The sequence below is a fragment of the Tamandua tetradactyla genome, chromosome 8 (assembly GCF_023851605.1).
Source record: "Tamandua tetradactyla isolate mTamTet1 chromosome 8, mTamTet1.pri, whole genome shotgun sequence".
Taxonomy (NCBI): domain Eukaryota; kingdom Metazoa; phylum Chordata; class Mammalia; order Pilosa; family Myrmecophagidae; genus Tamandua; species Tamandua tetradactyla.
In genome coordinates, this window is record NC_135334.1 from 5,425,202 (window position 1) to 5,669,913 (window position 244,712).

The 244,712-nt window shown below is 40.6% G+C and overlaps 1 long non-coding RNA gene and 1 pseudogene across 1 annotated transcript; one reads left to right on the top strand and one right to left on the bottom strand.

The window, feature by feature from the left end:
* Positions 1 to 5,350: 5,350 nt before the first annotated feature.
* Positions 5,351 to 226,586, bottom strand: LOC143643152 (uncharacterized). The gene is made up of 5 exons (XR_013156158.1): positions 226,409 to 226,586; positions 189,453 to 189,593; positions 26,204 to 26,285; positions 5,626 to 5,717; positions 5,351 to 5,515 (listed from the first exon to the last, which is right to left on the bottom strand). It is a non-coding gene; the product is annotated as an uncharacterized LOC143643152 (long non-coding RNA).
* Positions 189,838 to 191,440, top strand: LOC143643820 (protein MCM10 homolog pseudogene; annotated as a pseudogene).
* Positions 226,587 to 244,712: the final 18,126 nt, after the last annotated feature.

Here is a 244,712-nt window from a genome sequence, read left to right on the forward strand (position 1 = left end):
ACTCCCGGCTCCCCGTCTCTGCCGGAAGAGAATGTGATTCCAGCACCTTCCAAACCATGCTCTTCCTTCACCCTGGCCAGTACTCTGCCAGAGACCCCTTTTCCAGTGATCTGCTACTTTCACAGACGCTGCTTTTCTATGCCATTTTATAAGGCAATTATATAGCTGCCTGCTGCCCAAGGCCAGTAAACTGCTAGTGTAGAATTCTATCCCTGCTACTTGCCTGACAAGCCTCAGAGTTTTATTGCTTCACCTTAACCTGGCTGTCCCCTCAGACCTTTTCACACCCCAGGAGTGTCAGGATTTAAGGTCAGCTCCTGGGGCTTCAAGAGCCACCTTTGTTTTCCTTCTACCCCACCTGGCAACTTTGCAAGGCTTGAATGGGTCAGGTTTCAGGAAACCCCCAAGGAGAGAAACTCCAGGTTGAAATCAATGCATTCAAAGGGGGTAAGAGAAAGTGCCAAGTTGATTGGGTCATTGCAGCCCAGTCCTGGCTGGAAAGGAGCTGGGGTTTACTGCATGAGTGTTTCCATTCAGAATGAGTCACTGGCTTATAATTTGGCAACCCTGGACCATGGAACAATTTGGCAAATGGAAAACTAAAGGAATTGTTCATGATGTTATGTTCGTACCCCTGCTGCCATGTTTTAAATGCCACCTCTCTGGACACAGCCCTTTCATGATAGAGGGCAGCAGATATGCACACTGAGCTGAACCCACCAGCTTGCCCCAGGAATCTGACCACTGAGCGGCACGTAGGAGGTGTTCCGCTACTGAGTTGGGTCAAACCGACTGGAGCTCCAGCACCAGACCTCTGAATTACCCTGGGTAACAAGGAAGGAGATCAGGTACTGGGCGAGAGTGGGAAATTATACAGTGTCAGAGGAAGAGGGGATACATAGAAAGGTCATTTTTCACAAGGGTGAAATCATGACTTTCATGCAAATATAAAATGGGCATGTCAGATTTTATTCAATTCATTCACTACTGGCAGAACAATAGGCTGTTAAAACTGGTTCGAATGAAAATTTGATTTTGTAGGCAATTCAATAAAGAAAAGTCAGGGTTAAGATCACTAGGTTAAAGTCTAAACTGGTTAATGTCTTACTGGGTGGATGATAAACCATAACTTCGGTGGTTATTCTTTTCCACAGGAGAGAAATCATTTGCATGTCTTCCAAAGAGAAATCTCAAAGAACTGACAGAGTTGCAAAATGACCAGGTCAATAGAAAGTGCCTTGCCCTGCAAGAATGCCCACCATCTCTTTTACCCATTGCCAAGTTCTGAATATTTTTTCTTCCAGCTTGCTCTAACGTACTGTGGTTAAGTCCTCTTTTGTTTCTTGCCCAGCCCAGATCTCTGCTGTATCAAGATCTTTGTGTTCCTCTTTAGTCCTTTTTTCCTTCCAGAAATCTTCAATCCAAACTGGACTGCTAGCTAGTTCAGCAACTCCTATGACTTCATCTCTCTCATTCCATGGGATGCCCAAGTGGCAGGAACATGGAGATCCTGCAACATCAGCTTTGGATTGAGATGCTCTGTGAACTTGAAGTGGCAGGAGAGTTCCAATATCTCCACTTCATGAGCTGTTCCACATATTTGAATTGAGTTTAAGTCCCATCCCAATGCTTGAGGCTGTCATATTTTAACCTTGACCACAAGCAAAGAGGAGAAACAACTTGAAATGTAAAGCCAGAGCTAGGTGGAGCTGATGGTAGAAAACCACAGTGAAACTCACCGAATTGAATACCTGTGCCTTTTATGCTAATTACTGTTTGTTCATTTAATCTCAATTTTAAAAAATTAAATTTTAAAAAAGAAAAGAATCACATAGATCAGTGATCACATAGATCATCATTTCTTTCTTTCACTCATTCTGCAAGGGTTTACTGTTTATCCTCTGTGCATCTATTATGAGCTACTGTATACCTGCCCTTCTGAAACTTGTGGTGAAGGGTCTCTATGACATATTAAGCTACCTTTGCATGTTTCATGCTTTACAAAGGGTTTTCATGAATAAAGATTCTATCTTTAAAACCTTCCATCTACTTCTCCAAAATATATCCTGTACTAACCAGGATTCTTCAGCTCTACTCCCCCTGCCTAGGCTCAGCCTTCATCTTCCCTTGCCCAGGCTGCTGCTGGAGTCTCTTTAAAAGTGTTCCTGTAACCCTGCAAAGGATAGGCTAAACCTACTTAAAATTAGGCTTAAGAGTCACCCCCAAGAGAACCTCTTTTTTTGCTCAGATGTGGCCTCTCTTTCTCAGCCAACACGACAAGCAAATCACCGCCCTCCCCCCTCCACATGGGGTATAACTCCCAGGGGTGTGGACCTTCCTGGCAATGTGGGACAGAAATCCTAGAATGAGCCAGGACTCAGCATCAAGGGATTGAGAAAACCTTCTTGACTGAAAGGCGGAAGAGTGAAATGAGACAAAGTGTCAATGGCTAAGAGATTCCAAGCAGAGTTGGGAAGTTATCCTGGAGGTTATTCTTATGCATTAAATAGATATCACCTTTGTAGTTAAGGTGTAACAGAGAGGCTGAAGGGAACTGCCTGAAAATGTAGAGCTGTGTTCCAGTAGCCATGTTTCTTGAAGATGATTGCATAATGATATAGCTTTCACAATGTGACTGTGTGATTGTGAAAACCTTTTGTCTGATGCTCCTTTTAGACAAGTAGAACATATGGAATAAAAATAAATAATAGGGGGGACAAATGTTATAATAAATTTAGTAGACTGAAATGCCAGTGATCAATGAAAGGGAGGGGTAAGGGGTATGGTATGTATGAATTTTTTTTCTGTTTTCTTTTTATTTCTTTTTTTGAATTGATGTAAATGTTCTAAGAAATGATCATGATGATGAATATACAACTATGTGATGAAAAAAAGAATGTTCATATTCTATGTTGATTGGTTTTATTAATAAAAATTTTAAAAATTAAAAATTAAAAAAAAAGCCTTTGCTTTCATTCTTGCTGGGCCACAACTATTCTCTTCCTAACTCACCTTCTCTCTGTTCCTGGTGGACTATAAATTCACTTCTCCCTCCTGGTCTTTGCACTTGCTATTTCTGCTCTAGTTTTTGTCTTGACTGATTCTTTTGCCATTTAAATATTAGTTCAAATGTCATCCTTCAGAGGTTTCTTTCATACCCCAGGTACTCTATCATTCACCATCATTCTCATCATGGTAATTACGTTGTCCCTTCACCTATTTATTCCCTGACTTCCCATCCTTTAGAGAAGGGACCATTTCTGCCTTGTTCACTCTTGGACATCCACAACTGAAAATGCTTCTTGACAAACAGTAGGCACTCAATGCTTGTTATATTGGAGGTTTCTTGTGACTGTTTGTTGAGTGAGAAGAAAAGGAGTGGGTGAATTATTCTTTATCAAAAATCTAAAAATTTCACCCAAGGCAGACACCGGAAAGCTAGAAGCATAGAAATAGAATTTAGCAAGTTTATAATTAGATGGTAAACTCTGGGAGAGCAGTGCCCTTTTCCCCTGTTAATGATATAACCCCAGGATCTGGAGCAGGGGTTGACACGTAACTGGTATGCAATCTGTATTTATGAAAGGAATGTAAGCCATGGGCACACTGGGGGGTTGGTGCATTTCCTGGTGGAAGAGAACCCAATTTTTCTGCTCAGGCTGTGTGGGATCTGGGCAAGAAGTCTTCTCTAATGAGGCAGGGTGACCCCAGGAGGGGGTTTTTCACAGTCCCTCCCTGGTGTGCACCCCTGCTTGAAGGGGATTTTAGGAAATTAGAAGTCACTTATTTCCAGTTAAAGGCTGAATTGGGAAGGAATGATTTTGCTCCCAGGAGATAGCTTTCCTCCCAAGCCCCTCTCTCTATGAAGCTCCTCGAAAGTAGGTTCAGGAATTTATCATCATTGCATTTTTGTCTGATCCTAACCTGGAATTCCTCATTTATGAAAATGAAGCTCTGGAATAGATTTCTAAATTCCCGTCAGAGCCAGAATTCAATGGTTTTAAGAGAAAATGGTTTCCACCTGGAACTAAGGAGCGTTCAGGTCAATCCTTTAGAAACGGCAAGCCTCATCTGGAATGACGTCTAGAGGAGGTAATAGTGGCTGGGTCCCAGCAGCTGTCCCAGTAACAAGGCCCTCACTCACCTGAGTCAAATAAAACAGCTCAAGATGATTATGAAGGCCATATCCTGTCCCCTCCAGGGCTTGGCACTAAAAGTTCCTGTGGCTTATTTTTATCTTCCTGGACTTTCCCCAGTCCAGGCAGATATGCTATTAAAGAGTGTTTTAAATTGAGGAATGAGAGACACTCTTTGCACAAGGTTTAAAGACCATGTACAAGACTGGTAGTTCTCAACCTCAGAGCCACCTGGGGTGCTTGTTAAGAGTGCATTCTGTGGGCTCCCTTCCAGCATTCCCAGTCAGCGGACTTGGGAGGCATCTAGGACTCTATAGTTCTGTAGAGCTCCCAGGTGAACCCGGTGCTGATTTTGTAAAGGAAAATACTCACTCTGGGTGCTGTCTTGTGTGAGGGACCCTCAGTCTGCAGGGACATGGTCTGGAGACAAGCACAGGACCCTCCTACCTTCATAGCTTCATAGCTTCACGGGGGCTATGGGAGATATGGAAGTATCTGAGCCTGTTGTGCACACATCCAACTCAGGCTGCAAAAAGAGGCCATGAAGAGCCAACAATCCAGTCATCCAGAGAGCCAATCTACACAATGGGTGTTTATAAAGGATAAGACCATTCGTATGCACATATAGAATGCAAAAACCCATCTTTGGTAAAGAGCAAATTCTTTGGTTTTAGATCAATGAGCATACCAGGGGACTGTGTTAGGGCTATCAAAATCCAGAAATAAAACGTGAGTTCTCTGCTGTCACTTGCTCTCCTGTTGAGTCAGTGGAAGGAGCATGCAAGGGCATCTCCTCAGGTCTTCTGGGAATTCTGTTTCACTCTTCCTGGTTTCCAGACATGATGGTTGGGATTTGAAAATTCCTTTGCCAAATCCGTTGCCCATAAATACACACAAACATACAAAGTCAGAATTCAGTATGCCTTTGTCCACAAAGGTTGAGAATTTGACATGCTTGTAGAGAGTCATTAGAGTCACACTTTCCAATAGCAATCACCCCACTCTTTCTTATTGCCCAGGTTGCCAGCAACCCCACAGTAATACTGAAAACTTTCACCACGAGAGTGGGAAACATGGCAGCAACTGTTCATTACAAATCAGAGAAATGGGGAGCCCAGTTCCCTCAGGCACTACCTGAAGCAATAGCCACGGGGTCAGACTTGAGTCTCTGAGACAATCCCCACCCCCAGGCCCAGCCCCTCTCAGGGGTCACCTGCCTTATGCAATCTTTCTTGTGAGGAAGGGAGAAGTCATCTCTCTTGGTACTTCCCAGGAGTTGTGGGTCTGCAGAACAGCCTTTGAAGGAGAGAATCAAAAGCTTGGGGACTTTAACTTCATGCTGTGTCCATATTTGCTTTCTCCTCTCTGCTGTTGTGCTTCTATATCCAGCCCATTAAAAAAATAAAAAGTTGGGACAGAGGGAGGGGGAGGAAGAGAGAAACAAGCCACCTTCCCATCATGGCCCTCCCCACACAGGTTCCAGGAATACCTCTGGGCAATAGCCAGTAGTAAATGTCCAAGGTTTCCATTAACTCAAGGAGAAAAGTTCTTGGGTGCTAGGCCCAGCCAGCTCTGGAGTCCCTGAAAAGCAAAAGCCCATCAAAAGAGTAAGGGCAACAGAAGTACTTACCCAAATAGCAAGGACTCTAACATGCTCATGGCCCAGGAAGGCATGCTACTGAGATGACAGTGGTCAGTGGCAACTGGAGAGACTTCTTAGATCCAACAGGCATTGGGCCCAAGAGGTGTTGCTGAGAACAGTAAAGGGAATTGCTTGGCTGGTTCTCAAAGAGGCTAACAGACTTCTTTCACTTAGGCAGTTGAAGCATCGTTGATGAGATAATCCTCAAATCTACTGGCAGAGTTCCCAAAGCCCTTCCCACATGTCATTGATCCAAAGTAACCAGAATTCTAGGGTCAAAAGGAGCCATCTGTGAGTGGGAAACCAAGGTATGTACCCACAGGGAAGAGGTAACTCTCCACAGAGAGGAAGGGATCTGATGGTGAATTGGAGAGTGTTATCCCCATGGAAGCTGGCAGCCTGGCTCAACCCCATTGCCAACCAACAGACACTATATGGGGAATCAGTCCTGGGTTTGTCAGAGCTATTTTTCCAACATAAACCCAAAACACAGATTTTTATGTCACATTTCCCACTGTTAAGATGTTGACAAGTCAGTCAATGTTATTTGAACCACCACACAGGCCAAACAAAATCCACCCAGGAGGAGGAAAGATTTAACATGTGGGCTAGCAGTTCATGATTTCTGATGTGTATATATAATTTCATAACTGATCATGATAACAGCTAATATTAATTGAATGCTTCACAACACATTTTATAGTTAGTCCTCCCAGTTGAAGAAACGAAGTGCATAGAAAGCAGGTAACTTCTCCAAAGTTGCATAATGATATGAGTGGGGTGGGAGGCAGGTTTCAAATCCAGGTCTGTCTCATCAAGTCCTAAATGCTGAACCATCAAGTGATATTGCAATTCCAGAAACTCAGCTATAATTGCCCTTACATTCATTCATCCCAGGAGATGATACACTGTAATTGGCAACAGGTGTTTGATTTACCTAGTATTTGTGGGAGGACCAGGCCAGAAAAATAAAATTTCCTAAGAGAAGCTTAGCCTTTCCTGAGTGAGGACAATGGCAGGAAAACTGTATTCTTCCATTCTCTTTCCAGGCCCATGGGATGAGGGCCCTAGCTCATTGCTACTCAAAGGGTGACCAGCAGATCAACAGCGTCTCATCACCTGGGAGCTTGTTGGAAATACATACCCTCAGCCACACCTGCATTTGCTGGATGGGCAGCTTAACAAGACAGTCAGCTGACTCTCATGTACCTAGAGGCTGGAGAAGCTGTGACTCAGCACCTCCAGCATTTGTTCTCCAGCTAGCTGTCAGCCCCCAGGTCCTACCTTCTCCTTCTTTAGGAAGACTTCATTTTCCATTTCTTTTTTGCCTCTTCGTGGGTGCCTTATTCTAAACTGCACACAATATACGGTCAATTGGTCCCCATCAGCCAAGCTGCAGATAAGAAATAAGGGGGGGTCTCCAAGCATACAACAGAAGAGGGGACACTCTCTCCAAACCACAGCCATGCCAATTAGCTCAGGCGACTAGACTAGTGGCAGACCCTGGAAAGCATGAGAATATGTTCAGTGCAACATGGAAGTCCCCCAGTTCTCTTTCTTGTGCTGTTTGGATAAAGGAGAACCTGAACCTAGAAGTGTATTTATTCCATAGAGAGAAAGACTGTTGCAGGCGAAGTGATTGTAAACTCATTTCCAGTCTACAAGAGGACACCAGGATTCCTGGAGGTAGGGGACCTGGAGGCTCCTGTGCCTGATGTTTTTTGCAGAAACCCTCCCAAAATGCTGAGGGCATCCTTGTGAACGCAAAACCGTGGCATTGGCGTTCATTGCCCTGCTCGACTGCAGCAGGAGCACCACACGGCAGGATGCCTGGACTCCACCCTCTTTTGCTTAGAGCTGACTGCAGGCCTATTTTGCTCCACATCAAATGTGTTCTTTCTGGATAATGGGACAGACTCCTATTCTGTTTTTTTTCCCTCTTTATTAGAGAACTTGTGGGTTTACAGAACACTCATGCATATAATACAGGATTCTCATCTACTTCTTACGATATATATGTTAATAATACACCTACTATTAATATACCTATTATTAACACCTTGCACTGGTATGGTACATTTGTTACAATTGATGAAAGTAAATATTTATAATTATACTATTAACTACAGTCCACGGTTTAACTTAGAGTTCACTGTTTGTATAGTACAATTCCATGGATTTTTTTATTCCGTTACCATATATACAACCTAACACTTCCCACTTTAGCCACATTCAGATATGTATTTCAGAACAGTTCATTGCATTGACAATGTTGTGCTACCATCACAACTGTCCATTACCAAAATGTTTCCAAGAACCCAATTAAGAACCCTTACATTGTAAGCTTTAACTTCCCATTACTTCTTCCCACCACATCTCCTATAACCCACAGACCCCTGTTCTTGATTCTTCTGCCATCACTGCTAAGTTTTTTCCATCCTGAGTGCACTGGACTATGCCGATAGGGGAACATGATGAGAGCATGTTGGACAGATGGGCCAGCCGCTGGCAGGGGATTTGCCCTGTGCACTCGAGACAGTACGGCTCCTTGGTGGCCATGCTTTGCAGGAAGCTCCCCATGTTCCCCAGAGCAACCCAAATTCTTTAAGCACATAAGTCACCTCCAGCTCCACCCCCATCTCTCACCTGCCTCGTGAATATGGAGACCATATTCACGCAAGGAAAAATAAAGTAAAAGTTCCCAACTCACTGCCCCTCCCCATGGGCCTGCTTGGTTCGCACACACGTGCAGCTGGAAAGCTGCTCCTGGCTCCGAACCACCGTGGCTTTCCATTTGAGTTAAACTGTGATGTTACCGTGGAAACAGCCTGGTGAGGTGTTTGTCTGGCCGAGGCCCAGGCTAAGGACCCACGGGGCTCACTGCAGACCCCTCACTTGGGGCCTGATGGGGTTGCTCATGTCTGTGGGGGGGTGGGGGGTGGGGAGGAGTGCACCCACCAGCCCACCCATTTGTTTTCTTTTCTTTTTTGGCCAGTCCCTCCCAGCACACAAAAGACACATTCTTGGGGAAAGAAAAAAAAAGATAGAGAGAGAAAGAGAAAAAAATATATATTTTTTTCTGCATTCCAGCTGCCTGAGCTAAGCGGAGGAATGAATGGTTTGGGAAAAATCTCACACAGGAATAAATTTACAAGGGACAGCTGAGCGGATAAATTCAATCCCCAAAGAGGGGCATTACGAGGCCTTTTGGCAGGAGCCTTGCCCCTGGTGCAAAGCTGTCTAAAAAGAAAAACAGAGCAAAAAAGGGGGAACTTTCAAAACTACCCCCAAATAAACCTTTAAACTCCCCTTAGTGGCTGGCATTTAAAGGCAGGAGAAGGCCTTTGAACAAAAGCAGAAAAATCCTTTCTAGGTGAATAGCAGGCTTCTTTGGGTTTTCCTGAATTGCTAAACCTGAATGGTTCAGGCTTGCCCAGATTTTCAGAGTTGACCTGTTATCTGTACACTCAATGACAAAAATGGAGTTTGACCTAGTGAGAATTTGGCAAACAGCTAGTGAGGTCTCATTAGGACTCGCTTCAGTTAGAAAGTGGATCAAGCAGACTAGGGCAGACTGGTTGGGTCTGGAAACTGGGGTCAGGGAAGCACTGCGGAGAAGGGGCGATTAAAACTGAAAGGAAGACCATCCCCAGTGCAAGACAACACTGGGCCCAAACATGGCAGCTATGCTCCTTTGACCCCCACAGTTGTTTTCTACAAAGATTGAGGCTAAAGTTAAACAAAATACTTTTTGGACCTCCATTCCAACTCCCAGAGGGGATGTTGAAGACATGCATTTCCCCTTCTTTGCTGCTTCCTTAAAGAGCTGGCTGTTGGAATTAGGAAAATCCCTTTGGTTACTTTGAAGTCAGAAAGGTCAGTTGACCCTTATCCTCTCTTTTTTTCTTGGGAAACCAAGTCCCCAAACTTTTACAGCTGGGAATGACCTTCTCGTTCCTCATGGAACCTTTCTCAGGCCCTTTCACCCCACAGGAGGGCCTGAGATGCTAAGCCTGGCCAGCCGGGCTCCTTGGGGAATGCCAAGCTATAGATCGTCACCAAACATGTTGAAATTATACGTCTTGAGTTAGCACGAAGTTCCAGTTACATCGTTCTTTCTCCAAGGGCATTCTTACTTCTGAAGCCACAATCCATCAAGAGTGTCAAGTATTTGCTGTCACATCGTGCATGATGCAGTAGGAGACTTAAAGATATATATGACCATGATCAACTCCCATCACCAGTGAGCTCAAATTCTATCGATTAGACGATAATTTTAAGTGATGACAATTAAGAATTGTGCATGACTGTTTGTTATATGCTAAGGTTTTCACTACGTAGCCTATTATGATGAGTACTTTGTGTGCATGTAGATGTTAAAGGTACTGATGGAATATCCTTGGTTTACTCCTTATAAGCTGGGTGTCCTTTAGCATTAACTTCTCAGAACCTCAATTTCCTCATTTTCAAAACAGAAATGATAATTTGTACTTTGCAAAGATGTTGTGAGAACTGAAAGAATCAGTCTTTGTAAAGGTTGTGCCTCAGTGACGAGTAATTAAAATGGTGCTGTTGTTATTAACAATAATCAAGGTTCTCCCTACAACCCCCTTGATGTGACAGCCACTGTCTGTCAATTGTGCTGAGCAATCTGAAGGCAGCACCACTCTCTTCCAGCCCCTCCTGGCCAGTAACCCTCAGAAATAGCTGCCAACTCACCCCAGCTCAGAAAGCAGCCTGGGAGAAGGCAAGGGAATATGTGGCTCCTGGTCTGCTTAGAACCTGTAGAAACTGCCAGCTTTCTGCATGGACAATTCAGTTCTTAGTCTGAAGTATTTCCTTCTGGGAAGCATTTTCATAGCTCACATTTGTCCTCTTCCTCTTTCTCTTCTTCTTAGCTCCCAGAAGAGGTACAAAATTATAATAGAACCAGGAAAATGAATTTCAGTCTCAAGTTTGCTTCTTTTAATAGTTGCTTCTTTGGACCTTGTGTCCTTGGATAAGTCTTCTCAACTCCTAAACCCTCAATTTAACAATCTATAAGATGGGTAAATAATATGCATGGTAAATGATAAAAATTAGAGGTAATGTATACAAAATACTTAGCATAAATGCTCAATAAATGGTGGTGTCATCCTTGTTATTTCTATTGACATATGAAAATGCTTCATGAACTGCAAAACTCCGCACAAATGGAAAGGATCATTATTTCTCCTTCAGTGTCATCCAAAATCATATAAAACTGTTGATACCGTGAAAAGGAAAGAGAGAGAGAGTTAGACCCTGACTCAATCCAGCACCACAGACAACCCATGGAAAGATGCACTGCCTACACAATAAAGCCATCCCAAAGGCATGTGAGTTGACCACAGGTCTTGGATTTTAGGAGCACAGAGAAGAGATGTGCCCTTCATTGGGATGGAGATGGAAGGAGTAGCCTTGGGCATGTTCCTTTCCTGAAATGAATAGCTGTTAATAAAATGCCTTTTGGAAAAACATAAACACTGGCTTTTGGGTGGATGTGGAGGAAGAGATGGAAGTGGAGGCTGGAACTGTTGGTCATAGTGATCTGTAACGGTGCCACAGGCCACAAACATGTTTTTAATAAGTGGAAAATAACTGCTTTCTTAAACCAAATTGAATGCATGCTTGAGAGTGATAAGCAATGCTGGAGAGGGGGCCCTGCCACCTTTTTCTTATTGTAACTGATTTCTTTAGACTTATCAGTGCTCCATTCTGGCTGTGAAGTCTTTATTTTCAGAGGAACTCAAAACCCAAGCCAGATATTGACTCTCGACTCCATGCAAGAGATTACTCTATCTAAGAAGGAGAAAATAATGGCCTTCCTGAAGGGTGTGGGTAATGGCTGCAATGATGACAGCCCAGAAATCTCATGTCCAGTTGGACCACAGGAAAGGGCAATGCCAGTACATCCTCAGGGAGGATCTGTATCCAAAACAAACACAGCAACTGCTAACATTTATTGGGCTCTCACAGTTTACTGTGTGCCAGGAAGAGAGTCAAGCACTTTATACCCATCACCTCATTTAATCCTGCTGATGATTCTCTGAAGTAGGTATTATTATTACTGTTATTATTATTATTACTGTTATTATTATTATTACTTACAGATGAAAAAGCTGAGGCTCTGAAAGCAATTTGCCCAACACTGCACTGCTACCATATGGTAGAATTAAGATTCTAATCAGCCAGGGTCTGCACTTATGGTTGGCTATACTATTGTTATGACGTCACTCTGGACTGTCCATTCTTGTCTGCCATGAGGGTGTGGCAGAAACTTATAATTGTCTTCCATACCTGTTCTCACCTTTTTCCTCAGTAATAGAATCCTATAAAAGTTAGCTCAACACAGGTCACGCGGAATGAAGACGTATTTCCCAATCTCCTTTTCACATAGACATGGTCATGTGACTGAATATTGGCCAGTGGGATAAAAGGTAAAAGTTATGTGTTCAGTTTCTGGGAGGAGTCCTGAAAGAGCAGGACTGTGCCCTTACCCTCCCCTCTTTCTTTTTCCAAATGGAGAGAAAGCAGATGTGGTCACTAAAGTTAGAGTGGCCATCTCGGACCACAAGATGGAAACCATATATTGAAGATGGCAGAGGAATGAGATAGAAGGATTCTGGGATCAGTGATAATTGTAGAGCCATCAAAACAATGTGTTTTACTCCAAACATTTAATGTGAGAGACAAATAAACCTTAATCTTGCTTAAACCACCATTATTTGAGGTTTTCTATTACTCAGTTGGATATAATCCTATCTAATGCACAGGGACAACTCCATTTTTTAACCTTATCTCTCCTTTCTTAAAGTCGTTTTATTCTTCTACATTCTCTTCTTTTGCTCCCATAAAATTTCACCCTAATGGGTTCAAATTATATATGTGTCAGATGAATGACAGAGCACCAACGAGGCAGAAGGACAGGCTGGGACCTCTGGAAAAGGCAAGGGTGGGCTGGGATCAACCCGGGACCATGCTCTTAGAGCATTCCTGGTCCTGGCCAGCAAAGAGGGAGTGGATCAAACCCAGTTCTTCCTGATCAATTAGCCTCCCTGCCGACTTATGAGGCAAAGCACAACCCTTGCCAAAGACTCTTCTTTCCAAGAAAATAAATTCAAGTCATCCTACTTCTCTGATTCCTCTCCTGCCCTCATTCCCAGAAAGCCCATGGTGTGGCTGTCATGGAACATCAGTCTGCAGTCCCACCCAAATGTCCTTCGTTCCAGACTTTCTTCTCCTGTGTGTGCCATTCTTCCTCATCTTCCAATACAATTGAGCACGGCTGCAAAGTTCAGAGAGATGATTCTTACCCTTCCCAAAGATTTACTTCAAAGCATTCCAGAGTGGGCATGACCTAAAAGCTCCCTGAATCACAGAATCCTTCAGTTTGAGAGACCACGGAGGGCATTTTGTCCCGGAGAATATGGTGACCTTACAGCTGATGGAAGCCACCCGCTGAGGCCAAGCAGTTCATTTTTAGAGAATTAGGGGTATTAACAATGACAATGACAATGACGACAAAAACAACCACAACACTTAGGCGGTTCTTTCCATGTGTCATGCACTGAGTTGGGCACTCAACATGGATTGTATCTTTTAATCCCTACAACAACCCTATGAGACAAACATTGAATCCTGAGGCTCAGAAAGAGAAAATAATTTGCCTGATTTGACACAGTAAGTGGTTGAGTCAGTAGTCAAACCCGAGTTTATTTCTTGCTTGAGCCTTTCTTTTTACAGCATCATGCTAACAATTCATTCCTTGGCATGAATTGTCACAGATCCCCCTCCTTACAACTGAGCAAATCTGAGCAACCTGGAAGCTCACAGAGTTGTTATTCACACAGGTACTGTTTTAGGAACCCATCTAAAGATTTTTACACAGGCAATACTGCCTCTCTGAAGTTCTAAAATCCACATCTAGAGGACAGCTGGGCATCACTTCGATCCAGAGCTATCAATCTGAGCAACTGCTTTCAAAAATTAGGAAAAAGCCTGATGTTAGAATCTTTTTAACCCTTTACCCATCTCTCTAACTATTCAGTCATTCAGGTATTTATTGAGGCAAATAAAACTGTGCTCAGGATTAGGGAACAAAATATAACTGGTGCCTGACTTTAAGAAGCGTTCCATTGGTAGAGATAGAATAAAAAAAAAAACCACCATTGCGCACATAATTACTTACTAGCAATTGTGGAAGTACCACAAAGAAGCAGTTCAGGTAACCACTGGAGCATATAAAAGGGCCACATACATGCTGAGGGAATGCAATATGAAAAGTTCCTGTGACAGATGGAAACTTATGGAATTCAAGAAGCTGAAAAACAGCAAAAATGGGCTAGAGCATGCTGAAGAAATGCCTACAGGTGTGACACTCAGGATAAGATGAAAAATGAATGGTGTCCATTAGATAAAGCCACATAATACCAACTTTGGCAAAAGCCATTTCAATCGAATGTTGAGAACAGAAGTCAAACTGGAGTGAAATATGGAGTGAATTGCATGTGAGGATGTGGAGATGACCATTTCTGCAGCCCCTATTCAATTTCAGACTTACTCTGGCTTAGCTCTGGCTCACTATCCATACAGTGTTGTCCCAAATTTCATATGGAAAATATGTTAGAAGACGGGAACCCAAAAAAGACTCTGACTCGAATCTAGTTCCAAGACTGAGATAATGATTGAAGAAGTAAGAGCACTAGGTCTAAGCTTGTATGAAATTAGGTCAATATTTTTTAATATCTTATGATAGTAAGTAACCTTATAAATGTTATATGCAACTGTGGGGAATGACAACAAGTCAGGATTTCAACACAAGGTGAGAACAAGACATTATTTGATGTTGAAATACAGGGGCATGGTGGTAGGAAGAAAGCCAAGCTGTGAACAGTGAGAGCAAGGATTGTGAATTAAAGAACCTACTAAGAAACAGAAAGTGCTCAGGGAGGGTTTTATCAGTCAAGGCTAGAGGCAGAGGGACAGGATAGCTGATGATGTGATCTAAGACCCAATTGGAGCACCTACAGAAAAAGGCATTCAAGAGGAGCTGGGTGTAGATTCCAGGGGTGTAAGAAACTAGCACAAGTGTTAGATGCTCAGAGAGAGAGAAGTTACTGCTGCTCCAGTGTCTGGGCTTTTAACCATATACCTATAACCTCAAATTTCATACTCACACCCATGCTATGAAGTATCAGTAGTAAGTGGTTGGGCCAGAATTCAATCCCAGGCAACCTGACTCCAGGGCCCACTACACTATTCTCAATATATGAGCCTACCTCATTCTCTCCCTGGTCTGAAGAACTGTCACTTGGAGGTGGAGACTACATTTCTTCTGGCCTTGAAGTCACTCAGTCTTCCACCTGCTTGACCATACCACCTTCCATGGTCAGTTACTGGGAGGACAAAACAATTTCATGGGATCACTGAATCACTCCCTCTGTCCTACTCCTTGCTTTACTTCCTGAAATGGTCCCAGATGAAATGAAAATTTCTGTAGCATAGCTACCCTACTGAAAAATCTCTTTTCATTATCTTAAAATCTACCTTTTCCATGAATGGAGTACCTAAAACACCTCAAGAAAGCCAACCAGGACCACCATTCCTACATGTGATGGTTAATCTCATGTGTCTTGGCTAGGTTATGTTGTCCAATTGTTTGCTCAAGCACTGCTCTGCCTGTTACTGTGAGGACATTTCATAATGGGATTTTGCATCTATAATTAGCTGATTGCATGTATAAACAGTTGATTGCATCTACAATCAAAAAGGAGATTGGCCTAAACAATGTGGGTAGTTTCTTCATCCAACCAGTTGGAGATCTTAAAAATCAGAACTAAGGGTCAGAAGAAGAATTTCTGCCTCAACTTTAGCATTGGCTTTTGCCAGAATTTCCAGTCAGCCACCTTCCTCTGGGGAATTCAGGCTAAGGACTTCAACATCACCTTTGTCACAGTTCCCACATTGTGATATGCCCTATAGAGTTTGGACTTGCCACCTCCCATAGTTGCATGAGCCAATTCCTCATATGCAAAAAAATCTCCTAATATATATTATACATACATATATTTATACATATATGTATGTATATGCATATACACAGGTACATATATAGTCTTTTGGTTTTGTCTCTCTGGAAGACCCTAATATACTGTAGATATAAATTAGTCCCTTAATTCCACCCATACCTTCCCCCTTTGTGTGGTCCATAGCAGCATCAGGTCCTTCTGGGTGCTAACCTTCCCCACTTATTACTAAATTTGTGCAATGGAGGAAGACCAGGAGTGTGAGTGGACAACCAGCACATACGGTTGTATAACATCTCTGACCTGAGCAACATTTTTCTTCATTTACTGATCCAAGCCAAAAATGTTGATGACCTCTGACACATAAACAGTTCCTCTGACTCAGTGCGGGCTGATGGAACAGGAAGTTAACCCAACTTGTGTATGCGTATGCATCTGAATTTGTAAATCGCTGTGCATGTGAACATTTGCGTGCATCCTCTAAGGGAGAGCTTATAGATTTTCCAGCCCTGGTTGCTTGTTCCTCCTTATAATGACCCTTTGCGGTATATGTCTGTGCTTGAGAGACGGTTAAACAGGATACAAATATGATAATCCCTCTGAGTGTCACGCAGCATGGAGAGTGACGTTCAGGGACCAATTCTGTTTGTTTGTATCTTCATTTCAACTGAAGCCCTTCCATTCCCACATGCCCCAGGTATGAGGTTCCTTAGCCCCTGTGGGGCCTGCTAGAGCTATTTTCATGGTTGCTAAGCAATGACAATCCTGCTTCCCACTGGGTGAGCTCATGGCTGTGCTATGGCAGAGGCTGTGGGTGATCTGGGATTAGCTCTGTAACAACCAGAAAGAGAAAAAAAGGTGTGTGTGAAAATAGCACATGTGAGAAATGACAACATGATGAAGGGTGACTGTGATGAGGCCATAGAGTTGTGAGAAGGAGTGAAAAACATGCCTGCCCTTTTCAGCAGCTGAGCTGTGCCAGGTATTGGACCAGTACTTAGGCACACCTTTGTTTGCTTAAATAGGGATGAGACACTGAGAAGAGGTGGCCATGGGAGAGCACGTGCCTGTTTCTTGTATTCTCACTATTGTATTCTCATCATATAGTGCCCAACACATGGGTAGGACTGAGAGATTATTTCAAATACATGGGCCACCGTGTTTAAGAGCAGGAAAGAGCTGCAGTGATCATGTAATCCAATGCCCTCATTTACTATACCAGAGAACTATTTGGAGGCATTCCCCCAGATAAACACCTTCAGTCTAGGACTCACACATGTCTAATTCACATTTTAAAAGGAACCACAGAAAAGTTGCAACGAGAATTCAAGCTGACACTGCTGGTAAAGAGCTGAATCTGGCAACCTTGTCTGACAGCACAGATTTGCCAGCGCCTCAGGCCTGGGTCACTTTGGCAGCCTCCTAGCCATTCTCCCTTCCTCCTCCTTCCTCCTGCTATTTCTCTCCCAGAATTTCTGATTGTATTCCCTCTTCCTGGCCTGCAACTTCTTTTCAAGAGCCTGCCCTGGCTCTCTCCCAGCCTCTACCAGGCCTCCTCCTCCTGCCCCAGCCCTGCTCCTGCAAGCAGGCCTCCTTCCACCCCCATACACATTTTCACCAGAACCAGCTTGGCGTGGCTGACATTGCCCTCCCATCTCCTCTCTGCCGATCCAGTCACCCCTTCTACACAGACTCTGCTCTTCCAAGAAGCCTTCCATGTTCTTCCTCTTTCTAGCCAATCATTTTTGTTATCTGGATTCCCCAGGAAGTTTTGAGAATCTGTTTCCTGAGGCTGTTCACGCATAGGTTTCATGTATGTATGTCTTCTTTAGTCAACTAAGTGATAAGCTCCCAATCATGGGAGGTAGAGCATTGGTCCCATACAATACTGAAGGTATGAAGCCATAGACAAAAAGATGGAACAATCAACTACTACCCCCAAAATTCTTCTATTGAGTGATTTAGAGCTATAAAAGCAAACAAGAGTGCCCACAAATCCCTGTCATATCTGGAAAGCACAGACTCCCTTCCTGGAGTGCCACGTAAAGCTGATACCATGTTTGCTGGCCACACCAAAGAAGTCAACACCCCTTCCTCCCCTGATAACTCTGGTCAGTGCTACGATTTGGATATGGCCATGCAAAAGAAACTCAAACAGAAGGCAATGTCTACATGGGGGAGCCTATCCTGATGTGACCCCTATCCTGTGGGGAGTAATTATGATTGTTAGTGTTTTATCCATCATTTATTCAGAGTTTGCTACATGGCAGGGCCCAAGCAACAAGTGTGCTTTAACTGCCTGATCTCAATGAGGGAGAGCATTTCAGCCAAAGGTCACTGAGAAAGGAAACAGGTTTGGTATCCAACTCTCAAGTGAGTGGGGAACCTTGGGAAAAGAAGCCCCATTGGGGAGGACCCAGTGTATTTAAATATCAGATAAATAACTTGCTAGGTAACAGACAAAATCAATGTGCTTATACATTAGAAGGGTGTGGTCAGCTTGCATTTGCTTTGAGTTCCACTTCTCTCTGTAATGAGATTCAGTATTGGCCTCTAATAACCAACAATGGAGTCCTTTTAAACAAAACTCCCTGGGGTTGAAAACACAAAGACAAGCAGAAGGCAAAGCCTTGGTCCCAACAGGGTCACTTACTTTGAATTCCATGACTCAAAGCATCTCGAGAAGTATCAGGTTTAGCTCTGTAAGTCATGATAAGAAACCCTTCCTGCACTGTGGCTCACACCCTTAGCTAGGCCCTCCAGGACCAGTGGAAATTTTTGGTCAGTGGTGGGGAGTGTTGACAAGTTAATGACCAACTCTACATATTCTGCGGTGAATGTGGGGTTTCCTGCAAGTGTTCCCACGATGCCGGATGCTGCTGTTGCATTGAGTAACATGTCAGAGATGTCAAACACAAAAACTGTGTCAACTTGCCGCCCTGACAACTGAGCTATTGATATGCAACAATAGTTTTTTTTAGAAATTGATTGGCCTCACATAGACCAAACAATTGATGGGTTGGATGAATTTTTATTTTTGCATGACCTGCATGATGAGATCCTAAAGGAGTAAGATCAACATTTTGGACAGTAAGTGGTTGCAACCTATGAAACTTGAGTTTCTTGAGACACAATTTGTTTTCTATCACATCTCAGTTCACCGATCACCTGTTTTCCTCTTAGAACACCCCATTGCTGGCCAGCACTTCCTTATAAACACAATCTGTCAGATCTCCCTTCATTCCTGAGAACACTATGCATTCTAGTAATTTGCTCTGATACCCATATAAATCAGGGCATTTGGCCCACAGACAAGCTCTCCATGGTCAGAGGCAGCATTCCTAAGGCCAATCAGCAAAGGGTCAAAGAGCACCAGAGTGGAGAGAGGACAAGTCTGCTCAGTCCCGTTTCACTACTGGGAAAGTAACTCACAGTGAATGTGTGAGTTATTATAAGTCTTTGGTGTCATTTTCAATAGCTGGAGAGCAAATATTTACATACTTCAGGTCATATTTGAACAGCTTATTTGTCTCTGGTATGTGTCATAATCCTTCAATGGCTTCTGACTGCCAAGAGCATAAAGTGCAAACTCCATACTTTAGCAGTCAAGGGCCTCCAAGGTACAGCCTGTATATTCCTTGGCTCAATGGTACATACTCTCCAGGCCAGCCTGGCTGATTTCCTCACTGTCCTTATTGCATTCTCTTCCATTGTAATGGCCTCCTTGTGTGATCCTGCCAACTGCTGAGTCCTGGGATAAGTCCCATGTCATCCAAGAGGGTCTCACCAATCCGCCTGCCTACTAGTGATATACCTCTATCTTCTCTACCTTCTCTGGAATTCTTTTTTTTCTCTTTTACCACTTATTAGTTATTATATTCAAACTCAACAACCATTAAGGTCTTAAGACTGAGCAAGGTGATTTACATGTTTTTTTTTCTCATTAACACTCCACAAAACTATTAGGTAAGTGGTAGTACTCTGATTTTGAAGATAAGAAAATGTGGCTCAGATAGGTTAGGTATGATCACATGACTAGTAAAAGATGGGGAAGCAATCATGTCTAGGTGCTAATGCCTCCATTGGGCTGCCTTTCCCATATGCTGTCCCACATATTTAGACTTTGATATGCATATCTTCTTTCTCCAGTTACGCTCAAGTTTCTCAGAGCCAGAAATATTTCACCCTTCTTTGGGCCTTCAAATCTGCTAGAATTATGCCTGTCCTATGCTAAGTACTTGATAAATATTTCTGTGACTTCTTTACTCATTGTAAGCTTCTATCTTACAATGGCTTAGCTCCACATTGAAGTAGGTGATCAGATAGCTGAGCCAATTCTTTGCAGCTCTGTCTCCACCCTAATGGCTCCTGTGTTCCCTCAGCTCAACGCCCTGAGGCACATACTGCCTTTATATTCATGGCTTTTCTAGTTTTTATTCCCAGATATATAAAGAGTTCATAAATCCAAGGACACTGCCAACCAAAGGTCATTCAGACCCAGAGACTCATGGACTCTAGGCCAAAAACTCTTGGAGATATGCTAAAGTCACCTGTGTCCACGGGAATATTCCTGCTACTTCCTCAGCTGCTTCTTTCCTAGCCACATCTGCTTTCTAAAAAGCACCATATTGCAGCACATTTGCTCCTTTCAGTCTCTAAGAGTTGGCCAACATTGCTGGAGCTACACCACTGTGTCACTGTGTCCTTCCTTGGATAAGGGGTTGCTAAAATCGGAGGGACTTTCTGTCAGCTGTGCTCTCGTTGCTCCAGTCCTGAGGCAAAGGGAATAGCTAGGAGCAGATTATTGTTCTGGAAAAAGATTCCTGTAATGTAAGGCTCTGAATAAAACAAGATTCCCATGCCATTAACCACTAGTCTAATATGGTAGAAAATACTTGGCACTTAGAATTAGCACGCTCTCATTTTTCGCCACTATATAACAGTTCTGAGTGATTTTAGATAAGCACTACAAACTAGTGATTAAAAGCAGAGGCAAAAAAAAAAAAAGCGTAGGTCAGATTGCCTGAATTTGGACTTTACCACTACTTACCAGCTATATGACCTGTATGTTACTTGGCCTGCCTGTGCCTGCTTCTTTTCTCTAATTTAGGGATAATAATAGTACTCACCCCACCGATTGCTTTAAGAATTAGATGAATTTACATATGTAGAATCACATTTAAAGGAAGGCCTGGCACATAGTAAGTGATCAAAAGTCCGAATATAATTATTCAATCCTCTATAAAATGAAGATTATAAGATAAACTTATTAAGTTTTTATGTAGATCACGTCTATTTGAATTAATCGAAGTTTCTGTCTCTGTGTCCACATAACTGCCTGTTAATGCACGGCACAGAACTGACAATTGTCACCAAATGTAGACAGTATGTTTGGCTTTCTGATGTTCAAGAAATTAACTTAGAGAGAGGAAAAAAGGCCTTTGAGGGCACTTCAAAGGAATAGGCAGTCATTCAACCAGTGTGGTTGAAACAGAAGTCCAATGGAGTCCTATATGATGTGTCATGCATTTTAAGATACTACCAACAGAGAAAACAGCAGATTAAAATTTGAGCCCTAAATTGAAAGTCCTAAGGACAGACGCTCCGAATGTAGGTGATGATTTGCAATTGAGCTGCTTCTTACAAGGGCAGCTCTATGTTGTGCACTCCAGGGGAGCCACAGCAGACATCTGTCTATTTAAATAGTTCATGATTGCCCAAGCAACACAAAGAAAGGAAGCAAATAAGAATACATGTGAAAGTACTTTGTAAGCTAAAAACGCAATACAAATGTAAGATATTGTAGTAGCTAAACATGGAAGGAGAGTGACTTCTTGAGAAACTAAGAGGAGAGTGTTTGATGGCAAACGGAGCTGCCCTCGGATCTTACCCAGAGTCATAATTAAGAGTAATTGCCTTGGGGGTTCAACTTCCACTTAGGATATAGAAAACCACAATTTAATTCCCATGCTAACAAAAAAAAAGGTGGATACTTTACAAAATAATAACTCTTCTTGAGCCCCCTAGAGAGCTGAAATAACTAGGCAAGCAGGTAAACTGAATTCTAAAGGGCCCGTGAGAATAGAGAGCATACATGAACTGTTATACTATTCACAGAACACAGTAGGAAGAGGTAGTAAACCATAAAAGCAGTTAAGAAGCGAAGAGCTAAAATCTTAATGAATTCCTAAGGGCTGAGTCTAGGCTGGTGTAATAATTTAGAAACCTGAGAGTCGTAGTCACAAGAGGATCATACAAGCTCTTAGCCACAGGCTTTCACCAGGTGTTTACATGATAGAGTGGGAGCAGGGCAGAAGATGTAAAATAGTACCCCCTTGGTGCCCCCCAGGCATGAAACTATAGGACATTCTGTCATGTTAAGTAGAAAACTTTCTGCCACTGGGAAAGAACTGGGGAACTCTCAGGATCTTAGCAAAGATGAACTGCTGCTGAGGAAAGGATAGAAGAAAAAGTCATTTGTCAATGAGGAGAGATAGGAAACATTAAATGCCTTGCATCAAGTAACAAACAACAGCTGTCTCCCACAGAGGAAAGGGCAGGAATTTCTTCATCCTGTCACAGATAAAGGTATCCTACACTGAGGGAGTGGAAGAAGCAACTGCTGTTTCTGGAAGATCCTGAATTGATAACAAAGCAGAGGCCTGCTACCACTGAAAAGGGATGGGAAACTCATATATTCCATTACTCTCAAGATACAGGGTAGAGTATGCTGTCAGAAAGGAAAGGGCAAAATTGCTGAGAAAAACCCACACCCAAAGCTCAGATGTATCAGTCTCCCTAGGCCTGAGGCTGAATCAGGAAAACTGAGAATCTCTATTTCAACACCATGAACTGCACACCCAATAACAAGCTAACAGTGGTTTGCTGCTGGATGAGGGGCAAATGCATAGAGGCCTCCAGTGGTGCAGGTGTGCAGTGCTAGCTGAAGGAATAAAGTGGAACTGTAAGAAAAGCCCTCTGTCACCCCAGACATCATATTCATTCTAAGGTAGCAGCAGCCTACTTACTGTTAGAAGAATTTGAAGTCTGTGGTGTACTGAAGTTAAACACAACAACAACAAAACATAAAATACAAATTCAGCTCAACTACTAACTAGACTGGCACTTCTCTGCAACACTGGTAACCTGACAGAAGAAGAGGTATGACCATTTTCAGTCATTAAACCTGCATACCTCAGTATATACTGTTCTTCTCATATGATATCTAGCATTCAATTAAAAAATTACAAGGCACCAAATAAAGTAAGAAAAGACAATCCATAGTCACAAGATAAAGTAGTCACTAGATTCAACTTCAGAAAGGACCCAGATTCTAGACAGGGACTTTTAAAAAACTAGAGTTAATATGTTAAAGGCTCAATAAGAAAGATGGATATTATGTGTGAACAGATGGAGAATTTCAGCAAAGAAATGAAAACTGTGTAGAAAAAAAGGTAACTAGAATGTCAGAAATGAAAATTTCTTTTGACAGGATTATCAACAGATAAAACAAAGCTGAAGAAAAACTTGGTAAACTTGAAAATAGGCCAATGGAAATTATCCAAACTGAAGTACAAAGATTATAGAGAGGAAAACAACAGATCAGAAAATCCAAGAGTAGCGAAACAATAGCAAATGATTTAACATATGTGTAATTGGAGTCCAAGAAGGAAAAGAGAGACAACAAGGGAAAATAAATTTTTGAAGAACCAATGGCTAAGAATTTTCCAAAATTAATAAAGACAAAAACCACAGATCTAAAAAATTCAGAAAATCACAGGCAGGATTAAAACACACACACACACACACACACACACACACACACACACACATACACACAGATTTATCACAGTTAAACTACTGAGGTCCAGAGATAAAGTAAACTTTGAAGGCATCCAAAGAAAAAAGGAAATTATATGCAATTTCTTATTACATATAATTACATATTATTACTAAACATAGTAATCCGAAACTATGCAAGCTAAATAACAATTAAGCAACATCTTTAACATGCTAAAAGAAAAATTGTCAATCCATAATTCTATACCTAGTGAAAACAACCTTTCAGAAAAGAACTTGAAAAAATTTCAGACAGATGTAAGGTGATAGAATGCATTGTCAGCAGTCCTACACTAAAAGAAATGTGTTAGGAAGTTCTTCAGACAGAAGGATAATGTAACTAAATGAATATTTGGATCTATACTAAATAATGAACAGTGTGTAGGAAATATTTTAAAAGAGGTAAATATTAAAGAATTTTTTCTTGTTTTTAATCTTTTAAAGAGTAATTGCTAATGAGTTAGCCTCCCTAAGTTTGAAACTAAGCTTTTAAAATTGCTAGTTGTATATTTGGAGCAATTTACATAACCCTTCTGGGCTTCAGTTTTCTTATCTGTCAAGTCGGTATAATAATTTCTAAATTACTCGGTTGTTGGGAGAATAAACTAAAAACAGTACATAATATCGCTAGAACCTAGTAAAAAACTATTGTTTTTTATTCCCCTCCCAAATCCCTAAGTATGCATGGGTTAGATTCTAGGCTGTATTGGTTTCCTAAGACTGCCATAACAAATTATGACAAACTTGGTGACTTAAAACAAAAAAAAAACTTATTCCCTCACAATTCTGGAAGCTAGAAGTCCAAAATCAAGGTTCCAGCAGGTCCATGGTCTCTCTGATGACTCAAGGGAAGAATCCTTCCTTGCCTCTTGCTAGTTTCTGTGATGCTCAGCAATCCTTGTTATTCCATGGCTTGTGGCAACATATCTGCAGTCTCTGGACCATCTTCACATGGCCTTCTCCCCTCTGGGTCTCTGTCTCTGTATCTCTTCTCTTCTTCGTGTAAGGACACCTGTCATATTTGGCCCACCCCAACTCCAACAGGACCTATCCAATACCAGTATGACCTCAGCTTAACTCATTACATCTGCAGCTACTTTATTTCCAAATAAGGTCATGTTCTGAGGTATTGGAGGTTGGGACTTCAGCATATCCTTCTGGGGGGACCTGATTCAGCCCATAACATGAGCCAAGAACAAACAGAACGAATCAGCCTAACACCGTTCATACATTTCCAGGCCATTCCTCTTTTTCATCCAGTCAAAAGTTGCTCTTCCACACTCTCCCCCATTTCAAAATGAGAATTGCATTAAATCTCCTGCCACATCAAGAGTTCCTTTCTCTGAAGAATGTGTAATTTTAGAATCTCTGAATTGCTATTATCCAATTCAGTCACTAAATCACCTACTGTGTGTCACATAAGCCCTGCACTAGGAGCAAGAAATGCAGTGGCCAGTTGAAATCACTAAATATTCGATAAAAGCCTCTCACACGAAGACTGGGGCTAAAATGAGCATAAAATAGAACACAGTAGAAAAAAGAAAAATGTAAGGAGGAGATGAAATTCTTAAAAAAAAAAAAAACCATAAAACTCATCAATATGCTCAGACAGATGAGAAAGTATCATATCCAAGAACAGCATTCTGTTAAAATAGAGGAAAGAGCTCTTGGGGGTTAAAAGTGTTAGGAAAAATTAAAAATACAAAAAAAAAAAATGTTAGAAGGATTAGAAGTTAAAGTTTAGAAATATTTCCAGAAGTCAAAGTTAAAAGAATAGAAAATAGGAAGGGGAAACTGAGAAATTAGAGCACCAATAATTTACTTGATGCTTCTGATGCAATCAGGAGGAGTTTTGCAGTTTGTTAAGAACTTGTGTTAGAGCTATTGAAAATCTAATGAAGAAAAATAACTCCAGAAAAAGCTTCATAAAACAACTGAATGTAATGAAAACACATTTTGTAGCTCAGCTATGAATACTACATATAGAACTTTACTACTGGTTTAAACATAATTGTTATATAAGTATATGCTGGGTGGAAAGAAGGGAGGAGATGTGTGTATGTGTTGCAGGGAAAGGGTACAAGAAAACTAAATGCTCATCTTCCATAGTAGAAAGTCACTAAATGATGTCTTAAATGAAAACAACAACAATAAATAATATGCAAGTGATTTGGAAACATGGTGGTAAAGACCCAAAGCAAAAGCTACCTTTCAGGGATAGGATTTCTGGATGAGGATGGAAACAGCTATGGGCTATAAGAGCTTTTGGTTATAAGCTTTCTAATGCTAGTTGACTCTTAATTATCTTCATGCATTTCTTTGCTTTACGTGTTTAAAGTAGGGAAAGAGAAGAGGAAAAACAAATGGCATAACAAAAGAAGGTCTTTATAGGATGAAACCTTGGGAATAACTTAACAGTGGGTGGACATTAGGGGTGAGAACAGGTAAGAAGGTGTGCTTTGGCATCAAGTGAAAAATGAGCAGAGCAGAGACTATAAAGTCCTGAACATTGGGGACTTTATAGCTTAAGAAATACTCACCCAGAAAGAACGTGCTGCTTCATACAGGTGACCCAAAGCTTTTTCCCTCTGAAGCATCCAAGTCTCCTGGCATCATAGGGACCTGGTGAGGGAGAAGCCTGCATCATAAAATCAGAAAGACATTGGACGTCAGGATGAAGAACGTTCTAGTTTGCTAGCTGCCGGAATGCAATATACCAGAAACGGAATGGCTTTTAACAAGGGGAATTTTTTTAATATTATTAATTTAAAAAATTAACTAACACAACGCTTAGAAATCATTCCATTCTACATATACAATCAGTAATTCTTAATATCATCACATAGATGCATATTCATCATTTCTTAGTACATTTGCATCGATTCAAAAAAAGAAATAGAAAGACAACAGAAAAAGAAATAAAATGATAATAGAGAGAAAAAAATAAAAATAAAAAAAATAAAAAATAAAAAAATTAAATTAAATTAAATTTTAAAAAACTATACCTCATTCAGTGTTTTAACATAATTACATTACAATTAGGTAGTATTGTGCTGTCCATTTCTGAGTTTTTGTATCCAGTCCTGTTGCACAGTCTGTATCCCTTCAGCTCCAATTATCCATTATCTTACCCTATTTCTATCTCCTGATGGTCTCTGTTACCAATGACATATTCCAAGATTATTCTCTAATGTCAGTTCACATCAGTGGGATCATACAGTATTTGTCCTTTAGTTTTTGGTTAGTCTCACTCAGCATAATGTTCTCTAGGTCCATCCATGTTATTACATGCTTCATAAGTTTATTCTGTCTTAAAGCTGCATAATATTCCATTGTATGCATATACCACAGTTTGTTTAGCCACTCGTCTGTTGATGGACATTTTGGCTGTTTCCATCTCTTTGCAATTGTAAATAATGCTGCTATAAACATTGGTGTGCAAATGTCCATTTGTGTCTTTGCCCTTAAGTCCTCTGAGTAGATACCTAGCAATGGTATTGCTGGGTCATATGGCAATTCTATATTCAGCTTTTTGAGGAACCGCCAAACTGCCTTCCACAGCGGTTGCACCATTTGACATTCCCACCAACAGTGGATAAGTGTGCCTCTTTCTCCACATCCTCTCCAGCACTTGTCATTTTCTTTTATGTTGATAATGGCCATTCTGGTGGGTGTGAGATGATATCTCATTGTGGTTTTGATTTGCACTTCTCTAATGGCCAGGGACATTGAGCATCTCTTCATGTGCCTTTTGGCCATTTGTTATTTCCTCTTCTGAGAGGTGTCTGTTCAAGTCTTTTTCCCATTTTGTAATTGGATTGGCTGCCTTTTTGTTGTTGAGTTGAACAATCTCTTTATAAATTCTGGATACTAGACCTTTATCTGATATGTTGTTTCCAAATATTGTCTCCCATTGTGTAGGCTGTCTTTCTACTTTCTTGATGAAGTTCTTTGATGCACAAAAGTGTTTGATTTTGAGTAGCTCCCATTTATTTATTTCTTCCTTCAGTGCTCTTGCTTTAGGTTTAAGGTCCATAAAACTGCCTCCAATTGTAAGATTCATAAGATATCTCCCTACATTTTCCTCTAACTGTTTTATGGTCTTAGACCTAATGTTTAGATCTTTGATCCATTTTGAGTTAACTTTTGTATAGGGTGTGAGATATGGGTCCTCTTTCATTCTTTTGCATATGGATATCCAGTTCTCTAGGCACCATTTATTGAAGAGACTGTTCTGTCCCAGGTGAGTTGGCTTGACTGCCTTATCAAAGATCAAATGTCCATAGATGAGAGGGTCTATATCTGAGCACTCTATTCAATTCCATTGGTTGATATATCTATCTTTATGGCAGTACCATGCTGTTTTGACCACTGTGGCTTCATAATATGCCTTAAAGTCAGGCAGAGTGAGACCTCCAGCTTCATTTTTTTACCTCAAGATACTTTTAGCAATTCAGGGCACGCTGCCCTTCCAGGTAAATTGCTTTTTCAATTGCTGAAAAATAAGTTGTTGGGATTCTGATTGGTATTGCATTGAATCTGTAAATCAATTTAGGTAGAATTGACATCTTAACTATATTTAGTCTTCCAGTCCATGAACACAGTATGCCCTTCCATCTATTTAGGTCTTCTGTGATTTCTTTTAACATATTTTTGTAGTTTTCTTTGTATAGGTCTTTTGTCTCTTTAGTTAAATTTATTCCTAAGTATTTTATTCTTTTAGTTGCAATTGTAAATGGAATTCGTTTCTTGATTTCCCCCTCAGCATGTTCATTGCTAGTGTATAGAAACACTACAGATTTTTGAATGTTGATCTTGTAACCTGCTACTTTGCTGCACTCATTTATTAGCTCTAGTAGTTTTGTTGTGGATTTTTCAGGGTTTTCGACATATAGTATCATATCATCTGCAAACAGTGATAGTTTTACTTCTTCCTTTCCAATTTTGATGCCTTGTATTCCTTTTTCTTGTCTAATTGCTCTGGCTAGAACCTCCAACACGATGTTGAATAACAGCGTTGATAATGGACATCCTTGTCTTGTTCCTGATCTTAGGGGGAAAGTTTTCAATTTTTCCCCATTGAGGATGATATTAGCTGTGGGTTTTTCATATATTCCCTCTATCATTTTAAGGAGGTTCCCTTGTATTCCTATCCTTTGAAGTGTTTTCAACAGGAAAGGATGTTGAATCTTGTCAAATGCCTTCTCTGCATCAATTGAGATGATCGTGTGATTTTTCTGCTTTGATTTGTTGATATGGTGTATTACATTAATTGATTTTCTTATGTTGAACCATCCTTGCATACCTGGGATGAATCCTACTTGGTCATGATGTATAATTCTTTTAATGTGTTGCTGGATTTGATTTGCTAAAATTTTGTTGAGGATTTTGCATCCATATTCATTAGAGAGCTTGGTCTGTAGTTTTCTTTTTTTGTAATATCTTTGCCTGGTTTTGGTATGAGGGTGGTGTTGGCTTCATAGAATGAATTAGGTAGCTTTCCCTCCACTTCAATTTTTTTGAAGAGTTTGAGCAGGGTTGGTACTAATTCTTTCTGGAATGTTTGGTAGAATTCACATGTGAAGCCATCTGGTCCTGGACTTTTCTTTTTGGGAAGCTTTTGAATGACTGATTCAATTTCTTTACTTGTGATTGGTTTGTTGAGGTCGTCTATTTCTTCTTGAGTCAAAGTTGGTTGTTCATGCCTTTCTAGGAACTTGTCCATTTCATCTACATTGTTGTATTTATTAGCATAAAGTTGTTCATAGTATCCTGTTATTACCTCCTTTATTTCTGTGAGGTCAGTGGTTATGTCTCCTCTTCCATTTCTGATCTTATTTATTTGCATCCTCTCTCTTCTTCTCTTTGTCAATCTTGCTAAGGACCCATCAATCTTGTTGATTTTCTCATAGAACCAACTTCTGGTCTTACTGATTTTCTCTATTGTTTTCATGTTCTCAATTTCATTTATTTATGCTCTAATCTTTGTTATTTCTTTCCTTTTGCTTGCTTTGGGATTAGTTTGCTGTTCTTTCTCCAGTTCTTCCAAGTGGACAGTTAATTCCTGAGTTTTTGCCCTTTCTTCTTTTTTGATATAGGCATTTAGGGCAATAAATTTTCCTCTTAGCACTGCGTTTGCTGTGTCCCATAGGTTTTGATATGTTTTGTTTTAATTTTCATTCGCCTCAAGATATTTACTAATTTCTCTTGTAATTTCTTCCTTGACACACTGGTTGTTTAAGAGTGTGTTGTTGAGCCTCCATGTACTTGTGAATTTTCTGGCACTCTGCCTATTATTGATTTCCAACTTCATTCCTTTATGATCCGAGAAAGTGTTGTGCATGATTTCAATCTTTTTAAATTTGTTGAGACTTGCTTTGTGACCCAGCATATGGTCTATCTTTGAGAATGATGCATGAGCACTTGAGAAAAAGGTGTATCCTGCTGTTGTGGGGTGTAATATCCTATAAATGTTTGTTAAGTCTAGCTCATTTATTGTAATATTCAAATTCTCTGTTTCTTTATTGATCCTCTGTCTAGATGTTCTGTCCATTGATGAGAGTGGTGAATTGAAGTCTCCAACTATTATGGTGGATGTGTCTATTTCCTTTTTCAGTGATTGCAGTGTATTCCTCATGTATTTTGGGGCATTCTGATTCGATGTGTAAATGTTTATGATTGTTATGTCTTCTTGTTTAATTGTTCTTTTTTTAGTAGATAGTATCCTTCTTTGTCTCTTTTAACTGTTTTACATTTGAAGTCTAATTTGTTGGATATTAGTATAGCTACTCCTGCTCTTTTCTGGTTGTTATTTGCATGAAATATCTTTTCCCAACCTTTCACTTTCAACCTATGTTTATCTTTAGGTCTAAGATGTGTTTCCTGTAGACAGCATATAGAAGGATCCTGTTTTTTAATCCATTCTGCCAGTCTATGTCTTTTGATTGGGGAATTCAGTCCATTAACATTTAGTGTTATTACTGTTTGGGTAATACTTTCCTCTACCATTTTGCCTTTTGTATTATATATATCATATCTAATTTTCCTTCCTTCTACACTCTTCTCCACACCTCTCTCTTCTGTCTTTTCGTATCTGACTCTAGTGCTCCCTTTAGTATTTCTTGCAGAGCTGGTCTCTTGGTCACAAATTCTCTCAGTGACTTTTTGTCTGAAAATGTTTTCATTTCTCCCTCATTTTTGAAGGACAATTTTGCTGGATATAGAAGTCTTGGTTGGCAGTTTTTCTATTTTAGTAATTTAAATATATCATCCCACTGTCTTCTTGCCTCCATGGTTTCTGCTGAGAAATCTACACATAGTCTTATTGGGTTTCCCTTGTATGTGATGGATTGTTTTTCTCTTGCTGCTTTCAAGATCCTCTCTTTCTCTTTGACCTCTGACATTCTAACTAGTAAGTGTCTTGGAGAACGCCTATTTGAATCTATTCTCTTTGGGGTGCGCTGCACTTCTTGGACCTGTAATTTTAGGTCTTTTATAAGAGTTGGGAAATTTTCAGTGATAATTTCTTCCATTAGTTTTTCTCCTCCTTTTCCCTTCTCTTCTCCTTCTGGGACACCCACAACACGCATATTTGTGCGCTTCATATTATCATTCAATCCCTGAGCCCCTGCTCAAATTTTTCCATTCTCTACCCTATAATTTCTATTTCTTTTTGGATTTCAGATGTTCCATCCTCCAGTTCACTAATTCTAACCTCTGTCTCTTGAAATCTACCATTGTAGGTTTCCATTGTTTTTTTTCATCTCTTCTACTGTATCTTTCATTCCCATAAGTTCTGTGATTTGTTTTTTCAGTTTTTCTATTTCTTCTTTTTGTTCAGCCCATGTCTTCTTCATGTCCTCCCTCAATTTATTGATTTGGTTTTTGAAGAGGTTTTCCATTTCTGTTCGTATATTCAGAATTAGTTGTCTCAGCTCCTGTATCTCATTTGAACTATTGGTTTGTTCCTTTGACTGGGCCATATCTTCAATTTTCTGTTGTGATTTGTTATTTTTTGCTGGCATCTGAACATTTAATCAGATTTGCCTGAGTGTGGGACCCAGCAGGTTGAAAGACTTTCCTGTGAAGTCTCTGGGCTCTGTTTTTCTTATCCTGCCCAGTATGTGGTGCTTGTCTGTCTGCAGGTCCCACCAGCAAAAGATGTTGTGGCTCCTTTAACTTTGGAAGGCTCTCCCTGTTGTGTGCGTGGTGGAGACAGAGGAAAGGTTGTAGGCTGGTTTTAATGGCTTCAAATTGTGAAGTCCTGGGATCTGAATTACTTGAGAGAGGGATTCCACCTGAGATGCGTTTCACCCCTCCCGTGGGGAAGGTTCAGGTGGTAGAGAGCCCTGAAAGCAGACTGTTTCTGCGTTTGGGGCAGTTGCAACCTGTGTAATCCCAGCGCTGAGCCCAGAGGCACCAAGCCTCTGTAGAAACAGCCGCAGAAGGCTCTGTTTCACTCCCTTTCCTCTTTTTCAGTTAGCCCAAAAGGCGACTTCCACCTTGATCAGTTTTGCCTGAGCTGGGGGCCTATTTTTAGTAGTCAGAATTTGTTTATTAATGCCACTATTGGTGTTTGGTTGGACTCAGTCACTGCTACTGTTGGAGACTCTTTCCTTTCCCTCCGGGTAGCCGCCTGTGGGGGAGGGGCACTGGCCACCGGCCGCTGTCGCTTGGGGATCTTGCTGATCCGAGACTTGTAGCTGGTCCGGGAAGCCGCCCGCGAGGGAGGGGTGCCGGCCGCCGCGGCTTGGGGAACTTGCCTCTCCGAGACTATCAGCCAGCCTGGGAAGGAGGGAGGGAGGTGCGCCGGCCGCCAGCCGCCGCGGCCCGGGGAAGCGCGCGCCGCTCAGGGATCTCACCGCAGCGGAGTCTCGCAGTCGGTCCAGCTAGTCAAGACTGGGGTATTCTGTGTGTCTAGTCTCTGTCGTGGCTCCGGGAGCTGTTCTGTACTGTTTCTGGTTATTTAGTAGTTGTTCTGGAGGAGGAACTAAGACACACACACCTTACTAAGCCACCATCTTGGCCCCCTCCACCTAACAAGGGGAATTTAATAAGTTGCTAGTTTACAGTTCTAAGCCCAAGAAAATGTCCCAATTAGAACAAGTCTATAGAAATGTCCAATTTAAGGCTTCTGGGGAAAGATACCTTGGTTCAAGGAGGCCAACAACGTTCAACGTTTCTCTCTCAGCTAGAAGGGCACATGGCGAACATGGCAGTGGTGTCTGCAGACTTTCTCGTGGCTCTACCAAAAGGGGACTCTCTCAAAAATGGTTCCTCTTTTAAAGGTCCAGTAAGCAACTCCACCTTCAATTGGTAGAGACACACATCCATAGAAATCATCTAATCAAAAGTTACCACCCACAATTGGGCAGGTCACATCTTCATGGAAACTATCAAAATGCTCCCACCCAGCAATATTAAATGAGGATTAACGGACCTTTCTGGGATCCACCACAGATTCAGACCAGCACAGAGAACAAGCACAAAGATCCCTGGATGTGTATATCATCTTCCACATGGTAAAATGAATTCTCAACAACCCATCCAAGGGAGGGAGGACATCACGTTTCACAGCATGGTGGCAGCTCTTAGTAATTTAAGTTCTATGTCATTGCCTTTCACTTGGTTGTCTTTATCTTTGTGAATGGGAAAAAGAATTTTTTTGCCTTAAAGGTTTACTCTGACCTGCACCTCCAATACATTTTTCCCTTAAGGTTGAAATTTCTTTAACCACAAATTCACTTGCAATAGTTTCTCAGAACTGGGCCTATGCTATTTCATACCTTTTGTGCTTTGCTCCTTTCCCCTGCCTAGAATACCTTCTCCCCCACCCCCAGCTCCAACTTCATCTAACTGAGCTCTGTCTGCTCAGGTAGCATTTCCTCCAGCAGCCTTTCTAGACCTCCCTGCAGCTCCCTCCTCACCTTCCAAGGTATGGTTTCCCTCTGTGTTCGCAGGGTACAGTGCGCATAGCACTATCTTACATTTAACCTATGGAAACGGATTGATCCCCATTGGATTTATCTGTCTCCCCTACAGATTGTAACTTTATGGGTTTAGGAGCCAGGAGCCATATCGATTGTTTCTGGATCCCTAGCACCTCACTCCAGCAATAATAAATGGACTAGCTCACAAAGCAGCAATCACAGGTGTGGGTATGTGAAAACCAGGCAAATTAGCATTGCTCCTCAAATCTGGATCAAATAGAAAAATGGGTCTCTCCTGGAGGCAGAGGCCTGGCTGATTTGAGGCCTCACCTGCCCCTCTGCTGAGCCCTCTCATGCAGGTTATATACTGCACAACATCAAACTACCTCTCTGCTTTCTAGCTGTGTCACCTTGACCAGATTAGTTAAACACTCTCAATCTCAGTGTTCTCCTTGGTAAAGTTGGGGAGGGGTGTGGAATCTAAACAACCTCACTCCTTGAGGTTGTTTGGAAGATTATCTGAAGTACTGCGTGGAAAGCACTTTGCTGAGTACCTGGTAAGAGCCCCTTTACTGATAGAAATTATCATGATTGTTGTTTATAACAAGATATCAGAGAGCCAGTGAAAGCTTTTAAACAAGGTTATGACCGTTTTGTGTCTGATAAAGGTTGCTCTGGCAGCAGTGTGGAGAATGAATTGAATGGAGCAAAGTAGAGACAGAGACAGGAGCTGGGAGGTAATAACCAAAGTCCAGGTGAGAGGTAAGAGAGAAGGCCCCAGTCAAAACAGGGGGGAAGCTAGGAGAGAAGAAATGGACTTGAGCATCAGAAATGTGTTGCTCCACATCCTTTGGCATCCAATCCTCTGCTTCTGCAAACCTGAAACCTGCCTCCCCCAGGGACAACCCCTAGAAATCCCCAGGAACCTGTGCAGAGATTGCTGCTCGGAGAACTCGTGCCAAAATAATTAAGCATGTAACAATGCATTAAAATAGCAAAGCTGGTTGTAGGAGAGGAAAAGCACTGTAACTTTCCCGCGGGGATCCAGAAGGCTCTGCCATGCCTCCACAATCCCCAGGACTCTTCTGCCATCTAAATGTCCAAATGAGAACGTTTAAATGATAATGAAATTCCATACAGTGTACACGTGCACACAGCCGCACATGCCTGTATGTTCGAAAAGGGTGCCAGAATAAGAGAGACCAGGCCAGCTGAGGAATGTTTTCCAGACCCACAGTCATTGAGCTCTCATCTGTGGAGTTCAGGCAAGGAGTAGGAGGGACAAAGATGGGGAGGGGTTTCAGTATCTAGGCGTCTCTCTAGATGCTGAACGCACATGTTCACTCCAGATTGGAAACACATGCACTATCAAGCAAGGCAGGAACCAGAAATTGATGTATTTCCTTCTACAGACACTTTTCCCTCTATGAGTCTGCCCCGCCTCCCCCACCTCCCTTCATTGTTTTATTGGAAGTAGATGTTGCTGGGGGAGGCCAGACTCTTGTGCCCCATAAATAATAATATGAATGGAGGCCTCATACATGGGTTGTGTCTTATTTCTGAGTCATTCTCAATGCACCTGAAATTGCAATGGCCAAGGGAGAGCTTTCCAATGGCCAGCTTTGAGAAATGTGTCAGGAGGGTTCTCTTTCTTCTGGGAGGGGAGAAACATCTCAATGTGTTTGTTTCATTTTTCTCTATGAATGCCATATGATGGTGGGACCTTATCAACACCTGTAGACAGACACAGAGGGAATTGATCTCCAAAAACACATACCTGAACATAGACTCAGAGCAAAGGGCTCTTAGCCCAGGAGTGGGTGCTGGGCAAAGGGGTGTGGTCGTGGGCATCTTTGTCCCCCAGATTTTGCATTGTGATCATTGCATATGTGTGTGCATGTATATTTTTCTGGAGAGAAAGCCCATAGATTAATGTCAAATTCTCAACACGAACCATTAACAAAAATGTTCAGAATTAATGATTCAACTGTTAAGCAGCCCAGGGACTCTCATTCTCATCTGAAATTTGAATTTTCTGTATTGTTACACTCATGCAATAGTCCAATTTATGCTTGAACACCTCCAGTGATGAAAATCTCACAGGATAGCATAATAATGGAGAAAAAGAGACTTTGCAGGAGGTGGCCCCATGTCAGAACCCTAGTTCGGCCTCTTTCTAGCTATATGACTATGGGCCAATAATTTAGCCTAGCTCATACTCAGTTCATCATCTATATATATGGATTGTAATATCTCAGGTAGTTTTGAGAGGACAAAATGAAATAGTGTATGGAAAAATTTTAACACCACACATGGGACATAGTAAGGGTACCGGTCATTGCTATTGCATTGCATCATCATCATCACCACCATCATCATCATCATCACCAACATCATGTTAGTAGAGAGAAAATGCATTTCCACTCTGAAAAAATCTCCCTTCTGTTTTTCCTTTTTGCAAAAGTCTTGCTCCTTATGTTGAACCTGCAGCATCCCGTCGTTGATCTTCACTGGACACTTGATCCTATAAAACCAGGATTAGAGCTCAAATGCAGTTGCTCCCATCATGCCTTGATAGTATTCAAGGAAAATTTGCATTAGAATAACAACCATTTAGGAGGAAAGGAAAATTTAAGGGCTAGAGAGTTTTTAACTCAAGATAAACTGTTTTCTGGTTTCATGAAGAAATTTGGACTATGAAGGTGTTCTGGGAGCTTAAAGTGGATAGTTAAAAACATCATTGAATAAATCTAGTGTTTGGTTACAACTAGCTTTTACCCAAAAGATTGTTCACTGTTCCTATCACTACCAACACTGTCATTATCACAATGTTTCCTACAAATTATTTAAATACCTTGTCTCCCACTATCAGCATAAACTAAGTCACTCAAACAAAGTCAACATGTAACATGCAACAGCTATGACCTTGCAGAGCAGAGCTAATTCTTGATATAATGCCATGGACTGTGTTCTCCACAAAGACAGAGGTAATGGCTGTTATCCTTTGAGTACCCTGTACCTATCATGGCGTCTTGTTCATGTTAGGAACTTAACAGATATTTGTTAGGTGGATGAATAACTAATTAATTAATTAATTAGTGACAGCTGTGTGCAAAGGAAATTATGTTCCTTTATTAATCCATACCTATCCTCAATTTGAAATATAAAAATGTTTATTTTTATAACCTTTAGAGGTAAAGTGCATTTGAGGGCAGGTTTCATATTTTCCCACTTCTGAAATCATTTCTTTTGTTAGACGATCTTCCTTCTATTATATACTTTTGTATCCTGTTAGCCATTGATTCTTTTTATGAACATTCAAGGCTGGTGTACCAGTTTGAAATGATATATGTATCCTAGAAAAGCCATGTTTTAATACTAATCCCATTTTGTAAGGCAGCCGTTTCTTCTAATCCCTATTCAGTATTGTATGCTTGAAACTGTAATTAGATCATCTTCCTGGAGATGTGATTTGATCAAGAGTGGTTGTTAAACTGGATTAGGTAGAGGCGTGTCTCCACCCATTTGAGTGGGCCTTGATTAGTTTCTGAAGTCCTATAAAAGAGGAAATATTTTGAAGAATGAGAGAGTCAGAGAGAGCAGAGCAGAATGACATAGCCACGAGAAGCAGAGTCCACCAGTCAGCAACCTTTGGATTTGAAGAAGGCAAATGTCTCCCAGGGAGCTTCATGAAACAGGAAGCCAGGAGAAGACACTAGCAGATGACAGCATGTTTTTCATGTGCCCTTCCAGATAGATAGGAACCCTGACCATGTTTACCATGTTCCTTTCCAGATGAGAGAGAAACCCTGACTGTGTTCGCCATGTGCCCTTTCACTTGAAAGAGAAATCCTGAACTTCAGTGGCCTTCTTGAACCAAGGTATCTTTCCCTGGATGTCTCAGATTGGACATTTCTATAGACTTGCTTTAATTGGAACATTATCTCAGTCTTAGAACTGTAAACTAGCAACTTATTAAATTCCCCTTGTTAAAAGCCAATCTGTTTCTGGTATATTGCATTCCAGCAGCTAGCAAACTAAACAGCTGGTTACTCCTAGACCCCAGAGAAGACAGAATTCCAAGCTTGGAAGCTTGGCCAGCTAGCTATCCACTTTTTGCCTGCTGCCCTTCCTTGTCTGGGAAGAGTCTGTGGTTCCCTGAGGAGAAGGCCCCATTACTATCTTTTGGGGGTCAACGGCTTAAAAGGTAATATTGAAGATACACTTGAGGCCACTGAGGTCAGTGCTTCCTTATATTTAAAGGGTCTCTAAGTTTGTATACATGGGGCTGCATCGCAGAAGTGAAGCTTGCACCTGTGACCAAATCATAGGATCCAGAAGGAAGACCTGGATTCCCTAATCATGGTGACCATCTACGAGCATGAGACTGGGGCCATCCTGACTTCTGCCACCCTTGCTCAGAGCAGGTAATTGGTGAAGTTCTAGATACCTGTCAAATTAAAGCTACCCTCTTACTAGTAGCTAACATGCACTAAGTAACACAGTGCACCAAAAGGGCCTCTGACCTCAATGAGCTAATGAGACACAAACACTTAGGCAATTTGAGAACCGTGTGGTGACACCAATAGACAATTGCCTAAAGAAATTTGCACAGTGAAAAACCTACTTACGAAGTTCAACCTTAGTAACAGACAAAAACATTAAAGCTAAAACATCAGCAAGACACCATTCTTCGGATACTTAAAATCTGTAAAGTTCAAAAAGTGAGAAAAGACACCAGGCTGGTGAGCGTGGAGAAGAGCAGGCTCTCCGTACACTGCTGATGGAAGGAAAAGTACATCAGTGGAGACTTTCCAGAAAGCAATTTGGCAGTGCATTGCAAAACTTTAATACGCACACCCTTTGACACAGCACTCCCACTTGCAGAAATATAGCCTTAGGAAATTATCACAGTCATACGCAAAGATATATGTGCAAAAATATTCACTGCAGCATAATTCATAATAAAAGGTAGGAAACTTAAATATCTATTGTTAGGGGATTTATTAAACTGTGGTATATACATATGATTTAATACTATACCTAGAATACTTCTATGTAATAGACAAATTTTTACCAGAAAAATGTTTTCAATTTATTGTTAAGTGCAAAACTAAAAACAAATTTAGAACAATTCAAAGCAGACAACTCAAAAGTACACAACCCTTGTGTGCTAGACAATTTCTGTTTATATTTTAGATCTTAATCCCAATCCTAATCTATTTATTTTATGCCCTTGTAGCTCCATATACCTCTCCTTCTTAGCACTTGTCAACTAAATAAAGTTGGAACATGCATTTATTTGTGTGACTCTTTGATTAATGTCTGACTCTACAACTGGACTGTAAACTCAACAAGGGCAGGGTCTAAGCCTGCCACACATTAAGTGCTCAATATATTTTGAAAGAATGGTGTATGATATCACTATTATATACATGTAGAAAATGGACTGGAGTAATATTTCTACTATCAATATTTTGATAATAAAGTTTTTAGACTAGTTGTCTTGTGAGTGATGTTTTCTTCCTAGTCTTCTGAACTGAGTAAATTATATGGCTTCCACAATATAAAAAATAATAAACATTATGGGAAAAATGAGTTCATAAATCCAATGTGGTGAATAACAAATGTATGCACATGATATTCCTTGAGCACATAAGAATATCTAATTCACTGGACACAGCTGAGTAGGAGTGGGGCCAGAAGGAATTATATCTGGTAGTATCTAAGAGTGAAGAGATTCTGGAGGAGAAACAAGTTTCAGATTGAGAGACACACAGAAGAAGGGGCCAGGAGCATCAGGAAGTGGGGGAGAATGAGTCCATCACTCATGTGGGGAACAGTATACATGCCATTGCTTGTTTTGGAGCAATAGGTATAAGCTATAAGTGGCGCGAGATGGGACTGGAAAGGCAGATAAAGAGTGATGTGTGGGCCAGTTTTGCACCTGTAGTCAGGGTAGAAATACTGAGGTTAGGGTTGTTACATGTTTGGCTTAAGTTTAAAGAGATCACTCTCAAGGCTTGGTTGAAAGTGAATGGAGACAGATAGGGTAGGGAGGAGCAGGGTCAGTTTTGAAGAAAAGATGAGGGTCTGAAATAAATGTATGGGCCTAGGGATGGACAAGAAAAGATTGTTCAAGAGCTGCCTGGAAGAGAAAAATGATAAGACATGATAATAAATCAGGGGAAGAAAGAGTCAAAAGAAGCATTCATCCTTTCTTCTTGGGTGACTATAAGGATGATTGTCCTACCCAATGAGATAGGGAATTCAAGGTATATTTTAGAGGAGGAAAAGGAGTTCCATTTTGTACATATTGAATTTGAACCATAGAAGAGAAGTCTGGGCTAGAAGTGCAGACTTGAGAATCATCCACACACACGAATGTTTAAAACCTTGTCAGTGGATGAAATCACCCAGGAGCAGTGTTGCAATGAGGCCAGTCAAAGTTGGGAAGTACTAAGGTTTAAAGGGTAGGCAGAAGTAAAAGAACTCTGTGAGTGATCTGGAGCAGAAGCCAAGGGAGTAGGAACTGTGAGAAGGAAACAGTGATGAGAATGATCAAATGGAGCAGAGTTTCAGTAAAATCAGGCCTACAAAGAACTGAAAGCTAGAAGGTCAATGGTGCTGAGAGTGAGAGTAATATCAATAAAATGTAGATAGAAAGTAGACTGCAGTGGTTTGGGTAATAAACAGGTTGTATCAAATGAGGATGGGTGAATATAGACTGCTTTTTTTGAAAAGTTATTAAAAAGAGAAGTGAGATTGGAGGTTGGGGCCAGGAGAGGACAGACTATAAAAGGAGGCAAGTCAAAGAGAGAGAGAGAAGGGAAACCTGAAAACAAAGCAGAAAGAAAGAGAAATGGTTGATAACAAACTCCCAAAGGAAGGAATTGGACAAGGGCACAAACCATGATTTAGCCTTCACCAAAAGAGGGAGGATTACCTCATCCCCATGGTTTCAAATGGGTCTGCTGTACAAACTGATGTGCCACTCCATTTTGACCCATATGTAAAATTCATTTTTATTGCAGTTGAATATTGTTAGTAATGCATCAACTAAGCTAGGTGACCAGTTGTTTGGCCAAGCAAGCCTGATTGTTACTGCCGGGGGGTATTTCATGAATTTAAATCATCAGTCAGTTGATTGCATCTATAGCTGATTATATCTACAATCAACAAAAGAGTCTGCCTTCAGCAAAGAGAAAATTTTCATTCAATCAGTTGAATGGAGAGCTGATTTCAGCAGTTATAAATAAGAATTTAAAACTCTACTTTGGCTAGTCAGCTTCTCCTGGGGAATTTATTAAAACCTGCATCAGAATTCCCACTTGCGGACTGGCCTACTGAATTCAGACTTACCAACCCCATGGTCACGTGAGCCAATTCATATATACATATGTATACATATCCTACTGGCTCTGTTTTTTCTGAAGAACTCTACTACAAGTATGCATACATAATTGCTAATATACAGAATGCTGAGTAGAAAAGTTAGGAAGGGTGGGGGTGGTACATCAAGAGCTCTGCATAAAATTTCCTGTAAATAAAGAGTGAGAGACCAAGCATAATGTCAAGCCAGTGCAAAAGAAGTCATGCATTTTCTGGAGCATGCTAGAACTTCGCAAAAGTATGTAAGAGAGTGTGGCCCACGGTGGCTCAGCAGGCAGAGTTCTCACCTGCCATGCCAAGAGACCTGGGTTTGATTCCCAGTACCTGCCCATGCAAAAAGAAAAAAAAAGTATGTAAGAGAGTGCAGTCAGAGCAGTAAATGCACAAGTAATATGTGGTGCTAAAGAAAGGAAATAAATAGTGTGATATTCTTTCATAAACACTAAAGATTTGTTTTCCTGATGTAATAATTTTCTTATAGTTAGCTTCTGTTATTATAGTGTTTTGTTTTCTTTGATTTTTGAGTCTCAATTCAAAGGTATGCCTAGAAATCAAAAAGACTGTAAAACATTGCCTTTTCCTTCAAGACTAGAAGAAAGGAAATGAAGTTAGGCATGGGTGCTGGTAAGGTTATAGGAAGTTGAGAAGTATGTCTAAACTCTGATAGGGAGAGCTGAGTGATTTGGTCCCTTGACTAATCTAATGTAAATCCCCTAAATATAAAGACCTCTTAACAATTCATGCAAAAATCTTCAACATTATGCCTCAACCTGGGAGAGACCTCCCCACTTTAAACCTCATTCTTCATATTCATTTAATTCCTAACTATGTGTATGTGTGTGCATAGTATGTGCATGTGTACCTTCTAAACAAAACAATTCAGTTCTTCAATATATATTGTCTTCAACAAACACTTATCGAATGCTTCTTGTTTTCCAGCATCCAACTTGGATCAGGGGTTAGCATAAGAAATAGAGAAATGAAAGGCATCCCTGTTTTTTAAAATAAAATTTCTATGAAGTTATTGGGTTGATGAAGTCATTTATAGGATTATCCTTGCAACTGATGAATGGGCTCTAGGAAAAGCTTTTCTCTTACTAAATATTTTTTTTCACTCTCTTAAGGATGCTAAGATATGGGCTCAAGTACAACTCTTCTCTATAGTTTAGACTCTGATGTTTCCTAACTCCATTATGCTACTTTCTCCCACCACACGTTAACCTGCCTCCTTTATATTCGAAGAATAATATTTACACCAAGTATTTTTCATTCCCCTTAAAGCAACTTTATTATAGAATCGATGGTTGTCATTTCTTCTGGGGAAAGACAGATAACCTCTAGAACAAAGAAACTGTTAATTCAGCAATAAGTGTCAAAAACGACTTTCTTGTATTCTCAACAGGACAATAGCTTTGTTAAAAGAGAAAAGAGACTCTAAAATCTGACAGTTTGCTTTAAGTAACAAGAGCCAAATACGGTCAGTGCCAACCAGGGGATTATAAAAAGCCTTAGTGTGGGGAGACTGAATCATGATTCCCCAAAAGATATGTTCAGGTACCAACCCCTGTTCCTGGAGATGTGAAACAATTTGTAAATGGAGCTTCTAAAGATGTCATTAGTTGTGGTGCCCAAACTGAATGAGGATGGGCCTTAATCCAACATGGCTGAAGAACTTATACACAAAGGAAATTGGATGCACAGAAAAGCCTCAGGGAACCGCCAAACATGGATGTCAAAGGAACTCTGAAGAGAAAGGAGAACATTCCACTATGTGCATTGCGATGTGACGGGAAAGCCAAGCAACCCCCCAAATTTCTGGCTAGCCAGGCTGTACTGGCCAGGAAACAAGCAAGCCCTCTAGGCTCTGAAAACTGAGTCAATAAATTCCTGTTGTTGAGCTGATCGATTGTATGACATTTGTTTTAGCAGCTGGGAAACTAAAGCACTTCTTTTTAATTAATTAATTAATTAATTATTAACTTTTATTTTTTTTAAATACCAAAAAACACCAAACAAATGCAAACATTCTTAACTTTTGATCATTCCATTCTACATATATAATCAGTAATTCACAATATCATCACATGGTTGCATATTCATCATGATCATTTCTTGAAACATTTGCATCTATTCAGAAAAAGAAATAAAAAGAAAACAGAAAAAAATTCATACATACCATATTCGCCACCCCTCCCCCTCACTGATCACCAGCATTTCAATCTAAATTTATTTCAACATTTGTTCCCGCTATTATTCATCTTTTTTCCGTATGTTTTACTCATCTCTTGATAAGATAGATAAAAGGAGCATCAGACACAAGGTTTTCACAATCACACACTCACATTGTGAAAGCTATATCATTATACAATCATCAAGAAACATGGCTACTAGAATACAGCTCCACATTTTCAGGCAGTTCCCTCCAGCCTCTCCATTACATCTTGACTAACAAGGTGATATCTATTTAATGCATAAGAATAACCTCCAGGATAACCTCTTGACTCTGTTTGGAATCTCTCAGCCATTGACAATTTATTTTGTCTCATTTCACTCTTCTCCCTTTTGGTCAAGAAGGTTTTCTCAATCCCTTGATGCTGAGGCTCAGCTCATTCCAGGATTTCTGTCCCACATTGCCAGTAAGACACACCCCTGGGAGTTACTTCCCACATAAACAGGGGGAGGGTGGTGAGTTTGCTTGTTGTGTTGGCTGGAGAGAGAGGCCACATCTGAGCAGCAAAAGACGTTCTCTTCAGGGTGACTCTTAGGCCTAAATTTAAGTAGGCTTGACCCATCCTTTGGGAGTTAAGTTTCACATGAACAAATCCCAAGATTGGGGGCTCAACCTATAGCTTTGGTTGTCCACACTGCTTGTGAGAATATCAAGAATTCAACTTGGGGAAGTTGAGTTTTCCCCCTTTATCACCATTCCCTGAAGGGAGCTTTGCAAATACTTTTTTATTCACTATTCAAATCACTCTGGGATTTATTGGGGGCATGACTCTGGACAAACCAACAAAATCTTATGTCCTACACAAGGTTCCATGTACTTATGGTGTTCAATTAAGCTGTCTACACAAGTTATCTTAGGAAATGCACTAGTCAAAATATAAATTTTGTACCAAATAAACATTTTTTGTAAAGCACTTCTTTTATCCAAACCCTCTTTACTCCCTCAAGTTTCATGAATTATTTCTTATTTGTCATGGTTTCCTCAGCACTCATCATCCTACTCCCTTTGACTGCAATCCTCTGTTGATGTCCCTCTTTACTTGGAATTGACTATGAGTCTCTAGGTGGGGTATAACTAGTGCCTGTATCATTTCCTCTTCTCTGGACACTGTACTGTTTTTTTTTTTCTTTTTCTTTTTTTTTTTTTCACATGGGCAGGCACCGGGAATCGAACCCGGGTCCTCTGGCATCGCAGGCAAGCATTCTTGCCTGCTGAGCCACCATGGCCCACCCTGGACACTGTACTGTTTTTAATGCAACCTATTTTATTCGTTATTTAACATTTAGGCTTATCTCAAATTTGTAGTCTACTGAATTGCAAGTTTTTTCAAACCAGTTCTTTGTCATCTTATACTCATATAAACGAATTCTTTTATTTATTTGTTTTAATCCCAAGACAGGACCTGACATTTTACCCAGTTGAATTTCATCTTATTGATTTTGGCCCATGATTCCATTCTTTCGAGACTATTTTGAAATGCCGCCCAGTTCTGGCCATCTCTTATTCAACATTTTTATCAGCCAATTATATGAAGACATAAGAGAGATACATGTCAAATTTGTGGGGAACATAGGAAGACTCATAGCCCTAGAGACCTCCCTTTGGAATGACCGTAAGGCATTAATCAGCACATAAAAGAACAAAAGAACACCCCCCTTATTAAAACACAACACAATGCTTACCAAGCTGTTCAGAGACCAGCTCCAGAAATGTGTCTGGCTGAAGGCACAGACTGACCTGAGTCATCAGGTAAGAGCTCAAGAGGGTCAAGCAGACCTGACTTGAGGTCTGAGCTGTGGGAGAGCTGCTTCCTTTTTCTAAGCCTCAGTTTTCCTATTTGAAAATGGAAGTCATAAAAGTAATCATTTAATAATTTACCTATGGCTACCTAATAACCATTGCCTTCAAAAATATTCTCATATCCCCACTCCTGAGACCTGCTGCAGTTCTGGAGTGGTCCCTCCCCACATATGGAGATGTCTTCACCCGTTGGAGGCCTGAAGTACAACAGCACTTCCAGAGAACAGTAATCGTGCCATTCCCATAAGGATTAGCTCTTAAGGATTATTGGTTATGGTTGTTCATTAACTACACTCAATATTTTTTATCTTGTTGCCAAAGACACAGTAAGGCATTCAGACTAACTCCTTGCCAAGAAATATGTATAATAAATCTCTGCCTTTCTCCTCCCCAACTCCCCTAGTCATTTTGTAGGTTGATAATGAACTCCTTGAAGTCCGGTTTTATGTCTTACTTAGATTTGGTCGATGAAGAGATTATGTGTATTGCACATATATCCCAACCATTTGCTGGTAATTTTCAATGTTTAGTAAATAATTATTTCCCAACACATCTTTCCTGGCCTGTTTCTCTTGCTTAAAAGATAAACTTTTTTTCTTTCTTCCTGTCTATGCCCCCACTTTCTATCCAGCCCCAGAAGTTAGTTCCAAGTCCTTCCTCATTTAACTGAAGAAAAAAATTTGGATGATTTCATATGCTCTATTGTTTCTTGGAAGAACACAAATTAAATTATATGTCTATTCATAAAATAACACTATAACTAACTGTTGAGTGGCAGTTGATCTTTTTACCACGGGTGTTGTCTTCTCAATTAAACTGTAAGCTCCTTAAAAATGGTGACCATCCACATTTATTGTTCTTCTGTGTCATTAACATCAAATAACAGAAAGAAGATGTGTCCTGGTGTCAAGAAACCTGAATTCAAATCTTGCCTCCTGTTATGTGATCTTGTGCAGGTCCCTCAACCTCAACTTCTCCACTTCTCAGGTTCCTAAAAGGTTGGCCATGATAATAACTGAGAATGGATGTGAAAGTGCTTGCTACATAATAAGCGCTCTGAAAAGGGTATTTATTTTATGTAATCAGTGGTGGTGAACAAATTCTCTTCTAAAATGGTATACACCTGTTCATCTTTCTAGTTAAACTTTTTCCTGGTTTGGGGTCACTGAGCCCAGGTTAGCCCAACTCCTGTTTGTATTTGGACCCATCAGTGTTGTTTTGGCACCACCAATGCCTTCTTAGACCTGCCCCTGCTCTGTTCTACCTTTGCATTCCAGCCTGGCTCCCAGAGAGGACAGGATTAGGGAGTACCTAACCCCATGTACAATAGATAATTTATTTGGGGACACTACAACTTTCTTCACGTCCTGGATGCCTGTCTCCCAAACACATGGAACAGGGCTTAGGAGAACAATGTAAAACCATCACATGCCTTCCTTGAAATTCTCGTGATTATTTATTGATAGCTCTTTACATATGTGTATTTGTACACACATATATAAGTAATTTTAAACCCTACCTCATTATCAATTTTACCAATTCTAGTGATGGGAAAATAAACTATTAGGAATTGAGGGGGGCAAAAATGGCTCCCCCTTTCCCAGTCTATGTTTCTAACAACAGAGAAGGGAAGATCAAAATGCCATCTTTGTTACTGATACAGCTTCTGGGAATAGAACTTTGATGTGCAGTGATGATGTGCTTCCTAACCTTGAAGGCTGAAATTCAGCAGACTTACTCACCCAACCACAGCCATGTTAGACCCAGTGTGCTTACCTACAGGGGCAGGACCACCCTTTCAGACTTCTGCTGGAGGAGCAAGGTAGGACTTGAGAGCTGCACTGCCAGCAGATGCAAGGAGAATGGGAAGGAACTGAGCCACGCAGGTACCCAGCTTAACCAGAGAAAACACCTCCCATTCAAGCCTCAGTTGACACTACTTCCGGGAATCAAATGCTTTGGCAAGGAGGGGGCCTACTGAGCTGGAAGGACCAAGGCTTCTACTGAGAAGAGACAGGAGGTTGAAACTGGCTTCTTGAAGGAAGGGGGAAGGTGCTCCTTGCCCTGGGGTAATGGGAAGAAAATGCAGCCTGGCACATACTACTGGCCTCCTTTCCATCGCTGCCCCTAGTAACAGTTTCTGACAACAAAGTGTGGGTGGAATGCATAGTCGTGTTAAATCACAAATCACTGCTCTTGCCTGGGACATGATAAAAGGCATTTCTCCTATGTGAGTTATGGAGTGGAAATGGATCATAGGTGGTGGATTCCTAGGGCTGCCGTAACAAATGACCACAGACTGGGTGGTTTGAAATAACAGAAATGTATTTTCTCATAGTTGAGGCCAGAAGTCCAAAATCAAAGTGTCAGCAGGGTTGGTTCCTTCTAGAGGCTCTTGGGGAGAAACCATCCCATGCCTCTCTCCTGACTTCTGCTGGCTGGGGCAATCCTTTACACTTCCTGACTTATGGTGTCATAACTGTAATCTCTGTTCTTTTTCCACATAGCCATCTTCTCCCTGTGTGTCTTTGTATGTCCTTTCCTCCTCTTATAAGGACACCAGTCATTGGATTTGGGAGCCCCCTTAAATCCAGGATGACTTCATCTCAAGATCTTTAACTAATTACATCTGTGAAGACCCTATTTCTAAATAAGGTCACATTCTAAGGTTCTGGGTGGACATGAATTTTGTGGGGACACTATTCAACCTAGAACAGATGGTACCATATGGTGACTCGGGATCCAGAATGTCTGGGGATGGTCCCAGCTGTGTGTCCTGCAACTAATTACTTAACATCTCAGTGCTTCAGTTTCCTCATCTGTTATAAAGCACCTTATAATAAAGCCCACCTCACAAGATTGTTTTGAGTAAGTTAAATAAGTTAGTTTTTATAAACTACTTGAATGGTATCTATGAGTGTTCAATAACTGTTGACTAATATTATTGTCTGATTCTCATTTGTCTTCACCAAAAGGAGACAAGGAGGTATGAGATACTCAGAAACTGGTTGTGTTGTAAAGAAACACACTCATTCAAACTTTTATAGCTCATTTTACAACCTCAAATTTCTCTGGTTTGGAGACCCTGGGAGTTGAACTGAAATATGAGGCTGCAATATATCAGGAAAAAGTCACCAGGAAACAATTGACATTTGGCAGCAGGAGGGAGCTGATGGTTCCAGCAGAGCTCTGCTATGTGTGCATAGGGCACTCTAATTCCCATCTCTTCTCCTTTCTTAAAAGCTGCCTCTATCCCCATCAACCCCAGTGATGGCTCACTGCCCATTTGTAAGGGTGAGATGGATGGAGAAGAGAGTTGACAAGCCTCTGAAGCCAAGGGCTCTACATCCCAAGTTAAGGTCCCATTGCTTCAGAATGGGCTGAGTCTGGGAGATGAATGGGACAGAAGGCAGGAGGTGCACTTCAGGCCCTAAAGGGCTTTTGCTGGGATACTGGCAGGAAGCGTGTCATTGGCATCTTGGGAGAGACCAGAGAGGACATCAGGATGGGACAGAGCAGGACAAGCCAATACTATATGAGGCATCAGGGGACCAGTGGGAAGGTCCAGGCCAGAGTGAGAGCAGGGCCTAACAGAAACTAAGGGAGCCAATGGGTCATCGGAAAAACCCAGCTGCAGGGCATAGTGGTCACCAGCCTCCGCAAGGCCATACTGCAATAGGGAAGGTCCCTGCTGAGAATCCAGGGACAGCACGTATCAGTCCGTGGGTTGCCAGGGAATTCAGAAGCAAGGACCCAACCCAGAAGTCTGAAAGCAAGTCAGGGCATGTCTGTGACCACCAAAAAGATTACCAGGGCTGCCTTAAAGATGCTAGACACTAGAGCACCAAATAAGAAACCAAGACAGGGCCTAGGAACCCTAGGAGTTTAGGGTGACATTTGGGACATATAGCAATAATTATGATTACAAACACTATTAATTGAATGCCTACTTGCTGCCAGGCTAAGAGAGCCACAACACTCCTCTCATTTAATCCTTGCGATAACCTTATCAGATAGGCACAATCATCACCCTCCCCACACATCCAGCTATGAGCTCTGTGACTCAAAGACTTGGCCTGCCTCAGTCCCTACTATCAAAATCAGTGTGTTCCAGGCACCAAAAGAACAAATGTTTGTTGAACACTTATCTCTGTTTTCAAATGACAACACTGAAACCTCAGAAGGTTGAGTAACTTTCCCAAGGTTACATGTGTTGTAAAAGTGAAAAGTCAGGATTCAAACTCAGGTCTGGCCATCTCCTGAGTCTGTGCCTTTTCCATTTCTACTCTGTGTTACTGAAAAGAACACTGGCCTGGGAGCCAGGACAGCCAGCTACTAGCTCCATGTCTAAGTCTAATTGTGTGACCTAAGTAAGGCAAGGGAACTCACTTCTCTGGACTTGGATTTTCTCCTCTGAAAAGTAGAGGCAATCAGAGCAGCCGATCTCCAAGTTTCCTTCCAGGCCTCAGTGTTTGAGCCCCATGGCTCAAAGGTAGCCCTGTGGCTTTGCATAATCACAGTGGATTCTTCTTGGAAACAGAGAGACAGGAAGATCAGCTTGTGGGTGGCCTGACCAGAAACTTGAAAGATGGGGGGGCCAGAAACTGCCCCTTCAAAGGAAAGGCCAATAGGAGTCCATCTGTCTCTCCAGACAGGAAGTTATTAATTAATTAACATAATTATTTAATTTCCTAATCCCCATGGGAAGTGACCACTGCTGCTCAAACCGAGGCCAGTGGATACTTTGCAGCTCTATAAATTCATCGGCTCAGAGCTGTGTGGCTGCTCCAGTGGCACAAGGAGACCAATGTCCTCTGATGATCAAAAGCTGGACAACTTTTGGGGACAAAAAGAATTTGAAATAGAGAATATTAACATCAGCCACATTCACGAAATTCCCTTCATCAAAGTTGCATTTTGAATTTAGGATTTAAACACTCATGCTCAGCAAGTTTCGACTTAAAACATAGTGGCCCAGAAAAAAATGAATTTTTAAAGAACCTTGCTGTTGCTTTGAATTATATGCAATGTTAAAAATCCTTAGTATCATATTTAACAGAGCCTTTAGTGCATTGGTTTTAATGCATTAAGAATAATATGTGTATTTATACATGCTCTCTCCCGAAGGATCACAATGTTTTCTTCCCAAAATCTCCAAAGCAGTTGATCTGCAGACAGAAATATTCCATTCTTCTGTTCTGTAACTGGCTTTGTTTAGTGAGGTGAAGAAGAAGGTAAAATTACATAAAAGAGGTGACTCTTAACCTTTTGGTGTTTCAGAGACACATTCAGAACCTGTGAAAGCTGCAGATCATCTTCAGTTCCACCCTTCAATTCCCAAGATACACGTGTGTCTAAACACAAAGACGTATATAAAATTTTGAGGGATTCTAGAATTCCTGAAGCCCAGCAACAGAGCTCTCTAATACTAGAATAAAACCTGCTATTTCAACAAATAGTGCAGGAATAATTTAACATCTACCTGCAAAAAATGATAAAAAAAAAAAAAGAATCTTCACCCTCACCACTCAACCTATATAAAAATTAACTCAAAATGGATCATAGCCCTAAAAATAAGTTTTAAAGCTATAAAACTTTTAGAAAAAAATACAGGAGAATTTCCTTGAGACCTTGGACTAGGAAAATATTTCTTAGATATGGAACAAAAGTCATGAAAATAAAATTAAAATGTGATTAAATTAGACTTCATCAAAACTAGAAGTGTTTACTCTTTGAGAGGTACTATTTAAAAAATGAAAAGATAAGCCACAGACTAGGAGAAAATATTTCCAAAACACCTCTTTCCCATATTAAGATGTTGGCCCCAAAGTCCTGCCAACATTGGTTGCTTACATTTCTTTGTTCCTCTTCAACTTTACAGAAAATTGAGAAATAACATCTTCTCTCTGGGCATTATACTAACTGTGATAAAACCAGGAAGTAGGACTTCTGGTCTGCATTCATGATGGCATAAGACATACCAGGGAGCAATTTCTCCACAAAATCTTTGAAAATTAGCAAAAACTGGCAAAGCCATCTTCCCCAAAATTTCAGAAAACATTTAAAGGGGTACAGTAACTTGTAACCAGATCAAAAAAAAATGCAGCCTTAAAAAGGTAGAAGAGGCTCATAGCTCCTTTGCTGCCTCCTTTCCCATGCCTTCCCAAGCTCAGTATTGAACCTGTCATGCTCCTATTTTGGGTCCTAGGCTCTGTTCTGGAGGTAGCAAAATAACCGCTATGTGCATATTGAGGTGCTGGCTTGTAAGTGCCAATCTAAAAAGCGGCAGGAAAAAAACAAAGCAGGAAACTTTCTCTGGTTCACCCTCCTAGAACTTGTACTGCAGACAGAAGCAAGCAATTTGCAGACAGTTAAAACAGTGAAAGAAACAATAAAGGCAAATGGCCTGGGACAAAGGATTATCAGCTTTAAAACATACGTGCGTTAGAGCACCCTGGAGGAGAAGGGCATCTATTTCATGAGGAGTAGAGGGGACATTCAGATTCCTGAAAATGTGGGAATTCCTAAGGCCACAATTATGCACAAGATACAAACTCAGGAAAGATGGATTTGACCTGAAACTTCACTTTCACCTCAGGCTTATCTTTTTGCTAGGAGGGCTAAACTCTGAAGGAAAGCAAAAAACTTCTTGAATTTAATGAAAGACATGATTGTATGTATACTCAAGAATACCAACAAAACCCAAACAAGATAAACATGAGAACCACACTAAGACACATAGTAGTCAAAATTTCAAATACCAAGGACAAGGAGAGAGTTCTGAAACCTACAGGAGGAAAGCAATGTTTTATGTAAAAGGAAGCTCCCAAAAGATTAAGCACCAATTTCTCATCAGGTACTGTGGAGGCAAAAAAGTTAGTGGGGAAAAAAAATTCAAGTGATGAGTGAAAACGACTGCCAACAAAGAATGTTGTATCTGGCAAAAGTGCATTTCAAAAATGAAGGAGAGATAAAGACATTCCTAAATGAAATAAACCTGAAGGACTTCATCAACATTAGATAAGCCCTACAAGAAATGCTAAAAGGAGTTCTTTAGATTGAAAGGAAAGAGCACTATACAGTTGACTGAAGCAGCATAGAGAAAAAGATCTTCATTAAATGTAATTATAACGGGTAATTATAAATGCCAACACTGTTGTACGCATTTTTTTAGTATATAAACCTACTTTTTACTTCTTACAGTTCCAAAATGCAAATGCATAAAAAGTAATAATAAATCTATGGTTTAGGACATAAAATGTATAAGATACAATTTGCAACAAGTGCCACAAAAACACTGAGTGACAAAGACATAGGATTTGTGTTTGTGCGTGCTATTGAAGTTAAGTTGGCATCAAATCAAACATGATTGCTATAGATTTAGGATATTAAATTCAATCCTCATAGTAACCACAACGAAAATATCTAAAAAATGTCTACAAAAGGAAATGAGGAGAGACTCAAATGGTACTCTACAAAACACCAAATAAATATGAAAGTAGGCATTACGGGAAGAATTAAGGAACAAAAATAGTATACGGCATAAAAGGCCAAATAGCAAAGAAAGTCCTGTATTATTAATAGCTACTTTAAAATATAAATAGATTAAACTCTCCAATCAATAGGCAGAGGTTGGCAAAATGGTTTTAAAAAGCATGACCCACCATATACTGTTTACGAAAGACTCACCTTAAATTCAAAGACATAGGTAGGTTGACAGTGAAAGGATGGAAAAATATGCCATGCAAATAGTAACCAAAGTAAAGTTGGGGTATCTATTCAAATATCAGTTCAAATAAACTTTGTCAAAAAATATTTATGTAGAATGTTCACTTTCCATGTGGGAGACCTGGGTTTAATTCTCAGATCATGCACCCAAAACAAAACATTCATGATGGACAAAGAAAGTCATTATATGGCTGATAAAGAGGTTAATTCAAAAAGGAGATATGACAATTATAAATATTTATGCATCTAATGGCGAAGTCTCAAAATATATGAAGCAAATATTGACAGATTTGAAGGGAGAAAGAGATAGTTTTACATTAACAGTGGGAGTCTTTAGTACCCACTTTTAATAATGTATAGAACATCTAGACAGAAGATCAATGAGGAAATAGAAAACTTGAATAATATATAAGTCAGCTAAACCTAATAGACATATAGAAAACACTTTACCCAACTGCAGCAGAATACACATTTTTGTCTGGTGCACATGGGCCATTCTCCAAGATAGGTCATATCTTAGGTCACAAAACAAGCCCAAATAAATTCAAAAATACTGAATTATCCACTGTATCTTCTCCAGTCACAAAGGAATTTGAAGCTAGAAATCAAAACAGGAGAATTGGAAAATTCACAAATATGTGGGAATTAAATCACACACCCTAAGAACAACCAATGGGTCAAAGAAGAAATCACAAGGGAAATTAGAAAGTATTGTGAGGCAACTGAAAACAAAAACAAAACACAACAAAACTTATGGGATGCAGCAAAGGCAGTGCTGAGAGGGAAATTTATAACTCTAAATGCTTACATTAAAAAAAAATGAAGAAAAACCTCAAATCAGAGACCTAAAACCTCACAACTTGAGACTGTAGAAAAAGAAGAACTCTAATGCAAAATGAGAAGAAATAAAGAAACAACAAAGATTAGAGTGAAGATGAATGAAATAGAGACCTAACAAAACAATAGAGTATCAATAAAACCAAAATTTGGTTCTTTAAAAAGATCAATAAAATCAACAAATCTGGGGACAGGACTCTGGGAAGTTGGCAGAATAGGAAGCTCCAACAATCAGTCTCTCCACCATGAGAACTATTAAACAGGCAGGAACTTTCTGAATCAACTATGTTGAAACTCTGGAATCCAGTAGAACACTGTACAGTATCCAAGGAAAAGCAGGAGAAAGAGTCTGGTAAATTGCAGTAAATACCAGTAAATTGTGCTTTCTACATGGCAGTTACTGGTATCCAAGCCCCCCTCTTGCTGCAGGCCATAGTGGGGTCTGACCCACGGCAAGTTTGCTGGTGCCAAAGAAGCATAAAAATCCACTCTCCCAAGATCCAGGATTGGCACTGGCCAATCACTGATCACCACTTTTGATTAGCGGCTTCGGATCACTGGAGGCCCAGCTCTGAGGGTAGCCAAGTAGTAACGAAAAGAGAGCTTTGGGGAAGCTATACTAGTGTCAGATAAAATACAATTTAAGTAAAAAAATAGCTATGGGGGACAAAGATGGACATTATGTAGATAAAGAGGTCAATTCAACAAGAACAGATCACAATTATAAATACATATTCATGTAATAGCAGAACTCCAAAATACACTGAGCAAATACTGTCAGGTCTGAAGGAGAAATTGACAGCTCTACATTAATAGTAGGAGACTTTAACACACCGCTTTCAATAATGGATAGAATATGTAGATAGAAAATCAATAAGGAAATGCAAGACTTGAACACTATTTTAAACCAACTAGACCTAACAAACATAAACAGAACACTTCAACAGCAAGAGAATACGCATTCTTCTTGCTTGCACATGGATCATTTTCCAGGATAGTCTACTTAGGTAACAAAACAAGTCTCAATAAACTCAAAAATGTTGAAATCATACAATGTATTTTCTGAAACACAGTGGCATGAAGCTAGAACTCAGTAACAGAGGGAGAAATAGAAATTTGCAAGTTGTGGAAATTAAACAATGTACTCTTAATCAGTGGGTTAAAGAGGAAATCATTAGGAAATATCTTGAGGTGAACGAAAATGAAAATACAACATACTATAATTAATGGAATGCAGCAAAGGCAATGCTGAGAGGAACAAATATTTACATTAAGAAAAAGAAAGAGAAAAGAAAGAGGGTGGGCCACGGTGGCTCAGCAGGTAAGAGTGCTTGCCTGCCATGCCCGAGGACCCGGGTTCAATTCCCGGTAAAAAAAAAAAAGAAAGATTTCAAATTGGAGGCCTAACCTCAAAAACTGGAAGAATTTTAAAGAGAAGAGCAAACTAAACTGAAAGCAAGCAGAAAGAAAGAAAACAACAAAGATTAGAGCAGGGAAAATGAAATAGAGAATGAAAAAACAGTCTAGAGGATCAACAAAACCAATGGTTGGTTCTTTGAAAAGGTAACAAAATTAATAAAACTTTAGCTAGATAAAGAAAGAGAGAGGACAAATGAGTAAAATCATAAATAAAAAGGTGACTTTACTACCGACTCCAAAGAAATAAAAAGGACTAGAAAAGGATACCATGAGCAATTGCACACCAATAAATTAGATAACCTAGACGAAATGGATAAATTCCTAGAAACACACAGTCTACAAACTGATCATAGAGGGAAAACTTTCAGTCTTTTCACCATTAAGTAGGGTGTTAGGATGTTACGTATGCAAACTCAAGAAGAAAAAGATCTTAACAATCCTATAACAAGTAAAGAGGTTGAATAAATAATCAAAAATCTCCCAATAAAGAAAAGCCAGATGGCTTCACAGGATAATTTTACCAAATATTCCAAGAAGCATTGATATCAATCTTGCTCCAACACTTCCAAAAACTTGAAGAGGGAACACAGCCTAATTCATTCTGAGGCCAACAGCACCATCATATCAAAGCCTGATAAAATTACCACAAAAAATAAAAATTACAGACCAACATCTCTTATGAATATGGATGCAAACACCTCCTAACAAAATACTAGCAAACTGAATCCAGAAGCATATTAAAAGAATTACGCACAATGATCATGTGGGATTTATCCCAGGTATGCTTATTTCTTATTTCAACATAAAAAATCAATTAATGTAAATCACCACATTAGCAGTAGGGGGAAAGACACATGATCATCTCAAATGACACACACAAAAAAGACATTTGACAAAATCTAGCACCCCTTCTTGATGAAAACACCGAGAAAAATATGAATAGATGAAAACTTCTTCAACATGAAAAAAAGGTATATATGAAAAGCCCACAGCTAATATCTACTTAATCGTGAAAGACTGAGTTTTTCTTCTAAAATCGAGAACAAAACAAGGATGTCCACTGTCACTGCTGTTATTCAACATTGCACTGAAAGTTCTAGCGAGCGCAATTAGGCAGGAGAAACAAATAAACGATTTCTGAATTGTAAAGGAGGAAGTAAAACGTTCCCTATTTGCAGATGACAAGTTCCCACGTAAGCAAAACAGCATGGTACTGGCACAGGGCAGACATAGAGACCAATGGAATTGAATTCGGTGCTCAGAAATCAATCCTTACGTCTATGGTTAGGTGCCATAGACTTTTGACAAAGGTGTCAAGCCCACTCAATGTGGAAAGAATAGTGTCTTCAACAAATGGTACTGGAAAACTATATCTCCATATGCAAAATAATAAAGGTGGTCTCCTACCTCATACTACTACAAAAAATAACTCAAAATGCATCAAAGACCTAAATATAAGAACCAGAAATATAAAATGGCTAGAAGAAAACACAAGAAAGTATCTTCAGGACCTTGTGTTAGGCAATGATTTCTTAGTCTTCACACCAAAAGCATGAGCCATAAGAGAAAAATTAGATAAAAGGGACTTCATCAAAAGTAAAAGTTCTTTTTCCTCAGAGGACCTCATCATGAAAGTAAAACACAACCTAAAAACTGGGAAAAAAAATATTTGGAAACCCACTATCTGATAAGGAATATATAAATAAATCCTACAACTCAACAAGAAGACTAACAACTAAAATGGGTAAAAGACTTAAACAGGCATTTCTCAGAAGAATATAGACAAATGACAAATAAGCATATAAAGAGATACTCAACAGTACTAGACATTGGGAAAATTAAAACCAAAACCACGAGATACCATTTCCCACCCACTATAACAGCCACTAAAAAATTGAAAATTACAAGTGTTGGAGAGGATGTGGAGAAATAAGAATACTCATTGATTTTTGGTGGGAATGGAAAATCGGTAGCTGCCATGGAAAGCAGTTTGGTGAAAAATCAAACAGATATTTCCATACCAATGTTCCTAGCAGCATTATTCACAGTTACCAAAAGATGGAAAAAATCCAAGTATCCATCCACAAATGACTGGAATAAACAAAATGTGGTATATACGTCCAATAGAATATTATTCAGCCATAAAAAGGAATGAAGTTCTGATACATGCAACAAGGATGAACCTTAAAGACATCATGTTGAGTGAAATAAGTCAGACACGAAAGGACAAATATTATATGATTTCACTTGAATGAAAAACTTGGAAATTGCAAATTCATAGAGGAAGTAGATTACAGGTTACCATGGGCTGGGGAATGGGGAGGAAAGGGTAGTCAGTTACTATTTAATGGTTACAGAGTTTCTGTTCGGGAAAAAATTATTGGTGATGGATGTTGGTGATGGTAGCACAACATTTTGAATGTAATTAACATCACTGAGTTATATATTTGAATGTGGTTAAAAGGGGAAATTTTAGGTTGCCTATATGTTACTCAAGTAACATGTTTTAAAATAATGTTGGGGTGCATGGGTAGTTCAGTGCTTAGAATGCCTGCCTTTCATGCAGGAGACTGAGGTTTGATTCCTGGACCATGCAGCCCCCTTAAAAATAAAAAATAATGTTAGAACTGTAAAGTACAAGCAGTGGACCCTAATGTAAACTATGGAAGCATACATTACTATATATGTATATATAATTAATAGTATAATTATAATATTGTTTCATCAATTGTAACAAAGATCCCATACTAATGCAGAGTGTGAATAATAGGGAAAAATGTGTATATGAGGGGTGTATATGGGAACTCCATATCTTCTGCATGGTTTTTCTTCTAATCTACTTCTTAATAAAAATTTGTTTAAAAAAAAAAAAAGTTAAAATTTATCTTAAAAAACAACAGGCTTGTGGCCAAGGAAGAAGAGAGGAATGCACATGGGGGCAAGCAAGCAAGACTTTTCCACACATACAAGGCAAACTTTTGGAAGATAATAGAATCTGATTTGGCCAGGAGGTAGTTCTCAATAGGTGGTAGCCAAGCATTTCCCAAGTGTGTGGCACTATATTTGGTAATGTCATGAGAACAGAACCTAACTGCCCTTGAGCTCATTCTATGCACAGGAAGGCCTAGCACACAGAAGGCCCTGAGAGAGGAGTCCCATGCCCACCTAGAATGTGCAGGTCTAGGGGGAAAAGGCTATGAGGAGAGAAAGAGGGCAAGTACTACCAGCAATGCTTATGGAAAAGGTGGTCATGAACTTGCCCTCTACAAGTCATTTCAGGAAGCAGAAAGATGTAGAGGAGACCTTAGACTCAAGAAAGAAACAGAGCACCAGGTGCTTCCTTCAAGGACTGAAAAAGTGATAAGCCTAACTGCAGCAGGAGAGTTCCTTGAGAAGTAGGAGGTAAAGATGGATTAAGCCAGATTAGAGTGAATCTTGAAATATAGACAGAAGGGGCTTAATGGCAAAGTGAGCACTTCTAGAATGAGGGGTGACAATGAAATTTTATTTATTTAGATCTGTTGCTCCTCCACCAAACAGGTCATTGACTTTCTACATGTCCACCTTAGGCAAACAGGTCCACATACTTCATGGAAGGGAAATCCCCCCTGTTGCATTAATAATGAACATTAGAAATCAACCACCAGCACATTTTATTATAGAACCAGAAATCAACATGCACGTCCTTCTCAACACAGCATGCAAAAAGCCATTAACACGCTATCAGAGTTGGCATTCAGACACTCTGCCGTCCTCCCTCCTGCTGCCTCCAGAGCCGCCCACCAACCTTCTGCCCCAACCACCACAGTTACCACCACCCTGGCATTTCTGCCATCATTTCTCATCCGCTATGTGCATGCTTCAGGATATGGCTGATTTCTGTCACTGCTTGACATTTACTTAAACCTAAAAAAATATGTATGTATATATATATATCAGAAGCAAACCAGAACCCAATGGGACATGGCTATCTGGACAGATTCCTCAAGAATGCCCTAGTCTATGTAAGTACACAACATGGTGGTTGGGTAAGGGTAATCAGAATCTGGAGGAGCAGTTGGGGTCCTGTGTATGAGAAGATGACAGCTCAAACTAGGGTGAGAATGGAGAGGAAAGAGCCAGCATCAAACCCACAAAGAGAAGGGGAGAGGACTTGGTGAGAGAAAAGTCAGTTTAACAATCTATGTGAGATACTGTGCCAGTTTGAAAGGATGTATGCACCTAGAAAAGCCATGTTTTAATCTTAATCCCATTTTGTAAAAGCTGTCATTTCTTCTAAACCCCGTTCATTATGGTATGTTTGAAATTTTAATTAGATCATTTCCCCGGAGATGTGACTCAGTCAGGAGTGGTTGTTAACCTGGATTAGGTGGAGACGTGTTTCCATCCATTCTAGGTGGGTCTTGATTACTTTACTGGATTCCAATAAAAGAGAGGTTTTCAGAGAGCAGAACAATGTATCATGAGAAACAGAGAGTCCACCAGCCAGCGACCTTTGGAGATGAAGAATGAAAACATCTCCCAGGGAACTTCATGAAACAGGAAGCCAGGAAAGGAAGCTAGCAGATGATGCTATGTTCACCACGTGACTGTCCAGACGAGAGAGAAACCCTGAACTTTATCGGCCTTCTTGAATTAAGGTATCTTTCCCTGGATGCCTTAGATTGGACATTTCTATAGGCTTCCTTTAATTGAGACATTGTCTTGGCCTTAGAATTTTAAACTTGCAACTTATTAAATTCCCCTTTTTAAAATCCTGTCTGTTTCTGATATGTTGCATTCCAGCAGCTAACAAACTAGAACAGAGCCCTAATAGTCTAACTATGGCATTTTCCTATCCAACAGTTAGAAAATCATTTCAAGCGTGGTCTTCAGGGTGCTAGGCTCTGCTCATCCTGGACTGCCTTCTTCAGACCAGGCTGGCTTTAGTTGACCTCAGCAAGCAAAGCAAAAGGAACTAGAAAAGGACACTATATTTATGGCTGAGGTAGACGCTCTCCTGTGAAAATCAGGCAAAAAAAAAACAAGGAGTTCTTGAAAGCTTTTAGAGGTTTCTTTCCCCTCTTAACAAAGCATCAGAGGAAAGATTTTGCCTTGGTTTGTTCACATGCATATATCCGTCTCAGGATCGCTATGGTGACACTGTGTATGTTTGCATGGCTGGAAGGATCTAGAGATGGAAAATGGAGCCAGAGTAGACCAGAGCAAGGAGTCCGGCAGGAATTTCCATGTGATCCTCAGCAGGCAATTAGTTAACAAAAAGCTGATGTGCTTTTCTAAAGCTAGTCATCAAAACTGCTACATCCAACAGCTCAAGGACAAAAACAAAAACAAAAACAAACAAACAAAATAACTTAAACCACAACAATTACTTCTGGGAATGTCCACACTAACCTACTTTCCCCAAGTAGGACATCAAGCAGTGGGGATTTCATCATGAGAATTTTTCTGGCATGGGATCCCAAGGTGCCAGTCACAAAACTGAGAGGCAGGAGATGCTGGTCTCAGGGTGAGTAGGGGGAGTGGGTCACCTATGATGCATGATGACGTGTGAGTCAGGGAGTGCTCCCTGCTGCATCCCTGCACCCCTCATGCCTGACATACTATGCTCTGTGGAACTGGAAACAAAACTCATCCATATCAGTAGAGATCCATTTATCTAGATGGGAGCTGTCTCCTCAGATCTGTTGCTCCCACAGAAGAGTTGTTCTCAAAGTTCTCTGCAATTCCTCAATCAGACAGTTAGCCTTTTACCCATTTCTTTGTCTTCTTTATCACTTCCCAATTCTCATTTAAATTGAGGGAGACATATACTGGATAACCTTAGGGATACTGACCAGCACTTAGCCCAATGCAGGACTAATGTTCCTACAGACTAGACGTATTTAGGCAAGACACACAAACACATGTACAATGGAAGGCATTTAATCTAGAGTCTGGCACATATTAGGTGCTTAAGCATATTTGTTAGGGAAATAAATAAAGATCCCATGGATGTGTGGAAGGATGTGTTGGAAGGTGGTTTCTGCCTAAGAAGGTGAGAGAGGGTAAGAAGGTTCATGGGGTAAAGATAGAATGTTACATGGGATGGAGTGCTAGCTAACGGGACTTCAGACCCATCCTTCCCACTACACAGCTCCTCCCTGACATGTATTTATTCTCACACAAACTTCAGGAGCATGAAGTTCAAATTTTACTTGGACATGTGTTGCTGGATTTCAGTTGACTGGCAGAGTGGATTTTTCCCACTATGAAGGAATAAAATTTTGGCAGATGGCATAATGGAATGAAGGAGAGACAGACTTGTGGCAGGCTAAAGAATAATTTAAAAATATAAAACATCGCTAGCAGTACACCAATGTTCGTAGCAGCATTATTCACAATAGCCAAAAGATGGAAGCAACCCCAATGTCCATTGACAGAGAAATGGATAAACAAAATGTGGTATATACAGGCAATGAAATATTATCCAATCATTAAAAGGAAAGAAGTTTTGATACCTGCTTCCACATGGATGAATCTTGAAGACATCATGTTTAGTGACATAAGTAAGTCACAAAAGGACAAATATTGCATGATTCCATTTATATGAAATACCTGGAATATACATTTACACAGGTTACCAGGGTGGGGAATGAGGAGAAATAGGGAGTTATTGCTTAATGAGTACAGAGTTTCTGTTTGGGGTGCTGAAAAAGTATGATGGTTGTGGTAATACAACTCTGGAGTTAATACCACTGAACTGTACATTTGAAAGTGATTAAAATGGGGAATTTTATGTTGTATGTATGTTACCACAATAAAATGTTTAAACTTTTTTTAACTGTGAAAATAATACATATACAAAAATGCAGTAAATTTCCAAGTACATTTTAACAAGTAGTTATACAACAGATTTTAAAGTTTGGTATGGGTTACAAAAATTCCACAATTTTTCATTTTTTCTTCTGGTTGCTCCAAGACACTGGAGACCAAATGAAATGTCAATATTTTGATTCAGCACTCAAATTCATTTGTTAAATGATGGGTCTGAAGTCCAGTTGCCTAGCACGCCATTCTATTTAATATTCTGTCTTTACCCCATGAATCTTCTTACCCTCTCTCACCTTCTTAAGCAGGAACCACCTTCCTCATATTCTTTGCACTGTTTCACAACTATCCATAGGATCTTTAAGCACTGAATGTGTGCCAAACTCTGGATTAACACATTAAGTGTCTTGCCTAAATATGTCTAGTTTGTAGGAATATTAGTCCTGCATTGGGCTAAGTGCTGGTCTTCTCTTTTTTTTTCTTTTTTTGTGAAAAATAGCATATATACAAAAAAGCAATAAATTTCAAAGTGCGTTGCAACAATTAGTTGTAGAACAGACTTCAGAGTTTGGTATGGGTCACCATTCTACAATTTTAGGTTTTTATTTCTAGCTGCTCTAAGATACTGAAGACTGAAAGAGATATTACTACACTAATTCAGCACTCATACTCATTTGTTAAACCCAACTTTCTCCGTATAACTCCACCATCACCTTTGATTTTTCTCTCACTGTTTAGGGGTATTTGGACTATAACTATTCTAACTTTTTCAGGTTGGATAGGACTGATGGGATGGGGGGTGGAACTAGTTAATGTTTTGAAAAGGCTGGCCCCTCTAGGTTTCAGGACTTATCTGGTACAGGGACCCATCTGGAGGTTGTAGGTTTCTGGAAAGTTACGCTAGTGCATAGAACTTTTGTAGAATCTTATATATTGCTCTAGGTATTCTTTAGGATTGGCAGTAATGGTTTTGGTTAAGGTCTGTCAAGTTATGATAGTAGCAACATCTAACTGAAGCTTACATAAGAGTGACCTCCAGAGTAGCCTCTCGACTCTATTTGAACTCTATCAGCCACTGATACCTTATTTGTTACACTTCTTTTCCCCCTTTTGGTCAGGATGACATTGTTGATCTCACGGTGCCAGGGCCAGACTCATCCCTGAGAGTCATCTCCCAGGCCGCAAGGGAGACTTTCATCCCTGGATGTCATGTCCCAATTAGGGGGTAGGGAAATGGTTTCACTTGCAGAGTTGGGCTTACGAAGAGTGAGACCAAATCTAAGCAACAACAGATGTCCTCTGGAGGTGATTCTTAGGCTTACCTATAGGAAGGCTAAGCATCTCTGCTACATACATAAGCTTTACAAGAGCAAGCCTCAAGATCAAGGGCTTGGCCTATTGATTTGGGTGTCCCTAATGTTTGAAACAGTATCAGGGATTTCCCTGGTGGTAAATTTAACAGTTTCATGTTGTTTCCCCCCTCTCAAGGGACTTTGCCAATACTTTGTTGATCATCTGGAATGATATATATATATATATATTCTGGAATGTATCCAGGCATTACATTAAGCTCTTCAGGAGTAAAGGCTCTCTTTCTTATTTTGGGCTCCCTGTATTGTATTGGTTACATGATCTATCCAGACAGGTTGAGTTAGATAATGTACTATGGAAAATTTAGGTTCTGAACAAAATAACCCTTTCTTCCTTTGGTATCAAAGAGTAGGTGAATCTAAAATATAGATCCATTGTCTTCCTTATCCCTGTATTCTGAATTACCTAATCCTGAGCTGATCAGCCTTGTTCTTTTCCCTAAATACCAGGTTATCCATATATATAACAGCCCCTCAAAATCCAGAAATAACAATTACCACTCCAGATTAAATGTGACTGCCATAAGAGTTTATGATCTAGGCCCCAGTTTTCTTATAAGTATTTTCTAAATGAGATCATACAATATTTTTTCTTTTGTTTCTGGCTTATTTTGCCTCACCAAATGTCCCACATGTGCATGGCTCACAACTTCTTTCCTTTTTGTAGCAGCACAATGTTCGATCATATTTATACACCATCGTTCACCAATCTGCTTCTCAGTCAGTGCATCTTTTAGCCACTTCCATCTGCCAGGCCTCATGTATAATGTCCAAAATCAACAGTCCATCAATTTTAGATAATTTTATTGTCCCCAAGAGGAAATAGCCAATAACACACCCTCACCAAATAGAAAATCCAAATCTCCCCCTAACTTTTGTCCCTCTCCCCATTATGTACCCCTGGTACTGATGTTTTCCTGTCGAACATAGCCCATATTATGGAGTAGCATTTTCCTCCTATACCCTGAAATTATACACTCTTTGCACAAGATTAATACCTTTGCAGTAGTTCGTGCAAAAACTTATTTATATTTGTAGTGTTAATCAGTGGGACATGTGACTCATGCAACCCCTTTCAAGCATATTCATCTTCAGTATGGTAATATTTCTTATAGACCCACTAGTGAACTGCCTTCACTTCTATCCACTTACAATTAAGTTCAGCCTCATTAGCTAAGTATTCACCCATCTCAAGCTTCTGTGTTTCTCTAGGTCCTTTATATTCTGTTTTATAATCCTCTGATTTTACCTTTACCATGGTCATAAAAGTGGAATCATACAGTATCTATCCTTTTGTGTCTGGCTTATTTCACTCAGCATTATGTCCTCAAGGCTCATTCATCTTGTCATGTGCTTCAGGATGTCCTTTTGTCTTAATGCTGCGTAATATTCCATCATATGTATATACTGATTTTGTTGATCCACTCTTCTGTTGATGGGCACTTGGACAGTTTCCATGTTTTGGTTATTGTGAATAGTGCCGCTTTGAACATCAGTGTGCACATGTCTGTTTGTGTCACTGCTTTCAGCTCTTTTCAGGGGTATATACCGAGTAGTGGTATTGCTGGGTCATAGGGAAACCTGATATTTAGTTTTCTGAGGAACCGCCAGACCATCTTCCATAGAGACTGTACCATTGTACATTCCCACCAGCAATGCATAAACGTCTTAATTTCTCCACATCTTCTCCAACATTTATAGTTTCCTGTTTGTTTAACAGCAGCCATTCTTATAAGTGTGAGGTGGTGTATTAGCTAGGGTTCTCTAGAGAAACAGAATCAACAGGAGATATTTGCAGATACACAATTTATAAAAGGTGACTCACATAACTGTGGGAATGTAGAGTACAAAGTCTGTAAGGCAGGCCACAAGCTGGCAACTCCAATGAAGGTGCTCAATGAACTCTCAGGAGGCTGGCTGGCTAAAGCAGGAAGAGTGACTGTCTCTTCCAAATCCTCAAAAGCCTTCCAGTGATTAGACTTAGCATCACTCCTTGCAGAAGACACTCCCCTTAGCTGATTACAAATACAATCAGCTGCGGATGCAGCCAACGTGATCATGGATTTAAGTCCATGAAATGTCCTCACAGAAACAGACAGGCCAGCACTTCCCCAACCAGGCAACTGGGCATCATCACTTGGCCAAGTTGACACATGAACCTTACCATGACAGGTGATATCTCATTGTAGTCTTGATCTCCTTTTCCCTTACAGCTAATGAGAATGAGCATCTTTTCCTGTGCTTCTTAGTCATCTGTATTTGCTCTTCAGAAAAATGTCTATTCATATCTTAGGCCCACATTAAAATTGGGTTGCTTGTTCTCTTATTGTTGAATTGTATTATTTCTTTATGTATACAGGATTTCAAACCTTTATCTGATGAGTGATTTCCAAATATTTTTTCCCATTGGGTTGGCTGCTAAAAATTTTTTGAAAAAAAAAATCACTAGCTTTTTTTTCCTGTAGTTAGTAAAAACAGCTTTCTACACTGAAGACATTGCTCCAGTTGAGCATTGAAGTTTATTGGATAGAGATTGTCTGAAATAGCACCTGAATATTTTCCTGAATTTGCATGTTGCTTTCTTGGTGACCAGTCCTATATCTATACCAGAAATAAGATCATTCAGTTATTCAATGAGCATTTATAATCTACAGCAATAGTTCACAACCAGGGATGATTTTATTCCCCAAGGTACATTTAGCAATGTCTGGAGACATTTTCGGTTGTCATGATGGGGGAGGGTCTCATACTACTGGCGTTCAGGAGAGCCCAGGAGTGCTGTTAAACATCCCACAGTGCACAGGGCAGCCTCCTGCAATAAAGAATCATTCCGCCCAAAATGTCAGAGCACCATCCTTGAGAAACTCTCGAGAGGGAGGCAGAAGCAGATGGCAGCACATAGCAAGGCTCCTGTGTAAGAGTCAGAGAAGGCTTGACACATGACGTGATATGTAAACTGAGTCATAAGGAAAAATTAGAAGTAAATGTAATTAGGAAAGAAAATCTCAGGCAGAAGAAGCTAGTTAGGCAAAAGCCTGGAGATGATATTTCAAAGAACTTCAAATAGAGCAGATGTTCTCTTAACCAACCTTCACTCAAACTCATTTGTAATGTAAGCTGACCGGCGGTACCCATGGCACACTGAGCTGTGTACTTATGCTACCACTGGATGAGTTATATGCTTATCAGAGGTCAGTTGTATTTGTACCCGAACATCTTTATGCCAATTTTTATGATATTCTCATTGTATAATATATTTAGATATTATGTAAACGGATGAAATATAGTTGCAAAAAGAAAGTGTTTTTATTCTAGATAGAATGCTTTGAAAAGTTTCAGTATAGACAAGTCCAAAAAAAAAAGAAGAGGCTATCAAATTAGATATGGACAAAATAGCTTTATTGGTTTGAGGGTGAAAAAGTTCTAAAATGTATAAGAAATGTGCATGTACATTACTTCATAAGTTTTCTTAGATTCTAGCTCCACTTTTTAAGACACTTGAATTGGAAATCATAAATTACCCATTAATAGATAATCTTCAAGGTTCATTTACATATGGGTTCACACCCACAGGAACATGGATTAAAACTTGAACATATCTTTTGTGGGATACATGATTTAGTCCTCAACAGAGTAATAAAGAAAGTTCAGGATAGTGATTCTGGTGGGAAAGATGAGGGAGGGGCACGTAGGTAGAGGGGACTTTTGAGGAATGTCCTCATCCTTTGTTTGAGTTGTTGATTCATGGGTGTTCATTATGCTACAATGTCTTATAACTTACATATGGGTTACAAATAATGTTTTTGTAAGAATAAAATAGCATATTAAAATTAATACAGAAAAATGAAAACATTTCTCTTAGATTTAGTTCTGCATTCATGAATTACATCAATTTATCCTCTTGCTAGAATTGCTTTTAAAAATTGTGTTTTAGAATTTTAAAATTCTAAATTTTAGAATTTAGAATTCTGCATAAGTACACAACTCAGTGTGCCATGGGCACTGCCCGTCAGCTTACATCACAAATGAGTTTGAGTGAAGGTTGGCTTAGAGAACATCTACTCTATTTGAAGTTCTTTGAAATATCATCTCGAGGCTTTTGCCTAACTAGCTTCTTCTGCCTGAGATTTTCTTTCCTAATTACATTTACTTCTAATTCTTCATGACTCAGTTTACATATCACATCATGTGTCAAGCCTTCTCTGACTCCCCAGGACTTACACAGGAGCCTTGCTATGTGCTGCCATCTGCTTCTGCCTCCCTCTCGAGAGTTTCTCAAGGATGGCACTCTGACATTTTGGGCGGAATGATTCTTTATTGCGGGAGGCTGCCCTGTGCACTGTGGGATGTTTAACAGCACTCCTGGGCTCTCCTGAACGCCAGTAGTATGAGACCCTCCCTCATCATGACAACCTTCACTGCAGAGGCAAATTTGCAGTCCACCCCCTAGGAAACATGGGTGTGCATTTTGGGGTGAAAAACTTACCTGTGGCTTCATGTCCTAGCCATGTTTTCCCATCTCTCTGACTCATTCAACTATTCATTTTCATTCCTATTATGCATATTTGTGTAAGCTGTCTCATATTCTTTGTGGAATTAGGCAGGGTGTAAATAATCAAAACTAAAATATCTTATCCCACAGGAGCAGAAAAAAAGTCAGATTCTGTTAGGTTTTGTTCCCATTTATGGCAGGGAATGCACAAAAGTGAGCAATGCCCTTCAGAGGAAGGTGTACTGCTTTAAAAGTCTACCAGACTCCCTGACAGCCAGAGGGGCCAGAAACAGCAATTACCAGCTGTGTCAGAGGAAGAATAGCTTGAGCACTAACTCCTAGAGCTCTAAAATCTCAACCAGGGCCCTAGGTCAAGTAAAATACAGTTCTGAGAAGACTTCCAAGGCTGGTCAAAACTCCTGAACCAAACAGTCCCATCAGCCTTTATCTCACGCTTAGCATGGTCCACCAGCCCTCCAGGCCCTTGAGAAAAGGGGCCCTTACAACTGGCACCCTAACCCACCACAGACAAAAGTGTTTCAGACTGAGTAGTCTAGCCTGTTCCATAGCCACGTGGAACACATTTTCATCCAAAGATGTGTGACTCCACTCATTAAAGGTGGGTCTTGATTAGTTTACCAGAGTCCTTTAAAAGGGGAGGCTATCTTGGAAAAGACATAGTTGTTTCAGAGTCAACAGAGGTGCAGACATTTGGAGATGTTTGGAGGGCTGACAAAAAGCAGATGCCTAGATATGGACATTTGGAGACACAGAGCCCAGCAGACGTCAGCATGTGCCTTCCCATAAGACGCTAAGCAAGCCAGAATCTAGAGTTGAGTCCCAGAGCAGATAAGTGAAGGCCTGCAGATGCTTATGGAGGAAACCACTGGCATCAGAAGCTGTAAACAATGGAACCAGGAACAAGGACCAGCAAACACCAGCCATGTGGCAGACATCAGCCTTTCTTGAGTCAAGTTATCTTTCTCTGGATGCCTTAGTTTGGACATTTTTATGGCCTTAGAACTGTAAACTTGTAGCTCAATAAATTCTCTTTTTAAAAACTACTCCATTTCTGACATATTGCATTCTTGCAGGATTTAGCAAACCAAAACAGCACCAAAAGCCAGATATGCCTTTGCATGTCTATCTGATAGCCTACACTTCAGTAGATGGGTACTGTTCTAGTTTGCTAGCTGCCAGAATACAACACACCAGAGATGGACTGGCTTTCAATAAAAGGGGATTTATTTAGTTAATGTATAGTTCTTCAGAGAAAAGACAGCAAACTTTCATCTGAAGTTCTTTTTTACATGAGAAGGCACAGAGTGATCATCGATCTCTGCTGGCCTTCTCTCCAGGTCTTTGAGTTCCAACAGCTTTCCCCGGGGTGATTCCTTTCTGCATCTCCAAATGCCTGGGCTGAGCTGCAAGTGCTGAGATGAGGTTTGCTGACCTTCTTTGGCTGTGCTATGTTGAGCTCTCTCATTTAAGCACCAGTCAATTAAACATCATTCATTGCAGCAGGCACGCCTCCTAGCAGACTGCAGATATAATCAGCAACAAATGAGGTTCACGTGCCATTGGCACATGTCCACAGCAATATAACTAAACACCTTCACCTAGCCAAGTTGACACCTGAACCTAACTACCACAGGTACTAAAGTCTGTCGTGAAAGAAATGACGGACCCCCAGCAACATCTAAAAAATAGCACTTGATCTATTGAGAGAGTAGAAGCCGAAGAAATGATCATGAGACTGCTTCTCGCCTGAGAAATGCCTCAGGGCAAATCAGAGCCTGTTCTAGGTAAACCTAGAAAATACACAGCCCTTTCTACCCAGAAGGAAAGATTCAAAGTGAACAACAGATGCTCAGACAAGGTCATTTTTGAAGGTTCTTTCCCTGCCTTAAGCCTCTGGCTCTGATTTCCATAAAGAGACCCTTCACTTCTTAGGTGAGGGAGTTCTTCCAGGCTTTTCCTCCCACCTTGCTATGACCTGATGTAGAGCAATTGCAATTTCTAAGTCTAAGAGTAAAAAGATGATAGCATCCATGAAAAAATTTATTGAAAAATGCAGTTCCTTCCTATGGCATATACCTGGTTTCTTGCTCTCTGCATGGGGCCTTCTCATGGGCAGTCTACACTGGCTTTCTGATTTGGTTTCTTCCCAAGACACAATCTCCCAGACAACATGGAGGGGTTACCAGGCCTCACCCTGGCTGCTGGCACACCACAGCCCAGGCCTCTGTTCTTCAAGCTGTTTAATAAAGTTAAGAAATAACATATAAAAGTAAGCATCTTTATCATTATCATCTCTAGTAGAGAACCCAGCTTAACCATTCCCTGACATCTGATTGATTTCTGGCCTCAGTTTTAAATTACATTGGCAGAGCATATATTTTTCTCTAGGTCAGTACCGCCAAAGTGTATTCTATGGAACATTAGTCTCACAAAATGCTCCTAAAAAAGGGAAGGATTCCATGGTATGAATATATATGTATTTTCTTATATAGTAAGTGGCCCTCCAGTGCTTCACGTGATCAGTATTCTAACCTCTCATGAAACCAGTTTTACCATGAACACCTCTGAGAACAAGAGTTTTGAAGAATAAATTTGAACAATGCTCACCTAAGCTGATTTTTTAATTGATAAGGAAAGGTAGGGAAATTTAAGTCTTCATTTACTTTATAAAATGATTATAGTACATAAACATGCTAATTTGCATACATTTTCGTGATCTTTAAAAGCAGGTTTTACTCTTGAAGCTTTCTGCATACATTGCATTGCAGGTGCACTGTTAGAACCCTGCCTGACAGGTAAACATTATTTATGCTCTAACCCATAGAACACCCTTTCAACCTGTCCTTCAAGGACTTTCTGAGGTCCTGCTTCAACTTGGGGGAAACAAGATGGTTAAGAGATTTCTTATTGGTCATTTAGGATTCTTGTGTGTTTTCCTTCTCGTAGTTGAATCTTTTTTTTTTTTTCACAATTACACACCAGTGCAAATTAAAGCCACAATGAGATATCACCACACAACTAACAGAATCTAGAATTCAAAAATAGTGGCAACACCAAATACTGGCAGAGAAATGGAATCACTTACACATTTCTGGTAGGAATTTAAAATGGTACAGTCACTCTGGAACACACTTTTGGCAGTTTCTCACAACACTAAGCATGCAACTACATACAACCTAACAACTGCACTCTTGAACATTTAATATTATGTTCATACAAAAAATGTTGCATATATCCAAATTGGCACATTTATCATTCCCTTTTATTGGGGAACAGTATCTCATGGTATGGATGTGCCCTAGTTTGTTTAACCATTCATCCATTGAAGGACATCTGGGCTGTTTCTAGTTTTTGGCTATAATGAATAAAGCTTCTATGAATATTCTTGTAAAAGTCTTTGTGTGGACATAGTCTTTCATTTCCCCTGAGCAAATGCTAGAAGAGCAGGGCCATATGGTACCTGTATGTTTTAACTTTTTATGGAAATGTTAAATTCTTTCCAAAGTTGTGTATTTTTTATTCCCATCAATAACATATGAAAAATACAGTTCTTCCACATCCTGGCCAACACTTGGTATTGTCATATTTTTTTTTATTTTAGGCATTCTAATAGGGATATAGTAGTAGTTCATTGTGGTTCTAATGTGTATTTGTATTTCCTTAATAAATGATATTGCGCATCTCTTCATATGCTTATTTGCCACCTGTATATTTTCTCTGGTGAAGTGTCTGCTTGAATCTTTTGCCCATTTTTAATTATTTTATTATTATTATTATTATTATAGAGTTTTGAGAGTTTTTATGTATCCTGGATAAAATTCCTTTATCAGCTGTGCAATTTGCAAATATTTTTCCCAGTCCCATAGCTTGTCTTTTCATCCTCTAAGTAGTGTCTTTTGAAGAAGAAATTTCCTAATTTTGATGAACTCCAAATCAACATAATTTTCTTTCATGCATCATGTTTTTGGTTTTGTATCTAAGAAATCTTTGCCTCACCAATTTTTCCTACAAGTTTTAAAATTTTAGATTTTACAATTAGTTCTATGATACATTTTGACTTAAATTTTGTATACGCTGTGAGGTATGGATTAACAGTTTTTTTTAATGTTTTAATATGGATATCCAATTTTTCCAAGAACATTTGTTAAAATATTATCGTGATGGTTAAGTTCTGTTGGCAGCTTGGCCAGGCAATGATGTCCAGTTGTCTGATGAGGCAAGAATTGGTCTAATCATTGCTACAAAGACATTTCATGGCTGGTTGATAAACCAGAAGCTGGTTTATTAAATCACCAGTCAGTTGATTGCAGCTGTGGCTGATTATATCTGTGATTACATCTATGATCAAATAAGGGCGCACCACCTTCAAAGGAGATACTCCAATCAGTTGGATTTGATCCAATCAGTTGAAGACTTTTAAGGAAGAAGATAGAACTTTCGGTGCTTCTTCAGCCAGCGAGTTTCTCCTGTAAAATTTGTCCATACCCTTCAACAAATTGTCAGCTTCATAGCCTGCCCTACAGATTTTGGACTCTAGCATTCCCACAGTTGCATGAGACACCATTATAAATCCCGTATCTACAGATATCTCCCATTGGTTCTGTTTCTCTAGAGAACCCTGACTAATACAACTCTCCTTTCTTCCCTGATTACGTTTGTTCCTCTGTCAAAAATCAATTGCCAGAAATCAATTGGATCAGGTGGGCAGTGGTGGCTCAGTGGCAGAGTTCTCAAATGCCATACCAGAGACCCGGGTTTTATTCCTGTTGCCTGCCCATGTAAAAAAAAAAAAAAACAATTGGCTCTATCTCTGGACTCTACTATATTCCACTTTAGTAGGTTGAAACATGGGCCCAACAAACATGCTGTTAATCTTAATCCATGTTTCTTATGGGTGTGAACACATAGTAAAATGACCTTTTTAGGATGTTATATTTAGTTAAATTATGTCACTGAACTGTGGTGGGTCTTAATCTACCTTGCTGGAGCCTTATGAAGAGAAGGTCACAGGAAGAAGGCAGAAAGCAGCGGAAACGAGAATATTGGATACAAGGAGAGAAAGGTTGTCGCATGACAGGACGCAGAGATTCAAGCCAAGGAGCCCCAAGATTGTGGCAAGCCAGCACCAGAATGCGACAGACTCTCAGGAGAAAGCATGGCCTTGCTGACCCTTTGCCTTCAGACTTCTAGCTTCTGAAACCATTGACTCCCAATGTGTGGGATTTGTCACAGTGTCTTGGAAAACTAGGACAGCTTTTGGTGCCAGAAGTGGGTGCTGCTATTACAGATACCCGTAAAGGCGGGTGTGGATTTGGAATTGGGGTAATGGGTAAGAGGTCGGAAGAATTTTGAGGTTCTTGGTGGGAAAAAGCCTAGTTTACTTTGAAGCGATTGTTGGTAGAGATATGGATTTTAAAGGTGCTTCTGGCAAGGACTCAAAAAATAAGCGAGAGCTGTAGAGAAAGCTTATACCATCATAGAGAGTACATACTTCTTCATTAACAGAATACTGGTACAAATATGGATATAAAGGTACTTAGGCTGAGATCTCAGATGGAAATAATAAATGTGTTTTTGAAAATTTGTAGAAAGGCTAACTAATCTTGTTATAAAGTATCAGAGAATTGGCAAATTTGTGTTCTCATACTAAATGGAACGCAGAATTTATAAGAAAGGAACTTGGAAATTTAGCTCAAGAGATTTTCAAGCTAAGTTTGGAAAGTGCAAGCTGGTTTCTTCTTGCTGCTTATAGTAAAATAAAAGAGGAAAGGGATAAAGTGAGGCCTGGATCTTTAAACACAAAAGAACCAGCAATAGATAATTTGGAAAATTCTCAGCCTATCCAGATAGCTTTTTCTGAGACCAGGGCCAGAAACAGCTCTAATAAGGTCCCTCCCTGAGCTCAGTGGAGAGGAGGCCCCCAGAGAATGGGGCCATGCAAGGGTGTAACTAAGTAACTTTCACTAAGGAAATTAGGCATATATAGAAGTACTGCAAGCCTGCACTGAAAAAGACAGAGAAGGGATGAATAGAAGGAGGAATGTCTTCAAGGGCAGAATCACGGATGCACAGGCCTTGATTGAAGAGATCTCCTTGGGCCAAGATCTCCTTTCCATGCATGTACAAAGGGCAGATCCATCCCTGTGCTTGGGTGTGGCTAGCCTTTAGTGCCTGGAGGGCAATGCTGGAAGGGTGGGGCGTATACCCCAGCTTTCAGGCAGAAGGAGGCTGCCACTCCTGTGCTCAGAGAGAGTGAGGCATAGACCCCAGAATTCAAGGAGATTGTGGTCACATCCCCAGTACTTGGAATCCCCAAGTATCCCCAGTACTACTCCAGCAGGCTCATAGGAGTACTAATTCATAGATGACTCTCAGACCTTGAAATCTAATGGAGTTTTCCCTGCTGAGTTCTGGACTCCGTTAGAACCTCTAACTCCTGTTTTTCTTGCAAATTCTCCTTTCTGTAGTGGGAATGTCTCTCTTATACCTACTCCTCTGCTCTATTTTGGAGGCAAATAACCTATTTTTTAGATTTTATAGGTCCACAGATGGAGAGGAAATTTGCCCCAGGGCAGACCACACACATAACTGATTTCTATGAGACTTTATACTCAGAGCTGTTACTAAAATGGCTTAAGACGTTTGGGATATTAAGATAGGTGAATGCATTTTTTATATGGGAAGAGCATGTCTTTTGGGGCTCCAGAGGGTGGACTGTGCTGGGTTAAATTATTATGCACCCCAACAAACACATGTTCTTAATCTTTGTCTGTGTTCCCATGGGAGTGAACACATTGTAAAGGGGCCTTTTGAATTTGTTATTTTTAGTTAAGTTGTGTCAAATTAAACTGGGGTGGGCCTTTATCTGCCTTACTGGTGGCCTTATAAAGAGAAGGTCACAGGAAGAAGCCAGAAAGCAGTGGAAACTAGAATATCAAAGGAACAAGGAAACAAAGATTGCCACATGACAGGATGCAGAGACAAGATTCAAGACTATGTTTGTGGCAAGCCAGCATCAAACTGTGACAGATTTAGGGGAAAAAGCACAGCCTTGTTGATGCCCTGCTTTTAGACTTCTAACTTCTGAAACTGTGAACCGATAAAGACCTGTTGCATGGTATTTGTCATAGCAGCATGGCATACTAAAACAAACAAAAATGTAATTTTATAATAAGGCTTTGGCTGGTTTGAAGCTATTATGTACCCCAGAAAAATCCATCTTCTTTTAATCCAATCTTGTGGAGGCAAACCTATTTTGGGGAGGGACCCTTTGATCAGGTTGTTTCCATGCAGATGTGATGCACGCAATTGGGGGTGGAAGCTTTTGATTAGGTTGTTTCCATGCAAATGTGACCATGCTCTTTCAAGGTGGATCTTAATCCTTTCCTGGGGCCCTTTTTTGAGAGAGAACAGGGAGATGACAGTGAGTAGAGAGATGAAACCAAGACACAGAAGTTTGGAGATGCTAAATTAAGAGATGAAACCCAGATTCTGCCCCAGAGAAGCTAAGCGAGAACCCACAAATGCTTAAAGGGAAAGCCACTGGAAGCAGAAATTGAAACCAAAAACTGGGAAAGCAGGACAGCAGATGTGGCCATGTGCCTTCTTATGTGACAGAGAAACCCTGAATACCATCGAACTTTCTTCAAAGTCAAGGTATCTGTTCTAGTTTGCTAGCTGCCAGAATGCAATATACCAGAAACAGAATGGCTTTTAAAAAGGGGAATTTAATAAGTTGCTAGTTTAGAGTTCTAAGGAAATGTTCCAATTAAAATGAGTCTATAGAAATGTCCAATCTAAGGCATCCAGGGAAAGATACCTTGGTTCAAGAAGGCCGATGAAGTTCAGGGTCACTCTCTCAAGTGAGAAGGCACATGGTGAACACAGTCAGAGTTTCTCTCTCATCTGGAAGTCACATGGTGAACACTGTCAGGGTTCCTCTCTCATCTAGAAGGGCACATGGCAGACACAGTGTCATCTGCTAGCTTCTTCTCCTGGCTTCCTGTTTCATGAAGCTCCCCAGGAGGTGTTTTGCTTCTTCCTCTCCAAAGCACTGGCTGAGGGACTCTCTGCTTCGTGGTGCTGCAGCATTCTCTGCTCTCTCTGAATCTCCCATTCTCCAAAACGTTTCCTCTTTTATAGGACTCCAATAAACCAATCAAGACTCACCCAAATGGGTGGAGACATGTTGTCACCTAATCCAGTTTAACAACCACTCTTGACTAAATCACATCATCCAGGGAGATGATCTGATTACAGTTTCAAACATACAGTATTGAATAAGGATTATTCTACCTTTATAAAATGATATTTTTATTAAAACATGGATTTTCTAGGGGCCACACTTCCTTTCAAACCAGCACAGTATTTTTATCTGGATGCCTTAATTTGGACATTTTCATGGCCTTAGGATTGTAGAAACCAATCCATTCCTGGTATATTGCATTCAGGCCGCTTTAGCAAAACTTGAAGTTAGATATTGTAAGTCTTTCAACCTTGTTCTTTTTCTTGTTCTTTTCAACGTTGTTTTGACTATTCCATGGCCTTTACATTTACAAAAGAATTGTAAAATCAGCTTGAAAAATTTTATTTAAAAAAGGCTGCTGGGGGCAAGCAATGGTGGCTCAGTGGCAGAGTTCTCGCCTGCCATGCCAGAGACCTGGGTTCGGTTCCCGGAGCCTGCCCGTGTCAAAAAAAAAAAAAAAGAAGGTTGCTGGAATTTAGATCGGAATGGCATTGAAACTATAGGTCAATTTGAGGAGAACTGGCACCTTAACAATACTGAGTCTTCTAGCTCATAAACAACATGTATCTTTCATTTACTTAAGTTTTCTTTAAATTCTCTGGCCCTTATTTTGTAATTTTGGTGTTCAGGTCAAATTGGTTGATATGTTTTTCAAATCTTCTTTATCTTTAGTGATTTTCTGTCTACATGTCCTATCAATTATTGAAAAAAGATCTCGATACAATGTTGGATTGGTGTATTTCTCCTAGCTGTTCTTTCAGCTTTTATTACATATATTTTGAAAGCCTATTATTAAGTACATAAACATTTAGATTTGTGATGTCCTCTTGAATTTGCCCCTTTATTATTATGAAATAACCCTCTTTATCCCTGGTAATATATTTTTCTTTGAAATCTATGTTATCTAACAATAATAGCATTTCAGCTTTCTTTTGATTTGTGTTAGCATGGTACATTCTTTCTCATCCTTTTATTTTTGATCTGTTTGTGTTTTAATATTTAACATGGATTTCTTATAGGAAGCCTAAAGTTGAGTCATATTTTATGCCTTTTAATGAAAGTGTTCAAATCATTTACATTTAATGTGATTATTTACATAGTCAGATTTAAATTTACTGTCTTGCTATTTATTTTCTATTAGTTCAAATTGTCCCTTTTTCTTTTTTCCACTCTTCCATCTATTACTTATTTTTATGATCCTATTTGATCTCTTTTGTTTGCTTTTTAGCTATAATTTATCATATTTAGAATACGCATTTTTATGATATACATTTTTAACAGCCTACCTTCATGTGACATTAGACTACTTCATGTGTACTATAAGAAACTTACAAAAGCATTCTTTTATTTCTCCCTTCCCATCTTTGTGTTATTGTTTTTATACATTTTCTACATATGCCATGAGTTATCTGTGTTCTATATGTTATAAGCCCAACAATGTAGTATTGTTTTATTTAAACAATTTCCTTTAAATGTATTTAAATAAAAAGAAAAAGTCATAATATTTCCACATGTAGTTGCCTATCTGATGTTATTCATTCCTTTGTACAGATTCAGATTTCCATCTAGTAAAATTTTCCTTGTGCTTAAAGATCTTTTCCTTTACATTTCTTGTAGTGCTGGTTTGTTAGTGATTATTTCAGCTTTTTATATTTAAAAATATTTTTGTTTCACCTTAATTTATGAAAGATACTTTTGCTGAGTAAAGAATACCAGACTGACATTTTTTTCTCTCAATACTTTAAAAATGTTTCTCCTCTATCTTCTCACTTTCCTTTACTTCTAGAGAGAAATCTGCTATTTTGCTTAAATTTTTCCTCTATATGCCTATTTACTCTGATTGCTTTTAAGATTTCTCCTCACACATGTTTTAAGCAATTTGACTGTTCATTTTGTGTAGTTTTCTTCATCATCAATCACATTATTGTGATTAGGATTTGTTGAAATTCTTGGATCTGTGATTTTGTAGTTTTTATCGAACTTGAAATTTTTCTGTCATTATTTAGTCATTGTTTTTTTCTGCCTGCTCTCCTTTTTTTGAGGCACTCTATTATGCAAATATTTGTCTATTTGATTTGTCTCAGAGCTCACTAATTGTCCTCTTTTTCAGCATTTTTTTACTCTGTAGCTATGAGTTTCTATTATTACATCTTTAAGTTCACTAATCTTCTCTTCTGCAATATCCAATTTGCCATTAATCCTTCTGGTGTGTACTTCATTTCAGACATTGCAGTTATTAGTTCTAGAAATTTGATTTGAGTCTTTTTATATTTTCCATGTTTCTACTTAACATGTTCAATTGTTCATCTACCTTCTTGAACATTTGTAATACAGTCATAATTACCGTTTTAATGCCTTTTTCCTTTAACTTTACCGTCTATGCTATTTCTATTTCACTGTAAATTGATTTTTTCTTCATTATGTGTTATATTTTCTACATTTTTCCATGTCTAATAATTTTTATTGGATGTCAGACATTGTGAATATTGCCTTATTGTGTGTTGAATATTTTGTATTCCTATAAATATTTTTAAGCTTGTTCTGGGATAAAGCTATGTTACTTGGAAACAGTTTGATCCTTTCAGGGGTGACTTTCAAACTTTGTTAGGTGAGAGACCAGAACTGCATTTGGTCCAGGGTTAATTTTGTCCACTATTGAGGCAAGACCTTTCTTAGAACTCCAACTGATGCCCATTAGGTTATGAGATTTTCCACTGTGGCTTTTGGAAACAGGCAATACTATGACCCTATGTGAAGTCCAGTTATGTTCTTTCTTTCATAGTGATTCTTTTCCCCAGCCCTGAGTAGTTTCCTCACATGCTTGGTCTGATTAGTACATAACTGAATATTTAGGGAAAGCCTCTGCATGTCTCTGGAATTCTGTTTGTGTTGTCTTCTCATCTCTGGTAATCTTCACTGCAAATTCTAGCTGCCTTGGTTCCCCAGAATTCCATCCCCATCTCAAGTCAAGGATACCACTGGGCTTTACTTAAGTTCCTTTTACTAATACTGTGGCCTGAAAAATTTTTCCAGATAGGAATTGTAGGGCTCACCTCATTTGTTTCTTATTTCTCTGTGGCCACTATCTTTCGTTACTTGACGTTCAAAGCCTTAAGTATCATTGATTCAATTTTTTTTTCCAGTGTTCAGCTGTGTCCGGTGGAAAAGTAAATACAGTCCCTGTTACTCCTTTTTGAATGGAAATGGAAGTTAATTAGTTACTCCTATATTTCAGCTCCCCAATGAAATCCTTCCTTCTCTTGCTCGATCAAGTGTTGGGTGCCCAGCTGTGCATGTCATGGAACCTTGTACTTTTCCATTGGGATCTATCTATTTTTCATTTGGGTTCTAACTACCCCAATGGTAATTAAATAACTTGTACATATTAGTTGAGATGGAACAAATGATCAGATTCCACTTCTCCGAGGAGAGATCAGAAAGCAAAATAATTTCATTGGAGTTGTGATCATTCCCTGGATTAACAACCATGAAAGAGAATAATAACCCAGGATAACCATTAGAAACTACAGTCCCTGTACAGTGATGCTTCCAGGCCTGGGGCAGAACACAAAAGATCTTGGAGCTTTTTAGCCTGTTCATGTGGGTCCACTATTCCTAAGGGACTAAGCCAGAAAGCCCTGCCAATATAGAAATATTCTCTTCCCAGCATGGAATTTCACTGTCTGGGTGCTAAGAAAAGCTGATGTTTATCTTAGAGTGATATTTTTAGCTAGCATGCCATTTAGCAAGGGAGCCAGGAGGCCAGCAAATTTCACTGAGAGGACAAGACCCACTTGCACCCATGCTTTCTTGGCTGGAGCCTGAGAAACCTGGAGTTAATGAACACCTGTACCCTTATAATGGATGCTATTTAAGACTGAAGGTTCATGGAAGAACCCAAAGCCTCCATCTGTAGAGGAGAAGAAGTTTTCCAGGGGAAAGATGTAAGAAGGTTGCTAGATTGATACACTTGAAAGAGGAATGCTTGGGAATACAAATGTGAACCTGACATCAGGGCAGCCAGGTCAGAAGAGGACCCATTGTAATATATATACGGCATATACACGGTAGAGGCTGGCAGGACTTCATTCCTCTCTCAGATCCACTGATGCACTGGAGAAGTGAGCACAGATGCTGAGTTGTTTGTGGCTTTCAACTACAATAGAGAATTTCATAACCTTGTAAGCCAGAGCGAGGATATTTCCAAGAGATGCAGGAAGGCCACATCTCTTGATTGCCTTGTAGATTAATAAGGGCTTCCCTTTGAAAAAAGAATGGGATTCAGCAACAGCTGGACTGCTTTGATTAAATATTTTCCCAAAAAACTTGACCATAGGTTCTCATAGGGCAGAGATTGTGTTATTCCCTATAATATCCCCAGAATCAATTTTGGGGTCTGGCGTATTAGAGAAACTGGGTAAATACTAAATGGATGGATGAGTCATTGTCTTTACCAGGAAATTCTCATACCATCTAACAAATTTGGACAATGAGCACAGCAGGACATAACATGAAACCCAGGTCCTGCTTCAAAGTTTTCCTGCATTTACCCACCTTGTTGGCTGGGCTTTAGGAAGCAGAATTGGAGAGTGAAGAGATGACCGTTCGTACCACTTAAGGTCTTCCCCCGCCCCAGCACATCACTGCATTTCTCTGCTAAGGCCTAAAGCCCCAAGGCTCCTCTTAGCTTTGTAGCATGTGTGCATTTCCTTAAATTTGTTTCCAGATTTGATAAAAATAAAAGGAAGAACAAAGCAGAGTTGCTCAAGGAAATGAACATGGGGATAATGGGTCCCTGTGCCCTAGAAATCTGGCACCACTGAACTGTGTTAACTTAGGTGCAAAGAAACATCTGGTCAATTTATTTTTAATCTCATCAAGTATTTTTTTAAAAGCTATTTGCTAGTGCTTTGGGAATGGACGAAGAATGTTAAAATGGTATAATCAGGTGTGATGCCAAAAAGACTTGTCACAAGCCAACCCAACAGCAAGGAAGGAAAAGAAGAAATTGCAAATGCAATTAAATAAATATACCAAAATAAATGATAATGAGCCCAAGCCACCCTTGGCCTCAGCCCCTTGCTTTCTTCTGGGCGGTGCAATGCTCTCTGTGTGCAGGGTTGTTGGCAGACTGAGCTCAGCCGGCCAGGGTTCAGCAGAAGACAGGAATATGAGTGGGAAGAGGCCACTGGGCAATGCTGACCAGTTAGTGTTACAGAGACAGAGAGCTAGGACTGACAGATACCAGCCAACGCCAGATATCTTGCACTCTAAGCACCCTATACTGCACCTTGGATACCTGTTCCTGAGGATGCAAGTACTTACCACTTCCTTCTCCCCAGGCCACAGGAAGCATTTCTAGAACTGCACTTGTCTGCCTGAATTATGCTTCTAATGACCACTTGTCAGCAATCCCTGACAACCTTAGGCAGCTAAAGCATTGATACCAGAGTCTTGCATTTGGTGAGTTAGTATCAGGAAGCACTCAAGATTCTTAACTTCAAGAGCCAGAATCACTTTCAGAACTCATACTAGACAATCCCAGAGTGCCAGGACCTGACCTCCAGAGATGGGACCCAAGAAGACAGGATCACCTCCAGTGCTCATACCTCAATAATACATTCAGGACCACAGTAACCAATAAAATGGGAAGCACAACCTTCTCCCTACTTTACTGGTTCTGCATCTTGCCAGTGTAAGCAGGTAGAGCCTTGTCTGCATAGCCTGTGTCTAGAGGATACTAGTGCTTGATGTAGCTTAAAAAAGCACCAATTTTAGAGTCCAGAGGCATTGGTCTGTGCCTATGTCTATCAATTACATACTCTGTTATCATAGGCAACTCAGCCTATGAGATTCAGTTGGTTCATTTATATAAGAGGATAAATTGATATAAGTATTATGTGCTATTATTGTTTAAGTTTCTTGAAATCTTGTTGGAAGTATTCAAAAAAAAAAGATACCTACCAATTGGTATACCTTTGACAAAGGGTCAGGAGAAGAGGGCTGTGTTTCCTAATTCTGGTTGACTTTGCTTCCTTCTCTAAGCCCCTATTGCTTCACTTGTAATATGAAATGGCAAGACTAGATGCTAGCTAAGGTCTTTTCCAACACCAGCATCGTAGAGCAAATAAGGAAACTCATTTTAGGAAGGTTGATTTATAATCCCAAGTACTGTGGGCCCACAACTCAGACTCTCCAGATTCTAGGTCAGGAGTTGGCAAACTATGATCTGGTGGGTTGATCCAGCCTACCATTTGTTTTTGTAAATAAAGCTTTATTGAAACACAGCTGCACTCAACTTATTTACTGTAGGTGTTTGTGTGCTGTAGCAGCAGAGGTGAGTAGCTACAACAGCAGAGCTGAGTAGCTCCAATAGAAACTGTAAGATCAACAAAGTCTAAAATGTTTACTATCCAGTCCTCCCTTCACTGAGAGTTTGCCATCTCCTATTCTAGATGGATGCTGAATAGTTTCAACAAAAATGTCAAACCGAATCATGCTGACATTCATTTTTTAAAAGACATACTATGAAAAATTGATTGGCAATTCAAACTATGCTTCTGTTCTTATTTTACATTTATCTTACATAATATAATCTTACAAAACATACACTACGCTTTTATCTGCTTGAGTGCCTAAAAATAACATCTTAACATAAAAATAAGCCTACTCAAACTTGGCAGGGAGAGGATATTTATACCTTTGGTGTTGCTTTCACTGGACAAAAAGTTTAAATACTCCCATACCTAGAAAATCATGAGACACTGAACCCCAAGTTCAACAGATAAAAGAAAAGGAGAGAAATAGTGAATTCTAGAAGCATCTCAGGCTCTGGAATTTGTACCAGAGAACTGGTACTTCATTATCCTACAGAAGAGTGACAATCCCTGGGAAGCGCTGTTTTCCCCAGTTCCACTCCAACCCAACATATCATTACCAGACAGAGTCTGAAATAAGAAGATAACAGGAAGAAACCAGAAGAGGGAGAAAGATAGGACATGAAGGCATAGCCGTCCAGGTAGGACACTCTGAGTGGAACACTTCTTCCTTTTGTGCAATGCAAAATAACAAAGGTGCTAGGTCAACACATGGTTATCTATTATGTGTGTGTGCACACATGTGAGGCATCAGAAGGAGGAAACTGGCATTTGGAGTGAGTTTGAAAAACTTGGGATCAAAGCGTAGCTTCTCTGTTCTAACTGTGTGGCACTGCACAGGTCATTTAATCTCTCAGCCTCAGTTTCTTCATCTGTAAAATGAAGACATGTCACCTTTTGGGCAGTGAGAGGGTTTATGAGCAAATATATGTGAAGTGTCCTGCACAGTACCTTTTACATAGGCCACTGAGAAACTGAGCTTCTGCCTGCATATATGTGTGCCTGTGTGAGTGGGTGTTTCTCCTGACCTGTGGCAATAACTGAGTGAGAGTCCATGGCACCTTGGCTTTTCTCACATTTAGTGCCTGGCAAGTCACAACACAATAACCTCTGATAAGGCAGAAAAAGGCTCCAACCCACCACTCCTAACTTTTTCCAATGTCCGGGCTTACAGACTGGGGAAACCATGGAACCAACACAGAAGGAAAGGGGTTTGTTTTTGTAAATAAAGCTTTATTGAAACACAGCTGCACTCAACTTATTTACTGCAGCTGCTCGTGTGCTGTAACAGCAGAGGTGAATAGCTATAACAGCAGAGTTGAGTAGCTCCAATAGAAACTGTAAGATCAACAAAGTCTAAAATGTTTACTATCCAGTCCTCCCTTTACTGAGAGTTTGCCATCTCCTGTTCTGACGAATGCTGAATAGTTTCAACAAAAATGTCAAACCAAAAAAGGCTGACATTCATTAGAGCATCAGAATGAAAGGGCTCTGGTCTTGTCTAGGTTCTATCAAGGGATATGAGCATAGTATCTCAACTTGGGAGCCAATCACAAGAGGGGTCATGACTGGGAGACCCTGAGCCCTGGAAAGACACTATGGCAGGTTCTGGGACACCATGGCACCTCCACCTTGAGAAGATAGGCTCAGACCTCTGTCCTTGCAGATGTGCCACTGCAGACTTCTCATCATACCCACAGGGTCTGCCATGGGGGTGGCAGACAAGGTCGAGATTCTCAAGACCATTCTACAGCCAGGGTGTAAATGTGCTTGCTGGCAGAAAGCTCACTTATAATTACAATGCTTGGTGGTTATTAGGAGAGTGTGTTTGTGCAAGGCTCTGAGCAGTTCTTGGACACAACACCAGTGTCTTAAAACAATGCATCAGATAGCACTTGCATGTTTATTGCATAAATAACTAAGATCAATGGAGATATTGGGCCTGAGAGTTTCTCAATAAGTCCCCCAGAGATGTTCTTTCTAAATGTCAGATATTTTTTAAATATTGGATATTTGAATGAGATTAAAAAAAATATCCAGAGACCAAATAGTTAAAGTTAGTAGGGTGATCAACTCATTGTGAGTTTCCTGATTTTAGCACTGAAATTCCTGCATCCCAAGAAACTCCTTAGTCCCATACAAAGCAGGACAGCTGGTAACTCTAAAGTAGGGATATCTTATAGTAACCCAACCAAGATCAAATTTAATCATTAATCATTGGCACTCATTGAACTGCTGCAAGGACCTTCTTACAGAGATAAATTAACCAATAGATAAGGAATGAGTTCTACTCCCTCCAGATGGGTCTTCACCTGGTCAATCAAGCCAAGAACTATATACTGACCCATACCTGGTAGCAACTTGGATTCTGGTGGAAAGATCCTAGGAAAAGGCCCTTCAAGATCTAAAGGACCTACCTAGAGGAGACTCTGATATCGATGTGTACACACCTACTTGGGCTAAGAAACTGGAGGTTTCACCCGGGTTTTTCAGGACCAAGAGGACATTGAAGCTGGGACCAAAGCTCAGCCAGGGCCATTCTCGGTGTATCTTATGGTGTTTTTAAGGTGCAGCAACATTGGAATGAGAGCACTGATATCTCATCTCCTCCCTAAACTGGGGGAAATTGGAAAGCAGCAATTCTGGCCTCTCTGAAAGTTCTGCGTGTGCTAGCATTCTCTGGCTCTGCTGTGGCAGAGACAAGAGGAAAGAAAAGCAATGCCTGGTCAAATAAAACCACAAAGCTTAGAATATAGCTGATCCTTCTTCCTTCTAGTAAGCTATAAAAATTTGTCACTACTTCACAATTTAAACAGACAAATACAACACCCTTTATTATAGACCGATACATGATTTTAAAACCTTACAGCTGTAATTTGACAATCCATAGAATCTCAAGATTGGGAAGACTCAAAAGTCATCTGGACAATGTATTCAGCTGTAATATTTATTAAAAATGCACTGCAATAAGCCAGAGACAGCAGCATTGCTTAACTGGCTCTGATTCTACCATTGTGAATTAGCAACAGCCTAAGTTTGAGGGATTTGATCACTTCTAAGGAATTGCCATTGTTTTTATCCAGCCCTCTGGGTTGTGGTCTCCTTACCTATTAAAAATCCAGTCCAGGATTTATTTTATCCAGTCCTCTGGGTTGCGATCTCCTATTAAAAATTTGCCTGGGTCCCCACTCAATAGCAAAGATCCAGAGCTTGGGGAAAAGAAGGAAGGGCAGGGAAGATAAGCAGCCAGGACTGAGGAAGGCAGATTTTAAAGATGGTCCAGAAGCATGAAACAAGAGGAAAGATAAGTAGAAAATAAAATAGAATGCAGTTAATTAAGGTAGAGCATACTGAGAGAGTTGAAGATAGCCTGGACCAAAAATAAACAGAGATAAGATTGAAAAGGAGGGGAGAGGGAAGAAGACGCTTAAGAATAAGGATGATGAAGCAAGACAGAGAGGATTGATAAGGCAGGGACCTGATGCGGAATGGAGCTTGGGCTGGAGATGGTTATTCAAAGGATCTGAGTTTTGCTTGGTGATGGCAGCTGACCCCTTAGACAGCTGGGAAAGACAGGAGTTTGGCATTCTGACCGGAGGCAAAAGCAAAGTTAGTTCCATTCTTTCTGTTCATGCCCCAAATGGGCTGCCCCATTTCTGGTTAAACACCACAGCAGTAGAACAAGCTGACTCTTCTCACTTTCAGACAATAAGGTAAAATCTTTCCTGATTTTGATGAGCTTTTTCTATTCTTCTAACAAATCTTCCCTGCTGACATCACCCAGGAGACATAGTGTCTCTCATTCTATCTCTTATACTTAGGATACGCCCTCTGATAAATGAAACCATATACACACATCTTCCCAAAACTTGTTCTGACTTTGTTCATATCATCAAACAAGCTGCAGTAATTCTCCAAAATCTTCTGAAAAACATGCTTACCAGCATTTTCCCCAGCAGACACAAAACCCACACATGCTAAAATAAACAGACTCACACGTTTTCATGAACATTACAAAAACTGAGCAGCTAGTCAACCTACATGGAGACACAATATTTTAGAGATGCTTCTGACAGCCCACAAGGGAGTCAGTGTCATGGCCTGTGACGGTGCTGACCAGGTTGTATATTGAATGTACAGTATGTCAAAAGGAGAGATTGTTTCCAAGAACAATGATGGAAGGAGCCCAAATATGTGCTTGGAGAAAACCAAGTGAATTTGGGTTTTGGTCCAAGTAAAATATCAAAAGGATGAATCAGAAGAATATATATGTGGGGCTTTGAAATGTTATTTTTCCTTTTACAGTTAATGGCAGAGTTTCAATTTGAGTTTCAAGTGTGTGAGAGATGTGTCAAATGATCCAGTTTGTAGCTTGTGACCAGGCTGGAGGGGAAATGATAAAACATTGTTTTGATTATGGACCTAAGATTGTTTCAACAAACACAGCCTGGAGATCACATTAATATCAATTTTTTTAAGTGTCTTTCTCTTTTTACTGAGCTTTTAAAAGGAGCTCTTGTTTTTGGTTTCGATGATGTCTTTGGAGGCTCCTGTCTGCAGCTTTGTAATCTACCCCTTTCTCACTATTTTCTGAAGCTCCTTGGTCCTCCTTTCATGCAACTCCATTGAGATGAGCTGGAGTTTGAAGCCCATAATGCTAGGCAGTAAATCTTATTCTCAGGGTCACTCCAAGGCCATGAGACATTATATGATAGCCTACAAAACTGACTCAATGTGTTTGTGACTTTGGGGGGGGGGCTGTGGGTGAAAGAACATGGGATTAGAAATAAAGAGTCCTGATTTCGAATCCTGGCTTGGTTATTTCTGAGCTTGGCCTCCTCCCATTTTTTCATTTATCAAATGTTATGAGTGCATAATATATGCCACACTCTTTGGTAGTTATTGAATAAAGAAATAGAGGTATAGTAGAGGCTTTTACAGTTGGGGGACAGGATCGACAATGTAAACGAATAAAATAAGTGCAACAGAGAAGTACATATGAAGTACAAAGATTGCACAGAGGAGAAAAAAAATCCTTCTATTTGGTAAGAAGAGGATAGGCTTACTCTAGGAGGTGAAATATGAACTAGGTTTCAAAGGAGGAATAAGAGTCCACCAGATAAACTAGAAATGAATTAAGGGCATTCTTGGTTAAAGGAAGAGTAAGCACAAAAATTCAGAGATGGGAACTGATGAGTGTATTTGGGAAACTATATGCAGTCTACTATAATTGAAGCATAAAGTATATGGGAAGGAATGAGGGGCTGCGATAAGAAATAAGGATTAAGGGTAGGCAAAGGCCTGTGTAATAATCTTAAATTTAATGGTATAATAATACAGCAGCCAAAAGTTGTAGGGGACCTTGTGTCCAGCACTGTGCAAACACTCTAAAATATTATCTCATTTGAATTCTACAACAATCCTAATAAGTCAGTACTATTATTCCTCTCTACTTAAATCACAAGAGGGCAGATACTTATGTAACATGTATAAGCTGGGCTTACACAGGGGAAGCTCAGATCAAACCCTAGTCTGTCTGTCTGCAGAGTCAGCTCTGTTAGGCTGTAACTCTCACAGACATGAGCTTAGTGGATTTAGCAACTGGGGATCATCAATGACCTTTACTGGTTTAATTTTGATAGCATTTAAGAGATCAAAAACTAGGTTTTAGGGTGTTGAGAAGCAGACAATTTCAAGGAAAAAGAGTAAGAAGACTCAAATCCAAGTCTTACGACCTTCATATGTGGTTTTCTCCAACACAGATTAAAGAATGAAGTGGACAGGAAGGTTGAGCCAAAGATTGGAATTCCAGGGAAAAAGGCTTAGGCTCTGGAATGAACCAGCCTTACCCTAGAGGGAAAAATTGGCCCAACTGAAAGAAAGAAGAGAGTGCTGAAGATGGAGTATAAAATGGGAGTGATACAAAATGCTTCAGTTGTTCAGAGATGAGAAAATTACATCCCATGGAGACAATAGGGAGAAGCATGGTAAAAGAGATAGCAATTGAAAGGGATATTGAAGAATGCAGCAGGAGCAAAGGTGTAGGGTAAAATAATTCAAGGAACAGCCAAAGGTTGAGCAAACCACAGAAGTAGGAAAATGCAATATATGTTCAAAGAAAGCAAAGTTAGAACATGCTTTCTAGAGCACAGAGTTTAAGTGTGAAACTCTCCCAAGACAAAACTGGTTGAGACCAGGTTGTGGAGGGCTGGGCTAAGGAATCTGGCCTCTATTCAGGAAGCAGAGAACCACTGAAGATTTCTGAGCTGGGGAGAAATGTGATCAAAGAACTGCTCCAGGGTGATTAATCTGGCTGTCTGCTCCAAGATGGATTAGGGAGTTTGCATCAAGGCAACTATTGCAATAGCCCAGGTGTGCAATGAGAAGGCTGAGCTGGCATGGTGGCAAGCAAGCAGAAAAGGACAGACCCAAGAAATATTGTGAAAGGAGAATCAATATGACTCTGTGATAGATGAGACGAGGCACAAGAGATGGAGGTCAACGATCATTCAAAGGTTTCACCGCAGGGTAATTGCAAGAATGGCTCTACTATGAACAGATGTGCAAGGTAAGGATAAGGACATGAATCTTTCTCTTTTTATAGCTTTATTATTGTATAAATAAAATCTATTTGTTGAAGAAGAATTTGAAAACACAGTTAAAGGAAAAATAGAAAAAGATGCCCACAGTTTATCTCACTATTATTATTCCTGTTTGGTACACCCTGCCAAGTTTTTTTTCCCTATTTTTAAGTATCTTTAAATTTTTAGTTATAAATTGTGATCATTCCATTTTATAGCTTTTTGTCAATTAGCAAGATGAAATGAACATCCTTCCACATCAATCATTGTAATTCAGCATCATTTTGTTCATTACATAGAATTCTACCTTATGGATTTACCACAATTTACTCAACCTGTCCCACAGTGCTAAACATTTTACATGATTTCATTTTAACAGTAAAGAATGTCTTTGAAGCTGAATATCCCTGCTCATATTTAATTATTTCTTTATAATGAATTCTGGACATTGCAATCTGGGGTCAAAGGAACTGTGATTTTTAAGCTTTCTGAAACATATTGCCAAATCATCTTTCAGAAAGGGCAAGTCATTTATACTCCTATATGCAGAAAGGAGAGCAAAGAGAGAAGGGATTTTACTAGACAGGAAATCTGAGTATTTCAGAAGTGTGATTTTAAAGTACTCATAGAATGCATCAATGGCATTCACAAATCAATGGCAAATAGTAGGGAAAGACAAACTAGATTTTGAAAGGAAAATCAGACTCCTTTTCTCCTTTCTCTTCATCACTCTTTCTCTTCTCTCCTTTTCTGTCCTGAACAATTCAATCCCATAGCTATTTGGTGGAGGTGGAGCAGTGGGATGGGAGGCTGGGCCCAAGTGAGGGGAGACAAGTATTGGCATGAGAGTGTGGCATGGTTTGGGATATCAGAGCCTAAAGTGGGGAAAGAAGACATCTACACCGAAAGGCAGCCCAGCATGAAGCAGGGAAAGAAGACATATACACAGGAAGGCAGTCCAGCATGAAGCATCTGTCTTGGTTTGCCAAACTGCTATGATAGATGCCACACAACGAATTGGCTTAAACAATGGGCATATATCGGCTCACAGTCTCAGAAGCTAGAAGACTTGCTTCCTCCTAGGGTCAGTAGCTTTGGCTGGCCAGCAATTCTTATGTTCCTTGGCTTTTTGGTGGCATGGATGTCTACTTCTTTCTCTTCTTGATTCTGTTGACATCCAGCTACTGTCTTTTCACCATGTTCTTCTCTCTCTCTCTATGTCTGAGTTTCTCCTGTTTATAAAGGACTCCAGGAATCTTCCTAAGGCCACCCTCATTCACTGGGGTCACACATTAACTAAGCCAACATCTTCAAGAGATTCCATTTACAATAGGCTCAGCTCAACAGAAATGCTGACCAAGAACATGTGTTTCAGGGGCACATAATTCAACCTGCCACAGTGTCAGGGCATAGGAAAATTTGGGTAGTTGGGGCAAAAAGAAATTGGTAACATATGGGGGATTGATCAAATCATAAATGAGGATAATGGAAGCCAATTTTCTCACTAAATTACCAATATGGAAAGGAAGAAAACTAGAGTGAACCCTGTGGACTGGACTGGAAGTCAGTATATCAATGTGAACTTATAGTCATCAATCTACAAATAAACATAGATATAAATGTGTGTGTGTGTGTTCCTTAGCTTTGCCTTCTGATGGGCATTTATGCTCCAAAAGCAGTAGGCCCATCGAGCACCCAGATTTTCATTTCTAAATGCCATTCTTCATTGAAAGAAGTAAGGGTCTCTTAGAAGAGTGGCTGAATCAAGAGCTGGATAGGGTACGTAAAAAATGAGCCAGAAAGAATTTGTTGTATCAGAAATAAGGTAGTGCTCAAAAAATGATGGGACATGTCAAAAGGACACAGAAGCCAGCTTTCAAAGGGATTCCCACTGGTCAAATCTCAAATAAGTTGAATACCAAAATAAAAATAATAAATAAAAATGTACTCTGATTCATCTAAGAAAGAAGGAGCCATGAGTCTAAATTGACATAAGTAAAGAAATAAATTAAAAGGTTGATGATGAACAGGAAATTATATGGTCTCAAAGTACCCTACTATAAAATACTTGTGAATTGCTGAAGGATAGGGTAAATTTATAGTGGAAAAGCCTGAGAGACACCATCTCAATCAAGCAATCAAACTTATCTCCACTAATGGGACAAACTGGAATCGTATTACTTCTAATAGATGCAGTTTGAAGAATGCGGTATCATTTCTGCGTATTCCCATCTAGATGAATAACTTAAAGCTAATCATGAGGGAACATAAGCAAACTAAACTTGAGAAGCACTTGACAAAATAATTGGATTTGTTGTCTTTGAAACTGTCAAGATTAATGAAGTCTAAGAAAGACTGAAGAACAAAGGATTGAAGGAGACTAAGAGTCAAGAGCAATAAATACAATACCTGATTCTAGACTGGATCTCACTGCTACAGAAGACATTATTGGGACAGTAGGTGAAACTTGAATGGGGTCTGAGAATGAAATGGCAGTGATGTATTATGTCAAGTTCCTGATTTTGATGGTCGCATTTTGGTTATGTATAGGAGTGCCTTTGTTTGTAGAAAAATATACATTAAAGTCTTCAGGATTTATGGTGCATCATGTCACCAACTTACTCTCAAGTGGTCAAAGAAAAATGATTCATTTTTTACTGTTCTTACAACTCTAAATAAAAAGGAGGGAATAAGTAAAGAAAGTGATTTGGAGGCAGAGAAGTGGGGTGGTGACCAAAAGACAAAGTGGAAGATTGGACACTGCATCCCAGCCCACCACAAAGAATTTGGCATCAGGGTTTCATTGGTTTGTCAACATGAAGGTTGCAATTAGTTATTCCACTAACTGGTGAGTGTGACTTGTTTACATTTTGAGCACCAGGGTGTGCTGCTTAAAAGTTTTCAGGTTATTTAAGAAGGAAAATCCTGAAGGTTAGAATATGAGAATGTGGGTAAAGTGACAAAAGTAAATATGGTGACCCAAGAGAAAATTGTGCCCATGTGTCCCAAGAGACATATCCAAGAATATTCATACAGCATTATTCTAATAGCATAATGGGAACAACCCAAAAGCACATTGGCTAGGGAAAGATAAATAAAATGTGATATAGACAGATAATGGACCACTGTACAGCAACAAGTTTAATGAGCTCTGGTTACATGCACCCACTATGATGAATCTCAAAAACATAAGAGACAGAATGGTCCCATTTATATAAAGTTCAAATGCACTTGAAATTCCAAAACATATTTGTTTTATTAAATATGCTTTCAAAAAAATCATGAAAAGCAAAATAACAAAAAACCCACAAAATCCCCTTGGAGGGAAGAAGACAACCAAAAGGTGTATAGGGGGGTGGTACTTCCATTATATGGACACTATTCTAATTCTTAGAATATCTTAGGTGATGGGTCCAGGAGTGTCTATTATCTTTTACACCTTATTTACATTATATTTTCCTTTTGTATGCGTGAAATATTTTGTGTTCATAAAGGGATGTGAGGGGAGTCCTCAAGGGCCATCATCCAAGTCTTTTATAGAAAACCTGCAGGGCTCTGAAGCCCAGGTTATTGTTCATGCACCTCGCTCTCCCAAGGACTTAAAAATTCTGGTATCCAGTTTTCCCAGCACTACAAGTGACCCAACAAAATTTCAAGAAGAATGGAAAGCTGTTTTTCTAATTGGCAGGATTTCAATCAGAATTCAGAGTTCTCCTTGCAGCAAAGAGAAAGGCAAACAAAAAATAAAGTGAACACCATGAACTTTAAAAGAAAGCGCTCCCTTGAGAAAAGAACAGCGGTAAACTCAAAGCGACACTAGGAGGGAAGAAACGCAGCAACCATGCCTCCCTGATAGAAGGCTACAGGGAGACTGCTGAGGAAACCCTTCATCAGAAAAACTCAAGCTTCACTGGGCAAGTCTAGGAAAACAGATTTGTTCGCTCTGCAATCATAGAATGTTTGACCTTGAAGAGTGGGACATCAGCTGATGCCACACTGGTTTTTTAAAGATGTGACATGATTTCAGCTGCAATATGAAGGTTTGCTTAAATCCAGTGTCCCTATTTTTCCAATGGAATTCATATTAAACCAATCTCTCTCTTCTTCTCCCCCATGCCCTCTCCATCTCCAAAGGTGGGGCAATCAACAGAATATGAGCCAGTGAGGGACAAATGAAAGTTCGGGCTCTGGTCTTAGAGGTCATGAGAAAACCGAGCACTGAGAACAAGAATATGTACCAGGCAGGTGGTGGCAGAGCAGGGCCGAAAAACAAGCTGCTGAGAAACCATTCTCCTAAGCTGCCGAGGCAGCAAGGGTCCACACTTTACCTTTGCCTTGACCTCTTCCTTTTATTTCCAAGAACATCCACTCCAGCGGTGAGGAGTGATTTGACAGCATCACACAGCTCGAGGCCCTAGAATGTGACTGAACTTCACTGAAGACACTAGACTATAAATAAATGATAAAACATGAGAGGAAGGTCAGTCTCCAGGAGAACATGCCTCAAAAATCCTCTTGATCCTGACTGTTCCATCTAGAAGAAATTAAGTACTAAATACTGGTTTTGAATGGGGTCCAGCCAAAATTTATACAGCTTGTGGACTTTCAGGTCAGGCTGTGTTTTTTGGAAGGAAAGAAGTGGGTTAGAAAATGCACTGTTGGTGAATAATCCTGAAAGGATGGGAGATGGTCCAATGTCATCAATCAAGTGGGAGATTCCATATTTCTGTGAAAATGGGCCCTCCTGTTACACAGTGGAGACTGTTTCTTATGGGGCAGATGTTTTAGCTATTGTAGGATGTTGTAGGGTATTGTATCATAAAACTGCTGTGATGGGTAGAGTTTCTCCTGTGTCTATTTTGTAAGGGGAGAGGGAGAAAATGTTAGTTTATAAAGTGAAAAGTGGTGTAACTCTGGAGACAGGAAGAACTGTATGTGACTTTGGCATTTCACTGACCCTCTCTTGGTCTTAATTTCTCTCATCTGTGAAATGGGGGTAATTATAGGGTCTGTCAAAAGAATGTAGTAATGGTTAAATGAGACGATATGTGAAGAATTATTCAGTGAGTTCCCTGGAACATATTAATTGCTGCATAAATGTTAGTGATTTCCTCAACCTCATCCTTGTAACCACCATCATATTCACCTGAATGAACAGAACAGTCTGCAGTGTTTTGGAGATAGTTACAGCAGATAAGAACTCTTACAGAAGAACTTGCCCAGTCACCAGAGTTCAATAATTTAGTTGAGGACAAGAAATTAATATAAAGGAGAGCTCTGGGGTCTGAAAAATGAGTTATAAATGAAAGCTGACATCTATCCTTAGATAATAGGAGATGATGGACTGGCATACCAGCTCTTAGGTGGTAGGGAGAATGCAATATTACTAAGAAACACATTCATTCATTTATTCATTCATTTACTCAACAGATATACATGAACACCTACTATGTGCTAAGCACTGTTATTTTTTTCTTGAAACTTTTAATTTTAAAAATTTCAAATTTATAGGATAGTTGCAATAATAGTATAAAATCCATAAAAAGATTTTGCCACAGCAATGGCAGAGCATAGCAAGTCTGCAGCCAGTCAGCCAAGCCTAGAGATGGACAATCAGGACATGTGCAGGATCAATAGGGACAATGAGGAGGAGGCAGAGCACACCAGAGGGGCTTCTGGGAATATGGTGGGATAGGACAGGCTGAGTTCACCTTTGCTCCGTGGAACAACAGAAGAAGGGACAGAGAAAAAAGATCAGGACTGTAGTTTCAGGGTGCAAGTAACCAGAGAAAGTCATCTACGTTATATAGGGAGGTCCTGGATGAAAAAGTAAAGAAATTGAGACCAAGAGAATAAGTGAGTGAGCTCAGGCATAATCCCACCAGGGGCAAATGGCAGCAAGTGGGGAAGTGAGGATCCAAAGGAGTGGATCATCCCTCCACTTCAGCCTACTACCACAACTACCTTGAGAGAGCTTCCCACACAGCTCTGTAGTTGAGAGCTCCCATGGGGAACCCAGAAGTACACCCAACCACCCACCATAACCAGTGTTGCCACTAGGCACTATGACCAACTGCCCTGCCATGTGCCAGAACCTTCCACCTGCCACAGGCCAAGACCAGCTGCCAGGCATTTCCAGGCTTGCTGTAGGTAGAGGCAGCTGAAATACCCAGCCCCACAGCCCAAAGTCATCCTATATGGGAGCTTGAAGGCCACCAGACCCATTGGGCCCATTAGTAGAGTCTTCTCTGAGGTACACAATGCTCAATCCCCAAGCCCAGGGTTGGCAGCACTCAGTGCACACCAAGATAAGTGGCCCTGGCAGGAATCCCATCTGGTCTCCGTCTTGCTCAGATGGCTGCTGTAGTCAGGGAGAGGCAGACCCAGGGGGAAGAGGTGGCTCAAGAGCGCCATCCTTTATGAAGTCTTAAGTAGAATTGCATCCCATCCATGATATCTGGGCCTTGGCTTGTCAGGGAATTACTGACAAACCAAGTGCAAAAAGGGACCTTTAACACAAAACTAAGCAAATGCAAAACCTCCTACCAGTGAAAGAATCCAACTTGCAAAACAATGTTATCAAGATAATCAAATGCCCCAAATGCAACAGAAAATCACAGAGCACATGAAGATTCAGGCAGATATAGTCCAGCCAAATGATCAACTTAAAACACTAGAGGGAACACAGACTTTGTAGCAACTAATCAAGGATGTTCATAAGGACGTAAAGGATAGCAAGAAGACACTGGAAGAGCATAAAGAAGAATTTGAAAGAATAAACAGAAAAATAGATCTTACAAAAATGAAATATACTATAGACCATATTAAAAATGTACTAGAGACACTCAACAGCAGATTAGAAGAGGTAGAAGAAAGAATATGCGATCTAGAAGACAGAGCAATTGGACTCGAGTACACAAAAGAACAAATGGCAAGAAAGATGGAAAAAAATGGGACAGTATTTCAGGGAAATGATTGACAACATGAAGAACATAAATATAAGACTCGCGGGGGGAAACTTCCCAACTATTGTAAAAGACGTAATGCACAAATCAGAGGAGTCCAATGAACCCCAAGTAGAATAAATCCAAATATGCCTATACCAAGATATACACCAATCAGATTGTTAAATGTTGAAGAGAAGCACAAAGTCCTGGAAGCAGCACAAGAAAAACAATTCACTACATATAAGGGAAAGCACATAAGACTGAGTTCAGACTACTCAACAGGCCCCAGAGCAGTGAGAAGGCAATGGTATGATATCAACCAAATTATCCTTCAAAATTGAAGGAAAGATTAATCTTCTCAGACAAACAAAGGCTAAGAGAATTTATCAACAAGAGCCTGAACTCAAGAAATAATAATGGGAATTCTTTTGTCTGAAAAAAAAAGAACCAGGAGAGGGAGGTCTGGAAGAGGGCACAAAATTTAAGAATATCAGTAAGAGTAACATAAAGGATAAAAAGAGAAAGAGAAAAAAAAGAATATATAGAGCTGATCAATAAAAAAAAAAAAGGATAAGATGGTAGACTCAAGAACTGCTCTTACAGTAAAACTTTGAATGTTAATAGATTAAATTCATCAATTAAAAGATACAGATTGACAGATGTATTAAAGACATGATCCATCTACATGTTGCTTGCAAGAGACTCATTTAAGCCCTAGGATGCAAATATATTGAAAGTTAAAGGATGGAGAAAGATCTTCTATGCAAGCTGTAATCAAAAGAAAGCAGGACTAACATCAGATAAAATAGACTTTAAATGTAATGATGTCATAAGAGTCAAGGAAGGACACCACATATTAATAAAAGGGAAAATTCACTAAAATGAAATAACAATCATAAATGTTTATGCTCCCAATCAAGGAGATCCAAAGTACATGAGGCAAACATTGGCAAAACTGAAGGGAGTGATAGATGTTTCAACAATAATAGTGGGAGACTTCAATACACCACTCTCCTCTATAGATAGAACAACCAAACAGAGGATCAAAAAGGAAACAGAGAACTTAAACGACTTTATAAAGGAACTAGACCTAATAGACATATAAATCACTACACCCCCAAAACACTAGGATATACATTCTTCTTTAGTGCTCATGGAATGTTCTTCAGGATGCTGGGACACAAAACAGGTCTTTATAAATTTAATAAGATTTAAATTATTAAAAGAACTTTCTCTGACCACAATGTAATGAAGCTGGAAATTAATAACCCCCAAGAACCAGAACTTTCCCAAATACATGGAGATTAAATAACACACTCTTAAGTAATCAATGGTAAAGAAGAGATTACTAGAGAAATTAGTAAATATCTGGAGACAAATTAAAATGAGAATATAACATGTCATAATTTAAAGGATGTGACAAAGGAAGTGCTGAGAGGGAAATTTATCACCCGAAATGCCTATATTTAAAAATAATGAGGAAAAAAGAATGAGATGACTTCCAGGCCAAGATGGCGGCTTAACAATGTGTGCATTTTAGTTCGTCCTCCAAAACAACTACTAAATAACCAGAAACAGTACAGAACATTTCCTGGGGCCACATCAGTGAGTGAGCACACAGCATACCCCAGTCTGGATCAGCTGGACCAGCTGCAAGCCTCCCTAGAACCATGAGTTCACCAAGCTGTGGCAGCAGGCACCCCTCCCCCACAAGCTGCCTCCCAAAGGAGAAAGGAAAGAGACTTTACCAGCAGCACGGGCTGAACCCAACCAAACACCAATTGTGGAATTAAATAACAAATTCTGACTACTAAAAATAGGCCCCCAGCTCAGGTGAACCTGGTCAAAGCAGAGGTCACTCATTTTTGCCCTGGCGCCAAAGGGGCAGGGCTGATAGAAAAAGGAAAAGAAAAGATGGAAACAGAGGTTTTCATGGCTGTGTTTCTATGAAGACTTGACTGCCTTTAGACACAGCAGCAGGGCTCCTCAGGCTGCAACTGCCCCAGGCATAGGCAGAAACAAGCGAGTTTGAGGGCTTGTCTGGAGCCTGTGCCTTTCCCAGGGGAGGGGTGAAGCCCAGCTCAGATGGAATCCCTCCCTCAAGGAATTCAGACACCAGGGCTTGGTAATTTGAAGCCATTAAAACCAGCCTACAACCTCTCCTCTGTCTCCACCATATCCCCAGCAGGGAGAGTCTGCCGAAGTAAAAGGTTCCACATCATCTTATGCTGGTGGGACCTGCAGGCAGACAAGCACCACATACTAGGCAGGATAAGAAAAACAGAGCCCAGAAGCTTCACAGGAAAGTCTTTCAACCTGCTGGGTCTCATCCTCAGGGAAAACCGACACAGGTGACTCTTTCCCCCTGATAGGAGGTCAGTTTGGTCTGGGAAAATCTGGCTGGGGTCTATAATACCTAATTTTCCCTCCTAACTGTGGGGGTAAAAAGGCACCATACAAACAGGGCAAGAAACAAGAAAACAAGAGCTGAAAAATTCTCCTCTGTTAAACAAAACTTAACCTAGAGGTCCAGATAAAGCTGAACTGAATGTCAAAGAACAGATAGAAAACAAATTCATCCAGCAAGAAAACCCTAGGTAAAAGAAGTGAAAAAAACCTCCAGAATAAACTAATTAAGGTAATTAAATACCTAGACACCAGCAAAACATAACAAATCACACTAGGAAAATTGAAGATATGGCCCAGTCAAAGGATCAAACCAACAATTCAAATGAGATACAGGAGCTGAAACAATTAATTCAGAACATACAAACAGACATGGAAAACCTCATCAAAAACCAAATCAATGAATTGAGGGAGGATATAAAGAAGGCAAGGAATGAACAAAAAGAAGAAATCAAAAGTCTGAAAAAACAAATCACAGAACTTATGGGAATGAAAGGCACAGTAGAGGAGATGAAAAAAAACAATGGAAACCTACAGTGGTAGATTTTGAGAAACAGAACATAGGATTAGTAAACTGCAGGATGAAACATCTGAAACCCGACAAGAAACAGAAACTATTGGGGAAAAAAAGGAAAAATATGAGCAGGGACTCAGGGAATTGAAGGACAGTATGAAGCACACAAATATACATGTTGTGGGTATCCCAGAAGGAGAAAAGAAGGGGAAAGGAGGAGAAAAACTGATGGAGGAAATTATCACTGAAAATTTCCCAACTCTTATGAGAGACTTAAAATTACAAATCCAAGAAGTACAGTGTATCCCAAAGAGAATAGATCCAAATAGAAGTACTCCAAGACATTTAATAATCAATATGTCAGAGGTCAAAGAGAAAGAGAGAATCTTGAAAGCAGCAAGAGAAAAGCAATCCATCACATACAAGGGAAGCCCAATAAGACTATGCATAGATTTCTCAGCAGAAACCATGGAGGTGAGAAGACAGTGGGATGATATATTTAAATTATTAAAAGAGAAAATCTGCCAACCAAGAATTCTATATCCATCAAAATTGTCCTTCAAAAATGAGGGAGAAATTAAAACATTTTCAGACAAAAAAAATCACTGAGAGAATTTGTGACCAAGAGACCAGCTCTGCAACAAACACTAAAGGGAACACTAGAGACAGATACAAAAAGACAGAAGAGAGAGGTGTGGAGAAGAGTGTAGAAAAGAAGACTATGAGTAAAGGTAAAAAGATGGAAAATTAGATATGACATATAAAATCCAGAAGGCAAAATAGTAGAAGAAAGTACTACCCGGGCAGTAATAACACTAAATGTAAATGGATTAAACTCCCCAATCAAAAGACATAGACTGGCAGAATGGATTAAAAATCAGGACCCATCTATATGTCTCTACTCAAAGGACATGACAGCAAGGACACAAATGGACATTTGCACACCAATGTTTATAGCAGCATTATTTATAATTACCAAGATATGGAAACAGACAAAATGTCCATCAACAGATGGGTGGCTAAACGAACTGTGGCATATACATACGATGAAATGTTATGCAGCTGTAAGACAGAATAAAGTTATGAAGTATGTAACAACATGGATGGAACTTAAGGACATTATGCTGAGTGTGACTAGCCAAAAACAAAAGGACAAATACTATATGGTCTCACTGATATGAACTGACATTAGTGAATAAACCTTGGAATATTTCGTTGGTAACAGAGACCATAAGGAGAATAGAAATAGAGTAAGATATTGGGCAACTGGAGCTGAACGGATACAGATTGTGCAAGAGGACTGTATATAAAAACTCAGAAATGGACACCACAATACTAACTAACTGTAATGCAATTATATTAAAACACTGAATGAAGCTGAATGTGAGAATGATTGAGGGAGGAGGGCTGGGGGCATAAATGAAATCACAAAGAAAGATAGACAATAAAGATTGAGGTGGTATAATCTAGGAGTGCCTAGAGTGTATAATGATAGTGACTAAATGTACAAATTTAAAAATGTTTTTGCATGAGGAAGAACAAAGGAATGTCATTATTGCAGGGTGCTGAAAATAGATGGCAATTAATATTTTAAAATTTCAACTTATGTGTGAGACTAAAGCAAAAAATGTTTATTTGGTACAAAATTCATATTTGGACTAGTGCATCTCCTAATATAACTTATGTAGATAGTTAGTTGAACAACATAAGTAAATGGAACCTTGGGTAGGACATGAGATTTTGTTGGTTTGTCCAGAGTGATGCCCTGATGAATCCCAGAGTGATTTGATCAGTGAGTGGAAAAGTATTTGCAAAGTCCCCTTTGGGGAATGGTGAGAATGGGGGAAAATTCAACCTCCCCAAGTTGAATTCTTGATATTCTCACAAGCAGTGTGGACAACCAAAGCTATAGGCTGAGCCCCCAATCTTGGGGTTTGTTCATATGAAACTTAACCCCACAAAGGATAGGTCAAGCCTACTTAAAATTAGGCCTAAGTATCACCCCCAAGAAAACCTCTTTTGTTGCCCAGATGTGGCCTCTCTCTCCAGCCAACTCAACAAGCAAACTCACCACCCTCCCCCTGTCTATGTGGGACATGACTCCCAGGGGTGTGGACCTTCCTGGAAACATGTGACAGAAATCCCAGAATGAGCTGAGACTCAGCAACAAGGGATTGAGAAAACCTCGACCAAAAGGGGGAAGAACGAAATGAGACAAAATAAAGTGTCAACGGCTGAGAGATTCAAAACAGAGTCAAGAGGTTATCCTGGAGGTTATTCTTCTGCATTAAATAGATATCACCTTGTTAGTCAAGATGTAGTGGAGAGGCTGGGCAGAACTGCCTGAAAATGTGGAGCTGTTCCAGTAGTCATGTTTCTTGAAAATGATTGTATAATGATATATCTTCACAATGTGACTGTGTGATTGTGAAAACCTTGTGTCTGATGCTCTTTTTATCTACCTTATCAACAGATAAGTAAAACATATGGAATAAAAATAAAAATAGGGGGAACAAATGTTAAAATAAATTTAGTAGATTGAAATGCTAGTGATCAATGAAAGGGAGGGGTAAGGGTAATGGTATGTATGATTTTTTTTCTGTTGTCTTTTTATTTCTTTTTCTGAATTGATGCAAATGTTCTAAGAAATGATCATCATGATAAATATGCAACTATGTGATGATACTGTGAATTACTGATTATATATGTAGAATGGAATGATCATATGAAAAGAATGTTTGTGTATATTTGTTATTTTTTTAATCAAAAATTAATTTCAAAAAATGTACTTGGAATAAAAAGAAGGCTTGTATGGTTGTATGTTGTTTTATCAATAAAAATAAATTAAAAAAAAAAAAAAAAAGAATGAGGTGGTGCAATGGTAGCTCAGTGGCAGACTTCTCACCTGCCATGCTGGAGACCAGGTTTGATTACCAGAGCCTGCCCATGCCAAAAAAAAAAGAAAGAAAGAAATTAGGACTTAACTGCTCACCTGGAGGAACTACAGGAAGAATAGAAAACTTACCCCAAAGAAAATAAAAGAAGAGAAATAACAAATATTAAAGCAGAAATAAATGAATTAGGGGACAACACCAAAAAAAACAATAGAAAGAATGAACAAAACCAAAAGCTGGCTCTTTGAGAAAATCAAAAAAATCATTGGATCTCTTCCTAGGCTGACAAAGAAAAAAAGAGAGAGAACGCAAAAAAGCAAAATGAGAAATGAGAAGGGGGTCATTATGATGGTGTGTTAGTTAGATTCAGTTGTCAACTTGGCCAGGTGAGCATACCTAGTTCTGTTGCTGCAGTCACAAGCCAATGGTATGTGAACCTCATCTGTTGCTAATTACATCTGCAGTCGGCTAGGAGGCGTGTCTGCTGCAATGAGTGATGTTTGACTTAATTGGTTGGTGCGTAAATGAGAGAACACAAAGTAGCACAGCCTAGCAGCTCAGTATTCCTCATCTCAGCACTAGCAGCTCAGCCCAGGCCTTTGGAAATGCAGAAAGAAGTCACCTCAGGGAAAGTTGTTGGAACCCGGGGGCCTGGAGAGAAGACCAGCAGAGACCATCCTGTGCCTTTCACATAAGAAAGAACCTCAGTGGAAAGTTAGCTGCCTTTCCTCTGAAGAACCAACAAAATAAATCCCCTTTTATTAAAAGCCAATCTGTCTCTGGTGTGTTGCATTCCAGCAGCTAGCAAACTAGAACAGATGGATTCTGAAGAAATTTTTTAAATGATACTATGAACAACTATACACCAATAAATTAGACAACCTAGATGAATGGACAAATTTCTAGAAACTCACAAACAACCTATACCGACTCAGGAAGAAACAGAAGATCTCAACAAACCAATTATAAGTAAAGAAATTCAGTCATCAAAAATCTGGCCCAGTAAAGGATTATATTGTTCATATTTTAAAACTTCAACTTCTGTGTGAGGCCTAAGGGAGGAATGTTTAGTTGGTGCAAAATTTATATTTGGGGTAGTGCATTTCCTAATTTAACTTGTATGGTCAGTTTAGTTGAATACCATAAGTACATGGAACCTTGAATAGGGTGTAAGATCTTGTTGGTTTACTCAAGTTAATGTGAATCCCCAATATATCCCAGAGTGATTTGGGCAGTGAATAAAGAAATATTTGCAAAGTCCCCTTTTGGGACTGAGGAAAAATGAAATATTCAACTTACCCATTTGGAGAATTTCTGATATTCTCACAAGCAGTGGGGACAACCAAATCAATAAGCTGAGCCCACAGTCTTGGGATTTGCCCCTATGAAACTTATTCCTGCAAAGGACAGATTAAGCTGACTTATAATTACGCCTGAGAGTTCCCCCCAGAGAATCTCTTTTGTTGCTCAGATGTGGCCTCTTCTCTCTAAGCCAACTTGTCAAGTGAACTCACTGCCCTCCCTTCCTACATAGGATATGACTCCCAGGGGTGTAAATCTCCCTGGCAATGTGGGACAAAACTCCCGGTAATCCCTGAGACCTGGCATCATGGGATGGAGAAAGCCTTCTTTACTAAAAGGAGGAAGAGAGAAATGAGACAAAATAAAGTTTCAGTGGCTGAGGGATTTCAAACAAAGTAAAGAGGCTAACCTGTAGGTTATTAATATGCATTGCATAGATACCCCTTTTTAGTTTATGGTGTATTGGAGTGGCTTGAGGCAAATACTTGAAACTTGTTGAGCTGTGTTCCAGCAACCTTGCTTCTTGAAGATGATGGTTTAACAATGTAACTTTTACAGAGTGACTGTGTGATTGTGAAAACCTTCTCTCTAATTTTCTTTTTATCCAAGGTATGGACAGATGAGTAAAAAAAATGGATAAAAATTAATAAGTAATAGGGGGGATAAGGGGTAAAATAAATTAGGTAGATTGGAATACTCATGGTCAATGAGAGAGTAGGGTAAGGGAAATGGGATGTATGAGTTTTTTCTTTTTTCATTTTATTTCTTCTTCTGGAGTGATGCAATTATTCTAAAAATGATCATGGTGATGAACACACAGCTCTGTGATGATATTATGAGCCACTGATTGTATACTATGTATGGACTGTACATGTGTGAAGATTTATCAAGAAAAATATTTAACAAAAAACAGATAAATTAAAAAATAAAAGTATTGGCAAAATCCTTTGAGGGACTGACAAAAAAATATGGAGTTATTCATTTTTCCACCTGGGAATCCCCAGATACTCTCTCAAAGATTAGAACTCCCAAATTAATAGGCCAACCTCTTGATAAGTTGCACTTATGAAACTTATTTCTGTAGTAGAGAGGATAAGCCTACCTATAATTATGCCAAAGAATTACTTACAGAGAACCCCTTTTATTGCTCAGATGTGGCCTTCCTCTCTCTCTCTCTCTCTCTTTCTCTCTCACTCTCTCTCTCTCTCTCCTTCCCCCAAACTCTGCAAGTAAAATCATTATCCCCCCACCTACATGGGACAAAATAGCCAGGGGTGTAAGTCTCCCTGACAACATGGGACATAGTTTCCAGTATGAGCCTGGCCCTGGCACGATGGGATTGACAATGATTACCAACCAAAAGTGGGGAAGGAAATATTTAAAAAATAAAGTATTAGTGGCTAAGAGATTTCAAATAGAGTTGAGAAGCTGTTCTGGAGGGAATTCTTATGCAAGGTTCAGTTAGCTATTGCTAATTGCCATAGTATGTCAAACCCCAGCCAACAATATTCCTGTAAACCCTAAAGAATATTCAGGACTCTATCTGAGACTCTCTAGAAGTTTCACTCACTAAGTTTATTTTCCAGAAACCTATAACCTCCAGATGGATTCTTAGGCCAGATAAACCCTGAAATTCAGAGTTACCAGTCTCTCCAAGACCATCAACCAGTTGCATCCCCCCACCCCATAATGTTGACACCCCTTTTCAACATGAAGTTAGATGGTCATTGTCCAAATGTCCATAAAGATTGAGAGAGGGATCAAAGGAGAAGGAGGAATTAGAACAGAGAAAATAGAATTTTAAAAATGACTATGATTACTGAATCATTATATTGAAATTTTTTTTAGTCTTCAGTGTCTTAGACCAGCTAAAACGACATACCTGAAATTGTGGAACTTAACCCATACCATATTTTGAAATTTTTCCTAAAGCTACTTGTTCAAATGTACCTTGAAATTTATTACTTTTTTGTGTATGTATTATATTCTGCAATAAAACGTGTTTTTTTTTAAAAAAAAAATTGGCCCAGGGCCAGACAACTTCACAGGGGAATTTTATTAAATATTTCAAAAAGAACTAGCACCACTCCTGTTCAAACTCTTCCAAAACAACTGAGGAAAAATGAACACTACTTAACACATTTTATGAAATTAACATCACTCTGATACCAAAACCAAGTAAAGATGCTACGAGAAAGGACAGCTATAGACCAATCTCTCTAATGAATATAGATGAAAAAATTCTCAACAAAATATTAGCAAATCAAATCCAACAAAAAAGTAAAAGACTTAGACACCATGACCAAGTGGAGTTTATCCCAGGAATGCAAGGATGGTTCAAAACAAGAAAATCAATCAAAGTAGTACAGCACATTAATAAATCAAAAGAGAAAATCACATGATCATATCAACTGATGCTGAAAAAGCATTCAACTAAATTCAGCATCTTTTTCTGATAAAAAAAAAAACATTTCAAAAGGTTGGAATCAAGGGAAACTCCTTCAATATCCTAAAGGGCATATATGAAAAATCTATAGCAAGCATCATAATTAATGGTGAGTGATTGAAAGATTTCCCTCTAAGATCAGGAACCAGATAAGTATGTCCATTGTCACCACTATTATTCAACATTGTCCTACAAGTTCTAGCTAGAACAATAAGGCAGGAGAAATGAATAAAATGCATTCAAATAGGAAAAGAAGGAGAAAAACTTTCATTATTTGCAGAAGGCATGAGCCTGTATTTGGAAAATACTGAGAAATCTGTGACAAAGCGACTTGAGCTAATAAAAATTTCTGCAAAGTGGTGGGATACAAGATTAATGTAGAAAAACCAGTACTTTTTCTATAAACAAGTAATGACCTAACTGAGAAGATAATTAGGGGAAAAATTCCATTCAAAATAGCAACTAAAGAATCAAGTATCTAGGAATAAACCTAACCAGAGATGTTAAGGACTTGTACACAGAAAACTGCAAAAAATTGCTAAAAGAAATCAAAGAAGATCCAACCAGGTTGAAAGACATTCCTGCTTGTGCATAGGAAAGTTTAATGTAGTTAAGATGTCAATTCTACCCAAATTGATCCACAGGGTCAATGCAATATCAACCAAAATTCCAACAACCTACTTTGATGACTTTGAAAAGCTAGTTATCAAATTTATTTGGAAGGGAAAGAGACTTCAAATAGTTAAAATTTCAATTTAAAAAAAGTGTTAAGTAGGAGGACCAACACTTTCTGACTTTAAAACTCCCTGACTTTAAATCTTATAAAACCACAGTAGTCAAAACAGCATGTTGCTGGCACAAAGACAAAAATATTGACCAATGGTATCTAATCGATAATGAAGAAATGGACCACCAAATCTGTGGTCAGTTGATCTTCAACAAGGTCCCTAACTCCACTAAACTGGGACAGAAGAGATTTTTCAATAAACGGGCATGGGAGAACTGGATATCAATAGCCAAAAGAATGAAGGAGGACCCCCTACCTTACACCCTGTGCCAGTTTAAAAATATTATGCACCCCAGAAAAACCATGTTTTAGTGCTGATTTGATCTTGTGGAGACAGCTGTTTCTTTTAATCCTAATTCAGTACTGTAGGTAGGATTTTTTTTATTAGATTATATCTATGGAGATATGACACAACCAATTGCGGGTGTTAGCTTTTTTAAAAAAAACTTTTTGTTGTATAGTATAACATATATACAAAGCAAAGAAATAAAAAAGCAATTGTTTTCAAAGCACTCTTCAACAAGTAGTTATAGGACAGATCTCAGAATTTGTCATGGGCTACCATATGATCCTCTCATATTTTTCCTTCTAGCTGTTCCAGAATATAGGAGGCTAGAGGACTTAAAAACTTTTTATCATCACAATCAACTTTTTTTCCTTCTTTTTTGTGAATAATAACATATATACCAAAAAAAAGCTATAAATTTCCAATCACAGCATCACAATTAATTGTAGAACATATTTCAGACCTTAACATGGGTTACAACTTCACAATTTTAGGTTTTTACTTCTAGCTGCTCTAAAATACTGGAGACTAAAAGAGATATCAATTTAATGATTCAGTATTCATATTAATTTGTTAAGTCCTATCTTCTATGTATAATTCCACCATCACCTTTGATCTTTCCATACCTCTCATTGGGGTTGTTTGGTCTATGGCAACTTTAAATTTTTCAATTCTAAATTTTTGATATTGAAAGGATCTGTCACTGATATGGAGTAGGGAGATGGAACTATCTGATGTTCTGGAGAGGCTGGGCTAGGCTTCAGGACTTATCTGGACCAGAGACCCATCTGGAGGTTGTAAGTTTCTGGCAAGTTACTCTGGTGCCTGGAACCCTTGTGGAATCTTATAAATTGCCCTAGGTTCTCTTTAGGATTGGTTGAAATGGTCCTGGTTGGGGGTTGGTAGGTTATAGGTTATGATAGGTAACAAGGTCTACCTGAAACTTGCATAAGAGCAACCTCCAGAGTAAGGACTCTATATGAAATCTCTCTGCCACTGATACTTTATTAATTGCACTTCTTTCCCCCGTTTGGTCGATATGTAATTGTTGAACCCACAGTGTCAGGTCTGGGTGTTAATTTTTGATTAGAAGGGGCTGTGACTCCATCCATTCTAGATGGGTCTTGATTTGTTTACTGGAATCCTTTAAAAGAGGAAACATTTTGGAGAAAACTCAGAAATGACAGGAACCCATAGAAATGACAGAAGCCTCAGAGCTAACAGTAGCCTCAGAGTCGACAGAAACTTCATAGATGTGGACACATGGAAAACAGAGACATGGATGTTGGGAGATGCTTGGGACACAGCAGCCACACCATGAGATGTTAACCATGCCAGAACCTGGAGAGAGCCAAAGGAAGCCAAGAGATGAAAGCCAGCCCTAGAGAAGTAAAGTGAGGAGCCCCTGCAGGAACAGAGGCTGAAAGCATCAGAGCCCAGGAGTAAGAGAACAGCCACATGATTACCCAGCTGACAGAAGTGTTCCTGACCCATTGGCCTTTCTTGAATGAAGATTACCTCTTGTTAGTGCCTTAATTTGGACATCTTCACTTCCTTAGAACTGTAAATTTATAACTTAATAAGTTCCTCTTTTGAAAGGCTGTTCCAGTTCTGATATATTGCATTCCAGTAGCTTGAAAACTAACACATACCCTATACAAAAATTAATTCAAAATGGATCAAAGACTTAAATAAAAGAGACAGTACCATAAATCTCCTATAAGAAAATATGAGGAAACCTCTTCAACATTTAATACTAGGAGGTGGCTTCTTAAACTTTACACCTAAAGCACAAACAACAAAATAAAAAAAAAATGGAGACTCCTCAAAATCAAGAACTTCTATGCCTCAGAGGACTTTGTCAAAAAGGTGAAGAGGCAGCCAACTCAATGGGAGAAAATATTTGGAAACCGCATATTGCATAAAGGTTTGATATCTTTTGTACATAAAGAATTATACAACTGAACAAAAAAAACTAACAACCCAATTATTAAATGGGCAAAGTACATGAATAGACATTTTCTGAAATGTCTAAATTGTTTAAATGGCTAAAAAAACACGTGAAGTGATGCTCATCTTCATTAGCCATAAGGGAAACACAAATCAAGACTACAAAGACTATAAGAATTGATGCTATTAAAACTACAAATGTTGGAGAGAATGTGGAGAAATTTGAATACTTATTCAATTCTGGTGGGAATGTATAATGGTACAGCTGCTGTGGAAGACAGTTTGGCAGTTCCTTAGAAAACTAAATATCAAGTTACTCTACAACCCAGCAATATCAGTACTCGGTATATACACAGAAAAGCTGAAAGCACTGCACGAACAGACATTTGTACACAAATATTCATAGTAACACCGTTTTTAATTGTTAAAAAATGGAAACAATCCAATTGTCCATCAGCAAATGAGTGAATAAACAAAATGTGGTATATACATATGATGGAATATTATGCAGCACTAAGATGCAATGAGGTATTGAAGCACATGACAACATTGGTGAACTTTGAGGACATAATGCTGAGTGAAATAAGCCATACACAAAAGGATAGATACTGCATGATTTTGCTATTATGACTCTGATAATGGGAAACTTAGAGGCTTACAAAATAGAGCACAGGGGACTTAGAGATACACAGAAGCTAGAAATGGATGAATGGTTACCCAACAAGGTTGAACTTAAATGTAAGGGAATGGATAAAAGTGAGATTTTTTTAATTTATTAGTGGGGTTATAAGTAGCATTGCCATATTGAAGATGAATAGGATTGAAAAGGATTGCGTAGTCACATATCCCACTGATTTACTCTACAATTATAAATAAGTTTTTGTACAAACTACTCCAAAATTTTAATCTTGTACAAAGAGTCAGCAATAGACTGCAGACGATGGTGGCTCAGTGGCAGAGTTCTCACCTGACATGCTGGAGACCTGGGTTCGATTCCTGGTGCCTGCCATTGCAAAAAAAAAAAGAGTCAATAATAGAGGGATGTGGAGGAAAACAAATATAGCACGCTATGGCCTATAGTTAACAGGAAGACATCAACAACACCACAACCACACCAGGAGTAAATAATTGGGATGGAGGGACAAGAGATAAGGGGAGGTTTAGATTTCATATTTGGTGAGGTTGTTCTTTGTCTCTTTGGATAAATGAAAATTGTCTAAAATTAACAGTACTTAAAAAAAATGCTTAAAGCTTTCAGATAGTTCCTAGACCAGATAAGTCCTGAAACCCAGAGGTGCCAGTCGTTCCAAGGATGTCAACCAGTTCATTCCCACTATCCCATATTCTTCACAATCTTTTCAACATGAAAAAGTTAGAATGGGCATAGCCCAAATATCCCTTAAGGTTGGGAGAAGGATCAAAAGAGAGGAAGGAATTATTACAGTGCAGTTAGTATTTAACAAATGAGTATGACTACAGAAACATTATATTGATATTTCTGTTTAGTTTCCAGTGTTTTGGAGCAGCTAAAAGGAAAAACCTGAAACTGTGAAACTGTAACTCATACAACTTTGAAATATAGTTCTATAACTACTTGTTAAATATACTTTAAAATGTACTGCCTTTATATATATATATTATATTTCACAATAAAAAAATGTTTAAAAAGAAACACAACACTCCCTACCCAGAAACCCATATCCTACTGATAACATTTTACCATTTCACATTTGCTGCATCAGTTCATCTCTCTCTCTCTTCTCTCTCTCTCTCTCTTTCTCCCCTACCTATCTACCCACTTTTCCTTATCTCTACTATTTACCTATTGTCTGAGCATTTACAGTACATTGCTCCTTGAACACATTATACTTCCCTGTACATTTCCTAAAAGTAAGGATATTCATTTAGCAACTGCTTCAGATATGGTTGTCAAGTTCAAGAAATGTAAGATTGACATAAAGTTTATGATCCATATTCCACCTTTTCCTATGTCCCAATGTCTTTTTGGGCCTTTTCTCCTCCATTATTAGATCCCTGCCAGGATCACATATGCATGTAATTATCACTGTCTCTATAGTTGCCCAATCTCTCTCTCTTTTAATTTTGGAAATATATTTACAACATAACCTTGTTTTGACAATAAGGGTGCACTGATGAAGAAAGCAAACAAAGCCAGTGCTCCTGGAGGCACACCAAAAAGAAAGGGGCAGGAGCAAATAGATGCAGAGCCAGGGAAAGAACCTGAAAAACAGAGCAGAGCATAATACCATGGACTCAGTGAAGAGTCATGAAGATTTCTGCTGTTGCTACAAATGTACTTTAGATGAGAAATCCAGAAGAAAAATAGAGGAGAGACTAAATAAGGACTTGGGGACATATAGAGCAGAATTCCAGTCTGAATTAAACCTAGCTGTGTGCCTAAGATCTCCAAGCATCAGTTTCTTTGATTATTAAAAAAAAAATTGCAGTAATAGTTTCCTTCTAGAATGTTGTAAGGATTAAAAATTACATATGGCAAGCACTTCATTTTGTGATGGGCCTATAGTATGTGCGCTCAATAAAGTAGAGCTATGTTACTACTGACACCATTCATATTTTTGGTCACTATTTCCTCACTTATTTCTATGAATTTCCAGTAAAGTTCCTTTGAAAGTATCATGCCGTCCTAACTGTGCCTGGGGAAAGGAAGGCATGAGGTGTTTGTTCAAGCTCTGGGAAGCAGGCAGCTGCCCATGTGAGCATCTGAGAGTTAGCACCCTCCTTAGAGCCCCTGAAGGAAAGCACGATCCTTGGAGGGGGGTGGTGTCTAGGTAAGAAAAAGCGTTCTCTTGCCCTCCTGGGAAACATGCTGCCAAGAAAAGTGATCTGAGGCACAGACGTAGGGCCAAGAAAACGATATGTGAATTTATTCAGCCTGTTTGGAGCTCATAGAGGCTTTCACACACACTTTCCTGCTTGTTCCTCCTTGTTCAAGAGGGAGATGTCATATTTTCTATTGTAAGGCCTGCACTTGAGAACAGGGTGCAGATTATGGTTCCTTTTGAGTCAAAATGACTAGTGGGAGTTGAGCTCGCATGTTGGCATTCTGATGGGTAGTCCAGGTTCCTGCTTTCCCGTGAATCCTGGCCCCAGCCCCTGTGATGCTCTGAGTTCTGTTCTGCAACTTGGTGTGTTTCTCTCTGCATACCAGAGAGTAGGCTCAGGCTCGGAGGGGAACCTCTGGGCTGCTGTACCCCTTGCTTTTCATCCGGGATATAGTTTGTGTGAAATGCAACACCTTTCACCTACTCCTGACATGCATCACCAACATGCAGCTTTACTGGAGCCAAGCCCACGTGGCTGATGTGTGCTGCCACATGTCTGCCTGACTCAGCAGGAAAGTGTGTATCTGACCATGGGAACATAGTCAAATCGCTGATCCTGGCAAGAGAAAATGGGATTTGCTGCCTGACATAGCAAGGTACAAGACAGGGTTCCTGGTGCTTTTCCAACACCCTTATTAATGCTTTGTGGGAGTTTTCAGGAAGTTACTTTGTCCTTGGGTGTCTGTCAGAAACAAGAATCACAAAACCAGTCTCTATCTAGTTCGTCGGTGGTGGTTCATGCAGCTCCAAATACTTTGAGAATGTTTCAGAATAGCTAACATTATTTTAGGAAACTGTCCTGATATTTAATTATAATCAGAGCTCATGTGAATTCCATGCTTGGCTGGGACCAACCACTGTATTAGAAGTGCAGTTCCATATTTGACCTGAGAAGTGCTTCAAGACCCAGGTTTTATCAATAAAAGTGAGAGATGGGAAGATCTCGGAAAATTCTTCCAGGCTTCACCCCTGTCAGGTGATAATTCCTAATGGGTCAATTATTCAGAGAAGCTCCCAGTGCAAGACTTCAGCCTAATGAGCCGAACTAGCCCACAAGCCAAGCTTAAGCCCTTTTCTCACTCTTACTTAAAGCAAACAGCTACAGAAAATTTAGGACAACCTCTTCATTTCCTATTCCCTGTAGTGCCAAGCCCTGGAGAGGGCTCTCCAGCTCATCCTTCCACAGCAGGAGGAGGAAATGAGGAGAGACCAGAATGAAGAGGGAGACACTAAGAAGAGAAGATGTCACCCCTTCACTCCTACCACCAATATTTTTACCCCTAGCTACAGTGGCGGAGTTGAGTGACCCTGGGCTCTATCTCACCTTTTACTCATGTCATAGGACTAGAAGGTGAATTTGTCCCTGTTTTGAGTTTGGGAAGGACAAGACTGCTGAATACCTGGGCCCCAGAGATTTCTATAAAACTTTGGGAAGAAATCAAGGTCTCCCACTTTTGAAGCAATATCAAGAAGAAAACCTTAGGAACAAAGTTTTTGTCTTTCTTTCCTATCTACTTTCTCAGCGGTAAGCTGTATTGAAAGCTAAGAATACTTAAGATGTTTCTTCTGATGGCGAAAGATGATCATTTCAGGGAAGAGAATTTATCAAGTTCTATAAATTATACATTAAATGTTCATAGGGTAAACAACACAAGTTCAGAGAAGAGATTTTGTGTCTACATTTCTTCCCCTCACATCAACAAATAGATTTCACCCCATTCCTGCCTGTGTATATTCTTTCCTAAGCTTCTCTAACAAATTCTACCCTGATTTTCATGCCCAATCCAAGTACCCTAGTTTCATTCTGCCAAATATCTAATGAAGCAGTAGCCTTTTTTTCTGTTACCCCCAGGCCTTGGCCTTGGCCAAGGATCACGTGGATTCCTTCACTAAATTAAGCCAGTCCCATGAAAGCACAGAGCCTCAGGCCTTTACACATCTTACCAGCTATCTGCACAGAAAGCTAGCTGTCACAACGCAGAGATTGCCTCTCACTAGCAAAGAGAACCACAGTGCTCAATCTATAACCTTATTTTTATTGGGTCACAGAGAAAATGTATTTCAATAGCAACACTAGTGAGAAAAACTTAAAAATCTGATTTCCTAAAAGTTAAGAAACAAAAAAACTAACATATTTTTAATCTATGCTAATAGAACAGAGGATCCACATCTGCTGTGCCTATCTCCTCCTCAGTGTCATTGGGTCACACATAGATATTCCAGATATCACTCTTCAAGAGAGGTGTTGATAATCCGTAAACAATCATTGAAAGAACAAAGCATATAGCCTTATTGAAAAATGCTTTGTTTTGGGGTAAGTAATGGGGCAAGAGCCACGAAAGAGACCTTTAAATTCTTAAAGGCTGTTCAGATGAGTGAGGGCAGAAAAAGGACCAATTGGTGAATGTTGCATTCCTTCACTATACAAAAATGCTTCTAACAGAATAGTCTAAAATTTAAGCAGACCAGTCCATGTTACTGCAATGGTTAAAATAACAATTAGATGACCATTTACACAAACTTTGTAAAGACAATCCTTGCATTTGGAGCTAAGTTTGACTCTATTCCAACTTAATGATTTTCCCCCACTTTATGGATAACTGAAAAGGTGCCCAATATTACTCATGAAACAGTTTGTAAAGTAGGAAGGAAAATTTTCAAAATGGTTACTCTAGGTAAAGTTGGGGTTATAAATTGAAGTAAGGTGGATGGAGGAGAAAGACTAGAATATAGATATTGAAAGGAGAGAGAAGAATCCCTTCATGGGGAAGGAAATCACAAGGCTGGCATATAAAGTACAGTTCCCAAATGTTTTAGTTTCCTGGGCTGCTCAAGCAAATACCATGAAATGGATTGAGTTGAACAATGGGAATTTATTTGCTCATGATTTGAGCCTGGGTGATGTTCTTTCCTGATGAACATTTGCTAATGCTGCCAGAAATGCAATATTCTAGAAATGAGTTGGTTTTTATAAAGGAAATTTAAGTAACAATTTTACAGTTCTAAGGCCATAAATATGTCCAAACTAAGGTATCCAGGGAAAGATAACTTAACTCAAGAAAGACTGATCCGGGAAGGCACATGGATGGCACCTGCTAGTCCTTTGGCTTCTGGTCTCAAACAGCTTCCCAGGGGCCATTTTCTTTCTGCATCTCCAAAGGTCTCTGTCTCTGTCAGCATTGAAGCTTTTTCCAAAATGGTCCCATTTTAAAAGACTCCAGTAAGCCGATTAATACCCACCTTGAATAGGTGGAGATACATCTCCATGGAAACAACTTAATCAAAAAGATCCCAACCACTTTTCCTGCAGGACCCATGGAGGAGGCATCCATGACTCTGGTATTGCTCAGCGTGCATCCACGAATGTGGGGCAAGGTGGTGGCATAGTGAGGTGTGGAATTTAGTTCATCCTCCAGAGCAGCTATAAACATCCAGGACTGTATGGAACAACTGTTAGAGAGACATCAATGATCAGACACACATCATACATGAGTTTGGAATAGGTGAAAAAGCTGAGTTCCTACATGGAACTGTAAGTCTCCTAAACCATGGATGCCTGTGCCCCTCCCCCATTGGCACATCAGGCTAGTTCCCCAAGGGGAAAGGAAATGGACTTTACTAGTCATAAGGAATTAGCTCAACCAAGCTTCAATTGTGAAATGAATTAACAAACTCTAACTGCTGAAAACAGGCCACAAGCACAGATAAACCTGGAGTAAGCACTAAAGGAACAAGATTTTTTGACCTGGTAGGGGGTGGGGGGATGATGGGGAAAAAAGAAGAACAGAGGGTTTTTTATTTGGACAGCTCAAAATACTGTAAAGGGGCTGGACCCCAAGAAGAGGGGGCACATAGAGCCAGGACACACATAGAACCATGTATCAACTCCAGCTCTTGTTTGGCAAACCTGGGGAGTGGGGAAATGGCTCAGAAAAGGATTTTTTTTTCTTATTTCTTAACAGCTCATTAGATAGAAATGCCAGCACTCTCAGGCTCCAGCACTGTTCTAGGAAAGGGAGGAATTAAGGCATGCCTGAGAGACAAAGTAACTAGTTAGGTGAATGGGGTTAATTCCCTAAATGGTGTATCTTTCCCAAGAAAAAGGGGGCCAGGGCCCAGCTCAAGTGATAGCCCTCCTCCAGGGAATTCAGGCCACAGGGCCTGAAAATGGAAGCAATATAAGTCTGCCTACTACCTCAGCTTCTGTCTCAACTACACCACTGGCAGGAAGCAGATGCTGAAATTAAAGGGACTTCATCACTTTACAATGGTGGGAAGTTGTGGGTAGACAATTGCTACATGTTGGACAGGATAGGAAAAGCACAGAGTCTAGAAGTTTCATAGGAAAGTCTGGCAACCTGTTGGGTCTTACCCTAAGGAAAACTTGATACTGGCTACTCTCTCTTCCTAAGACACAGGCCTGTCTAGTCTGGAAAAATCTGACTGATGTCGATAGTAACTGAGGAGACCCTCCTCATAAAAAAGGTTCCGTATTGATAGGGCAAGAAACAGAAAAATAATTCTGATCAGTTAAACAGAACTTATGGTAGAGATCTTGAATAAGTTGAACTGAATGTCAAAGAACAGATAAAGAACAAGGCCTCCCAACAAGAAAATCCTAGATATAAGAGAGAAAACAACCTCCAGAATAAACTAAGTAAATAAAATGCCTAAACACCAGCAAAAAGTAACAAGTCATACTGGGAAGCTTGAAGATATGGCCCAGTCAAAGGAACAAACCAACATTAAAAACAAGATACAGGAGCTGAAACAACTATTTCAGGATGTTCAAACAGACATGCAAAATCTCGTCAAAAATTAAATCAATGAATTGAGGGAAGATTTGGCAAAAGAGATGAAGGATATAAAGAAGACATTGGATCAACATAAAAAAGAACTAAAAAATTTGACAAAAATTGCAGAAGTTATGGGAATGAAAGGCACAACTGAAGAGATAAAAATAAATGGAAACCTACAACAATAAATCTGAAGAGGTAAAAGAAAGGATTAATGAACTAGAGGACAGAATACTTGAAATTCTGCACACAAAAGAAAATATAGGGAAAAGAATGGAAAAATATGCACAGGACCTCAGGGAATTGAATGACAACATGAGGTACATGAATATACATGTTATGGAGTCCCATAAGGAGAAGAAGAAGGAAAAGGAGCAGAAAGACTAATGGAAGAAGTAATCACTGAAAATTTCCCATCTCTTATGAAAGACATAAAATTACAGATCCAAAAAGTGCAGCATACCCCAAACAGAATAGATCCAAATAGACCTACTAGAAGACACTTACTAATCATACTCTTAAATATCAAAGACGAAGAGAGAGAGGGTGCAAAGGTAGTTCAGTGGTGAAATTCTCACCTGCCTTGTGGGAGACCTGGGTTCAATTCCTGGTCCATGCACTTCCCCCAAAACAAACAAGCAAACAAAAATTCATTGAATGGCACTACTAATAATAGGGTACTCACATGGAAAAATAATGAGATGTGATTCCACCAGACAGTATGCAAAAAAAAAAAAAGAGAGAGAGAGAGAGAGAATTTTGGAAGCAGCAAGAGAAAAGCAATCCATCATATACAAGGGAAGCCCAATAAGACTATGTGTAGATTTCTCAGCAGAAACCATGGACTCAAGAAGGCAGTGGTATGATATATTTAAGATTCTGAAGGACAAAAACTACCAACCAAGAATTCTATACCCAGAAAAACTATCCCTCAACACTGAGGGGGAGGGCAGTGTGATGGTGGCTCAGCAGCAGATTTTTCACCTGCCATTCTGGAGACCCGGGTTCGATTCCTGGTGCCTGCTCATGCCAAAAAAAATGAGGGGGAGATTAAAATATTTTCAGACAAATAGTCACTGAGAGAATTTGTGACTAAGAGCCAGTTTACTGTCTCTACAAGAAAACTAAAAGTAACACTACAGACAGATAGGAAAAGACAATGGAGAAGAGTATAGAAATGAAGACTATCAGTAAAGGTAAAAAGAGAAAAAAAATTATATGTGACATATAAAATCCAAAACACAAAATGGTAGAAGAAAGTACAACCTTTACAGTAATGACATTAAATATTAATGGACTAAACTCCCCAATCAAAAGACATAGACTGACAGAATGAATTTAAAAACAGGATCCATCTATATGTCTACAAGAGACTCACTTTAGACCCAACAACAAAAATAGCTTGAAAGTAAAAGGATGGAAAAAGATATTTTATACAAACAACACCCAGAAAAGACAGGGTAGTTATACTAATATCTGACAAATTAGACCTCAAATGTAAAATAATCAGAAGATCAAAGACATACACTATATACTAATAAAAGGAATAATTCAACAAGAAGACATAACAATTACAAATATTTATGCACTAAGCCAAAGTGCTCCAAAATACATCAGGCAAACACTGACAACACTGAAAGAAGAAGTAGACACCTCTACAATAATAGTTGGAGAATTCAATTCCCTGCTCACAACAGTGGACAGATCATCTTCAATAAAGAATGGAGCTTTTGAATAATATTACAAATGAACTAGACTTAGCAGACATTTACAAAACATTACACTACACAACAGCAGTATACAAATTTTTCTCAAGTGCTCATGGATCATTCTCAAGGTTAGATCATATGCTGGGTCATAAAGCAAGTCTCAGTAAATTTAAAAATATTGAAATTATACAAAAATTTTCTCAGAACATAATGGAATGAAATTGGATATCAATAACAGGCAGAGGGCTGGAAAATTCACAAACATGTGGAGGCTAAACAATATACTCATAAACAACCAGTGGGCCATGGAAGAAATCACAAGAGAAACCAGTAACTATCTTGGGGCAAATAAAAATGAAAACAAAACATATCAAAATTTATGGGATGTAGCAAATGCAGTGCTGAGAGAGCAATTTATTGCTTTAAGTGCTATTAGTTTGGAAGCTGCCAGAATGTGATAATACCAGAATTGGAACAGCTTTTTAAAAGGGGAATTTAATAAGTTACAAGTTTACAGTTTTAAGGAAGTGAAGGTGTCCAAATTAAGGCACCAACAAGAGGTTATCTTCACTCAAGAAAAGCTGAACGGAACAGCTCTGTCAGCTGGGAAGTCACGTGGCTGATATCTGCTGGTCGCTTGTTCCTGGGCTCCATTGCCTTCAACCTCTGCTCTGTCAATCTTTGCTTCTCCAGTGCTGGCTTTTACCTCTTGGCTTCCTTTGGCTCTCTCCAGGTTCTGGCTTGCTTAACATCTCATGGCAAGGTCTCCTGGGATCCAAGCATCTCCAAACATTTGTGTCTCTGTTCTCCACATGTTGTCTCTGCTCTGAAGGGTCTTTTGGCTCTAAGGCTTCTGTCACTTCTGTTGTTTCTGGCTTCCTTCAAAATGTTTTCCCTTTTAAAATAATCTAATCAAGACCCGTCTGGAATGGATGGAGTCACATCTTCATGTAATCAAAATATTACAGCCACAATTGGACATATCACATCTCCATGGAGATAATATAATCAAAAGTTTCCACGCTGCAATTTTGAATCAGGATTAGAAGAAATGGTTTCCTCTACAAGATTGAATCAGAATTAAAACATGGCTTTTCTGGGGTACATAATACTTTCAAACTGGCACAAATGCCTATATTAAAAAAGAGGAAAGAATAAGAATTGAGGAATTAACAGTTCACCTGGTAGAACTAGAGAAAGAACAGTAAACTAACCCCAAAGTAAACAAAAGGAAAGAAATAACAAAGATTAGAGTAGAAATAAATGAGATTGAGAACATAAAAGCGATAGAGAAAATCAACAAAATCAGAAGTTGGTTCTTTGAGAAAACAAATAAAATCAATGGGCCCTTAGCTAGGCTGACAAAAGAGAGAGAGTGAGAAGATGCAAATAAATAAAATCAGAAATGGAAGAGGTGACATAACCACTGGCCCTGCAGAAATAAAGGAGGTGATGAGAGAATACTATGAGCAATGAATGATAATAAACTAGACAATGCAGATGAAATGGACAATGTCCTAGAAAGGCATGAACAACCAATGTTGACTTGAGAAGAAAATCGTGATGCCAACAAACCAGTCACATATAAAGAAATTAATCAGTCATCAAGATGCTCCCCAAAAAAGAAAAGTACAGGAGTAGATGGCTTCACATGTGAGTTCTGCCAAGTATTCAAGAAAGAATGAGTACCAATTCTGCTCAAACTCTTCAAAAAAACTTAAAGAGGAGGGAAAGCTAACTAATTCATTCTATGAAGCCAACATTACCCTAATATCAAAGCTGGACAAAGATATTCCAAGTAAAGAAAGTTACAGACCAATCTCTTTAAAGAATATAAATGCAAAAATCCTCAACAAAATACTTGCTAATTGAATCCAGAAGCATGTTAAAAGAATTATACACCATGACCAAGTGGGAATTATTCCAGGTATGCCAGGCTGGTTCAAAACAAGAAAATCAGTGTAATACACTATATCAATAAGTCAAAGCAGAAAAACCACATGCTCACCTCAATTAATGCAGAAAAAGCATTTGACAAAATTCAACATCCTTTCTTGATGAAAATACCTCAAAGGATAGGAATAGAAGGGAATTTCCTCAACATAATTAAGGGAATATATGAAAAACCCACAGCTAACATCATCTTCAATGGGGAAAGACTGAAAGCTTTCCTCTAAGATCAGGAACAAGACAAGGATGCCCACTGGCACCATTGTCCTATATTGTGCTGGAAGTTCTAGCCAGAGCAATTAGACAAGAAAAAGAAATAAATGGCATTCAAATTGAAAAAGAAGAAGAAAAACTCTCATTGTTTGCAGATGACATGATACTATATGTCAAAAATCCTGAAAGATCTACAGCAAAGCTACTAGAGCTAATAAATGAGTACAGAAACTTGTCAGGTTACAAGATCAATAGCCAAAAATCAGTAGTGTTTTTGTAATCATTCTGAGGAGGATATCAAGAAAAAATTCCATTTACAATAGCAAACAAAAGAATCAAAACTAAGGACACAAAAGACCTATACACAGAAAACAAGGTATTGCAAAAAAAAAAATCATGGACAATCTAAATAAGTGGAAGGGCATACCATGTTCATGCTGGAAAACTAAATATAGTTAAGATGTCAATTCTTAATCCAAATTGATTTATAAATCCACTGCAATGCCAATTAAAATCCCAACAACTTACTTTGCAGAATTAGAAAAACCAATAACCTAATTTATTTGGAAAGGCATGGTGCCTCTATTAGCTAAAACTTTCTTGAGAAAGAAAAATGAAGTGGGTGGTCTCACACTACCTGACTTTAAAACATATTATGAAGCTACGTGGACAAGACAGTATGGTACTGGCATAAAAATACATATACTGACCAATAAAATAGAATTGGGTGTTCAGAAATAGACCCCCTCATCTATAGATAACTGATCTTTGATAAGGCTGTCAAGTCAACTCACATAGGACAGAGCAGCCTCTTCAATAAATGGTACTTGTAGAACAGTATAGCCATACACAAAAGAATGAAAGAGGATCCATACCACACACTCTATACAAAAATTAACTCAAAATGGGTAAAGACCTAAAAATTAGAGCTAAGACCATAAAATATTTGGAAGAAAATGTAGGGAAATATAAATCTTGTGATAAGAGGTGGTTTCCTAGACCTTACACCCAAAGCACAAGCAATGAAAGAAGAAACAGATCAACGGGATCTCCTCAAAATTAAACACTTTTGTGCATCAAAGAACTTTGTCAGGAACTTTAAAAGGCAGTCTAAGTAATGGGAAACAATATTTGGAAACCACATATAGGGTTTTAATATCCAGAATATACAAAGAGATTCTACAACAAAAAGACAAATGACCCAATTTAAAAATAGGTAAAAGTTATGAATAGGAAATACAAATGACTAAAAGTCATATGAAAAGATGCTCAAATTCACTTGCTAATAGGGAAATGCAAATTAAAACCACAATGAGATATCATCTCACATCTACTAGAATGGCCATTAACAACAAAATAAAAAAAACAACAACTGAAAATGACAAGTGCTAGAGAGGATGTGCAGAAAGAGGCACACGTATCCACAGCTGGTGGGAATGTAAAATGCTGCAATCACCCTGGAAGGCACTTTGGTAGTTCTTCAGGAAGCTAAGTATAAAATTGCCATATGATCCAGCAATCCCATTACTAGGTATCTGTTTAAAAGACATGAAGGCAAGGAAACAAATGGATGTTTGCACACTGATGTTTGTAACAGCATTATTCATTATTGCCAAGAGGTGGAAACAGCACAAATATTCATCGATGGATGAGTGGCTAAACAAACTGTGGTATATACATACAATGGAATATTATGAAGCTGTTAAGAGAGTGTAAAGTCATGAAGCATGTAACAACGTGAATAAACCTTCAAGCATTATGCTGGATGAAATTAGCCAGAAACAAAAGGACAAATATGGTATGATCTCACTAATACGAACTAACATTAATGAGTGAACTTTGAGAGTTAAAGTTAAGAACACAGGTTATCAGGACGTACAAAGAGAGCAGAGATTGGACATTTGGTGCTTAAGGAATGCAGAATGTGCAACAAGTCTGATTGTGAAAATTCAGAAGTGGATAGCATAAGATTATCTGATGGTAGCACAATAATAAAAGAACACTGAATGAAGCTGAATGTGAGTATGGGTTGAGGAAGAAGGGCTGGGGGCACCATGACACCATCAGGAAAGAGAGAAGATAAAGATTGAGATGGTATAATTTTAGGAATGCCTAGAGTGGACAATGATGGTGATTAAATGTACAAATATATTTTTTAAATATTTCTTTGTATATTTTGGATACAAGTCCAATATCAGATATGTATTTTGCAAATGTTTTCTCCCAGTTCATGGCTTGTCATTTCATTCTCTTAACAGCAGATTTAGTAGAGCAAAAGTGTTTAATTTTAATGAAGTCCAATTTAATTTTTTCTTTCATGGATTGTGCTTTTGGTGTTAAATCCAAAGAAGCACCACCAAACCCAAGGTCACCTAGATTTTCTCCTATGTTATCTTCTAGTAGCTGAATAACTTTGTGTTTTACATTTAGATGTATGATTCATTTTAAGTTAATTTTTGTGATTAGTATAAGGTCTGTGTTTAGATTCATTTCCTTTTTCATGAGATTGTCCAGTTAGTCCAGTCCTATTTATTGAAAAAAATATCCTTTCTCCACTGATTGCCTTTGCTTTCTTGTCAAATATCAGTTGACGATATATAGGTGAGTCTATTTCTTAGCTCTCTATTCAGTTCCATTGTTCTGTTCATCTATTCTTTGACCAATGTCACACCATATTGATCACTGTAGCTTTACAGTAAGTTTTCAGATCAGATGGTGTCAGTCCTATGACTTTATTTTCAGTACTATGTTGGGTATTCTGGGTTTTTTCCCTTTCCCCATAAACTTTTGAATCAATCTGGTGATACCCACAAAATAGTTTGATGAGATTTGGGTTGAGATCACATGGAATCTTTAGATTGATTTGGCAAGAATTGACACCTTAATAATATTGAGTCTTCCTATCCATGAACACGGACTATCTCTCCGTTTATTTATATCTTTAATTTCTTGTATCAAAATTTTGTACTTTTCCTCATTTAGATCCTGTACACATTTTGATGATTTATACTTACTTACTTTATTTTTTTGTTAATGTGTGAATTGGTATTTCATTATAGTTTTGATTAGGATTTTCCTAATAGCGAATGATGTTGAGCATCTTTTCATGTGTTTATTGGCCTCTATGCCTTCTTTAGAGAAATGTTAATTCAAATCTTTTGTCCATTTCTTAATTGGGTTACTTTCTTTTTGTGGTTGATTTGTAAGAATTCTTTGTTTATTCTATATTAGAACCTTAACAGATATATGAATTGCAAATATTTCTCCCAATCTGTGGTTTGTCTTTTCCCTTTCTCACGTGTGTCCTTTGCTACACAAAAGTTTTTTGCAAAGTCTAAAGGTTTTTTTTGTTGTTGTTGCTCATGTTTTTGGTGTCTTATCTAAGAAACTACTATTTAATCCAAGGTTGTGAAGATGTACATCTATGTTTTCCCGAAAAGTTTTATAATTTTAACACTTACATTTAGGTCTATGACTCATTTTGAGTTTATTTTTGTACATGGTATGAGGTAAGGGTCCAAATTTTTTATTTTGCACATGAATATACAGTTGACTCAGCATCATTTGTTGAAAAGTCTACTTTCCTCATTGTCTGAGCACATTTGTTGAAAATTATTTGAGCATTAATGGAAATCAGTTGAAAATAAATTGACCATCATTTATTTCTGAACTCTTGGTACTATTCCATTAATATGTATAAATCTTCATGTTAGTACCATACAGTCTTGATTACTGTAACTTTGTAGTAAGTTTTGAAATTGAGAACTGTGAAACCTTCTATTTTGTTCTGCTTTTTCAAGACTGTTTGGGCTATTCTGAATCCCTTGCATTTCAGATGAATTTTAGGAAGGGCCTGTCAAAAAGGAAGAAAAGTCACAGGGATTTTGATAAGGATTGTATTCAATCTGTAGCTCAATTTGGGGTGTATTCCCATATTAACAATACTGAGTCTTCTAATCCATTAATACAAGATTTCTTTCCATTTAGTTAGGTATTTTTAAAATTTCTTTCAACAATGTCTAGTACTTTTAAGTGTACAAGTCTTGTACTTCTTTGAGTAAATATATTCCTAAATATTTATTCTTTTTGATCCTGTTATAAATGGAATGGTTCTCCTAATTTTATTTTTGGATGGTTCTTTGCTAGTATATACAAATAAAATGAACTTTTGTATGTTGATCTTAAAACCTGCAACTCGTTTTAGTGCTAATAGTATTTTTGTGGACTTCTTAGGATTTTCTTTATATAAGATCATGTCATCTGCAAATAAGAATAGTTTATTTTTTTTCCAAGCGGGTTGTCTTTTTAAGGCTTATTTTTAATTGTGGAATAGAAGACTTTATTCCTCGATAAGCAGATTTCAGGCCTCAAGACTGTAAGCTTCATGAGAGCAGAAATATTTTGCTCCTTGCAGGATCCCCAGCACCTAAACTGGATCCCAGAACATAATACATATCTAATTAATATTTGTTGAATAAAAGAGTGAATGAAGCAAGAAGTTGCTGGAAGCAGTTTAGTCTAGAGCTTACTCCACACCCTGAAATTGCACCAGTAGAACGTGGCTTATTCTACCCATCTATAATGCCTGGAATAGTGCCTGGCAATTGGTAAAACACTCTATAAATATTTCTTTAATGGGTAAACAAATAAACAAATAATGTAAGACCTAACATTTAGGAGTATGTAAGTTAAGACCACACACAGTTAAAGCTGGAATGGAAAACACCATCTATTGAGTGGGTTATAGTGCCATTAATTTTATCTCAGCATATGGTAAATAATGTCCTCCTATCATCAGTGTGACCATAGAGCTCTGTCACTAACATGCCAACAATTCTGTAGCGGTCATAAATCTCTTCCCTGCATAACAAGGCCATTAGGCAATTCCTCTTGTTTGTTTCGCTTCAACAGTGAGTTCAAAGAGTTGGCTGGGGCAGGGCAAGGGATGGCAGCCTCCTAGGCTGGGCTGCCCCAGCTGCTCTGCTGGCACCGACCACCTAGCTCCTTCTGACTTGACTCTCACCCAGGAAATACTTTAGGTACATCTGGAAACATGTACCTAAATTCTTGGCACAGACTCCATGTGAGAAATCAAGGGAAAGGTCCAGCAAGTTCCCGCTCATTCTCTCCTCTTTCAGAAAGACTTTCATTGTTCCCTTGGTCCCACTGCCACAACCCTAGCCTCTCTCTGTGAGAGTTACACATTGAAATCCACACTCACCAAATAGTCACTTAACTCTTTTACTCAGGCAATTATTATATAAATAATTGCATTGCTATTGGAAGCATAGTCTAAGGTTTTAATGACCACGAAGGAGATTTATAGCTATTACAGACTCGCTAATCCTCAATAAATATGTTTTTAATCAGGTTAGCATTTTATATACAATAACTGTCCTATTAATTCTGGAATGGATTTCATAGTGTGAACTGAACACACCACAGTTGATTTGTTTTCCCTGGGGTTCTTTAAGTTACACTTCAATATTGGAGATTAGAACAGGGAAATATCCCACTCTTCAATAAACAAGACTTGGGAATAAGATTGAGTGCACCAGCGACAAGAAAGAGCAGACAGTTTAGGATTGCAGGGGGAAAGTCTGGGCCAAGAATCAAGAGATCAAGATCCAGTTCTGCTTTTACTACTAATTGGCTCTGTAACTCTGGCCAAGCTACTTAACCTTTCTTAGCCACAGTTTCCTCATTTGTCAGATGGGGATAATCAGACCTAGCCTGACCACACGTTTTTGTGGCAAGGAATCTGATATGTGCGCGTATGTGAAAATACTGTGGAAACCACTCCATGCTGCTGGGTGGGGTCTAGAGAGCCTGTCTTGGCTCTAGACTTATTAGCTGAACTACCTCAGATACATTATTTAACCTTCTAGCCCTTAGGGTCTTCATCTGTACAGTGGGACCAGAAAGAACAATTAATAATAATTGAGCACAAATTTAAAAAGCAAAATAATACAAATGATAGTGATTCTTTTTTTTTCTTTTTTTTTAGGATTTATCAAGCTAAATAAGCCCTCACACAGGACCTAGTACATAACCAGACATCAAAATATTCTTTCCCCACTTTCAATCCACTAGGAATATGCATCTTTTCCTAAGATCCAATCCAATACATTTGGGAAACTTCAGACCCATGGAGTCACCCCTTGTTTTCTGACAGAAAGAAACAGGACTGCTCTAGCAGGAATCTGATCACCACCACATGTTCCTGATTCCAGAGCCCTCCCCCTGCTTCTTCACCCTTACCACTACTCCTTGATCAGAAGTACTTTTAAGAAGTTTCAATGAAAATTGTTGGCCTGATTGGGTGGTCCAGAGGGACGTCTTTAGACGAAGGGGTCCAGAAGGATGCTGTAGTTGAGATGGTTACAGTTCTCCCAGATCTTCTGGGGATTTAAATCAGCAGAAAAATCTTTAGTAGTCAGAGTCCTTCCAAGGAAGAAAGAGGCAGCCTGGAAATGACTTCTCTTCCTAAGCGTGTAGCTATTGACAGTGTGCTTGCGACAAAACGTGGGCCACGTGGACACAGGGGTTTCCCTGCTGGCCAAACCCTGAAATTTGTCTCTCTACATCCCTCTAGAGTCTTCCAACTTCATAGCAAACTCTGAGATAAACCACCTCCCTGAGCTCCCCAGACTTAGCCAGAAGGCACGGAGACCACATACATAAAGACGCAATGTGAAAGTCAATGTGATAAGAATAAACAGCCAGAGTCAGCTTGCCACTCCAGTTTTCCTCACTGAACAGAGCGCCACACCCTCACCTACCAACACACACATGCACACACGCACATGTGCACACATGCAAACATGCACATACACACACACTTTCCTCTAGAGACAGCAGAATAGAGATTAGCTACATAAACCATGCAGGCTTGTAAAACAGCTGAAGAATTAACTACTCAGGAATGTTCTGGTCAAGCTGCTGACCCATTCCCTGCCCTGCAAAGCCCAGGGAAGGAGAAGGAGGTAGAAAGAAAAATAAAGACCCAGGGGGGAAAAAACCCAAATTATTAAGTTCTTTCTCATTAAATAAATAAACTCCTTCTGGCAGACCCTCCCTTGGAGTCCTGGGGTGCCATCAGTCCTGGGAAATGAGTTTCAAAAAAAAAAAACAAAGACTTCTTGGTCTTGACTGGAGTGAAAGAGGCCATTTCATCAGTTCCTGTCACTGTAGTCAGAATCAAAGAACCTGGGATCCAAAGGAAGAGAAGGGGAGTTGGCAGCAAGCTGGGATGCATTAGAACGTGGAGTGAGGAATCAGCAACTTTAACTTAGGGTGGCAGCCCTGACCCACTAGGTGATGACACACAAATATAAAGATCCAGACCTAAATCCCCAGCTCCTTGCTATCCTCCTCCTGGAAGAAGCATAGCCAACTCAAATGCATCTTTTTGTACTCCTTCATTGAATAACATCCCTTCCAACCAACCTGTAAACTAACAATTTCAGCTATCCTTCTCTTTTCCTTCTTTCTCATCCCCCAAATCCAAATCCTGCCCATTCTGTCTCAGATATACTTCTAAATTGGGTCCCTCTTTAGCAAATCCATTCCTGCCAAATTAATTCAAGTCTTCATTAGGATTAGGTTTAAGCATCAATCCTCTTATCAGTTTCTCCAACACTTGTTCTTACTCCCTTTCATCTGCCCAATGTCATAGATGTTATGGTATTAAAGAAAAAATCCAATCAGTCCACTCCTGATTAAAGACCTCCACACACTCATTGTTGCCACAACAGGACACACCTGTGTCACCAAGGCACATCTGGCCCTTCCACTCTGAGCCCTCCTGCCTCTGGGGCTTTATCTCCATTACTCCTTGCCAATGCCCCATTCCCAGCTGCAATGTGCTCCTAACCATTGCCAGACCTCACTGTGCTGTTTCACCAGTCCCTGGCTGGTTTTGTTCTTGCCCTGCCTGGAATGCCCCTGGTTCACCTCTGCCTGGCTGACCCCTTGCCCATCCTGCAAGTCGCACCTCTACAGACCTTTCCTCTATGAAGTCCTCCCTGGCTCAACAGGACAGTCAGCCCCTTTTTCTCCACTACCTTCGTGTCTCCATTCTAGCACTTAACATGATGGTAATTAACCATTTCTAGTCTGTTCCCCCAGAATGTAAGCTCCTCAAGTCTGTTCTTCATATTTCATCGATATTTGCTTCAGCATGCTGCCTTGAGGGCACTTCTTAAATGGTTTACTAAGTGAAGGAACAAAGTGGTGACTTAATGAATTAACAATTCAGCAATGTGAACTTGAGCAATTTTGCTACACTCTGTGGGTCTCAGCTTCATCATCTGGGCAATGAAGGGTTTAGGGGGGATGAGAGTTTTAAAAAAATCCCTTTTAACTTTGATATTATATGATTTTATGAGCTCTAGCTGAGAGGCAGCCGATAACTGGAGTTTTCCATGTAAGAACTGAAGAAGGCAGAGTAATAAAAATGTAAAGCAGTCAAGAGCCTTCTGTAAACATGGAGAACCAGGGGCACTCAAGAGAAGACAGGTTTATGCAGAGGTAAGCCAGATGTTTTAATTAGGAACATAGGAATGTACAAGACCTACACTTTATATTACGACTTGCAATCTAATATCCCTGCAGAAATCCAGCTCCAGTCCTTAAGGACAGTAAAAATGATGGAAGGAGCCAGGAAGAAATAGAAACTGCTTAAAAGCAGGTGGGAAAGTTGGCAATGGAAGCCAGTGTGGGTGCCTAACTGAGCATTTCCAACAAAAAGACTTGAGAAAGTGGAAAGTCCATTGTACCCTTCCACTGTTCTACCTACCAGGACATGCCAACACAAAGATAAATCTTCCACTCTAGCCAGAGGACATGAAGTACACAATCCACTTTCCAGGCTTTTTCTGTTCATTCTATTTCTCTGATCTGGAAAGCCCCTGGGACCACGCTTCACATGTATAATCATAATACTTTGCATCTTTAGTGTCTGCTGTATCTTCCACCTCTCTAACCACTCGCCCCCTAATGTTCCCTCTTTACTTCCTCTGAAGTCCTGTCTGACTTGATCATTCTACTGAGCTTAACAAAGTGCTTGACCCATAGGAGATACTGGATAAAGGTTTTTCTGAATTAATGAATGAGCGTGTTCGGAGCTAAGTGAAACCGATAGAGCTGAAGTTGCCTGCCATCAAGGAGAACTCAAAGACTAGTAAAGGAATCGGATTAGTGAAGTAACTTCTAAAGAAATGTGCAATCTAAAACATATTGCACTGTAGGGTTGTCAGTTTTCTGTTTTGTTTTGTTTTTTTATTTTGATTTTGCTTGGGTTTTTTCTGGAAGCTTTTTTTTTTTTTCCTGGAGGCCCTCTCCTAAATATCCTGCAAGCTCCTTGTGAAAGGAAGCTAGTGTTCTCCTTCTTTCCTCCAAGACACTCTCACCGGGCCTTGCAAACATAAAGTGCCTATTTAATGACTGAGTTTCTCTATAAAGTCAGGGTTGATTAAAAGAGAAAAACTACAGAAAAAGAGAATTGCGGAAAAATGTGTCTTAGAGGGGGCTTCATCTAAAGCAGGACAAGTTGAGACTTGGTTAAGACTAAACATGTTAGGTTGCAAGGAAAAGAATGGGAGAAAGAAATAGAGAGGCGATTACAAAGTATGCTCCTAAGAGCAACCGGGAAGGGGAGCTGGGGAGGTGAATTATCGTCTCAAATAAACACTGGGGTCTAGTTAAGAATGGAAACAATTAGCGGCTGTGGTGTCAGGTCACAGACTACCAGACACACAGCGTATTTTGTCTCAGACAGGATCTTTTTCCTATGTGTAGAAGACTGTAACGGGAAGCAAAGAAAGTCGTGTCAGAAAATATTAATTTCGTTCCTAGAAGAGGGGGAAGGCTTCAGAGAAACTCAACCTGATTATTTTCCTCTTTTAATGAGGTGAAGGCTGGATTTTTAATACATATACAAGCGCAGAGATGTTTGAGAATGAAATGAGACTAATGGAAACAAAGAACATAGTTCCTATAGCTTGGTACAAAAAGGTAGAGGACAGAAAGAGGGGGAGAGGGAGGGAAGGTGGAAAACCAGGAGAGAGGGAAGGGTATGTCTTCTAGTCCAGCTGTGGGATCCAATAGTCACAACTTCTGTTTGTCTCAACTTCCTCCCCAAAGCTCTGCTCTGAACTGGTATCCAGCAAGAGCCATTCATTCCAGTTGACCGCACTGACATTTAAGAAAAGCAGGATCATGTGGAGTATAACACATGAAGGAAAAATCTCACAGTCATAAGAACCATGGTGCTAATGACCTTCTCCTAATTCTCTTCACAAGATGGAAAACAATGTGCTTTATTTTAATGCGATTACCTTGTCCTTGCTCTTGATGTTCTCTAGTGAAAATAACATCTCCAGAATGGATTAATGCTCCCTTCCTGTGAAATGTGGGAGACGTTTTTCTTTTAAGTGGAAAACAATACTATTCTACCTTCACTGCTTGTCTGTGATGCAAGCAGAAGGGTGCTTACAAAAATGGGAAGGTGAACAAGGTGGGCTGAGAGTTTTAAACCCAGGAAAACAGATTTACATGAACATCAAAGGCAGACTTGAGAAGGGGAAAGAAGTCAGAAAAGCTTCAGACATCCAAAGAAATGGCTGTGGAGGAAGGAAAGGAGTAGGCCTCAGTAAAGCAGATGCTGCCTCAGTGATGGTGGAAGTGCTGAGCTGGACCATGGTGGATGCCTAGTATATGTGTGTTGATGGGTGGATGGATACAAATGAGTGGATATATTGATGGATGGATGGCCTACGGGAATTATATCTCTATGCCATATGTGGGTCATCTTTCTAAATCACTGTCCAAATGCTCATAGGGATAAATGTAAAGGAATCTGTTCGACCCACTACTTTCTCAGGGATACAAGGAGCATTATCTTCAATGATTGCTCTCAATGTTTATTTTTTAAAGACTATGGATATATATCTACGAACATAGATATGTTTATTCCCCTTGACCCAGAAATCCCATTTAATAAGAATTTATCCCACAAAATTTTCTACAAAAGAAGGAAAGAAGGTATTTGCATACAGATCTGAAAGCCTTCCATTTATAAATCTGAAGCATGGTCTATAAAATTTGACAATTGTAGCAACCTACAAAGAGTGAAGGACGTTAAGTTATTTCATAACAAACATTCTAGAACAACACGGAGTTACAGTAAAGGGAAACTCAGCATTATGTGTACATTTTTCCGACAAGGAGCATGTGGTAGATTAAATCACATATCCCAACAAAAGACATGTTCTTAATTTTTATCTGTGTGCCTGTAGGTGTGAACCCATTTGTAAACAGGAGACTTTGAAGATAAGTTATCTGGTAGGGTGTGGACTCAGTGGTGAATAGGACCTTCTAAAATCCTATGTAGGTGTGGCCTAACTGAATGAGGGTGGGCCTTAATCTGTATTCCTTGAGATTTTATAAAGAGAAGGCAGAAGTCAGTAGGAAGGGAAAACAAGGCAGAGGAATAAGAAAAAAACAGAAGTGCAGACACAAGGAGAGAGAGCTTGCCATGTGATAGAGGATTATCAGAACACCGTATAGACTTTGAAGAAAGCAACCCTTGCCAACACCTTGACATTGGACTTCTAGCCTCTAAAACTGTGAGCTAGTAAATTCTTGTTGTTTAAGCCAACCATATTGTGATATTTGTCATAGCAGCCCTGGCAAACTAAGACAGAGCACATATAAATTCTGTAATTACAAAGTGTAAATAGTGATTACCGAATATGGTAGCTGCAATTACAATTATGTAAAGGTATATCTGCATATCAAGAAGCCAGGGAGTATCACAAAATAATGGCAATGGTATGAGCGTAAGGTGGTAGAGATATTTAATTTTCTTTAATTTAAGTATGATAACATTTTGAAATGTTATCATACTTAAAGAAAAGAAATAAAAGTAAGCAAAAACATTTTTAAGTGATTATCAGTGCTGCCCCAAACAGGCCCTAGTTAGCTTAGTATTTATTATGGAGTCATAGAGCTATAGGAAAAGGCCTAAAGGAGAGAAGGGTGGGGAGGGAACTCTCTCAATGGAGGATTATTTGAATAGAAGGGGAATTTGGGGAATGTAAGATAAAACATTTCTGAGAATAAAGGTCTCTTTTCTTCCTCCCCCTGAATTCTCTTCTGGATTATTTCTTGTCCTGCCTTCTCCATGGCCTTGCCCCTTCAATTATCTGGACCTCATGGCTGGCTCCCCTACCCCATATTTTGCTCTCACATATTCCTTCACTCCATCTTCACAGCCTCTAATGCTTTAGCCTAAAACTATACAGAGTGTATTAATTTTCTATGTTGTGTAGTAAATGACCACACCCAGCAGCTTAAAACAACTCATATTTATTATCTCCATGGTTTCAGGCAGGCTTAGCTGGGCACTCTGCACAGGGTCTCCCAAGCTATCAGGTGGACTGTGTTCTCATCTGGAGGCTTGACAGGGGAAGAATCTGTTCCATGCTCATCCAGGTTATCAACAGAGTTCACTTCCTTATGGTCTCTGTTTCTTACTGGCTGCCAGCTGGAAGCTACTACAGGCTCCTGCCCCATAGTCCTGTCCACAGGCAGTTCCCAACCTGGCTCTTTGCCTCTTCAAGACCAGCAGGAGTGCCTGTTTCACTCCAGAGGGCAAAGATGGAGTTTGATAGAATGCATGTAATCATGAGAATGACAGCCCATAGCCCTTGCCAGATTTTATTGGCTAGAAGCATGTTGCAGGTCCGACCCGTATTCAAGGGGAGGGATTTTGCAGGGAATGACACCAAAGAGAGATCACAGCTGCTTTTGAGAGTTCTATCTACCAGAGTTTCCTTTATCACAGCAACTTCACCTAGACCTTTAATGCCTCAAGCCACTCACATCCATTCCTTGGCTTCACTGACACATGTCCAAAGATAGCCACTTTCCCCTCACCCCTTCATGAAGCTCCAGCCACATAAGTGTCCATTGAACTCCTCACTCTTACCATCTCAGGGCTTCTCCTCTGCCCTTCCTTCCCTCACCTCAATTCCTCTTTTGCCCAATTAACTTTGACTTGGTCTGTTTCAAGTCACTTCCACAAAAAAAAAACTTTCAAGATCCCCACACTAAGATATCATAATGTAATTAAATGACTTTTTAGTAATTATGAGCTTACTGCTCACTTGCTCTTTTCAGTTACAAATTCTGTGATAAGAGGAAGTGTCTCCTGCTTGCTCCATGCTGTATCCCTAGTGCTTACTTAGTGCAGTGTCTAGAACACAGCAGGCACTCCATAAATATAACTATATATTATATTAACTAATAAATGAATACAATATGGTTAGCATTTCTCAACCTTCCGTCCATACCTCAATGCTATGAATTCTGAGGCTACCACCCTACTGAACCTCTGTCTCCACGGATGTCATCAATGTCATCCTAATTGAAAAATCAAGTTATCTATCCACATTTCCCACTGTCCTTTGCTGGCCTGTCACTCTTAACACATGGATTTCCCCTTCTTCAATTCTCTTCCCTCTTGGCTTTGTGGGTGTCAACTCTCCTTATTCTCCTCCTCACTCTCTAATCACTCTGTCCCTGTCGCCTTCCGAGGTTCTCTTCCTCTTTGGAATGTCTGCTTCATCTCCATACAGAGGATTCCAAAACCCACACCCCTGGCCTTGGCCTCTCTTTCTAGCTGGCAGCTGAATGTTTTCACCAACACTTTAAACTCAACTTGCCAAAAAGTCTCTTCCCCTTCCCTCCTGGGTTCCTTACCTCTGTTGTTGTGTTAATATTCTCAATGTTACCCAATTGCAAGCCTCAAGAGTCAACTTCAGCACTTCCTGGTCTCTCTCTGAGTTCTCTTTTGCACCCAGTCCCCACTGTCCTCTCCTACTGCACTTACCACTTCTAATTTGCCCTCTCACAATGACCCCGTAAATGAGCTTCCCACCCCCTGACGCCAATGACCACTCACCAGTTGCCTTTCCAAAAACACCATTCTGGTCACATCCCTCAAGCTCATGGTAATCTTTATTGACCATCATTTGCCTAAAAACAATCCAAACTCCATATGTGACCTTCCAAATCCCCACCAAAATCTGGCTCCCAAATGACTTTCTAGACATATCTTTCTCCTCACATTGGGCTCGTCTGGTCCGACCAGAGAAGTTTCCACAAGCTCAGCTCTAGGCCTTGGCTAGCAGGGTTATTTCCTGGTTGAAATGTCTTTCCCTCTGCTTGTAAAATAGCAAAATAAAAATAATGTCACCTGTCTGTCCCTTGAAGGCCAATTCACCTCTACCTTTCTCCACGAAGACTCTGCAGTTCCATAATTAGCTACTTCTTCTATGTTTCGGTCATACCTATACCACTTTTGGAGTTCTTACCACAGTTTGTAAAATAACTCTTTGGGCATTTTTAATCCTCATGATTAGACTGTTGGCTCCTTGGGCAGGGTTCATCTAATTCCTGCCATGTCTCCCACACCCAGCAGAGCCCCTGGCACATAATCAATGTTCTAGAAAACTTCCTATATGAAGGACCAAGGGTGCCCCAGTACATAAGTGCTTGAGAACTCTCCTGTTATGTTGGAATGATTCACTCTTGCATCTACCAAGTCTCTTTACTTCCAAAACTGCAAACAGGAAATCTGTGGGGAGGAAGAGCTGTGGTTAATAAAAAAGCAAACTCTCAGCCCAAACCACCAGCTGCCTTGTTAAAATTAACAAGCAGCAAAGTGAAACATGTGGCTGAGGAGTTGGGTTTCTTATTGTTATTATTCTACACAGAAGGAGGAAAGGGGTGGGGGGAGAGAGAGAAAGAGAGAGAGAGAGAGAGAGAGAGACTGAGACTGTATATCTTTCATGGGAATAAGCTGGCTTTTATGAGTAGCTGGAAGAACAAACGGAAGCTGAAAGACAGGGAGAAGGCTGGGGTCTGGACACCTGAATTACTGAATGTTCTTTAAAATCTGAACAAGCAGGACAGGGTGTTATAGAGTGACCCAACCATGCCAGAGGGTGTCAAAGTCCTCTGAAAGTGATACGATGCCTCACAGCCAAAGCCTCTGGGAGGTGGCATCACATAAGCAAGTCATGGTGGACCTTCCTCTTTTATCATCTTGATATTTGTTAAAATCTCAAAGGCTTAGTTGTTTAGCATAGCACTTAAAAATGAGGGCTTTTATGAAAAAAAGAAGAAATCTAAAATATATATATATATGTATATTGCTAGCGTCGGGCAGAGACACAGCCAAATGAAGCTTGAACTCCAAGGACATTTCTCCTTAGGGATTGTTAACTTACCCATCTCCTGTATAAAATGCTTGGATAAAAATTTTTAAAAATGAAATAAAAAAATAAGAGCTCTGTACTCAGCCCTGCATTTGCATCATGGGTCTGTCACATCCATCTCCTACCTCTCTCTGTCTCTTTTATAAAATGGAGATAAAAGACTAGTACTCAATCCACTGGGCTCATAGACTTAAATGATGTGATATATGTAAAGAATCTGTACAGCAGGTACCTAAGCCCTCAATGAATATCAGGGCTTTTGCCTTTCTTTTTAACATGTCCGCTACATGCCAGACATCATGCTAAGTTGAAATTTGAATTATTATATAGATACCTAGTCGAAATTTTGCTCAGACTGCTTTAGCACCAGGCTGTCTCTCCCTCCACATATGCTGTTTCCTGGAAAGCTTCAGTGGCTTCACCCCACACAACCTTTGTCCATCAAGGTGGCCCCAGAAAGAGCTGTTGCCAAATTCCTATGTTATAGCACTAGACACTGAAAATAGGGCCATTCTCTCCAGCCTGGGACTGGGAACACTTTTCATGCTCCACTCAGCAAGCAGAATTACACTTCCCCAATGGTGTTTGCATGGGTCCCTGAAAACAGTCCCCAGGATTTCTTCTTATCTGCTTCCTGGCCAACCTCTCTCTTGTTTCTTGTAGACTTTTGCCTTTAGCCAAAATTAGTGGTATGCTGGAAATATGAAACAATTAGTTTGAGCTGGGAGAAAGGGGTTGGAAGGGAGCCTGGGTTGGTAGCATTTGCCATTTTCCATGGTGTAAATACCCTCATCTTGAAGTTGGAAAGAGATTTGAGCAATGGGATCTTGCAAGATAGTGTGGGCCCACTCCAGCACCACAGGAACCCTCACAGTCTCCCCACACCCTGTGGTCTGTCTCCAGGGAATGCATTTTAATTGCCCTTATTCTTCCTGCCTTCTTATCTCCATTAGGCCATTTGAAAATGAACCATCCATTGTAAAGTGGATCCTAGTATCAAGGAATCTGGGTCTTCTCAATGACTGCTACCTCTGGCCCTGGAAGCTCCACCATGCACAAAGCCCACAGACCCCACTCACACTGAGTCTCATGAGGATGGTGATCCCTGGCTTCATACAAAATGATGTGCCTAGTACATCTTCATTGGAATGATAAGACCTTCCTGGGCTAATGGCAGGACAGAAAGGTCAAGGGCAGAACAGAAGAGGCAAAGCTTTCCAACACCCCATCCCAGCTGAAGGCTCAGCCTGAGCAGTGTCTCCAGCCACTGAAAACTCCAATGCCTCCACTATCCCTAAGTGAAATTCCTGAGCATGGTGTCCGAAGGCCTGAGAAGGTCATGTCTCTCCTCTCCTCTGAGAAGAACCAGTTAGACATTCACCATATGGGTTGCCTTCTCCCCACCTACTGAATCAATTTTTTGGTTCCTGTATTCCACAAACATTCGGCAAGAATCCCTCAGGTTCCAGACACTGGGCTAGATACTGGAAATTTACAGTGAACAAAACAGGAAATTTACAGTCTAGAAGGTGACAAACAAGCAAGCAGGCAATGACCTGTTCCAGTTATGGGTATGTGCACACCAAGAAAAGAGAATTACAATGGATGCATGTATGTTTGCCGATAGCTACCACAAAGCAAACACTTCTCATGTGCAGACCTTTGCTGTGCATTTCCTCTACATTATTTCAATTACTCAGTCCTGCAAACTTATAAAGCAGATCTTCCTAGCCCTCATTTATCTCCAAGACTTGCAGCGGTTCAAGAACTTGTCTGAGGTCGTGCAGTTGGGAGACATAGAGGTGCGGCTGACTCCAAAGTGCTTAACCTCCAGGCTAGGCAGCATCTGAGGTGGCAAATCTTTCTCTGCACCCTCTGGGCACTGCTCAGCTGGCAGGCCAGCCAGATGGTATCCAGAAGAAAAATCAGCCTAAATACTGAAAGGACATGTGGTCCCACATGTGGGACAGAGCATCCAAACCAGCCACAGCAAGTCACCCCAGCCCCCACAACCCGCCCCAGATGCTTCCTTGGAAATTCTGACTGCCAGGTGCTTGGGCCCTATTACTGGAAGCACACAGGACACCCAGCAGAAGGACTTGTTTTCTTATTCTTAATAGGGTTTTGTTCTTAAAATGGAACACTTGGAGGAGTCAGTGGACCATACCCTGCCATAGGAGCAGGTTTAAGTGCATGGTGAGAAGATGCAGAAAGGAAAGGGAAATTTGACTCCCAGAAAATTGTTCTTTGCTGCCAAGCCAGACCCTCCAGAATGAGGCAAAAGATGGGATCTGGAAATATGGTACTCTCTGGAAATCTTAAGGGATTTCAGCTAGCCTGGTTCAACTACCAGCCCATCACCCCATCCAACTCTGGATCAGAGTGTTTTCTTATACTCAGTTTGGCCTTCTAAAGCCTTACAGAAATCAAAACCTCTGGTTTCTCTTGCTGGATATGCAGAAATCTTGGATAAAAAACTGCCAATTTCATTTCCTTGGTATAACAGAAGAGGATTCAAGAAATGGAAAGGGAATGCTGAGGATCTTTCAACCCCTCTCTGAGGTCAGAGAACACACACCTTTACCCATATCAGGCTTTGGAAAATAATAGCACCAATTTCCCTGTGCCTTGTCTCCAGAGCCAACCTAAAGAATTAATCCAGGCAAAGGATCCAGGGCCTGAAGTAAACACACACTCCCCCACCCCCCAAAAAAATGTATTAGGAAAGAGAGTTTGTGTCATAGCAATTGGAGAAATTAGGATGTAAACAGCTTCTCCAATGTCTGCCTGACTGCTTGGAGGTAACAAGAAATGTAGGCTCTCTTTCTCCATTCCTTCTAATGACCTCTGAATTTCAGCTATCTTTGAAATCCTGTCCCACTTCAAATACCAAGTGGGCCTAAACGAGTTTTTATTTTCTGAGCCCAGAGAGATGGAAAGTTGACAGTAGTGACTGAGAAAATGTGAGCCAAGTCAAGACAAAATTCAAGGTAGACTTTTGCAGCAGAGAACTTTTGAAAAAATTCTGAGGCTGGCGATGCTTCTAGTTAAACAGTGCCCATACTGTTGATATCCCATTCTGTGGTTCTCGGGCTACAGTTCCTTGGATTGAGCCATCAGGGCCCTGATCCAGCCAGAGTGGAAGGAAGTTCTTCCCGGCAATAGCCTTGCAGGCTGCACAGTTCCTGAGTTCTGCAGCCAAAAGCCATGTGGGGACACGGCAAATGCAGCCTCGGCCCCTACCTGGAAGCCACAGCTCACATCTGGGACTCAAGGAAGACTGCCATTTGACCTCTGGCTGTACCCTTTTTGGCCCACTCTGAGCGCTGTTGCTGGGAGATGCAACAGAAAGTCCCTGGTTTGCAGATAAAGACTTTCTTTAGGTCCCAATAGTCTCTTAAAAGAGTATTCTGAGGCGGGCCACGGTGGCTCAGCAGGCAGAGTTCTCGCTTCCATGCCAGAGATTCCTGGTGCCTGCCGATTGTTTAAAAAAAAAAGTACTCTCTCAGACCAACAATATACAACCACCTTTTTTGGAGGGGAAGAAGGAAAGTTGAGCCTGGTGAGCACAAAATAACCCACCACCCCACCCCATTCCTCTTTCTTTCCCTATCACCTTACTGCAGATGTGTGGGAAACCTGGCGAGCACAGGCAGACTTCTACAGAGGGTGCCCTGTGCCTAGGCCCCACTGGAACATTTGCAGCTGAGACACACGCCTGGCTGGGCTGCCCTCCCTCTGACCCCATATGTTTTATTTTCTCCAAAGAGTCCCAGGCAAGGAAGAGATTGTTAGAAATCACTCCTTTTCAGAGTTGGAGAGGCCCATGAGGGTAGGGGAGTAAGGAAGGCAAGCAGGAGACTTGCGTCTCTCCCCTTTACTCCAATTCATTTCTAAATCTCATCATGAAAGCTGTTCTGAGTGGACTTCCAGTTGTTCTGAGACGCCTCGTACACCAGTCCAGAGCTGGAGCTGAGTCTGTCCATCCAACATCTGGAAGGAGCTCAAGTACAGAAACTTCTTAGCAGAGGGAGTCTGGGGACATGGGAGTCTCTGTCACTCCTAGGAGACATATTTGAGGCTCTCAGAGGATTTTCTCACGGGAAGAACATCTTTCTACTTTTAGAACCCAGACCCTAAGTCCAAATCTGCCCCTCCTGGTGCTCCCTCATGCTGTTCTCATTTAATGAGAATTTCTGAGCTGTGTTGCTGGGAGGTGCTCAAAGAAAGTCCCTGGTTTGCAGACAAAGACTTTCTTTGCATCCCAATAGCCTCTTAAAAGAGTATTCTCAGGAGGCAGACCACAGTTTTAATTTCATCTCAATCCTTCTTTTTTTTCTCATGAACAACAACCTGAAATGCATTGTCAGTTAATCTCACTTACCAGAACTGGGAGTCCAGGAGGGCTCATGGAATGGAGTCTGGTGATTTAGGGTCCCATACCCATTGATCCTTTCCTGTTAAGTTGTTTTCCCTCCAAGTTTAACATTTAAGTGCCCAGGTCAGGCTGCCCAGGATTTTCAGACTGGTACGTTATAGGAGAGACTGACAGCAATATTGGGGAATCCATAATACTTACTGAAAAGTGCAGGGACGTTGGTAGAAGGCCTGGCCCAACAACCACAAAGTACCCAGAGGGATTATTAGACAAGAAGGAAGCAGCTCGTACTCTACCACTAACTGCTTGTATGGCCATCAGCAAGCCAACTTGGGGTGCCTTGGTCTCTTCATCTGGAAGAAATGAGACTGGACAAGATTATTTCTAACACTTCTCCCAGTTCTGAAACGTTGTGCCTCTAACCTCAAGCTGGAGACTTGGAGCCTTTTCAATTATTTAGTAGCCTCATCAAAGACTTTTCTTCAAAACTGAGACCTACCAACTCCATCTTTTATTTTATTTGATGATTTTTTATTTACAAACACTCAACACCCATAAAACAAAAATTCCCCTGTGGTAGGTTGAATTACATACCCTAATAAAGACAGATTCTTAATCTTAATGCACATCCCTGTGTGTATGACCCTATTGTAAAAGGAACCTCTGGAACCCATTGTAAAAAGAACCTCTGATTAGTTAAGGTGCGACCCAACTGAAGAAGAGTAGATTTTAATCCAGATTACTGGAGGTCTTACAAAGAGGACGTGGAAGTCACAGAAGTCAAAATGGTGAGGACTTCCCCACATGATGGGAAAGACAAGAAGCCCCAAGGATTAGTTAGCAACCTGCACCAGAAAATACAGACCCTGGGAGAAAGCAAGTCTTACTGATATCTTGATTTTTGACTTCTTCTAGCCTCAAAACTGTGAGCCAATAAACTCCTATTGTTTAAGTGAACCCATTGTGTGATATTTGTGATGGCAACTCAGGCAAACTAACCTCACCCCCTCCCTGTCCCATGGGAACCTCTCATTTACTTTCTGCTCTGCTGATTTGCTATTTCTAGACCCCACATATAACTGACATCATGTAATATTTGTATTTATGTGCCTTGCTTACTTCACTGACCATAATACTTTCAAGGTTTATCCATGCTACAACATGTCTCAGAACTTTGTCCTTATGGCTGAAGAATATGTCACCTGTGTATGTACGACATTTTGTTTATCCATTCATTTGTTGATAGACACTTGGAACTCCATCTTTATGCACTTCACATAAATGTGCCATATGCTGTATGCCAATGGGTGTTGAACATATGCTTTGGGATTCATCCCCATAGGAATTATTTCACACCTAATAACAGGTCTTGTGCAAGGCCATGTGGAGACATGACAGTGAGAGCACAGCAAATCCCCATTTCCATCTAGTGAGAGAAACAGGAACATTCATGAGAAACTAACACACAGTCAATTGTTGACAGTGCTACCACATGGGGATAAGGAAAGAGCAAGGAAACAGGAGAGGTCTGAGAGAGCTAGCAGAAGGAATTAGGAAGGAAATAGGTATTACAAAGGTCTCAATTTACATGCAATTTGGACAGGAGGAAAGGGCAGCTTAAGCAAGGCACCCAAAATACCAGGCACATTCAAGGAAAGATGAATTGATGGATGAGGATGGGGGACAGGCTAAGGAGAATGATGTGATGTCAGGAGGAGGCAAACAGGGCCTCAAAGGCTCACCATTCAAGGAACTTGCCCCCTGACCTTGCCCTCTACCTTCTCCACCTCATAGGACCCCAAGCCATCCTTCCCCAGGGACTAAATGAATCAGCTTTCCAGTCTTGTGCTCAGCATGGGTTCAGACACCAAAGGAGGGACTCATCCAATCAGGGAGGACACATATACAGCTGTTTTTTCTCATGAACTTCCTAGATCTCATGAACTTCCTAGGAAAGTCAAACAAAACAATCCAGGGCTCTCCATCATGAGGCTACTACTCCGAGTCCCATGGTAAAGGCAGTCACTCCGGGAGGAATAGAAAGCTAACAAATCCACCAGGGGTCTGCCCAGGTGAGGCCATGGTACTGCTATCTGGACTTTGGATTTGGACAGTGCCTGGATGCTTTCTCCTGGCCTGTTTGTTCTAGTGCAACATGAAGTCCTGCATGGAGGACCCTCAGTGGCAAATGGGTTTCCTGATTAAAGAACTGACACAGCTCCTGCCCAGATCAGGAGAAAAACAGCAAGAGGGGAAGCTAAGCAGAAACTGCTTCTCCAGAGCCTTCTCCCACGTGCACTGAGGACAGTTATCTCTAAGAGTGATTAGAAAATTAAACCGTTTCTTCTCTATGAGCTGTAAGCTGGGCTATTAGGGCAGTGAGATGCCCCAGATCAAGAAACTCAGAGCTCGGTTGACAGCTCAATTAGAGCAGAGTCTCCCCCACCCAACACCTCCTACTTCTGTCTCTTATTGTTTTTGGCAGCAGAGCAGGAGGGGACTTGAGGTCGAACTTTTTGAAACTGCAAGGAAGAGAAAATTGTTCTCATCTGAATAAATAGTCAGATGTTCCCAGAGGGTGAAATCTACCCATGTGGCTTCCCCTGGACAAGTAAAAGTGGTGTTGGGTGGGAAGGACACTTGAACCCAGGCCAGCACTCTCTGAGCAACTCTGGAGATTGTTGCCAAGTAGAGACTGCATGACCATCCCCAAGGCCAACCTGTAGACCATCTCCATAGATCATGTCGATGGCCCATCCCTGCAGACCATCTCCAGAGGCCGTGCCCACACACCATCTCTATGTCCCCTTCCCAAGATCCATCTCCATGTGGACCATTCCTATTGACCACCTCTGGCCCATCCTCATGGGTTATATTCATGGACCATTCCCGTGACCCATCACCACAGCTTTGGAATGCCCTTGGAGGAAAGTGAGATGGGGTTAGAGGGATCTTGGAGTACTCTGCACATCCAGCACAAACTGGCCTCCTTTCACGTTGACGAGGGTAGGAGAATGCGGAAATGGGCACCTGACACACAGAACTTCAGCCCCCAGGGGGAAGCAACAGAACTTGCGGGTGGAGTCTCTGGCTCACTCACCTCCTGGATCTCTATGAAATGGCAGATGCAGTGAGCTTGAGTCCCAGATGATACTCCATGACCTAACATCCTGAGTTCATGCCACAGCTGCCTGGGTGAGGTCACTGCACCCTGTCCACCAGCCTGCCTGCCCTAGTAACTCAGAGAACTTCTCCATTCTGAGAGTTACACCAAATGGACTTAAGTAGGGGAAGTAAAAGAATAGAGCTAAGGGAGAAATGGAGAGTGAGTAGGAAGAAGATAGAAAAATGATCCAGGTAGCACCTGAGCTAGAGCATCAAAACTGAGTCAGGGGACTGGATTCTAGACCGGCTCCTTCCTATACTGGTTGGAAACCTTCAGCCAAGGCCCTAACTCTCAGGTTCTTCTTCTTTAAATTGAGGGAGGCTGAACTAGATGTTCTCTAGACTCCCTTTGACCTCCCAGCCAATATGCAGTGAACCCAAGCCCAAGAACAACGCCAAGTAGCTCCAGGCCCTGTTCAATGTTCTTGTCCTCTGCACCTCCAAGCTGACCCAGTCATCAGGGGCAACCTCCCACTGATTGCCACTCCCTGCATCTGCCCCCACGCAGCCTCCCTGGGCCTCTCTGCTCCAGGGATTAGAAGAAAAAGCTCCTTATTCTAACACCAGGAGATGCTGCAGTCCATGCTTGGTGGTATATGGCAAACCATTTGGAAAATGCTCTTTCTAGTCTAGTGAAAGCACATCCAAAGAAATGAAGACTCAGACCACTGTGTTTCTGTTTCAAAGGGGCAGGAAAAACCAAACATGGCAGGCTGGGAAAGACAGAAGTGTCTCTTGTATGGAATCTTTAAGAAAGCAAGGGACCCTTCCCCCCACCCCTGCCACCCACCCCCAATAGAGAACTGTTTGCTAATACATTTCCCATCTGGGCCAGCTTTAGGCCCTAATGATGATTCCTTACATTTATGTGCTGTTTGACAGTTTACAAGACAACAACACATTCAGGACCTCACTTAATTCTCCCAGCCTCAAAAATGAGGGAGGTGGCATTAGCCTACCAGCTCAGATGAGAAAACCAAGGCTTGGAAATTAAGGGATGTTCTGTGCCTCAACGAAAGTGAGATGTCATCTCCCAGATGCATTGGAGGCAGGCAACACCAGAGGAGGGCAGAAGGATGTGCAAAGGGCTGGGAAATGGGTCTCTTGCATTCCATCTGTGGATGCATTTTATAGCCCTCTTTCTCAAGATCCCTCCCTTTCCCCCTAACTCCTCAATGTCAACCAAAGATGTCAGTGCTTCCTGGTCAGGATCTGCAGATGTAGGCTAACACAAAAATTCATAAAACAAACAGATAAGAGGGGCCTTCAGGATCATCTAATCTACCTTCTCCTTTACAGATAGGAAATGGACCCAAGGAGGTGAAATAACTTGCCCAAGGTCACACAGCAAGCTGATATCAGAGTCCTAGTAAGAATCCACTGATGCTGACTGCAGACTGTGCTGGGACAAGTAGCATCAAGTCCTAGGAACAGCCAATCACCCTTCATCATTCTCCCCTCCTCTCTGGTGGCCACACCCGCAGGCCCATATGTTCTTCATCAGAGTTGTCAACAGAGCCACTCCTCTCTTATGGAATGGCTCTGATATTCACATTCCAGACACTGATTCCAACTGGAAACCTCCTGCCAATCCAAACAGAACAAGCCAATCAGAAAGCGCTTGTATTTCCTATTTGCAGAGCCACATGCTGGGGCCCCGGGCCCAGCTGATGTAACTACAGGGCTGATGGAGGGTGAGACTCCTCCCCGAGCTATGAGAAGCCTCTCTGAACTCTAAAGGGCCTCTTTCACCACTCCTCACCATCATTCATTCCTTCGTTCATTCAGCAAGCATTTATTGGGTCTGCTATTCTCCAGGCCTTGTGCTAGGAGCAAGACCCTCAAATGTACATGAGACAGAAACCTGTCTTTAAAAAGCTGGGAAGCAGATTATATCTGTACCTTCCAGGCAAACCCCATGAGTCCAAGAGAATTAACTTCATACTTTAAGAAACCAAAGCAATGGAATTTCAGCCTGGCAAGTCAACAAGCCCTAGAGTCTCTAACATGGTGACCCAAGACTATAAATTTATTAGGGACAGAGGATTTGTCTACTCTTCTTTATAATCTTTCTCCACCTCTCAGAGCCTAATACAGTCAGTGTCTTGCATGCAATAATCATGCAAATGTTTGTTGAAAAACAAAATGAATGAATGAATATCCCATATCACCACCACTCCCATTTTCCTCATTTTCCCTCAAACAAACCTCATATTCTTCTCTTTTATAGTCACTTGGAATTGCAATTGATCTTAAGAGCTGAAAGAATAAGAGAGAAAGAAAGAGAGAGAGAGAGAGGAGAAATCCAGCCTTAGAAGAGGCCGGCCCTTTCTTATCAGGCTGTCTTCATCTCTTCCACATTGCTAGACCCTCCTAAAATGGAAATCAATTCAGTTTGCCTGTATGTAATGCACTGGTCTGCCCAGAAGTATGATTTTTATGAGAGATTAAAAGGCATTTAAGATGTAAACCTTGTCCTTAAAAGCTTATCATCTACCTTGGGTGACAGTTTTGGCATGCATTAAATCATCAGAGACTTGCAACATATGACAAAATACCCATGTGGTTTGGAACACAAATTATAGGAGATTTGTAAGGAAAAAAAAGTCAAAGTTGCTGCAAAAGCTTTATGGAGGAGGCAGGCCTCAAACAGATCCTGAAAAATAATTCAAATTTGATGAATGGAGCCTTAGAACTTTATGGGGCAAGGGTTGAGGGAGGGAAACTAAAATCTGGGAGCTTGTTATGTTGGTAGTATATTCAACAAACTTTACAAGTTATCTCCGTTAGTCCACCCACAGACCTATAAAGTAGCTGTTATCATGCTCATCTATAGATGAAGAAACTGAGTCCCAAGGAGATGAAGTGATTTATCCATAAACAAATTCAATTCCGATCCTGTAATGCCCAAACCAATGGTCTTTTCACTGCACAGTATCCAAGAAGACACTCAGAGGAGGCCCTGGTGCTGATTATCCCAAAACTCTGTGAAAAAGCAGAAGATAGCCAAGTTACTAGAATCTGCCAAAAGCTTTGCTGTGTGAAACATTCATATACTTGCAGAGTCTTGTAGTAACGATAAAGCTCTGTTTCTCTTAGGGCTTAGCATTACTCTAATTAACGTCATCAACATTCATCATTTTGATTTGCTTCTACATTACGAGCATTAACATGTGTTAGATCCTGGACTTTGTTTTTGTTCCATCTAATTACCTCAATAATCCAATGAGTTCAAATACGCAGTTACTGTCCCCATACTATCAATCAGGACGTTGAGATACAGAAAAAAATTACCTAAATCACACCTCTATTGTGTGACAGCACTGAGAACAGGCAGTCTGGCCCCTGAGGTTCTACCTGAAGGAAAGAGGGGTTGACCTTGAAGAAGTCACAGAGACAGAACAAAAAGCTAAACATACAGGTAGGAAAACTATTGATTTGATTGGGCCAAGTAAGTTTCCGAAGCCATAGTCATGGAGCAAGAGGGCATTCTAAGCAGTCTGAGGGTTTCAGAAGTTGCTGGATGATGGATAGCTGGGGTTTACTGGGCTATGGGAAGACAGGCTGGGCAGGGGTCTGAGTGGCCAATGGCAAGGACATGCAAACTGAACATCATGGCTCTTGTAGGTTCAGGCCCATCCCATACCTCCTAAGCACCTGAAAGGCAGCTGGAGCACCTCCCCACTACCACCAGAGTTCCTCTGTCCCTATGGTGACGGAAGCCACATACCTCATCCTTCACAGGAGGAAATGTATCTCAGAATCTGATATCTCCTTAGATTCCATGTTGCTGCCTTTATGGGTTGTAAGTGGAGTCCCACAGACTCCTGCCTTCCTTCCCTCCCCCTCTCCTTGCCCATTTCTCAACTCTGTGCTCCTTCATGAATCATCAGAGCATTGGAGCCAAGTCCTGCTTCCCACTTTTTAAGTCTGAGACCATTTATTCCCACTGATAAACTGGATTTAGAAAACTTCGCAAACTCCCGCCTGTGACCAAAATAATGAAGGTGTACTATTCATTGAGCTCTTTGCTGTCAAGAAGAATGTACAGTGGAGGCTCCACCTGGCATGTTTCCCACACATTAGCGTCCAAGGGAAAATTACTTTTGTCAGGGACTGGAGTTGTGTTTGGGGTTTGGCTAGCGATATAAATCAGGATTATTACACTGGTACTTCCCACCAGACTCCCAGAAAGGAAGGATAATGCCTCAGACCTCTATTTCAACCCATAGGTTCCCCAAAACAAATAAGGCCCTTCTACCAGACAGAGTCACCAACCTAGTCTGCACACAATTAGATCACGACTTTAAGCATGTCCTCACTTTTCACATCTTCTGCACAGATTCTGGGGGACCGCTGGCACCCCACAAGCCTTTTTACAGAAGAGAGATGGCTCAGAGTCATGGCCAGAGCCCAGGCCACACTGCAGCATCTGCAGATTTTTTCTCTTTGCAGGATTCTGGCCAAATTGGGCCATGGAGTCACTTTGTTGTATCAGACACCAGGAAATGGCATTCAACAGTGGGAGGTGCGAGGTTGAAAAATAAAACTAGAGTGCATGGGGGGGGGCAGGATAAGGAACCAGGCATTAACCCTTTCCTTCCCTCAGCATTGCCTGCTGTGTACAGACCCTTGGCAGAGCTTGTCCGTGAGCACATAGGTCTGCCTGACCCCGCTCTGAAGACTGCTGGTTGGTGGGATGTAAAGAGAGGCCCAAGCGTCTAATTCCCAAGCCCACTTGCTCAGCTAGCAGCTTTCAGCTTCCAGCTCGGCTGCCTCCACTATGCTGCAGTACCTGCATGAATGGGGAAGCCTTCATGACTGATGGGGGCAGGCAAATGGTGACAGAAAGAGCACATGGGGCCTCCCCAAGGCACAGGTGTTCACCTGGCACCCAATTCGTATACACCTTAGCAGTGTAGCCAACAGCACAAGGGAAACACCATTCCCCAGGTAAGAAGCCAAGAGGTCATCCTGGCAACAGGATAATTGTTTTCTAGGTAAAGGGAGAATAAGGGGGAAGAAGCCCAGAGCTTTGGAAAAGCTCAGGCTTTGTAACCAGGCAGATGGTCAAATCCTACCTCTGCATTTTTCAGCAGTGTGGCCTTGAGCCAGTTACCAAACCTTTCTGAGATTTGTTGCACTCGCCTAGTGATAATACCTGTGTAATATGGTTGTAGGAATGGAAAGAAACAATGCACAAACGGGGTAGTGTAATGCCCAGCACATGCCAGGCAGTCAGTAAGCAGGGATCCAGAGGGGAAAAACAAGCCTCTCTTCACCCCTTTCCTGCCTTTTCTTTTCTTCTTGGCTGGTGGGCTCCAGGACCATTTTGATTTTACTTTCTTTTTGGAAAACTTTGACCACATCATCCCCTAAACAAACATTTAAGGAGTCCTCAAAAGCTAACAAACTGCAGACTCAGCTCAGCAATCTGGAGCTCAGCAGGGTGCCTGGCTTCCCCACCTCCCTGGCTCTTCCTCCTCTTCCTCCTCCTCTCCACTGAGCTGCCCTGAGCCCAGACACAGTCCAGACTCGCCTCTGCTCTCATCTCTCCCGCTTCAGCAATTCTGCTCCTGCAGTTCTCTAGGAGACTGCGTCCTCCCTCCTGCCCTCCCAAGTCCTGCCTATCTCACAGAGACTATTTTAAATAGCAAAACAACACATCAAATACACACGTTTATTTTAAATAGGAAAGGTAACGTGTTACTAATATGCAAACAGTGTAAACTTCAAAGGGTACAGCAATGTATCTAACAATGTACATTTACCTGCCACATTCTTTCTAACCCCTTTTCAGATGAACCCATTTCCTATACTCTTCTAGATAGATTACTCATTTCATAATCATTTTAAATTATTTTCAAGTTAAGTCTACTAACCCAGAACCCCAATCTTCCCCAGAAGCAACCATTATTAACAGTTCTGTAGGTATCCTTCCAGAAAGTTCTTGCTGTTAACACCCAACTGTAACACAAATGAGAGTCTACTATACACAACTTTCTTTGCCTCCTTTTATTTTTTAACATATTTTGGAGATTTCTTTCAATATCAAAACATAGTGAGCCACCTTGTTCTTTTTAACAGCTGCATAGTTTTCCATTGCTTGGAAACAATGGCCCCTACTGATGAACACTTGGTTGTTTTCCATCTTTTATTCCTATTAGCATTGTTTTAATGAGCAGCTTGTTTCTGTACATTTGCCCATATGCGGCAGGATGTTGTTGCATAAATTCCTAGAATTTTGAATTCAGATGGTGAATTCAAATTTGAATTCAGAGGTCAGAAGACCAGGTGAGTTGTCAAATTATTTCCCAAATAAGCTACATCCATTCACTCTCAACTCAAATAGCATGTATGTATCTGACATCATTGTTACTTAATATACAAATAGTGAAGCTCTGCATATATACAAAATGACTTTCTGATTGCCACCTCTTCCATGAAGCTCTTCCTGATTTCTCACTCCCCAGCCCAATGTGGCAACTTCCCCCTCTGATCTCCCACAGCACCTTGTCTATCCGTTTCTTGCCACCTAGTCTGTGCCTGCATTGAACAGGCCACATGCACTTGCCCTATCTATTAAACCATAAATGTCTTGAAACCAGGAACTCATTGCTTGGCTTCCATCTCCTGCAGTAAGTAGCAGCACCCTTGCACAAAGGAGGTGCTTAATAGAGACTTTCCAGATTAAATTTGGTTCCTGCCGACCTATGAGCCCTGAGTTTCTTGGCTTCTTGCTAAGCTTGGACTCTGCTCACTGAAGGGAATCTGAGGGTAAGTTTTTCTCCATAGTGTCCCTGCAGACTTCCATTTTTGCTAAGTTGTTTCTCCCATGACCCTGATGTCTCTCATAAGCAGTATTTCTGATTTCAAAAATGGGCCCTGAATATGCTTGCCTGGGTAGGTGTGCCCAACAAGAGCAGGTTTCTTATCCTGGATTTGTACATTACAACTTCTTGCTTTTCTTTGGATAGAGGAAAGCAAAGAGGGGAAATGCCCTGGCTTCCTTCACTCCCTGTTGCTTCCAAGGTTGTGTGAGCAGACCTTTGAAGAGACTGAAAAGCCACCTCCTGCCCACTCTCCAGATTGCAAAGGCCAGGACTCATCTGCCCAAAACCTTCAAGAGAAGAGCTACTATTCTCTTCTAGTGGGAAGAGCCCTAGCTTTGGAGTGGGACTGCACAGATATTTTAGCCATCCTCCACTCATCTCCTCCACTTTAAAATGGGGACTGTACCACTCAATGGCTAGTGGTGATAATTGGGATAATATATATACATAGCTTTTTGGAGTTTAGAGAAGGTTTTTGCAGGCAAGTTTCCAACTGAAAATTATAAAACAAAATTAAAAACACCACCCACTTCCTGGTGAAGTTGGAGCCTGGTCTGCAACCTACAATGACCCCTTCCCCCATGCTATCTTCTCAAGCCCTTAGGAAAGAGCAGTGAGCCTGGAATTTCTCTCTGCTCTATCATCTAAGTGGATCCAGATGTAGAGAGCTCTGGGGGCTGACTATATATATGTGCACCCTGCACACCCTCCCCTCCCATTCCATCCCACTGGCCAAGCCAGGGATCCAGCTCATTGCTATGCTTCAGAACTGGACAGATGGTGGCTGCCAGCTCCTGCAGGGGAGGCAAGACTCAACCTTTCAACACCCATCAGTCTCCCTTATAGCAAGGTGAGGTCAAGGTGGTTATGGAAGCCCAGGGGTGATAGGACATCCAGGTGGTAATGGAGAACCTAGCTGGAGACAGGGGCTCAAGTGATGATGGGAGCTAAGGTAGAAGTCACCCCCCAGGAAGCTATGGCCACCCAGGTGGTAACAGGCATCCAGGTGGTGTCAGGTGCCCAGGTCCTAACAGGCACCCAGGTGGTGATAGATATTCAGGTGGTGATGGGTGCCGAGGTATTGACTGGCATCCAGGTGGTGAGGGGCATCCAGGTTGACCGGCATCCAGGTGTTGACTGCCATCCGGGTGGTGAGGAGCATTCTGTTTGATGAGCATCCAGGTGGTGACAGGCACTCAGGTGTTGAGGAGCATCCAGGTGGCAAGGAGCACTAATGTGCTAGCAGGTGTCCAGGTGGTGATGAGCATTCAGATGGTGATGGTCACCTGATGGTGAGGGCATCCAGGTGGTGAGGGGCACCCAGGTGACAACAGAACACCCAGGTGATGATGGATGTTCAGGTGGTGAGGACAGCCAGATGGTGACAGGGGCCCAGGCCAGTCAATTCCGAAACAACAATGTCCCAACATGCCCAGTGTCAACAGCACTCAGTTCATGGCCCATTTGGTCTATGCCTCAGGATCATACCAGTCCAGAGGGGAGACTTCCTTGGCTCTCCTAATGTAATACCCAATTCCCTACACCCACCCTGAGTTCCTCAGCTGGGAACCACTTTTCCAGGATGAGTTTGGTTGCCCAGGATAAGAAGCAATGTAGGACTTAGAGCACAGATTTGGGAGCCATGATGTAGGAAGTTACAGATACCTATCTTTTCCTATTTCCTCTACCCAATCTCTTTCTTCACATGTTCTCTCTGTCTGTCCGTACTCTCTGCCCCTATCCATTCTGTGATATGCTCAAGACTTTATATGTTTCTATCAACCTCTTTCTCCCACTCCCCTCCCCTCCCCTTTCCTCTCCTGTCTTCTCCCCTTCTCTCCTCTCCCTTTCTCTCCACTGGCTCTCCTCTTTGATTGACTCCCTTTCATCCATTTTCTGTCTTTCTGAGCATTGGGAATAACTGTGCTTTAGAGGCAAGGCAAGGTCTTGGAAATTCCCATAAGGAGAAGCTCAATCTCTTGCTGGGGGACTGCCATTTATTAAAAGGGTAGTTGGGATGAGTCTCATCCATCAGTTCAGGGAACTCAGAGCACACAGCCAACTGATTGCAGACATCTGAGCATCTCCTCATCAGGTTTCCACCCTCCTCTGCCTTCTCTCCTTCTTCTGCACAGGGAAATGCTATAAATCCTTCCTTCCACATTTCCCAGACACATCACATCCTTCATCTCCCAACCCATTGACATTTCTTTAACTTGTCAATTGTGACGGGATGGTGAGACAGACTCTCTTAGTGGAAGGAGAACATTTTGACAGACCTTTTTATGGGGAGAGAAAGCTCTGTCTCAGAATAAAGTGAGTTCACCATACCTGGATGAGCTCAATCAGAGGTCAGAAGACCAGGTGAGTTGTCAGAGAGAAGCAAGCATCAGACAGATGGAGAAGAATGGACAGGCAAAGGTTGGCCATTAACCTCTAGAATCCCTTCTCTACCTGAGTCTCCATAATTGTAAATTGCAAAGCCCTCAGCTTAGTGTGGCTATCAATTTAGGTATCTTAAATTCAGATTCCCCATTTTCCTTAATTAACACATTCTTAGCAGAAGGGCCATTGCTACATTAGAAGTTTCCTTCCCTGCTCCCCTTTTTCTGTCAAGATAATCTTCAAAGTCATTTAGAAGGGTAGGGACAGGACAGTGCTTTAGCTTTTTCCTCCTCCTTTTCTCTTCCTCTTTTCTTTCAAAACACTTTCACATCTACTATCTCCTTCTTCTGAAGAAAATGACTGTGTAATTTGAAGGTAAGGAGCTTCCAATGCTGAAATGAGGACAAATCTCTTAGAGAAGGCACTAGAAAGTTCACATGCTTCTGGGAGAAAAAGTGTCAACAAGAGATGCTGAACTGGAAGGCAAGGATTACAGAGCAGAAAGGAAAACAATTTAGAACAATTGCTGCAGCAAGGCGGTCAGAGGTTTCTGCTTGAGTTGTTGTGTATAGACGGCCTGAGCCCACTAGTAAAACCTCAGAAAGGGGGTCCCTTACCTTCTGTTAACTGCAAAATAAATAGTTCTCTACCCCGTCCCCTGTCCCCTTGCCCTGCCCTACAATGCAAAGCTACCTCAAGCAGCATTTAAAGAAGAGAGGAAAAGGGTTGCCTCTCTTCATTTCCATTGCCACTGGTACTAGTCACCGATCCTCAGCAAGCCAAATGTCCCTATCCTAACACACAGTTAGGCTGCAGCAAACACACCCAATGCCATTTACCCCCCTGTGGTAGTTCATAGTCAACTTCTTATGAATCAGCAGTTTTCATTGCTTCATTGGGATCCTAAGTGTTTTTGCACAGTAGAGATGTCTCTGTTTTGATGGAAGAGGAGATAGAGACAGGATATTGGGAAAGGCTAAGTGTAAACCTCTGAAATTGTGCCCCAACCCCCCAGCCAAAGTATCCCTGGGAGGATGACAGGATTAGACCCAAAGGATTCATGTTTCGTAGGCCCTAGAATAGTTCCATTTGATTCATTCATCTGACCCCTGTAGAAATTGATACATCCTGGAGATTGGCTGTATCTACAACAGGTCTCAACAAGGAGTCAACTCATTGCAGCAGCTGAATCCTAAGTGATATTGTTGCCAGAGAAAATTAGCAAGGCCTTTTATGATCCATTTTAAAAGGAGAATCAGAAAGAGTTTGCATTCATGTGGGACAGAAAATATTCATTTACAGTTTTGCCTCAGAGATATGTTAACTCTGCCTCCTTTCGTCATAGTATAATTCAAAGAGATCTGGACGTAACGGACATCCAACAGAACACCACGCTGGTCCATTGCATCAACACCCTCATGCTGATAGGGCAGGGCAGATAAGAGGCTTTGGAAAGACATGTGCTCCAGAACTGGGATATAAACCTTGTGAAGATTCAAGGATCAGCCATTTTAGTGAATCTTTTAGGGGTCTGGTTCTAAGTGGCACCCTTTGGAGGATATTACTTCCAAAGCAAAAGATAAATTGCTCCTCTTGCATCCTGTACCACAAAGAAGGAAGCCCAGTACTTGGCAGGCCTCTTTGAGTTCTGGAGGCAGCACATTACACACCTATACAAATCGCTCTAATCCATGTAATATATGACATGGAAGGTTGCCAGCCTTGAGAAGGGTCCAAAGCCGAAAAGTTCTTGGTACTAAGTTCATGATGCAAAAAATCTGACACTCGAGCTTTATTATCAAGCAGACCTTATGATGTTGGTGGTGTGAGTATTGAGGAAAGATGCAGTAGAGAGAATACAGTGAACCCCAGTGGGAGAATCATAATGTAGGCCCCCAGGATTCAGGAGCAAAGCTATACCTTCTGCAGCAGAAATTCATAGATGGAAACAGTTCTTGGCATATTCCTGGGCCTGGGTAGAGACAAAACATGCCCGTGGGACACCCAGTGACCATACATCTAGAGCTGTCAATCATGAGCTGTGCTGTCAGAACTTCCATGCCATAAAACTGGATCTACCTAGCAGCAGTCATAAGAAGACAGGCTTAGCTTGAACAGGATCAGAGGGCATGAGTGAGCTGCCCGAGTACGTAACACAGACCCAACCCATGTTACCCACAACAGTTGCAATAGTACCACCTCTGCATGTACCTATGACTACTTGTGGGTCCCTACAGCCAGCTGAAACAGAAGGAAACAGCCCTTGTCATCAGACCTGTAGTAGACAGAATAATGGTCCCCAAAGATGTCCACATCCTGACCCCCAGAAGCTGGGACTGTTACCTTACATGGCAAAGGGAACTTTGCTGTGGAAATTAAGTTAAGGACCTTGAGATGGGAAGATTTTCCTGGATTGTTCAGGTGGGCTCAATGTAATCATGAGGATTCTTGTAAGAGGGAGACAGGAAGCTCAAAGGGAAATGAATAGGAATCAAAAGCACAGTTTGGGGTGATGGATGCACTTGAAGACGGAGGTAGGGATGGTGTATATGAGATAACAAATACTGGCAGCCTCTAGAAGCTGGAAAAGTCAAGGAAACAAGTTGCTCTCATGGAACTTCTGGAAGGAATGCAGCTCTGCTACACCTTGATTTCAGTCCAACCAACCTCATTTCAGATTTCTTAACCCTAGAATTATGAGAATAAATTTGCATTGCTTTAAGCCTCTATGCTTGTAGTAATTTTTGCAACAGTGATAGGAAACTAATAAGACACGCTTTCTCTTAGACCTTGGAGCCTGTGATGGTTAATTTCATGGGTCTACTTAGCTAGACTGGTGAAGCTAGCACTGGCCTGATTGTTACTGTGAAGGTACTTCATAGATGGATGTAAATCAGTAATCAGTTGATTGCATCTATGACCTTTTATATCTACAATAAATATAAATAAAGGAGATTGCTTCAGCAATAAGAGGAGTCTCCTCACCCCACTGGTTGGAAGTCTTAAATAAAGAACTGAGGATTTCAGCAGTCAGAAAGGAGAGTTTCTACCTTTACTTCAGCCAGCTCACTTCTTCTGGGGAATCCAGCTTCATCTTCACTGAGTTTCCAACTTGTAACCTGCCCTATAGAATTTGGACTTACCAATTCCTACAGTCAGGTGAACCAGTGCCTACAATGAATCGCAATGTGTGTGTGTGTGTGTGTGTGTGTGTGTGTGTGTGTGTGTGTGTAGTAGTAGTAGTAGCAGTAGTAACAGGGTTCTCCAGAGAAACAGAACTGACAGATTATAAATATATGTGTATATATCTGTATACATATACATATACATATACATATACATATACATATATATCCTGTGAATTCTGTAGCTCTGAAGAACCCTGACTAATAAAGAAGTCAACCATCCTGTTGCAAGGCAGCCCAGGCCACATGAAGAGGCATGTATAGGGGTTCCAGCTAACAGCCCCAGCTAAAGGTCCGTTGCCAACATGTGAGCAAATGGGTTTTGGGGTGGTTTTAACCCCGGGCTTCAAATTTTCCAGATGAAGCCCTAGAGATCATGTAATAGAGACAACCCACCCTGCTGTACCCTGAAAAAATTCCTGAGCCACAGAAACCATGAGATACCATGAATATTTACTCTTGTTTTGACATATGAAATATTTAGTTCATCTGGGAATGAGTTGTTACACAGCAATAGCTAACTAATACGTTTTTGTTATTAAAATTTAATTCTAAGGAAATAAACCAAGATCAAACAAAACTTTGGAAGCAATTTAAATGCCTAGCCATTAAATAGTGGAATTCTAATGCTCCTCATTGTGGAATATTATACAATCAAAACATAACATTTTTAATAAATGGTTCACTACGGGTAAATTCCTATATTTAGTACAATCTTGGAGGAAAGAGTAAATACAAATACTGATTTATTAAAAGCCAAAAAAATGGAAGAAAGTACTTATTTCTCTATATTTTCACTAATCCATTCTTTTCTTTTTTCCTACTTAATAGGTAAAATGGCACTTCATTTTTTTTCATTTCATATTTTGGATTACTGTGAAGTTAAAAACTTTTTTAAAGTGATCCGACTTCAACTACAGATTTTAATGAAACTGATCTGGATAGGACTAAGGTAAGCCAGAATACAGAGTAAAGGACAATATGGTCCATATTTTAAAACTTCAACTTCTGTTTGAAACCAAAGGAAAAGATGTTTATTTGTTGCAAAATTTATATTTTGGGCAGTGCATTATCTAATTCAATTTATATGGTCAGTTTATTCAAACACCATATAATTACGTGGAATTTTGAATAGAGTATGAGACCTTATTAGTTTTTGCAGGTTAGTGTGATGCCCTGCTACATCCCCAACTAATTTGGGCAGAGAATAAAAAGAATTTGCAAGGTTCCATTGGGGACTGGGGAGAAATGAGGAAATATTAAACTTCCCCATCTGGGGAATTCCTCATACTCTCCCAAGCATTTGAGAACAACAATTCAATAGGCTGAACCCTCAATCTTGGATTTCACCCTATGAAACTTATTCCTGCAAAGGAGAAGCCAAGCCAACTTACAATTGTGCCTAAGAGTCACCCCCAGAGAACCTCGTTTTTTTACTTACATGTGGCCTCTCTCTCTCTAAGCCAACTTGGCAGGTGAAATCATTGCCCCCACTTGGGAAATGACTCCCAAGGGTGTAAATCTCCCTGGCAATGTGAGACAGGACTCCCAGGATGAGCTGACACCTGGCATCATGGGATTGAGAAAGCTTTCTTGGCCAAAAGGGGGAAGAGAGAAATGAGACAAAATAAAGTTTCAGTGGCTGAGAGATTTAAAACAGAGTTGAAAGGTTATCCTGGAGGTTATTCTCATACATCATATATCTATTCTTTTTTAGTTTATCGTGTATTGGAGTGGCTGAAAGGAAGTATCTGAAACTGTTGAACTGTGTTCCAGTGGCTAGAAGAAAGTATCTGAAACTGTTGAACTGTATTCCAGATTTTTGAAGAAGAATGTTTAACTATATAACTTTTACTGTGTGACCATGTGATTTTGAAAATCTTGTGTCTGATGCTCCTTTTATCCAGGATATGGATAGATGAGTCAAAAAATAAGGACAGACAGCCCTTCCAACATGAGAAAGTTAGAATGGGCATAGCCTAAATGCTCTTAAAGAGTGGGAGAAAGATCAAAGGTGATGGTGGAGTTATTCAGAGAAGGTAGGGCTTAACAAAGGAGTATGATTATATTGTATCATTATATTGATATTCTGTTAGTCTCCAATATCTTAGAGCAGCTAGAAGTAAAAGCTTAAAATTGTGGAATAATAACCCATACCAAACTCTGAAATCTGTTCTATAACTAACTGTTATGGTGTGCTTTGAAATTTATTGCTTTTTTTGTATATATGTTATTTTTCATTAAAAAGTGATGATAAAAAATAGGGACAAAAAATAAATAATAGGGGATAAGAAGTAAATAAAATTGGGTAGATTGAAATGCTAGTGGTCAATGAGAGGGAGGAGTAAGAGGTATAGGATGTGTGAGTTTTTACTTTCTTCTTTTTATTTCTTTTTCTAGAGTGATGTAAATGCTCTAAAAATGATCATGGTGATAAACACACAACTATGTGGTGATACTGTGAGCCATTGCCTATATACTTTGGATAGACTAGATGTACTAGGGTTCTCTAGAGATACAGAATCAACAAGGAACACTCACAAATATAAAATTTATAAAAGTACCTCACATGATCATGGGAACTCAGAGTCCAAAATCTGCAGAGCGGGCTGTGAAGCCAATGATTCCAATGGAGGATCTGTACAAACTCCCCAGGAAAGGCTTGCCAACCAAAGCAGAAAGAGAGACTGTCTCTTCTGAATCCTCCTTAAAAAGCTTACACTGACTAGATTAAGCATCACTCTGCAGAAGACACTCCCCTTTGGCTGATTACAAATGGAATCAGCTGTGGATGCAGCTGACATGGTCATGATTTAACTCTAAGAAATGTCCTCATCACAACAGACAAGCAAGCACTTGACCAACCAGACAAACAGGTACCACCACTTGGCCAAGTTGACACATGAACCTGACCATGACAGTCCACCCCTTGTTAACTTGGCAGCTATACATACCACCTTAAACTGTATCTAATTTCTAAATAAAAAACAATAACACACACATTTTTTCTTTCACCTAACAATACTCAACTGTTCTGTATATAACTGGAAACACATTAAATCTCTCCAGAATAAGGTGTAAATCCTTGGATAAAATTCATTCTTAAACTTGATATCTTACAACTTAAATAGTATAACATGAACAAAACAGCATTATAGTCCTCGTTTCTGTAACTGATCATATTTATCACTACCTTCTTCCACTACCCATTCCATGTTCTCTTTGCCCTCAGCAAGCACTTCAGATGGCCGTGGTTATCTGCCTGGTGGGGTGACCCAAACCTTCATTCCTGAAGTTTCAGAGTCATTGGTAGTCCTGCTGGATTGGGTTGTTGCAGTTTTCTATTGATTTTAATCACAGGGCATGGTAGTACCAAAAGATGCTCTAGGGAATCTCCTATATTTGAAGAAAACTCCTCTTTACCTCCATTATGTAGTTGCAGTTCTACTTCCCCTTGATAGTCAGGGTCAATAACCCCAGACAATAATGTAATCCCCTTCTTGGCTTGTTGATCCAGTGGCATAAGTAACCCAAAGTGACCAGGTGGCAGTCTTAGATTCCAGTTCAATGGAATTATTGCTGTTTCTACTGGTGGAAGCACTCCCAGTTTTGGAACTAACATCTGTAGAACAGCAGAGCTCAGGGTCGCAGGGACAGGAAGTAAAAATTTTTCTGGTGGATCACTAGGGGTAATAGCGAGTGGTACTACTCCCATTTCCACCCCTTGGTTCCTGGACCCATGGATCCTGGCTATGGGAGAAACAGCACCATACAGCGGACACTGATTCAGAGCATACACAGCTTCCTGGAGAACATTACCCCAGGCTTTCAAGGTATTGCCACCTAGTTGGCACCATAATTGAGGTGCCATTCTACCATTCTATCATTCAGCTGCTTCTGGATGATGGGGAACATGGTAAGACCAGAGAATTCCATGAGCATGTGCCCATTCCTGCACTTCATTTGCTGTGAAGTGTGTTCCTTGATCCAAAGCAATGCTATGTGGAATACCATGACGATGGATAAGGCATTCTGTAAGCCCACGGATGGTAGTTTTGGCAGAAGCATTGTGTGCAGGGAAAGCAAACCCATATCCAGAGTATGTGTCTATTCCAGTTAGAACAAATCTCTGCCCCTTCCATGAAGGGAGTGGTCCAATGTAATCAACCTACCACCGTGTAGCTGCTGGTCACCTCAGGGAATGGTGCCATATCGGGGGCAGAGTGTGAGTCTCTGCTGCTGGCAGATTGGGCACTCAGCAGTGGCTGTAGCCAAGTCAGCCTTGGTGAGTGGAAGTCCATTTTGCTGAGTCCATGCATAACCTCCATCCCTACCACCATGACCACTTTGTTCATGAGCCCATTGGGTAATGACAGGAGTGCTGGGGAAAGAGGCTGACTGGTATCCACAGAACAGGTCATCTTATCTACTTGATTATTAAAGCCTTCCTCTGCTGAAGTCACCTTTTGGTGTACATTCACATGGGACACAAATATATTCATGTTTATAGCCCACTCAGAAAGGTCTATCCCCATACTTCTTCCCCAGACCTCTTTGTCACCAATTTTCCAATTATGGTCTTTCCAAGTCCCTGACCATCCAGCCAAACCATTAGCAACAGCCCATGAGTCAGTATACAAATGCACCTCTGGCCAGTTTTCCTTCCAAGCAAAATGAACAACCAGGTGCACTGCTTGAAGTTCTGCCCACTGGGAGGATTTCCCCTCATCACTGTCCTTCAAGGACAACCCAGAAAGGGGTTGTAGTGCTGCAGCTGTCCACTCTCGGGCGGTACCTGCATATCGTGCTGAACCATCTGTAAACCAGGCCTGAGTTTTCTCCTCCTCAGTCAATTCACTGTAAGGAACTCCCCAAGAGGCCATAGCTCTGGTCTGGGAAAGAGAAGGTAATGTGGCAGGAGTGGAGACCATGGGCATTTGGGCCACTTCTTCATGTAACTTACTTGTACCTTCAGGACCTGCTCTGGCTCTATCTCGTATATACCATTTCCATTTTACAATAAAGTGCTGCTGTGCATGCCCAACTTTATGGCTTGGTAGGTCAGACAACACCCAGCTCATGATAGGCAACTCGGGTCTCATGGTAACTTGGTGGCCCATGGTTAAGCATTCAGACTCTACTAAGGCCCAGTAACAGGCCAAAAGCTGTTTCTCAAAAGGAGAGTAGTTATCTGCAGCAGATGGTAAGGCTTTGCTCCAAAATCCTAAGGGTCTGCATTGTGATTCTTCTATAGGGGCCTGCCAAAGGCTCCAGACAGCATCTCTGTGCCAGTGAAAGTGCCACTGACACTTTCAGCACCACTGGATCTGCTGGATCATAAGGCCCAAGTGACAGAGCAGCTTTACAGCAGCCTGGACCTGTAGCAGAGCCTCCTCTTGTTCAAGTCCCCACTCAAAATTAGCAACTTTTCTAGTCACTTGATAAATGGGCCAGAGTAGCACACCCAAATGAGGAATATCTTGTCGCCAAAATCCAAAGAGACCAACTAGGTGTTATGCTTCTGTTTTGGTCATAGGAGGGGCCAAATGCAGCAACTTATCCTTCATCTTAGAAGGGATATCTCGACATGCCCCACACCACTGGACACCTAGAAATTTCACTGAGGTGGAAGGCCCCTGTATTTTTGTTGGATTTATCTCCCATCATTTGACACACAAATGCCTTACCAATAAGTTTAGAGTAGTTGCTACTTTTGCTCACTAGGTCCAATCAACATGATATCATCAACATAATGGACCAGTGTGATGTCTTTTGGGAGGGAGAAACAATCTAGGTCCCTGCAGACAAGATTATGACATAGGGCCAGAGAGTTGATATACCCTTCAGGTAGGACAGTGAAATTATATTGCTGACCTTGCCAGCTGAAAGCAAACTGTTTCTGGTGGTCCTTACTAATAGCTATTGAGAAAAAAGCATTTGCCAGATCAACAGCTGCATACCAGGCACCAGGGGATGTATTGATTTGCTCAAGCAATGATACCACATCCGGAACAGCAGCTACAATTGGAGTTACCACCTGGTTGAGTTTACGATAATCCACTGTCATCCTCCAAGATCCATCTGTTTTCTGCACAAGCCAAATAGGAGAGTTGAATGGGGATGTAGTGGGAATCACCACCCCTGCATCCTTCAAGTCCTTAAGAGTGGCAGTAATCTCTGAAATCCCTCCAGGAATCTGGTATTGCTTCTGATTTACTATTTTGTTAGGTAAGAGCAGTTCTAGTGGCTTCCACTTGGCCTTTCCCACCATAGTAGCCCTCACTGCACAAGTTAGAGAGCCAATGTGGGGATTCTGCCAGTTGCTTAATATGTCTATTCCAATTATACATTCCGGAACTGGGGAAATAACTTCAGAATGGGTCCAGGGGCCCACTGGACCCACTGTGAGACGGACCTGAGCTAAAACTCCATTGATCACCTGGCCTCCATAAGCCCCTACTCTGACTGGTGGACCAGAATGATGTTTTGGGTCCCCTGGAATCAATGTCATTTCTGAACCAGTGTCTAATAATCCCCAAAATAGCTGATCATTTCCTTTTCCCCAATGTACAGTTACCCTGGTAAAAGGCCATCGGTCTCCTTGGGGAAGGTTTGGAGGAAGAGTAACAGTATAAATTTGTGGCAATGTAACAGGGTTCTCCCCCAAAGGGACCTGGCCTCCCCTTCATTCAAGGGGCTCTGAGTCTGTAAACTGTCTCAAGTCTGGAAATTGATTAAGGGGCCATGACTCAGTGTTTTTGTAATTCGGGTTAGACTTCTGTTCACTTGACCTAGGACTCTTTTGTTTATACAGCTCGAACAAGAATTTAGTAGACTGCCCTTCTATTGTATTTCTAGTTACCCAGTGATTTTCTAGCCAATGCCACAAATCTCTGCATGTCATATAATTTTGATGCCTGCTTTGAGTTTGCTGTCTATTATAATAGCCACGTCTACCCTGTCTTTGGCGATTAAGTGCTGCCACCTGGCTTCTGCCAACTTAGGATCCTGTCATCCCCATTGTGTTAAAGGATTCCAGCTCAGTGACAGCAGTTCCTACAGTAATACCTGACCTACAGAGAAGTGCAACCACAGAGCTCTTCAGGTATGATAGTCTCACAAATTTATTTCTCACTGTTCTGGTAAAGGTGCATCCTCCGGACATTCCTGGGGTGTAAGAGCAGGCTTTGCATGATAAATCTACTCTAACATTTCAATCTCTCTAAGCCTCTGGATCCCCTCATCTACATTATACCAGGGCAGTTCTGGCATTTCAACCTCAGGTAATGTCAGCCACCTTTTGATTCATGTTTCAGTCAACCATCCAAACAAACTGTCAATACCTTTTCTAACCTCTTGAGCTATAACATTGAATGCAGAATCTCTGCTTAGTGGGCCCATATCAATAAACTCAGCCTGATCCAGCCTTGTATTCCTCCCACCATTATCCCACACCCTTAAAATCCATTGCCACACAAAGTCCCCTGATTTCTGTCTATATAAATTGGAAAACTCACACAGTTCTTTTGGAGCATAACGTACCTCCTCATGTGTGATACTTTGTACCTCACCTTTAGGAGCCTGTTGGGACTTTACTCTAGTTATAGGTTTGGAAGAAATGAGAGGTGGTGGGGGTGGATCACTTGCCCAACCAGACAAACAGGTACCACCACTTGGCCAAGTTGACACATGAACCTGACCATGACACTGTATGTGAGTGAAGATATCTCAATAAAAATATTTTTTAAAAACTTTTTCAGATATATATAGGCTTTGTGTATTTCCTCTTTTATGAATTGCCTATCCATGATTTTCTTCCCATTTCCTCGTTCAATATTTATGTTTTTCTTATTGATTTATAAAAATTTCTTGATGTTCAAGATGTCATTCTTTTGTCAGATATGCTGTAAATTTTTCCTGTTTTTGCCATTTGCTTATTCATTTCATTTCTCATGTTCTTCTTTCCTTTCAATTAAACTCAAAGTTCTGAGCACATTTAGCTCAATATGTACTATGGGGTTTGCAAAGGAAGCCGAACATGTAGATTTTGCCTCTGAGATATTTAGCAGGTAATTGGGGTTGCCTGGCATACATTCAGGAAGCACCAAATGAAAAAAAAAACCTCTAAGCAACATTTAACGTATTCTAAAAGTAGGATTTCATGATCAAATAGATTTAGGCAAAATTAGGACAAACAAAAGTGGAAAATATTTCTTTACTCTCTGACAGCTCAGAGCTAAGTTTAGCATGCTAAATTGTATCATGACTTTTCAAGGTGTGTGTGTATGTGTGTGTGTGTGTGTGTGTGTATGAAGGTAAGAACAATTTGTGCCATTTGAGGCTGAGATAGGCTTCCTGGAGGAGGGAAAGATTGAACTGGTCCCTGGAGGATTTATGGGCTTTAGATTGATAAATAGGAAGATATTACAGGGAAGGGGATGTGGGGAGCTGGAACAAGCCAAGCCTAACACAGATAACACGGATCCTCAGAAAACCAATAAAAACAGGATATAAAAAAGAAAGGGCAGGAGTCTTCCATTTATTTTGTTCTCATGGCCTGTCTTGTTGTTTTCTGCCCAGTTTCTTGCCAGGAAAAGGAAGTGATCTTGGCCTATTTCTCTGGCCCATGGGGTCACATCTGGGAATCTGTTAGCCCTTAAACTCTGTGCCAAGGAGAAGATGCCCAAATGGACATTGGTCCCCAAGGGCAGGGCCCTGCCTCCTGACCGCTCTGCAAAAAGCCCCCCTGCTGCACTCCTTCCCTTCCTTTCCACTCCAGTTTCAGCATTGGGTTCTCTGGCATCGATGCTTCTTAAATATTTGCAGAATGCTCTCCCACACTCAGTTGGTGCTGAGGTCAGGCTGGCAAATTCTGCTCATTTAGGTTTCACTCATAAATCATTCTCTCCCTTCCTCTTCAAGGCTTCAGCGGCTCTTCCCTCCCATGCTACGGTAGAATTCTCCAAACCCATGCTTCCTTTGAGTTGCCAGGGAGGACTGTTCCCACTCCTGAGAAACCCTTCCCTTGTCAGCCCTGCCCCCTACTCTACACGCCAACCCAGAGCAGCCGAGTAAGCTCACTGCATGCCTGATGTCACACCATTGGCTCCAAAGAGGTTCAACCCCAGATGTAGAATGCAGGAGTGGGGACTTTTCATTAGCCATGGGGCAGGGAGCCAGGACACCTGGGTCGCATTCCTGGCTCTCTCTATTGCTCAGCTGGCAGTTCCCTGCTGGAACATGACTTCCTAGCCCTCAGTCCTCCTATAATAAACTCTCAAGGGCATCTATGCAGGGCACAAGGCACAAAACACCTGATGAGGAGGCCTACCTCACAATAAGTTTGAGCATGGCCATGCGCAAGCACAGTCGTCTTTTCATTGAGGGCCATAATTCTTTGAGATTGATTTTCCTTGATCCTAGAATCTTAGGTAGGAAACAACTGAGGTGACAACATGAATTAAATACTAAATCCCAAACTCTGGGCTGGTCTAACTTAGAGCTAATCCTAATAATAACTTCTACTCATCATATACTTACTTTCTACCAGACTGTACCAAATCTATTCTCCTTAAATCTATGCAAAGTAGATACGGTATCAGTATTACAGATGAAGGACAAAAGTTCAGAGAATGTCAGTACTTTACCAAAGTCACACACTAAGAAAGTGGCAGAGCAAAGGTTCTAGAGCAGTTCTCTGCAACCTCAAACCACCCTGATCTCAGACAGGACAAGAGGCCATCAGAGGACACTTAACATAGACATTTTAGAAAGGTAATGAGAAGCTACTTGAATCTGAGTTTCTCAAAATTTTACCTAACCTTGTTCCTTCTGGACCTCCTTCCATTCTATTTTCACTTCATATTATTAGGAGACAAACAAAAATTAGTTAAACAATTTTGCATCCTCCTTGTTACCCAGAACTGTTAAGCTAAGCCTAGATGCAGTGAGAAGATAATTCTCAATACAGCTTCTATCAGTTGATTACTTTGTCCATGTATTTGAACCTAGTTGCCATATTTGTTGGTATGCTTCAGAATAAAAGCAGATAGTAAGTCATAATGGCCTGAAGACATGGGCAGTCTCTAACACTAAAGGTATCCAAAGATTGGGCACCTGGTGATAGAGAGAATAGTAGGAACACAGAATTTGCATCCTTCCGTCTTGGTCCCTGGGGCTCCCTCTCCTACAATGAGCTCTGAGCTTGCCTGTGGGATGGTGGCCAGAGCTCAGAGGCATCCAGCCCAGCCCCAGGGCCAAGGCTATTCATCATCCCTTGCAGAACCTGACTGTGAAAGCACAAAAGTTTCCCTTTGTTGCCATCACACTGGGCCCTTTTATTCTCCCTAAGACCCAGGAGCCTCTGTGTGCACAAGGGCCTGCCATCTCCCTTCCCAAGGCACTTTGATCCTCCTCCCATTTGAAATCTTGCTGGCTTTTCAACACCCTCCCAGACAATCAGGTTCCTTTCATTTCAATAACCAAGCTGTTCCTCTTATCTCGCCTGTTTTCCCCAGCAACTCTGACCAAGAAGAGTTCAGGGGGCAGATCCAAGAAAACAATAGAAGCATCACATTCAGTTGGCTACAGGCTGGGGTGACTGTGGAATGCCTTCCACAGGGCTCGAAAAACATTTTTTGAATGCAAGAATGAATATGTGAAGGAGATCAGGAAAATGTGAAGGAGATCAGGAGGCAGAATGAATAGGTAAAGGGAAGTGGCCGCAAAAGCCAGGGGTAAGTATATAAAATGGTTTTTTATGCAATAAAATAAAATGATGTCTTCCATGAACACTGGTCAACTCCTAGTTTCCAGCATTGTCATTGACTCCATCCTCTCCTGTGCCCTGACTTTCCCATAGCCTATGGTTATATATCTTTCATGTTCCTCTTTCCTCTCCATTTTCTTTGCTACCACCCCAGTTCATGCTATCTCATAACTGCCCTAGCTCTTGGGCCTCTCAAACGGGTTTCTTTGTTTCTACAATCAATACTTTCCCACATTACCACTATCACATCAATCTTTATATTGTAAACTTGGACCACATGTCACTTCCCAATTCAAAAACCTTCAAAGGTTCCCCAGCACTTATTGCATGATAACCAAACATCTTGCCTCTTATACAAGGCCTGCTGTACCCTTTCTATCTTACTTCCCATCCCTTCCCTGGGGTCAGCATGGTATCATGGAAACTGTACTGGCCAAGAGGTCATGGGACTGGGATATTGACGTTCATCCTGACACTCTTAGCCATATAATCTTGGGCATGTCCCCTTAAACTTTCTGGAACTGGATTCTCAATGGTACAATGAGGAGATTAAACCAGATGTGGTCTCTTCCAATTCGAACTTTCTGTGATCCTAGAAACCTGCCCACATTTTCGCGGACTCACAAGTAGTCTACTTGTTTACTGCCTTTGCTCTTCTGAACGTGACTTTTTCCTGTTTAGATGGTCTTCCTCTCCTCCCATCCAAATCACACTCATCCTTTAAGACCCACCTCATTTCCTCTGTAAAGCTTCCCTGGCCCATAAAGAATGAAAAGATTTCTCCTTCCCCTGCCTGATTAGGCACATGAATAGTGCCAATCACGTGTGCTTCAAATACCTTTACTACTCTATGTCTGTGTGTTTGCCTGTTTAACTGCACTGTCAGCTTTCTGTCATAAGGTCAGGGTCTTATATCCCTCATATCTTTGTCCACAGCAGGCAACAGCAAATAGGTGATGACTGATTTCAGGGAATGATAAGTATTGGAGCAACAATCAGATAACTTGGGCTCTGGTCTCCCACGATCTTAAACACTCCATCTGTCTGAATCTTAGTTTTCTCATCTGTAAAATGAGTGCTCTGGGCAAGAATCTTAGCCCACTTCTAAGATTCCTCCCAGAGATGACATTCTAAGGCTTTCTGTTGAAGAATGCCCAACCCTTCTTGGAGTCTCATGTTTCCTTAGATCTTAACCCAGCCTTTTGGGTTAAGCTCTTGGGCTAAGCAATAGAAGTGGGCACTTTCAAAAAATTGTCTGGGTCACCTCTGTAATAAATTGTAATCCAACTCTAATGAATGACCACAATACACATTCCAGTTTCTCTCTGCTGGCTAAAGAATTCCTGAGAAGCAGACTCTGTTCACCCAGGAAAGAGTGGCCATTTGGTATTGAAAGGCTCCTCACTGTATTCCTTGGCCTTAAAGCTACCTGACACCCCACAGCAATAATGCCAGCATCCTAATGACCAAAGTTTAGTAAGGTCCCCTTTACAGAGGGGTTAGACATTAAGTAGAAATTACAAGCTTTTACACAGAAACCAGCATTCAGTTTCTGCTGGGTTTTTTTAGAAACATAAATATTGCTACAGTCAGAACTTTCTATTAGAATGGGAAGATGCTAAGATTCAAAAACCAAAAACATATCTTTAGGCATAAAAGACAAATTATATATCATGATGGTAAATTCTGCCTGCCATGGAACTGTCACAACCATCCTTTGTATAAGTCAATTAGCAGAGAAAGAGTAAGCTGAGCCTTGCTTCCCCTACTTGGTACCACACCTCACCACACCCCATTCATGCCCTCCTTTGTTATATCGCTTTAGGCAAGACACTACCCAATGTCAAAATTTATAGACTTTAGTAAAATGTTTTGTAGGGTAAAGGCAACGGATTTTAAGATGAATTCCATAAATGCCTCGTTCTTTGCTGAGTCATCTGCCCCTGCTCTTTTCTTCTCTAAGCACCATAATAGCTATCATTTATTGAGTGCTTCAGAGCTGCCAGGCACTGGGCGGAGAGCTTAGAGACAAACATCTCATTTAAATCTCATGGGAAGTGGGCATCTTTTCCTGAAGGTGGGAGCTTAGAGCCCAATGTCACAGAATGAGGAGCAGGGCCACAGTTCAAACACAGATCTCTGCAGCTCCAGAGCCCATGATCTTAACCACTTTAACACACAGTCATATTCTTTTTTGCATGCTTGTTTGTTTTGACCTTACAGGGTGCCCAATCCGTTTTTCTTGCTGAATAAGAACAGATGACTAGGAATTGCCCTAAACTTGTCTTAAGCAGTTTCTCAGCTATTTCTGGGCACTCTGCAGGAAACTATAGCTAAGGTTCCTCAATGTCACTAGCAATTGAAGTTTGATTCCTTTCTCAATTTCGGACAAAAGCTCACTGCCTATTCCTAACACCTCCCTATCCTCGCTTCCCTGCCTAGTCCTCATAATGAAAAGGAAAGAAATCATGGTTATCTTCGGTGGCACTAGAAACTGGGCTCAGCCCAGCCAGGTTTAAATACCTTCTGTCTGTTCAACATCCTGTGAAGTGATAAACGAAGTCCTGGCTGGGAGGAGGAGGCCAACCAGTTCACCAAATGTTCCTTTGTCTGTGGGATGAATGTGGCTATTAAAGCTGAGCAGCAGTTCTTCTTCCAGAAGACAATGGAGCCCCACTGAATCACGGACTCCCTTTCAGGCTTCTCCATTTGGCTGTCTGACCTGGCCCCACATTGAGACTCAAGCTGTTGTCCTCGGCCCGGCCTTTGGCAACCTTGCCAGCCAGGAGGATGGATTGGAACCAGCGCTGTAGTCATCTATGGTGTTCTTAGCTCTCTCTTCAATGATGAAGCCAGAAAACCCAAAGGATTCCAAGCTTTCCCAAGGCAGAATTAGTCTCCTGGTGCAAAATGGACAGTTCTGCACCTCTTATATGCCCACCTCACACACACACACACACTCATCCCAGCTTTCCACGTTAATCTGCTCCTGAGTAGGCTGGTCCTAAATTGAGGTTTAGAGCCAAAGCAGAAATGTTCATTTAGGCTTCCAGGGACATGGACTCCAACAGCCTTTGATTAGAGTTCTCAGTTTGATGAGAGTTATCAATGCCAAGAGCTGAGAGATCATTTTATTCCCATTCAACTATTGTTCTATGGGTGTATAGCACCTTAGCAATCTTAGAAGGCTCCATAGGGAGGTGAGAATGAGGCACGATTTGGGCATTTGGGGTCTCTCCCTGCTGTGATATCATCAACATGCCAGCACATTACTTCATAAGGGTGATATCGTATTGGAGAACGTGCAGACTGATGCCTGAACTAAAAAGTAACTCAGAAAAGTCAGACTCTGAATGTCAGGAAGTCTTAGGAATACCCTAACCAAGTTATTTCATTCATAATTTCCTTTATTGCATACTAGAACAATCCTTTTTTAAATGTATATGTCTAAATAAATCTAAAAGAACATGTTCAATAAGAATAAAATAAAAATTCTAAATAACAGGGAAGATATCATAATATGTAGTTTGGTTCTAAGCCACAGTTAGTAAAAGATAGCACAAAGACAAGTATCAAGGACTCTTGTTCCCTGACCCACATTCCTCTGTGATGTGGCTCCAGTCTAGCGGCTAATGGCTGCCTAGGGCTGCATCCTGCTTCCAGCATCAAATACCATTCTTCTTCCTTCTTGCGTGAGCTTTCAGGGTAAGAGTCTGCACCACACTGGCCTGTGGGATGCAAATGGACCCACCATGCCCAACTCAGAGCCTGTGGTTCCCATTTCCTCTCATAAGAAGGGGTGAGTCCATGAGCCACCCTGGAACTTGGCAGTGGGAGCAGATTTTGCCTGGGCAAACAGATAAGAAATGTGAAGGAGATCAGGAGGCAGAAAGTGCTCATGCCCTAGAACTGTTCAACTTCCTCCTGGAGAGAGAAGACCAAAGCCATCCGGGGTGGTGCTGAAGGAGAACAGGACTTCCAAGGAGATAGAGCTGAACTTTGCAATCCCTGAAGACCCTGGGACACTCAACACCTGTGTTTACTTGCCCAGATATACTGCTGTAATAAAAATCTTGAGGTGTCTTAACCAGATTTTTGGTGGCTTCAGAACTATGAGGGGAAGGGGCTAGGGAGCAGACAGTGCTTTTGAGGCTGGTGGTTTCCTGGAAAGACAAGGTTTATTCTAGAAAGTTTGGTGGGCAGAGTGAAGAAGTGAGGAGATGGGTCTTCACTTGTTCAGAGGAACCAGTAAAGAATCCTTCAATACTATGGGATCTCACATAGTGGAATGATCAGGTATGCTGCAGTCAAACAATCTTAAAATCTAGTCCCAGCTCCACCATTTATTTGCCACGAGAAACTTAAAATTTTGTGAAGCTCAGCTTTCTCATTTGAATATGGGGATAAGAACACACTTTGAAGGGGTGTCAGAGAACGAAATGAAATAATATACAAAACACTTGGGTCGAGGCAGATGACCCCAAATAGTCTGTTCTTTCTTCTAAACCTAAAGAGTCCACCAGTGTGGTTTCCAAATATTACCTTATACAGTAAAACTCTTTGCAAAATTGTCCAGAGGTTTTCCCTTAGAGGCTGTGTGGTTTGCAGAATGCAACTGGATACCATTTAATAACTATGAGTTGTTAGGTCCTACCGATTAGGAAGGAAGATAGAATTCCATTTAAGGTCAAAGGTCTTTGGAGCTGGATGGAAAGGATATTAATATACTCCAGACAAATAAAAGCACAATCAAGTCAAGTAGCATAAGAGCTGGTTGCAAACTTCCATGGATTAGCCTGGAATGGGACTAAGTAGCATACAATGGACATAAGCACAGGTGGTGCTCTAAATTCTTAACATCTCCTATGCTGAAAGTCCCGGCAAACAGGGCAGACACCAGTGTGTTACAATGCAGCCATGCCAGTGTGTACAGCCTCAGGAACAAGACTAGCCACTCTAAACATTATGAAGCTTTGCTGTGGACTGTAAAATAAGGCTGACAAAATATCAAGCTAAAATTCCAGGTCAAATCTCTGGATTCTCCCCAGATTGCTTGGAATGACATCATTATATCCTTAATACTCATTATTTCCTTAATGGATAAGCATCTTTTAACTCTGAGAAGATTTAAAATTAAAAACAGAAGTATTGAAGAGGACCCACGTAGAGCGTTAATGTTTTTGCATTAAAAAGGAATCTGTATGTATCTAGTAGTACAATTTGTAGTATTCAAGAGAACTTGGACTGATAAAATATATTTGTCTTGAAAATTCTTATTTGAAATGCTGTGACTGAGTAATTCGTTTAGACTTGTATATTTAAGTTTGAACTTACCAAATTTACCTACAATATTGGAACAAAGAAGAGTATTTAAAAACCACCATATTCGCAATTATTTTAAATTTATAAGAGTTACTTAAGAAGTTGGGAAGGTTGTATTTGTTAAGTATTGAAAGACTTTCAAAATTAGATTGATAGTCAATATCTTAATCATAAATGTAGTTTAAAATGTTTAAAGGTGTTTAGGTCTATAAATGGGCCAATTATTATCAAATGTCTTCTTAGAAATAATTGCCAAAATGTGCCAAACATAGGAATGAATAAGATTTGTACACTGAAGTTAAAAGCTTAAAGTAGAGTTAGATTTTTTATATTTATACTTTAATAAATTAAATGCTAATTTAAAAAAAAAAGACACCTCTGCATAATACTTTCCATACATGAAATCTACTCTTGAGGGCAAAAAAAAGTCCCAGATTTGAAATTTAAAAATGAGAGAAATCTTAAAATCCCAAGTAATAAAGCAGATTAGTCTAACTGAAACAGGAACAGAGGCCTGGATCCAGCTTACTGGTCTACTTCTTGGCCTCTCTCTCAACTCCCAAACTGATGTCCAGACTGATGCGAATCCCACCCCACTGCTGCCCCCTCCTCCACCCACAACCAGCTCAGTCTCTATCCAAAAGCTGAGCAGCACCAGGAGAGGTCAAGGGGGAAGATATTCCAGTTAATGATACTGCCAACTTTGAATACACAGACATGGGTTCAAATAACAATCATCAACAGCAAGAGCTCAGAAAAAGTTGTCTAAATCATCTGAGGCTCAGTTTTCATATCTTTAAAGTGGGAATTAAATAAATTGTATTTTTCCTCTTTCATCACTAGCCACAGGGTAGATGGCTGTGAATAAGACACAGCCCTGCCCTCAAGGATAGCTCAAGTGTTAATTATATGTATAATACATGTTTAATAATGATTACAGCACTTGCAGTTCGTAGTTGTACGGTGGAAGTAGATGCTTCCATTGAAGTCAGAAAGTAAGGATTATGGTCTAGCTCTGCCACTTATCAGCTATGCAACCTGCACTTTGAGCTTCAGTTTTCTCTTCTGTAAAATAAGGATAACTGGCTATCATAAGGAGTAGTTGAGGCAATCAACTGAGATGGTATGTATGAAAGCATCTAGCAAGTACCCTGTATGTACAATACATTCTCAGTATATAATAAATTCTACATGCATATAGTAGGTTCTTCCTGCCCCTACTCTTCCATAAAAGGAGTCCAAAGTACAGGGCTAACACCAAGTCAATGTCTCATTGACCTCTGGGGATGGGGAGGGTTCTGGAATTGCTGCTGGACAGGAAACCTAGCATTCTCTCTTTTACCCATGGCCCTGGCTGACCCAGAGGAACCAGTCATTAATTTGGAACAGATAAACCACCATCTGGTTCAAGTCAAAGTTTCTCTCCCTTTCCTCAGAAGTTTACATAAAACGCTGCATCGAAACATGCCCATAGCTGACCCCACCTCCGTCTCTCTTCTCTTGGCATTTCTTGGTTAGAAATATTGGCCCTGTGACCCACCAACTCATACTTCACTTTCTGGATATCTGTACAACTCCATACCCATCAAGGACATGACCTTCTCTTGGCCTAAAGATGATGTATCTTAAGAGGTGGAGAAAGGGAGGCGTGGTCACACTGAACCCCAGCAAGATACTCCTGGGGAAACTCTTTCTCAGAGATTCCATTCCTGGGGCATGTGCTGCTTCCCTAAGTAGCCAAATTTTGAACCCTGAAATTCAGAGAATAAAATTTCCACAGTCCTACATTCCAGAAACACCTTGTCATGCTCCCTGAGAGAAGGCAAAGCCCTGAATCATGGAGCTACTAAGACTGTGGCTGCCCTTATGCTTTCCATCCTTTCTTCTCCTCTTTTTCCCCTTAGGTACAAAACAAGCGATCTGATCCCATTCCTGGAAGGCTACCAGGGCATGTGATCTCTCTGACCCTGGACACTTTATTTCTGCCATCCAGAGAGACAGAGCCTACCATGGATGTTTGATTTGCTGTCCAGCATCCATTCTCCTTCTTCTAGCAACTGTGTCAGGAATTTCCTCTGAGAAATTCCCACTCTTCACCTGCTCTCCACGCTCACTCCCATGATTGGGGTGAAATGGGCAACCAGTTGCAAGAGTGAGCCTGGCCAGTCAGAGCATCCCTTCCCCCCTGCCTTTGTGACTGTTTCAAGGGTGTGCTCAAACACAATCAGAGCCAATGAGGACAAGCACCAGCCCCTCTTCTGCCAAACTCAGACCTGGGAGAGTGAGACTCAAGGTGACAGCCGCCATCTTGACAACCTGCAGAGGAAAGGAAAGCTGAGAGAGGGGAATAGGAAGCCAGACCTATCTTACCCTTCTGTACATTTTAAATTTTATGAAGCAAGAGACTCACTCTTTAGGTTGAAATTTTATAACTTGCAATTAAAAAGTCCTAATTTACACAGATTTATACAAGTCCATCCAATGATGAACTAGAGACAACTTACAAGAGCCAATTGTTAAAATTTCAGAAATTGTGCCAGCCGGTTATTAAACACAGACATTATTAATAATTAAATTTGTAAATTTAGACTCACATACATTATATTAAAAACAAGGATAGGGAGACAGCCTACCCTTGTGGTACAACCACACCATGGAATGAATATTCAGCCATAAAACATGAACCTAGAAAACCTTATGTTCAGTAAAATAAGCCAGAAACAAAAAGACAAATATTGTACCATTCCACTTATATGTAATATCTAGAATAAGCAAATTCATAGAATTGATTAGAGCTTACCAGGGTCTGGGAGAAAAATGATTGAGAAACTATTACTTAATTGGTACAGAGTTTCTGTTTGAGGTGTTGAAAAAGTTTTAGTAATGGAAGGTGGAATGGTAGTACAACATTGTAAATGTAATAACTGTCATTGAGTTATACATTTAAAAATGATTAAATTGGAAAATTTTATGTTTCATATATATATGTATATATGTTACCACAATAAAGTTTTTAAAAAGATAATGAATACTCAAAACCCACAACTTACTAGTGACTTCACAATTATCTTTTGTCTTGATGGTATTTACAACTGTACTGTTCAGTGGAAACACCGTTAAAACACACAACTCTTCCCAATTCTGCATCTAAGGTTGTCATATTGGAAGCTTAAGGTCTGCCAAGGTGAGAGCATTTTCACCCCAGAAATTGACCACACTACAAATCCAGGCCTGATTTATTGGCTTGTTGATTAGCCAGTCTTCAGAAAGGGATAGAGAAAGGGATAATAATGCAGATTATATTTCAAAGTGGAGCATGTCTGTAGCTATTATCTTGTGACAATCACAAAATTTTGAGGAAACGTTCTTCCAGTATTGAAAATTATTATTTTATTAACAAAGTATACTTGCTGACACTGCCACAACCTGGCACCATTGTACCCATCTAAAGAACTGAATAGTGCAGAATACAGACCATGAGAGCTAGGAAGGCATGCCAGTAGAAGACACGGCTCCTGGCATCATAAAGTATATCATTTCAATTTAAAAAAACAAATAGGGGTGGGCCATGGTGGCTCAGCAGGCAAGAGTGCTTGCCTGCCATGCCTGAGGACCCGGGTTCAATTCCCGGTACCTGTCCATGTAAAAAAACAAACAACAACAACAACAAAAAACAAATAGCAACTAAGGAGATGATAATAATTAAATACTACATGTGATTCTAGATGGGCTCTAATAAATAAGGAGAAAAAGGCTCAAAAGAAGATTCTTGAAACACATGAAGAAAATGGAAGATAGATCATAAGATTCCTATCAATGGTAAATTTCTTGAACTTGACAAGTGCACTTAAGATTGTTACATAAGTGGATATCCTTGTTCTTAAGAAATATACATGGAAGTATTATGTGTTCAAGGAAAATGATGTATGAAACCTACTCTCAAATGTGCATAAAAGAGATAAATGTAGATGATGGAGATTGATAAATATACACAGATATTTATTAATCTGATTAGATAGACAGACAAACAGATAGATAGATAGATAGAAATAGTGATAGATGGAAATATAGAAAGATAAAGCAAATGTAGCAAATGTTCAAATTGGTAGATTTGGGTATCTAGGGGGTTGGAAATATGTTGGAGTACTCTGTATGGGTTTTGTATTATTTTGCAACTGTCCTGTAAACTTGGAATTCTTTTTCTTTTAAAAGATTCAAAGGAGAAAAAAGTGTATTATTTGATTGTAAAGACAAGGCCAGCACATGTGCAAGACAGGAAAGCATGTAATCAAGTCATTTATGAGAAATACTTATAAGGCATGCCAACTCCTTCCCCTCCACACCTTCAGTCCCCATGCCCTGCCCTTGAACCAGAACATGGCTCCAGTATCCTTCCCCAGGGAACAGACAGCAGCCGCTGCTTTTCTTCAAGGGAGTTGTGATATAAAGATACCAACTGTGTGACACTCCAGCTTAAAGGTCACAGGAGAGAGGTGAGCTGAAGCTACATCACCTAAAGAAGGTTTTATAGAAACAAGACTCGGAACACACCTTGAAGGATAAGTAAGGCTGTTGTTAGAAATTCACATTCTCAGGCCTCACCCTAGATCTACTGAATTAGACAGTCTGAGGGCAGCCCAGAAATCTGTGTATTCACAGGTCCTCCAGGAGATTCTGATATATGCTAATATGTGAGAACCACTGGACTCAGCCATGCTTCTTCCCAGCCCCTTCTTTCATACCTCACTTGAATTGGTCCTCAAAGGTGCACTGTGTAGGCAAGCATGACATTTACCCTTCTTACCAGGTGAGACATTAGGTGACTTACCCAAGGCTACGTGCAGCTGGGCTGCAGCTAGGTCTCCAGGCTACCCGAGCCCTGTTATTTCCATCAGGCCCACAGTGAGAGAGAATAGTGATGGTGTGATTCCCTCTAGTCTCCAGCCTCTCAATTTCCTCCCTCACCTTCCCAACGAGTTGGCTAGTCCCCCTGACAATAGGCTGCAAAAGAATGGCTGGTGGGGGTGATGACAGCTGCTGACAGAAGAAGGTGGCAGGGTTTGCAGGGCTGAACCCCCCAAATTCAGACCTGTGGAGATGTAAGCAATTTAACTACTGGGCCCAATCCAATCACTGAAAAGTCGAATGCATCACAGCCAGCACCCTCAGCCAGGCACACAGCTCATCAGATGCCACAGTCTCTGGCTGGCTAACAGCAAGACTTGAAATTCATCTCCAGGGACCCCCAGGAATGGAGCCACCAGAGTTGGCCCTGGATCCAACTGCCTGTGCCAATTCCTGTCAGGCAAAGATGACCAGGGTTTATAAAGAACAACTTCAATTTCCAAGCCCAGGCCAAAAGCCTGCCAGGTCAGCTTGGGGTGGAGAAGAGGGTGTGGGCTTTGGAGCCAGACAGACCTGAGTTTGAAATCAACTCCACTGCTTATGAGCTTTGCAAATCAAGACATATTTCTCTTCTTCTCTGAGACTCTATCGCCTCATATGTAAAATAGGAATGATAATACCCACAGGTATTATGAGAATTAAGTGAAATAACATATGTAAAGGTCCTGGCAGAATCCTTGGCCCACAAGTATTGCTCAATAATGTTCATTTCCTTCCTTCATTCTTTCCCTCAAGTCTTCTTTCTCCATTTCCATAGATCCTGGGAAGGGGATGCCAAAATTGCTAATGAACTCATGACTGAAGGGAATAACTGCCCAGGGCAGAGGACAACTTCTCAAAGTGCCTTCTAGTTATATATGATAAATAAATATATTGAAAATGGATTCGTGGACTACTATCCCCATTAGGGCCATGCCTTACTGGCTTCCTCTTACCTTCACCACTCACTATGCACAATAATAAGCTGCTCTGTAACTTATTCAATTTTGGCATGAAGACGTGCACCAGTAATTCTCCAAAGCAGGGGTGGACAAAGTAAACCCACTAGCCAAATCCAGCCTGCCACACATTTTGTAAATAAAGTTTTATTTGAACATAGCCATGCTCATTCATTTACATATTATCTATGGCTGCTCTTGAGCTACAAAGGTCAAGTTGAATATTTGCAAGAGACTGTATGGACCCCAATGCCTAAAATATTTACTATGTGGCTGTTGACAGAAAAGTTTGCCTATTCCAAAGAAAAGTAGAGCTAAAGCCAACTGTTGAAATTTGAGCTCTCTAGGAAGTAGACTTAGAAGGAGTTTACAGTCCAGGATGATAAAAAAAGAACGTCTATGAATCAACACCTGCAAATGGTAGAGGAAGTTAGTGGGAATGGGCAGAGGAGCAGGTCAAGCTGTGATACAGGCTGGGTGGCCCAAGTCAACCCTGTGGGAGCTCTGGAACTAAAATAGCCCATCAGAGTTGACCTCCCTTGGCCAAAACCTCTGGGCTTTTATACTTCTGTTTTGATCAGTCCTTGGATGTGGGGCACCCCCAGCTTGGTATGACATTGGTTGAGGCCCCTCAAGGAGATCTATTGCTGAAGGCTGCCAATTAACAACATTCCCAGCACCTAGGACAACATATCCTCCCTTGGAGGAAAAACCTGGGAGTGTACCTACATGCCCACCAACCCAACCTTCTGCACGCTCCGGGACCACCCCCTGAACCACTAACCTGGTTGTCTCAACCACTTATGGGGGTGGTGGGGTGTCATCAGTGAGATGCAAATGTCTAAGTGGACACAGAGTTTTCAAAATAACAACTAAGATAGCACAATAAATCTATTCCCAACAATGTCCTTGAAAAAATATATCTCCATGAACTTTATTGGAAATCATAAATAGAAAAATAGGCTATGAATATATAAATTCCCTTCTTGGGAAAAGTAGACTCTATTTCCATCAGAGTAAAGCCCAGATTTTCTGAAAGAATGATTGGTGAGCCATGATATACAATATATACTATATAAATTGCTTAGAAAATATAAAATAAGATATAAGATTTTAAGTGCTGCTACTAACAAGAACAAGGGATTTTGAGTCATGAAGACCTAGGTTCAAATCCCCACTTTGCTACTTATTGTGGGCAAACCACTTTACTCTCCATGTAAACAAGTCTGTTTACTCATCTGTAAAATGAAACTATGAATATTCTACCCTGCCTCACGGCATCATCACAGGATCAGATGAAATAATATATGCAAAAGAGTTATGAAATCTGTAAGACACTCTAAAAATATTTTATTGTCCACGTCATCAATGACACCTTCTAATTGCCATCTGCAATTTTTATTTAAATATTGTAAAATTTTAATTCTTCTTTGTCTGGTCTTACCAGGTATATCCTGAATGTTTTCTCATGCACAAAAAAGGTACTGAAAAATATTTTTTATTTGCTGTTGGTCTATCTACCAGCCCTATACACCTATACATTATTTCCTTCCTGAGACAAATATTCCAGAGAATTTGTAGGAGTTGACCTTTACCCCTCAAGGCAAAGGAGGTCAGTGACTGCACAAGAGTGTTTGCCAATCTCTGGGAGCTACCTGGGATTTTGTCTCACCAAGCCGCCCTAAGATAAGTGCCCAGATGCACTATATTAAGATCTAGGGTTTAAAGATATTACAAAAAAAGAAAACTACAGACCAATCTCTCTAATGAATATAGATGCAAAAATCCTCAACAAAATTCTAGCAAATTGAATCCAGCAACACATTAAAAGAATTATACATCATGACCAAGTAGTTCATCCGAGGTATGCAAGGATGGTTCAACATAAGAAAATCAATTAATGTAATACACCATATCAACAAATCAAAGCAGAAAAATCACATGATCATCTCAATTGTTGCAGAGAAGGCATTTGACAAGATTCAACATCCTTTTCTACTGAAAACACTTCAAAGGATAGGAATACAAGGGAATTTCCTTAAAATGATAGAGGGAATATATGAAAAACCCACAGCTAATATCATCCTCAATGGGGAAAAATTGAAAACTTACCCCCTAAGATCAGGAACAAGACAAGGATGTTCATTATCACCACTATTATTCAACATCGTGTTGGAAGTTCTAGCCAGAGCAATTAGACAAGAAAAAGAAACACAAGGCATCAAAATTGGAAAGGAAGAAGTAAAACTATCACTGTTTGCAGACGATATGATACTATATGTTGAAAACCTGGAAAAATCCACAACAAAACTACTAGAGCTAATAAATGTGTACAGCAAAGTAGCAGGTTACAAGATCAACATTCAAAAATCTGTAGCGTTTCTATACACTAGCAATGAACAAGTTGAGGGGGAAATCAATAAATGAATTCCATTTACAATTGCAACTAAAGGAATAAAGTACTTAGGAATAAATTTAACTAAAGAGACAAAGGACCTATACAAAGAAAACTACAAAAAACTGCTAAAAGAAATCACAGAAGACCTAAATAGATGGAAGGGCATACCGTGTTCATGAATTGGAAGACTAAATATAGTTAAGATGTCAATCCTACCTAAATTGATTTACAGATTCAATGCAATACCAATCAAAATCCCAACAACTTATTTTTCAGAAATAGAAAAACCAATAAGCAAATTTATCTGGAAGGGCAGGGTGCCCCGAATTGCTAAAAGTATCTTGAGGAAAAAAAATGAAGCTGGAGGTCTCAAGCTGCCGGACTTTAAGGCATATTATGAAGCCACAGTGGTCAACACAGCATGGTATTGGCATAAAGATAGATATATCGACCAATGGAATCGAATAGAGTGCTCAGATATAGACCCTCTCATCTATGGACATTTGATCTTTGATAAGGCAGTCAAGCCAATTCACCTGGGACAGAACAGTCTCTTCAATAAATGGTGCCTAGAGAACTGGATATCCATATGCAAAAGAATGAAAGAGGACCCGTATCTCACACACTATACAAAAGTTAACTCAAAATGGATCAAAGATCTAAACATTAGGCCTAAGACCATAAAACAGTTAGAGGAAAATGTAGGGAGATATTTTATGAAACTTACAATTGGAGGCAGTTTTATGGACCTTAAACCTAAAGCAAGAGCACTGAAGAAAGAAATAAATACATGGGAGCTCCTCAAAATTAAACACTTTTGTGCATCAAAGAACTTCATCAAGAAAGTAGAAAGACAGCCTACACAATGGGAGACGATACTTGGAAGTGACATATCAGATAAAGGTCTAGTATCCAGAATTTATAAAGACATTGTTCAACTCAACAACAAAAAGACAGCCAACCCAATTACAAAATGGGAAAAAGACTTGAACAGACACCTCTCAGAAGAGGAAATACAAATGGCCAAAAAGCACATGAAGAGATGCTCAATGTCCCTGGCCATTAGAGAAATGCAAATCAAAACCACAATGAGATATCATCTCACACCCACCAGAATGGCCATTATCAACAAAACAGAAAATGACAAGTGCTGGAGAGGATGCGGAGAAAGAGGCACACTTATCCACTGTTGGTGGGAATGTCAAATGGTGCAACCATTTGTGGAAGGCAGTTTGGCGGTTCCTCAAAAAACTGAATATAGAATTGCCATATGACCCAGCAATACCATTGCTAGGTATCTACTCAAAGGACATAAGGGCAAAGACACAAACGGACATTTGCACACCAATGTTTATAGCAGCATTATTTACAATTGCAAAGAGATGGAAACAGCCAAAATGTCCATCAACAGACGAGTGGCTAAACAAACTGTGGTATATACATACGATGGAATATTATGCAGCTTTAAGACAGAATAAACTTATGAAGCATGTAATAACATGGATGGACCTAGAGAACATTATGCTGAGTGAGACTAGCCAAAAACTAAAGGACAAATACTGTATGGTCCCACTGATGTGAACTGACATTAGAGAATAAACTTGGAATATGTCATTGGTAACAGAGACCATCAGGAGTTAGAAACAGGGTAAGATAATGGGTAATTGGAGCTGAAGGGATACAGACTATGCAACAGGACTAGATACAAAAACTCAAAAATAGACAGCACAATACTACCTAATTGTAATGTAATTATGTTAAAACACTGAATGAAGCTGCATCTGAGCTATAGTTTTTTGTTTGTTTGTTTGTTTGTTTTTTATATATATTTTTTGTATTTTTTATTTTTATTAAAAAAAAAGATCTAGGGTTTAATTTGTATATTGTTTCTCAGTTGATGCATCTGTTCTTTCAATGGATCATTATCTTTTCTGAATTTCTTCTTTTTTCTCTTTCAAGCCATCTCTTTACTCTGTAAACACATAGATAGATAGATAGATAGATAGATAGATAGATAGATAGATAGATAGATAGATAGATAGATAGATAGATAGACAGACAGACAGACAGACAGACAGACAGACAGACAGACAGACAGACAGATAGATAGATAGATAGATAGATAGATAGATAGATAGATAGATAGATAGATAGATAGATATAGATAGATGGATGGATGGATAGATAGATAGATAGATAGATGACTGATGAATTGATGGATGGATAGACAGACATGATAGATGGAGAGATACAGATCAATAGATAAATAGATACATAGATAGATTATATATTTGCATCTCTTCTTTCTTGAATTACCTTAGCCAAGGGTAGAAGAGTGCCACAGTAGCAGGATATCCAGTATGGCTCAGGCTCTACCCACCTCTACCCCATCTCCCCAAATCTCCAGGCTTCCTTAAAAATCCCCACAGCTAGTTCTGGGAGTCCTCAGGAAGTGCTCACACATTCCATATCCTCGGGTGGATGTCAGTGATGTTGTCAGAGGTGAGGAGAATCCTTCTCCCCAGTTGCCAGAGAAGGGCCACCTTGCTCCTCCCCTACATTTCAGAGATGCTTTTATGAATGCCACTCTTTCCATTCATTTCCACTACTTTCCTCTTTGGATACAGTTCTGTCTCCTCTCTCCTTAACACTCAGGCACAGGTCCTGGGGCATTTGGAGTTACCCACTCAATTCTGACCGAAGAGCTAACCTCCTCACAATGACTAAGGCACTGTCAGTGAGATAAAGTACATTTCCTGAGCACTTTTTAGAGCCCAGGAACTTGGATACTGGGAAAGAGATATAGAGATAGACGTATCTATAGCTATAGACATAACAACATGCATATGTGCTGAGGCTAAAATGTAGGTTAATGCCCATGGAGTTGCTGAGAACTTTAAATGGGAACAGTAAATTACATAGGATAATATGTATTTAGAGATTCCTGCCAATGGAAAGATCTAGAAAGTTTTCAGTAAAGTAGTATCATTTCAGCTGACTCTGAAAGGTTTGGTGGAATATTAAATTAATGTTCATAGTTTGTAGTTACAAAAATGATCCATAACCATTAGAATTTTTTTAAATATAGAAAAGCAGAAAGAGGAAAATTTTTAAAGGGTCTATAAATTCTACCACCCAGATATATAAACATCATTAATATTTTGTTGCATAACCTTCTTTCTACTAATCATCTTATCTTTTTTAGTTTGGTTGTGTGTTCATTTTTGTTGGTTTCTTTGTTTGTTTGGGAAGTGCATGGGCCAGGAATTGAACCCAGGTCTCCTGCTTGGCAGGTGAGAATTCTACCACTGAACTACCCTCACACCCCCTCACCATACCTTTTTTTAAAAAAATGGAACAATACCTGCTTTGTCACAAATGTTATTTCATTTAGTCCCCACAAAAGCCCTACAGACTAGGAATGGTTACCATCCCTGTTTTATAAAAATAACCCAAGGCACAGGAAATTTAACTTACCCAAGTCCCACAGAAGAGCCAAAATAAATACTCAGAGTTGTCTTTCCTCAAAGTCCTTTTCCACCTTCCTCTCTGCTACTTAGAAGGATGGAGAACTGCACCATAGAGACAACACAAAGGGATTGTTTTGGGAATGTCAGATTTGGTGACTGGTTCTATGTAAGGTGTTTAAGTTTGTTAAAGTTGCTGAAATGCAGTATATATACCAGAAATGGATTGGCTTTCACAAGGGGGATTTATTAACTTACAAGATTACAGTTCTGAGGCCATGAAAACGTCATCAACAGGCTATGCTTTCTCCCTGCAGACTGGCTACCGATTATCCTGGACTCCTCGGTCACATGGCAAGGCACATGAAGGGTCTGCTGATCTCTCCTTTTTCTGCTAGTTTCATTGTTTTCAGATTCCTTCATCTCTGTCTGTAGCTTTCTTTTTCATTGTCTATGTCTTTATCTCTGTCTTCTGTCTCTCTTAACTTCTGTCTTCTATAAAGGACTCCAGTGAGAAGATTAAGACCCGCTTGGGGCACATTTCAACTGAAATAACATAATGAAAAGGTCCCACCCACACCCACAGGAATGGGTTAGCTTTAAGAACATGATATTTTCTGGGATACATAACAGCTTCAAACCCTCACATCAGGCACAAAGGAAAGGGAGAAATTTTTAAAATGCTTAATTTTTCCAGCCTGAGTGACTAAGAGAATGATGATTCTACAAACAATATTGATTTCATAATCTGCACAATAATACATCTAACTTCCTCCAGGCAAGAGGTACTCTCTCCATTCAGGGCATCCCTGATTCAGGCAAGGCTCCATGCATTGGGTCATCTATGGAGAAAACAGCACTTTAGACTAAGAAGACCTGGCTTTGGCTGAAGTTGTTGGGGGAGGCAACGCGGAGAGCTGGAGCACCTCATTCGCCCAGGCCCTGGATTTACCACCCCATTGTGCTTCCCACAGTGGTGCCCTCTGCAACCAGCCAAGCACATGGAACAAGCCACCCAGCTAAAGTGCTTTCAAGGGGAATGAATACTCCCCTTCATACCAAGGGGACTTTGTATCTGCCTGAGCAGGGATGGAAACAAGTTTTTGCAAAAATAAAAGAAGAAATGAAAGCATAAAATGTACTTCTTCCCTGGGTTACGTGTTCCAGGCTTGGCATATCATTTATGTAAATTATGATGTTATTTATTAAACAACACAAAGAATTTCAAGAAAGGCCAGAAATGCCAGCCTGGAATTTAGCCCCTCATAGTCCTGTCACAGAAAGAAAGGGAAGGAACAATAGGTGGGTGGGAATCAAGGATGTCTCCTCTGTTTCCAACTTCCAGACTGTGCCAATTTGAAAGAATTTATGTACCCTAGAAAAGCCATGTTTTAATCCTAATCAATCTTGTGGGAGCAACGGTTTCTTCTAATTCTTATTCAGTACTATAGGTTGGAAATTTGATTGGGTTATCTCCACAGAGATTTGACTCGATCAATTGTGGGTACTAAACTTGATTAGATGGAGGAATGTCTCTATCCATTCTACATGAGTCTTTATTACTTTGGAGATCCTATAAAAGAGGAGACATTTTGGGAGAGAATGCTTTTTGAGAATGATGAGAAAGCAACAGCAGAGCCAAGCAGAGCCACAGGGCCAAGAGAACCACAGAGTCCGCCAGCCAGCAACCTTTGGAGATTCTGAGAGAGCAGAAAAGGACAACAGAATGGCATAAGGAGATTGCCCTTGGGGGAAGCTTCATGAAGCAAGAGGCCTGGAGGGAACTCTGGCAGATGATGCCATGTTTACCATATGCCTTTCCAAATGAGAGAGAAACTATGAACTTTATCAGCCTTCTTGAATCAGGGTGTCTTTTCCTGGATGCCTTAGATTGGACATTTCTATAGACTAACTTTAATTGGGACATTTTCATGGCCTTAGAAGTGTAATCTTGTAACTTATTAAATTCCCCTTTTTAGAAAGCCATTTCATTTCTGGTACATTGCATTCTGGCAGCTAACAAACTAGAACACAGATCCAGGTTGCAACCCCGCCCCCACAGACTAAGGGAGTTCAGGCCCATAGGCAAGTGTAAGAGGGGCTTTGAGACAACAAAGAAAGGGCAAGCACATTTTTCCTGGACCCTTGGAATCCTTTAACCCTTTGAAGGTCTGTGTGATGAGTCTATCTTTGTTGGGAAAAACAGTGACTCACTCAACAAAGAGTTTCAGTTCAGCTGCCACATTCCTGGCTTAAGTATACAACTTCCAACCACACCATCTCCCAAACCCAAACCTATTGGTCTTGCTTCTTTTTTTCTCTCATATTATGATGGTTTTAAGGAGTATGTACCCCAGAAAAGATCATGTTCTTAAGGTTAATCCATTCCTGTGTGTATAGACCTATTGTAGGTGGGACCTTTTGATTAGATTATTTCAGTTGAAGCATGCCCCAGGTAGGTCTTTATCCTCCTACTGTAGTCCTTTATAAGAGATGAAATTCAGAGAAGCTGAGGGAAAAGCAGCCAGAAGCTGAAAGCAATGAAACTCAGGAGAGAAGGACCAACAGACACCAGCCATGTGCCTTGCCATGTGAGAGAGGAACCCCAGATTGCTGGTAGCCAGTCTTCAGGAAGAAAGCATTACCTGTTGATGCCTTGGTAAGGACATTTTCATGACCTCAGAACTGCGAGCTTGTAAGTTAATAAATCCTCATTGTAAAAGCAAACCCATTTCTGATATACATTGCATTTCACCAACTTTAGCAAACTAAACCACAGATTTTCTAAATTTAGCCACTTTCAACATTTTACCTTCAGGGAGATAATATTTACATGACTTTTACTTTGCTCTATTTTATCTTGCTATCAAAGCAGCTGTCCATTTCTGGATGATGCTTGGCAACCCGAATCAGTGGAAAACATTAGCTTTGCTCTCTTTGACCCTGAGGTCTCTCTGGTGTGCAGTGCCTTGCGATCTTTTTTCCCAGCACATCCTCTAAAGCATTCACACAGATGCCTCAGAGAGAGGGTCTTCTTCAAGCCTCTTTCTTCCTGTAAATTTCTTCATAGTTTCTGATCATCCTTTGGTCTCTCCTCTACATTTTTTACATTGCATCTCAACATCTGTGCCCTCCATTATATACCGGGACAGATAAGATACCAATAAACATTTGATAAATGGGGTAATTGTGACTAAACCCTTTCCCATCTTTTTCCTTTTCATTCTTTTTCTTGGCATTTTCTCATCACTGACTTCATATTCTAGAAGCTTCCAATTGAAACCTATTCTGCTCTCTGAACTTTGTAATTTGTCACTTACCTGCTCCAGAGTCTATCAACCCGTTATCAAAAAGTTCTAAAACAGGACAAACTTCATTGCATCTATATCAATGGAAGCTCAGCTTTCCTTTTCCATTCAATAGTAAATATTTATTGACTGCCTGCTATGTTATCCACATTAATCTAACAAAACATGAAGTCACAGCTCCAGGGGAGCTTAAATTCTAGCGGTAGGAGATCAGTGATAAACAAATAGACAAAGTAATAAAAAATAGGTCAAGAAGAATAGTAAAACAGAGTAATAGGGGGATAGCTAGACCTTTTCCAAGCTCAAGTGAAAATAGATCTTCACTTATTGTCTTCATATTTACCAAATGTCTAAATTTCCCAGTCGTTTGGAAACAGATACATTGGAATAGCTGAGCCATAGCATCTGCTTCTGCTGACAAGCTCAAATGGGAACAATTGTCGTGTCTATCTCATGAGGATTAAACAAAAGAGAGAATCCATGTAAAGTGTCTAGTGCAGGGTATGGTGCACAGAGTCTACTAAATAAATGGCAGCCAGAAAAAAATGTAATAGGGAAAATGCCATTAGCAAGGGCCATCTCACTTGCTCTGATTTTAGTTTGCTCTCCAAATTGTTCATGCTTCTTAGGAAGCCAGTAGCTTTGTGAGAAATTGACCCTTGAACTGCGAAGCTGCATTTGATAAAGACCAGGCAGAAAGTGACATGATAAATAAATGGAATGGGCTGGAAAGGAATGTCAGCTTTACCTGACAGTAGTTGGCTTCTCTCCTGTTCCTCCCTGGGGCTTCTCTTCACCCACAAGGCTCACCAGTCATCTGACATATGAGCAAGCCTGGAAGGTTGACAGAGTTAATAGCTGATGGGCAACCTTTGATTATGGAGACAGGAGCCAACAAGTAAATACACAGAAAATTCTAAACTACCTTCTATATTTCAGAGAGGACTTCCCTGAGCCAGGCCAAGCCCCGGTTGCCCACAGCATTAACAAACTCAATAACATATTCCTGGCCTTCCTTCTTTCCCCGTTCAGTCTCCTCATCTCCCACTCCTGTTCATTCGGATTACTTCTTAAAATAATTACCTTCACAAAACCCTCAGATCAGGCTCTGTTTTTCAGAAGAATCCAGGTATTTTAGTTTGTAAGCTGCCAGAATGCAATATACCAGAAATGGAGCAACTTTTAAAAAGGGAATTTATTAAGTTGCAAGTTTACAGTTCTAAGGCCATGAAAATGCCCAAAGTAAGACACCCAGAGAAATGGACTCCAAAGAAAGGGCCTATGAAGTTCAGGGTTTCTCTCTTAGCTGAGAGGGCACATGGTGACATCTGCTAGCTTTCTCTCCTCATTTCATAATGCCTCCCTGGGGGCATTTTACTTCTGCATCTCCAAAGGTCTCAGGCTGTGTGAGCTCTGTCAGCACATTCCAAAATGGTTCCTTCTTCAAGGGCTGCAGTAAGTAACCCCACCTTGAATGGGTGGAGATGCATCTCCATGGAAACCATCTAATCAAAATCACCACCTACAATTTGATTGGTCACATCTCCATGGAAACAATCAAAAATATCCCACCCATCAATATTGAGTGAGGATTAGAGAGCATGTCTTTTCTGGGGTACAGAGCACTTTCAAACTGGCACACCAGGACAAGACAGTCAACTTACCTATGCACTGGTCTCCCAAGAGGAGAGAAAATTCTACCTCCAATATTTTTGTTTATAATATATATATTCACAATCATCTATAATCTCTTTCCCTCTTCATATCTCCTTCAGGTTAAAAAGTCCAATCACCAAAAATAAATACATTGCAGTTTTTCTACCAAGGATTCATTGAACTGCTCTTTCAGTATATATTTGTATCCAGCTTGGCCAAGCTTTTCATTCCTGTTTCTGATATATATGCATAATCCGGGAATTGCATAAATTGATCCAAAAAGTCTACATCACATCCTCTATATGTGATGGGCCACCTGGTAGGGACCAGATCTTAAGTTTTCCAAGTTGAAAGTTTTAGGATGCAGCCTGCCCTTTATTTCTGGAAAGGAACATTCTGATGAACCACAGCTGAGGTTGACACCTACCACCACCACCCCACATTGCATATGCTTCAGACTGAAATGTGAACTATCCCATTTGGGCATGCAAACTTATTAAAACTACCAGAATTATTGACCCGAAGCATTAGAGAAATTTATTTTCCTAAATCTAGGTTTAAGCTATCTTATAACCAAAATTTTTATTTGTCCTTGGGAAGAAGCAGAAAGACAAAACCCAGAGAAGCAATTACAAGATTTCAAGGAGAGAGTAGCAGAAGCAGAGCATCATTCAGAGCCAGTGCCAGGCTAGAATGGGAGTATGTGGGAAACGAAGAAAGCTTCCTTAAGGATCCCCAAAAATTAAGTAAGGAGGAAAACCTAATGAAATACTGAACTCCTTTATGGCAGTAGCATAGAAGCTTAGACCATTGTTATTTCAGCATTAATAACTTTTGAAGGCTGGAAACAATAGGGGCATCTTAACTTCCCATGATCCCCAATACCCCAGCACACCTCTCTCTCCAACCTCTTGCTTTTCCCTTTCTCATGAAGCTGAGAGAAAGCAAAGCCCTATTAACTTAGTATACCACCCTGCTTTGTGCTTCATAGGTATTTGGTAAATATCCACTGAAGGAATATACGATATAGACTAGGAAACCAACCCCATCACCAAATAGAAAATTATACACATACTGAATAAGAAAGCATGAAAAAGGAGGGAAAAAAAACAAATTATTACCCTATTTCCTTTTTCCCATTCTTCAGTGGACTTTGATAACCGCTGGTTCTTTTTTTATAAATATGAGAATGATAGAAGATACAAGTGAAATTTAATGTTTGGAAATACTGGTAAAAGAAGCTTTGTAATTGTTTGTTGTCTCCTTTTATTTCAATTGTAAGAATGCTCAGCCTTCAGTGTACTAACATATACCACAAGGAGAAATACTATATAGTTTATCCCAAATTATTTAACTATGAGAAGTATCTTGCATGATAGTGTTTCTTGGGTCTAAGGGTCTCTGGAACACACTTTGGGAAACACTATCTGTTCTTGTTCTCATGAGGAAGCTTCTTGAGTATGCATAAATCACTCAATGTTCCCAAATATCCTCCTTACCTCTGTATGCTGACTTTGAAGTTTAATTCAGGCCAAGACCTCCACACAGTTCTCAACTTTAGTCTTTTCAGAGTTTCTTTCCAAGAGTCTTCTTAGTTACTTTCTAAGAGTCTTCCAGATTTTCTCAATTTAACCCATAATCTATAAAAACAGGACATTGTTATTTATCCACTCATTTGTCAAAAACATATGTACTAATTACCTGTTATATATAAGGCATCATAGGAATAAATAATTATATGACACAGATCTTGCCTCACGTAGTCTAGAGTTTGATAATGGTTATAAATTGAAATTAATAGACTAGGAATGAAATAGGCCTGAGTTTAAATCCTGACTTCAAACCCTGATTCAATTCCTAGTTGTAGGGGTTTTGGCTGGGAAAATGGAAGGAGGGCTGGAGCCAGCAAAGATTCTGCATTACTCAACACCTGGGCACCAGATCCTCCTCCGAAGCTTCCTGTTCCACCTGCTCTTCTGACATCATGGATTGGAGGAAGATGATCTGTCTTTGCTGACTGCACTGCTTGAAGAGAATGAGTCAGCCTTGAGGTGGAATTCAGAAGAAAGTAGTTTCTTGACCCAGGAAGATGGCAAAATTGACAAATTTGATGAGCTCTTTGATGCTGATGGAGATGGTGAATCTTACATGGAGGAGGCTGATGATATAGAAGTGGAAACAACTGAAGACCAAAAGGAAAATCTGAATACTGTCTGTGGAGATCTGGGGAATTTGATAGATAAGGAAGTTCCTACTTTGTAGTCAGCTAAAAATAGGGCTCCTCCTGCTCCTGTCCCCAGTCAAGAGAAAACTAACCAAGAGTTACAAGGTGAATCCAATCTGGTTGTTAAGGGCATAAACCAAATTATCCTGGAACCACAACAAAACTCGGAATACCACCGAAGATCTTGTCTTGTTCTGAGGAGTTCCAAGAATTGGTAGACTTCATTACATTTGGAGCCAGAAACCTAAAACACCATTTAGCTAAAGCCGAGACCACAGGAGTCTTGGGGACCCCTAATCCTGCCATCCAGTCTCTCTCAGCATTGGCCCTCTTGAAGCAAAAGAAGCAGCAGATATTGGAGATGAGAAAAAAGAAATCAGAAGAAATACAGAAACAATTTCTCCAAAGCTCAAGTAAAGTCAAGAGCCAAGCTGTGCCATCTTCCTCTCTACAGCCTATTTCTTAGCCCCCACCAGTAAGTCCCAAATTCTCCAGACTGGCGGAGGCCCAGCCACACAGATACCCAAGTTTGGACAAGGCTACTCTGAAGGAGAGGATGTTCTCTTCTTTGATGTGTCACCGCCACCATGACCAAAACTGAGTACTTTGGCAGAAGCCAAAAAGTCAACTGCTATAACTAAATTAAGGAGCAAAGGACAAATTCTTACAAAGACAGACCCATATAGCATTAAAAGGAAGCAAGTGGACCCTCAGGATGTCCTGGAAGTGAAGGACCCAGTAGAAAAGAACAACACATTTTCTCCTCAAGCTGAGGATGAATTGGAACCTGCCAAGAAGAAAAGGAGATCAGAGCTTGCCTACCTGGAATCTGAGGAATTTCAGAAAATTTTCAAAGTAAAATCTAAGCACACAGGGATCCTGAAAGAGGCTGAGGTTGAGCTGCAGGAATGGTATTTTGAGCCATTGGTGAAAAAAAGAGCAAATGGAAGAAAAGATGAAAAACATCTGAGAAGTGAAATACTGGGTTGTGACATGTGAGGCATATGCCTACACCCTTTTCAAGCCCTCGGAGACCTACGTGGCTGAGCAACGTAACTACCACTGGCACGATGCCATCAAGGGGGTTTTCAAGTGTCCCTGTGGGAACAAAAGTATCTCCCTTGAAAGTGTTGCAGTAATTGTGGCCTCTTCAAATGGGAACAGGATGGAATGCTAAAGAATAAGAAAGGTCCAAAGATAGGAGGAGAAACCCTGTTACCAAGAGGAGAGGAGCATGCCAAATTTCTGTATAGCCTGAAGTAACCCTAACTGCAACCATGTCCCAGCCACCTCCCTTATCTCTTGTGGCTCTGGGAAAGCAAGGCATTGGCTCTGCACTGCCCGTGTTTCTGACTGACACAATGGAAACAAAGAAGCTTTGCCTACTCAACTTCCCTCTATTGTGTTGGTTTGGCAACACCAAATTGACCTTGATATTGAAGTAGAAAATCAATATAATGGTTGTCTTTCCCGTTTCTCCTGATCCTGGTTTAGAACACTGACACAAATTTTTTTTACCCACTGTGCTGGTTTGAAAGGAAGCATGCCCCCTAAGAAAAGCCATGTTTTGATATAAATCCCATTTCTAAAAGGTAAAATAATCCTTATTCAATACTGTATATTTGAAACTGTAATGAGATCATCTCCCTGGTTGATGTGATTTAGTTAAGAATGGTTGTTAAACTGGATTAGGGGATGACATGTCTCCACCCATTTGAGTGGGTCTTGATTAGTTTCTGAAGTCCTATAAAAGAAGAATGAGAGATTCGCAGAGACTCAGAGAGAGCAGAGAATGCTGCAGCACCACGATGCAGAGTCCAAGAGCCAGCAACCTTTGGAGATGAAGAAGGAAAGTGACTCCCGGGGAGCTTCATGAAATAGGAAGCCAGGAGAGAAAGCTAGCAGATGATGCTGTATTTGCCATGTGCCCTTCCAGCTGAGAGAGGAGCCCTGACTGTGTTCACCATGTGCCTTTCCAGATGAGAGAGAAACCCTGAACTTCATCGGCCTTCTTGAACCAAGGTATCTTTCCCTGGATGCCTTTGATTGGACATTACTATAGACTTGTTGCAATGGGGACATTTTCTCGGCCTTAGAACTGTAAACTTGCAACTTATTAAATTCCCCTTGTTAAAAGCCATTCCGTTTCTGGTATATTGCATTCCAGCAGCTAGCAAACTAGAACACCCACCAACTGGAAGATAAATTGAGAGCTCTGTATCTGTATCTCAGGATTAAGGTGTGCTGTGTCACTTCTTTCTCAGGCTAAGTACCTAGTGTTTATATGGACACCCAGAGGCAAAAGAAATAATTTAGCTTGACTCTTATTCCAATTAGGTTGCTTTTCTAGGCTTCTTCCTTATCTGTAAAATTGGGAACATTAGATTAAATGATCGTTCAGTGCTCAAATTCTATAAATATTATAATTTTTCCCTTTATATAATTATGGCTATTGCCCTTCACATGGCCTTGATATACTGATATTAAAAGTCAGGTACTGGGTGGGCCACGGTGGCTCAGCAGGCAAGAATGCTTGCCTGCCATGTCAGAGGACCCGGGTTCGATTCCCAGTGCCTGCCCATGTAAAAAAAAAAAAAAAAGTCAGGTACCTTCTTTCTGGTCTACTGTTCTCTCATATTTGCTCTTTGAAATCAATAAAACAATTTGCATTTCGATTCTTTATATATATTATAATGGATTGTCTACTCTTATAATATAGTAGAACTCTGTGATGGAAATACTTAAAATATCATCAGTTTTAATTATGGCTTTATTTGTATAGTTTAAACAAACTTTGAAATGTCTAACCAAAATAATACAAAATTTTATATTGAAGCTTTGAAGCATAACTGAAAAACAAAAATGGGCTATAAAGACAGAATCCCTTAGAGTGTGGGATTTGCAAACACCATATTATAAATATGAGAAATTATAGGTCAAACCCCATACAAATTATCAACAAAAAAAATTTCTAGGAGATTCCTCTGCTTGGGCAAACTGATTTTCAAATATCACTTAATCCAAGCAAGTACTGCTACTACTTAAAGATTGGCAAATTGGTAGGATTGTTGTTTTGGGATTTAAACACTGCTAGAAATAGATTAGGTTTTCCCCCAAGATGGTATTATGTTAGGAATGCAACATTTTATAGGAGTCATGATTGATTAAAATTTTAAAGAGCTGGGAATAAAATGTGTGTGCATTGGATTTCAAAAGAAAAAAATCCTAATTGCATGCTTTTGGGCAAGATACATAACTTTTCTATGAAGTACATCATCTGTTAAATGGTGATAATTATACCTACTTCCCATCTTCATCATGTTGACTAAATATGATGAAGTATGCAAAAATACCTCATGCAGTGTGTGACATGGCCTCAGAAGTAGTAACAGCATCAACAGGAATAACAGTCTTGGATATCTGCACAGGAATCAGCCTTGAGATGAGCTTGGTCTTCAATGGCTTTACTGAAAGCTCGAGAAGGTGCCACAGACACTGAACCTTGGGTTTGCCTAGAGAAGCTTCCACTTGTACCACTGTATCCCCTTAGGTGCCTTGCATTGCTTGCTCGCTGAGGCAACTAGCAAACCAAAGAGGAAGTAATCTGAGCCAAGTATGAGTGGTGTCTGTCCAGGCCTCTAGCCTGGCCCAGCCTTTGTGGTCTGGCCTGGTTCACACCAACATTTTCAACAAATTTTCACCAGAACCCTATAATATTTTAGTACACATTTTGTCATTATCCACTTTTGACGAATGAGTAAACTCAGGCTCAGAAAACATCAATGCCTTGGCCAAAGTCACCCTGCTAATAAGGGCAAAGCTAAGTTGCTGGCTCTATTTTGGAAATCAATAGACTATAAAAGAATGATAACGTAAGGTAGATGGTTAGAAACCATTGTGTCAGTCCAGGCAGGAGGTTAGTAAGGCCATTGTTAGGATGGTTGAAGTTTGAATGGAAGGAGAAAGGACAGATACAAGAGATAAGGAAAAAGCAAAGCTGACATTTTTAGCAGTAGAAGGACCAGGGAAATTTATAATATCTGTTAATTTCCAGCCTTTCCTCAACTACTTCCTCTCTTTTCCCCAAAAGAAAACCACATTCATACCTGCACAATACCTGCCTTCAACAAGTTAAAAATCTGGAAGAGGAGGCAAGACAGACTACCAAAATAACTTAGAGCCAAAGGTTCTTTCACACTCAGGTAGCCCAGATTCTACAATCAGTGCTGCCAATAAATAATTACATGCATTGGGCAAATCATAGAACTTTGTCTGTTCACACTTTTTTCATCCATCAATAAATAAATATACATCAGTAAATATGTATCAATTATTTACTATGTGCCATGCACTGCAGCACTGAAATATAAACGTCCTGAACTCAGGAGAGTGAGAGCCAGGTGGAAGAGAGACATGCATGTAAACAATTAGAGTTCTACAGCAGACCCTTATTGTCATCCCCCACAATCAGTCGTCACCAACTCCTATCTTTTCACCTCCAAGGCATACCCTGATTCTATTCAACTCTCAGCCTCTCCCACCAGGTCAAAGCCAAGGCTCATAAGCCACTCACTGCTTGAACCCAGGCTTGACCAACTCGGTCACCCAAGCAGAAGTCTAGGAAATCAGAAAAGCCCTCACCTGCCATATTCATTCTAACTCAGAGCCTTGAAGGACAAGGAGAAGGTATTTCCATTCTAAAGGAATGAAAACAAGTATTCTCTGCAGCAGTCACATGGAGTGCAGAGGCAGGGAGACCAAAAGCTTTAGGAACTATAGTCAGTGATGCTCTAACAAGACATTTGCGTTCCAAAGATACCACAGATTATTAAAATGCATACATTATGCATATAATTGTTTCAAAGAGAAGGAAGGTTAGAAGCAAGAGAGTTAGAATATCACAATAACAAAGTAATGTTTCCTGAAGAAATTTAAATAATGAAAGTGTTTTAAGTAGCTGTACGAGCATGGCCATAAACCAATACATCATTAAGTAAATCCAACCTTTGATGCATCTAGGTTTCTGCCTAAGAGGAATGACCACTCTTTTTCTATCACTCCCAGCACTATCATACCACAGCGTTTTATCATTCTTTGATATGGAAAATAAAACAGTAATCTTCTAACAAAGCAGTAGGGTTACACATTACCTCCCCCTGCAAATCCAGTTTCTGGGGAGATAAGGAAATCAACCTCAGTTTCCTGGTCTGAATAGTAATTAGGACCCACTTCAAAGAGTTGTAATGAGTGTTACATCAGCCAATATTTGGTAAGTGTTTAGAGTACTGTCTGGCATGCAGTCTGTGATGTATGAGTGGTATTAAATAAATGAATAGATAGACATCTAAACTGATCATGTATATCCAATTCTGTCATGAAAATAACTGATGTAGGAGAACGATGTCAAAAGTAAAGAAAGGGGCAGGAGATGGGCCTATTGCAGCAAACAAGATATGCAAAAGGAGGAAGTCAGGCTAAGGTTTCCTCTAGCTATAAAGTATGTTAGCTTGAATATGCATTCCTAAATAAATGTGTTTGTATGTTACATCTATATACATATAAAGACATATTACTTAACTGTCCCCCTTAAAAACCAGAGTCCGAATCAAAGGCCAAAACTTGACAAATTCATTAATTGTGCTCTACTTAAACATCTAAGAGGTTACAACATCAAATTGGGTCCTGTTAGGGATTGAATCATGTTCACCACAAAAGGCATATTCAGGTCCCCCCACTGGTTCTATGGGTGTGAACCCATTGTAAATAGGACCTTTGAAGATGTTATTAGTTCAGATATGCCCAAACAGAATGAGGGTGGACTTTAGTCCAATATGACCAAAGTTTTTACAAGCACAGGAAATTGGGGACAGAGAAACCACAGGGGAAGCATGATTGGAAGTCAATGGAACTGGAAGGAAAAGGAAAAGATACCTCCATATACATTGCCATGTGACAGAAAAGCCAAGGAACCCCAAAGTTTGCTGACCAGCCAGAAGATACTGACCCTGGGAGGAAGCCAGCCTTCTAGCCTCTGAAACTATGAGCCAATAAATTCCTGTTGTTAAGCCAACCCATCGTATGGTATTTGTTTTAGCAGCTAGGAAACTAGAACAGGTCCACTCCCAGAATTTGGTCAGTAAATTGAAAACAATAAGAGCATAAAATGACTGAGATTCTCCATGTGTCAAAATAAATCACTCAGGAGATGGCTGTAAAGGGGCTGGTAGTAGTGCTTCTCTACATTTTCCATGATGGAGAGCAAGATACCTTACAAATTAAAATAAGGATCTTAGAGTATCCCCCAAGTCCATCACAGGAACCCTAGGGTGTCTCCCCAAGAAAACACATTGGAATGCAGTTTATGGAAACTTCAGTCAGTTGAATTACAATATAACTGAGGTAATGTTGTGTTGTCATAACAGAGGGTGGGGGTCCCCATGAATCTGGAAAAGTAAGAACCCAGCACTCTCTGGGATGTCTCCACCCCAGCCCGGAGCTTTATTTCTAACCATCAGTTAGGTTGAAGCATCCCTTGAGACAGTCAATTAGCTTTGGCCTAATTCCAAAATCTCCAAGGAAACTCTTCTCTGTCACTTGGTTTACCTTCAGCGGAGTTACTGAACAAGAGGGCTGGTCTTACAAAGATGAGTGGCCTCACTTAGCTCTCTAACCGGAACTTGTCCACAGCAAATAGTAAATTGGTTTTCTGGCTCTCTGCTGGGGTCTGAATCTAACCTTTTACTAGCTGGAAGGCATTAAGCAAACCACTTAATACCTCTCAGTCTTAATTCCTCCTTGTCAAGGGGATAATAGTGCTATCCTCTTTGGTTATTGGGGAGATTCAAATAGAATAATCCAGGAAAAATGCTTTGCATTTTGTATTCAATAAATGCTACAAATTTTTGTCATGTTTAGTCTGGTTAAATCCTGACTGATCAACATCATTCTGCTTGATCATCTTGGATGAACCATAGAAATTAAATTATAGATCTAAACATTGTCCAGTGCTTCAATCTTAGATGGCCCCATTAAAGTTCAGTTGTCCATATCTTAACCACATGCTTTCTCTATATAACTTTTAACAGCAAGACTAACCTTAAAATTGCTCATGTTTGCCCAGGAATAAATGCTAATTTTTAAAACAAATACACACTGTATAAAGTAAAATATTTAATGCTATAGATCTATTCTCACTGCCCCTCAGGGACCCAGCCTCGGTCAATGTTTTCCCTAAGTGAAACCATTTCACAGACAATGTTAGAACTTGTTAGGACTGGAGAGACAACTGTCTTTCCAGATTTCTTATTTTATAGTTGAGAGAGCTGAGACTAAAGAGAAGTAGCTTTCTTTGGTTTTCTGATTTATGGTAAGATGCAATTCCTATTGTGTTGTATAAGTTCATAAATCATTTACAACAAAGGAGAACTATGAGAAGAACTGCTGAGCCATAAACTGGGACTCAGAAGTCTCAGGCCTGAAGCCACTTCTGTGGGAGTGGGCCATGGTCCATGAACCATGGGCAAGCCTCTGTTCCCATTCTGGCAGGTAGGAAATAATTATTGCAGCACCAGCCTTTCTGCCTCTTAAAGTTATCATGAAGACTGGACAGAATGAAATGTGAAGGTGTTTTTAAACTCTGAAGTGCCATGTAAACAGAGTGGATTGTTTCATCTGGACTTCTGAGTCAACTTTTACAAGTTAGAGGCAACAATGCAAGTGGCATTAGGCTAGTAGTGGCACCAGGAATGACGATGGAGGGGACAGATATAATAAGATTATTGGGTTGGTCTAAGAAAGCTTTTTGAATTAACAGCAGGGAACTTACTCACTTGATCTACTTTCCCTACATTCTCTGCCCCCACAACCATTCTTAACACATTCAAAAAAGGGGAGAGCTGAGAATAAGCTTAGAAAAACAGGTGATAAATCGTAAAGCAGTCGAATCTCTTGGAGGGAATGGGAAACACATGGCAGCTCATTCTAATGAACTATCCAACATGTTGTGCTGGGATGGGTGTTATTTCGAGTGTTTTACATTTGACTTGTCCCAGGCCTGTGTCTCACCATAGCAACTCAAGTTTACCAGAAAGTGGAAAAGTCTGCATTTGAGAGAGCTAAAGGAGTGTGATTCAATTCAGCTAACCACAATTAAGAGAAAGGAGCAGCAGCCAAATTTTTCCCTCTCTGAGAACATCCTTTGGGAGATATTTTCTCCCTCTGTCCTCTGTAAACACCTCATTCCTTCTCCCCACCTCCTTAAAAACTCCTATTCTGTTCATCTGTTTCTCACCAACTGAAGAGGTGAGAACAATTTGTTCTCTGCAGATATCTAGCGTCTATAGCACCATGAGGTGGGAATCTTAAGTCTTGTTCTTTTTTGCGCCCAATGGCAGTTCATTTCAATGAAATTTCTTGAATGAATGAATGAACAAAGCTCCTCCTTCCTTTGACTATGGACTGATATGTTATTCCTATTTTATATGATATTCTTATTCCTCAGAGGCAGTAGGAGACCACTCAGCAGGCTATAGACCTTCTGGCCTAAGACTTTGAAGACCAAGAGTCCAGTCCCAGCCCTGCTCCTCCTGCCCCTCCCATTTCATGTGGGCTCAAGTCGATCCTTCGCATCTCCTCACTGAGCCTCTTCATAACTCTAACCTTTGAGTGTTCTACTGAAGGAACGGCAGGGCAATACTCATCCCTCTGTGGATGACTCAGCTGAACCTGAGCTTTTTATCTTCCTGAGTTATAGGAATGGCCCAAGCTGGAAGAAAATGTGTCCACTCTGTCTGTCCCTCTTACATAGATTAATAGCTACTCAGGGTGATAAAGTGAGGATGGAAGCTGGGTCAACTTCCTGAATAATTTGAGGGCCAGATCCCAGTCTGATTGCTCCCATCTAGCCTGACTGCCCAAACTAATTTAATTCATGTGACTCTTCATGTGATTTAGCTCTTATGAGCAAATAGGTCAACTCTAAAAGACAAAAAATTAAAGGAAATACTATCCCCCACCTCTAGGAAAGACTTTACCAAGATCATCTGTGAGATGGTTAGAGCCTGACTTTAACCATCTCCAAAGAACATCTGACAACTTCTCCAGGCAGTTCACCTCAGTACATGGTATGATATCATCTTCAGAAACTCAATTTCAACAGGGATTCTCCATAATATACCACAGGAAGCTGTACAGGTCAGAAAGCCTGACTTTTCCCTCAGTGCTTTGAAAACTGACTCTGATTGGCAGAGAAGACATTGAACTTTGGGTTCTTGCCTTGCAAAGTTTCAGGTTCTCACTTGGAGCCTTGGGATAGGAACATGAAGACTTGGTTGATCTTCAGCTACCTTCTTGAGCATCACTTCTACTGCATAAGTAACTGAGCCAATTGAAAAGTTCAGGTAGCCATTCACAGATGTACCAAATTCTGGATATCAACCTAGCTTCAGGCTTCCTTAAGGATTCTGAGTTGGGTAGAAAGGAGTTTTCTGGTACCTGGCCTATAATTGTGAACACTCAACTTTGGGCTGGTGGTTTTAGACAAGCCAAGGTAATGTTTAAAGAATTTTTGTTTTTTGTTTTTTTTTTAAAAAAAAAAAAACTGGTAATCTTGGGGTCAAACTGCCAAAACTCAGCACAGAACTTCCTGCTTTCTCAAACCCTTTTCAAAGAGGGCATCAACTGCCACATCATTAAGAAAAGTGAAATGTTCTCACTCTGTTAAGTTCCTTTTGCCTCAATGTTCCTTTGTCCTTAAGGGTTTCAACACACTCTATTTGACATTCCCCATTCCTTTGATAAGAAGCTCTTAGAAGTTCATAGCAACTCAGATCTCCCTCTTCTAGAAAACAGGCTGAAGGAATTCTAGTAATTAGGTGAGCAACCTTGAAAAAATTGCCTCAATTCTCTGAGTCTCAGTTTTCTCATCTGAGAATGGTTAATAGTAAGTAAGACCTCTCTAATGATTTGTGACTCTACAAGGGGATGCAGGGAACATGGGAAGAGAACAGCCTTGGACAAGATCCTTCACTTTTTCGAGTCTCCCTTTCCACCTCTGTACAAGAATAAATGAATGAATGTGTGCATCTGCACAAACTCAGAGTAAAATACAAATGTATTGCTTTGGGTGTCTTAGAAAATTCTTCAAGCCTCATGTGGAAGTTTGGAACTGTTATGTACACCACAAAAGGCCATGTTCTTTTAATCCATTCCTGTGGGTGCAGACCTGTTGTAGGTGGGACCTTTTGGTTAAGTTATTTCACTTGACATATGACCCACCCCATTCAAGTTGGGTCTTATTCCTTTTTACTGGAATCCTTCATGAGAAGATAAAAGACAGAAAAGGCCAAGAGATGCTTATAGAAAAAAAGCCCAGGGAAGCAAAGAGAGGACCCACAGATGCTGAGAGAGGAAGCCAGTGAAACTATAAGCTGAAAGAAATGAAACCCAAAACAGAAGGACCAGCAGATGCTAACCATGTGCCTTCCCATGTGACAGAGGTGTCCCCAGATGCCAGTGGCCTTTCTTCAGAGAAGGTATCATCCTGTTGATGCCTTAATGTGGACATTTTCACAGCCCTAGAACTGTAAATTGCAAGCTAATAAATCTCCATTATAAAAGCCAACCCATTTCTAATATATTGCATTCAGGCAACTGTAGCAAACCAAAACAGATTTTGGTACCAGAAGAGTGGGGTACTGTGGTTTAAAAATACCAAAAACATTATAACAGCTTTACAATGTATAAGGGGAAGATTCTGGAAAAATTGTAAGGATCTTGATAGAAAAGGCCTAGACTGTTTTGAGGAGACTGTTGGTAGAAAGATGGATAAGAAAAGTACTTCCAATGAGGCCTTAGACAGACATGATGGATATATCACTGCAAACTGGAAGAAAGATGACACTTCCACTAAAGTGGAACAGAATTTGGTAACAGTGAGTTCTGATGTCAGATGGAAGGCAGAATTTTAAAGGGATGAGCTTGGATATTTAGCTGAGGAAATTTCCAAATTAAATGTGAAAATTGCAGCCTGGCTTCTCTTTGCAGTTTATATTAAAATGCTTGAGGAAACAGATAAGATAAGGGCTGAACTCTTAGATACAAAGAAACCAGAAATTGGTTTAGAAGATTCTAGTCATCTAGAAAGTGAGCCCCAGAGAATAGTGCCCCATGTGAGGTTTTAGTACAACACAGAACCAGTTAGCCATTTCAGTGAGTCAGGATTGGAGATGGAGTTATCCAGAAATGATTTGTGGAAAGTCCTATGGTCTGAGAGTTGGACCTGTGTGTGCTGCATGTGAAAACTAGCAAGTTTGTTGTGAGATCTCTATGAATGGAACCACTGCCAGCCTGGACTAAAAAGGACAGAAAGGAAAAGCTACTTCCAAATCAGAACCACTGTGCTAGTTTGAAACGATGTATGTACCCTAGAACAGCCATGTTTTAATCCTCATCCCATTTTGTAAAGGCAGCCGCTTCTTCTAATCCCTATGCAGTATTGCATGTTTGAAACTGTGATTAGATCATCTCCCTGGAGATGTGATTTAACCAAGAGTGGTTGTTAAGCTGGATTAGGTAGAGGTATGTCTCCACCCATTTAGGTAGGTCTTGATTAGTTTCTGGAGTCCTATAAAAGAGGAAACATTTTGGAGAAAGGCAGACATTCAGAGAGAGCAGAGCAGAATGACAGAGCCACGAGAAGCAGAGAGTCCATCAGCCAGCAACCTTTGGAGATGAAGAAGGAAAATGCCTCCCGGGCAGCTTCATAAAACAGGAAGCCAGGAGAGGAAGCTAGCAGATGATGCCATATTCGCCATGTGCCCTTCCAAATGAGAGAGAAACCCTGACTGTGTTCACCATGTGCCCTTACACTAGAGAAAGAAACCCTGAACTTCACTGGCCTTCTTGAACCAAGGTATCTTTCTCTGGATGCCTTTGATTGGACATTTCTATAGACTTGCTTTAATTGGGCCATTACCTCAGCCTTAGAACTGTAAACTACCAACTTATTAAATTTCCCTTTTTTAAAAGCCATTCTGTTTCTGGTATAATGTATTTCAGCAGCTAGCAAACTAAACCAACTGTGGAAGGTGAGGTTTGAAGGAAATATGCCTTGAGCCAGGAGAGTGGACCCACCATGCAGGTGAAAAGGGTGAGTTTGCCCCAGAACTTGCAGAGGGTGAGCCTTCCCTTGTTCAAGACTAGTGCTGCCACCCCAAATTTCAGAGAGGGTGACACACATTCCACAGAAACTGAGGAGAGCCTGGCCACTACCCCACTGTTCTAAGGAAATGGAGCTTGTGCCCCGGAGGTGGCAGAGTCCAGCTGCCACCCAGACACTTGAGGAAGGTGGGGCTGAGAGTAAATCTGTCTCTCTGATGCTTGGAAATGTTGAATGCCTCACCCCTTTGGTTTGGAGAAAACAGGGCCATTGCCTGAGCCCTTGGAAAGGGTGGTTCTACCACTCTCTCCAGTCCTGGGGATAAAATGTCATTCTACAGATGACTGTCAGACACAGAAGTCTAAAGAAGTAGGCCCTATAGAGTTTTGGAAGTTCCAGAACTTTAACCCTGGTTTTCCTTCCAATTTCTCCCTAAGGAAATGAGAATGTACATTCTATGACTCTCTCTCCTTTGTATGTTGGAAGCAGATAACTTGTTCTAGGTTTCACAGGTTCACAGCCACAGAAGAATTTTGCCTTAGGACAGAACACACCTGTAACAGATTTTTTTTTTTTTTTTTTGGCATGGGCAGGCTCCAGGAATTGAACTGTAATTGATTTTGATGAGACTTTGTGCTTAATATTGTTACTGAAATGATTTAAGGCTTTTGTGATATTGTGATGAAATAAATGTACTTTGCATATGGAAAAAGCAAGTATTTGGAGGGTCCAATAGGTGGAGTGTGGTAGTTTATAGCATGTTCTTTTCATCTGTTCCTGGAAGTTAGATCTGTTGCATGTAGGACCTTTGGTTAGGTTATTTCAACTGAGATGTGACCCATTCAAGGTGGGTCTAAATCCCTTTTACTTCAAGTCCTTTATGAGAGGATAAAAGACAGAAAAGGCCAAGCTTATAGAGAACAGCCCCCAGAGAAGCACAGAGAAGACCCACAGATGCTCAGAGCCTCAGAGAGGAAGCCACTGAAACCAGAAGCTGAAAGCAATGAAAACCAGTAGGGAAGGACAAGTAGATGCCGACCAAGTGCCTTTCCATGTGACAGAGGTGTCCTGGATAGCAGCAGCCTTTCTTCAGAGAAGGTATTTTCCTATTGATGCTTTAATTTGAACATTTTCACAGTCTTAGAAATTTAAATTTGTGAGCTAACAAATCCTCATTGTAAATGCAACCCATTTCTAGTATATTACATTCTGGCAGCTTTAGCAATCTGAATCACTTCATCATCAGAAAGCCTAGTATTTCCCTCGAAAGGTGATGTGGTCATGAGTTTTCCAGAACCCCAAGGCTTACTCAATCCACAGGCATCCTGTCCTGAACCGAAGAGCAAGTCTAATCAGTTCACTACTGGGGCAGCTCACTGCTGTCATTTGATGCTGCAGTCACTCATCCCTCACAGCTCAACATTGACACTGCTTCTAAAGCGAAGAAGCATACCCTGGCTGGCATTTTCTATGGTGCACCACATGGGGCCCCAATGTGACAGATCTCTTTATTCACATTGCATCCTCAGCCATCTTACTGTGGTACCAAGCCCTGAGTGTAGGTGCAGGGGGGCCACTTAGCATACACAACCCTGCCCTTGCCCGAAAACCTTAGCCTTTGTCTTGAGTTTGGGTGGCCAATCTAGTTGGGGGGTGGGCATTTCCTTTTCAAGAAAGCCCTGGGATCAAATCCTTTTGCAAACTGATCCACTTTCTTCGCAACCTTCTCCTCTCTGCCCCTCTTTCTATTGACCAGATTTGCATAAGAGTTGAGAAAGTATTTGCTAAGGCATATTTCAAAAAAGTATAATTATGCCCTTATATCTCAGGACAATGGATGCCTACTTGAGTGCCTTATATTTGCATTGAGTGGGAGTTTGTTTCCTGAACTTCCCAGGTCTCATCTGCTTTCTTCTCCCCAGATTTGCACAAGAGTTGAGAAAGCATTTGCTTAGGCATATTTCAAAACAATATAGTTAGGCCCTTATATCTTAGGACAATGGATGCCTACTTGAGTGCCTTATATTTGCATTGAGTGGGAGTTTGTTTACTGGACTTCCCAGGTCTCATCTGCTTTCTTCTCTCCTAGCTTAACAAAGACAGATTCAAAAGGATTTTAAGTAACCTCCTCAGTGGACAACCCATTTAATCTTTGAATGTATGACTGCATATATAACCCACCTAACACCTGACTCAAAGTAGGTATGTCAAATGATAAAGCATCCCACTCAAATAAGAACCACACACAAAGCAAACTTTCCCTTGCCTTCAGAAATATTGCAGAACTCATTACCTATTCACCAGTTGTAGAATCAGATATATTTATTCCCTTCCCAAGCCAGGAGTCTGCAAGCTTTCTCTAAAAGGGCCCAGCAGTAAATATTTTAGGCTCTGCAGGCCACTTCCATCTTTGTCCCATATTCCCTTTTGGTTTTGGTTTTGGTTTTTTTAACTACACTTTAAAAATGTAAAAACCATTCTTAGTTTGTGGTTGTAATAGAAGCAGGCCTCAGCCCCATGTTTCCTTACCACTGGTCCTAGCCAACGATTTCATAAATCCGAATGTTAAGCGCCCTCACCTGGGAATGGAAGGAAGGCTCTTCTTGGAAAAAACAGATTCCTAGGCCCTATTCCAAACCCACTGAACCAGAGTCTTTGAGGTAAATTTTTACAGCTCTTCCCTGGTGAAGAAGATGGGACCAGGCTACAAGAGGCAAATCTGGTGAACTTTTCTGATACCCATGACTTCCCTTTCAGCCTTGCCTCCTTCTCCATTCCCTACTGATGATTCTTTTATCTGCTATGATGTTACTGTTCAGGAACTGCCGTCATGTTATGTCCTCTCTTTCTCCCTGTATATTATTATTGCTTACTTATTAATCATGTGTCTGTTGCTTATAAAAAATAAACCTTTAAATAATACTTGAAATTTTTATTAATAATCCATTCCAAAACTTGCTCATACTTCCAGAACTTGCCAGAAGGAGCAGTGTTCTCCCAAAATGCAGCCCTTCACCAATGTCCATACTTGGCTGACACCATAATTCCTCTGTAACCCCATCATTTGGCTGAGCACAGACAAGCTTCTGCCCTAGCCATGGGCCCTGTGGATTGAGAGATGCAAAAAAATCACTAGATCTCTGAGCTAACCTTGAACTTTGCTTCAGGGAGATAAATATCCAGTTCTTCTAGAATTTTCCATCACTGCAATTCTGGGTATCTGGTTGCTCAGGATCATGGTGCATGAACAGGCAACCACACAAGCCAAAGTTAAACCTTTGGAATTCTACAAAAATTTGTATGCACCATACATAGCACAAACAAGGACAAGAAATAAAGGCAACTGGGACTGAAAGCCACATTTTCCTGGGTTTATAGTGTCAGCACAGGATTTTGAAAGAAATTGGCAGTCAAGCCCTAGAAGAAAACTGGATTACGAAGACTGTGAGGCCACTTGAGCATAACATAATTTCAGTGTCAGTGCAGGTGAGGTTGAAGATTTTCATAAACTGTTGCTCTCAGCATCTTCACAATATTGCACTGGAACATAATACACCAATCAGTTTAACAGTCATCATTTCTAGAACTCTGTCAACTTTTTAGGAGTTATGGACAAGAAGTCTTGACCAAAAGAGGTTTTGTTTTGTTTTGAGTTTTTTTAGCTTGGCCAGGCACCACGTCTCCGGCATGGCAAGCAAGAACTCTGTCTGCTGAGCCACAGTGACCCACCCCAAAAGAGTTTTCAAAAGCCAGTTCCATCTTAGTTTATTCCTGACTCCAACAGAATTGGAGAGAAGCCAACATTAAGGTTAGAAAGAGGAGGGGCATGGATGACTGACACCATGAAATAAAAGAGCTGAGACCATCCAAGAGAAGATATGTGTCTCTGAATTAAAATAACCAAGGAAATAAGGAATAACGGCAGGCATGGATCTCTAGGAACCTTCCTGCAGACTTAATTAGAAGCTAAATATTCCTTCTTCTTTTGTGTCTGTTGTGGCTAAGAATTTGGGTCTGTTACAGGTCCTGATGTTATCTGTATTTTTATTTGGATGAGATGAGGTATGTGCAGAGAAGCGGAAGGAAAGGGGAAACATTGGGAACGAAAAGTTTTAGAAACATTCACCGATCACCTGGCATTAATAATGAATGGAATTGGATTGGATTTTTTTAAACCCAGAATGGGTTCAGATCCAAAAATAATAATAAATACTAGCTGGATAAATGAGGCAAAACCACCTAACACATCACCTAGAACCATGTCGTAATGGATGCTTTGTAAATATTTGTAGAGCCAATTAATGAATTAGCCAGAGCCCATCCCTTCTGCCACCCTAATCTCAACACCCTGATCTTGAGCTGAGATGTAGTTTGGCAACCATCCACTCATGGATTCATCATTCCAGACATTATACTGAGGAAATGGTGGCCCAGGTTCATTTGGGGGTCTCCTTTCTTCAATAACTTGTCTGAAGTCACAAAGCACAGATGGTGCATGCATGTCTTGACAAGGCACAAACTTCAAGCCTTCCTTAACTCCTCTCCTTCTCCTGCTTCCCACGTGAAACCCATCAGCAAATTTTGTCCACTCCGTCTTCTACTGAATCCAATCACTTCTTATCATTCCAGCCCATTCCATCCCAGCCCATGCTCCACCCATTCCTGCCCCTACTCATCCCGTAGCCCCTAAGTTCTCCCGGCTTCCACAGTCTATCCTCAGCACTGTAGTTTCAACAATGGTTATAAAATCAAATCACTCAGCTCTCCACCTCACCCGGAATATAATCCCACATACTTTTATTATAGTGGCTAAAAAGCCAGCTCCATCTGGCCTGGTGCTCCCTCTGGGATCTTACTAGCCCTTCCTGACTCCACTGGGTGAGGCAGCAGCCTCATCTCAGGGCCAGAGTGCACCTTCCCCAGAGACCATGGCACTTGAGAGGACTTCACAGCATCCTGTGTAAAACAGGGCCCATTCTGCCCTTCTCCTCCCCTCTGTCCTCTTAACTGTCCTTCACTGCACTTACCAACATGTGATGCATAATATATGCATTCATTTTGTTGTGGTAGTGATTGGTCTGTCTATCTCCTTTAGTAAAATGCAAGCTTGACTGGTTTGTTTGGGGTACATCCCCGGGGCCCAGAACAGTGCATGGCACAGAAGAGGTATATCAGGTCAGACTTCTCTAGAGAAACAGAACAAATATATGTATATATTAAATATTAAGAGATTTGTTATAGGAATTGGTTCATGCAACTGTGGGAATTGGCAAGTCTGAATTCTGTAGGGCAGGCCCCAAACTGGAAACTGATGCTGATGAAGTTTTGTAGTCTCCAGGAGAAGAAAGCTGGCTGAAGTAGAGATAGAAATTCTTTCTGACTGCTGAAATCCTCAATTTTCACTTTAAGTTGATTGCACCTAAGGCTGACCTCTAACTGATTGATTGAGGAGACTCCCTTCATGGCTGAGGGCAATCTCTTTTGTTTTTGTAGATGCAGTCAGCCTTAGATGCAATCAACTACTGATTTATATCCATCTATAAAATAAAATACCCTCATAGTAACAATCAAGCAATGCTTACTTGGTGAAACAACTCGACACCCTAACCTAACCAGGATGACACACAGAGCTAACCATCACAGCACATGTTTGATACATGTTAGAATGAAGGGAGAGAGGAGCTAGGGAGGGATGGAGAGGTGAGGACAGGCAACGGAGGAAAGGAGGGGAGATTTTTCCTGTGAAATCTCCATTTTGCCCTGTTGTCCCCTACATACCTACCATTTGCCTATCACCTTGCAAGGCTGTGAATAATACAAGAGAAATATAAAGCACTCTCCTTGTCCCTAAGAAATTCACAGTCTTGTTAAGTATGAGAAAATATACTAAAAATAACTGGGAAAGAATAATAGAAACACTTTGCTAAACTGAATAGAATCAAGAGCTAAATATATTTGACACGTGCAAGTGTTATGAAAACCAGAAAAGAAAGAGAACTACATGGAAACTGGATATAGTTGTAAAGGCTCAGCTGTGTACACTTCTCTGTTCTACAAGGCATGCCTCTCCCTAAAGACTCAAGACACACTATATCATGTTCTCTGAACTGGTTCTATGGAAATTTGCCTGAATCTTTCTGAAATGCACATTACCCACAGCTTCAGGGTGTCTAATGACCTGAAAATTTCTAAACCCCTTATTCTTGTTCTTGCTGTTTCTTTCATTGACCTACAAGTTCAATCTCCCCATTCAACCCTTCCCCCATCCTCTTTCTTTTTGGAGGGTGTAGGGAAGGAGCAAAGTCATTCGTATGTTTTCCTTGACTCCATTACTGATATTTCACCCACCTTTTCAGAACTTCTGTTCTTTTCCATGGAATCTCGACGATCCTTCTTTGCCATTCTCTTCACCTATTTTATCTTTTTCTTTCCCCTTGGCAGTCTCCACTCCATTGTCTTTGCCATACTTACTTCTTTTAGATTTTCCTATATTGTTTGCATTTATGGAGCACCTCATTGCCCCATTTTTAATAACTGGAAACATCCCTGCCAAAAGTATCTCGTTACAGAAAAAAAAAAGTGCATTCCATCATTTCTCTGCACCATCCATGTGATGTGAGGGAGACACCTAGTAAATCATTCTTTGGCATTCCCATGTGGCCAAACAAATAGAGGTAGAGAGGTGCTCAGTGCGACACTCTCTGTCTGCCCCCAGCCTGGCTGTGCTCCTACTCGCCCACCCTCCTGCACCCCAGGCTATACACACAAGTAAGAGTTTTAATTCAGTGTTTCTCCTCTGGAGCAATGGTGACAGGAGTTGCCTCATGAATTGGCTCCATGAAGGAAGTTTCTCCTGGCATCCAAAATGATGTGTTGAGTTGGGACCAAGAGTTGGGGTTATATGCAATAGGCAGGAAGTTGGGTCTCTCCCCAGACTCAAACTCAATGGGACCACCCTTCTGAGGAGGGGAGCACCACCTCCAACCCCAACAGGGAGTGATAGAGAGGTCCTGCATCTGGCTTCCAAAATGAAAAGTGCCAGTAGGCACCACAAGTATAGAAGGAATGGAAAAGGAGCACATCCATAGAGTCATGGTCAAAGTCTAAAGAACTGAAAGATGAAAAGATTAAAGGTCAAACAAATGAGATTAAATTAGAAAAAGTCAAAATACTGGAAACCCCTCTAGCTTTAGCTCCACTTTTAGGCTGTCTATTGGGAAAACAACACACTTGTTGGAAACGCAGCTGGATTTTGTTATAGCCAAAGCAGTTTAAAAATAAATACACACCTCCTTCCACATACCCCAGATTTAGTGCACATTCAATTCTAACAGAATGGATCCCAGACTTTAAAGTCCAACAGCTTGATACCCCATACACAAGGAGTCAGTCGTTGTTGATGTTGGTCTTGCTCAAATGATTTATTCCTTTGGAGACCTCTAACTAAAACAATGACAACTTTCATGTCAAATTCTAGGAAATAAAGGATAGATAATGAGAGAGATTTTCCCCTCCAAATATAAACAAATGAATTAGAACTGAAGGCCTGAAGGGAAGCGGAACAAATTAGGCCTGAGGGCTTCCACTGAACAGCGCCTGGACTCATTCTCCAAAGAGAGTTCAGAAGTGGTTGGGATTCAGGAACAAACAAGTAACCAAAGATGAAGGCCCACCCAGGATACATGGGCGCCTGCTGGGTGGATTACAAACGCTGGCTTAGGGCCAAGAACAAGCTCCCATCCCCCAACCATGGAACCGAGGCAAAATCACTCACCCAGACATCGTGGAGGAGTTCTTCACCAGCAAGAGTGGATTGTAATGCAAGAATAATGCCCACCATTGTATGTCTAGATCTGAGGTTTGTAAGTACATTTTGAAATCATTAACAGCTCAAACCCACTCTCCATTGCCATATCAGATCATCTCAATCCGTTAAAGTCTGGGCTTGGTATGTTCAATGCACAATAAATATTTGTCGTTAGAATTAATTAACTGGGTTAATGAGGCCCAAGCCTGGCAGCATTACATCAGAAACCCTTTTGCTTCCCACAGAGAAAAAGTCTATTCTTATACCATAAACTTTACTGGCAGCCCCAACCAAGCATCTGAAAAAGACATATATGAGTTATAAGATGGGCTGTGTTAGAAAGCAGATGACTTAGGACAAACAGCAAAACCACCCAAATCACAGGCAGCGGGTTGGGGGTGGTATCTTCTCAAGGTTAACACATTATTAGCGGACCACTTGTACAGATGTGATGCTGACAAGGTGAGGTGCTCAAACACTACCTCGAAGTTAAAACAGCAATGGGGTTGGCCAGGATGTTTTTTCTGAGCTGTCTCTTCAGTTGGTTTTTATTTAAAAAGTCTTTCAGTTGAGTTGTCAAAAAACACTCACTACTCTTTAGCCCTCATGGAGAACCAAATCTTGTGATTCTCTTCTCCATGCTTTACCTTAGTCATACTCTGCCTCTGTCCCAGCCAGGTCCACTCAGGAAATCCTGATTAGAATGATCTAAGAAAGATAATATACCTGCCTGCAGAGTGTGAGCTGTTAGGGAATAGCTAAAGGTACCAGAGCAAAAGTCGGTGGTGAAATGAGCAGATCCTTTGTCCTAATGTTAAGAAAATGAGCTTCCAATGATATTAGCAGGGACCTGAAGTCTTTCCATGCCACAGGTACACCAAAACAAATGGCTTTGGGATTCACTGATGCTACCACTAGTTTGGTACCCAGTTGGCATCTTTGTCTTCTTGTTGTCCCCACTTCCTCCCTTTCAGGATAAGCTTCATCCCCATCCATTCGCAGCCAACATATGATGATCTTAAATGACTAGCCTATCTGCCACCTTTGCTTCCAAGAGGCTGCCATGATGCTACTTCATTAGAAATGTGACTTTGCAGTCTCTCTAAAACACTTTCCATGTGATCTGCTTACAGATGGTCTGCCTCAACTAAATAAACAGAAGACATCCTTGGTCATATGAGCTGTTATTATGTCTGAAAAATTGCACTTACACATAACGTTTTATGTGCATACCTTTTGTCTAAGTTACGTTAAAGTATCTCAGCAAACCAAGGAAAGCCAAGCTGGGAGGGCTCTGTTCCCTTGACCCTTTCTTCAATCAGATCTATTCTGCTTTTTATATATTTTATCTATCTCATGTTTGATTATGCATAACATACATAATATAGAGTATGTACACAACCAATCAGAAGATTTTGTGCAGATAAAAACAATGCCAGCTTGAACAATGCCAGCTTTCAACTCAAAGCTTGAAAACCATAATTTAATCAAAGTAAGGCTTACATAGACCAGTGACTAAAGCTCTACCAAACAATTGTGATATGTACTTCTCTGGTTGCAGCAGGGCTGGAAAGCCCAAAGATGCCATTTATTCTTAATTCTTTCTTATTCTCTTTCATGCACCACCTCCACCTGTACAGATGAGCTCTATGTCTTTGGAGAATAGTTTGGAAATCACTGAATTAGATGATATGTACAGTCCCTCTAAGCTCTATGATCAAAAGATCCCTACATTCCAATACGTCTTGAGTGAGCAAAGGAATTAATGAACAGTGGAAATGATAGATAGATAGATGGGATGGATGCATGGAATGATAATTTCACTATCTGGGAATTTAAAATTTAAAGGATTCTGAATTATTGTTCCAAATCATCACCCAGGAAGGGAATATTTGGTCAAGGCAAGACATTAAGTTATGCTGAAATCAGAATTTCACTGTATGATTGCATGGATGAGCTTCAAATTGGGTTTTCTAACCGCTATAGTATGTTTGGTTTTAATTATGGTCCCCTACACCTTGGAGGCTGAGCAGAAGCTTTCAATTTAAGGTTTCAACAGCAAGTTATTTTGAGCAGAGGTATAATGACGGTGGAAATATAGTACCAGGTGACCTTCAAGTTCTTCTTCTCACCAGTTTGTCACCCCACATTCTGTGACTTCCAATACTTATTTTGCTACAGCTGCTATCCAGGTGCCACAAACTGGTTTTGGCTCAAGGATAAGCAAGCATTTATTGCCTCATAGTTTTGAGGCTAGAAGAAGTCTAAACCCAGCGTATTGGCAAAGCTTGCTTTTCTAGCGTTCTGGCTGCCGACAATCCTTGGGGTTCCTTGGCTTGTCTCTCTACCTCCATTGCACAACAACATCCTCTCTTTTCTGGCTTCTGTGATTTCTGGGTTCTGTTTGTAAGGCCTCCAGTAATATGAGTGAAGACCTACTCAGAGTCACTTGGTAGCATCTTCAAATGTCCTATTTACAGGGGTTCACATCCACAGGGACATAGCTTAAGATTAAGAACATGTGCTTGTAGGAATGCATGATTTAACCTACCATGAAGAAAATCACCTGTTTCCAACCTAGAACGTTTATTCAGGAGTTTACCATCATTATCCTATAATTGGGCCTTATTCCCTATCACCCTCATTTATGTTCTTAGGATAGAAAAATGATCCTTGTCTCACACTGCAGTTGTTTATAGTGACAACAATCCTCTCCTACCCTGCCCAACAAAATCTAAAAGGCATTTTTAACTTCAAAAGGTTTTTATCCCCAGGACTATGTAAAGGTTTTCCACTCTTGTCCTGATAATTGTCACCTAAACATTAAAACATTAGGTACAATGGAATATTACACAGCTGTAAGACAGAATAAGATCATGAAGCATGTACAATATGATGGACCTTGAGGACATTATGTTGAGTGAAATTAGCCAGAAACAAAAGGACAAATACCATATGGTTTCACTGATATGAGCTAACATTAATGCGTGAACTTGGAGAATTTAAGTTAAGAACACAGATTACCAGGAGATAGAAATAGGGTAAAGATTGGGCAATTGGTGGTGAAGGAATACAGATTGTGCAATGAGACTGATTATAAAAATTCAGATACAGATATCACAATACGTGACTGAAGCACAATAATATAAGTACACTGAATGAAGCTGAATATGAGTATGATTGAGGGAGAAGGGCTGGGGGCACATATGAAATCAGAAGGTAGGATAAAGGATAAAGAATGAGATGGTATAATTTAGGAATGCCTAGAGTGTACAATGATGGTGATTAAACGTACAAATTAAAAATGTTTTTGCAAGATGAAGGACAAAGAAATGTCAGTATTGCAGAGTGTTGAAAATAGATAGTATATGGGAAAAAGTACAATCAATGCAAGCTAGGGTCTATAGTCAACAGTAACACTATAATAAGCTTCCACTGAATGTAACAAAGGATTATGCCAAAACTAAGTGTTAACAGGCAGGGGCATGAGAAAGGGGTATGGATTCTTTGTGGAAGAAAAGGAATTGTCTTCAAATAGAGTATGGTAGAGAAGGTATACAGTTAGGCTGGATTGTATGACACATGAATAAAACTATTTAAAAATGGTCAGAGAGAAACAAGTACTAGAGAAACAAGTACTAGAGAAAATGCAGACGAAGAGATGTACTTATTCAAGAGATGTACTTATTCCCTGTGGGTAGGGAAACTGAGAGGTGCAGCCCCTTGGAGAGCAGTGTGGTGGTTCCACAGGAGGCTATGGGTGGGTTTGCCATATAATCCTGAAACCCCGTGGCTTAGTGTATACCTACAGGAACTGAGAATGGAGACACGAATGGACATTTTCATGCTTATGTTTCTGGTGGCAGTGATTGTGATCCACAATGATTAGAGTTGGCCTAAGGCTATAACAACTGGGGAATGGAAGGGGGAACTATGATGTGTACATACAGCTGCAAGAAGGAATGAATATGTGAAGCATGCTACTAGATGAATGAACTTTAAGAGCTATATGTTGAATGCAATGTCAGGAACAAAAAGGCAAATATTATAATGCCTCAATTATATGGACTAACTATAATACAAAAATTCAGTGAACTAAAGTCGAAGCATGGGTTATCAGGTTGGGGCTTATTGTACAGGGTCCTAGATAGTAAGCTCTTACAGCAGTCACATATATTCAGGAGGTGTAATTGTCAATTCTAAATTCTGGGATACTGAACTGTTTGTATATAACCTGGTCTTTCCCAGAAACTTCAGGTACTTGTGTGACACCTGAGTCAGAGCTCTGAAGCTATGAAAGTCAGCAGTACCCCATACAGGAATTGTTTAAAAAGTTTTAAAAAAGTGGTCAGACATCAAGGAGAAATTGAAGGAAGCTGATCTGGATAGGACGAAGGTATACCAGAAGACTGGGTAAAGGATGATATTGTCCATAATCTTAAAACTCCAACTTCTGTGTGAGACTAAAGGGACAGATGTTTATTTGTGGCAAAATTTATATTTTGGGTAGTGCATTTCCTAGTTTAACTTGTATGGTTAGTTTAGTTGAACACCATAAGTACATGAAATCTTGAATAGGGTATGAGATTTTGTTGGTTTGTCCAGGTTAGTGTGATGCCCTGATAAATCCCAGAGTGATTTAGAGAGTGAATAGAGAAGTATTTGCAGGAACTGCTTAGGGGAATGGGGAGAAAGGGGGGAAAATTCAACTTCCCCATTTGGAGAATTTCTCATATTCTCACAAGCATTGGGGACAACCAAATCAATAGGCTGAGCCCCTGATCTTGGGGTTCACCCCTGTGAAACTTATTCCTGCAGTGGATAGGCTAATCCTACTTATAATTATGCCTGAGAGTCGCACCCAGAGAACCTCTTTTGTTGCTCAGAGAACCTCTGTTGTTGCTCAGATGTGGCCTCTCACTGTAAGCCAACACAACAAGTCAACCCACTGCCCCCGCACCCTTACGTGGGACATGACTTCCAGGGGTGTAAATCTTCCTGACAACATGGGACAGAAATCCTAGGATGAGATGGGACCCAGCATCAAGGGATTGATAAAACCTTCTTGACCAAAAGGGGGAAGAGAGAAATGAGACAAAATAGAATATCGGGGGCTAAGAGATTTCAAACAGAATCAAGAGGTTATCCTGGAGGCAATTGTTATGCATTATATAGATATCCCTTTTTAGTTTATGGTGTATTGTAGTGGCTAGAGGAAATACCTAAAACTGTAGAGCTGAGTTCCAGTAGCCTCGTTTCTTGAAGATGATTGTATGAAGATATAATGCTAACAATGTGACTATGTGATTGTGAAATCCCTGTGTCTCATGTTCCCTTTATCTAGGATATAGACACATGAGCAAAACATATGGATAAAAAATAAGCACATACTAGGAGAAACAAAGGCTAAAATATATTGGGTAGATGGAAATACAAGTGGTCAATGAGAGGGAGAGGTAAGGGGTATGGTATGTATGAGTTTTTCCTTTTTTATTTTTATTTCTTTTTCTGGAGTAATGCAAATGCTCTAAAAAATTATCATGGTGATGGATATACAACTATGTGATGATATCATGAGCCATTGATTGTACACTATGTTAAGAATGTTTGTGTTTGTATGTTGTTTTATCAATAAAATTTTTTTTTTTTAATTAGGGCTTTTGTTTGCCTTCCTATTTTAAATAATGGGCAGCTTGTAAGTAGTATCTTCAATCTTCTTGATTGAAGGTATTTTTTTTCTTTTTCCTTTAGTGTCTGAACCTCAATTTTACTAATCTGCTAAGTAGGGAGGTACATGAAACACACCAGATGGATTTTCCCATTTGCCCAATCTCAAGATGTTGAAATCAGGAAGCTTTGGGGCTGCTCTGACTGCAGCAGACACGTGTGGCTTATGAGGGGACTTCCCAGGGCACTATAGAAAGACTCCTGTATTTCTAATGTTCTTTAGGGGTCCCTCCAACTCTAAAATTGTATGATTGTATTGTCCCCTCAGGAACTGAAATTGGATAAGGAAAGGAAGTAAATGTCCAGAGAACCAAATGAGGAATAAAACTAAACTTTCATTACTAGTTCTGTTAAACTCTCTGCACAATTCATTTTGTCCCCCCAAAGCTCAGTGTTCTGTATTTGAAAACTATAGAAAGTAGGAGCGTAAATGAAGATCTAAGTGGCTCTCGATGTTGATTAAAGTGTGTTCCTTTCTTTCAATGTTTTTGCAATACTATGTTCCCACCCCCAACACAAAAAAAACATATGGGCAAAATTTTACAAACACAGTATGAGAAGGGTAGAACCGTGATGTCTGTACAGGCAGGGTGAGTCGGGAACAGAAGACAGGATGGGAGGAGAAGCAGAAATCCCAGAACTGGACAGACAGAAGGATGGGGAGTCTCCAACCAGTCTTCCCTGCCTAATCAGTGTTGATGGGACTGGACACAGTTCCAAGGGAAGAAGAAAGATGCCAATAAAAACCAAAACAAAAGATAACAGTAAAGAGTAGCTTTTCCAAATGGATGGGTAGGTATCTGGGCAGGGGTGGAGGAGGCAGGATGGGCGGGCATCGCAGCCCCAGCTGCAGCTTGTGCTCCCCTGGTCTTACCACCGGACTCAGCTGTGCTTTCTGCACCTTGAACCCATTTGAGGGACTTGAGTATTTGGGGAAGTTGGTTTTTGGTTTTTGTTTGGTGGGGTTTTTTTTTGGAAGGAGATATTGGAGAATTATTATGAAAAATAAAAAAACCAAAAAGACAAAAACATAAAATAATTTCTTCAGCATAGAACAAAAGTTTTCATCCTTTAATTTAGCAGACAAAGGATTTTCCAACTGCATTCAGCTGTCAGATCAGCTCTCCTGTCATCCATGTTTCACAATACCCCACCACCACCACCATTCCTGTGCAGCCATTCCACTACACCAGTGCCCACTCCATCCTAGCCCTCCCCAGCTCTACCACCCATTCTCCATCTCTGGCTTTCATGAACATCTGTCTGAAGTCAATATGCAGACTCAACAAATACGCACTCACTCCCTGTCACATACATGTGCACCTGTGCATATGTACCTACACAGCCTTCTATTCCACACTCATACTTCCTAACATCAAAGAGATATCAACTGTGAAACCTAGCTTGTTCCTATACTCTCTTCTGGTGAAACTTCCCTGTGCAGAAGTCCTTATAGGTGGCTGTATGCCACCTGGGAACCCCCACCCAAGCCACAGCTGATTGGACCCAAGCTAATCAAAGGGCTATAGCAAATGACCCTGGGCCTGGCTCGCTGAAATTTAAGTTGGATATATTAATTTATCTCTTACAAATTGTAGGTGAGAGGCTTGAATTTTTATTTGTATTTTTCTGTCTCAGCACGGTCCCTGGAGTAGGTTCGGAATCTGCATATACCTGGGTCCATTTCACACACACTTGGTCAGATTGCCTCTTTTCTCCTGCCTCAGGCTTTTTCTTTGGAAGAGCAAGTTTCAGAAGATAAGCTTTTGAAACAAGTCAGATTCTTTCTGGGTGTGGTATTCCCAACAGCCCTGGCGAGCTTTCACACAGATCAGTGTTCAGTGTCTGGAATGGGCCTGTTCAGTCTGTGGAAGGAAGTGTGATAATGAAGGAATGAGGCTTTCCTCTCATCAAGAGGAGAGAGGGAGAGAAAGGAGGAGAAGCAGAGTCAAAGGTCATGAGTAATTACTACTTGATGAGCCCAACTGCATGTGACATTGAAGTTACTCGTGGTGCTGGGGCTGTGAACACTAGGGTCCACGTAACCTACTGCTGGGGATTAAATCATGCCCCTCACAAAAGACATGTGCAGCTCTTAATCCTCAGTCCTGTAGTTCATTTGTAAATATAGCCTTTTGAAGATGTTATTATTAGTTAAGTTGTGGCCAAACTGAAGCAGGGTGGGTCTTAATCCATATGTCTGGAGACCTTATAAAGAGGAAATTCAGGCAATTAAACAGGAGAAGCCAGAAATCAGAAGTTGAAAAAAATCATTGAAAAGCCAGAGAAGAAACAGCAATTGCCATGTGACAGAGGGTTGTCACCACCAGAATGCACCACTCAGGAAGAAAGTATGGCCTTGCTGACAACTTGATTTTGGACTTCAGGCCTCAAAACCATGAGACCATAAATTCTTATTGTTTAAGTCAACCCACTGTGTGGCACAGCAGCCCTAATAAACTCAGACACATGCCAAGCCTTGGGTTGAAAGTTAGATGTAGTTCTGGTCCTTGAGTGATCAGAAACTTCTCCCATAATACCAAGACCCTGGTGATTAAGGAAGCTGTGCTTAGCTGTGCTCCCTCCAGCATCCCCAAATTCCACTTCTTCATTTAGATTGGCCTTGAAAATGTGAGCTGCTGAACTGGGAAAGGAAAGTTTACCCCTTCTCTCTCATCCCCTATGAGGAAATTTTTTTCCAGGAAAGGTCTATGAGTGGGAGACTTAACTCTGACATTTTGAGAAATTTGGGACACTCAGGAAATTTATCTCCTTGCTGATTTTGGAGCACCTATAGTTCCTGCTAATGAAACCTCAAGCTTACAGGATTACTGAAGTTCCCAAGGTCATGCAGCCTTTGGCAAGGTACGAAAACCAAAGATGATAATGAATAGGTAATACAAAGGGAGGTCTCCCTTTGTATTTGGTCTCCCTACATTGTGGTGGGAGACCAAAAGACATAGATAATGAATATCATTTTGACATAATTCATTTTTAGCCATCACATGTAAACGTTTTCTGGAGAGCTCATAAGATGTAAAGGCAATGAAATGAGTTTGACCTCCTGTTCCTTTGTCATTCATCTTCCAGTGGCAGGATTAAAAAGCAATGAAGTGGCCAAAGATCAAAAAGCAAGTAGGAGAAGAAAGCAAAGCAAAAGGTCTGTGTTATCCCTTCTTTAGATATCCTAGTATCTTGACTAATACAGAAGTGGCCCTTTAAAGGTTAACTTTTTCAGCCCATATTAGGGCCAGAACCAAATTTTCTCATTCCAATAAAGTATTGTTTGAATGCCAAGAGGTTCAAAGCCTATATCTCCATCCAGTTTCCCCAATCCTCCTTTGATGCTGGCAGATAAATCCATAGACAGGTGGGTTTCTTGTTTACCTAAATTAGATCTACCAAAGGATCAAGGAAAGAAGTGAATCCAATCCTAAGGGACTAGATGACTCAGAAATTTTTAACGTGAACCTTAGTCAATGACAGAAAGTGAGCTTAGGCTTTGTTAAAGCAGAGAAATGCTGGAAAAATCAGACTGACCAACTAGTCCCTGACCCTCCTTCCCAACTCATTGCTTCTGAAGTATGCAAATAAGTTAAGAAGACGTTATTGGCAGAAATCTCTCAGAGGAAGAGAGAATTTCATTTACAATTGGACAGTTACATCTTGTTCCTTCAAAAGGAGATAGTATCCAATATTCAGGGAACTTTTAAAGGGGTTGAAGGACATGATCAAGAGAACAAAAAGACAAGCCACAGAATGGGAGAAAATATTTGCAAATCATACATCTGATAGGCTTAATATGAAGAATATATGAATATCTACTACTACTAAATAGCAAAAAGATAAACTCAATTTTAAAATGGGCAAAGAACTAGAATAGACATTTCTCCAAAGAAGATATACAAATGGCCAGTAAGTACATGAAAAGATGCTCAGTGTCCTTTGTCATTAGGAAAATACAAATCAAAACCACAATGAGATACTACCTCATACCCAATAGTGTGGCTCTAATTACAAAACAAACAAATCAGAAAAAAAAACAGAAAATCACAAGAGTTTGTGAAGATGTGGAAAAATTGGAAGCTTGATGGGAACAGCTAATGGGAATCTAAAACGGTGCAGCTGCTGTAGAAAACAGGTTGGTGGCTCCTCAAAAACTTAAGTATAGAATTATCATATGACCCAGCAATCCCATGTCTATGCATATGCCTAAAATAATTTAAAACAGGGTCTCAGACAGACATTTGTACACCAATGTATAAAGCGTTATTCACAACAGCCAAAACATGGTAGCAACTTAAGTGTCCATCAACAGATGAATGGATAAACAAAATGTGTTATATACATAAAATGGAATATTATTCAACCCTAAAATGAGAATGAAGTTCTGACACATGCTACAACATGGATGAACTTTAAAAACATTATGCTGAGAGAAATAAGCCAGACACAGAAGGACAAATACTGTGTGATTTCACATATATGAAATTTCTAGAAGAGGCAAATTCAGAGACAAAAAAGTAGATTAGAGGTTATTAGGGGTCTGGGGAAGTGAGTAATGGGGAGTTATTGCTTAATAGGTACAGAGTTTCTCTTTGGGATGATGAAAAAAATTGGAAGTAGGTAATAATGATAATTATACAACATTGTGAAAGCAATTAATGCCACTGAGTCATACACTTTAAAAAAGTTAAAATGGCAAATAAAATTTTTTAAAGGGAAATTAGAAGAGACAGATGAAGAATTCATGAGATGGCTACTCTCAAGAGTACTCAAGATTTGTTTCTTTGTTTTTTTAATTAATAAATAAATTTAAAAAGAAAAAAAAAAAGAGTACCCAAGAAAACTTTTCAGTCCCTCAGGTCTCAGAACTGCTATGAAACAAAAGGAGGCAGCTTTGGAGAGAAAAATGAATGAGTCAGGTATGAAAGATCAAAAATATAGTAGTTATTTATCATGTGAGGCCCCCCAGCACCCAAACACTCTCCTATTTGGGGATTGTGCTGCTTTGAAAGGAAGTATGCCCCCTAGAAAAGCCATGTTTTGATCAAAATCCCATTTCATAAAGGTGGAGTAGTCCCTATTCAATACTGTATGCTTGAAACTGTAATCAGATCATCTCCCTGGATGATGTGATTTAGTCAAGAGTGGCTATTAAACTGGATTAGATGACAACATGTCTCCACCCATTTGGGTGTGTCTTGATTCATTTACTGGAGTCCTATAAAAGAGGAAACATTTTGGAGAGAGAGATTCAGAGACAGCAGAGAATGCTGCAGCACCACAAAGCAGAGAGGCCATGAGCCAGTGACCTTTGGAGATGAAGAAGGAAAATGCCTCCTGTGGAGCTCCATGAAACCAGAAGCCAGGAGAGAAAGCTAGCAGATGACACTGTGTTCACCATGTGCCTTTCCAGATGAGAGAGAAGCCCTGACTGTGTTTGCCATGTGCGCTCTCACTTGAGAGAGAAACTCTGAACTTTCTCGGCCTTTTTGAACCAAGGTATCTTTCCCTGGATGCCTTAGATTGGACATTTCTATAGACATTTTCTCGGCCTTACAACTATAAACTAGCAACTCATTAAATTCCCCCTTTTAAAAGCTGTTCCATTTCTGGTATATTGTATTCTGGCAGCTAGCAAACTAGAACAGGGATAAAATCCCAAATTAGGTGGAGGACAAGCCCCCTTATTATGGAAGCCAAAGTGGCTCACAGGCTTCCCCTACTCCTTGGCAGCTACAGGACAAGCATGTCACCTAAGCTTGGCCAATTAGAGGCTTCCCACCAAGGATTTCAACTCTCAAGTGAGGGAAACAAAACCAAGGATGAGATAGAGATCAATCTTTTGATGCCAAGTGTCCAGGGGCAGTAGGGTCCAAGGGTGGGGCACTAGTGTCCTAAGCCTCCTGAATCTATGGTAAGATTTTGGCTGAGCCCTTCCTTACTCCATTTGTACCTAAGTCTGGTTCTTCTGTTTTCCATAGATTTCAAGAGCTACCAAATTCCATTCCAGTAAATTTTTTTCTTCTTAAATTCATCAAATTGGTTTCTTTTATTTTCAACCAAGAACTCTGACTTATACTGGGTTTTAGCAGGAAATGTATCAGGAAGGAATCCTCTGCTTTTTGTGGTATTCCCCACCTGACCCTTGGACTGCCAAAAGCCCTTCTTTCAGGTGAGGCTCCCTGGGTCGTCTCCGGGCAGCTGAGCAGGTCACCAAGGTATGTGTCACATTTGTATTCACTACACATTCCACCTAGAACTCTGCTCATAACCAACAACGCACCATTTTGTCCTCTGAGAGACGATACATACATATAACCCACATACTTTGCACACTTGTAAATGTGCAAGTGAGTTTTGTGTTAACACATAAAATGTTACTGTTTCTTTCCTTAAGGCTTGACTCAGGAGGAAAATTTCACTTTATTCTGCCAATTAAATGTTCTTCCCCTTTTTAAACTCTTTCTCAAGATTTTCTATGAAGTCTGGGTCCAGAAGTCAGGGAGCTCCGTAGTTCCATGAATGCACCAAAGGAGAAATGTTTTTCTCCCTTAAACCTTCACCAGAATAACCCAGCCAACCCATCAGCCCCACATCCCATGGTCTCCACTTAACCTGACTAGCTTCCACTTCTTTACAGGTACTTCTCAGGTACCACCGACACCAAGAAGCATTTGCTGATCCTTCAAAGATGTAGTAGAGGCCCCTCCTCTACACTCACCAGAAACCCTAGGCATACTTCAATTACCCTACTTAGCACAATGTATTATACTCTATGTCTCTCTCTCCCCAGGAGGTCATGAGCTCCTTGACTGCTGGAACTGTGTCTTACTCACAGTCACACACCAACACTTGGAAAAGTTAATAGGCACATAGAAAGTCCTCAATACATGTTTATTGAATGAATTAATGAATCTATTAGTACTGAGATCTACTCCCAGATCTGAACTTGCTCTGCCTCTGAGGTTTCATCTCCCAAAAGAGGAAATAGAGAAGAATGATCCCAAGGCTCCCTTCCAGTCCCAAGATCTTGTGAATTGCTTACATTTTTCCCGTGAATCCCATTTGACAATGTTAATAGTCACATTTCTTGAATGGGTAGCAAGATAGCCACTCCGCTAAGTATAGGGGATTATGTCATTTGAGCCTATCAAGCCCATATCCCATATTTTGGTGGGAACTCCATCTAACAGGTGACTAAGAGGAAGCTGGCGAGGAGCACAGAGCTACTTCTAAAGGATGCAGCCAAATAAAAGGAAAAGAAAGGGGCCAAAGCAAATGAACATGATTTTCCTGCCAAAAGATACTTGGGGACCAAGCCAGGGAATAGAGGAAAGGAGTAGTTACAGGTGTTGAATGCTCACCCTGTGAATCCTTCCCAAGCCTTATAGGTCAAGGTGTTATGAACTCCAGGTTACTGATGGGAAAACTGAAGCTCAGAGTAGTTGAGTTAACTTGCCCAAGCTCCTACCAAATGGAACCAGAATTAAAAAACCCAAGTCTATTGGATGCCCAAGCCCATTCCATTAGGCCAGGATGTTAAAAGGTCAGTGTACTGACCAGTCCCTGGAACCTCCCCACCCCTCAGAGCGAAACCCTTTCTGTTTTCTCCTAGGGTTTTCCCCAGCTGATCTCGTAAAGGAAGGATCAACGAAACACAGCTTCGCAGTTCTGTGGGGACCTCTCATGTGATCTAGACTGACCTACAAGACTGAGAGTCTGCATTAACAGGGTAGAAAACAACTCAACTTTTGGAGTGCAAGAATGCAAATTCGAGTTCCCAGTTAATTCTTTGTGAACTGGTGATCTTGGGACCTTGGAAACTTACAGTTTCGGTTAAACAAATATTAGAAACCTCCACGTCCATGGCCTGAGAATCCTGGCCTTGATACCCAATTGGATATTATCTGGCCCATTCAAGTAGAGCAACCACCTTCAAAAGGGACAGCATGTCTCAACCAAGTCTGACACTGCCTCTCCCAAGGCTTGCTTATCTGTTTATTTTTCTAAGCATCTGTTGGCTTAGAGGAACACAGCGGGAACACACAAGCGTCCCTCTGCCTGAAGATATCCCCCTGGGCTGTAAAGATGGGCCTGGAGAGCAGGGCTCACAGGAGTACAGATGCTAAACAAGATGCAGATGGCCAGCTGACCCTGGCCATCGGACACCATGTGTCGGAGGTTGAGCAATATTATGGACAGCTCTTTAAACTCCCCCTCACTATCCATGTGCTGACCTCTCTGGCAGAGCTGATAGCTAGGCAGGGCCTCGCTGCTGGGAAATAGGCTCGAATCCCTCCCCCCAACCTCCCTGCCTACTCCCTCCCTTCCTACACTGGCTAGATTCAGCACTGTTACCACACCGCAGTCAGCCCTGGGTGTATTTGAGAGCCCTGACACTGCCGTCTAATGAGAGGGTTGAACCGGATCGTGCAGGAGATGCTCCAGCCTCTGGTAGCTGGCCTGGGCTGACCTGAAGCGAGCTGTCCTGATCTCAGTTGCCTTGCTAATCCTCACATCCATGCCCAGGGATGCTCAGACTCTTTACCAGTGATGCCTGTCACCCCACCTCCATGAGAGATGCACACACGGTCTCAGGAAAACCCGTTATACAAACACCACTTAGTTCTCTCTGAAGCCTCTCCTGCCTCCCTTGGGCAGCGTTCAGTGTTCTAATTTTCAGTCTCCTCTGGCACTCCATATGTACCTCCCTCAAAAGACTGCATGACTGAATAATGAAGAGAAAGATGCTAGAGAGAGACTACCTGGGTTCAAGTCCAGTTCTGCTGGTGACTAGCCAGTGACCTTGCAAACTACTCACTGTGACCTAATTTCCTCTTCTTCAAGTGGGACAATGATAGTAATAGCATCAACTTCAAACAGTTGTTGCAGGGATTACATGAGTTAGAGGTGAAGGACTATGAATAATACCTCTCTATAAACATATGCATGTGCATGTATGTGTTTGTATGCATGTGTACACATATATATACATTGCTGTTGTCATTATAGCATGAATAACATCAGGATGCTGTCATATCATCTCATCATCTGTTTATTTCTCTGCATTCTCCATTAGACGGTGAGTTCTTAGTGAGCAGAGACCATGACATCTATTTTCCAGATAGATCCCTTAAGCCAAGGCTTGGAACACAGTAGGTGCTCAATAACTGATGAAGGAATCAAAATCGAAGTCCCAACTCAGCTCATACACTATCAACCGAGGCAGAAAAGTCCAAATCACCACCCACTCCTCCCCTAATCTCTTTTATTCCCCAGCAGAATTCCAAATGGAATGTTTCAATAGAGGCCTGGCTTTAATTTTAAGAGATAAAGACAGCCAAGAACTGGAGAACTGCTTACCCCAGTTTTCAAACCCTTTTCTCCTTATTCCCCCAAGGTTCCCACTCTGCCTGGCTCCCTGACCCCTCCCGGCTACACCCAGGCACTTCTACTACCCACCCCTGGGCAGCCCTTCTTTCCCGCACTGTGTGCGAGCCCCTGCCCACTGACAGCAATGCTGAGGAAACCCACTTCCTCAGAGGCACCGCCGACTGGGGCCATTTCCACAATTGTCACCCACGGCCCTTCAACGCCAAGCTGCTCGGCTGGAAGCAGACCAGACTCTTCCACTGCTGAGAGTGACATCCAAATCCCAGCCTTCTGTGACGTGCAGTGCTCCAAAGACCACACACAGAAAGACAAGCAAGAGACAAGCACACCCCTCCCCTCGCTTCTCTCTCCCCACCCAGGCCCCACACAGACACCTACATCACTACACCTCACACACGGGCTGCACACACACACCCCTCCCAGGGGGCTCTGCTGCCTCTACCCCAAGACCAAAACAACATCATAAAGTTCAGGGCTCACTTAACACTGTCCTTCCCAGGCTGCAGAACCTCCTAAGTACCCACCATCCTTCTCAAGTGCTTTGTGACATCACAGGGCCTCATGGGAAGGTGTGAAACTTTAATTACTTGAGTGTGCCCTAATTTTCAGGTCCCATCCCTTGCCAGGCACTTTGCAATAATGAAAAAGACACTCATGTTGCAGAATGAGGCAGGAGCTTCAACAGCCTGAGTGATGGAGCTGTCATGGACATTGTCCTTATCTTCTGTTCATAAGATGAGCAGCCCCATCTTAGAATGTCTTGTATATGAGCTCCTAAGTAAATGTGAATTTGAAGAAAGGATGCCATAGCTAAAAACTAATGTTCAGAAAGGGTTGTACTTTATCCTTCAGTTCCCATCCCTCCACTTCTAGCAGATATCCAAATGGAGAGTCCCACTGGATGAAGCTTCAGCCCCACCAGCTTCCCCTGCCTTTGTTCCCCTCTGGACACATACAAGTACACACAGTCACAGGGGCTGCTCCTCCCGGGCCATGACTGTTTCTCGGTGGGGAAAGCGTTCCCCAAAGACAACCCGACTTAGAAGACCCAAGAAGTCCAGGCTGGCCACCAATCTTCATTCTGGAACCAGAATTTTGTCTGGGAAGGAGGTTTATAATTCCACAAAGACTCCTAATTCACCTGAAATACAACATTCCACGGTCTGCTCACACCCTGGGGTCATGACTTCTTTGGGTTTCTGCAACCCCAGAGCTGTATGTTGGGAAATGAGGGTGGAGGACAGGACAGATGGAATCTTGAGAATGTTGTTGGGAAATAGATTCTGTGGAATAAGTAATCAACTGCCCTCAAGTTTGACTTCACATTAAGTCCTTCCATCCAATGAGGGATCAGTACGTAGGAAGAGGGCACATCTAAGGGACATCCTGCAGACTGGCATTAGGTGCCACTGTGAGCATGGCACAGTGCTGGTGACGGGGATAGCTGTACTGGAAAGACCTCACTTACAAGGACGCGACCCCACACTGGGGAGATAAGACCACAATAGCCCCAAGGGAAGGCTCAGATCAACCCACAGCCACATTTCTTCAGTGTCAAATGCAGTATCAAAGTAAGGAAGGAACTCAGAGGAGGAGAGCTGGGACTCCATCAGGATCTTACAGCCCTGAGGCAGGAAACAGAGTGGGTGCGGACAAAGTAGCACAGAGAAGCAGAGAAGAGGAAACGTGCCGGAAGGACTGAGAGGATGCTGAGTCCAACATTTGGGTTGTGGCTGAGAACAAGCGCCAGCGTCATCAAGGGCTGCTAGTGACTGATACCTAAATGTCAGCACCGTTATAATTGCTTCATATAAATGATGTCTCTTTGTATTTATAATCACTCTGGGAGGTGGGTATTATATCCCAATTTTATAGAGGAAAAAGGTGAGGCTTAAAAAGGGCACAGTCCCTGGTCCTAGCTCTACCTCTTCCTACTGATTTTCCCCCAATCAAAGCCTTACTTTTCTCCTCTCTAATCGTTGCACTCACTTGGGTCCAATTCTCCTAATTTCTATAATAACTAGAAGAATATTTTCTCCTACTGGACTGGAAAGTTCCATGAGGTCAGATTTGGAGCTAAGATTCATCTTCATTTTTCCTTTTTCCGCCTTTCAACAAACCTACTGATTTATCCTGCAGTTCCCAACCCTCCCAGGGGAGGAGAGAATTTAAAGTGACTACTGACCTAGAAACTGAAAAATATACTGTGGCAGATTGTTCTATTGACAGCTTGATTACTCTGTGACTACATTTACAAAATACCCTTCTCTGGATGGCTCCAGATTAGGGTTGGTTAAAAGAGGAGTTTCCATGAACTCTGGAGAGAGACAGGGAACAGAGGCCATGGTTGGATGAAGGAATCAGAATTAGATGCAAGGACAACAACATGTAAACAAGTGCCAGGGGTCCCAGGCTGTCCTCACACTCTTCGCTCTTGTATTAGTTAAGTTCATGGGTCAATGTTTTCTCTGTATTGGTGTCCAGTTGTTTGGTCAAACAAAGCACTAGCTTATTACTATGAAGGTATTTCATAGACAGATCTACATATATAGTCAGTTGATTGTGTCTATAGCTGATTGCAGCTACAATTAACAAAGGAAATTACCTTCAGCAATGAGAGGAGTCTCTTTATCCCATTAGTTGGAGGCCTTAAAGAGAGAACTGAGGATTTCAAAAGTCAGAATGAACAATCCCCATCTCCACTACATTTGGTCAGCCCACCACTTCCAGGGAATTCAACATCACCTTTATCAAGTTTCCAACTTGTGGCCTGCCCTATGGAATTCAAACTTACTGATCCCCATGGTCACATGAGCCAATTCCTACAATAAATCTCTTTATATATATATCCTAACAGATTTTTTGCTTTGAAGAACCCTGACCAATATGCCCTACAGCCATTTCTTTCTCCGATGGTGATCCTGCCCTCTCATGAAAGCCTCAGCCCATCACCAGGCACTTGGCTTCCTCTTGGCTTCATTGCTAGTTTCCCCCACCTGATGCCTCTCGGGCAAGGGAAAGAAGGAGTGTGGCTTCTCAAACTGACTGCTCCTCCCACTTGGCCTAGCCCCTCCCATACTGGAAAAGGTTTAATTTCTAGAATACATCTCATCCCTCAACCCTGGGTTGTTCTGCTTTCGTGTTTAAACATGGACCAATACCTGTGTAGAAAGAGTAGCCTCTCTCAACACCTGGACACATGTAGGCAAATCCAATGCAAAGGATAATAGCCCTTCAGTTGTCCTTGCACATGTGGGAGACAAAAAGGAAATCCCAGAGGCAGAGGTCAGATTAGAAAGCCTGAGAGACAGAGGAAAGGAAGTCCAGACTCTGGGGCTATGTGTTCTGGAATAAATTCCCAGTTCCACCAAACAAGAACTTCTTGGGCAAGTTGGTCACTTTTCTGAGCCTCAGTGTTCCCCTCTGTCATTGCTCTCACATTGCAATATCCAGCTACGCCTAGAGGCAAAGGCCCAGGAACTTTGTCCTTCTGTTCTCTCCCTTTCTGAGAAAGGGAGACCTTACTTAATTGGCCCTTACAGTCACCTGCACCCCTCCACTGCACCGCACCAATGTCTGGGCACACAGCGGGCTCATCCAGGGGATGGCAGCTAGGAAAGAAGAATCAGCAAAGCTGAACAAGCAAGGCCTGGATGGGGAGAGGAAGTAACAGAAAGAGCAAAGAAAGAGGAGGGCAGAGAGTGTTTGCAAGAAGGGTGTCCTTACACAGCCTTGTCCAGGCCAGAAAGCTTTCAAGGGATGGATTTCAGAGTGGCGTGTCACTTTTCCTGATGTCCATCTCACACAGGCCAACCTCCTGTGTGCTGTTATGGTTTGAGGGCACTGAGACTTTGTCCACAGCCTTGGCTCTCGCCTGCCCCTGGATTGCCCAGATTTCACTTCCTCCCTTTCAAATCACGGCAGATTTTTTTCTCTCTCTCTCTTTGTTTTTCAGCCTCAGCTTCCCCTGCACTTTGCTAAGTGGAAACAAAGAGTACAGGTTTAGTCTCCTAACAGCTTGTGATCTGGAAAGACATACAAGTGACAGAGGAACAGACATCCCCCAAACCCTGCAGTGAGCTCAGCGACATGGAGCAGTTTAGCAGACTTGGTTTGAGGCAGGTGCTTGGCTATGGTAAACAAGGCAGCCCTGCCTTCCATGCACTCTGGGGGATGGAGGCAAGCAGAAGATAAGGGGTAGGGGTCCAAAAACAGATGCCCTCCAGGAGTGCAGTTGGGATGCCGATGTTGGGGTCCCCCAGTTTCTCCAGAAGACAACCCTTCCATGAGATGTTTCAGCATCTGCACGGAACATCTATTCATCAAAGATTCTAACACTAGGGGATGGCTACAGGGCACACACACACAAGTCTGTTTGCATACAGTTAAATTTCCTAAGAATCTACATTCTGAAATCTATCTCTTTGCTATTGACATAGGAACTGTGTGTGGTGCCATAGAAGACTCAATCCTTCCACCTTACCTGTCTTAGTTTCCCAGCTGCTATAACAAATGTCACACAATGGGTTGGCTTAAGCAATGAAAGTGTATTGACTTATGGTCTGGAAGGCTGGAAGTACAAAACCAAGATTTCAGCAAAGCCAGGCTTTCTGCCAAGACTCTGTGGCACGATGGTGCTGACTTGCTGCAATCCCTGTGGTTCCTTGGCTTGCATTTCTGCTTCCCATCACATGGCCATCTCGCTGTCTAGTTTCCTCTTCTAGTTTCCACTAACTTCCAGCTTCTTCTTGTGGCCTTCTCTTTATAAGCCTCCAGGAACAGATTAAGCTCACGCTGATTCAGTTTGGCCACCCTGGAATAAGATCACAGAAAATCCTCTTCACCAATGAGTCATCCACACCTAAACTGATAAATTACCTTCAAAAGGTCTGGAATCACACCCACAGGAAGGTGGATTAAGATTAAGAACATATCCTTGTTGGGGTGCATAAATTAACCTACCACATTTCCTTTTACCCCTCAGCCAAAGCTCCCCCAAATGAGCATGACCCACACAACCAACAGCATGAAAGTTGGGTTCCCAGCTACAGCCAGGGAAAGAGACATGAAGTAGGAGGGGTTTTCCTTTTACTTCTTCACCACATACTTTGGAGTTACAACCACACTTTAAAGAGAGTGCCAGATTGGTGGAGTTGGTTAAAGTCCAAGACAAATGTTTGATGTTTGTTTTTAAACCAGGTCTCCTGAGCTAAAAACCAAGCAAGCTTGTTACAAGGGGGGAAATATGTCCTTTAACAGGCATTCAAGAGCACAGGGAGAGAGCTCTTTGGACTGAGGAAGATTTCCTTCCCTAGTACATAGACTCCAGAGTACAAAGGCAGGTACTGGTTTCAATAACTTGATTAAAGCTTTTAAAAACTCCCAAGTCCCTGGGAGTTGGGCAGCAGGGACAGACCCTGTAAGGGAAATGACTGGTTTCAGTTCAGAAACTAGAAAAGAGGGAGAGATGGCCCTGAGAGCCAAGGCTCAATCCTTGCCTCTCTAAGAATTGTCCCCGTGTTCCCTCTTGGGTCAGTGGAAGCTTTGAAAAGCACCAATAACCACAGCAAGGAAGATTCTGGCCAAACCACATAACTCCTTCAGTCAACAATCTGTCAATGAGCTACCCGCCTGCCAGGCCTCTCAGAGAGAAGAGCATGGTGGTTAGAATCTCAGGCTTTAGAATCAGATACAGGTTCAGAACCCAGACCTGCCACTTACCATCTTATCAAGCCTCAATTTCTTGATCTGTAAATTCAGGGTAGTAGCAATGCTATATGAAAGGGTGGCTGTGAGAATAGAATGAGAATAAAATAATGTGACTTGCCCAGTTCCTGGCTATCAAATCTTGATATCAAATGTTAAATACATTTCTGCTTAATAAAGTATAATAAAAATTAAAATTTAAAAGCCACTATGATTCAGGGTATCAGGCCTCAGTTTAGATTATTGTGATAACTTTCATGACAGTTCAAAAGAAGGGCTGAATTCCCACTTCTAAGTAGATGGACATACTTTTCCCTATTCCTCTTACTAAGGAATTATACAGCTAAAAATACTGGACATTACTATAAAGCAAACATAAGAAGACTCTAAAAATGGGAGAAAGGACAGACTGGATGGGGACCTCAGGACTCCAGAAACAATACCTTAGAGATTCCTCTTGGTTTTTCTTTTGGTGCATATATCCCAGACTTAGAGCTGAAGAAGCCAGCCAATGGGCATAGACAAGCAAAGGCCCAATAAGGAGCTCTTCACTCAAAGGATCAGGAAATGGACGGCCTAGAAAGAAAACTTTAAGTCAATACCGATGTACTGCAGTCAAACACCTCAGAGAAAGCAGGGGCCCCACCACCAGTCATACCCACAAAGGCTGAATGGGAAGCCTACACTTCATCACCCTCACCAGGCTATAGTAGGGTGCCTTCAACACCCTCCCATGGTGGTGTCACAGAAGATCAAGAGGGAGACAGGAATTTCACCCCCACTGGGCAGTTATAAAAAACTGTATAGGGGGAGACCAAAGAGGGACTAGACCTTGTGACAATAACAAGTGCCCTTCCCCTCCACCCTACTGAGTTTTTGTCAGAGGAAGCCTAGTGAAAAGTCAAGACTTGCCCCATCACTTAGCAGTAATGAGACTACCCTCCCACCCTCCATTCCCACACCACAACTCTTGGTTTAATTGGGAGGCCATGTGTCAAGCAGGAGCACATTCTTTCTAAGCCAGAGAGGTATCAGTGGAGGCCTAGTCAGGAACTGAAAATCCCATACATGTTAAGCAGTAATGAGAACTGCCCCCCTCGGGTGTCAGTGGAAGCCTAGTAGGGACCTCCTACTCCCACCTGGCAGTAACAAGATGCCCTACCACTGCTGAAAAAGTATAAAATCTAAAACAGGTTTAAATAAGATCCATATTCTCATAACATAATACTCAAAATGTCTAGATTTCAATAGAAAATTACTCATCTGATACCAATATCAAGATAAAGGAGACGTTAGAACTCTTTGACAAAGATCTTAAAGCAGCCATCATAAGAGTATTTCAATGAGCAATTTATGAACAGGCCTGAAAAAAAAACAAATAGAAAGCCTCAGAAGAGAAACAGAAGTTATAAAGAAGAGCCGGAAAAATGCAACTGAAATAAAAACACAATGGATGAATTCAATATCAGAATAGAAGGGACAGACAAAAGAATCAGTGAATGTCAAGATAGAAAAAAATAAACATCACCCAATCTTAATAATAGACAGAAAATAAAATGAAAAAAATATGGTTGGAGACTCAGTGACATGAGGGACTGTAACAAACAAACAAACAAAAAAAAAAAAAAACTATCATTTCAATCATTAGAGTTCCAGAAGGAGAGGAGAAAGAGGGTAGGGCTAAAAAATACTTCAAAAAATAATTGATGAAAAACTTTCTAAAAGAATAAAGCCAAAGAAATCTGCATGATACACCAAAGAAACATACATCACAATATATGATAGTATTGGTTCAGAAAACTAAAGACAAAGAAAAAGTCATGAAAACAGCAAGGAAAATGGAACCTTACACAGAGAGGAAAAGCACATTGAATGAGCAGATTTCTTACCAGAAACCAGGAAGGCCAGGAGGACATGGCACACGATTCTTTAAGTGCAGAAAGAAAAGCAGTGTCAACTCAATTCTATATCCAAAAAAGATATCCTTCTGGAATGAAGGGGAATCAACATATACTACAATGAAGGAAAATTAAGAATATTTGTGGCCAATGGGCCTACTCTGAAAGAATGGCTAAAGGAAGTTCACTAAACAAAAAGAAGAAATCTTGAAACATCAGGAAGGAAAAACAATGTAATGGAAAAGAATAAAAATATAGATAATACAATATATTTTCCTTCTTCTCTTGAGTTTTCTAAATAATTTTTGATAGTTGAATAAAACTTATAACACCGATGTGGTGCTAAATGCATGTAAAGAAAATATTTAAGACAATTAATTAGATTTTAAATGGGGAAGGAAAAGGAATGTAAAGAGAAGTACAGTTAATACACTTCAGTTGAACTGATAAAATGTTGATTCCAGTAGATTGTGATAAGATATGTACATATAAGGTAACATCTAGAGGAATTACTAAAAGGGATATGCAAAAGGATACTCTAAAAAACACCATGGATGAGTCAAAATGTAATTCTAAAACAGTGTTCAAGTAACCTCAGCAAAGCAGGAAAAAGAAAATAGGAAAAAAATAAAATCTCGCACATAGACCCTAATATATCAATAATTACATTAAATATAAATGCTCTAAGTACACCAATTAAAGGACAGATGGATTCAAAAACTTTTCCCAACCATACACTGTTTACCACAAACTCACTTTGAATATAACAATATAGTCATATTGAAGGTAAAACAATGGAAAACTATATATCATGCAAGCATTAATCGTATTAATGACCAATATAAGATAAAGTAGACAGAGTAAAAAAATTACCAAAGAGGGCATTATCTAATATTAAAAGGGTTAACTCTCCATGAGACAGAACAATCCTAAATGTCTATGTGTCAAACAACAGAGCTGCAAAATACGTGAAGCAAAAATAGATGAAACTGAAAGGAGAAATAGGTAAATTCACAATTATAGTTGGGGACTTCAATAACTCTCTCTCAACAATTGATAGAAAAACTACACAGAAGATCAGCAAGGATATAAAAGAATTCAACACCATCATCAAACAACAGGATGTAATTGATGTATATAGAACATTCCATCCAACAACAGCAGAATACATATTCTTTTCACATAAGCACAAAACATATACCAAGTTAAACAATTTTAATAAGGGTTCAATAACCAGAGTTTATAAAGAACAATTACAACTCAACAACAAAAAGACAAATAACCAAATTTAAAAATGGTCCAAGGATTTGAACAGACATTTCTCCAAAGAAGATATACATGTGGCCATTAAGCACATGAAAAGATACTTAACATCATTGGTCATCAGAAAAATGCAAGTCAAAAGTACAATGAAATACCACGTCACACCCACTAGTATGGCTATTATTTAAAAAAAAAAAACAGAAAACCCCAAACGTAGGTGAGGATGCAAAGAAATTGGAACCCTTATATGCTATTTGTGGATTATAAAATGGTGCAGATCAGTTTGATGGTTCCTCAGAAAATTGAACATAAAATTACCATATGACCCTGCAATTCCCTTCTAAGGTATCCCTCTAAGAATCTACCTAAAAGAATTAAAAGCAAGGACTTGAATAGATATTTGTACACCAGTGTTCATAGTCACATCATCAACAATTGTCAAAAGATAGAAGAAGCCCAAATATCCATTAGAAGATGAATTAATAAACAAAATAAGGTATTTAGACTCAATGAAATATTATTCATCTCTAAAAAGATACATAGTCTGATGTATCTTAAAAACATCATGTTGAATGAAATAAGCCAGACACAAAAATAATATTATTGTGTGATCTCTTGTATTAAATACCTAGAATATGCAAATTCAAAAAGACAGATCATAGATTGTAGGTTAGCAGTGGCTGAGGGATAAGGGGAAGGAGATGCTATTGCTTAATGTGTGCAGGACTTCTGATTGCGGAAATAAAAAATTGGTTTAATGGGTGTTAGTGACAGTAGCACAATGTTGTAAATGTAATTAATACTACTGAATTGCACACTTGAACTTGTTTAAAATAGGAAATTTTTACTTTTGTGTATGTTACTACAATACAAATTAAATTTAAAAGACAGACCATATCTGGATGATAAAATAAACTTTAACAAATTTAAAACTGCCAGGAAATCAAGCTAGAAATCAGTAACAGAAAGATAGCAGGTAAATAAACAACATACTTCTAAATAAGCTAAGGTCAAAGAGGAAGTCTTAAGGGAGATCAAAAAGACAATGAACTGAATGAAAATGAAAATGCAGTGTGCCAGTTTGAAAGGATTTATGTACTGTAGAAAAGCCATGTTTTAATTCTAATTCCTTTTTTTTTTGCATGGGCAGGCACGGGGAAATGAACCCGTGTCTCCGGCATGGCAGGTGAGAACTCTGCCTGCTGCACCACCGTGGCACGCCCCCAATTCCATTTTGTAAGGGCAGCCGTTTCTTCTAATCTTTATTCAGTACTGCATGTTGGAAACTTTCATTAGATTATCTCCATGTAGATGTGACTCACTCAAGAGTGGGTGTTAAACTAGATTAGATGGAGAAGTGTCTCCACCCATTCTAGGTGGATCTTGATTGCTTTACTAGAATCCTATAAAAGAGGAAATTTTGGAGAAAGCAGAGGATTCAGAGAGGTCAGAGAAGGACGACAGAATGCTGCAGAACCACAAAGCAGAGAGTCCACTGGCCAGCGACTTTTGGAGATAAAGAAGGAAAATGCCTCCCAGGGAGCTGGAGAGGAAGCTAGTAGATGATGCCATGTTTGCCATATGCCCTTCCAGCCAAGAGAGAAACCCTGACTGTGTTCGCCATGTGCCTTTCCACTTGAGAGAGAAACCCTGAACTTCATCAGCCTTCTTGAATCAAGGTATCTTTCCCAGGATGCCTTAGATTGGACATTTCTATGCTTTAATTGTGACATTTCCACAGCCTAAAAACTGTTAACTTGCAACTTATTAAATTCCCCTTTAAAAGACATTGAGTTTCTGGTATATTGCATTCTAGTAGCTAGCAAACTAGAACATGCAGCATATCAAAATTTGTGGGATACAGCTAAAGTAATGCATCAAGAGAAATTTATGGATCAAAATGTATATACTAGAAAAAAAAGGAAAAGTCTCAAATTAATAATCTAAGCTCCCACCCCAAAAGCTTATTTAAAAAAAGAACAAATAAATCCAAAACAAGTAGAAGGAAGGAAATAATAAATACATAAGCAGAAATCAATGAAACTGAAAACAAAGTAGAGAAAATTAATGAAACAAAGTGCTGATTCTTTGAAAGGATCAATATAGTTGACAAACTTCTACCAATACTGCCAAAGGAGAAAAAAGAGAAAACACAAATTTACAATATTAAGAAGGAAACAGGGGCTATCATAAAAGATCTTTCAGAGATCAAGAGGATAATAAGGGAATTCTATGAACAACTCGACACACATAAATTTAACAACTTAGATTAAATGGACCAATCTCTTTAAAAACACAAACTATCACAACTCATCCAATATGGAAAAGATCATTTAAATAGCTCTGTAATTATTAAGGAAATTGAATTTGTAATTTTACAACTCCCCAAAGAGAAATCTCCGGGTCCAGATGATTACACTGGAAAGTTCTACCCAACATTTAAAGAAGAATTAACACCAACTCTATACAATCTCTTCCAGAAATTAGAAGAGGAGGAAACACCTCCCAATTCATTCTATAAAATAGCTAGCATTATTCTAATACCAAAACCAGGCAAAAACACTACAGACAAAGAAAACTACAGACCAATATCCCTTATGAATATAAATGCCAAAGTCCTTAACAAAGCATTAGAAAATGGAATTCAGAAATACATAAAAGAATTACAGGCATACCTCGGGGATATTGTGGGTTCTGTTCCAGACCACCACAATAAAGTGAGTCACATGAAGTTTTTGGTTTCCCAGTGCATATAAAATTTATGCTTACACTATACTGTAGTCCATTAAGTAAGCAAGAACATTTGGTCTAAAAAAAAAAATGCACATACCTTAATTAAAATGTGACACAGAGACATAAAGTGTGCAAGCACATGCTTTTGGAAAAATGGCACCAATAGACTTGCTCAACACAGAGTTGCCAAAAACCTTCAATTTATTTAAGAAAAAAAAAAAAACACAATGTCTGCAAAACACAATAAAGTGAAGTGCAATAAAACAAGGTATGCCTGTGCACATACCAAATGTGGTTTGTTACAGTTATGCCAATCACCATATTAACAGGCTAAATAAGAAAACTCATATGAATATGCCAATGCCTACAGTAAAAGCATGTGGCAAAATTCAATGCCTATTCATGATTTAAAAGAAGAAGAACTCTCAGAAAACTAGGAATAGAAGGTATCTTCCTTAATTTGATAAAGAGCGTCTATACAAAACCTACAAGTAACATTATACTTAATGATGAGAAAATAAAAGCAGTCCTCCTCCCCCACCAAAGATGAAGAACAAGGTAAGGATATCTGTTTTCACCACTCTGACTCAACATAGTGCTGAAGTTCTATCCAGTGTAATAAAGTAAGAAAAGGAAATAGAAGATACATATGGATACAAAAGTGAGAAATAAAACGATCGTTATTTGCAAATGACATTATTGTTACATAGAAAATCTCAAGGAATCTTTAAAAAAGAAACTTCTAGAACTAATGAATGAGTTCAGCAGGGTAGCAGGGTACAAGATAAACATAAAAAACTAATTTTATTTCCATATACTAGTAATGGACACGTAGACACCAAGAGAAAAAATGCAATACCATTTTTAACAGCAAGGGAAAATTAAATTGGTGTAAATATCACAAACTACATACAGAATTTTTATGTGGATAAACTATAAAATTCTGTGAAAAAAAGAAGACCTAAATATACTGGGAGATTTACCATGTTCATGGATTAGAAGATACAACATAGTAAAGATCTCAAGTCTCCTCAAATTAACAAGCAGAATCAACAAAATTTCTGTCAAATTTCCATCAAAGGTTGTTTTTAGATATAGACAAGACTATTCTAAAATGTATATAGAAAGGCAAGGGAACTGGAATAGCTAAAACAATTTTTAAAGAAGGATAAATGAGAGAAATCAGTCTACCTAACTCAAGACTTATTATATATAGCTACAGTAACAAATAGCGTGTGGTAATGGTAGAAGGAAAAGCACCTAGATCAATGGAACAGAATGGAAAACCCAGAAATAGACCTACACAAATATGCCCAACTGATTTTTGATAACAGTGTGTGACAGCCTGAAGCTGTTCTATCCCAGAAAAGATCATGTTCTTTTAATCCATTCCTGCTGTGTAGTACTATTGTGGGCAGGATCTTTTGATTAGGTTATTTCAATTGAAATGTGACCTACCTCATTCAAGATGGGTCTTAACCCTCTTACCAGAGTTCTTCTTACCGGAGTTCTTTTTAAGAAGATAAAAGACAAAAAAAAATCCTGAAGAAGCTAAGAGAGACAAAAGCTAAAAAGAAAAACACACATTGAAGCTGAGAAGCTGAAAGCAATGAAACCTGGGGAGAGAAGGACAGCAAATGCCACCTTGTGCCCTTCCAGTGTGACAGAGAAGTCCCAGGTTGCCCACAACCTTTTGTCAGGAAGAAGGTATCATCCTGTTGCTGCCTTGATTTGGACATCATAATCCATAGAAGGAAAAGCTCTGTTCCCAGAAAAAAGTGGATGTTTATCAGAGAAAGTGGGCAGGGGCCAGGCAGATGAAACAAGAGTTATCTGCTACTCATTTTTTACTGTGATGTGGATAAACTTAGCTAAGGCTCACCCTGACACTTACATAGAGTTTTGATGGGTCTTTGGCAGAACAAAAGTTCTTAATTTTGATAAAGTCCAACTTAACAGTTTTTCCTTCTATGGATTATGATTTTGGTGTCACGTTTAGGAACTCTGCTTAGTCTTAGTCTCCCAAAGTTATATAGTTCTATGTTTTACATTTAAGTCCATGAGCTAATTTTTGCATAAGGTGAAACTTGAAATGTAGGTCATTTCATTGCCATGGATGTCCCTTTGATCGGCACCATTTGTTGAGCAAGCTGACTTTCCTCCATGAATTGCTTTTGTACTGTGTTTTGTTTTGCCAAAGCTGGCAAAATGTAATTTATCAGAAATGGGTTGGCTTTTACAATGAGGAGTTATTAATTTACACTTTATAGTTCTATAATGTCCATGTGCCCAAAGAAGATAAAGATAAAGTGGGGAAAACGGAAATCATATAGAGCAAACTGGTGGGAGATAAATTATTTCACTATTGAACCATATGTGAAATAGTCATTGTGATTGACCTCTAAATTCATCTCCAAGCTTCCTGGCAGTCAAGGCAAAAAAAAAAAAAAGCAAAAGACAAAGTGTGCATAGTTTTCTCTTGTCAGGGGAAAAGAAATCATACCTGTTATCAGAAAAGACAAACTCTTTCTTGGAGCTGATTTCTGGAGGAATTTATGGTGTCATATAGTTAAAAAACGGCTCATAAGTAGCCTGGTGGGCAATATCCTCTAGTGCCCCATCATCAAACGAGAGAGTGAGGCTGCTATAGAGAGAGACCCTGCTTCTATCAGAAAGAGCTTGCCAAAAATAGCCACCCTGGAGTCAACTTTCAGCCCCAAGCAGCTGCCTGCCCTGACTGCTCACATCATTATTTGATGTTGTCTGATTAGGTGTAGAAAAATGTCTGCCTTCAACGATTATTTTCAATTTGCCATGAGGTTGGGCTAGACTTTCTGACAATAATTTGCCATTGGATTAAGCTCTTTTTAAAAACAAATCATGGCCTATTGTGTGTAAAAGAATCAGGCATGATAATAAACCAGGATAAGCAGCAGTGATTCTCTGTTTACTGTGGCAGAAGGGCATGTGCAAATTCATCTGAAAAGCCATCAGTTGTTTGCAAGTTAAAGCACAGAATATTGCAAAGAGGGGTAAGAGGTAGGGGAAGGAGGAAACAGCACCCATGGAAAGCAGGGACATTTTGAATCTGGACAATGAGTGTCTGGGCTTTCCTTGTATTCTCTCTGGTTTTTGTGTGTATAAAAATATTTTTCAGGGCGGGCCATGCTGGCTCAGTGGCAGAGTTCTCCTACCGTGCTGGAGACCCGGGTTTAATTCCCGGTGCCTACCCATGTTCAAAAAAATAAAATTTCAAAAACATGAGAGCATGGCAATTTATTATGCAAGCTTCTGGATGTGAAAAGTGAATTGATTCCCGCAAAGCCCTATCCAGGGGTTACCAACAATTCACTGCAGCTGCTGTGACCCAGCGGCCCAGGAGGCATGAAGTGACTTTGCAGTTCACACACAGCCCTTGCTTGAGGCTGGCTCAGGAGACCTGCTGACCCAGTGGACTTTGAATGCCCCTAGAAATATCTCAAACAATGAGCTGATTGTTCCCAGCCCTTGACTAGGGCTCACAGGGGCTGGTTTCAGCTCTCTCAGAGCCTGCAGTTGGGAACACTGACCCCAACTGCAGGAGGGAGGGGGTCACTCAGGAGGAAATGTGGTGTGTCTGGAGGTGGAGGAGAGAGATCAGGAATGGGAGGAGGTGAGGGATCCCTTTCCAGGAAGCCAACATCTGGGGCTGCAGACACAGGAGATGTTTTGCAGCTGGTGCTGCAGACATGGCGAGTGGTGGCCCAGTCAGGAGGAACCTGGCACTCCAAGCTTGGAACAGAGTAGGTTGGGGGGTGATGGGAATGCTGGAGGGCAAAGTTTATGGCCTGGATGGTGAGGTGAAAGGCTCCATGGAGCAAGTAAAGTCAGGTAGGCTCCTCTCCTTAGACCACTTCAGGCCAGATGCAGTTCTCTGAGTGTGGTGCTCCAATAAATATAATTCCATAGAGATCAACCCAGGAAAGGCAGATGATATGCACCTGAGACAAAGGGTCTTAGTGGAACCATCCCACCTGGCTTTTCTGAACTCAGTAGTCTCTGCCCCCAAACAGCAGTGGCTCTGGGGTTCCTCCCTTGAAGAAAGCAGAAAAAGAAAGTGCTTTGACTTTCCTAAAATAAACACTGAGCTGAAGAAAGAGATAAGCCCAGCCCGGCAAGGGAAGTCACACTTCATATTTCCGACAAGCATGCCTAAAAGGGCTGGGCCTTGCACTCAACCAAGAGTGGACAAACTCACTGGGAAAGCTGCTGTGACCCTGGCCTGTCTCTCTGGCAGCTGGGCCCAAAGGTTCAAAGCCAGTGAGATCCAACGCAGGAAGAGGGGGCTTGGTTGCAGATGCCCAAGTGGGTACTTTCCGACCAGCCCTGCTCCATTGGAAAGGTGACCTTGTTGAGAAAGAACGTTTCCAGGAACTATCTGCCTAACAGCAGAAGATGTGATTGAGAGACAGGAGGAGAGCAGACTTGTGGGGCCCCAGAGACGTGGGGCTTCTACTGCCCCACTTACTCACGTCTTCTAGCTGCTCTCTGCACTCATGTCTACACAGCTTGCTTGGGGTGATGATAACAATAGCCAGTCTTTACTGGGTGCTAACAACAGCCAGGCACTCAAGAGTTCTGAGAGTCTGCTTGTGTTATCTTACTTAGTTCCCTTGGCAGTCCCACCAGGCAGGTGCTATTCCTATCTCCATTTACAATAAGGAAGCCTGTGACCAGGAAGGGACAGTGATGGCCCAAAGTCACTCACGGTTCATGGGCAGCAGAGCTGGGATTCGAGCCCTCTGCCTCAGAGCCTGAGCCAATCCTGTGCCTTGAGTGCTCTCTCTCCACCCCTGCTTTGTTTCCTTAGGTGCTCTCCCTTCCTCCTCTTCCAGATGTGACTCTGTCCCTCCATCCACTCACATCTGGGTCCCCATTGCTCAGTTGAACAGACTGCATGCTTTAGACCCACCTCTGCTCACCCAGAGCAGCCCCTTGACCCTTTCTTGCACCGTCTTTCTTCCAACCCTATCTCTGTCCAACATGGAAGCATGCATTCTTCTCCCTCATTAAAGCCAATTCCATATGGCTCCCCTTAAAAGAAAGGATGGAGACAAAGAAGAAATGGAATATCCCCCAATGCTAGCCCAAATCTTCATTTTATTTTCTGTCAAGCTGGCCTTGAGGAGCCAGTCTCTTAGGATTAAGCAGAGGACTCCAGTGGCAGCAGCACACAGGGTTTGGAGCGTACAGCTATGAGTGCAACAGGGGTGGACGGGCACCCTAGAAATATAGATGAAGGACCTGATAATTATCACAGTGGAGATGGAGGACAGGCCAACAGGGGCCTACAAAGAAAAATGTACCCCAAAACACAGAGACAAGGAACGAGAATCTACAGGAACATCTCAGAAATACTCCATTCTTCATGAAGGCCAAGGTCAAAGGGAAAACCATCTCTTGGGCTAGGACAGTGACCTCAGAAACTTTAACTTGTTTCTGGGGTGAAACTATATTTAAAGCAGCTCATGGTCACCAGAAGAGGATATTGAAAGGAAATGTGTCAGATGTCCCCGTCTGGTATTGGGGAGCTACAGCCAGTCCAATCATCATAGACTTCTGCCTTCTTCTTGAAATTTCCTAAATCTGGAATAAGCCAGGCTGTGCACAACTTGGAGATAGTTCCCTTAAGTAATTTCCCCTGAATCTATACTTTTTTTGATGGCTTCTGTGATGGTTTGGAAGGATGTGCGTCCCCTGGAAAAGCCATGCTTTAATCTAAATCCCATTTCATAAAGGCAGAATAATCCCTATTCAATACTGTATGTTTGAAACTGTAATCAGATCATCTCCCTGGAGATGTGATTTAATCAAGAGTAGCTGTTAAGCTGGATTAGGTGACGACATGTCTCCACTCATTTGGGTGGGTCTTGATAAATTTCTGGAGTCCTATAAAAGAGGAAACATTTTGGAGAATGAAAGAGATTCAGAGAGAGCAGAGAATGCTGCAAAACCACGAAGCAGAGAGTTCACGAGCCAGTGACCTTTGGAGATGAAGAAGAAAAACACCTCCCAGGGAGCTTCATGAAACCAGAAGCCAGGAGAGAAAGCTAGCAGATGACGCCATGTTCGCCACATGCCTTTCCAGATGAGAGAGAAACCCTGACCCTGTTCACCATGTGCCTTCTCACTTGAAAGAGAGACCCTGAACTTCATCAGCCTTCTTGAACCAAGGTATCTTTCCTTGGATGCCTTAGATTGGACATTCTATAGACCTGTTTTAATTGGGACATTTTCTCAGCCTTAGAACTTTAATGATCATGCTGTAATGATCATTAATAAGCAACTTATTAAATTCCCCTTTTTAAAGGCCATTCTGTTTATAATATATTGCATCCATTCTGGTATATTGCATTCCAGCAGCTAGCAAAATAGAACAGTTTCTAAATTTAATTTTCCAAGTAGATTTCGCTACAAAACTGAAAAAATTGTCAATAACAAAAATTGTTGCTATATATTGAATTCTTACGAAGTGCTTTACAGATATTACCTCATTATACAGTCTCAATATCCCTCTGAGTTAAGGTCATTGCATAGACAAAGCCATATTTTTAGATTACTTACTTAACTATCTTTGTTCCTCTGCAGATTTTAGTATAGCCTCTTCAACATAGTGTAAACTCTCAATTATTTGTTCAATTAAATTGTACTATATCTAACTAGCAGCACTCTGGAACTGAAAACTCCATACCTCTTTACCCTAAGTTGCAAGTGAGAGTTTTTTCTCTATTATTATAGTAATAATAATAAAAGTAGCTAACATTTGTTGCGCTTAGGAACCAAGTACTGTTCCTGAAACTTTACATTCACTGTCCAATTTGACAGTCACAATCCAATAATTATTTTCCCTGTTACAAATGAAGCTCCAGAGGCTTAGACAAGTAGCTACCTCAAGGTCACAAAGGGGAAAGCCAGGATTTGAGCCTGTGCTCAAAACAGGAGTTAAACGGTCTGATTTTGGAGCCTGGGTGCTTCATCACTAAATTAATGCTTATCAAAACTAAAAAATAGTTTAAATGAAATTCAGACAATAAAGAAATGTAAAAATGTCCCACCTCCACATGCCTAACATTACATTGCCCACACTTATCTCACAAATTTCCACTCGTAAATATTCGATTCCTAAACTTGCAAATATTTATTGGTGTGTGTGTATGAATATGTATATGTATGTATATATATAGTGCACAGACTTGGTTTGTATATGAATATATACATACATACATACACATATACATATCACATATATCCTATTTTTTCAAAAGGGTGTCATCCTTATTACACCGATCTACGATTTATTTATTTTAAAAAATTCTAGTCACGTTTTTTAGCGATTGTATGTAGTTCTTGTACATTTCTTTTAACTGCCATGTAGAATTCCATTTTATACATGTACCATAATTTATTTAATTATTCTTTTTAGTTGATATCTCAACCAATTCTTTCTTTCTTTCCTTTCTCTCTCTCTCTCTCTCTCTCTCTCTCTTCACTAACCAACAATGCTGTAATGATCATTCCTATAGATATATCCTGGCACATTTGTGAATGAGGCTTCTATAGGACAGATTCATCAAAGAGCAGTTCCCAGGTCAAATAAGAAACATACTTTATAAGTCAGTACATATTGCCTGGAAGCTTTCAGTTTTGCATGTATGTGGTTTATTAAAGAATTCATCACAGCTCCTTCCTTGTAGTAAATTGGCTTCCTACTCTCACTTCTATGTTGCCTGTCTCCGTTTTTGGATTGCAATTAACTGTTTCATAAAGAGGAAAGGAAAAAAAATCAATCTTGTGCCCAACTCTGTA